Raw genomic sequence first — 286026 nt, 5'->3', positions numbered from 1 at the left:
CTGATTAATTCTGCCTCTTATGGAGCAAGATAATTAGAAACCAGCAGACAAGAGGTGCAGGAAAGGGAGAAGCTGAGATCAAGCCAATCGTGTGTGTTTCGTAAGCAGGTTCCTGCTAACTTTTACAGTGAGAACGAGGGGCCGCATGACTCCTGACATGATCTAAGTTATGACTTTGTTTTCTTTTAATTTTCTTTCCACACAAAAACCCACCCTAAGAAGGGGCATGATTTGGAAAAAGTATAACGTGAACTCACTTTTAAAAGTGGGGGGAGGTTGCGCTCACTTGTGGCTTACCCACACACGTCTTTTTTCTGTACAGAAAAAAGCTTTAAACGATCTCTCTATCTGGGATAACATAACTCAATGGGGCACATTGGCTTGGTGGGAGTGGCTTGGTGGGCGTGGCAGGGGAAGGATACTGCACAATCCCCATTCCCTCCTCATTCCTGGAGGAAGGATATTGCAAAATCTCCATTCTCACCCCACTCGGAGGTGGTATTTGCCAGTTCTCCAAACTGCTCAAAATTTCCACTCCCGGTTCTCCAGAACCTGTCAGAACCTGCTGGATTTCACCCCTGCTCTGTAGATATTTTCACGGCCCTCTTTCTGGTTCCTGCAGTACACAGGTCCTCAATGGAAGGCAGGCTGGTTGCAATTGTTTTTTCTGCAGTTCTAATTATCTGTTGAAGTTTGTGTCTGTCTTGCTTGGTTGCAGAGCCAAACCAGGCAGTTATAGAGGTGCAGATGACAGACTCAATAATTCCTCTGTAGAACTGAATCAGCAGATCTTTGGGCAGCCTGAGCTTTCTGAGTTGGTGCAGGAAGTTTCTCAACCTTTAAGAAGTGTGGACTTCAGTTTCCACAGTTCTGGCTGGGGAATTCTGGGAGATGAAGTCGACACCTCTTAAAGTTGCTGAAGTTGAGAAACTCTGGCAGAGCTCGTGGCTCTCTCTCCAATAACGCCTTTGTCCTCAGTGAGGTCTTCTGCAAAAGCGGGAAGGTGCTGCAGGAGAAGCAACTCCTCCGCCTGCCCAAACTGGCCAGCACCTACGAGACCATCGCCAACCAGGGCGCGGATGCCTTCTACACTGGCAACCTGGCACAGCAGATGGTGGCTGAGGTCCAAAATGCAGGTGAGCAGCAAACTATCTACAAAGCAGGGGGTCAGTTGTCATTTTCTCCTTTGGAAGCATTTCCACAGCCCAAGCAATACGGGCAGCCAGTAGAGGCTGGTTTCACCATCTGCCTATTCTGCTTAAGCAAAACAGCTGGTCCTGTCCTGCTGTGCTGGGACTGCTGGTTCTGATTGCAGCCCTGCACTCAGTGTTGGGTCTATCCCGCTGGAAGGCTTACGCATATCAAAGTCCCTCCTGGGGGGGGGTGTTCTGCTACCCACTTAGCAAAACCTGTTCCATGGCAAATTATAATAAATGGGGATATTTGCTCCAAAAGTGTCCCGCTGAGGACACTGCCCTGTAGCCTGTCTTGGGGGCATGGGGGGAGACACTCTGCAAATTGGCCTTGCCACAGAACTGTAATGGACCATGTGGGTGTCCTTGGGGGACGAGGGGAAGAGAAGCTGCCTAGGAAGCAACCAGACAAGAGAGACAGGAGTCCCCAGGGGCTAAAGTAAAATGAACAGAAAAAGAAACATAGAAATAGATCTGCATTAATGGATCAAATACTTTTGTGGCGGAGGGAAGTTTGTATCTTCCGACTTGCAAGATTTTGTTCATGCAGTCTTACAGTAAGGGAGCTTTAGCTCACCTGGTTGGGTTTCCTGTCTGGTTTAGCTAGGAGCAGTGGTGGGTTGCCCCCGGTTTGGACCAGTTCGCAAGAACTGGTAGTAAAACCAGCGGGAGGCTCTGCCCACTGACCCGGACATCATCAAAATTGATCTGCACATGCACAGAAAATTCTGAAAATGCGCAGAAGAGCGCGCGTGCACATGAGCGAAGCAAACACTCGTGCACAGGCACGATGCAAAACGGTAGTAAAAGTAAGTAGAACCCACCCCTGGCTAGGAGGATTGACAAGAGCCCAGCGTTGTGGGGCCAAAGGATGCCGCTGAGTTGCAGAATTCTTGGGTGAACCAAAGGTGGGGAACATGGCAGGCAGCCACAGAGGGCCAGGCATTGTAGGTGAGGGAATTCTGTGGAAGACATAAGAATCCGGGAGTGATCACATTTACACCATTTAAGATTATATTTCCCTTTGGAAGTCATCCTAAATGCAATAGTTGAGAGAGGGAAACATTTGTTTTGCAGTGATGAATGCAGACTGTCAACATCTCTGGTGCCAATTGTTGGTACTGCCATCAATGCTTCTGGGAAGCCCCTTTGTGGGGCTCTATGTACTTTAGCTTCCAAGAATTGGTGGTGGAAAGAGAATCTTGATGGCATTCAGAGAGCCACTTCAAATACCTATAGATGAAATTAAGAAATACTGTTCAGAAACTGGCTGAAAATTTGAAAGGAAGGCTCCTGGCCTGGAGCATAAACTCACTTTGGAGAGAGCAGGTCAGCTGAGAAGTCAGGTGCCATGGGACATCTGAATTGTAGCAGTAACTTTCTGATATGGGGCAAGAAGGGGCTTGCTGCCTCTCTAGCTCAGACCGCAGATAATCGATCCTCCTTGGAGAAGCCGGACTGGTTTGTGGAGCCCTCCAAACCTCAAAGCACATCTTAGTAACTTAGAAAGCTAATATTTGGTCTCAGTAGCCTGGTAACTAGAACCAAATGGCTGAGAGTCAGAAGCATTCAAGAGAGTTTTAGAAAATGTGTCTCCCAGGGTGGGCACCAACTTTGCAAACTCTTTCCCTCCCTGTGGGAGGTGAGGGCTGGCGTGAGCCCCTCTGCAGCCCTTGGAAAGGGCTTCACCCCACTTTCAGACTCATCTGCAAAATAGAGCATTAAAAATACACGATATAAGTTCAAGAATACAAATCAAACCAGAATTAAAATTAATGAAAGATAAGAGCAGATAAAGCTTAGAAGATGTGCTTTTATTGTTAAATATTGGGAGAGGATGCCCAACGCTTCTCCCTTTATCTGGGTGCCATGTGGTAATGTTCCCCCGTGAGCAAGACAGGGCTCCTGGCAGTGGGCACACCAGAGCTGGGGATCTGTGCATCATCTCTAAATGGCCCAGTTGTCAGGATTACCTTCCTTCTGTTGCAGGCGGGATCCTTACCATGGAGGACCTGAGGGATTACCGACCAACCCTGGAAGAAAATCCTTTAAAACTGCAACTTGGCCAATTCAGCATGTATGTGCCCAGTGCTCCTTTAAGTGGTCCTGTGCTGGCCCTGATCCTCAACATCCTGAAAGGTCAGGATTCTTCCACCTCTTTAATATTTATACGGTTTCATTGGGACATTCTCTTTTTGGGAGGGTTGCAAAATTGCCCCCAGAACCGGAATGTCAACTCAGCTTCAACAGTATAAGTGGGGGGGGGGGGGGGCGATGGGACTATGAACTATGAAAAATGCTGCAACAGGATTACCCCAAGAAGTGGCACCCTGTTGGTTTCAGCCCAGAGGTCCCTCCATTCCACTCCCAATGGGTTAAAGGGGCCGTCTTCTGATCTGGAGACAGGCAGTTTTCTTTGGCTGTTTTGCAGTTTTTAGGGTGTCCCTCAATTGGATGGACTACCAGATATTTTAAAATTGCCTCTCTGTCTACCTTCTCTCCCTGTGGATGCCCTTAGGTCTGCTTGTGCTGTTTCCTCTTCCATCTGGGCAGCAGGCCTTCGGTCTCTCCGAAGCTCTGCTAAGGTGGTTTGACTTTCCCAATCCCTCCTGGGGCAGGTGAGTGGGGGGGGGGGCTAAGGACAAGGACAGGACCCCAAGGTTTGAAATGCAGAACAGTTGGTGGGGGGAGGTGTTATATAGGTCAATGGAAGAGGCAGGACAATTCTCAGTAACAGCAGCTCTTTATTAATATAACAGTGAAACCCAGCAGCTGGCTCGTTGGACAGCATGCCCTTTTATTGGGAGCTGTCAGACGGCTTGGCCAATCAGATTTGAGCATTTTTTCACCGGTTTGGCAGACTGGAGTGTAACCTACGCCCACTCCTATTTAATATGTAACACCCCTCCCCTCTTAGACAGCACAATAACCAATCATCAACAGTTACACAAAACATAGTCACGTAGATAGGTGGGGTGTTGTTTAGTCCTAGTTGACCTGTGCAGGTCAGTTGGTTCCTGGGTGGTGGCCTGAATGGATGGCCCTGCTGCTGGCTCTGCATTCGCCAATGGAATAATCTGGATTGCGTCGTGAGGCGTGGTTGGGTTTTCCAGGCCCATCCCCTCCGGGAGTCTCCACTGGAGTCTTGGTTCCTCAGGCGAGTGCTCCCGCTGTACAATCGTGTTTGAGTCAGAATTAGGAAACTGCCTATTTTGTTGGCTGGGGTCTCTAGGAGTTAGGTCTTTATTTGCTTAGGCTATCTCTGATTGCCTCAGTGCTGAGTGTTCAAGACGGCCTCAGATTTGGTCCAAGTGCCATGACCACAGTCTGCCGTCCTCCAGCTCCACTTTATATGAGTGAAGGCCAGTCGTTTGTACCACCCGTGCAGAAACTCAGAGGGCATCCCTGGCATAATTGTGAGCATATACTTTAGTTCCCACTTCAAAGGATCTGATTTTCCCAGTTGAGTCGGGAGGAGTTTCGACTACATAATTGGGATGCAAACGGTCTAATTGAGATCAGATCCTCCTTCCCATGAGTAACTCAGCTGGGCTTCTGTTTCTGGTAGCACTCAGGGTGATGTGTTGGACTAGCAGGAATTTATCTGAGAGTCCCTTGGGAGTTGGGCGGCATAGAAATGCGACAAAAATAAATAAATAAATAAATAAACAAACAAACAAACAAATAAATAAATAAATAATCTATTCGGGCTTGCCAAACGCCTGGGCCCATTCATGAAAGGGCTTCCTTAGCCGATCTCACCATCCGCTCAACCTGTCCATTATTGGCTGGGTGGAATGGGATAACCAGGGCATGTGGAAACATTCGGCTAAGACCATTTCAAATTGATTAGCTGTAAATTGTGGCCCGTTATCTGACACCAACAGATCAGGGAGGCTGTGCATTCCAAACAGTCTCCTCAATACTCGTATTACTGCTTCTGCTGTGGTGGATTGCATAAAAAATATCTCCACCATTTCGAGTAAGCGTCTATCACAATCAGAAACGTTTGCCCTTTTACTGGTCCCACAAAATCTATATGCACCTGGGACCACAAATTCTTGGGCGTTTCCACACTCTTTAGCGGGGGCAGAGGGAGGTGCCGGTCTGGAATCCTGGCGAGGTGTGCAGGTGGCAACCCATTCTGTTATATCTCGGTCCATATTAGGCCACCAGACATACCTCCTAGCCAACACCTTCATCCTGACTATTCCAGGATGTCCTACATGTAAGACCTCCAGCACTCCCCATTGTAACTTGGGGGGTATGACCACCCTTTCCCCCCATAACAGACAACCCTTCATTACAGACAATTCGGTTCGACGCATATAATACGGTTGCAATTCTCCCTTCATGGGAGTGGTCAGCCAACCCCTCAACACATAGTTCAAAATTTGTTTCAAATGAGTCTCTCTATATGAGTGCCGCGTAATCTCGGCTGCTGTAATAGGGCCTGCTGCAATGTCCTTAATGAGGAGAACCATGGTGGCAGGGGCAGAGTCCTCCAATAGTTCGGGTAGCGGACAATGGCTGAGTGTGTCCGCATGACTCAGGGACTTGCCCGGTTGGTAGACCAACTGGTAACTGTAAGCAGCCAGGAAAATAGTCCACCTGGTCACATGAGGGGACAATGTCAATGGTGTGGGGCGGTCACCGGCCAATAAGCCCAGCAGGGCTTATGGTCAATGATGAGGTCAAAGTTTCTCCCATAGAGATAGTCATGGAATCTCTGGACCCAAGCAACCGCAGCCAGCGCTCTATGTCCAGCTGGCTGTAGTTACGCTCTGCAGAGGACAAGGTCCATGAATAAAACACAATGGGTGCCTCCGTGCCATTGGGCATGCAATGGCTAAGGACTGCCCCTACCCCGAAATGAGAGGCGTCATAGGACAGGACTAGGGGCAAAGTTTTGCTGTATTGAACCAGCATGCTGTCAGAGGACAATAATTTTTTCACAGCAGCAAAAGCGGTAGATTCAGCCCGGCCCCAGGTCCAAACAACCTTTCCCCCCAAGAGTCTATGCAGCAGTTCAGCTATTGTGGCTTTCTGTGGTAGGAAAACGCTATAGAAATTTAGCAAACCCAGGAATGCCTGCAATTCCATTTTATTCTGAGGAGTGGGGGCATTCCAAACTGCTTTAATTTTACTGTCAGTGGGGTATATCCCCGAACCGTTGATCAGATACCCTAGGAACTCTACTCTGGGCGCAGTGATCTGGCATTTTTCTCTTTTGACTTTTAATCCAGCTTCTCTGAATCGCGTTAGGACCGTTCTCAGTCGGTTGGTGAGTTCAGCCTTATTTGTAGCTGACACCAGGACATCGTCGAAATAGGATACTACCCCGGGACTACCCTGTAATAATCCTTCCATTAAACTCTGAAATAGATCTGGTGCCACGCTGACACCAAATTGTAGACGGCAGCACTTAAATGCCCCTCTGTGAGTTACTATTTTTTGCACCTCAGCTGTCGCATCATCTACAGGCAATTGTTGGTATGCTTGAGCCAGGTTGAGCTTAGCAAACGTATTTCCTGCTCCTAATGAATGTAACAAGTGCTGAACGATAGGAACAGGATAGGTGCTCTGCTATAAGGCCTTACTGAGTGTACACTTATAGTCTGTGCAGATGCAGACTGAACCGTCAGCCTTTATCGACGTGACTATGGGGGTCTCCCAGCGGGCATGATCGACCGGTTCAAGGATCCCTTGACCAATTAGTTTATCTAATTCCTTATCAATTTTTGGTTTAAGGGCAAGGGGGACTCTTCACGGTTTCAACCAGATTGGTGCAATACCTGGGTCTAAATTGAAAGTTATAGGCATTCCCAAGCCGCTGCTGAAGACATCCTCGAATTCTCAGGTTAGGTTGTCTGCGCTGTCAGGTTAGGTTGTCTGCGCTGCCCAAGCCGCTGCTGAAGACGTCCTCGAATTCTCAGGTTAGGTTTTCTGCGCTGTCATTGGCAATGGCGTTTATTCCAGTCACTCCCATTCCTAGGGCCTTGAACCACTCCAACCCAAGCAGGCTTGGTAACTGGCCGCCAACAACCATAATTCTCAATCCTTTGAACTCGATCTGGAAAACCCGGTGTCAATTTCCATCCGGACCATGACATGTAGCTTCTTGGTCTTATTTGTATTGCCCTGTCTAATGCTCGTCTGGTAAGCATCCTTGGCTTCCGTAGGTCTCTCCCCTCCTTGCCGGGGCTTCCAGGGCTGCGATTTTCTGGCTCCCTGTGATGTGGGTGTTTGTCTTGTCCAGAAAATGGCGGGCTGGCTGGCATGGCAGACCCTTGCCAAATGTCCCTTACGGTCACACCGTTGGCATGTCACATTTCGGTATCTACAGGCTGCCCGAGGGTATCTGCCCCCACATCCTGTACAGGGAGGCTGCTTGTCCTCAGACTCAGGGTTGACTTTCTTCTTTTCTGCCCGGAGGCGACATATATCATCTTCCTCATCTGTTGAGTCCTTGTGTTAGTCATTCTCTCAATGCACAGAAGTTTTTTGGCGCAAAGTTGGCGAGCTACTATTATTTTGAAGCGCTGCTGCTGACTTGCTAGATGACTCTGCAGCTCTGGCTTCATCTAGTGCAGTCTGCAGAGTGAGGTTAGGCTTTGCTAACAATTGCCTTTGCAAGTTTATGTCCCTCACTCCGGTAATAATTTGCTCTAACAGCATATTATCCAGCTCCCTGAACTCATAGTATGCTGCAGCTTTTCTTAATGTCGCTATGTATTGGTTAACTGTTTCTCCCTCTTCTTGCATTCTCCGGTGAAATTTGCGCCTTCTCACGAACTTTGACTGTACTGGTGCATAATGTGCCTGAAGCATGTTTTATAGCATTGCCGAGACTCCTGCCTATATGACTGTGGGCGTGATCAATGCCTTCGTGGTGTCAAAGACTTCAGATCTGCAATAACTGAGGAAGAGGGCCCTCTTCCTGTTGTCCGAGAGACCGAGAAGATCGTTGGCCTCCATGAAACACTCAAATCTCTGCATGTACGAGTCCCACTGGTCTGTGGCTGGGTTGAACAGTGGGGGAGGAGCGAGGGTGGTCATTTTGGCCCAAAACAGGACGTGCTCGGTTGCACCACTAGACGATTCTCTATTCCTCTGGCTACAGTGGTGGCTCTGATCAGCTTTTTTTGTTCTGCATTTCTTCCAATCCCACCTTCGTTGTCAGTGTTAGATAGGTCGATGGAAGAGGCAGGACAATTCTCAGTAACAACAGCTCTTTATTAATATAACAGTGAAACCCAGCAGCCAGCTCATCGGACATCTTGCCCTTTTATTGGGAGCTGTCAGATGGCTTGGCCAATCAGATTTGAATATTTTCATGCCAGTTTGGCAGACCGGAGTGCGCCAGTTTGGCGGCAGACCACTCCTATTTAATATGCAACAGGAGGGTTAGGTAGGGGGCTGAGCCCAACAACTTTTTTTGGCTGCCACCAGAAATGTCCCATCCCACCCGGAGAGCTCATGGTGGGAACTGTGTGTGCCAATTGATGCATTTGGCAGCTTCACATCCCTCTTCATTGATGTTTCTGTATTGCCAGGCAAGGTTTCCTTCCTTATCTGCTGGCCTTTTGAGGGCATTTTCACTGCCAGCCTCATCACTTTTCCTTGTTCCTTTTATTGGTTTTACCTTGATTTCTCGGTTGTACGGAGCTTTGGTTTGTGTTAGCTTTAATTGCATTTTTATTATAACTTTAGATGGCCTCAATGGTTTTTCAAAGCTACTGCCCACCCACCCACCCAAAGGCAGAAATGGAGAAAAGAAGCAAATCACATGAACCGAATTATTTTGCATTTTTTGCACTTCTGTTTGGGAGGTTTACCTGAAGGCATTGCATCATTTTGGCTGCTTAAATGACTCCACTCAGGGAGAAATGGTCCAAATGAAATTGGTGCTTCAAGAGGTTTCTACTCCATGAACCTCTTCAAACCTCCCGGACCCCCATTTAAGAAATGTTCCAATTCCAGGGGGGGATATTGCTCAATTCCATCAATCTTACTCCACTCCCCAGGCTCTTCCCGTGGATTCCTTCAGAAATCTTTTGCAAGGTATGGTATATTACTATATATACAGCAGAGCCTGGGATTCCTCATGTGCTCTCCTGCTGGTCTTGCTTCCATTCAGGCCCCTCTGATGTTTGACCTTTTGATCCCTTCTTTTCTATGGGCACATCCATTTGCCTTCACACACACACACCCACATGTAGCCCCACCCCAAAACTCGTTCACCCCCTTGCTGTTTCTTGTGCTTTTATCCAAACCTCAAGATCAGCCATATGCCATTCCGTTTCTGTTCCGTGCTGAACCTCTGGCATTTCCTTTCATTTCACAGGCTTCCCCCTTGTCACATTTCACTTATCCCCTACAGCAACCAACCTCCATATTCACCTAAAATATTCCATAATTCACATTTATTGTATAAGTTTTCTAAATCAAAGAAGGTGTAATAAACATTCATGTCTTCTTTAGCGAATGTAGGGGAGCAGCCACACTGCACTTCCCAAATGTTGTCCATTTCTACCTGTGCTTTTTCAGGTCAGAAGCCTCACAAATCCACTTTTGCATTCACTGCTGCTACTTTTCACTTCCGGTCAGAGCTGAATGAAGACAGCTCCCAGCTATGGCTCCAATTTGGTGTTCCAGCAGGAATTGTGAGTCCAGGAAAACCCCAAGACACTAACATACTCTTTCTGGCATTTCCTCAGGTTTCCCCAATGACTACAGGGACACTCCTCTTCAACCTCCCTCCCACACCCATCTTTCTCAGCCAGGTTTGCTTCAGATAATCCTTGTTACAACCATCATTTCCTACCATCTCATGGAAAACTTGCATCAACTTACTGTCTTCATCCAAGTTTGAGCTACCAATGGCAGCACTTGGCTGGTCTAACCTCTGGCTTTGGTGGCCGATGGACCCTGACATGACTGATGTTTGTTCTTGATCTCCCGGCAGGCTTCCGGTTCTCTAAGAACAGCACCCAGACTCCGGAAGAGAAAGGCTGGATGTACCATCGCATCTTGGAAGCTTTCCGCTTTGCCTACGCCAAGAGGAGTTTACTTGGGGACCCTGCGTTTGTCAACCTCACAGAGGTAGCTCCGTGCCCTGCTCTGCTCCTTTCCTACCCTCCTCCCAGATGAACAGAGCTGAGTGACTCCGCTGTATTTTGCTGGGGGTCCTGAGCTGAGAGACAAGCTGGCCATCACATTAGTTCCTCAGGAAAAACCCAAGGAAGGCCATCAGCCTGTGAATTATCACTTGCCTTTCCCTGTAGGGTTTCTCTTCCATTCTTCCATCTAGGTGATCAGAAACATGACATCAGAGTCCTTTGCCAACAGCCTGCGGGTCAAAATCACCAACACTACCCATAACATCAGCTATTATGAACCAGATTACTACACTTCGGAGCCTGCTGGGACATCCCATGTCTCGGTCGTAGCTGAGGATGGCAGTGCGGTCTCGGCCACCAGCACCATCAACCACTAGTGAGACTTCAGGATGGAATGGCTGCTGGAGATGGGCTCAGTCAGGCTCAGAGGCTGCCTTTTCCAGCAGGGTCAGGGCTGAGGGGCTCTGGGAGGACCATTCTCCAAATCGTGGCTTTTCCTCCACAAGCTCCAGGCTCCTGAAGCCGGGGAAGGGGGAGTGGCCCATGGAGGCTGGAGAGAAGCCAAGGGAACTGGCCCCATAGCACCTGGACAATTGCCCACCCAAATCTTGATCTGAGCATTCATCTTTCTGGATGGCATTGGGGTCTGTGTGTTCACACACACAGACCCCAAAGCCATCCAGAAAGATGAACGTGCAAGCAAGAAAGATGAATGCATGTGCAAGCAGGAGTGTTGTTCTATTGTTTTGTTTTGTTGGCGAGAGCTAGTTGTGTTTGTTTTTTCCAAAGAGCCCCCAACCGGAGCTGGAGGGTGCCCATCTTTGCTTGCCATCCCTTATTAGCCAATAATTTGCTTGCCATTACCCTTATTAGCCAGGTAAAGGCAGCTTTCCCTGCCCACCTCCTCACAGCCACACTTCCATTGTGCCATCTGCCATTGCTCCCCACAATCTTTCCCCTGCCCCTCTTCCTGAAATGGCTGGGGGTGCATGACATGCTCCTTCCCCAGATATGTCCTGGCATGGCCCCACCCATCTGCTACCTTCCTTCCCCCTCTAGACAAGCCCTGAAACACCTACGTCTCCCAGGCCTTTGTATGCCAGTCAATCCGGTTTTTGCACCAGCCTCGCTTTGCTAAGTTTGGATGGAGAAGCCTCTGGCAGCTCCTTCTGGGAAGAGGGCTGTTGATGCCTGGGCTCTGTGCAGGGGCAGTAGGACCCCTGTGGCCTCGGAGCTTCAACATTTCCAGGAACGGGTGGCAGGAAAGCTGGGTGCAAAGAGGAGCTGCTGAATGGACCCCCTTTCTCTCACCCACCTCCGCAGCTTTGGCTCCGACCTCCGTTCCCCTGTGAATGGCATCATCTTCAACAACGAGATGGATGACTTCAGCTCCCCCCACATAGTGAATGGCTTCGGGGTCCCCCCTTCGGTGGCCAACTTCATTGCCCCAGGTAAGGCTTTGCATGTGCACTTCTCCGCCTGCTGCTTGAGCAAAGCATCCGGCCCACTCCAGACCCCTCTCCAGGGAGGGTCTCCTCTAGGCAGCCTCTGCATCCCCCCTCCCCCCTCCCCCCTTGAGCTCCCTGCGCCTCTGCAGCCATGGAAGGAGAGGCAATCCATGGAAAGGCCTCCGCTGCTTCCAGGAAGTGAGCCAGACTGAGCTGACCGCCATTCCCCTTCTCCCAGGGGTCATGGGTGTCTGCAGTGTGTGGTCAAAAGAGTCAAGATGGCAGCCATCTTGGGAATGCAGTCCAGCTTCCCAGCTGGGAGGGGCCACATTCCAGGCAGAGTGGAGAGAGGTTGAGGGGGAAGACAAGAGTCAGAGAGAGGGAACAGCTCCTCCTTGGGAGTTCCCGGAGGATCTCTTGAATGGCACAAGGAGGCTGCTGGAGTTGGGCCAGATTTATTTATTTATTCATAGAATTTATAGGCTGCTCATCTTACCTGTCTAGAGATGAGAAACCATAAAGGAAGCTGCTTAAATTGGTTTCTGGAGTCTGACAATAATAATACAGCCTGGAGGCTCCAAGCCCTTTTCCTGGTTTGCTGTTTGAGATTCTGAGATTGATTCTGAGATTTCTCTGATAGTTAGAGGTCCCTACATAAATTCCCTTTGTTCACCTGTAATCCTTTTGCTCTCTGGGATATTCATCTATTTTCTCCAGGTGATAACAGGTCTTTTATACAGATCAGAATAATACTGGTAGAAAAAAAATGTTTGGAGACATTGTTCTTAGCCCTGTCTTATGTTAGCTCTGGAGATTTTCCTTCAGGCACTCACTGCTGACGTGAGCCGCATTCTGAGCTTTATTTTTGTCCTTATCCCCCCCCCAATTAATTCCTTTCCAGATATTTTTCTCTTCCCAATATTCTGGCAATGGTTACTTTTCACAGGCCATACAAATGCCTTTGCTATTGTCTTTGCTTGGTCTTTCAGAAGGTCTGAACCAGGGGTGGGTTTCTACCGGTTCGCCCCGGTTCGGGTGAACTGGTAGTGGCGGCGGCGGGACGTTCCACCCACCCGCCCGGACATCATCATGGATGCTCTGCGCATGTGCAGAAGGTTCTGTGCATGCGCAGACGTGCCACAAGCGCTCACAGTTCTGAGCCAGTAGCGAAACTAAGTGGAACCCACTGCTGGTCTGAACCCCACTTACAGCACAGACTCCCAAGTCCAACTGACCCTCCAAGGGTTTTCTGGGAGAGAACCCATCCCTTTCCATGGTTCCTTTGTTGCTCTAGCATGGGAATCACGTTTCTCCCTTTATGGCAGGGGAGATTTTCCCTGATTCAGGGAGAATAACCGCTTCTTTATGTTGATTGCAATGCCCTCTAGAGGGTTCCCTGATTCCCTCTAAGTTGTGTTGCTTACAAAACAGGGGGATTCAGCTTGTATCTGAGACTCATTGTGAGGGATAACAGCGCTGTGAAATGGCCTAGAAAGCAGCTTGCCAAGGGGAAGATTGTGGGAAGGGCTCCTCCCTGTTTCTTCTAGGATTTAGTGCTCAGAATATTTTCCCCTTGAGCCTGTATGATCAGCTCTTACCCAATCACCCAATCACTGCATCAGAATCTGGGATGACAGCAGGCAGAGAAGGGTGAACCCCAACTGCTTAATTCAGCCATGGTCCCTGCCATCCAGACCAGCCCCAAGAAGCCCTGCTTGTGGACTTGCCCAAGGGGAGCTCTGTCGCAGGCCTGAGAGAAGGGAGCCTTGGAGATCTGTAGAAACATAGCAAGGACTCTGTCGAGGGTGATGAAACCCAGCCGTTCTTGCAAGGAGAAGTTACATTTGTAAGATGCTGGCTGGCCAACCCCTCCCATGTGCTCTCATCTGTACAGGAGCAAAGGAAGGGCTGATTGGAACCAGCCCATAGTTCACAGGATATTTACTACTACAATTATACTGGCTAGTGGTTTAAGTGGCAGGTTCAAGGATCGTGTCCAGCAATGCATCTCACCTGGCTCCATCCCCAACAGGTAAACAACCTTTCTCATCCATGTGTCCGACTATCCTGGTGGATGAGAAGAACAAAGTCAGGATGGTGGTCGGTGCTTCTGGAGGGACAAAAATCACAACAGCAACAGCCCTGGTGGGTCATGCTGGGTAGGCTGAGGGATGTTTTTGGAGACCACCTCGTCTTGCTCTTTCAAGAAACCCTGGACCCCGTAGATTCTCTATCAAGCGGGGACAGGCAGTACTCATGGGCACCAGGGCAATTTGTGGGCATCTCCCTCTATGACTCCTTTTCTCCTCTGGGGATAGCAATGTGCCTACCAGGACCAGAGATTTTCATAAATCAACTGTGGAGGACCCCTAAGGAGGGCCTGCCAATAGGAGAGAAGGTTAACTGAGGTTACTTGAGGTCTGCAAATGGGATTGAATAGATCCAGTAAAGGGGATCTATGCAGTGCTTGAGAGAAAGAAAGAGAAGTGACTTCCAAAGGAGATGCTCACCAGGTTTTCACTCAGGTTCTTGAACAGACCATCTTTGAAGCGCTGGTAAATTTTGTCTTTCTGGGGGGGGAAAGGGACATTTAACCCCCATAGTTACATCAATTTTGTGCTCTTTGCCATAGAATGAATATCTATGCTGGGTTTAGCTGCACCTGTGAATTGGGGAAGTTGAAAGGAAGATGGAGAGAAAAGGTTGACAGGTGTCTCTCATCTAAAGTTATGTTTGGATTTGAAAGCCCCCCAAAATTGAAAGTTTGAATTGTAAAATTGGAATCGCAAACCTTGAAAAAAGTTTCAGTTCACCCCATGTTGAAATTCTTGGTGGCATTGAGCTTTCCATTCTTATCTATCTGGCACTCAGCCTCTTGGGGGAAACAGTTGTTGGTTAAAGCAATGATCAAGTACATCTCAAAGCTCCTTGGCAAGACAGACATTTTACTGAGCAGCTAAAGCTCCTCTCTGGTCTCTCCCAGCTCATCCTGGATTCATGGATCCCTGGAAAGAACACCAGTTTCAGTCCTGCCAAGAGATGCTTGGAGACCTAATCCCATACCTTTTCTTTTGTGCAGACCATCATCAATGCCCTGTGGCTTGGCTATGATGTTAAGGCTGCTGTGGAGGAGCCGCGAGTTCATAACCAGTTGTTCCCCCCGGCTACACTTCTGGAGAAAGATGTGGAAAAGGTCTGTTTTAATAACGGAAGGAGCCGGGTTGAGGTTTAGCCCAAAGGGGGTCAACAGCGGAAGGGTTCTTTTTCAGGAGTGTCTTTCCCACCTCTGCCACGTTGTTGTGCAGTTGGGCAGCTGGGGAATCAGAGGGCTATAATTCTGAAAGACATTCAGAGTCTCAGGTTGGGTGAAGTGGCTCCCTTTCGCTCAAGATGCTTTCCGAGTTGTCCAATCCATCTGACAGGTGACAGAACATCCCTGGGAGCAGCTGTCTCTTGACTGAGCACAGTCATCTCTGCCCCCCAAGGCGAAAGAGTCTGATGTAAGAAAATGTTCTTGGATCTCTTGAAGATAATGGTGTGTAACCTGGTTTTTCCTTCCTGGGTCTAGGAAATCGAAGAAGACCTGGTGAAAAGGAAACACGAAGTCAAGAGGACCAATGAAGGTGCTGTGGTACAGGCCATTCTCTGGACTGAAAATGGTTGGGCTGCAGCCTCCGATTCCCGGAAAGGGGGCTTTCCAGCAGGATACTGAGCTGGCCAGCTACACGTTATTCAGAAGGTCCAAGTTTGACTGGCTCACCACTTTCTACAGATCTCTGGAGCAAGTGATTCTGTCTCTCACCAATGTGGGGTGTGGGGTAGATTTAAAATGAACTTGGATAATGAGATGACCATGGGACCATTGTGCACTGCTTCATTGACAAACACTATAGATGTAGAGATATGGGGGGGGAGGGGAATCCAGCTGTTGGCATCAGCTTGTCCTTGGCATTACTTAAGGATCCACAGTTCATTGCTTCCTTGGTAGATCACCTGCTGAATGCAGGAATTGCTATCCAGGCTTCCTGGAGAAAGCCAGACGACCCAAAGTGGCTTTTGTAGCTTGGCGTCTCTGGCAGCAGAAAAGGCATCCTGGTTGCTTCCACTGGCCTCTCCCAAATGGGCCAGCAGGTGGTGCTCTACACCCAGCAGAAGAGGAGTAATGAATTCCCCTCCCTCCAAATGTCACTGTTGGGTGGGGTGAGAAGCAGATGCTCTCCACGTGGGCTGTCAGCAAACACCTGTTTTGTCCAGGTGCAAGGAAACCTGATAATGGGGCCACTTTCTGACCCCGGTTCAGAAGACAAACGGAGGAATGTGAGAAGACTTGGGTCTTGGGAGAGAGACAGACCTCTCTGTCCCCTTTGCCAGCCATGCCCCCTTCGGCTGCCCCAGCTACTGTTGGGGCTGATCCACCCTCCCCCAAGCCAGAGTGGGCTGGAAGGCAGCTCCCAGAGAGGGGAGGGCTGCACTCTAGAGGGCCAGGCTGTTCCCAGTGCCAGGCATCACCCACCCACAGCAGAAGCCAAAGGGTTAGTGCCAACCAAATTGGAGCCAGGGTCAAAAAGAAAATTACTTCAAAATAGCTACCTATAACAAGGGTATTTCTAATATTTTCATTCCTTTCTCAAGTCTCATGCCCCAGATGTAACCAAATGATTACTTCCCATCATTGAGAAAACTACTTATTCATTCAGCCTAAAACTGCATGTCCTTTTTGTACAGATTCTAGTCAAGCTTCAACATGTTTTTGGCAAGTCTGTGGCCAACTAGGTATTTCCCCGTTCTATGCTGGGCATCTGATGGATCATTTTCTAAGTAAGGGACTTTCATCTATTTCTCTGTATAATTTTAAATTTTGTTTCTTTCAAAGGGTTCTTGTGTGTCATATAACACTTCCTGCCATGGCTTCACCATTAATCAGATAAACTGGGAGGTCCAGTTTGGAAAATGTGACCTATCACTTAACAATGCCTCTCTTCAGTGTGAGGAGAAAACTTCAATGAGACTATGTGTCAGTCTTGTCCCAGCTCGGTCCCTAGGAAAGGAAGACTCTCGACTCCCATTTGGTGAAAGTGATAGGTTCTTTGACTAAGGATGGCAGAGTTGGCACTATGATTTATTTTTCATATTATGTAGCCCAAATTTAATTATCCTCCTTAAAAATGAGGTGAGGTTAATTCAGAGATTTTCTTTAGAGGAAAACTTGCTGAAGATAATCCAAATCCATGGAATTTGGTTGGGGCAATAAAACAAGGGAAGTTTCTTCAGTTACCTGAAAGAGACCAGCTGTGCAGGAGACGGATAATCAGTTTCTTTTGATTACAGGCTTTCTCATAGTCTGCATTCATTCCTTCAGCATCAGGATGGGCAGTCTTCTAGAAACTGGGCTTTCTGGAAACACAGTACCCGTTTTGGGATCAAGAAAACCAATCAAAGTGAGTGCAATCCAAGCGCCTCCCAGCACAAAAGTGGGTAGAGATGTGTTTGGAACCAAGACAACGAGCAGGCTGGCCAACTGGAGCCCCAGAGGATGAGCTGCCCATTGCTCCCCAACCTTGGTGTCCCATTGAGAAGGACAAACACCGGATCGCCTGGCCAAAGGGGCCAAAGGGAAAGCTGCCCATGTTGCACTGCTGGCCCCTGGAAGGGGAGGGCGGTTGGAATGGGCTTGTCAAGAGGTGCTGTGACCAAAGAAAGTGGAAAAAAATGAAATCCTTGAAAACCCTCCAGAAACAAATCAACATAAAATTATATGTCTTTGTTTTGGGAGGCTTTCAAAAGAAAAAGAAAAGCCATGAAATTTGAAAAGAAACAGACCCACAAATAATCTGTGAAAATATATTTTAAACTTTCTATAGAACAAATGTCTGCGTGAAGAAATAATTTTTTTAAAAAGCTCATAATCCAGAATGACTCTCCCATTCCTTGTGGAATTCCCCCATTCTTTGCCTCCTACTCCCTCCCCGCACCATCACGGTAACAATCAGCAGGTGGGAACACAACAAACCATAACTTTCACTTTCAGCAATAAGAACAGGAAAAGCTCCTGCTGTGGCTTTGGCTTTGGTCTGCCCAGGGTGGGTGGAAGGCAAAGCTCAGGGCAATCAGCCCCCCCCCAGCCTGAAACAAAAGGTAACTGCATCAAAGGTTAATGACTCCCGGGTTTTCTCCACAGCTTTGGCAGCAGGCCCTACTCAACTCTTGGGGGAGAGGGTTGCCCCGGGTCCCCTGGGCAATAGCTCATTTGCTTGCCAGGCAAAAGCTTCTTCCAAAGCCTTGAGCTTGGAAGGGCTTCCATCACACCAGCTGCAGCGTGTCTTCTCTCTTCGGATAACTCGCTTTGCAGTGCAGAAGGGGATTTCCAAGAGATTCCTGGGTTCTTACCAAATACCAAAGGTTCAGTGATGCCAGTCTTTCTTACTGGGCATCCTTGGCTTCCATCAGCCACAGACAGAGGATTCAGGACAGAGAAGAGGCTATTCCAACAAGGCTTAGCCCAACCCACCTGTTCCTCAGGTTCTGGACTCATGGGAGACAAGAGTTGTGGCTCAGCTTCTCATTTTCTACAGGATGAATGTCGCGCCCATGTGTGGACATAAAGTCCAGTTGCAGCAAGAAGATAAGCCTCACGGAGGAGAAATGTAGACCCCAGTTTGGTCTGTGTGTGCATGTGGTTTGCAAAGGAATGCGTCCCAAGTTCTTTGCAGCAGCCTCTGTGGAGGCCGATGGTGGAACCGCCAGAGAAGGAGACCAGGTTGCCGCAGAGTTTAGCAGAGCTTCTTCTGGCTTCTAGTAGCCGGAGGCTTCTCCTCGCTTCCTCTGATCAGAATAAGGGAAGATGCAGGAGCCCTCTTGGGAGATGCCCTGCACCACATTCATGACATGCTCTGCAGTGTGCACTGAGTGCCCCATGGTGATCAAAGCCGTCGTGAGGTTCTGCAGAGGAAAAAAAGGCAACGTCAAGCTCCACATAACCTCTTCAAAGGCAGCCTGCACAGCTCTGTGGGCCATCATGTTAGGATGGGGGCCTGGGCAGTGGGAAGAGGCAGCCCGGAGGCCCTTCAGGAGAAGGCTGGGCTGGCCGTTCCTGGGCAGATGCAGAACGGTCCACGAGGCTCATTCTCTCTATCCCTGGTCTCACAGGGCAGGACCAGCTTCCTGACAGCAAAAGCCATTAGCCAGTGGAACAGGCTGCCCCATGAAGTGGTGAATTCTGCTTTGTTGGGGGTTTTCAGAGATAGGGTGGCTGTCAAACCCACTGTGGTGAATCCCAGAATCAGGACTTGGACAGTCTAATGTCTGGGAAGATCAGCTGGGCAGGGAATTCCAGGCCAGGAAGAGACTGTGCAGAGCTGCCCAAAGTACCTCAAAAGAAGTTTCTGAAGTTATCAGGGACTTTTCTATCCGAAAATAGGAATAGACAAAGAAGCTATTCTGAAAACCTCTTCATCCAAGTCTCCAACTGGCCCCCTCTTCCCTCTGTGTCCCAGTTGTCTCCCCACACTTTCACCCCATCCTTCCTAAAGCAAATGACTGATCTTCCATTTCTCTTTTTAACCTAAGAGAAGAAAAGAGGATGCCCTGCTGAGGGATGGGGGAAGGCAGAAGGGATGGTTCCAGGGGTGAAATTTACTTACCTTCGCTACCGGTTCAGAAGTGCGCAAGTGCGTCTCCTCCACGCATGTGCAGAGCCTTCTGCGCATGCGCAGAGGGTCAAAACCGGGACGTGATGACATCCAGGCAGGTGGGCGGAGCCTCCCACTGCCGGCCAGCACTACTGGTTCGCCTGAGCCGGATAGAACTGGCTGAATTTCACCACTAGATGGTTCTATTTCTTTTGGTTTATTGGGAAGCTGGCAAAATAGCTAAATTCCATGAGCATCTTCCCCCCTCCCCCCCCAAAAAAGGCCTCGCACAATGAGACGCGGGAAGGAATCCCACACGGCCTTCATGGAATAAGAATCTGACCAAGGCTGGCAAGTAATGGGGGGGTTCTCTTCTCCAAGAGGACTGTTTTCACCCAGCCTTGCTGCTGTGAACATTTGTGTGGGACACAAGATCCCCACCACCAAGCTAGGGGAGGGAGGAGGAAGAGGGAGGGAGAGAAGAGCCAAGAACCAGGTCAGCGTCTCACCAGTGGAAACTGCTTCTCCACTTGAATGGAGCCACTTCCAGTGGCAGAGAGGATGGGCGCTCCGATGGCTTGATCCAGATCGTACCCAAACCACAACTTATTGACAATGGCCTGCAACAGAGAGTCCTTTGATAAACCCACCAAAGAGACGTCTGGCCAGGAGGATCCTCATGGAAGCTGAGGAATAGTCATGGGGAGCAATTCAGGGGATGCAATTAATTTACATTATATCGAGGTAGTCTTTGGCCCCAAGCTCTCTCCTTGCTTGAAATGCAATGTCTATTTGATTGATTTGATTTATTAGATTTCTATACCGCCCTTCTCCCGAAGGACTCAGGGTGGTGTACAGCCATATTAAAACACATATAAATATACAAAATTTAAAACAATTTAAAATTGAATATATAAAAATTTGGACCATAGATTAAAACACACATACACCCATTCTAAAATTCGTATTAGGCCAGGCCGGCTTGTTGGAACAAGAGGGTCTTCAAAGCGCGGCGAAAGGTACGCAGGTTGGGGATGAGATGAATCTCAAGAGGCAGCTCATTCCAGACGGCTGGTGCCCCCACAGAGAAGGCTCTCCCCCTGGGTGTCGCCAGTCGGCATTGTCTGGCTGACGGCACCCTGAGGAGCCCCTCTCTGTGGGAGCGTATTGGCCGGTGGGAGGCTGTTGCTGGCAGCAGGCAGTCTCGTATATACCCCAGTCCTAAGCCATGGAGCACTTTAAAGGTGGTGACCAACAACTTGAATCGCACTCGGAAGACCACCGGGAGCCAGTGCAGCTCGCGCAGGAGAGGTGTTACGTTGGTGTGCTGAGTCGCCCCCATAACCACCCACGCAGCCGCATTCTGGACCAGTTGGAGCCTCTGAGTGCTCTTCAAGGGGAGCCCCATGTAGAGACTGTTACAGTAGTCCAGATGGGATGTGACGAGGGCATGAGTGACCGTGCGCAGGGCATCCTGGTCCAGAAAGGGACGCAACTGGTGTATCTGGCAAACCTTATAAAAAGCCCCTCTGGTCACAGACGTCATATGATCTTCCAAGGACAGCCGTGCATCCAGGAGAACACCCAAGTTGCGAACCCTCTCTGAGGGGGACAAGATCTCACCCCCAATAGTCAGCGATGGAGCCAGCTAACTATATCAGGACGCCGGAAACCACAGCCACTCGGTCTTGGAAGGGTTGAGTCTGAGCTTGTTCCTCTCCATCCAGATCCGCACGGCCTCCAGGCACCGGGACATCACATCAAGGGCATCATTGGGGTGGTCCGGGGTGGAGATGTACAGCTGAGTATCATCAGCGTACTGATGGTACTTCACCCTGAAACCACGGATGATCTCACCCAGTGGCTTCACATAAATGTTGAACAGAAGGGGCGAGAGGGCCGACCCTTGTGGCACCCCACATATAAGGCGCATATAGGGGACCTCTGCCCCCCTGCCAACACAGACTGCGACCGGTCGGAGAGAAAGGAGGAGAACCACCGCAACACGGTGCCCCCCACCCCCAATTCTTCCAACCGGTGCAGCATGATACCATGGTCGATGGTATCAAAAGCCGCTGAGAGATCTAATAGGACCAGGACAGAGGAACAACCCCTGTCCCGAGCCCTCCAGAGATCATCAACCAGCGCGACCAATGCCGTTTCTGTGCTGTACCTGGGCCTGAAGCCAGACTGGAACGGATCCAGATAAACCGTTTCATCCAGGTACTGGGGAAGCTGTCGCGCCACCACACTCTCAACAACCTTCGCCACAAAGCGAAGATTGGAGACTGGACGATAATCTAGCCACAGAAGGTCACGTGCTTCTCGCCCCCACCCCCCAGCAGTTTGCATTTTCCTGTAATTGAAAGGGATTTGACTGCATAGAAATTTGACTAAAACTTGACCCTTTGTGGGAAAAATAATCCCACCAGGCTGCTGTGAAGGTTTCCTCTGGCCACATCTCAGCCGAGGAGAAGAACAGCCTCTGCCAGGAAAATCACAGAAGTGGAAGAAAAACACCAGTTTGGGGGGTGGGGGGAGCTGTAGAACAAGGCTTTGAACTGGATTCTGCAGGGTGGGGTTCATTAATGAAAGTCCTGGGCCATCCTCAAGGGCGGCTCTTGTACAAGGCAATGGGCTTTCATGGCTTACCTGGGCTACAGCAGGGATAATGAGGGGCCCACCTGAACCTCCTATTATTAGCTTGGACTTCCCATCTTTAGAAAGAAGAATGGATGGAGTCATGGCGGAGGGAGGCATCTCTCCTGGTGGGACAACAGGAAAAAGTGTTAGCTGATAGAAGAGAATCTTTATAGCGCAGGGTTGAACTTGGTGTTCTCTGAGCTTGGTTTTTTCTTGCAAACTTTTTATTACCAAACTAGGTAACTGTAGGAATCTGCAATCTGCATATGTGCAGGGATTTTCCTGTCTTGGATGGCAAATCTCAGATAAGGAAGGTTACTTGCACGTAAGCACCAGGAAATTACATTAGAAGATAAGACCCTAACTCTGTAAATAAGAGGAACAGCAGGAGAGGAAATGGGATATATGTGTATTAGACTTTAATTAAAGTCTAACATTATAAGTGCTTAAGCAAAGCAGTAATGGTTAACCAAAGACTCTAGTTACCTGGAAGATTCTGTAGCCAATGAGATGCTGCCAAGTACACTGTAACTTGAAAGTAACAAACTATATAATGTCACTATGTAAGACAATAAAATCACCACATACATCCTCAACCTTTGTGTGTGTGTGGTCTCTACAGGTAACATCATCATCAGGTAATGAAATGTATGTAATAAATCAACCAAGCTCAGAGAGCCCCAAGGACCCCAAAGTAGGAAACCCCAACACCCATGCATTACGTAGCACCATGCTTGCACGCTTCCTCAGCAATTCTAGCATCTGAGGAAGAGCCAATGAATTCAGTGTGACTCTTTGTGGGGTGGGGGGGGTAGGGAGTGGTCCTTACCTGGAGAAATGCTTTTGCTAGACCGCTTCATGCAAAAATCGGCCAGCTCATTGTTTAAGATGATTCCAGTTTGCTGCGAATAGACCATTGAGCCAAACCTAAGCACAGAGAAAGCAGACAGGGGAGGGGAGAAGATGGATGGGACCATTGCATTGAACAAGACGCTGCTGTGAATCTGGCTATGTGGTCTCAGGCGGCTGCTCTGAATGGGGCTCCAAGGGGCTCAGCTAGTACCTCATCCTGGAATAGAGATGGGCAGGTCCTGCCAGGATCATAGGCCCCAGAGGCCTCCTCTGGAAATCTGATGGGAATGCTGTTTGTGCTAGCCTATAAAAGAGCCACCTCTCGTGGCCCTAGACCTCATGATGAGGAAAGCAGCCCCAAGAGACTAATGTGGGGGGGTCTCCTGGCCTCTCTCTGCTGAACGGACAAGAAAGAGGCAGGGACAAGGGGAAGACAACCCTTTCAGATAGATTTCCCCTGCCCCAAACTACTTCTATTAAACTATTTAAGAGCTGAGGTGGCACAGTGGCTAGAATGCAGTATTGCAGGCTAATTCTGTTGACTGTCAACAGTTTGGCAGTTCAATTCTCACCAGCTCAAGGTTGACTCAGGCTTCCATCCTTCCGAGGTGGGTAAAATGAGGACCCAGATTGTTGGGGGCAATAGGCTGACTCTGTAAACCCCCTAGAGAGGGCTGTAGGGCACTGTGAAGCGGTATGTAAGTCTAAGGGCTGTGGCTAGTGCTATTTCCTCTGTCTTGGAAACTCCATATCATGTGTCTTCAGAGAACCCTTTTCCTGCCAGCCTCGGCAATGGCCCCCGTCTCAGACTGGCATTCTTGGCACGTCTGCTAGGAAGGAAGGCCTCTCCTTAAGGAGGCAAGGCTGCTCTGCCAGCTCAGAAGCTCTTGGGAGGGGACTCTGGAGAGACAGGCCTTGACTCAGTCCGGTGAAGGGGGCAAACAACATTTTGCCAGCTTTGCCTGTGGGACCTTCGGTTAACAAAGGAGGAGCAGGATTGTGCCTGCAACCAATGTGAGAAGCACAAGCCCGACTGGGTCAGCTTCCCACATGGAATTGTGGGTGGACGGTGCAACTGGGAGTGGCTTTCAATGGAGTGACCACCACTCTGCAGACCGCTTCTGCAGAGACCCTAACTGGAAGGAGGTGAGACCTCCTGGACATGGAGGGCCAAACGGTCAAGGCTGCCCTCAGCCTCACATGTCCACAGCTGCCCCCACTTACGGGTGGTTGATGGTGCTGGTGGCTGACACAGCACTCCCGTCTTCTGCCAAAACGGCCACGTGGGAGGTGCCAAAAGGTGCCATTTTCAGCTGGGCCAGGTCATAGTGGCTGGTTGGGTGGTCTCCCCGGCCATCAATCAACTGCCTGATGTGGTCAGCAAAGGCATCTGACATCATCTCGTGGAGAACTTCCTGAAAGGGTGGGCATTCCAGTCAGGAAGGAGACCTGCCATGGGTGGCCCTGAAACCACCTTCCAAAATGCCCACAAGCCAGGAGGGTCGTGAACAGAATGTGGAGTTTCTGGACAAACGTGGATGGACAGTAGAGCAAGGGAAGCCAAAGGTGCTGGGCTCAGAGCCTCCTTTCCCAGCAACTGAGCCATACAGCTCATCACAGAGAAAGATGTTTCCTTTTATGGTGCTCTGTGCCCAGCAGAAGGGGGTGCACACAGGAAAAAGAAGACTCCCTTTTCTGCATTAACCAACAGTGTGCCAATGCCTCAGGTCAGGGCTGCTGTAAATTAAATAGCTGGCCTCTTTATCCTTCCAGCATTTTCATCCAATATGAAGTCAGAAAACCTTTTATATTTTCCTTACTCTGCTTGTAATTGAACGTTTTATCTTTATTTGACTTCTCTGAGCTGTTGCAAAAATCAGTTTTTTGTATATTAATTAGAAATTCAGGACTCTCGTTTCATATCACATGCAAACAGTGGTGAGGACCGAAAACCAGCCTTTAAGTGCTGATTTTCATGATGTAATCTAACAGTTGGCACATTTTTTTCTGTGCTGTGAACAGCATCGGAGAGTTCTCGGGGCCATTTGCTCCCTTCAAAATAATTGAGGGAGCTAAGCTGCAGAAAAATATCCAGCTCATTTTTATAATGTTTAGGGGACAATTAAGACCTACCTTGCAAAGAATGGTTTGGAAATATAGGCTATAAATGGTAAATATGTAAAGAATACAATGGATATTAACTTCCACTTATCTGGAAGTTTTTTTAAAAAACCCAATAAGAACGTTGTCCTTGCCATCTAAGAATAAAAATCCGAGGAGCAAAGTACCAGCTTTTGACACACATTTACTAGACACGCAAGTGGGCATCAGGATGACTCTAAGCACTGAGCTGCTGACCCTAATGCAATTCCAAGAATCTGAAGGCAGTTCCAGGAAAGACCCACCTCTTTTATTTTAGAAAAATTAGGGTCATCTAATTTTGCTCTTTGGCCATTGGCAAACTTCAAGGTCTCTGCAATGTAGTGATAGACCCTCGCTCTTCTGTTTGGCTCTTCCAGATCCACTTTGGTGAAATTGAACCCTGAAAGACAAGGAGAGTTGTGGATGACCTTATCATCAATAGACTTAAAAACATGTTTACAGGCAGCCCTCAACTTACAGGGACTTATGAGCCGGGGTGGCACAGTGGTTAGCATGCAGCATTGCAGACTAATTCTGCATTCCACTGCCAGGAGTTCGATTCTGACTGGTTCAAAGTTGACCCAGCCTTCTGTCCTTCCGAGATCGGTAAAATGAGGACCCAGATCGTTGGGGGCAAGAGGCTGACTCTGTAAACCGCTCAGAGAGGGCTGTGAAGCACTGTGGAGCAGTATGTAAGTATGTGCTATTGCTACGACCAGAATTGGGACCAGAACTTCTATCACTAATTGTGACTGATTTTATGATCTTTTTGCCATGGTTGTTATGTGAATCACACATTTGTTAAGTAAACTTGGCTTCCACCATTGATTTTTCTTGTTGAAAAGCTCCTGGGAAGGTCATAAGTGGTACTCTGGGATGCTGCAACTATTGTAAATATATGCCGGTTGCCAAGGAGCCAAATTTTGATCATGTGACCATGAGGTCACCGCAACGGTCATAAGTGCCTGTACCAGTGATAAGCCACATTTTTCAGCACTGTCACAACTTTGAACAATCATTAAAAAAATGTTTCTAAGTTGAGCACTACCTGTTATGCTCAACTAAATAACAAAATTCTGTAGACAGAACAATATTGTTTACACATGTCAGCTCTTGATATCTTTACTCCAAACACCAAGAATGCAACAAGAAGAACATTTGCATTCTTAAAACACATCAATAACCCCATTGATGAGAGCCTCAGATGATACCTCATCTGACAAGAATAAATCAAAGGAGCTAAAATTCCGATCTCCAAAAGCAAGGTGATTGCAACCAAGTATTAAATGTACCTTGTTTGATTGCTATTATATTTCCTGCAATTTGCAACAAATTGATTTCACATTGTTTCAGGCTTGTTATTTGAAAAACCACATAATAACTAATATAAATTTCATCAGCTCCACTTTCCTTGAAGAAAGGTTATTGATTTATAAGACAAATTAAGTCCTGTGGGACTTCAAAATCAGTGATAATATTTGTAATAGCCCAATAGCTTAAGAATATAAAACAATGAATATAAAGTAAAGAAATCCTTCAAATAGGCAGATTCCCCTTGAAATCCTGGAGACAGCAACACAAAAGCACCCTCTAAAAAAAAAACCCAGGAAATGTCTGAATAAGCTAGGTTCTGGAAAACAAACTCCTGCTGTCTGCGGTTTTCTTCTCAATTAGCATAACTTCCCTAGGAAAGGAATCCCTTTCACAAGAAAAGGTTCAACTAATGCCTTTAAACAGTATTAGGCAGGAATTAACCAAGCTCTGTAGAAATGAGCCACCAAATGTTACAATTGATTAAATTATGAACTGGACTATCTAAGCTTCACTTTGCTGGCTGAGAAACTGACAAACAATCCGGATAGGCAGCAGGAAAGTCCTGATAAAGAGATAGGATTGGGAAAGTTTCACAAGGACCCATTGTGAGTAATATGACAAATCTTGGAGCAGAAATGACAAATGCAACCAACTAAGTGTGAACACAAGCCTTGTGAAAAAAGTCACATAGATTGACAGGTTATAAATAATAAACTTTCTGTATAAATATCTGAGCCAGCTTTTACTCAGGGCAATTCATTTGGACTGCTGTCCCAAGAGTCAGGCTTTCTATTTCTGCAGAAACAAACAGCTGGAAAACGACATTCCTCATTCCAGAGTGTTGTTGGCCAACAACTGGACCAAAAAAATTAAATGTTTACATTGAATAAAACACTGAGATAGATCAAGCTTATTTTTATCTCTACCAAAGTTTTAAAAACAGCTTCCTTTGAACCAAATGGTTACAAAATAACATTATTAAAGTCTCACTTCACTAAAAACACATATTTAGATCCTGTTTTTAAATTGAATTATTATTCCATAAACAAAGTTTTTCATGGGAAAGGGCCCCAGGCATTTGCCTTCTTACAGCCCTGCACTCTTGTGGAATGCCCCTTTCCAGCAGGCATTCCGATTCTTGCCCAAAACCCCTGATAATAATTCTCAAGGTGAGCCTAAAGACCTAAACGCTGAATTTCCCTGTTCAACTGACCAACCTCGGATGAAGGCCCAGCTGAAGGACAGCTGAGATTGGTAAAACTACCTTTCTCTAAAGGTAAAATCTTGTAAGATGTTCCTACCAAGGAAATGTATCTGATCTCTTGGAAATTAGTTTAAAATAATGTCACGCTCTTGACAGGAAGGCCTTGCATGAAGTCAATTAACTCTGGAATTAAATTCCTCCTAGTTACATTTATCTTCCTTTCCTGGTTGAAAAGAATTCCTGGAAATCCTTAGCCCAAGATAAACAAACTTAACTTAAAATCTTGATTGCTTCTACAGTTATTATTATAATACAAGAGTATTGAAGGTGATTTATTCCAGTTTATAGACATCTTACATTTGGCTCTTTACTCTAATTCTATCAAAGCATGCAAAGAAATTATATATTTTCTAATTTGAGGAAACAAGAACACCATTAAAATACAGTATCAGAAATAACAATGGATCAATAATCCATTATTATATAATAATATACTGTAATTTAATCAACCAACCAAAGCAGCTGTTGAAATTGTAGCTTTCATATTTTTATCAAGCAAATAGTTCTGTAATAATTATAGTGGAACTCATGCTCAACTCAAGAATAACTTGCTCAGTTAAAACTAAAGTAATGTAGATGGCTTTGAGAAAAGCTTATTCTATCTAAGAATAACAGAAAACAAAAAAAGATCAATATACTTTTTATATTAATATTCTGGAAAACCATCGGGAAAATGAGTGCTTTTCAACACCACAGAATAATTGTAGTCACAGTCACTGGACATGAAGCGCATGTAGCCAAATTAACCACAGAAAATTATAGTATGAAAAGAACTCAGGTTCTGTAAACAAAACAAAACCCAAAACTCCTATTCCCTCTTCTCTTGCTGAAGCTTCTGTGTGGCCCCCATTTGTATCTTGAATAGATCACATTAATTTGAATCTGGAAGGCAGCATCATATTGGGCTTCCTCCAAAACCATCTGCTCTATGCCATGACTAACAATTCTACTTTGGAAAAAAGCTTCTGTGCAATTGTTTGGTCTTGAATAAATGCTGCAGCAGTGCCCCATGCTCAGACAGCAATTTCCCTGAGGTCCTGTTAATGCCAGTAATGACCCAGATGCAGCTCCCATCCTGCTCAGCTCTGGACAGGTAGAATTCTGGGTTCCTGGGTGAGGAAGCTAAGCCTTGACCAAATCCCAAGGACAGAGTTTCTTCACCTTGGCAACTGTAAGGGGTGTGGACTTCAACTCCCAGAATTCCCCACCCAGGGAGTTGGGTCCACATCAGAGGTGGGTTTCAGCAGGCTTTGAGCAGTTTGGGAGAACCGGCAGTGGAAATTTTGAGTAGTTCGGAGAACCGGTAGTAAAAATTCTGACTGGCCCTGCCCCCATCTATTCTCTGCCTCCTGAGTCCCAGCTGATTGGGAGGAAATGGGGATTTTACAGTATCCTTCCCCTGGAGTGGGCTGGGAATGGAGATTTTACAGTATCCTTCCCCTGGAGTGGGGTGGGAATGGAGATTTTACAGTATCCTTCCCCTGCCACGCCCACCAAGCCACGCCCACAGAGCCAGTAGTTAAAACTTTTGAAACCCACCATTGGTCCACATGTCTTAAAGGTGGAGAAACCCTGTTCTAGGAGGAAGGGCAGCCCTCTCTGGGAAGGCTCAAAGCCTCTTGCAGAAGAGTTCAGGCTGGTGCTTGACTTGTGGAATAAGTTGCAATGGACCCTATTATTTTATTGTCAACCCCCTAGAACAGCTAAGGACTGGTCACTGATGGTGAATTTAGACTAGATTAGACTAGAATAACAGAGCTGAAAGGGACCTTGTAGGTCATCCAGTCCAACCCCACCGCCAAGCAGGAGACCCTACACCATTTCTGACAGATGGCAGCCCAGTCTCTTCTTGAAAGCTTCCAGTGGTGAAGCTCCCACAACTTCTGAAGGCAACTTCTGTTCCATTGGCTGATTGTTCTCACTGTCAGAAAATTTCTCCTTATTTCTAGGTTGAATTTCTCCTTGGTCAGTTTCCATCCATTATTATTCCTTGTCTGGCCTTCAGGTGCTTTGGAAAATAGCTTGACCCTCTCCTCTCTGTGGGAGCCCCTCAAGTATTGGAAGACTGCTATCCTGTCTCCCCTGGTCCTTCTCTTCACTAGACTAGCCAGGCCCAGTTCCCGCAACCGTTCATCGTATGTTTTATTCTCCAGTCCCCTCATCATCTTGGTTGCTCTTCTCTGCACTCTTTCTAGAGTTTCAACATCTTTTTTATAATATGGTGATCAAAACTGGATGCAATATTCTAGGTGTGGTCTTACTAAGGCTTTCCAAGCTAGTTCTCCAGGAAGAACATTTCCTAATCTGGTATCACCAGAATCTCACCACCCAGAAGCCAACTGTGATTCTTCCCCAGCTGGGGCCCTGCCTTGGTTAATCAAGAGCTTTTGCTCATTTACCTTTTAGGACATTGAGAATGAAGAAAAGGACTGCTCCAGCTGCTGGCCTTGGGGCTGAGAATATGGTATATTTGTCCAGTGACATATTCACAGGTTTCATCAGTTCAACATGATAATTCTTGAGGTCCTCCAATGTCAAGGTGCCACCTAAACAATGATAGGAAAAAAGAGTGAATCTTTCAATCCTCCTAGGAGGCAATACTTTTCAGAAAGGAGGTGCATGGTGTCTCCCTCTCAACTTGAAGCCCCAGGAGAGGCTGCAGACCAGGAGCAGATCTGAACCTTAAAGCTGCCATAGTGTCCAACAGAGATGGCCTTCAAAACTGTCAGCAGCTAACTCTTCTCTGCCCCTTTTTCTGGAAAGAAAATCTTGGATTATATATCTGTAATTAGTGGACTTTTGTGCAACTTCATACGAGAGACATTTTGGAAAAGTGAGACTGCTGGGAAGACCACTGGCTAGTGTAGCCATTTAGGGCCCTTCCCCACTTGAACCAAACTGTGATACAAACATTGTGATTTTATCTTTTTCTTATCTGCAGCCCAAACCTCAGTGTCAGGCTTGCCTCCGTTCAAAGCTCAAGAAAGAAAAACCCCATGTTTGTAGAGAAAGGTACTTTTACTGAGTATGAACTGAATGCAGCGAAAGAAAAGCAAAGTCTGAGGCAAGAGGCGTGAAAATTACATATTGAAAGTATCCCCCAAATCCCTCCCCCCACAGTCCCAAGGCAAATGTCCAATCCACATCTCCCCAAGGTGTCATGTGGGGCACTTCTTTAGGCGGCCCCATCTACCTGGTATGCCGGAACGGTTGATCTTGGCAGTTATCAGCTCTCTCTGCAGCTGCTAAAAAGACAGCGAGAATTTTCCTCCCTCTTTCGAGACATCTCCACCAGCTCCCTTCCCCCCTCCCAAATACCTATAAAACCTCCCCTCTCCTGTTACAATGGCAGCCTAAAGCAAGCAAGCATCATGAGGCTGACATTCGGCCCTCCTGCAGAAGAGACGTTAGTCCTTAAAAAAGAAACAATGGAAATAGACAGAATAGAAGCAAATGATAAAATATCCAACATACATATAATATGTATAAATCCCAACTTGTTAAGGGTATTTACTGTGAAATTTTTGTAAAAGTTTAGGAGCCTTAACATCTTGCTCATTCACCCATTCCGATTGAGAGGAAGGGAAATGTTTCCAGGCCACCAAGTACTGTACTCTACCCCTATGTTTCCTGGAATCAAGGATTTCTTTGACCTCAAAATGTTGCTCCCCTTCAATGAGAAGTGGGACCCGAGGGGAGGTCAAGTCGAATCAAGGAGGCATGTACAGGTTTCAGCAAACTTACATGGAACACCGGGTGGATTCTCCGGAGAGTTTTGGGTAGCTCCAACTGTACTGTGACCGGGTTTACAATTCGCACAATGGGAAACGGTCCAACGTATTTGGGGCCAAGTTTTTCCAACTTTTGGGTAGTTTGTAAGTACTTAGTGGAGAGGACAACCCTATCACCAACTTGGTAATTCCTTGGCATAGCCCTTTTCTTATCCGCCTGTTTCTTATGGGCTCTATGAACCTCATCTAACGCCTTACGTGCTACAGGCCAGGTGACCTGTAGCTGTTCAATCCATTCTACAAAGGATGGAATTTGAGGCTTTTCCTGTGGTAACTCCGGGATAGGCACAAAGTCCTGACCACTTTGAATGGTGTAAACCCAGTACTTCTATGTATGGAATTATTATAAGCCACCTCTTCAAACGGTAGTAAATCTGTCCAGTTATCTTGCTTTTACATAACACCTGAGGTATTGTTCCAACACCGAATTAGCTCTTTTGCAACCCCCATTAGTCTGAGGATGGTGGGTGGAGCTTAGCCCTTGGGCAGAACCTAACAATTTCAGAAATTCCCTCCAAAAGGGGGAGGTGAATTGAACCCCTTTATCAGAAATAATTCGTTCTGGAACCCTGTATAACCTATAGACATTGTTGAATAAACAATTTATCCAATGTCCTCACTGAGGGAATTTTTGAACAGGGTACAAAGTGCACTTGTTTGGAGAACAAGTCTGTAATCTCCCAAATGACTGTATTTTCATTACTTTCAGGTAGTTCGACAATAAAGTCCCTGGATATCTTCTTCCACGGAGCCCTTGGTCTGGCCACAGTCTGGAGTAGCCTGGGTGGCTTCCCTAGCCGAAGCACATGGCAGCTAGCAACAACAATGCACGGAAACGGCATTGTCGCATTGGTGGATGATCTCTGGAGGGCTCGGGACAGGGGTTGTTTCTCTGTCCTGGTCCTATTAGATCTCTCGGTGGCCTTCCTCTCTGACTGGTCGCAGTTCGTGTTGACAGGGGGGCAGAGATCGACCTCGAGGCACCTTGTGTGTGGGGTATTGCAAGGGTCGGTTCTCTCGCCCCTTCTGTTCAACATTTATGTGAAGCCGCTGGGTGAGATCATCCGTGGTTTCGGGGTGAAGTGTCATCTGTATGCTGATGATACTCAGCTGTACATCTCCACCCCGGACCACCCCAATGATGCCCTTGATGTGATGTCCCGGTGCCTGGAGGCCGTGCGGATCTGGATGGGGAGAAACAGGCTCAGGCTCAACCCATCCAAGACCGAGTGGCTGTGGTTTCCGACGTCCCGATATAGTCAGCTGGTGCCATCACTGACTTTTGGGGGCGAGTCGTTGGCCCCCACAGAGAGGGCTCACAACTTGGGTGTCCTCCTGGATACATGGCTGTCTTTGGAAGAGCATATGATGGCTGTGGCCAGGGGGGCTTTTTATCAGGTTCGCCTGATCCCCCAGTTGTGTCCCTTTCTGGATCAGGATGCCTTACGCACGGTCACTCATGCCCTCGTCACGTCCCACTTGAACTACTGTAATGCTCTTTATATGGGGCTCCCCTTGAGGAACACCCGGAGGCTCCAACTGGTCCAGAATGCGGCCGCGTGGGTGGTGATGGGGGTGACTCAACACTCCCATGTAACACCTCTCCTGCGTGAACTGCACTGGCTCCCAGTGGTCTTCCGGGTGCGCTTCAAGGTATTGGTTACCACCTTTAGAGCGCTCCATGGCTTAGGGCCCGGGTATTTACAAGACCGCCTTCTGCCGCCAGTAGCCTCCCACCGACCAGTACGCTCCCACAGAGAGGGGCTCCTCAGGGTTCTGACGGCCAAACAATTTTGGCTGGCGGCCCTCAGGGGGAGAGCCTTCTCTGTGCGGGCACTGACCCTCTGGAACGAGTTGCCCCCGGAGATACGGCGGATCCCGGATCTGCGCACTTTCTGCCGTGCCTTAAAGACATTTAAGGGAGACCACTGTACCTCAGACAGCTGGTTGTGAGTCCCTCCTTGTGAAGTGGGGCCACGGGGTTCAGATGGGTTTGCTGATCACGTACCTGGCTCCCTGCCACGTGGTGGCAGCCCTGCCCGAGCTACTCAACGTTATTGCCGCGGTGGCGGTTGATACCCCCAGACTTATGGTCATGGGGGATTTCAACCTGCCATCCGTGGGTGAGGCATCTGAGGTGGCTCGGGAGTTCATGGCTTCCATGACGGCCATGGACCTGACCCAACTAATTCATGGCCCTACGCACACCGGGGGAAACACACTGGACTTGGTTTTTGTCTCTGGACAGTGGTTGAGTGATCTCGAGATAGGGGATATAGTCATCGAGCCCTTGTCATGGTCAGATCACTCGCTCCTTCGCCTTGACCTTCGAACCGCAGCACCCCACCGCAGGGAGGCGGAACCGGTAAGATGGTACCGCCCCAGGCGCCTGATGGAACCTGATAGGTTCCAGATGGAGCTTGGGCCAATCCCGGAGGTTCTGGCTCACGCCTCATCTGGGGACCTAGTGGCCGCCTGGGATAGGGCGGCGGCTGGAGCCCTGGATCGAATCGTGCCTTTGCGGCCTCTGACCCGGCACCGATCTCGCCTGGCTCCTTGGTTCACCGAGGAGCTGAGGGAGATGAAGCGCCGGAAAAGACGCCTAGAGAGCTGTTGGAGGGCTAGTCTTTCTGAATCTGACCGAACACTGGTAAGATCTCATATTAGGAGTTACCTAGTGGCGATAAAAGCAGCAAAGTGTACTCACTTTACTGCTCTTATTGCGTCATCAGATAATCGCCCGGCCACCCTGTTTAGGGTGACCCGCTCCCTGCTCCACCAGGAAGCGCGGGAGGACCCCTTGGAGGGAAGAGCCGAGGATTTTGTTCAGTATCTGTATGACAAAATCACTCAGATTCGGGCAGGTCTGGACTCCGACGGGATAGATCCAGCGAGGGTGACGGAGACAGGTCTTGAGACTGTTATCTGGGATGAGTTTGATCCTGTGACCCCAGATGACGTGGACAGGATTCTGGGTAGATTGAACGCGACCACATGTTTGTTGGACCCGTGTCCCTCCTGGTTAGTGCTGGCTTCCTGGGAGGTGACGCGAGGCTGGCTCCAGGGGATTATAAATGCTTCGTTGGGTGAGGGTGTCTTTCCCGTCGCCTTGAAAGAGGCGGTGGTAAGGCCTCTCCTCAAGAAGCCTTCCCTGGACCCGGCAGTATTGGCTAATTATCGTCCAGTCTCCAACCTTTGCTTCGTTGCGAAGGTTGTTGAGAGTGTGGTTGCGCGACAGCTACCCCAGTACCTGGATGAAGCGTCGTATCTAGATCCGTTCCAGTCGGGCTTCAGGCCTGGGTACAGCACGGAAACGGCATTGGTCGCGTTGGTTGATGATCTCTGGAGGGCTCGGGACAGGGGTTGTTCCTCTGTCCTGGTCCTGTTAGACCTCTCAGCGGCTTTTGATACCATCGACCATGGTATCATGCTGCACCGGCTGGAAGGGTTGGGGGTGGGAGGCACCGTTTTACGGTGGTTCTCCTCCTTTCTCTCTGACCGGTCGCAGTCTGTGTTGACAGGGGGGCAGAGATCGACCCCAAGGCCCCTTATATGTGGGGTGCCGCAGGGATCGGTTCTCTCGCCCCTTCTGTTCAACATTTATGTAAAGCCGCTGGGCGAGATCATCCGTGGTTTCGGGGTGAAGTACCATCTGTACGCTGATGACACCCAGCTGTACATCTCCACCCCGGACCACCCCAACGATGCCCTTGAAGTGATGTCCCAGTGCCTGGAGGCCGTACGGATCTGGATGGGGAGAAACGGGCTCAGGCTCAACCCATCCAAGAGTGGCTGTGGTTTCCGACGTCCCGATATAGTCAGCTGGTGCCATCGCTGGCTATTGGGGGCGAATCATTGGCCCCCACGGAAAGGGCTCGTAACTTGGGCGTCCTCCTGGACTCACGGCTGTCTTTAGAAGAGCACTTGACGGCCGTGACCGGGAGGATTTTTCATCAGGTTCGCCTGATTCACCAGTTGCGTCCCTTTCTAGATCGGGACTCGTTACGCACAGTCACTCATGCCCTCGTCACCTCTCGTCTGGACTATTGTAATGCTCTCTACATGGGGCTCCCCTTGAGGTGCACCCGGAGGCTCCAACTGGCGCAGAGTGCGGCCGCGCGGGTGGTTATGGGAGCAACATGGAGCTCCCATGTAACACCTCTCCTGCGCGAGCTGCACTGGCTCCCGGTGCGCTTCAAGGTTCTGGTTACCACCTTTAAAGCGCTCCATGGCTTGGGACCTGGTTACTTACGGGACCGCCTACTACCATCATCAGCCTCCCACCGACCAGTACGCTCCCACAGAGAGGGGCTCCTCCAGGTGCCGTCGGCCAAACAATGTCGGCTGTCGGCCCCTAGGGGGAGAGCCTTCTCTGTGGGGGCACCGACGATCTGGAACGAGCTCCCCCCAGAGATACGGAGGATTCCGGATCTGCGCACCTTCCGCCGCGAGTTGAAGACGCTTTTATTTCATCAAGCTGGCCTCGCCTAAATCTTCTCCCTTTTAAATGTAAATTCTAAATTTTAATGGATTTTAAAATGGGTATTTTTAAATGGGTATTAATTCAGCCAAATTTATTTAATCCGTTTTATTCGATTTTAAATTTTGTATATTTATGTGTTTTACTTCATGGCTGTGCACCGCCCTGAGTCCTTCGGGAGTAGGGCGGTATAGAAATTCAATAAAATAAATAAATAAAATAAATTTTTGTTTCATCAAGCTGGGCTGACCTGACCATATTTTTAAAATTGTTTGAATTTTAAATTGCTAAATTATGGGTTTTTTAATATGGGGGTGTTTTAACTGTGGGCCAAATTAATTTAATTGGTGTTTAATATTGTTTTAATTTTTGTATTTTTCTGTATTTTATCTGCTGGCTGTTCACTGCCCCGAGTCCTTCGGGAGAAGGGCGGTATACAAAATAAATAAATAAATAAATAAATAAATAAATAAATAAATAAATAATAATAATAATAATAATAATAATAATAATAATAATAATAATATGCCTTGATATCTTTCTTTAGGGAAGGCCACCAAAATTGTCTTTTGACCAAATGTAGAGTCTTAACAAACCCAAAATGTCCGGCCACTTTGGCATCATGGGACTGTTGTAGCACTGCCCCCCTCAGACTGGCCGGGACATACAACTTGTCCCCCATCCATGCGAGACCATCATGAACAGTACACTTGTTGCTGTGAGAGGTGAACCAGTCATCAGTTTGTAGCGCTTCTTTTAACTGCTCCCTTAAACAAGTAGGTAGGTCCGATTCTCCTCTCGCCTGGGCTCTGGTAACAACAGGACCTGCCAACTGCTTTGAAGGGATAACCGGGCAGACCACCTCTAGACGTGCGCCATTGTATTGAGGCAGTCATGAGAGGGCATCGGCCATAAAGTTCTTTCCTCCCAGTTGGTATCGCAAGGAGAAATTGAAGCGATTGAAATGTTGTGCCCACCGGACCTGTTTTGGTGACAATTTCCGAGGGGTTTTTAGGGCTTCTAAATACTTATGGTCTGTCCACACCTCAAAAGGGTGTTTTGCCCCTTCAAGGAAATGCCTCCAGGTTAGCAAGGCCCAGCGGACAACAAAAGCTTCCTTCTCCCAAATCGCCCATCTCTGTTCAGTCTCAGACAGTTTGCGGGAGGTGTAAGCACAGGGTTGCAGAGACCCATCAGCATTTGCTTGAAGTAACACCGTTCTGACAGCTACATCACTTGCATCAGCCTGAATGTTGTGGCCCGTCAGCGGCCTATGCAGCTAGTAGCTGATTCAGAGAGCGAGGAGGCTGGTGTGGTGCTGCGCCAGCAGCCTGTGCAGCTGGGACTCGAGTCAGACAATGAGGAGGCTGGAGAAGATGTGGTGCCAGAGGCAGGGATTCAGCCAGGGGCTTCAGAACCTCCAGAAGCTCCTTTAAGTGAAGAGGATGAAGAGGATGAAGAGGAGGAGCCTCTTCTCAATGCATGGGCGTGCAGAGCTGCCAAAAGGCAGGAGTGGCTCCTAAGGAGGAGTTCTACTCGAGAGTAAGGCTTGGGGCTAATTGGCCACTCCCTTAGCCTATCTAAGGAGGAACGCTGACTGAAGCAATTTGTAGGGAACAACTTTAGTTCACTCTCCTTTGCGTCTGGATTCTCTGCAAATTGCTTCTGGGCTTTCTGCCAACCGTAGTAAGATTGTGATTACTTTATCTTTGGTTTCTTGTAGGCTGTTAAGAAAGTTTATTAACAGCCTTTGTTTGAAAAAGACTGAGTTATTTTAGTAAACTAAGTTTTGTACAGACTTTGTGTGTGCTGAGTTCTTTGGGATCCATAGCTGGGGCAGAACGCTGGACGACAAAAGGGGCTCCATGTCAGGGTGCTTCAGGACCGGCTCAGCGGCAAACAATCGCTTTAGTTTCTCAAAAGCTGCCTGACATTCCATGGTCCATTCAAGCGGCCTACTGGGCTTTGGCCTGGCTTTCCCCCTTTGTTTTCAGGAGGTTGGTAATGGGCAAGGCAATCTGGGAAAATGTTGGAATAAACTGCCGATAAAAGTTAGCAAAGTCCAAGAAGCTTTGTAGCTGCTTGCGAGTACTGGGGCGGGGGGTGGGGTTGCCCACTCCAGGACTGCCCGGACTTTCTCCGGATCCATTTCTATCCCCTCATGAGATATGTGGTAACCCAAATAGTCAATCTTATTCTGATGGAATTCACATTTCGACAATTTAGCATACAGTTCAGCCGCTCTGAGTTTTTTCAGAACGGACTGCATCAGTTTCACGTGTTCGTCCATGGTCTCTGTGTAGATAGAATGTCATTGAGGACCCCCTTGTAAAGATGCTCATGTAACACCTCATTAATTAATTGCATGAACACTGCCGGTGGTCCCTGTAGCCCAAAGGGGAGCGCCCTAAATTGAAAGCAACCCAAGGGGCAATTGAAAGCAGTTTTCCACTCATCCCCCTGATTAATCTGGACCTTGTAGTAAGCCTCTCTCAAATCCAGTTTGGTGAAGATCTTCCCCTTTGCCAAGTGAGCTAGCATGTCTTTCATAAGGGGTAGTGGGTAGACATTTTCCACGCAAATAGCGTTCAGGTTCTTATAGTCGACACACAAGCGAAGAGAGCCATCTTTCCTCTCCTGAAACAAAACTGGGGCCTCACCAGTTGGATGAAGCCCCCTTTTAGGTTTTTATCAATAAAGTTCCTCAGATCCTCCAGCTCGTGTGGGGTCATGGAATAGATCTTTGGTTTAGGGAGCTTCACCCCTGGAAGGATCTCTATGCCACAGTCAATGGGTCGGTGGGGTGGGAGCACATCTGACGCCTTCTCACTGAAAGCCCCCCTGAGGTCCAAATATTCGTTAGGGATTTTCTCCTCCCCCGCAATATGTTCACTCGCCACCGCTGCTCACTCCTTCGCAGCTTTGGACATGCAAAAAGGTTTGCCCCCTTCCTTCCCTGGGGGGGGGAGGGCGGAGGAGATGCATAACCACCCCGTCCTCCAGTTCACTTGGGGGTTCCATGTCTGTAGCCAAGGCAGTCCAAGCAAAAGAGGTTGTTCCATGTCTGGGGCCATGATAAAACTCAAGACCTCTCAATGATCCCCCATCCACATTTCAATTGGTTTGGTCACAAAGTCGGCTGCCCCCCCACCGCTACTGACCTATCCAACTGGCAAAATGCAATGGGCACTTTCATGGTTTTTAGTCTCAGCCCCAGTTTGTCCATCACCTCAGGGCTGATTACACACCTGGTGCATCCAGAGTCTAAGAGGGCTAGCATCTTTCCCTGGGCCCCGGATGAAAGCACCCTTAGTTCGACTGGGATAGTCATGGAGCCCCCACACTGACTTACCAGGGGATCATCATTTTCTTGTCACAAGATGACAAGAAAAGAGCCTACACCAGGAACTGGAAGTTGGCGTCACAGCGAGATGCGTGGGGTTTTTGGAAGCTCCTGAAACCCTGCCAAACCCCGGCTGCTGGACCGTCCGAACTGGACCCCACAGTCTCGATTTGACTGTGGTAGCGGAGGGCACATTCTGAGGACTCCAGGGACATCACTTAGTCCCTGGACAAGCCAGAAAAGCCCTTTTTCCAGCGGCGGAGCAGCAGCCATAGGCTGCGGAGGCTGTGACAACTCCAGGAAGGCAGAGCGGAATGACAGTGAATAGATTGGTGAGAAACTTTTACTTTTCTTTTCAATATATTAAGAACACCCTTATTGATAATTGAGATAGTGATGGTGGGTGAATGAAGAGGAGCGGCGAACCTTTCTTTGGATTAATTTTTATCGTACCCAATACAGAGTTTAAAAGACTTAAAATTGTTTAATTGATTCGCTTCCTTTTTGGATTACCGGATTGAACTGAAAATAGCATTGGGACATATTTGAAACTTGGAAATTTGCTGATATTAGATTTGTTTGGATTGCTGAGTTGGAACATCTGAACTGGTGCTTTTTTTTCTCTTTTGGAATATTTAAAAGAAAGATCTTTTTTTTACTTTTTTTCCCCCTTTCTTCTTCTTCCCTTAAAAAATAGGAGAACCAGGAGAATGTACAGTGCTGCCACCCACTGGAAAAGAAACTTTGCTTCTATGTCTAAGTAGTAGAAGAAAAGAAATATTGTAGCCAAAACAGAGATTGAAGAGCTACTGAACTGAACTGTTGTTTACACAGGTGCTCTTTATTTAAATTGACAAAGCCTGGGAACACACTAGAAGGCTTTGATTTTTTTTTCCTCCTTTTTTTCCCTATGAGTAAATATCTTATTCCCAGTGTGAGGGGGTGGCTTGGAAGGCTAAGCAAAAATCATGCCCTGCAGGCTCTCTGGATATAAAAGGGTTTGAAGGACTATTAAATTCTTCTTTGCTCTTTTTTCTTTTTCTTTTTTTCCTGAATTTTTTTTTATTCCTGTTATCTTTTTGTTTTGTTTTGTTCCTATTTTCATTTTGGAGTTGGGACATCTATCTATTCAATTGGATTAAGGCATTCAAGAGCCTGAAGATTTATTGATATATTTTTTTCTTCCTTTCTTTTTCTTTTTTAATTTCAATTTTGACCTTTCACTTGGAAGAGAATTTTAAATTTGTGGGGTTTTTTTCTTTTTCTTTTTTTGAGTGTGTGTGTTTTTTTGGTTCCCCCCCCCTCCTTCTCTTTGGATTAGGGTTTCAGAGAAACCTGAAGAATTTGAGGAAGTACTGCTTTTTCTTTCCCTTGGTTTTTCTTTTTTTTCCTACGTTCCCTTCCTTCCCCTCCCTTTCTACTGTTTAGGTGGATTGTAACTAAATGAATAAAAAAGTAGCGATGGTGGGAGCTGCTGTGACTACACCATCCTCCTCACCATCTGGAGGCCAACGTTCCATCCAGACAATGTTACAGCAAGAGAAAGATAAAGAAGCAGTGACACAAACGATCCTACAAACACTTCAAAGAATGGAACGGCAACAAAAAAGGATGGAGCAGCAACAACAAATGATGGAACAGCAACAACAATAGATGGAGCAGCAACTATTACAAACAGATGAAAAGGTGGTCAACATACAACAAACAGTGACAAAATATGAAGAGAGATTGGTTAAACTAGAGGAAAAAGAAGGTCAAAAAGAAGAAAAAATGAAGGAATTTGAGAACAGGTTGCGAGAGGTAGAGCAAGGAACATCTGGCTTAATTGGCTGGGAAATGAATAAAGCAGAATTTTTCTTAAGATTCCAAAATGTCGAGGAAGAAAAAGGGGAGGATCTAGTGGAGATTATGAATATGATTCTAGCTGAGGCTCTGGAAGTAACCAAAGAAAAGATGATGGAAGGAATCGATGAAATTTATCGAGTCTATACTGGATATGCAATCCGTAATAAGCTTCCAAGAGAAGTACATATAAGATTCACTAAGAAATCAATCAAGACACAAATTCTGCCGGCTGCTCGTGATAAGGTTTTGAAATACAAAGAGAAAGAAGTGATAGTTCTGAGAGAAATTCCAAGGAAAGTGAGAGAGTTAAGAAGAAGATACCAATTCCTGACTAAAGTTTTATTGCAAAAAGGGATTAATTACAGATGGTTGTTTCCAGAAGGAATAGGTTTAACATGGCAATTTCAAAGATACAGGCTGAACACAATTGATAAGGCAAGAGCGTTTTATTAAAGAAGTTCTTAAAGAGAAAGAGGTAGATATGGAAACCAAAACACAAGCAACATCAGCTTTAATAAAACCTGTTGAAGAGGAATTGATAACGCTGGAAGCAACAGAAGGAGCGGTTGGAGGAGTTATGGAATATAAGGAACAACGTGAAGCCAGAACGACTAGAGCAACAAAACCCATTTATAAAGTATGAATATGGAAGAAAGGAAATTAATTTCAATAAACGTAAATGGACTTAATTCGGCCTGTAAAAGAAGAACAGTATTTCATAAATTGGAAAAACTAAAATTTGATATAATTTGCCTACAGAAAGTGCATATTAAAAAGCAACATGAACAACTATTGATTCAACCAAAACTTGGAAAAACTTTTTTATCATTGTCACAAAGCAAAAAAAGAGGAGTTGCTCTGTATATTAGAAATGTACTAACAACAGAACAGAAATATGCTGATCCAGAAGGTAGAATTTTGATGGTGGAATTAATTGACAACAATACAAAATTACTTTTAGTTGCAATTTGCGCCCCAAACAACAATCAAAGTGACTTTTATAGAAAACTACATAATAAGTTAATTGAAATGGATTATGAAAATGTCTGTATCATGGGAGATTTTAATGGAATTGTGGATGAAAAATTGGACTACAAAACACATAAAACAACAAAACATAGTAGAAAGGTACTGCCGAGACCTTTTTTAAAAATGATAGAGGAAATAAACTTGAAAGATATATGGAGGGAGAGAAATGGGGAAGGTAAAGAATATACTTTCTACTCTGATAGACATTTATCTTGGTCCAGATTAGACATGATATGGACAACAATGGAATTGACTTTAAATATTGAACAGATACTAACCTATGGGCGGACCATAACCCGGTAATTGCTATCTGGAAAGGACGAAAAGGTAGATCTAGATGGACTTTAAACAACACAATACTAAAAGAGAAAGACTTCATACAGAAAATGAAGCGAGAATTGGATTTTTTCTTCAAGGAAAACAAGAAAGAAACATCGACACAAAATCATTGGGACACAATGAAGGCCTTTGCCAGAGGACTAATTATTGATTATACAAGGAAAAGAAACCTGAAGAAAAGATAAACCCTTAAAATATTGACAGATGATCATAAAAGACTTGAAAAGGAATTCCAGAAGGATCCAAATAAGAAAGATGTAAAAATTAAAATGGATATTATAAAGCACAAAATGGATCTACTGGAGAAGGAAGAATTAGCTCAAAAAATAAGAGCTGCCAAACAGAATTATTTTGAAAATGCAAATAAACCCGGCACATGGTTAGTATATAAATTGAAAAAAGAAAGAGAATCGAGAAAAATAATACAATTAATTGATCATCAAGGACTGAGTAGATTTGGAAATAAAGAGATGGGGGAAATAATACAGGAATACTGTACACAATTGTACAAAAAAGACATAATAGAGGAGGATAAAGTGGCAAGGTATTTACAAAAAGCAAAACTACCACAAATCCCCAAAGACATTGAGGAGCTGTTGGATGGAAACATAACGATGATGGAATTGACTGAGGCAATTAAGAAACAGAAAAATGGAAAGACACCAGGACCAGATGGTCTGCCAGCTGAATATTATAGGATGCTACAAGAATCTTTATCTATCCCAATGCTGGAGGTGATGAATGAAGTAATGACAGAAAGAGAAATACCCCAAACATGGATTGAGGCTTATATTACATTGATCCACAAAGAAGAGACAGACCCATAATTAATCAAAAACTATAGACCTATATCCCTGCTAAATGCGGATTATAAAATCTTTGCTACAATATTGGCAGAAAGGCTTAAGAGATATTTGAATAATTTTATACACTCTGATCAAAATGGATTTCTGCCGAAAAGACAAATTAGAGACAACATAAGAATAATTTTGAATACTTTAGAACATTATGAAGCCCATCCAGAAAAGCAGATGGCTTTGATATTTTTAGATGCACAAAAAGCCTTTGACAATGTGAACTGGCGATTTATGATGCTACAAATGGAGGAGATGGGCTTTGGAAAGAAATTCTTACGGCAATTGAAGCTATATATTCCAAACAAAAGGCTAAGGTCATGATAAATGGCGAATTGACAGACTTTATTGAAATAGAAAAAGGCACTAGACAAGGATGTCCACTATCCCTACTATTGTTTGTATTGACACTGGAAGTTTTAAATAAAAATATTAGAGAAGAAAAAGAGATAAAAGGTATGAAAATTCGGAAAGAAGAATATAAGTTGCAAGCTTTTGCAGATGACCTGGTCTTTATTATTGAAGAACCATTAATGTCAATAAATAAATTGTTAGAAAACATTGGAGAGTTTGGGGAAGTAGCTGGTTTGAAAATTAATAAAGAAAAGACAAAGATAATGACTAAAAATACGTTGAAAAAGCAGAGAGAAGAATTGATGGAGATTTCAAATATGCAGGTCATGAATAAGGTAAAATTTTGGGGGATACAATTGACAACAAGGTATAGTTCTCTTAAGGAAAATAATTATAACAAGGTTAAATGACAGATAGGACAAGATTTGGAAAAATGGGGAAACTTGCAACTATCTTTAATTGGGAGAATTGCAACCATCAAGATGAATATTTTGCCTAGAATGTTGTATTTGTTTCAGACAATTCCGATAAAGTTGGATAAGGATTTTTTTAACAGATTTGAATAAAATGATATTGAAATATATTTGGCAAGGGAAAAAGGCAAGAATAAAAATTAAGTTGTTACAATATGCTAAAGTGAGGGGTGGTTTTGGTTTACCTAACTTTGAATTATACTATCAAGCAGCTAGTTTAATGTGGATTAAAGAATGGGTAACATTGAAAAATACTAGATTATTGAATTTGGAGGGACATGATTTGTTGATGGGGTGGCATGCCTTTTTATGGTACAAAGGAACTAAAATACAGGGGTATTTTAGAAGACATCAGATACGTGACGCTTTGCTTTTGAATTGGGAGAGAATTAAAAAATATCATTATTTGAAGATTCCAGTCTGGGTATCTACAATTGAAGCTTTTTCATATCCAGTGATATTTAAAAGGGAACAAATTGTTATATATAGTGAATTATTGGATGAAAAGGGTGAATTTAAATTAAAGCAAGACTTAGAAGATCAGGGATTTAAGATGGATTGGTTTTCATATATGCAAATATTTTCTAGATATCGAGAAGATTTCAAACAAGAAGGTTTTTATAATGTTTTGACTACTTTAGATAAGATATTGATGGGTTCTGATGACCATGTAATTAAAAAGTTGTATGGACACTTGCTAGAGGCAAAACTGGAAGAAGAACAAGTTAAAGAATCAATGATAGCATGGGGGCAAAATTTTGGTTATGGTATTGATTTAGAGAAATGGCAAAAATAGTGGTCATGTAATTATAAAATGACAATGTCTACGGCATATAAGGAGAATTTGTATAAGATGTTTTACAGGTGGATAGACAGAATGTTCAAGAACAAATAGGAGAAGTGCTAGAAGTGCCATCAGACCCCAGGATCTTATTACCATATGTGGTGGACATGCATAGAAGCAAGGAGATTTTGGACTAAGATACACACCTGGTTGGAAAAAATGACAAAGAGACATATTGATCTTAAACCAGAGATATTTTTATTAGGGATCTTACCAGAGACATTTAACAGAGAATTACAATATTTAATTGTGAATATTTTAACAGCGGCTAGAATTGTATTTGCAAAAAACTGGAAAGGAGAGATGATTACTGATGAAGAAATTATTAAGAAAATGTTGGACTGTGCTGAAATGAGTAGATTGACATTTGAAATAAGAGAACAGGAAGATAAACAATATTATTTGATATGGGAGCTATTTTATCAATGGATAGATAATAAAGCATGGAGATGAAATATTATATATGAAATGAAATTTGGATAAAATGTTTAAGCACTTGTTTTTTATTAGAGGTAAGAATATCTGTCATATAATGAGAGTTTGAAAATTTTGAGAGCACAAAATGATTTTCATGGATCAAAATACTGTCTGTAAGTGTTTGGAAGGTTGATGTTTTTAATGTTGTTTTTGTTTAAAAAATAAAAAACTTTTTGCAAAAAAAAAAAGAAAAGAAAAGAAAAGAGCCTACACCAATGCAGAGTGGAGGCAAGCCTTGTATGCAGGGTGCAGAGGGCCACATTCCAGAGCAACAAGCTGATACAAGGACACAGTGTGCCAGAGGTGTGACCGCAAGGGACACTGGCTTGGGTCTGCAGTGCTAATATGCCATCTGCGTTCAGAGCTAAACAACAACCGGTTGCCTCTGCAACGCACGAGAAGAGGAAACCCAGACCGTGGAAACCCAACCACAGGGAGAAATCTCCAGCTGCTGACAGAGAGGCGTATCAGACCAATACACGACAAACCAGCTTGTCGGCCAAAAAGATCCATGTGTCTGTATTGATCGAGGGGACAGAGTGTGAGATAGAAATTGACACGGGATCGTCCCTTAACCATTGTTGCGTAGAACACAATGATGAACATTATTCCGGGCATAAGGAAGAAAGACTTGAGGCCACAGACCTTGTGAAGGAGTTCAAGGATGTATTCAGCAGCGGCCTAGGCAAGTACAAAGGAACGCCTATCTCCTTCAGCCTAGATCCCAAGCTTAATTCGAATTGGCACCAATTCGAATTAAGCCCCGTAGTGTTCCCCTTGCAATTAGACCTAAAATTTATAAGGAATTGGATGAATTGATTGGCCAGGGAATCCTTCAGCCAGTAGACCATGTCCGTTGGGAGACCCCCATAGTAACGCCAGTCAAAGCTGATGTCTCAGTCTGCATCTGCACAGACTATAAGTCAGGAGTGAAATGTTCCTGGTTTGGACCGGATCGCCCGATCCGGTAGCGATGGAGGCAGGTGGTTCGGAGAACTGGTAGCAAAAATCCCTGCCCCCACATGCCCAGCTGAGCTGGACAATCATCAAAGGCTTTTTTTTTACTTTTAAAAGCATTTTTTTCTACAACCTCTTCAGCGAAGAGTTTTTTCTTTTAAATGCCTCTGACGATCCCAGCTGAGTTGCCTGATCGGCAGAGGCTTTTTAAAAAAGCCTCTGCCAATCAGGTAACTCAGCTGGGATCGTCAGAGCCTTTTGAAAGCATTTTTTTACAACCTCTTCGCTGAAGAGGTTGTAGAAAAAATGCTTTTAAAAGTAAAAAAAAAAAAATTGGCCACGCCCACCCAGTCACATTACCCCCCACCAAGCCACGCCCACAGAACCGGTAGTAACAAATTTTAGATTTCGCCACTGCTATAAGTGTACGATCAACAAGGCCTTGCAGCAGAACGCCTATCCTGTTCCCATCGTTCAACACCTACTGCGTTCATTGGGAACAGGAACAACATTTGTCAAACTTGATCTCGCGCAAGCCTACCAACAACTACCGGTCGATGATAGCACGGCAGAGGTGGGTGTCAGCCTCTGTCTTTATATTGCCTGCTTGCTCGGCTGCCACTGTAACAGGGGGAGGGGGGAGCTGTCTGGAAGTGAGCTGGTGGAGTAAATTGGAGGAAGTTTTCCTCAGCGTTTCTCCGCAGCTGGGAGGCGCGCTGATAACCAGTCAAGGTCAACCGTTGTGGCATACCAGGAGGTTGGAGCCATCGTAAGCTGCACCCCACACGACCCCATGGATAATCCTGACTGGACCATTGGGGGGAGGGTTTTAAGGATGCTTTCTACATGTGATTTTCGTGCCTATTGCCTCAGACCTTGCTTTTCTTTGGTTGCAATCAGTTCATACTCAGTAAAAGTACCTTTCTCTATGAAAATGGAGTCGGGGTGTTTCTTTCTTGAGTACTGAAAGGAGGCATACCTAACAGTGGGTTTCAGCAGGTTCTGACCAGTTCTGGAGAACCGGTAGCAGAAATTTTGAGTAGTTCAGAGAACCAGTAGTAAAAATTGTGACTGGTCCCACCCCCATCTATTCTCCGCCTCCTGAGTCCCAGCTGATCAGGAGGAAATGGGGATTTTACAGTATCTTTCCCATGCCACACCCACCAAGCCATGCCCACCAAGCCACACCCACAGAACCAGTAGTAAAAAAATTTGAAACCCACCACTGCAGCACGGCCGAAGCCCAAACTATTGTCACTCATGCTGCCGCTTGCAATTTGGGGTCAGCGTAGCACCAGGATTGTTCCAAAGCTTAATGGAATGGCTGTTACAAGGCATCCCTGGGGTGGTGCCTTATTTTGATGATGTCCTGGTGTCCGCTACCGATAAACCTGCTCTCTTTGCCCGTCTCAGGACTGTCCTGTCCAGATTCAGAGAGGCGGGCCTTAAGCGGGAAAAATGCCACATCGCAGTGCCCCGGGTGGAATTCCTGGGATACATGATTGATGGCTCAGGGTTTCCCCCCACCAAGTCCAAAATTGCCACCATTCAAAATGCTCCTACACCACAAAATAAGAGAGATCTGCAAGCCTTTCTAGGGCTGCTCAATTTCTACAGCATATTCTTAGCGCATAAGGCCACTGTGGCCAAACCTTTACATAGGCTGCTGGGAAAAAAGGCTTCCTGATGTTGGGGCCTGGCCGAGATGGTTGCCTTCGCCGCAGTAAAGAACCTGCTGACATCTGACAGCATGTTGGTCCATTAAAGTGACACCCTACCCCTGATCCTGACTTGTGATGCCTTGCTTTTCAGGGTGGGGGCTGTCCTCAGCCATCAGCTTCCTAATGGCCGGGAGGCTTCTCTTGCCTTCTATTCCCGCACCTTGTCTGCCACTGAGCGAAACTACAGCCAGCTGGACAGAGAAGCACTGGCTGTGGTCACTGGGGTCCGGTGGTTCCATGACTATTTGTATGGCAGACATTTTACCCTTGTGACTGACCACAAGCCCCTGCTGGGTTTGTTGGCGGGTGACCGCCCAACTCCGCCACCTTGGTCATGCCACCTTGAATGGTGCAATGGTCTCTATTCTTGGTAGTCTACAGCTACCGGCTAATTCACCGGCCCAGAAAGTCCCTGAGCCATGCCGATGTGCTGAGCTGCTGCCCCCTGGTGGAAGACCCTGCGTTGGTCTGCCAAGTCCTCCTGCGAGAGGACATCACTTCGGGGCCCATTATTGCAGCTGAGATTGCTCGGCATACTCCTAAGGACACTGAACTAATGCAAATTTTAAACTATGTGTGGCGAGGTTGGCCCAGGAACCCAGTGTCAGGAGCAGCACAGCCTTATTTCTCGCACCGAAATGAACTGTCTGTATTGAAAGGTTGTTTATTATGGGGGGAAAGGGTGGTCGTACCCTCCAAACTACGGAGGGAAGTGCTGGAAGTTTTGCATGCTGGGCATCCTGGTATAGTCAGGATGAAGGGCCTGGCTAGGAGTTACATCTGATAGCCGAGAATGGACCATGGCATTGCAGAAAGGGTCACCACCTGCTCCCCGTGCCAGGAATCCCAACTGGCTCCCCCCATGGCCCCACCTAAAACATGGGAGGAACCCCAGGTGCCATGGGCCAGGGTGCACATTGACTTCGTGGGGCCAGTAAAGGGGCAAACGTTCCTTATCGTTGTTGATGCTTACTCTAATTGGTTAGAGATAGCCCTAATGACTTCTACCACTGCCAAGGCTGTTATTAAGGCACTGAGAAAACTGTTCGCTACGCATGGCCTTCCCGACGTGCTAGTCTCGGACAATGACCCACAATTGACGGCTGTCCCATTCAAGGCCTTTTTGGCTGAATTGGGCATCAGACATGCCCTGGTGGCTCCATTTCCTCCGGCCAGTAATGGGCAGGCCAAACGATTAGTGAGATTTACAAAGGAGGCATTGGCCAGAATGTGTGAGGGAGATTGGCAGGCCCAAATAGATAAGTTTTTACTGATTCAACATATTACCCTTTGTGCTGCCACCAATAGAAGCCCCTCAGAGCTCCTCATGGGACAGAGAATCCAACCTCAATTGGACCGATTGCATCCAAATTATATTGCTGACACTCCCCTCGATTCCTCTGGGAAAATTAGGAAGTTTGAAATTGGGGACAAGGTCTATGCTCACAATTATGCCGGAGGCGCTCTCTGGATTCCTGGCACAGTTGTAGAACTCTCTGGTCCTTGCTCCTACAAGGTTGAGCTAGAGGACGGGAGATTGTGGCGTTGGCATGTGGACCAACTCCATGGCCGGATTTCAAACTCTCTGCTTCGCACACCAGACCAAACTCAAACTGACCCTGACTGTTCTAAACTGTTAAATCCAATTCAAACCCGATTGTGCAGTTTGATTGCCCACCTGTGGAAGCAAAACTCCAGGGCAGACTTCCCAAGGGGTTGGGCCTTCCAGCTCCTACCACGCCCGACGACATGTTCCAGGAGGTTCCATTTGTGGGTCCAGAGACTAATCCACCTGCTCAAGTCGACACCCAGGAACAAACTGAACTGCGGAGGTCTACTAGGGCTCGCACCAGCCCCGCCTACCTGCGTGATTACGTCTGTAAATATGTACATATATTGACTTAAGTAATTGTATTCTAGGAGGGGAGGGGTGTTATGTACCATATAAGGAGTGAGCCATAGGCTTCACTCAGGTCCTCCAAAACAGCAGGAAAATACTTAAAGCTCATTGGTTAAGCTGTCTGGCAGCCCTCCATAAAAGTGAACGCTGCCAGACAAGCAGATTGTTGGGTTGTTCTGGTCTACTAATAAAGAGCTGTTGTCACTGAAGAGCTCTGTCTATCTCTTCCATCATCGAATCTAACAGTACTTTTACTGAGTATGAACTGAATACAGCAAAAGAAAAACAAAGTCTGAGGCAATAGGTGTGAAAATTACATATTGAAAGTATCCCCCAAATTCCTCCCCCCACAGTCCCAAGGCAAATGTCCAATCCACATCTCCCCAAGGTGTCATGTGGGGCACTTCTTTAGGCGGCCCCATCTACCTGGTATGCCGGAACGGTTGACCTTGGCAGTTATCAGCTCTCTCTGCAGCTGCTAAAAAGACAGCGAGAATTTTCCTCCCTCTTTCGAGACATCTCCACCAGCTCCCTTCCCCCCTCCCAAATACCTACCATACCTCCCCCCTCGCGTTACAATGGCAGCCTAAAGCAAGCAAGCATCATCAACTTTACATCATCTTTTGCTGTGCTGGTGAGAAAGTACTGCCTTTTCCCTTCCCCCAACCTCCATTTTGCATAGCTATGACTGCATCAGCTTCACTGACCACCTATGGGAGTTGCAGAGATCCCCGCAGATTGGACTGAGCCTGGCACCTCTTGGCTGTTCCAGGCCAGAATGGGGAAACTCACCAATTCAACAAACACAAAGGTTAAATTAATTTCAATGGCCAATTGAAATTATTATTATGGCCAATAATAATATAGAAAGTCAATCCAGAAACACAAGAGTTACAAATATTTCAATAAAAATGTGGTCACCAATAAGAATAACTGAATGAAACAATTGAATTGTCCTGCAGAGAGTTGGCCATTAGTCACATTGAGTTGTCCTAGACCCGTTCCAAGCTAGGTCAGCATCTCTTCACCTCTAGTTTCCCTCTGCTTTGGACATTGGGAGTCTTGGGGTCTTTTCACTGAGTCTTTCTCCTCTTAGACCAGGTCTTGGAGCAGTCTGAACAGCTGCTAACCAATGGGGGTAGTTGACGGGGTCCCAAAGGGAGGTGGGGGTAAGAAGAACAAATCTCTGGATGTCTTTTGGCTGTTGTTGGTGGTTTTTGAACACCAGTTTAGCATGCTTTGGAGGTAGCGCAAATTCCATACATGAAATAAACCTGACGTTCTGTCTCTCTCCCCCTCTCCCCGCTCCCCACTTTGAAGAGGACACAAAAGGCATAACTCAGATCAGACAGGTCAAGCTACAGCACCGTCTCACCACAGGCTCACCCTTTCTTGGCTGATGGTCTGGCACTGCCCCATTTCATGGGAATTGAGTGACTACCTCTCTCAAATCTCAGGCGTAGGCCACTCCAGAGTTAAACAACTGCAGATTATTCACTTCGTGACTGGCAGGAACCTGAACAGTAACTGGCTTGGGAGAACCATGCAACTTATAAGAGCCAAGGTGGTGTAGTGGTTAGAGTGCAGTACTGCAGCTACTTCAGCTGACTGCTAAGTTCAGCAGATCAAATCTTACCGGCTCAAGGTTGACTCAGCCTTCCATCCTTCCAAGGTGGGTAAAATGAGGACCCAGATTGTTGGGTGCAATATGCTATTTAGTATACTGTCTTTGGTGTAAGCCGCCCAGAGTCCTCAGAGAGTGGGCGGCATAGAAATATGACTAATAATAATAATAAATAAATAAACTTAGTCCTACCTTCAGCTCTGACATCTTGCACTAACTTTTCTGCCGTCCTCCCAGAGTAGAATTCTTTGGCTCCATTTTCTGCCACGGCTTTTAGGGTCTTCTCTAGGGCTGTCCAGTCTATGACCTCTCCGCTGCTCAGGACGGCTCTTTGGTCATTGCAAAGCAATTGGCTGAAAGAGAGGCCAAGAAGGATGCCGATCAGGGGTTCCCGCTCTTCAGGCCTCTCTACAGAAGCCCCGATTTAGCCCGTACACATAACCAGGTCTGGTTAACTCTCAAGAATGGAGGTGAGTCTCTGATCTGTGGCCAGATATGACTTCCCTTTAAATACAGGCAATCCTCGACTTACAACAGTTCATTTAGTGACCATCAAAGTTACAACAGCATTGAAAAATGTGACTTGTGACCAGTTTTCACACTTCCAGCATCCTCAAGGTCACACAATTAAAATTCAGGCGCTTGGCAACTGACTCATATTTATGACAGTTGCAGTATCCCTGGGATACGTGATCCCCTTTTGCGACCTTCCAGCAAGCAAAGTCTATGGGGAAGCCAGGTTCACTTAACATCTTTGTCACTAAATTAACAACTGAAGCCTTTCACTTAAAAAATGCAGCAAGAAAGGTCACAAAATGGGGCAAAACTATCTTGCTTAGTGACAGAAATTTTGGGCTTAATTGTGGTCATATGTGAAGGACTATCTGTACTTCATTTCTCCTGAAAGTGAGTTGAGGATCACTCTGGCCAAGTGCGGATTCCATGCATTTCCAAAAACGGCCTTGATGTGTGGTTCTTCTTCGTTGGTGTGGGGTCAAAGGTCCTGCGGGCGGGAGTGGCTGAAACTCCCATGGCCAAAGGGTGGGAGGGCAGCTTCCCTCACTGCCCCTTCCCTGAAAGTGGGGCTGTGGTGGCCGCTCCCCTGCCATGCCATGTAGAAGCGCACAAACACACTCCACAGAAAGGGAAGGAATGGGCTAAATCTCTTCACACCCACCCACCCACTACAACTAGGCAAGGAAAGGTGCTGCTAGGCCAGACCTATAGGCAAACAATGATGCTGGACCTCAATAAAGATAGCTGGGGTGTCCCCAGCAGGGCGGGAGAGAGAGAGAGAGATAAGAAAGACAAGGCAAACTATTTCCCCATCTAGGCTTATTTATCCTTATCCTTCCTGGGGAGTCCAAGGTCCCTTTTCAAAGGGGAGGGAGAGGACATGGCAATCAAACAATGGAGGTCTGAGAGACTAGAGATGATAGAATGGGCACAATCTGGAAACAAAGTGATGCTACCTAAATTTCAGCAGAGATTTGTGAATGACAAGCTTTATCCAACTGCCTTCCTGTTTGTATTGAGTAATTTTATGGACAGTGTTTTGCAAGGCACTGAAGATCTGACTGTCCCATTCCCCCCCCCCCCTTCAACTATTTAGGTCAGATGGCTTGGCTCTTATTGATGCTGGGGGTGGGGGTCCTGGCTTCTCCTTGGGAGGTAGGGGAGGGGCTACGTGTGGTGGGTTTGTATGTTTTAATGCTGTAAGCCACCCCAGGTCACTTGTGTGAGATGGACAGCTATATAAATCAAATAAGGGGAATAACAGGAATGTCATCACAATATATCTTATTTGGACAAAGCAGGTGACATTTACATTTTAATTAGCAATGTAGTTAAACGTGGTCAACCATTGCATTCAGACACCCTTAGTTCCTAATCAAACTGGAGGGTTGTACTAAGGGGTAGTATAGAGCTGAAGAAGCTTCTTAGAAGTGAAATGTCTTCAAAGAAAAACCAGAAAGTCCCATTGCCTCTTGAAAAAGCACTTTGGGACTACTAAGGGGTATCACAAGATTTGGAATAAGAAAGGGGAGGGGATGGGTATCAAATTTGCAGATCACATAGCATTAGGTGAGCTAGAGAATGCTTAGAAGATAGGAACAGCATTTAAAAACGGTCAAGGACTAAAGAAGTTGGCTGAAAATAAGAGACTCAGCTCTTCCCTTAGAAAACAGAAATTGAATGCACACGTATAAGATGGGTTGGTAATGAGAGGTATGAAAAGGACTTGAACTTGAGGCTCATCAAAAGCCGAATATGAAAGTTCGTACTAGAGAACCTTAAATATATTTGTATTTTTAAGAACCTTCTCCCAAGTAACAAGCATTTGTGCCCTTAATTTGTGGTGAACAAGAGTGGCCAAAGGATTGTAGGAAACATTCTTAGTCTGGCTATGTTCAGAATTGCTGTGAAGGATCCAAGCAGAATACTGGCCTGCCATTGGCCAATCCCACATTTCAAACTTTGGTCTCACCATGAGGATGAATTCTTCAAAGGAGACTCTAGGAGTGTTAGAAACGGGCTCAAAACGTCCGATACCCGGATCCCAAGGCTAAGCATCTCAATGGTGGGTTCAAAAAGGTCCTTCCATGGCAATCTGCCATAGTGTCGGTGAGCTTCTTCATAACCACGAAGTTCCCCAGGAACAGCAATCCATTGAGACCCTACCAAAGAAAGGCATTATGTATCCATGCAGAGTCTTCTCAAATGGTCACCCTAATTTCACTATTAGACTGCTTGGGTTAGTTCCAGAACTCCCTTGGGACTTGTAAAAACATACCAAAATTATTAGTAGAAAAATCTGAGTGTCTACCTCAGTGTTCCTCAACCTTAATAAGATGTGTGGATTCTCATCACCCAGAATTCCCCAACCAGCCAGCCACACATCTTAAAATCAGTAAGGTTGAGAATCACTGATCTACCTGATCATTCATCCTAGCAAAACCCTTTCAGGTGCAAGGATGGTTGATGTTTTTAAGGATCATAAGTCAGAAGAGAATGGCTGATGATATGAAGGCCCACCTGTATGTTTGTCTCTGCTTAAGGAATCCTCTTTGGGATTAAAGAGGCTACGTTCCTCCACATCTGAAGTCTTTGAGATATTTAAAAAGAGACTGGACAGTCACTTGTCTGAAATGGTATAGGGTCTCCTGTTTGATCATGGGGTTGGACTAGAAGGTCCAACTACCGGTAGATCCAAGGTCCCTTTCAGCTCTATTCTGATTGATTGATTGACATCTGAAATTCTATCAGTCTTATGGCATCTAAGCAGAGGTGGGATTTGCACCAGTTCGTGTGAACTGGTTATTAACTTTTTGCCCAGTTGGGAGAACCGGCTAATGCCACATCTGCCTGCATGCCCCGTTTTGGCTTCCAGGGTGGTGCAGGAGGCTTCCAGGCCCAAAACCCCTGCTCTAGGGTGAGTTGAGAATGGGGATTTTGATTATGATTGCTCATAAGTAAGTAGGAACCAGTAAAAGAGGAGTGGAAAATCCCTATCTGTAGATCAGCGTCTTTCAGTCTTGGCAAGTTTAAGATGGGCGAATTTCATGCTGCCTGGGAAATTCTGGGAATTGAAGTCCCTGCACCTTAAAGTTGCCGAAGTTGAGAAGCATGGATCTACACTAGAGTTTAGGATTTTCCATTCCTGTTTTATTTAGAGTTTATTTTATTTAGAGCAATTAAATAAATCACTATTTGTTTCGTTAACAAATAGTGATTAAACCAATATGAACCATTACTGGATTCTTCTTTCTTCATTCTTCTTTTTGTGAGAAACTGAAATTAAAAGTTGATCTGGGCTTTGATGATTAAATAAGGAATTATGGAAATAACGTAGACAAATGTTAATCTTAGAGTAAGAGTTTGATATATTTTACTTATATCTGTACCAAAGAAAGTTGGAAGTCATTCTTTTTCAGTTTTCCTTCTTTTCCTCTTTCTTTCTTATACTTTCATTCTTTTTCTTTCCTGAGCCTTTTCTTTTTTCAGATCTGTTTGTATTTTTGTATTTTTTTTACTGTATGAAGGATCAAATACCCAGCCTTTATAATTCTACATTCCTTATTTACAGAAATTACATCAAAATTTAGAATGAAATCCATTGGGAGCCATCTCATATAACACAGATTCTGAATCCCTCTAACCAAAAAGTGTTTATCGATAGAAGAGAATATTTGCAGCTCAGGGTTGAACTGTGGGTTCCCTGGTGCTCTCTGAGCTTAATGGTTTTCTTGAAGATGCTTCATTACCAAACTAGGTAACATGATCAGTGCTAGAAGGGAGTGGAGTTTGCTCTTATTTTCATATACTAGTGGCTTACCCTGTCAGCGATGATCAGTTACTTCACAAAATACGTTTTCACTGGTGCCGGGTCTCTACAGACTCACGCAGAGAAGGGCTATTTGGCACTCCTCCCTCAAATGTTCTTTAAAATACAGAGTTTCCCAGCATTCCTTTAGGAACCTCCAACATATAAACTGTGGTTACTCATCCTAAAATGAATCCTCTTTACCTGGAGCTTCAAAATTTGCTGTTTGCTGGGGAGGTGTGTAGCTAATAGTCAGTCTACATTTAGTGTACATCTGGCTTTGGGGATATTTCTTTATAACCAAACAAAAGTGCATTTTCTGTGCAGTTTGCACCCCTTGCTCGCTGGATCTGGATGTCACAAAGCAAAGCCCACATTTTGTAATTAACCCCCCATCCCGCTTTGGCTGGCAGAGTGCTGCAGGAGGCTGAATGCTGCCATACCCCCTGGCCACACCCAGTTGTTAAATTATCTGAATCCCACCACTGCAGCTAAGTGGCACAATGCAAAACTGTAAGCCATGCATTGTTTTAATTAAAAATTGTTGAATAAGCCACAGAACCCTAAACCGTTAATCATGGGTTGCAAAACTCAACTGGATTCACACACTGGATTGAAGACACTTATAACAGTTTGGGGAGGGGAGTGAGGCCAACCAATGTGCTGATGCCATCTTACACAAGCTGCCTCTATGGAGAAACCACCTCTGGGGGCTCTTTTCCCAAAGGAGCTTCATGTTTCTTCCAGTGGAAATGAGATCATCTCTTGGTGTACATAACACCTACCAGGCTGATTCTCCCAAAGCGATCAAAGAACAAGGTCTCAAGCCCCCCCCCCCCCGACATGCATTTCCTTTCCAGCCCCATTGATTCAAGCCATTGTATTATTGAATTATACAGTTACCTGGAAGCAAACCACCTCTACACTTTTTCAGCAAACCTTCAGTGATGTTTTGAGGAGCCCTTTCACGAGCGTTGAGCACCTCAATTTTTCCTGCAGTCCAAAGGAGAACATATTGAAAAATCCACACAGCTTCCATGGAGGTGATGAATAACATCTAGCATTTTCCTGACAAAGTTTACCTAGATTCAAATCTCAGATAACTTATTTCACTCACAAACCCCATATTCAATCCACATCTAAAGCTATAGTTTGTTGGTAGTTTACGCTTCCTTAATTTTCTTAGGGTTTTAAAAGCCATGATTCAAAGTAGTCAAAAGTGACCAACCATCCTTTTTTGAGGAGCATTAATGTTGCTGCAACATTAATGGTTCCACCTGAGGCCACTTCTCCTCAAGGTTGAATGAACCTACCTGTTGGTGCATCGTAGATGGTGAAAATAACGCCTCCACCCAGACCCATGCTCTGTGGATTCAGGACTGATGTGCAGACCAGGGCTGCAATAGCAGCATCTATGGCTGAGCCGCCACGTTTTAAGATGTCCCTGTGGGGATAAAGAGGACGGAGTGTGAAACATCAAAAGCTGGCAGCAGAAGAGCTTCTCCTGAAAAATAGCAATAGCACTTCACAGTGCTTTCCAGCCCTCTCTAAGTGGTTTACAGAGTCAGCATATTGCCTGCAACAATCTGGGTCCTCATTTTACCAACCTCAGAAGGATGGAAGGCTGAGTCAATCTTGAGCCTGGTGAGATTCGATCTGCCAAATTGCAGTCAGCCGGCAGTCAGCAGACGTAGCCAGCAGTACTGCACTCTAACCACTGCGCCAGCATGGCTCAGAAATCAGGCACAATGGGCTTCCAGAGGCAGACTGGACCACAGCAGCAGCAAGATACCTGGCTGCCTGAAAGGCACAATGATGCCCTTCAACAGGCAGAGGCTAGTGACCAAAGGCTGCTGAGAGCAGGACTTCACCTGAAGACAGCAGACCATCTCTGGGGATGCAGATGACTTCACAAAGTACATGCAGTTCTCTGTTCCAACTCTTGTGTTCTTGTCCTCAGATTAAGCAAACAGAAGAGCTCAAAGGAGAATTGCAACACAATTCATCAGCAGGAAGGGACAGGGAAGAGAGAATGTCTAGACAGCCAGGGATCCTGAGAAATTGCATGCTCAGCTATTGTGGAAAAAAAGAGAGCTCACAAACAGTTGCTGTTACAAGAAATGCGTCCTGAGAGTGGCTGATATTTGCTGATTGTGAGTGAGTGAATGCCTGCTTGTTCTTGAGTAAGCAGAGTTGCATCCTAGGAATATAAGGCAACCAGCTTTTGGAGAAAGAATTCACTGAGCTAACATACTGTACAGAGGCAGCTAATACAACATTTTTTTCATTTGTTTATTCATTTGTATTCCACCTTTATTGTTTTTATAAATGACTAAAGGTGGCGAACGTACCTAATACGCTTTCCTCCTTCTATTTTCTCCCTAGCAACAACCCTGTAAAGTGCACTGGGCTGAGAGAGAGTGACTGGCCCAAAGTTAGAGCAAAGTTTGTGAAGACAGTGTGTTCAATGATTGTAATAAATTTTCCCTGTGTCTTTATTACTAGTATTCTTCTCATCCTTCTTAGTACCTATTTCTTCTCACGTATGACTATAACCATGTTGCTTATATCTTTACAATTTATATTGTTTTGTTTCCTAGTATGATTTGATTGCTTATTAGTAACTTATGACTATCACTAAGTGTTGTATCTTATGATTCTTGATGAATGTATTTTATTTTTCTTTATGTACACTGAGAGCATATGCACCAGAGACAAATTCCTTGTGTGTCCAATCACACTTGGTCAATAAAGAATTCTATTTTATTCTATTCTGTTTCTACTAGTGCAGAAGAGGAACAGACATAATTCAGAAGTCCTGAACTGCAAAGTCTACCGTGTGTTTGGTCTCCTGTCTGAAAAAATTTGACTTATATTTGCAGCAAGTACAAATTAGTGCTAGAGGAAAAAAAGTCCAAAATGATTGGAACACTGAACACATTTCAGCTCAGGAGGAAAATGAAAGATTCACTGGACCAAAAAGGCCTGGAAACGGAGAGAAGCAACTCTCCACAAGGAAAAAAAAAACCAAACAGAGGAAGACATTTAGTGAAATAAGAATGACAACTGGAAGCAAAAGGCATAGAGGCCTTCTGCATCTCTAGAAATCAGAAAAAACTTTTAGGGACACACCATAGAGGAAGAAAAGGATATCCTGCAATACCTGAAGGTGGTTCCGGAAGACAGAGGAAATACATTACAGAAATCACATTCAATGGAACATTCAATCCTTTTAAGTTAATGAAATGGCCTGAAAATAACAGAATGCTTGAATGAGTTATTTGTTAAAAGAAACCAAGCATACAGGTCCTGCCCTCTGGAAATGATTGATAGATAGATAGATAGATAGATAGATAGATAGATAGATAGATAGATAGATAGATAGATGACCAGATAAATGCTGTGTACATAGTATATTTTGGTCTTCTTTGTCAAATGCCTTAGACTTACTAAAGTCTAAGTCTAAGGCATTTGACAAAGTAGACCTAAACCTACTTCTTGAAAAGCTAGCAAATTGTGGGATAGACAACATCACCACCAGATGGATTTGTAACTGGCTGACAAACCATACTCAACAAGTAGTTCTAATGGAACTACATCTACATGGAGGGAAGTAAGAAGTGGGTATCCCAAGGTTCTGTTTTAGACCCAATACACTTCAATATCTTCATAAATGACTTAGATGTGGGAATAGCCGGGAAATTCATCAAATTTGGCAGGAATAACCAACACCCCAGAAGATAGACTCAATATCCAGATGAATCTCAACAGAATACCGGGCCCTATCTAACAAAATGAAATTCAATGGAAAAAAAGTAACGTTTTATACTTGGGAAAGAAAAACCAAATGCACAGATACAGATTAGGTGAAACTTGGCTTAATAGCAGTAAGAGGGATCTTGGAGTCCTAGTGGATAGTCACTTAAATATGAGCCAGCAGTGTGTGGCAGCAGCCAAAAAAGCCATGGAATCTTAGGCTGCATTAACAGAGGGAGAGAATCAAGATGACGTGAAGTGTTAGTATCACTTTATAATACTTTAGTAAGACCACACTTGGAATATTGCATCCCGTTTTGGTCATCACATTATAAAAAAGATGCTGAGACTCTGGAAAGAGTGCAGAGAAGAGTGCTGGAAAACATGAAGAACAGTTTCAGGAATTGGGTATGTCTAGTCTAGTGAAAAAAAGGACTAGGGATGACATGATAGCAGTGTTCCAATATCTGAGGGGCTGCCACAAAGAAGAGGGGTTCAACTTATTTTCCAAAGCCCGAGAAGGCAGGACAAAGAAGCAATGGATGGAAACTAATCAAGGAGAGAAGAAACACAGAATTAAGGAGAAATTTTCTGACAGTGAGAATAATTTGCCAGTGGAACAGCTTGCCTTCAGAAGTTGTAAGGCAGGGGTGTCAAACTCGATTTCACTGAGAGCGCATCAGGGTTGTGTTTGACTTTGCGGGGCCGGGGGGGGGGCAGCTCAATGTTACTCATAGTGGGGAGCGCCTGTGGTGGCCCGAGAGCTCTGCCAGCAAAAATGGGCTCCCAAGCTCCGTTTTTGGCTGCGCCGACCTCCTGCAACTCTCTGCCAATGAAAACGGAGCTCTGTCATGGGCCAGTCCTTCGCTGTTTCTAGGGCAACCCCATGGGCCAGATCTAAGCACCCCATGGGCCGGATCTGGCCCCCGGGCCTTGAGTTTGACACCCCTTGTAGAGGCTCCATCACTGAAGGCTTTTAAGAAGAGATTGGACAGCCATTTGTTTGAAATTGTATAGGTTTTCCTGCTTGAGCAGGGGGTTGGACTAGAAGATCTCCAATGTCCCTTCCAACCCTGTTATTCTGTTTTTCTGTATGGTGAATGATCCAATATGCAAACAGAGATTACAGTAGCTTTATGGGGTCCATTTTGAAGGACCCCAAATCTATCTTCACTTCAACGGCCAGTTTGAAACTTAGTTGTTTGCTCATTTGTGTTCATGAGAAGGTTGGTGTGTCTGAAAGGTAACACAATATTGTTGAAGTCAATCTCCCCGACTGAGCTATGACCCATTGACCAGAGTACATGGCATCCCAGAGATGGTAACCACTGGGCCATCCTAATTATGGTTATATTTGACAAGGCCATCTGAGTAGAAAGATGATGACAACTGAGATCTCTAAGGCTCTTCCTTATCTTGCAAGAAAAAGGTTGCAACAGAACTGAAACCCATCTCCAAAGTGAACTCTAATGAGTTTAGTTACAGAGTTTTTCTTTTTCGAAGAGTCTCTTGAACTCTTTTCTAGGAATCTCTTGAATTCTTTTCTAGGACTCAAGCAACACAGGGTCTGGCTTCACATCTTACATTAAACCACTCCCAATTAGTTTGTTGAGTAAATCATAATTGCCTGCATTGAGACACTATGTTGAGACAAAAACCAAAGAAATAAATTTCCAAGGGTAGGTGGGATGAATGAGTGCAGCTAAGTTTTAAAAGTTTACAACTTATTGAAGAGATGACAGCAAATAACATTACTGTATAGCATGTGACATGCTTTATGAAAAGTTTCAACAATTATTTGATATTTATTTAAAAGTTTGATATGGTTGCTATTTCATACAGATTAATAGAGTTGAAAGGCACCTTGTAGGTCATCTAGTCCAACCCCCATCCAAGCAGGGGGCCCTACACCATTTCTGACAGATGGCAGTCCAGTCTCTTCTTGAAAGCTTCTGGTGATGAAGCTCCCACAACTTCCGAAGGCAACTTCTGTTCCATTGGTTGATTGCTCTCATTGTCAGAAAATTTCTCCTTATTTCTAGGTTGAATCTCGAAGTAACAGTAACAGAGTTGGAAGGGACCTTGGAGGTCATCTAGTCCAACCCCTCTGCTCACGCCTTGATCAATTTCCATCCATTATTCCTTGTCTGGCCTTCAGGTACTTTGGAAAATAGCTTGACCCCTTCCTCTCTGTGGCAACCCTTCAAATATTGAAAGATTGCTGGTCCTTCTCTTCTCTAACTAGCCATGCCTAGTTCCTGTAACTGTTGATTGTATGTTTTAGTCTCCAGTCCCCTAATAATCTTTTTTGCTCTTCTCTGCACTCTTTCTTATAGTGTGGTGACCAAAACTGAATGCAGTATTCTAGGTGTGGTCTTAGTAAGGCTTTATAGAGTGGTATTATACCTCACTTGATCTTGATTGGATCCCTCTGTTAATGCAATTTAGGATTGCATTGGCTTTTTTGGCTGCTGCCACACACTGTTCACTCATATTTAACTGGTTGTCCACTAAGACTCCAAGATTCCTCTCACAGTTACTGCTATTAAGCCTGGTGTCAAGGTTCGAAGTCGTCTCAAAATAAATTGCATTTCAGCCAAGTTCTTTATGAAAACCCATTCATTTATTAGCACGACATTCTGTTCCAAAACTCATTGCTTTCTGCCATAACGTCAGGACTATTCCGCCACTCACTCCATAGGTCTGGAAGGGAGCTGGAGATCTGGAAGTCAGCCAGTTTGGCTTGGAAAGGATTGCTGGCTATCTGTCAAGGTTCGAAGTCGTCTCAAAATAAATCGCATTTCAGCCAAGTTCTTTATGAAAACCCATTCATTTATTAGCACGACATTCTGTTCCAAATATGGAACAGATATGGAACATAACGTCAGGACTATTCCGCCACTCACTCCATACGTCTGGAAGGGAGCTGGAGACCTGGTTTCACCCATCTGTGTGTGTGTACTTTTGTTTTTTCTTGCCTAAGTGAATTTCATTTTGTTAGATAGGGCCCAGTGTTCCAGGCTGTCAAGATCCATCTGGATCTTGAGCCTATCTTGATGTTAGCTATTCCTGCCAGTTTAGTATCATTCGCAAATTTGGTAAGTTCTCCTTCTATTCCCTCATCTAAATCATTTATGAAGATATTGAAGAGTACTGGGCCTAGGACAGAACCTTGTGGTACCCCACTGTTTACTTCCCTCCATGTAGATGTAGTACCATTAAGGACTACTCATTGAGTACAGTTTGTCAGGCAGTTACAAATCCATCTGATGGTGATGTTATCTATCCCAGTTTTTTTAGCTTATCAAGAAGTAGGTTGTGGTCTACATTGTTGAATGCCTTGCTGAAGTCTAAGTCTATTATGTACCCAGTATTTCGCTGGTCTACTAATTTAGTCACTATGTTGAAGAATGAGATAAGATTGGTTCGGCATGATCTGTTTTTAACAAACCTGTACTGACTGCTAGTTATTACTTCACTCATTTCTAGGTGTTGGCAGATCTGTTTTTTTTTTATTATCTTTTCCAGTATCTTCCGGGGTATTGATTAGGCTGATTGGTCTGTAGTTTCCTGGGTCTGTTTTTTACCCCCTCTTTTAAAGATGGGAACCTCATCAGCTCTTTTCCAGTCCTCTGGTAGTTCCCTGGTGCTCCAGGATTTTTGGAAGATGTGGTATAGTGGTTCTGAGATTACATCTGCCAACTCTTTTAGAACTCTGGGATGGAATCCCAGAATTTCAAGCACTGAACCTCCGCATGTACAATGAAAACCGACCTGACGATTAAAACGCGACCGGATCCCAAGAGCTGCCTTACAAAGTGGGGGTGGGGACCTCTGGGAGCCCCGGGGATCCCGGGGACTTTTCCTGGATCAAAAGCCTTGGTAGTACAGTGGTCTAAGGCACCCTATTATTAAGCTGGTTATTAAGACCAGCTGCCTGCAATTACTGCAGGTTCGAATCTCGCCAAGGCTCAAGGTTGACTCAGCCTTGGATCCTTTCTCAGGTAAGTAAATTGAGGACCCAGTTGTGGGGGCAATAAGCTGACTTTGTATAAATATACAAAAAGGATGAAGGCTATTGCTGAGCACATTGTAAGCCGCCCTGAGTCTCCGGAGAAGGGCGGCATATAAATCAAATTAAAAAAAAAAAAAGCGAGGAAGCAGCGACGAGCTCCCCGGGCGCCTCTTGCCTGCTTGGGAGCGGAGCTTAGACGAGCCAGGGCAAACGGCCGGCCGGGCGGCAGATGGAGCAACCCGCCTCCTTCCTGCTCGGCTCTGGGCTCGCGAAGCGCTCGAGCAGCGCTGAAAAAAGCCCGTCGGTTTTCTCCCCCCCCCCCCCGTCCGCAGCAGCGCCGCCAGAGCAGCGCCCCCTTCGCGGCCGCGGGAAGCGGGCAGGGAGCGCCGCGGTTCATACCGCCTCCCCAGCCGCCTCGTTCGCGGTCCCTGACGGCGCGTCCAGCCCGTCCCTGTTTGGCTGCCTTCCCGCCTACCTGCCGACCTCCGAGCATCTGCGGGTGTCCGCGGCCACAGCCGCATGCCAATAGCGGGGAGGGTCGCAGCTGGGGCGGTCGCGGAAGAGCAGCAGCAGCCCCGCGGCCCCCGCCAAGACGGCCGCCACCAGCAGCCCCGCGCAGCAGCCCAGCCGCCTCGACAGCCCCATCCCGCCGCTCTGCTGCGTCCCCAACCAGGCACTCTTCGGAGCGGCTCCCGGACCGGGCTGCCCTTCGGGGGCTGGGCGGGGAGGTGGGACAGGCAGGCCTGCGCACCCGCTCCGCCCCCTCGAAGCGCGCCCCGGGCCTTCCCTGCCGGCGGCCGGCGGAACCCGCGCTGAGGTTGGGGCTGCAGCCCTCTAAGTTACTTCCAAGCCCGGACTTCGACGGCTCCGCGCACGCTTGGCGAACTGCCTCCCTTCCCGGGAACCAAAACCAAAAGATGTTGGAGTTTCTTGAAAGTAGGGAAAAAAATATGCCAGCAGCGAATTCCCTGCTTGGGAAGGAAAAACGGGCTCAGCCTAATCCTGACCCAGTCCTGGTCGGCGACCCTCTTCTCTGGAAGACCCCCAGGACCAAGTTGGGGACCGGACCTCTTGGAGAAAACCTCTCTTGGGTGTTGCTAAAAGTCAACGAAGACTTCAGGGGACACAATAAATTGTTAAAAGCCCCCAACTGAGGCAAGTAGGGTTGGGTCATTATCAGCTATTCAGCTGTGCTAGGGTGCAAGTGGGGGTCTCTTCCTGGCACCTCCATGGTACAAGCTTGGAGCTTGTGGTGCTTTGCTGCCTGGTAGCAGGTCAGCTCGGAGCGTCGGTGGGGTGGGGGAGGCCTGGGGGCTCTTGCAGTTTGGCTGGGCTGGTTGCTAACTCACCAAAAGTGTCCCGTGAGATACCAGACCTGCCTGCCCATCCACCCACCCCCCAAGTCCAGGGAAGTAAAGGGGAGGTGAATTTGCCATCGCTTTCCCCACAATGCCACCCTGGCTGCCTCCATTCTTCTCAAACGTGGCCTTGCCTCCTTGATCTCAAGTCCCATCATGCCAGCTTTGCCACAAGCCTCAGGCTGCCACTTCTGCCCCCCTTTGCCTGCAGCCCCCCCATATCCACCAATTTAGGGGCCACACTGCCCCCAGCCACATCTATGATAGTCTCCTGCCCTCCACGGCAGCACTTCTTCTGAAGGGCCTGCTGAGGGCAGCTGCAGACCCTCCTTCCCTCTCTCTGGGACTGTGAGGCACAGGCACATATTGGATGACCCCGTCTTTCCAGCTGAGTCAGCCTCGCTGGCCCCATTTTGGGGAGGTTGTGGTGAGGGGAGCCCAGAGTCGTTGCTTGCCTGTGAGGGGGTCCCATGGGAGGGAGGATCGATGGGCTCCACCTTGTCCACGTCCAGAAGCATCTGAAAATGGAGTTTTTCCAGAAGCTGTTTGGATGTCAATGCCAGTTTTTAAGTTGCATTGCACACAGTTTGTACAGTTGATAAACTTTCTACGGTTCATTCTGAGTGCTCACTATTGCCGTGCATTAGTTGCCCAGTGGATTCACTTGCAATTGTGGTGAGATACAGATTTGATGGATAAATAGATAGTAACCAGCACAGGCAGGAACAGGCCTTCCGAGAGGGTCTATGACAACTCACCACAGCCAACTCGCCTCAGAACAACTCATTGCGGGAAAAGAGTTACACTAATATCAAAGAAATGGTGGAATAGAATCATTACAGAAAGGATGCAAAAGGAGGGACAGAGAATGAAACATGTATGGCAAAAATTAATTTTTTTTTAATTAATTTTAAATAATTAAATAAAATTGTTCAATTGTCCCACCGTGAGTTGTCCCATGGCGAGTTGGCTGTGGCATATTGTCCTATTCCATTCCCGTATTCGGGCTGGCTGTCCCCAGAATAAAAGACTCTGAGGGCCAGGGGGCACCGTGGGAAGAGTCCTTCCAGCAGCAGGACTCTTGTGGGGAGAGGGACACCGGTCGTACCCTTGACCGAAAGCAGGAGCTGCCTCAAAAGCAGGAGTTCCAGGGCAGAGACCGCCTTTCCCTCCCAATCATACAGAAGAGAGAATATCAGACCCACCGAAGGACAGAGAGTGTGACAGGACTTGCTAGGGGCTAAACAATAACATTTTAAGCAGGGGATGAGATTGGTCTGAACTGTCTGGAAGAACGATGCAGCTGGTCAGCTGGAGATAGAAGGGAAGTATGGCCGGAACTGACTGGTGCCAATCAGACCTCTGAGGGGAGAATTCACTGGGGACCATTTCAGGGGGAGCACAGACTGAGAAGAGGAGAGTTTTCATCTTGGACTGATCCTTTGGACGGGCAAATCTCCTACGTGGGAAAGAGAGGGAATCTACACAAGGATGCCCAAGAGTGCCAGTTCTAAAAATTAGACAGGAAGGACTCTCCATTCAGCACAATCTTCCTTTGCAAAAAGAAAGAACAGATGAAGTGCCAAAAGAAGGCAAAGATTTATGTCTTTATTAGCTTTCTATTCTGCCTGTCCTTTAATGGCACAAGGCAAGGAATGGCTCCCCGTCTGCATCTCCCCCCCCGCCCCCCAACAACAGTCCTGCAGAATAGATTGGTCTGAAATCAGACAATGAGCTTCCATAGTGGAAGCTCAATTCAAAAGTGTATTTTCCTGTTCCTGCGCCAACACCCTACCCATTACACCACATTACCTTAAGACATCCAGCATATGACAGGCTGCTCAATTTGAATGCAACACCTGGAAAGTTTCCAGGGCTGATCATTAACTACCCCCCCCCAAAGCTTATAAGGACATGGGTGAAATTGTAATTACTAGAAGTCAGTGTTCCATCAGTCAAGATGGAAAAACCTATTTTGTGGTCTTCTGCATCAGGCTGGAGGTCAGGCCAGGGAATGGGGGGTGGGGTCAGGGTCTCTGTCTCTGAAGTGGCAGCTGTGATTGCTTCTCTTCCATTGGATCACAGGACAAGTTAGAGATCTGGTTGCCCATCGTCTTCCTATCTGGAGGCTTTCTCTGGTGAAGCCCCCTTGCCAACTGAATGGAGGGATTTCAGTGCCCTGAGGGGTTCCTTGGTCTACAGAGAGTTTCTGGGAGGGGAAGCAGCAGGAGGAATGGCACAGCCAACTCCCCATGGCCAACTCGCTGCAGGTTGGCCATGGCCAACAATTCTATTCCATTATTTAAAATAAATAAAAATTATTTCAATTTTTGTCATTCACATTTCATTCTATCCCTCTTTTTGCATTCTTTCTTTAATGATTCTCTTCCACCATTTTTTTAAAAATTTGATTTATATGCTGCCCTTCTCCGGAGACTCAGGGCGGCTTACGATGCGTTAAGCAATAGCCTTCATCCTTTTGTATATTTTTTATACAAAGTCAGCTTATTGCCCCCACAATCTGGCTCCTCATTTCACCTACCTTAGAAAGGATGGAAGGCTGAGTCAACCTTGAGCCTGGTGAGATTCATTTCTTTGATATTAGGTGTAACTCTTGTCCCACAGCGAGTTGGCCTTGGCAAGTTGGGGGGGGGAGCAAAAAAGGTAAATCTGAACAAGCTATGTGCTCTCTCCCTCTTCATCCTGCTTAGTTTTATTTTAATAGATTTTTAAACTTATTATCCTTATTTATTGTTTTAATATTTTATGGTGCACTTTAACTGAATGTCAGTAAACCACCTGGAGTTGCCTCTGGCAAGATGGGCAGCACACAAGTTGCATCAATAAACAAACAAGAGATTCCCACAGTTGTAAAGGAGAAAGACGGCAGAGAGCAAACTCTCCTCCACTGGGCTGGGCCTCGATTCCTGATTTCGTGGAACTTTAATATGAGGAAGAAGCAAAAGAGAGGAAGAAGCATCCAGGTGAGGAGGGGCACAAAAACCCTCAAGGCAACCAAAGGCTGACCATCCTCTTCACCCCTTCCTTGGAGGAGGCCAATTCACTCTTAGACTGGTTGCTCCAATGAGGCTACACTAAACCAAAGTGTTTCCACCAGAAATCAGGCTGTCCCCCATTGGCTGCAAATTTGGAAATTAGTTTTGAGATCATTCCATTCACATTCTTTGGATTTGATTATAGAATCCTTAAAAGTTGACTTTTCAGTTCTGCTGAACAAGCAGTAGATACTGTGGCCAATTCCTGTTTATTTACCGCTCAGTCATAACAGTCTTATACAGATTAATGGCAATTTCTGAGGAACAGACAAATATTGTTACAGGATGTTAGCAAGAGAAATCAGAGAAACCAAAAAGCTTGTGGTAGCTCCTCCAACTTTGCTCCGACACAGATGACCAGGCAGAGCAGAGAACCAGCTGCCCAAATGATTTCAGTATGACGTCCTCCCGCATTGCACAGGACAACTTCTCGAGCAAGGATGCTTTGCCACCTAAGCCAATTTGGCTAATAGGCCACGTGGCAGTGGTGGCACTGGAGAAACAAGCAACCCATCTTCCCACCCTCTCTCAGGTTTTGTGTTGTCCTCTGCAGAATATCAATTTCTCTCATTATGAAACTCTTCCCAGCAGATCCCCCACCAAAAGACTGGATTAGGGGACTGGAGGCTAAAATGTATGAAGAACAATTGCAGGTAACTCTAGTTTAATAAAAAGAAGGACTAGGGGAGACATGATAGCAGTCTTCCACTATCTGAGGGGCTGCATCAAAGAAGAGGGAGTCAGGCTATTCTCCAAAGCACCTGGAGGCAGGACGAGAAGCAATAAATGGAAACTAATCAAGGAGAGAAGCAACCTAGAAATTCTTTTTCTTCTTGTGCCATATCTGTCATTGGATGTTGGCAATCATGTTGGCAATCCTATTTTTATCAACAGCCACACGAAAAAGTGCTGCTGAATTTTATCCAAACCAGTCCCTTAGATTTTGAAGCCATGACAATCTTCTTCTGCCTGGAACTAAACCTAGAACTAAAGAGAAATTTCCTGAAACAATTGATCAGTGGAACTGCTTGCCTCCAGAAGTTGTGGGTCTTCCATCATTGGAGGTTTTTAAGCAGAGATTGGATAGCCATTTGTCTAGAATGGTAGAGGGTCTCCTATTTGTGCAGGAAGTTGGATTAGAAGACCTCCCAGGTCTCTTTCAATTTGGTTATTCTGTTATTCTGATTACCTTCCGCCAATTTACCATCCCGGTGCACCAATTGTGGATGCCACTTTCTTTTTTAATATTTCCACAAAAGGGGCTTTCAGAATTTCCCTCTGAAACCTTTCCCTTGGCAAGATGCCTTTGCTTGCTCCTGCTGCAAGAAAGCAGCAAATTTAGCACTGAAAAGAGTTTCTCAACCTGCAGCTGAGGAAACTCCTTAGAGACAGAGTGGGAGATAAGAAGCCATAAGAAGCCTGCTGGGAAAGATAAGGTGCGCAGCCTTGAGAAGGCCACCTTCGCTGACTCTCAAGAACCCTGCTGATTCATCACCTCGGAGAGCAGAGAAAGGTTTCTTCACATTAGCATGTGACCATGTGGGGCTGCATCAAAAACCTTTTGAAATGTTCAGCAAACTTGATGACTTTTAAAGACTAAAGAAAATGTCACCATAGCAAAGGTGATGTCTTTTTAACCCCAGAACTCCCAGATTTATGAAGTAAGGAAGCTCCTTCCTTGTCTTGGATGAGAAAAAACAACAACAGAATAAAGAGTTGGAAGGAATCTTGGAGATCTAGTCCAACCTCCTGCTCAAGCAGGAGAACCTCTATCATGTCAGAAAGTTTTAATTATAGCAGGCAAGACTATTCTGGCAGGAAGCAGAAGAAAGACTGATGGATCAGCAGATCCTCATGATCATCTCTTCCTGATCAGAACATGAGTCACTGCTCCTTCCTCCCTTCCAGGCTCCTGTAGGAGCCATCAGTTTTGGAAAGTTGCACACCAATTCAAGCTTGCCAATGACCTCAGGGCATCCCATTGAGGAACATTCTGTGGCTGCCAGTGACAAAAGATCAATCCCTCCCAAGCAGGAGGAGAAGATCCAGTGGAAATGCCATTTCAAAGTAGAGAGGCTAGGAGGAGGGCATGCAAACAGTTGGTCACTGCAACCCCCTCCAAAAGATCAGCACTTTTCTGATGCATGAGTGCATCTCATTCATGGCAGAAGCACCTCGGTTCAATTCCTGCGCAGCAGTTTAGGAAGAACACGACAGGGCGTTGTCAGGGATGAATAAGCCATTGGCATGTTAGATTTGGATGTGGTCTCTCCCCCAGGGGACCCGGGAATGAGGACACAACATCAGTCAGGAAAGGCAGCCTGGAATTCTGGCTTTGGTTTTTTCGTTCATTGACTTCGCCACACGCGTTCCTAAAGTTGGGGAGAAGTGTAATAATATTTCAATTTATTTCTCACGTCAATTGTCTCACCTCAACAAAGGTGAAAGAAAGCTGACCCCCCAAACCATATACTTATCAGTCTAAAGTATCAGCTGTAAGTCACATGCTGGACATCAGTATGAATGATGACTCTGAAAACCTTCTTCTGCCAGTGTTACAATCTGGCTTTCAAGAAGGCTTTGTATCACACCAGCTGGCAGAAAAACCCACCTCCAACCTACTCTACCTCTGTGTGGCATGACTGTTGATTTTAGAGCTACATAAGAATGGCCTGTGATCAGCAAATATGAGGAGTTTTGTCAGTTTTTGTTCTCATCTGAATTTCAGACACCTGAAATTAGAGAGACCAAAGGTCTGGTAAAATTAAAGCTTTTATGCCTCTCAAGAGTGAGTTGCTTACAATCTGCCCCCCTCCCTCTTTTTCCCTAAATAATCTTGGATGTTGTCTGCTGTTATGCCTGTGTTTAATTTAAGCCTTCTAGACAAGAATGTTACCGGCCTGTCGTTCCCTTTTGCTGGGTCTTTTTGAAACAGATAAGATCTGCCAGTTATTAACCAGTTGCTCATCTCTCTTTTATGAATACTTCATTAAGATGTTTAGCTATAATTGGATGTAAGCCGGTCAGATATTTGAGCCAAAAGCCATGCAGTTGATCATTTCCAGGAAATTCCAATTTTTAATTCTTTTCACTCAATTTTTAATCATTTCTGCTGTTATTATATTAATATTATTAAATATTATTCTATTTGATTTTATTAAATTCATCTTCACATTCTTTAATCCATCCAGGTGTTTTTTGATAGACCTGTTGAGTTTCCCATAGATCCTTTTAAAGGATCTATGTTTCCTTTTTGACTGACTATGGATATTCTCAGTCATCCAGGTTCTGGTTGTCTGAATGATGGAAGGAGAACATGAAGGTTCAGCATCTATTTTGACAGGCACAAGTTTGATGTGGAAGGCCCCCCACATCAAACATGCAATAGTTCAAGCAGGGGATTGAGACATGATAGCATTTTCCAGTATTTGAGGGGCTGTCACAGCAAAGAGGGAGTCAACCTAAGACTAAGCGGGCAGGAATAGCTAACACCCTAGAAGATAGGCTCAAGATCCAGATGGATCTTGACAGATTTGAACGCTGGACCCCATCTAACAAAATGAAATTCAACGTAGAGAAAAGTAAAGTCTTACACTTAGGCAAGAGAAACCAAAAGTACACATATAGACTGGGTGAAACCAGGCTTAATAGCAGTAACTGTCAGAGGGATCTTGGAGACTTTTTTTTTTTTTTTTTGCTTTAATTTATATGCCGCCCTTCTCCGGCATATAAATTACAGGGCGGCTTACAATGCGTTAAGCAATAGCCTTCATACTTTTGTATATTTATACAAAGTCAGCTTATTGCCCCCACAATCTGGGTCCTCATTTCACCTACCTTTGAAAGGATGGAAGGCTGAGTCAACCTTGAGCCTGGTGATATTTGAACTTGCAGTAATTGCAAGCAGCAGATGTTAATAACAGTGCTTAGTCCACTGTACTACAGGCTCTTCCTACTTAGTAGACCATCAGTTAAATAAATCAGAATATTCATGACTGGGAAGACATGGTAACAAAGTCAGCCAATGAATATTGCTGAGCACATTGTAAGCCGCCCTGAGTCTTCGGAGAAGGGCGGCATATAAATCAAATTAAAAAAAAAAAAAAGAATAGGCATAGCAACTAAGACAGCCAATTGGGAGCTGAGACAGACTGGAGCCAGGGCATGTCTTAGACTGCAGCTTCTGAGTCTGTGCAGAGAAACAAAACTGAAACCAGAGTGTGAACTTGTCTGCTTGTCTGCTCTGCTGAAATGAAACTAATTGTTCTCTCCTGCCTTGTGTTGTAACTGCTACTATATTGAAGAAGTATCTAATTAGTATTGTAAATACTTCATCTGTTATTATATACATAAAGACATTAATGAATCCAGCTGAATCAGTTATCTGTGTGTGCTTCTGGATTTGATTTTTGCAAGAAACTCTGACAAAATATGAACCAGCAGTGTGTGGCAGCAGCCAAAAAAGCCAATGCAATCATAAATTGCATTAACAGAGGAATTCAATGAAGATAAAGTAAAGTACTAATACCACTTTATAAAGTCTTAGTAAGACCACACCTAGAGTCCTGCATCCAGTTTCGGTCACCACACTATAAAAAAGATGTTGAGATTCTAGAAAGAGTGTAGAGAACAGCAACCAGGATGATTAGGCGACTGTAGGCTAAAACATACGATGAATGGTTGCAGAAATAGGGCATGGCTAGTCTAGTGAAGAGAAGGACCAGGGGAGACATGATAGCAATCTTCCAATATTTGAAGGGTTGCAACAGAGAGGAGGGGGTCAAGCTATTTTCCAAAGCACCTGAAGGCTAGACAAGGAATAACGGATGGAAACTGATCAAAGAGAGAGTCAACCTAGAAATAAGGAGGAATTTTCTGACAGTGAGAACAATCAACCGATGGAACAGAAGTTGCCTTCAGAAGTTGTGGGCGCTTCATCACTGGAGACTTTCAAGAAGTGACTGGACTGCCATTTGTCAGAAATGGTGTAGGGTCTCCTGCTTGGGCAGGGGGGTGGACTACATGACCTACAAGGTCCCTTCCAACTCTGTTAATCTAATCTAATATCCAAAGCGCCTGCAGGCAGGACAAGACATAATGGATGGAAATTTATCAAGGAGAAATCCAATATAGAACTAAGGAGAAATTTCCTGACAGTGAGAATAATTAATCAGTGTGTCAGCTTGCCTCTGGAAGTTGTGGGGGCTTTTAAGAAGAGGTTCCACAGCCATTTGTCCAGAATGGTATACTGATGCTTTGGTAATGCTTAAGCAGGGGGTTGGACTAAAAGACTTCCAAAGTCCATTTCATCTTTGTTATTCTGTATTCTAATTCCAGGAAAGCAAATTTATTTGGATTTTAACTTCAGGGCTGTGTAGATCATTGTATCACACTGATCATGCAGTTGGTAAGTTGTGGGGAAGGTTGTTGTAGCTTACTGATTTAAACCCCCTCATTTACTCTTCTGGGCTCTTCTAGGCCTAGTAAGTGAGCATTCCTCTGGTCCTTGAGGCAGCATAAAAACATGTTGACATCAGTTCAGCTGCTGTCAGCCCTAAAAGGTAGACTTGAACCAGTGGTGGGCTGCTATCGGTTTGCCCCGGATCGGGCGAACTGATAGCAGTGGCGGCGGGAGACTCCGCCCAGCCGCCCGGACGCTTCTGTGCATGCACGCCAACAAGCAAACCATTAACAATGGGTTTTGAAACCCACCCCTGACTTGAACTCAACTTTATTTTATTTTTTATTTTATTTTATTTCCAATTTCTATACCGCCCTTCTCCCTGAGGACTCAGGGCGGTGTACAGCCAGAATTAAAAACATGCAATACAAATATTAAAAAACAATTAAAATATCTATAAATTTGGCCCAAAAATTAAAAATACAAACCAATTAAAACATTTAAAAATTTCTTCTTAAGCCAGCCCGGCTTGCTTGAAAAAATGGGTTTTAAGGGCACGACGGAAGGCACTGAGGTCCTGGATTCTCCTTATCTCTGGGGGGAGCTGATTCCAGAGGGTAGGTGCCCCCACAGAGAAGGCCCTCCCCCTGGGGGTCACCAGCCTATACTGTTTGGATGATGGCACCCCGAGGAGGCCCTCTCTGTGGGAGCGCACAGGTTGATGGGAGGTCGTTGGTAGCAGCAGGCGGTCTCGAAGATAGCTAGGCCCTATGCCATGGAGTGCTTTAAAGGTGATAACCAACACCTTGAAGCACACCCGGAAGACCACCGGGAGCCAGTGCAGCTCACGCAGGAGCGGTGTTACATGGGAGCGTCATGCTGCTCCCGTCACTATCCGCGCTGCTGCGTTCTGGACCAGTTGGAGCCTCCGGGTGCTCCTCAAGGGGAGCCCCATGTAGAGAGCGTTGCAGTAGTCAAGGCGAGAGGTGACGAGGGCATGAGTGACTGTGCACAGGGAATCCCGATCAAGAAAGGGCCGCAACTGGCGAATCAGGCGAACCTGACAAAAGGTCCCCCTGGTTACAGCCGTCAGATGTTCCTCCAAGGACAGCTGCATATCCAGGAGGACTCCCAGATTGCGAGCCCTCTCTGTGGGGGCCAAATAGTGATGGAGTCAACTGACTATATCGGGATGCCAGGAGCCACAGCCACTCAGTCTGGGAAGGGTTGAGTTTGAGCCTGTTCCTCCCCATCCAGATCCGCACAGCCTCCAGGCAATGGGACATCACTTCAAGGGCATTGTTGGGGTGGCCTGGGGTGGAGATGTACAGCTGGGTGTCATCAGCGTACTGGTGGTATCTCACCCCGAAGCCACGGATGATCTCACCCAGCGGCTTCACATAAATGTTGAACAGAAGGGGCGAGAGGACCGATCCCTGCGGCACTCCACAGATGAGAGGCCTCGAGGTCGACCTCTGCCCCCCTGCCAACACAAACTGCGACCGGTGGGAGAGAAAGGAGGAGAACCACCGCAACACGGTGCCTCCCACACCCAACTCTTCCAGCCGGTGCAGCATGATACCATGGTCGATGCTATCAAAAGCCGCTGAGAGGTCTGACAGGACCAGAACAGAGGAGCAACCCCTGTCCTGAGCCCTCCAGAGATCATCAACCAACGCGACCAATGCTGTTTCCGTGCTGTGCCCAGACCTGAAACCCGACTGGAATGGATCTAGATAAGATGTTTCCTCCAGGAATTGCGGAAACTGTCGCGCGACCACAATCTCAACAACCTTTGCCATGAAGCGAAGGTTGGAGACAGGACGATAGTTGGCCAATATTGCCGGATCCAGGGACGGCTTCTTAAGAAGAGGCCTCACCACCGCCTCTTTCAAGGCAGCGGGGAAGTGACCCTCACTCAACGAAGCATTGATAACACCCTGGAGCCAGCCTCGTGTAACCTCCCGTGAAGCCAGTACCAACCAGGAGGGACACGGGTCCAGTAAACATGTGGCCGCACTAAGTCTCCCCAAAATCCTGTCCACATCATCGGGAGTCACAGCAGCAAACTCCTCCCAGATAACATTCTCGAGTCTATTCCTCGTCACCCTGCCCTGATCTACCCAGTCAGAGTCCAAATCCCCCCGGATCTGAGCGATTTTGTCATACAGGTATTGTCCGAAATCCTCCGCCCTGCCTTCCAAGGGATCCTCCTGCACTCCCGGATGGAGCAGGGAGCGGGTCACCCTGAACAGGGCGGCTGGACGATTCCCTGATGACGCAATAGAGGCGGAAAAGTAGTTAAACTTTGCCATCTTTATCGCCACTAGGTAGGCCTTAATATGCGACCTTACCAGTGTTCGATCAGATTCAGCGAGACTGGCCCTCCAACCGCTCTCCAGGCGTCTTTTCTGGCGCTTCATTTCCCTCAGCTCCTCAGTGAACCAAGGAGCCGCTTGGGATCGGCACCGGGTCAGAGGCCGCAAAGGCACGACTCGGTCCAAGGACCCACCAGCCGCCTGATCCCAGGCGGCTACCAGGTCCTCAGCCGAGTCATGTGCTAGATCCTCAGGAAATGGCCCAAGCTCCATCTGGAACCTATCAGGATCCATCAGGCGCCTGGGGCGGATCCATCTAATTGGGTCCCCCTCCCTGCGGCAAGGGGTAGCGGTTCGAAGATCCAGGCGAAGGAGTGAGTGGTCAGTCCATGACAAGGGTCCCATGTCTATATCCCCTATAACAAGACCACTCAACCACTGGCCAGAGACAAAAATCAAGTCCAGAGTGTGACCTCCCCTGTGAGTAGGGCCATGAACTAACTGGGTCAGGTCCATGGCCGTCATGGAAGCCATGAACTCCCGAGCCACCTCAGACGTTTCACCGATGGATGGCAAGTTGAAATCACCCATGACTAAAAGCCTGGGTGTATCTACTGCCACCGTGGCTATCACGTCGAGTAGCTCAGGTAGGGCTGTTGCCACGCGGCAGGGAGCCAGGTACGTAAGCAACAAGCCCATCTGAACCCCACAACCCCACCTCACAAGGAGGGACTCACATCCGGCTATCTGAGGCACAGTGGTCTCCCTCGGACCCAGATCTTCGTTAATAATAACCGCCATCCCCCGCCCCTCCCCTGGGCCCTTGGCTGATGGAATGCTCTGAAGCCTGGTGGGCACATTTCAACCAGAGGGACGCCGCCCTCCGGGCCCAACCAGGTCTCCGTAATACCCACCAGGTCCGCTCCTCCCTCTTGAATAAGATCATGAATGAGGGGGGCCTTATTTACCATGGACCTGGCGTTGCATAGCATCAGCCGAAGGCCCAGATCCTGAGTGTCTAAGCCACCTAGTCTCCGAGAGGAGCCGTGGGGACCGGGGCAAGCAATTGCTCTCAAACAGCGAGTGCGAGCCCCCAACACATGATATGGTCCCCTGCTCCCACCATATCTGCCCCTCCTATCTACCGTGCTGATGGTACAACCCTCATAGGTATCGTCCCCCATCCCTTTCCCAATCCCTCGACCAGCACCCCCCGCATCGTTACCCTGTGCCGGGCTTGGCTCTGACCTTGGTGGATTTCCCCCCCATCCCCCAGAGTCATCTTCCCAATTTCTCTAAAAAGATTATTACAAACCCCCCTCCCAGAACCCCTTAAAATCTTTAAAAAATTCCCTAGAAAACCCCACAAATTCTTCCTTGCTCCATGCCATCTCTCTGGACTCCAAAGTCCATCATCGAGATAGGCCCTCGATAATGTGGAGGGCCAAACCTGCGAGAGGGGAGAATCTCGCAGGGCGAGGAGTTCCGACACCGAATACATATAATCAGAAATACATATAATTGAGAAAGGTTCTAGTAAGAAGGTCTTGCAAATAAGTCTGCCTGTGTTTTTCCTCCCTCCCTCTCTCTCAGTGGTCATGGAGGAGCCAGTTTCATCCCTTTCCCAACACTCTCCTGCCCCCCTCCTGCTTCTCAAGCTTCTTCTACACCTACCTGTGGATGCCTTCTCCGTGGTCACCTCCTTGCCTCTGGAGACCAGTGAGGGGCAGCTTGTGGTGGGAAGATTCCCTTCCCACCCAGCATTAGCATCCAGTGGAAAAGCAGCACCAGTTGGTCACCTTAAAGTGTGGCAAGGGGGGCTTGGCTTTCCCTAGGTGTACTCTGGGAAAGTACCCGATGGCTTGGCTATTTCTCCCAATGAGCTGGAGCTTCATACTGATGACCTGGGTAGAAGATAATGTGTTGATTGCACATAAGAACTTCCTTCCTTCCTTCCTTCCTTCCTTCCTTCCTTCCTTCCTTCCTTCCTTCCTTCCTTCCTTCCTTCCTTCCCAATTCAACAGCTTAGAAAATGAGGTCTTACACAGCCCACCCTACCCACTCAATTTCTTTTGTCTGCTCATAAACTTGTCATTGAAAAACAATCATTCTTGGTGTGTTGATGTCTCAAGACAAAACCATTCTCTTATTCAGAAACATTATTCAGATTGATTGGCCAATCTGAGGACATTTTTACCCAGAATGAGGCGCATCCATGGCTACATTGACACCAAGCTGAAGAGCTGGCTTCTTTCCAGCCTTCCTGCATTTGATGCTTAACTGCCCTTGAGGAAGGCCCAGAGAGGCTGCAACCTGCACCGGTCAGCTCTCCATGTTCCCTTGGGTGGCCGCTGCTGGAACCTGGCTGGATTCCTGCTCTCTTGACATGGCTGCTTCTGGAGAGAGACGAATCATCTCCTTTTACTGTCCGCCTTGTCCAGAATGCCTCTGTGTCTCTTGCGTGCCTTATGACTTTCTCTTCTGAAGTTATTTTCACACTGGACACAAGGCCAGGACTGATGATCTGGTTAGCATGTGTGGGTAAACAGTGAGAGCCATGTCAGTTTTGTGTTCCTGGAACAGCCCCCCACCCCTGTCCTATTGTACAAGCATTGCATTTGGGAGCAATTGTGCAAGCCTCCCAAATGCATTCCTCCAAATGGTGTCAGAAATCCTGAAGTCTTCTCGTAAAACGCCTGACTTACTAGAGCTGTTTGTGAGTGGCTGCCAAAGAAATCTGATTAGCGTCTGGCATCACGGCAGCTCCATGCCTGAAGTGGGTAGAATTCATGCCTTATCTTTCTTGAAGGACAGAACAAGATGAAATGAGCTGTTGTGGATTTAATAAGACCAACACAACTTTTCGGGGTTAATCAGAGACAATGTATATTGCACAATAGGTTCAAAGCTCTGTACATGAAGCGTTGAACAAAAGACAGAAATTAGGTACAATGGTTTTTATACCCTTCTAGACAAAGGATTCTGTTAACTCAGCAGTTTATGTGATCATATACATTTGTCATATTTAATTGACACTTTCATTTTATTCTTTGCCAACAGTCATAATTCTTTTAGCCAATTACTGAAGCATAGATTCAAATTATCTCTTGTTAATATTACATGTGGTCATACTTGACCTCTCTAACCTTCAACTGTATTTCACCAAAATGTCTTTATCTGTGACAACTGAGAGGCAACTGAGGGGCCTCTCCTCACTGGTTCTACATCAAAGAAGGAATGTGTCTGCCTTTTATTTCAACTGGATACATTTGCAAGCACAATTTCTCTTCTACAATACTATGAACAAAGAGGGTCCTTCAGTGATCATCTAGCTGGACCCGCTTTTCCTACTTTAGAGCAGTGATTCCAACACAGATAGAAATACACACGGAAGCAGTTTAGCACATGCCTTCTGATTTCCCCATTGAGTTAATCCACCCTCATTTGTTTCCTGCTGGTCTCTCAGCCAAGAACAAAATAAATCTTCTTGCAGCAACAGCAAACACTTCAGTGAAGGTGCTGATTCAGGGGGCATCTGTTGTCAGAAAAGGCCCCCCCACCCCGCATGGGAGGGATAAGAAACAGGGCTGCAAATAGAGAGGCCAGTGTCACAATGCCCTTGCATGGATCCCTGGTGCAACGCATCTGGAATACTGTGTGCAGTTGTGGTTGCTGCACCTCAGAGCTAGAGAAGGCTAAGAGGAGCAGACCTAAGGAGGCCAAAAGGTGGAGCAGCTTCCCTGTGAGGAAAGGCTGTGACATTTGGGCTTTTGAGTTGAATGAGAGAAGACATGATGGAGGTGTACATGGTGTGGATAAAGGGGAGAAGCCATGTTCCCTTTCCAGAGGTCACCCACTGACAGGGGATCCTGGAAGAAGCAGGACATACAAGAAAATTTTTTTTACACGTCATTCAATTTGAAATTCACTACCACAAGATGCAGTGCTGATAATCAGCTTGGCTGCCTTCAAAGAAGGGTCAAGTCAATTCTTGGAAGTCCTGGGGGTCGAGAATCCTTATCCTTGGAGGCCAAAGGGCTGCCTCTGAAGGTCAACTGCTGGGAGATGAGTGGGCTTCCTAGGGGTGGGCTGTAGGAGAACAAATGGCTGGATTGGATGGGCCAGGGGTCTGATCCAGCAGTCTACATATCAATATGTTCTTAGTTATTGCTGTGCTGGTGTGAGGTCTGACAATCAATCAGAAGTAAATATTTATAAACACACCACGTCCACACAATAGACCTTTCCCTCTAAAACTGACAGGAAGATGGATGATTGATCTTCCAACCTGCCACCCTCAAAATGCTGAGAGCAAGGAGCCAAGAGAGCTGCCAGAGGGGGTGCAGAAACACACCTGTCAGATCCGTGTATCTGCCATTCTTCGTGGAAGAAGGGAGGGATTTTAAATTGTCAGATTTAGTTCTTTTCCTATGTGTCCTAAGTATCCAATTTCTTGCCTGATCCTCTTTGTATAAACTTTACCCTGATTTATAACCGTTGCCTGGCGCCAGGAATGCCTGGAGAATTCTCACATCTCGGGAAATGAAAGAGAAGGTGGGGGGAACGAGCGGATTGTAAGGTGACCCTGAGAAGCTCTTCATATCTGTTTCTCAGAGAGGCTGGTGCAATTCACATTCACACCGGCGGATTGGTCGGAATCCACATCGGAAGGTGAGGAGGGGGTTCCTAATTTCCTTTATCCTGAACTGCATGCCCTGAGGGACCCCAGAGCCTGCTTTGACTTTTGACTTGCTTTCATCCCTTCCAGTAAACACTTCCTTTTGAAATACAAAGTTCTCAAGAGTTCATACTTTCTTGGAAGTGGAGGGGAAGCTGGTCCTCAAAACACCTGTAACATCCAAAAGCGATATAAAACTCCCCCCATCAATGTCTTTTTCATATATTCACACATTTGTCTGATCATTTACAAAACAAATCTTGATGGAGAAGCTGAATATTTGTTTGTTTGTTTGTTTGTTTGTTTGTTTGTTCATTTAAATTTATTTTAGAACTTCTTACAACCATTTGTCTCTTGTTTGGATGACGAAACGCAATGCGTTCTGCACTCACATACATTATACCAAACTGTGGCTGGTTCAGGAGATGGCAGTGGGAACACTTGGGCACCCATCTTTTGTGCCAGCTGGCTTCCCAGTGTGATTCCAGATGCTGGGTGTCCTTCAGAGCCTTTTATGGCTCAGGGCTGGCAACCACCTCTCTCGGCTGCTTCTGGCCACCTGGCAGGGCCTGGCATGGTCAAGGTCCCATTAGCAAAATTGGTTGTCCCGTGGGAATTGCCCTCTTTCCAACCTTGGGGTGGCCCAGCCTGGCTGCTGCTTAAGGAGAGCTTTAAACTTGGGTCCAGGTGATGGGTGAACCTGCACAAGTGAGGTGATATTTCAGGCCTTTTGGCATTTTCCTGGTCTGCGTGGGAGGGAGGGAGGGAGGGAGAGAGGGAAGGGAGGGGTAGTGTTATGTTTTTTGAGTTGATTACAATTATGTGGGTCTGACAGGGAAGGGAGAGATGTGGGGGGAGGGGGCTAACAGAGATGGCCAGCTGGGTGTTTCGGACAGCCTCTGTTCCCCACAGGTGACCCACGATGCTCCCGCTTCACTGGGCAGCCCCTCCTGCCCTCTGCACCAGGACTGCACCAGCAGCTCTAGTTATCTGCAACATTTCCCTCCCCAATCCATATTAGGGAGAGGATGGGGGATTCCCCACCCGTGTCTGCAAAACCAGTAATTGCTTTCCTTAGCAGGACCCTCCCCAGAGCTCTCAGTCTTGCTGGCCTCCTTACTGAGATGGATTCGAGCTTTGTTGTTGGCACAGAGCAAACAAACTCTGAGGATGGTTGGGGCCACATTGCAGAATGCAGAAAGCGTTCCTACAGCTGTCTGGATGGGCTCAGTGAAATCTATAGTAATCCTTGGCAGACCCCCTTCACCTCCCCCCACCCTTGCAGACAGCATCTGAAAGAGACCAGGCTGCATTCAGATTATTGCAAGCTGGTTTTACAGTGTAAACAAATATTTCATTCTTCCTAGAATGAGGAAAGTAGGGAAAGTTTATGGTTTGGGGGATGGGGGATCACTAGTCAATTCCTTCTCTTAGGTTTTTTCCCCATTCTTGCCAGAATACAGAATAGCAGAGTTGGAAAGGGCCTCAGGTGTCTTCTAGTTCAACATCCTGCACAAGCAGAAGACCCTATATCGTTCTGGACAAATGGCTGTCCAGTCTTTTCTTAAAAGCCTCCAGTGTTGAAGTACCCACAACTTCTGAAGGTAAGTTGTTCCATTGATTAATTGTTCTCAGTATCAGGAAATTTCTACGAGATCCTTGATCAATTTCCATCCATTACTTCTTGTCCTGCCTTCAGGTGCTTTGAAGAATAGGCTTATCCCCTCTTCTTTGTGGCAACCCTTCAAATATTGGGACATTACTATCATGTCACACCTAGTCCTTCTCTTATTTAGATTAGACATGCCCAGTTACTGCAACTGTTCAATCATATTTTAGCCTCCAGCCCCTTAATCGTCTTTGTTGCTCTTTTCTTCTTTGTAGAGTTTCAACATCTGTTTTGTATTTTGGTGACCAGAACTGGATGCAGTATTGCAAGTTTGATTACTGCATTGAAATCACTTCACCATGATAGAAAAAAGATATTGAGACTCTGGAAAGAGTGCAGAGAAGAGCAATAAAGATGATTAGTGGGCTGGAGGCTAAAACATGAAGAATGGTTGAGAAATTGGATATGTCTTGTTTAATCAAACAAAGAAGGACTGGCATGATGTGATAGCAGTCTTCCAAAGATGCCAATCATTAGTGGCTCAAGACTCTGCAGATTGGCAGCAAGGACAATTGCCTTTGATCAGTTGGGTCAGCTTTTGATCAGCAAGCACCTGAGTGCTCTCCAGAAGGGGGTGGACCTTCACCTTCTGGTTATCCTTTTTTTTTTTTAAATTTTTTTTTTTAATTTGATTTATATGCCGCCCTTCTCCGGAGACTCAGGGCGGCTTACAATGCGTTAAGCAATCCTGATGGGGATGGACCAACCAGGGCAAGAACTGTTGTTTCAAGGACAAGAATGGAGATCTCACAATCACATCGTTCATCTATCCCTGTGTGGACTTTTTCCTGGATAAAATCAATGTTAGTCAGACTTAATTCCAACTAACACTCATCCTATGATGGATCTGCTGGCATGAAATATCCAGATTCTTTCATCATCAAATCTGTGATGAAATTCCCTCTAATCCTTAGCCAGATACCCCTTTTCCAATCTATTCCCACAGACTAGCTAGGTTTAGTTCTTGGATGCTCAAGAACTGCTCAGGGAGCTTGCAAGTCCTGAAAGATCCACCCAACGCAGACAGCAGGCACACCATGACAGCTGCTGGGTGTTGCACGGACATGAAGTGCAGCAGCCATTCCCCAGATGATCACAAGGTGCTTTCCTTCACAAAAGAGACAATCTCTCCTCTTCACACTGAGGGATAACCCAGCACTTGGCACCCCTAGTCTGCCTATAACTAGTTTCTCATTGGAAAACAAGAGTATTTGCCAGAATTCTTGTGCTGTTCACTGAACCTTCTTCCTAATGAATGTTACTAATTAGAGCTTGGAAGTTCTTTGGAATTAACTATATGCAGCCCATGTTGCTACAAGCTGTCATCTCTGTGAGAGGAGACTCGGGGTGGGGAAGTCAGACTGTGATGATGAAGCTGAGTACAAACAGAAATCGGCTCGAGTGCACGGAATGACATCTTCACACACACACTTTCATACCCCAATCTTCAATGGTTGTGACCTTGTCTCATCAGCCTGCCTTTCTTTTGAAGCAACCTGTGGTCCTTGGCTCCAGTGCAACAGTCCTTTGGCTCTGGCTGTCACACTTGCTTTTTTACCATTGACAACTTCAGAAGGTAAGACATCATCTGCTCTTGTTGAAGCCAGATGTTTGCCCCATCCTGGACTGGGTCCTCCCATTCTATTGGCAACATCTGCAAATCCAGCCTCCTGTTCGAGAGCTGGAATAACTGCCATGCTTCAGAGCCAATTTAGGTCATCCTGGGATTTGTGGAGCTCCACAGTCCAGCTTAGTCAGGAGTTGTGCCCTGGGAGCAAAGCTCTCATCGAAGCCATTAATCTTGTGCAGCTGCACCCTCGTATTGTGACACACACACACACACCAGTGAAGAGAGACTTATGTTGAACTGAAAAGGGCCATTCAGGAGGCAAGCTGATGTTTCTATAGGAGAACTGAGTTCTTCCCTGGGTTAACAATTACATAGTTACACCAACATTGTGCAATGAAGAAAAGCTGAGATGTTGCTTGAGTCCACCTTGGAGCTGAGTAGCCCACTTTACCCTGATCCCTTTCTTAGGAGACCAAAGACATCAACAAGATGAGTCAACGTTTTTATTCCCCCTCCTGGCCCTTAATCCCATTCAACTCTTGCTTTAAGAAAACAATCATGTCAAGCCGTCCAAGAATTTCCAGGATCTTCGCCAAGCCAAAAGTTGAATATCATCAGACTCCCATTTGGACATCAATGCCAGAGACCCTGGCAGATATTTTGCTCTGGCTCTAAAGATAGGACAAGATATGGCCCTTTAAAAGGGGAGAAACAGAGCTTCCTTCAGCCAGCCGGCTGGCCGGCCAACCCTCACTCTGCCCCTGAAGGAGCTACTGACATCACAGTGGGGCATGAGGTTGGGATCTGGGATGCAGTCTAAGCTCGAGGTCACCAGGCCCTTGCAATGATACAGGGAAGCCAGTCAACAGCCAGAGGAGAAGCTCTGGGGGTAGTGGAGGGCAGAATCCAAAGAGATGCTCTTTCTCACCTGGAAAGAAAGAGCAGAGTTGGTCTCCACAGGGCGTGCCTGGCCCTTGGCTGCCAAGGGGCCCACAAGGGGTGATGCTGATGCTGCCCATCCACTCCTGCCCCGTTGCTAGGATGCTCTTGACCACCCCGGGACACACTTCTCTTTCCTGGGCAGGCAGTCTCCTTCCTCAACAGATCTTTGGCCTGCAGCCACCTCCGTTTTTATTTTTAACCAAAGGATTTCTTGATAAAAGGGAATGCTGGAGGCTGGATTTGGGGTTTGCTTTGCTATTTCCATTGGGACAGTTCTAGATTTTTCTTTTTTTAACGATCTTAGGGCCATGATGTGCAAAACAACATGTTGTGTTAAAAAGTTGATCTCAAGAGGCTTAACTTCCAAAAGTCAGAGACTTCCCAGAGTCAGCAGTGGAGTTAGCCAGGACTCTAAAACCCTAAAAATTGGTTTGAAATTTAATTTTAAAAAATACATTGGTTAAAGCAAATGGTTCTCATGCCTTTAATGATTTTTCCCCTTGTTGACGTAAGAAGTGACTGTGATAGCAGCCTCCAAAGGAGCTTAAGATCTGAGTTGGGCAGCTCTCACTGTGGCAGCCCTAAACAGTAAAGAATCCTCAGCTGGAGAGGCGAAAGATGCCGAGAAGCTCAGCTCATGGCATCAAAGAGGTTGACAGGTAACTGTCAAAAGGAGGAGAGGCAGGAGGGATCTGCAAACATTGAGTGGTCAGCCCAGCAGGGCAACCTCAGTTCCTAGGAGCACTTTTATGAGTCCTCAGGGGCATCCAGATGATGGCTGGAGGGGAGACATCTGAAGAGTGCCAGCAAGAGCTTGGCCGGCAATTGTAATCGCTGGCTGAAAAATGCCTTCTTCCCGGGAAATCTCCCCCTACATTTTCTGCAACTCACAGGAGCATCCCACATACCACCTGCACCTCCATTAACCATTCTCCCTTCCCCACTTTTCCCCTTCAATCATCCTATTAAAATCCTGCATCACTCCAGCCGGTCCATCCATCTGATGACATGAGCTGCTGCTCACAAAAGCAGATGCCCTTTTAGATGGAGATAAGATGGTCCCACACGGCTTCAGTTTCAGTTTTCTCCACAACTGTTTTTATTGGGTATAGTTAAGGGTTTTACATTGGGTGAAACAAAATTGATATTGTATATGATAACAGCAGCAAGACTGTTGATAGGTAAATACTGGAAGAATGAAGCTTTGCCCACTATCGAGGAATGGACTGTGAAGATGGCCAGTTTTGCAGAGATGGCGAAGATTTCAGCGTATTTAAAAGATTGTTCACAAGAGACTTATGAATGGGAATGGAAAAGGTGGATAGAATATGTTCAGAACAAATATCAAACTAGAAAGTATCAAATAGCTTTTATTTGAAAATAATGTATTAGAAATATTTTAATGCAAAGGGATAAAGAGGAAAAATTTTATAGGGGGAGGGACGGGTTCAGGCTTATATATTAGTGTCATTAGTTATGAGTAAGTAATAGGGAAGTCTGGGGGGGGGAGGGTTAGGGAGGGTTAGGGAGGATGGGAAGTTTGGGGCGGGAGGTGGGGGGTGAAAAAGGGGGTGAAAATGTAATTGTAAAACTTTTGCAATAAAAAAAAAAAAAAAAATCCTGCATCACTCCAGCCGGTCCATCCATCTGATGACATGAGCTGCTGCTCACAAAAGCAGATGCCCTTTTAGATGGAGATAAGATGGTCCCACACGGCTTCTGGCTTGGCTATAAAAGATGTAACCAGCTCTCCTCCTGCAACATCTATTCACTTCCCTACAGGTGCTATTTTTTTTATAGATGTTCTTTCCTTGAAGCAAAAGAATTGCATCTGATGCTCATATGAGGAGGACAAAGAAGGAATTCAGCTGTTGTAAAACACCATTTATAAAGCAGCTCTAGAAAAAGATACAAATATACATAGCAATAGCACATAGACTTATATACTGCTTGACAGTGTTTTACAGCCTCTCTACAATTATGAAGGAGATGAGCATGTGGAGCCCACGGAAGGGGCCAAGTGCGCCTCAAGTCCCTTCACGCCCACTTTGAATTCCACTGCCTCTTATCTTCTGCCAGTTTGCTTTAACCGTTAGTAGTTCAGATTCTTATAGAGGGTATTAGCATATAATAAACTTGTATTCTTTTGAATTGCCTTAGCTCCTGGTTTTCTGCACTTGACATATTATGAATTAATTTTGAGTTATTGCTTTCACCTCTTGGTCCTATTTAAAAATAATGAGTTACTAAAAATGATGAATTCTATATTATATTTTATTATATTGGAAAGATATCAGACAGCTGGGTAGATGCTAATATACCATTAATACTTAAAGGAGGTCACATTTGACTTCACATAAAAAATATTGCTCAGTATCATTACTATTACATAAATTATTATAAGTTATTTAAAAAGATTTTAGCTAGAGGATGAAATGTTCTTCCATCACTTTATTCATGACCAATGTGGGTTTTTTCCAAAGGATAGTTGAGGAATAATATTAGAAATATTAGAAATGCATTGGATATTTTGGCATACTTACAACACAATGAAAAACAAACAGCATTGATGCACCGTTTAAGCAATTTTAGAAAGATACGGAGCATGGAGCATGGAGAATATAAGAAAAAAACCTCAAGAGATCAGTTGACTGCAGACGGATTTAGCTTCCAGTGATTTCCATATGCACAGTTAAGAGAAAGATTTAAGGTAGATAACAGAACATTTGGAATTAAACAGCACAAGACTGAATTTGAAATTGAACTATGTACAAATGCTGAACATGTACAGGTCGTCCTTGACTTACAACCATTTGTTTAGTGACTGTTCAAAGTTACAGTGGCAATGAAAAAGTGATTATACTTTTTTCACACTTATGGCCATTGCAACATCCCCATGGTCACGTGATCAAAATTTGTGTGCTTGGCAACTGGTTCATATTTATGATGGTTGCAGCATCCCAGGATCACGGGATCCCCTTTTGCAACCTTCTGACATGCAAAGTCCTCAAGGAAGCCAAATTCACCTAACAAGTTAGTTGTTAGTAACAACTGCAGTGATTCACTTAAGAAGTGTAGGGTTCTACGGTTGGTAGAAAGGTAATAAAATGGGGCAAAACTCACTTAACAACTGTCTTGCTTAGCAAAAGAAATTTGGGCTCAAGTGAGGTCGTACGTTGAGTTCTACCTGTAATTGCTAAAATGCATAAACGTTTGTTGAAATTTGAAATGGAAGAACAGTAAGTCAGTGAATGATAAAATATACTAAGAACTTTGGACATATTATCCTGATGGCACTATGGGAAAATATATGGCTGAATGAACTGAGATTTTTAAGAGAAGAGAAGAATGGAATGGAATGGGAGTGTATTCTATAGAATAGAATAGAATAGAATAGAATAGAATAGAATAGAATAGAATAGAATAGAATAGAATAGAATAGAATAGAATAGGACAGAACAGAATAGAATCTGGAAGGGACCTTGGAGGTCTTCTACTCCAGCCTCCTGCTCATGCAGGAGAACCTATACCAGGGGTGTCAGGTATGCTTCCTTCAAAGTCCAAGAAAGAATGACCCAAACTCCATTGTTTATAGAGAAAGGTACTTTTACTGGAAAATGAAGTGATCGCAACCAAAGAAAAGCAGAATCTGAGGCAAAAGCGCAAAAATTACAGATAGAAAGCATTCCCTCCCACTGTCCATCGTAAATCATCCAATCCAAAGGTCTCCCAGAGGTCAGGTGGGAGCACACATCTGGCAGTGTCCTCAATCAGGAATGCCACGACCATTGACCCGATAGCAGCTTCAAAGATGCAGCACAGTAGCTTAAGTCTGACTTTTGTTTCTTCTCTCCAGCACGCTCTCCCCCATGCCAGCTCCCCCTCCCCCATTACCATGGCAGCCAAAGCAGTAAAAGGGGAGGCTGACATTCGGCCACCCTCCAAAAGAGAGGAAACCCTTATTCCTGAAAGAGAGGAGAAAGGAGGTAACAATACAATACAATTCAAGAATTCTGGTTGGCACCGCAGGCTTCATGGATGGTCTCTTTAGACCGCCAGCCCTTTGACTTTGTAAAAGCCGCTTTGACAGCGTAAATCGGCTGTCTGGCAGCTGAAAAACCTCCCCTTCTGGAAAAGAAGGAGAGGAGAGCCAGTGGGCGAGGGTAGAGCTCCCCAAAAGTCCTCTGGAATAATTCCAGAGGCTTGGAGGGTGAGAGCTCCCCAGGCAGCCCACCAAGAAGCTCCGAAGCCAGGGCGACTCCGTTCAAGCAGAGCGAGAAGCTGCGATCCGATCCTGCTGTCAAAAGTGAGTCTGATTGATTACAAGCGCAGGCAGAGCGGAAAACAAGAGAGAAAGCCTTAAAAATAACAAAGCTTAACTCCTGAGTTACTTTGTTTTAAACTGAATCTCATTGAGCTGGAGGCTGAAGATGGTGTCTTTGTTATGGTTTTGAAAGTGAAAGCCAGAAACGAAAGTGCTTATTGAGAACTTTGCGTTGGCAGAGTGGATTAAAACTGCTGGGAAGTGAGAGCTTGTGGAGAAAAAGACTGTTTTGTCTGATAAATTAGAGACTATAAATTGCAAGCATTTTAAAGTTGTTCAAGGGACTTTGTGGCTTTGGGGAAAAAAAGAAGAAGATCTTTTTAAAAGGGAAAAAAATGGCTTCTAAACAAGTTAAACCAGGAGTTGTTAAAGGAGGGGGAGGTTCCCCAGTCGTGTCAGTGGTGACACAGAAAGCACAACTTCCAGCTGATTCACAGAGTCAGGAGGCTGCTTTTAATAATTTCAAAGAATTTATGAAAGAAGCCATGAATAATCAAGCAACAGCAATGAAAGAAGCTATGAATAATCAAGCCACAGCAATGAATAACCTAACAGTACTTGTGGAAGGGAAATTAAAGAAAGTTGAGGAGGATATAAAATCAATTAAAGAAGTGGTTGCAACAAAACACGATGAAATAAGAGATGATATTGTTTATGCTGTATCAGGATTGTCAAAACTTGTTATCCAGCTTGATGGGAAAGTGGAAGAAATTAATGAAGCCTATTTAAATTTGGAAAGCAAAATGGGAGATGTTATGACCAGAACAGAGAAAGTGGATGATGAATTGGTAATGTTACAATACAGATCCATGGAATTTGCTTTGAGATTGAGAGGCTTGAAAGAAAACAGCAAAGAAAATTTAAAAGATATTTGTGCTGATGCTATTGCAGAGATAATTAAAGAAAGACCAGAAGATGTGGCAAGCCAAATTGATAAAATTTACTGGGTTAACTCCTGGCTGGCAAGACAAAGACAGCTGCCAAGAGATGTGGTGATTTATTTTACAACCAGGAGGTTCAGAAATGATATTTTACAAGCTTCCTACAAGAATAAAGTTCAGGTGGCTGGGCAAGAAGTGGTGGTTTTGAAAGAGATTCCTCCAAAGATGCTGAGAAGTAGAAAAGACTTTGGCTTTTTGGTAAATGAGCTGAGAAATCAACAAGTGGCATACCGATGGGATGTTCCAACTGGTTTAATAGTGACTTATAATGGAGAAAGATACCAGTTAAACACAGTTGGGAAGGCAAAAGATTTTTATGTAAATGTTTTACAGGCTGGATATCCACCCTCACCGGGGGGGGGGGGTAAGAAGAAAATGGAGATGATACAACAAGAAAAAGATGGAAAGCAGATACAAACTTATGCGGAGGTTGCAGCTGGAGGAACTATCATGGAAGAAGATTTGGATCTTGGGGGTTTACCCCCAACTCTGGAACCACCTAAGAAGGGAGAGCCGAAAGCACAACGACTGACCCGATCAACTTATAAACTTCAAGAACAGCAATCAAAAATGCAACAAGCTCAAGAATTATCTCAAGAAGTTCAAAAAACGGGGGGGGGCTAGGCTGAAGAGTAAGGTGGAGGAGGATCTTCAGCTGATGCTCATACGGCTTCGAAAGGCTAAAGATGGCAACTAAATTCCTATCTTGGAATGTTAATGGCCTAAATTCACCACAAAAAAGAAAGAAAGTATTTCACTACTTGAAACAATTTAACAATGATGTTATTTGCTTGCAAGAAACACATATCAGATTATTAGATCAAAAATATTTGATAAATTCAAGATTAGGTACACACTTTGTGGCATCAGCGCCAGAGAAGAAAAATGGGTTAGTTATATATGTAAGGAAAGGATTATCAGCTAATTTAATTGAGGCAGATGATCAAGGAAGATATATTGCAATTGAATTAACACAAACTGGAAAAATGCTTTTGATTGGAATATATGCTCCTAATCAACAACAAGACAAGTTTTATAAATTCTTACATACTAAAATAATACAATGAGATTATAAATCTTTTTTATTAATGGGTGACTGGAATGGAGTAATAGACACACAGAAAGATAAAAAAAGTTTATCAAATATCTCAACACATGCAAAATTACCTAAATCTTTTTTTGATATGATGGAAGATATAGAACTGAGAGATATTTGGAGAGAACGTAATGTGGAGGAAAGAGACTTTACTTTTTTTCTGATAGACATCAATCCTTCTCCAGGATTGATTTTATACTAACCACAAATGATTTTATTTCCAGGGTGAAGAAGACGAAGATATGTCTAAGAACTTTAACTGATCATAGTCCGGTTTGGGTGGAATTTGAACAGGAGAGGGGAGAAAGGAGATCTTGGAGGTTAAATGAAAACTTATTTAGATATGAAGAAAATGTGAAAGAGCTCAAAAAACAAATGAAAGAATTTTTTGCTATTAATATGAATAAGGGTACTTCTATGGAAATGGTCTGGGATGCTAGTAAGGCCTATATGAGGGGTATGTTAATACATATGAATAATAAATATAGACTAAAACAACAAAAGAAGCGCAAAGAGATAGAGGAAGAAATAAAAAAGAAAGAACAATTACTTATATCTAATCCAGGAGATAAGAAAGTAAAAGAAACAATAAATATACTACGAGGGCAATTTAATATGTTAATGGCTGATCAGGTGGCAACTAGCTTACAATATGCTAAACATAATACATTTTGCAATGCCAATAAACCAGATAGGTGGTTGGCCTACATGTTGAGGAAAAAACAGAAATCACGAGTCATCAGTATCCCGAAGGAAGATCAAAATTGTACTAAACCTGAAAATTTTAGGCCAATTTCACTTTTGAACACGGATTATAAAATTTTTGCAAAGATATTAGCGAATAGACTAATGCCAGTTATGCAACAAACAATTCATAATGATCAATCAGGTTTTATAAAAGGGAGGCAAATGAAATATAATGTTAGATAAATTATAAATTTATTGGAATATTTGGAAAAAAACAACCAGGTCCCTGCAGCGTTCATATTTTTGGATGCAGAGAAAGCATTTGATCGATTGAATTGGCAATTTCTGTTTAAGATAATAGAAAAAATGCATTTTGGGGAGTATTTTATACACTCAATTAGAGCAATATATCAGGAACAAACAGCACAAATACGTGACTCTGATAAAATAAAAGGAATTGTAATTAGACAGCAGGATTATAGATTAAGAGCGTTTGCAGATGACCTGGTTGTTACTTTATCTCAACCTATAGAAGTGGCTCCCTATATGTTGGACATAATAGCTCAATATGGTAAAGTATCTGGATTTAAAGTAAATCTACATAAGACAAAGATGATAACTAAAAATATGTCCACAACTCAAAGAGAAGACTTAGGGAGAATAACAGGGTTTGAAATAGTTAAAAAGGTTAAGTATCTAGGAGTACATATTGCAGCCTCAAACACGAAATTGTTTAAAAACAATTATGAAGCTCTTTGGCAAAAAGTACAGAAAGAAATGGAAAATTGGAAAAAACTACAACTATCACTGCTGGGAAGGATAGCAGCAATAAAAATGAATGTACTACCTAGGTTTTTATTTTTGTTTCAAATGATACCAGTGCTTAAGAAAGATGGAAATTTGATGGAATGGCAGAAAGGGGTTAATACTTTCATCTGGGTTGGAAAGAAACCAAGAGTGAAACTGAAAATTATACAGGATATACATGAGAGAGGAGGTCTTAAAATGCCTAATTTAAGATTGTATTATGAAGCAGCTGCTTTATCACAAATTAGTGATTGATTTAACTTAACTGAAGAAAGAATGTTAAACATAGAAGGTTATGATTTGTTATATGGATGGCATGCTTATCTGTTATATGAAAAAAAAGTGGATAAAGTGTTTTAAGGGTCATATACTTAGAAATGCGTTGTTGAGGGTTTGGAAAAAGTACCAATATAAACTAAATTATAAGATACCCATATGGGCAAATCCCAGACATGCAATAGAAAATATAAGTATAGAGCAAAAAACAGAGGTGATTACTTATAAAGAACTTCTTCTTTTGGAAAGGGGTAAACTGCAACTGAAATCTTTAGATGTATTAAAAGAAGAAGGGATAATTTATACTTGGTTTCAGTATAGTCAGCTTCAAGCTAGATGGAGGGAAGATCAAAAAATTGGTGTTATGCAAAATGAGGAAAATCTGGTGAAACAGATTAGAGATCAAAGTCAAATGCATATCAAAAGGTTGTATAATGCATTATTGGAAATAGACTCAGAAATGGAATTGGTTAAGGACTGTATGATAAAATGGGCACAAAACTTTCAGGAACCAGTGATGATGGAAACATGGGAAAAGATTTGGGTCAGAAATGTTAAATTTACACAAGCACAAAATTTGAAAGAGAATTTTTATAAAATGTTTTATAGATGGCATTTAGATCCTAAAAAATTATGTATGTACTCGAATTTGCAAGCTAAATGTTTGAGATATGAATGTAATGACGCAACCTATTATCATATATGGTGGACCTGTAAGAAAATCAAGGCATTTTGGATAAAAATTTGGTGGGTGATGCAGAACATTTTGAAAAGAAGGTTGAAATTTACTCCTCAATTGTTCCTACTGGGTATAATGTACAGTATTGTTCCTGCTGGGATTGTACAGTATTAGAGACTAAATTGATTTTGAACTTAATATCAGCAGCTAGGCTGTTGGTAGCGCAATATTGGAAGAAGGACTCTTTGCCTACTATTGAAGAGTGGATACTGAAAGTAACGAACTTAGCAGAAATGGCGAAAATTTCAGCGTATTTGAAGGACTATACACAAGAAAGATACGTATCGGAATGGAGAAGATGGATTGATTATATTCAAAATAAGTATCAGACAAGAAAATATCAAATAGCTATGAATGAATGTTAAGTATTAGAAGTATTATGTTATCTATAGTGGAGTTAAGGTCTCAGGGAGGGAGTTAGTAGTCTGAGGATAGGTAGGTTAATTTAGTTTATGATTGTTAAATGAAATACCTTGTATTTTGCTTTGGGAAGTCTGGGTGGGAAGGGGGGATGAGGGGAGGGAAAGGGTGGGGGGATGGGGGGGAATTCTTTTTTTTCTGTAAAACTTTTCAATAAAAAAAAATACAATACAATTCACATATATAGAAATTAGGATTTATCAGGATATTTGGTGTGAAACATCTGTACTTTCTTTGGCGCCCGGACATCATGTTTGTTCACCCATTCAGCTTTAGATAATGGGAAATGTTTCCAGGCCACCAGATTCTGCACTTTACCGTGATGCTTCCTGGAATCCAAGATCTCCTTAATCTCAAAATGTTGTTCCCCTTCAATCAGTATGGGGACAGGAGGAGGTTCTTGGTCCGGACATAAAGGGGACGAATGTTCCGGTTTCAACAATTTTTTGGCAATTCCAATTCAACCGTGACTGGATTAATGACTGAAGTAATTGGGAAAGGGCCCACATACTTGGGTCCAAGCTTTTGGGATTTTTGGGGAGTTTGTAAATATTTGGTAGAAAGGTAAATCATGTCCCCCACTTTATAAGCATGAGCTGGACACCTCTTTTTGTCGGCTTGGGCTTTATGTGCTCGATGTGCTTCATCTAGAGTTTTTCGGGTTACTGCCCAGGTCCCTCGTAACTGTTCGATCCAATCAATTAAAGAGGGGTTTTGTGATTTATCTTGTGGTAGCTCTGGGATTGGCACAAACACTTGGCAAGAAGCCACCTTGAACGGAGTGAACCCTCCATATATGGAGTTATTATACACCACGTCCACAAATGGCAGTAAGTCCACTCAGTTATCTTGCTGATAATTTATATAGCATCTCAGATACTGTTCTAACACGGAATTGGTTCTCTCACAAGCCCCATTTGTCTGGGGATGGTGGGCGGAGCTTAACCCCTGGGCGGAGCCTATCAACATCAGGAACTCCTTCCAAAAGTTGGAGGTAAATTGTACACCCTTGTCCGAAATTATACATTTCGGAGCACCATGTAATCTATACACATGTTGGATAAACATTTTTGCAAGGGTTTTAGCTGAAGGGATCTTAGGACATGGGATGAAATGCACTTGTTTGGAAAACAAATCGGTTACTGTCCATATGACTGTGCACCCCCCACTATCCCCAGGTCTACAATAAAATCGATGGATATCTCTTTCCAAGGGGCATTTGGTCTTGCCACACTCTGAAGTAGACCAGGTGGCTTCCCCGGAGCCTCTTAGCTGAGGCACACACTGGGCAGCTGGCTACATATGCCTCTATGTCCTTTTTGAGTGCAGGCCACCAGAATTGTCTTTTAACAAGATGTAGGTCTTGACAAATCCAAAGTGTCCCGCCACCTTGGCATCATGAGTGTGCTGCAACACTGTTACTCTCAAACTGGCAGGAACATACAATTTGGCTCCCACCCAAGCTAGTCCATCATGAAGTGTACATTCATTTGAGTGGGTTTGAAACCACTCATCAGTTTTCAGAGCTTCCTGTAGTTTCTGAAGCAAATTGCCCGATAGGGCTGGATCACCCCTCGCCTGCGCTCGGGTAGTCACTGGTGCGGCCAGTTGGGTCGAAGGGATGACTGGGCGAACCACTTCATCCTTGGTACTGTTGTATTGAGGCAATCTGGAAAGTGTATCCACCATGAAGTTCTTCCCACCAGGAAGGTAGCATAGAGTGAAATCAAAATGGTTGAAGTGCTGAGCCCAGTGAACTTGCTTTGGTGACAGTTTACATGGCATTTTCAAAGCCTCCAGGTTTTTATGGTCAGTCCAAACTTCAAAAGGATGCTTAGCTCCTTCAAGAAATTGTCTCCACGTTAACAGTGCCCAGCATACTGCAAAAGCTTCCTTTTCCCATATGGCCCATCTCTTTTCGGTCTCCGACAATTTACGGAATGTATAGGCACAGGATTGTAATTTCCCTTCTGCATTCTTTTGCAGGAGTACTGCTCCTACTGCCAAGTCGCTCGTGTCAGTCTGTACTACAAAAGGCTCTTCCATGTCTGGATGTTTGAGGACTGGTTCAGCAGCAAACAACCGTTTCAGCTTTTCAAATGCTGCCTGATAGTCCATAGTCCATTCAAGGGCCCGGGAGGACTTTGGTTTTACTTCACCTTTTGTTTTCAGGAGATTTGTTATTGGCAGCACAATTTTTGCGAACAAGGGGATGAACTGTCTATAGAAGTTAGCAAATCCCAGGAAACTCTGTAGTTGTTTGCGGGTGCGTGGCGCGGCCCATTCCAATACAGCCCGGACTTTTTCAGGATCCATCTCTATTCCCTCATGCGATATGCGATATCCAAGATAGTCAATTTTGCTTTGGTGGAATTTGCACTTGGAGAGCTTGGCTTACAGTTCAGCAGCTCTGAGTTTTTTCAGGACAGTCCGCACCAATTTCACATGGTTGTCCATGTTCTGAGAGTAGATAAGAATGTCATCCAAATAGACCAGCACCCCCTTATACAATGTTGCTCATGCAACACCATATTGATCAATTGCATGAACACAGCAGGGGCTCCTTGTAGTCCAAAAGGGAGCACTCGAAACTGGAAACATCCCAGTGGGCAGTTAAACGCTGTTTTCCATTCATCCCCTTCCTTAATTTGCACTCTGTAGTATGCCTCTCATAAGTCAAGTTTGGTGAAGATTTTCCCCTTTCCTAGGTGGGCTAGCATGTCCTTCATGAGCAGCAGGGGATAGACATTTTCCACATAAATGGCGTTCAGGTTCCAACTACCAGATGAAAGGAGCCATCTTTCTTTTCCCGGAACAGTACCGGTGCCGCCACCCTTGGTCTGGCTGGTTGGATAAAACCCCTAGGTTTTTGTCAATGAATTTTCGTAATTCCCCCAGTTCTCGAGGGGTCATGGGGTAGATTTTTGGCTTAGGGAGCTTTACCCCAGGGAGTATTTCAATGGTACAGTCCGTAGATCTGTGCGGGGGGAGGCAGCACATCTGAGGCCCTTTCACTAAAAACTTCTCGGAGATCCCAATCCTCCTTTGGAATCTTCTCCTCCCCTTCAATGTAATCTATTGCTACCTCCGCCCCTTCATGTTGTACTCTCGGGTTTCTAGTGCAAATGTGCAAAAACCCCATCTTCCAGTTAACACACGGGTTCCATCTACGGAGCCAGGGCAGTCCAAGTATGAGGGGTCATTCCATGCTAGGGGCCACAATAAAACTGAGAGTCTCTACGTGATCCCCCAATTGCATCTCAATGGGTTCAGTCACAAAAGTGGCTGGGCCCCCTCCTGCTATCGATCCGTCTAGCTGACAGAACGCAATGGGCCTTTTTAACGTTTTTAGCCTCAGGCCCATTTTCTCCACCACTTTCGGGCTGATTATGCACCTGATGCACCCAGAGTCTAATAGGGCTCTGCACACATCTGCGCGTGTGCCCCTTTGGACGGCACCCTTATTTCTACAGGAATGAGCATAGGGCCCTCAATGTGACTCACCAGATCATCAGATACGGAGTCCGTCTTGCTATCATCCATGGTAGTCGGAGTTTCCAACTCACCCTGGTTTCGGGGAGCGAACTCAATGACTTCCCCTTTCAGGGCAGTTTTGCGGGCTTTTGAGGGCGTTTTGTCAGCCTTCTTTGGCCCTTAGCTGGTAGATTTTGGCACTGGCTCGGAGAAACACTCTGCGGCCCGGTGGCCTTCCTTACCACACTTGAAGCACGTAAAGGGCTTCGACTTGGGTTTGAATTCCACTTTCCCAGTGGCCATCTTTGGTGCTCTTTTGCGGCAGTAGTAGGATGACGGATCCCCTGAGTGGCCCCTTCGGAGTCAGCTTCGGGCCAGATCGATCTCCACGTCCTCAGCTACTATGTACCAACTCTGCAAATCTTCGGGGATACCCTGTGCTCTACAGTCTTTGTAGACATCTTCATTCAGTCCATCCTTATAGCTCTCCAGTAGGGCCACTTCTGACCACCCTGTCATAAAAGGTGCCAACCCATGGAACTCTTGGGTGTATTCTGCCACCGATCTCCAGCCCTGCTGGATACCCTTCATTTGTAGTCTCGCCTTCCGCTCAGCTAGGTGGTCTTCAAACCGCCTCCTAAGAGCCCCCATGAATAGGTTGTAATTTTTCAGCAAGGGGGAGTTGTTATTGTGGAGGACCACCATCCATTCAGCTGCCATTCCCTCTAGGGCATTCGTGACGCATCTCAATCGCGCTGCATCTGATAAGTAGTCCTCCCCCCAGTCTTGCATGTGGTTCCACACTTGGGTCAGGAAAAGCCCCAAGGTCTTCAGATTCCCTCCATACTTTTTGGTTGGGGGGGAGAATTTTTGGTTTTTTGCATCTGCGGGGTGGGGCTTGCAAGGCTGGGGGTTCCTGGGCTGCTGCATCCCTCGCTTGAGCTCCAGAAGCCTGAGATGTTTCTTCCCCAGCTTCCTCTTCCTCTTCCCCACAAGCAGTCTCCTCTGGATCCACTCTGGGGTAGTCTCCTCCCTTCCCCACAGAGAATACATATGATTCACAGCTTTTCCAGCTTTCTTTGGCATCACAGAAGAGTTGCATAGCTTGAGCAATCATGAGGCTCTCCTTTTGTTCTTGCAACCACACTGCCTCTCCCTTATGGGGTCTGGATCTGGTTACTCCTTGGGGGGGGTCCTCGCCAGGTCCGGCAACCTCCCTACTCCCCACGACCATCTGGCTTCCTCTGGCTCCTCTCTCAGCTGTAATTTTTCCATCCACTCCGTGGCTTCTCCCCCCAGTTGGAATGAGGTCATCGTAGAGCCAGAAGCTCCCATCTGATCTAAATCACTTTCTTGATCAGACATCCTGTGGTTTCCAGCCCCCTTAATAGTTATCCGGGATGGCTGAGAAAGAGATTCTGCTTCATGTCAGGTATGCTTCCTTCAAAGTCCAAGAAAGAATGACCCAAACTCCATTGTTTATAGAGAAAGGTACTTTTACTGGAAAATGAAATGAACACAACCAAGGAAAAGCAGAATCTGAGGCAAAAGCACGAAAATTACATATAGAAAGCATTCCCTCCCACTGTCCATCATAAATCATCCAATCCAAAGGTTCCCCAGAAGTCTGGTGGGAGCACATGTCTGGCAGTGTCATCAATCAGGAATGCCACAACCGTTGACCCGATAGCAGCTTCAAAAATGCAGCACAGTAGCTTAAATCTGACTTTCATTTCTTCTCTCCAGCATGGTCTCCCCCATGCCAGCTCCCCCTCCCCCATTACCATGGCAGCCAAAGCAGTAAAAGGCAGAGGCTGACAAGGGGTCTGCAACCTTAAACACTCAAAGAGCCATTTGAACCTGTTTCCCACAGAAAATAAAAAACACCAGGAGCCACAAAACCCATCCCATGCCTATTTCTTGAGCAGCCACAAAACTAGCATATGAAGTTGAATTAAACATTCTTGTTTTTCTTCTGAAACTTTTCTTTTTTTTTTTATTTATCCATGGTTGGCTTACCGGGGGTTGAAAAGCTCAATAAATCATGTGCCGGCGGGTGTTGCACGTTGCCGGTTGTGACACATATTTTGAATGACAAGGAGCTGCAGCAGAGGGGTGAAAGAGCCACATGCGGCTCCAGAGCCACAGGTTGCTGACCCCTGACTTATACCATTTCAGATAAGTGACTGTGTAGTCTCTTCTTAAAAGTGATGGAGTGTCCACAATTTCTGAAGGTGAGCTGTTTCAATGGTTAATTGTCCTCACTGTTAGGAAGTTTCTCCTTAATTCCAGGTTGCTTTTCTCTTTGATTAGTTTCCAACCATTGTTTCTTGTCCTGCCCTCTGGTGCTTTGGAGAATAATTTGACCCCCACTTCTTTGTGGCAGCCCCTCAAATACTGGAATACTGGAAGAGGAGGGGAAGGGAAGGGAAGGGAAGGGAAGGGAAGGGAAGGGAAGAGAAGAGAAGAGAAGAGAAGAGAAGAGAAGAGAAGAGAAGAGAAGAGAAGAGAAGAGAAGAGAAGAGAAGAGAAGAGAAGAGAAGAGAAGACTTTATTTGGCCAAGTGTGATTAGACACACAAGAAATTTGTCTTCCATGCAGAAGCTCTCAGTGTACATACAAGTAACAAAGTGATAAATCACAAATCTTAGAATACAACCATAAATCATAGGATACAACCAACAAGGTGATAGTGTTATGATACCGATAGGAGAAGGTAATAGGAAAGATGAGAAGGATAATAATAATGCTACAGCCATACCAGAAGGATCTGGGTAGAGCTCCCCTAGACCCCCAGGCTTTTTTTTTTTAAGCCTGGGGTTTGCAGGGTGAGAGCTCCCTGAAAGCCCTTCAGTGATCCGGATCCGGGATGATTCTGCTCTATGCAGAACAAGGGGTCGCGACCACACCAGCAGTGCAATTTTAAGGACTATGAGAAAATTCGAATCTGGATGCTGGCAGAGCAAATCAGGAGAACAGAAAATGCAAGTATTAAACTTTAACTCCGTTTAAAAGAAAGAAAAAAGATGGCGTTTAAGGGCGTTAAAACAAAACTTACAAGTGAAAGTGATCATTAAAGCTGCAACATTTTAAAAGCTACCAGATTACACGGCAAGAAAAAGATTTAAAGTGCTAGTGAAATGAAAAAGACTATGGTATTGACCTCAATTACTTTATACTTCTAAATTGTGTGGAAAATTATTGGATTTATTGACCTGATAGCTGAATAAACTTAAACTGGGAATTGAAATATGGCTGACATCAAGGATGGAGGATCATTACTATATGAGCCAGCAAATTCACAAGTTGTGACTGTAGAGGTTTTACAAGAGCTTTTAAATTTCTATACCTCTGCTATACTGGAATCAATTGAAAGGACTATTCAAAATTATAATCTGGGGAACAACAATGATTTGCTGGCTGGAAAAGAAGAAGAAAATTAAACTAATTTGTCTTCGGAGCAGGGAAAAGAGGCTGTCAGGAACACGATGGAAGTTAGCACATTGAAAACGGAGGTTTTGGCAGAGGCTTCTATGCAGTTAACTGAAAAGCAGCAAATAGACTCTTTCTTGCAGACTGATAAACTTTATCGTGACAATTCTTGGTTTTATAGAGAGAATCAATCTTTAAGGAAGGAAGTGATTGATTATATAAGCAGGAAGAGTCGAAATGGAGGTTTCAAAATGAAGGAGATAACTTTTAGGAGAGAGCGATTTTCAAAGATGCATCAGTCTCAAATCTACATTCAAAAATTTTTGAAAATAAAAGCAGGGGGAGGAGCAATGCTGAAGGAGAAAGTATTATTGAAGAAAAAGGATTGAAAAAAATATAGAAAGAAAGGAAGAATTGAAGATTAATTTCTTTTGGGGAGGATCTTAATAATAAATTTGAAAAGTCTATTGAAATTAGCATTTTTTTTAAGTTTAAGTAAAAATGGATAGCTTTTTAAAAAAATGACTGGTATTAAAATGGTTAACTTTAAAGTTAATGGATAGTTTTCTGAAAGTTTTGAAATTGATATTTTGAAGAATGATTTTAAGAGTTAGAAATAACTAAACTCCATGGATTAATAGTATCTTTAAGGTTATATTCTGAAGAAGTATCTTTTCTGAGAGAAAAAAAAGAGAACTTAATGAAGTACTAAAATGGTTAATTTAAAATTGAATGGATGCAAAATAATATTTTCTTTTTTTTCTTTTTCTTAAAAAGATATGCTTTACAGAAAGTTTTAAAATGTTTAAATTAGAATTATAAAAGGGGAGGCTGATGAACAATTTTAAAAAGAGGAATTAAAGAGGGTGAGCGAGTTTTGAATCTTGTAGCAAGTTAGTATATTTTAGCTTATGTTTAGTTTAATGCTATACCCTGTTTTTGCTCAGGGAAGTCGGGGGTGGGGGTGGGGAGGGGGGGTTGAAGGTTGTGTGGGGATAAAATGGTTGTCTAATTTTTAATATAATTAAAAGATAGATTAAGGTATTAATAGAGAAGTAAGAAAATGGGGGAAATGTTATAATAAAGGGAATGACAATATTAAGATATGATAAATATTGGAGGAGTAAAAAGAAGATTTAAAAGATGTATTCAGAAGATATATTGAATGATTGATTATGTATTGTTTGTTTATAAAATAAGAAAAACTTTTTTATGAAAAAAACAACAACAATTAGAACGCTTCCCACTCTATGGTTCCAACTCCATGCAGCTGCCCCAGCTCCCAGAAGACTCAACAGCAGGCAGCTGGCCTGACTGGCCTCTTCTCGGCTTTCAGCCGGGTTTTGGAAGCCGCAGAGGAAGCCATCCTCAATGCTTGGATGGCGGTGGCATGGTCTCCCAATGCGGGGCTGCAGCTCCCTTTGCCCTTTGCCACCTCTCTGCCCAGGCTGCTGGAAGACTTGGCAGCAGGCAGCTGACCCAATCAGTGTCTTCTCCATCTCCAGCGGCTTCCAGCCGGGGTTTGGAAGCCTCAGGGGAAGCCATCCTCAATGCTGGGAGGGCACAACATGGCAAGAAAAGCCCGGCAGCTGCTCTCTTGCGAGCGGGGCAGGAGTTTGCAGGTGAGGGGGATGGATGGATGAATGGATGGGAGGTGGGTGAGCACCAAGAATGCTCGGAGAAAAGAGAATGAGAGGCAGCTCCCGATCAGCTCAGCTGATCCGCGGGTCGCAATTAAGGGGCCCAGCTGCCCCTTAATTGTATGATTACAGGCAGGTGCCATCGCTGACTATTGGGGGTGAATCTTTGCCCCCCACAGAGAGGGCTCGCAATCTGGGTGTCCTCCTGGACGCACGGATGTCTTTAGAAGAGCATATGACGGCCGTGGCCAGGGGGGCCTTTTATCAGGTTCGCCTGATCCGCCAGTTGCAGCCCTTTCTGGACCGGGACGCCTTGCGCACGGTCACTCATGCCCTTGTCACCTCCCGGCTGGACTATTGTAATGCTCTCTACATGGGGCTCCCCTTGAAGAGCACTCGGAGGCTTCAGCTGGTCCAGAATGCGGCCGCGCGGGTGGTTATGGGCGCACCTCGTTGTGCCCGCGTGACACCTCTCCTGCGCGAGCTGCACTGGCTCCCAGTGGTCTTCCGGGTGCGATTCAAGGTGTTGGTTACCACCTTTAAAGCGCTCCATGGCACAGGACCCGGGTACCTTCGAGACCGTCTTCTGCCACCAATAGCCTCCCACCGACCAGTCCGTTCCCACAGAGAGGGTCTCCTCAGGGTGCCAAGTTATGTCGGCTGGCGACACCCAGGGGGAGGGCCTTCTCTGTGGGAGCACCAACCCTGTGGAATGAACTGCCCCCGGAAATACGTAAGATCTCCGACCTCCGGGTGTTCCGCTGCGCACTGAAGACCCTGTTGTTCCGCCAGGCAGGGCTGTCAATATAATAATTTTAAATTGGGGTATTTTAATTTTTGGGGTTTTAAATCAGCCAAATCTATTTAATTATTTTAATTTTTAATTATTGTTTTGTCTTGTGTTTTTAAATTGGCTGTACACCGCCCTGAGTCCTTCGGGAGAAGGGCGGTATAGAAATAAAATTATTATTATTATTATTATTATTATTATTATTATTATTATTATTATTATTATTATTATTATTATTATTATTATTATTATTATTTGACCGGGGAAGGGAAGGGCTGCCTCCTCTGTTGGCTATGCCCACCCCTTCACTAGGGCTTATTTTCAGGGGAGGGCGTATATTTAGGCCCACCCCAAAAATCAGGCTTGGCCTTATTTTCGGGACATGTCCTATTTTCGAGGAAACACGGTAGTGACTAGAAACCTCTTACAGACTTTTTGCTGAAAAAAGAAAAAAATGAACTTTTATTTTATGGGTTTGATGATTATGAAAAGAAGGAATGCATGCTGCAATTTCTGTAAGTATTCTCTAAGGGTAAAATATAAATATACTTGGAATTGCTGTTAAAAAGACCGGAAGCTGCTTCTTATTACTTTTTTTCTTCCTTTTCTATTCCTTTATCTTTATTTCTTTTTCATTACCTTTCCTTATTCTTCTCTTCAATTCAAAATGTGTATTGCATTTATTCCATTGAAAACTTCTTTAATAAACATTACAAAGTATAAAAATAAGAATTGTAACATCCATGTTCCTCCTTGGATCTCAGTTTGACTTTCATCTCACTGCAAGCCCGTGAATAAGGAGCCCACCTTACAATGCCATCAGGGGAGACCCTGCAAAAGGACTCTTTTGCAAACCTTCATGCCAAGTTGGATTTGGGCCACTTTCTTGCTCGTTACCTTAGAGCTGTGTTGGTGAACCTATGGCATGTGTGCCAGAAGTGGCATGCAGAGCCATGTCACCTCAGCATGCATGGCGTCGCCCATTCTTTTTCTGGGTTTTGAGAGCATGCATGCACACCAGCCAGCAAGTCTGCTGGTTACTGGTGTGCATGTGCATGCGACGATCAGCTGACCTTAACGTCTTAGCACACGTGCGCACCAGCTATGCCATCATCGCCCGCATGCAGCCCCAGGACATCCACCTTTTGCCAGCCAGGAGCGCTGCCGCCAGTTGCTCCCCTGCTCCCAGCTGCCTGCCTGCCTGCCTCGTCACCGCCACCATGAGGAAAGGCCCCAAAGTTGCGCTGCCTTGGATCCACGTGGGCTGCCGCAGGGGAAGGCTAGGTATGGCTGGCTGGACTCTGTCCAGAGTGCAGGGCTGGGAGGAAGAGCTGCCACTGCCTCTTAGCCAGTGCAAACGGCCTGCTGCTGCAGCCTACCGCCACCCTCTCTCCCTCCCAGCTGCTCCTACCACTGCCAGTGAAGCGGCTATGCAAGAACCATCACCGCTGGGGGCGAGGGGGCGGCGATGGCAAGGATGGGTGGTCCGGGGCTTCCCTGAGCAAGCTTCTAGCATAGCCCCAGGCCTCCGGGGGAAGGGAGGGAGGGAAGCCCCAGCCTGCTACTCCTGCCACCACCACCCCCTTGCCCCCAGCAACAGCGGTTCTCATGCTGCCGCTTCTCCAGCACTTACTCCCACTCGCAACGCTGCCTCTGCCGCGAGCAACTTTCAAGAGAGAGGGTGGTGGCAGGCTGTGGGAGCAGCCTGTCTCTTAGCCGGTAAGAACGGCCTGCCTCCTCTGCCCCTTCAAACAACATCTTATCTCCTGTTTTCCAACACGGGAGAGCAGAACTCTGCTATTTCATTTGCAGAAAAAAGGAAGAGTGTGTGAATCCCCTTAAATAATATCATTCTCTGAAGAACTAATTAGAGTCAGTTCAAGATGCACAATTTCCAGAGAATAACAAGGAAGTAGCTGACTGTCTATAATGGTTGGGGGCAATAGGCTGACTCTGTAAACTGCTCAGAGAGAGCTGTAAAGCATTGTGTCTAAGCACTATTGCTATTGCTATTGCTATTCCTGGATGAGAAGCAAAACGTCTTCAGAGAAAAACAAGGAAGTCCAGCTGCTTGTTGGGAGATATGATTCACTCTTCTCCTAGAAAAAGAAAAAGAAACTTAAAAATATTAAAAGGGCAGGAAAATTCCCCTAAAAGAAAATAGAAGCAGAAACTCAGGCAGAGATTCAGCCCCCACCTTTGTCAATGGGCCATTAAGAAGCTGAAGCCACTCTATTTTCCACAACAAATTACAGCGACCTGCAACATCCAAACAGTTATGGGACACAGGAAAAAGCAAACACCCAAACAGGAAAAGAAATCAAGCCAATTTCATCAGCCGAGGGCCCAGGGCAGGGGTGGGGGGGGTGGCGGTTGTCATTAAGGAAGGTCTTGATCCAAGGGAGACCACCGTACCACAGATAGCCGGATGTGAATCTCTCCTGGTGAAGTGGGGCCATGGGATGCAGGTGGGCCTGCTGATCACGTACCTGGTTCCCTGCCACGTGACAGCGGCCCTGCCCGAGCTTCTCAACGTTATTGCCGGGGTGGTGGTTGATACCCCCAGACTGGTGGTCATGGGGGACTTCAACCTGCCGTCGGCCGGTGAGGCGTCTGAGGTGGCCCGGGAGTTCATGGCTTCCATGACGGCCTTGGACCTGACACAACTAATTCATGGCCCTACTCACACGGGAGGACATGCTCTGGACTTGGTTTTTGTCTCTGGTGAGTGGTTGAATGGCCAGGATATAGGGGATATAGTTATTGAGCCCCTGTCATGGTCTGACCATTCTCTCCTGAGGCTGGACTTTCTGACCGCTGCACCCCACTGCAGAGAGGTGGAACTGATTAGGTGGTTCCGCCCCAGGCGCCTGATGGATCCTGAGAGATTCCAGAGGGAGCTTGGGCCATTTCCTGAGGCTTTGGCTCACGACTCGACTGAAGATCTGGTGGCCGCCTGGGATAGGACGGCCGCCTGGGCTTTGGATCGTGTCATGCCTTTGCAGCCTTTGACCCGGTGCCGCACCTGCCCAGCTCCTTGGTTCACCGAGGAGCTGAGGGGGATGAAGCGCCGGAAAAGACGCCTAGAGAGTGGTTGGAGGGCCAGTCGTTCCGAATCTGATTGAACACTAATTAGGTCTCATATTAAGACCTATTTAGTGGTGATAAAAGCGGCAAAGTGTGATTACTTTTCCGCTCTTATTGCATCGGCAGATAATTGCCCAGCCGCCTTGTTTAGAGTGACCCGCTCCCTCCTACATCAGGGAGCACGGGAGGACCCCTTGCAAGGCAGGTTGAGGATTTTGCACAGTACGATAAAATCACTCAGATTCGGGAAGGCCTGGACTCTGACTGGGTAGATTCCGGTGGGGTGGCTGAGGCGGGTCTTGAGAATGTTATCTGGGATGAGTTCGATCCTGTGACTCCTGAGGACGTGGATTCTGGGAAGGTTAAACGCAACCACATGTTTACTGGACCCGTGTCCCTCCTGGCTGGTACTGGCTACCCGGGAGGTTACGCGAAGCTGGCTCCAGAGGATTATAAATGCTTCTTTGGGGGAGTGTTTCCTGCCGCCTGCCTTGAAAGAGGCGGTGGTGAGGCCCCTCCTTAAGAAGCCTTCTCTGGACCTGGCTGTTATGGCTAACTATCGTCCTGTCTCCAACCTTCGCTTTATTGCGAAGGTTGTTGAGAGTGTGGTTGCGCTCCCGCAGTACCTGGATGAAACCGTCTATCTAGACCCATGCCAGTCCGGTTTCAGGCCTGGGTACAGCATGGAAATGGCATTGGTCACGTTGGTTGATGATCTCTGGAGGGTTCGGGACAGAGGTTGCTCCTCTGTTCTGGTCCTATTAGATCTCTCAGCAGCTTTTGATACTATTGACCATGGTATCATGCTGCACCGGCTGGAGGGATTGGAGGTGGGAGGCACCGTGTTGCGGTGGTTCTCCTATCTCTCCGACCGGTCGCAGTCTGTGTTGGCAGGGGGGCAGAGGTCGACCTCGAGGCACCTTGTTTGTGGGGTGCCACAAGGGTCAGTCCTCTCGCCACTCCTGTTCAACATTTATGTGAAGCCGCTGGGTGAGATCATCCATGGATTTGGGGTGCGATGCCATCTGTTCGCTGATGACACTCAGCTGTACATCTCCACCCCAAACCACCCCAACGATGCCCTTGAAGTGATGTCCCAGTGTCTGGAGGCCGTGCGGGTCTGGATGGGGAGGAACAGGCTTCAACTCAACTCTTCCAAGACTGAGTGGCTGTGGATGCTGGCATCCCAATATAGCCAGCTGGTGCCATCGCTGGCTATTGGGGGTGAGTCATTGACCCCCCCAGAGGGGGCTCGCAACTTGGGCATCCTCCTGGACAAACGGCTGTCTTTAGAAGAGCACATGACGGCCGTGGCCAGGGGGGCTTTTTATCAGGTTCGCCTGATACGCCAGTTGCGCCCCTTTCTGAGTCGGGATTCCTTATGCACAGTCACTCATGCTCTCGTCACTTCTCACCTGGACTACGCCAACACTCTCTACATGGGGCTCCCCTTGAGGAGCACCCGGAGGCTCCAACTGGTCCAGAATGCGGCCATGCAGGTGATTATGGGAGCGACATGGCGCTCCCATATAACACGTCTCCTGTGCGAGCTGCACTGGCTCCCGGTGGTCTTCCGGGTGCGCTTCAAGGTGTTGGTTACCACCTTTAAAGCGCTCCATGGCTTAGGGCCAGGGTATTTACGAGACCGCCTTCTGCTACTGATAACCTCCCACCGGCCAATACGCTCTCACAGAGAGGGCCTCCTCAGGGTGCTGTCGGTCAAGCAATGTCGGCTGGCGGCCCCCAGGGGGAGAGCCTTCTCTGTGGGAGCTCCTGCCCTCTGGAACGAGCTACCTCCCGGAATACAGCTGATTCCGGATCTCCGCACTTTCTATAAGGCCCTGAAGACGTTTTTATTTCAGCAAGCCAGCCTGTCCTGAATAGATTTTATGGGTTAGTTTTAATTGTATAGCTAGGGGTTTTAAATTGGGAGGCCGTTTAATTTAATTTATTTTTAATTATCTTAACTTTTATATTGTATGTTATTTTAATTCTCAGCTGTTCACCGCCCTGAGTCCCTTCGGGGAGAAGGGCGGGATATAAATTTAATCAATCAATCAATCAATCAATCAATAGAATTTTAAACACATGAGAAAAGGAGATATTCACTAAAACACAGTAATAGCAAACTGTGTCAGGTGTGCTTCCTTCAAAGTCCAGGAAAGAATGACCCAAACTCCATGTTTTATAGAGAAAGGTACTTTTACTAGAAATGAAGTGAACGCAACCACGGCTAAGCTGAAATTAAAAGCAATAGGTGCGAAAAGTGCATATAGAAAGCATCTCTTCCCACTGTCCATCGTAAATCATCCAATCCAAAGGTCTCCCAGGGTCAGGTGGAAGCACGTCTGGCAGCGTCATCAATCAGGAATGCCATGACGGTTGACCCGAAAGCAACTTCAAGGATTCAGTTTCATTTCTTCCAAAGTTTCATTCTTCCTCCAGCACGCTTCCCCCCCCCAGGTCCCCTAACTCTCCCCCCTCCCGGTTCCTATGGCAGCCAAAGCAGTAAAAGCAGAGGCTGACATTCGGCCCCTCTGCAGAAGAGATGTTAGTCCTAAACAGGGAAGAGAAAGAAAATGCAACACAGAAATTATGCTTTATCAGGCTATTTGGTATGAAACAACTGTACTTTCCTGGGCACCCAGACATCACGTTTATTCACCCATTCAGCTTGAGATAAAGGAAAATGTTTCGAAGCCACCAGATATTGCACTTTACCATGGTGTTTCCTAGAGTCTAGAATTTCCTTAACTTCAAAATGTTGTTCCTCTTCTATCAGTATGGGGACCGGGGGGAGAACCTTGGTCCGGACGCAAAGGGGACAAGTGTTCTGGTTTCAACAAGCTAACATGAAATACAGGGTGGATTCGTCTCAGAATTTTTGGCAATTCCAATTCAACTGTTACTGGGTTTATGAGTCTAGTGATTAGGAAAGGACCTACATACTTGGGTCCAAGCTTTTTTGATTTCTGGGAAGTCTGTAAATATTTGGTGGAAAGATAAACCCTATCACTCACTTTGTACACTTGTGCCGGGGACCTTTTTTTGTCAGCCTGGGTTTTATGTGCTCGATGTGCGTCATCTAAAGCTTTTCGAGTGACTGCCCAAGTACCCCGTAGCTGTTCGATCCACTCAATCAAAGAGGGGTTCTGTGGGTTATCCTGTGGTAGCTCGGGGATCAGCACAAACTCCTGACCAGATGCTACCTGAAATGGAGTGAACCTGGTGCTGCTATGTATAGAGTTATTGTACGCCACCTCTGCAAATGGCAATAGGCCCACCCAATTATCTTGCTGATAATTTACGTAACATCTCAAGTACTATTCTAACACGGCATTGGTTCTCTCACAAGCCCCATTAGTCTGGGGGTGGTAGGTGGAGCTTAAGCCCTGGGTGGAGCCTATCAACTTTAAAAACTCCTTCCAAAAGTTGGAAGTAAATTGTACACCCCTGTCTGAAATTATACGTTTTGGAGCCCCATGTAATCAGTAAACATGACGAATAAACAATTTTGCAAGGGTTTTAGCTGAAGGGATTTTAGAACAGGGGATGAAATGCACTTGTTTGGAAAATAAATCTGTTACTGCCCAAATGACGGTGCACCCTTCACTTTCTGGTAGGTCAACAATAAAATCCATGGATATTTCTTTCCAAGGGGCATTTGGCCTTGTCACACTCTGAAATAAACTGGGCGGCTTCCCCGGAGGTCTCTTAGCCGAGGCACAAACTGGACAACTAGCTACATATGCCTCTATGTCCTTTTTTTTTTTTTAATTAAAAAGTTTTATAGAAAGTACAAACATTTTCACCCCCCCACCCTTCCCCCCTCAACCCCTCCCTCCCCTTTCCCACCCCCCCTTTCCTTCCTTCCCCCCCACCCCCCTCCCTAGACTTCCCAGAACAAGCACAGGGTATAGCATTCACAAATCAAAAGCTAGAATATGCTAACAAATTGTTACATTTCATATTCTCCCTAGATCCTTAACTCCTTATAATTCAAAAAACAAACAAACTACTCAAAGTTACTTCATTCATATGCTATATGAATTTTCTTATTCGGATACTTCTTCTGTATGTAATCGATCCATCTTCTCCATTCCGATATATATCTTTCATTTGAATGGTCTTTAAAATATGATGAAATTTTCGCCATTTCTGCCAAATGCACAACTTTTAATGTCCATTCCTCAATGGTGGGTGGATCTTCCTTCTTCCAGTACTGTGCCACCAGTAATCTGGCAGCCGTTATTAAGTTCAACACCAACTTAGTCTCTATTACAGTACAATCCGTAATTGAAAATATGTAGCATCTTTACACTCACACCACCAACATTTAGGTTGTAAATTTGGATACATACAGGCTAATTTTTTGGGGTCTAAATGCCATCTATAAAACATTTTATAAAAATTCTCCCTTAAATTTTGTGCTTGTGTAAATCTAACATTTCTGACCCATATCTTTTCCCATGTTTCCATCATAATTGGTTCACCTACATTTTGTGCCCATTTTATCATACAGTCCTTAACTAACTCTGTTTCTGAATCTATTTCCACTAGTGCATTATACAACCTTTTTATATGCATTTGACCTTTATCTCTCGTTTGCTTTATCAAATTCTCATCCTGCTGCAAAATACCAATTTTTTGAACTTCTCTCCATCTGGCCTGCAGCTGTCCATACTGAAACCATGTCCTAATAATTCCGTCTTCTCTTAATTGCTCCATTGGTTTTAATTGTAATCTGACTCCTTCCTTATAAAGAAGTTCCTTATATGTAATCTTATCTTGCTTTTGCTCTAAGTTTATATTCTCTATCGCGTGTCTGGGTACTGTCCATATTGGTAATTTATCACTTAATTTATATTTATACTTTTTCCAGACCCGCAATAGAGAATTTCTTAATATATGACTTTTAAAAGCCTTATCTACTTTCTTGTCATAGACTAAATAAGCATGCCAGCCGTAGACCAAACCATATCCTTCAATATTCAATATCTTTTCCTCCGTTAAATTTATCCAGTCTGTAATTGCTGAGAGGGCAGCGGCTTCATAGTACAATCTTAAATTGGGCATTTTAAGACCACCTCTTTCTCGGATATCTTGCATTATCTTTTGTTTAACTTGAGGTTTCTTCCCTGCCCACACAAATTTGTTTATGCCCTTCTGCCATTCCTTCAAATTTTCATCTTTTTTAAGTATAGGTATCATTTGAAAAAGAAATAAAAATTTTGGTAAAATATTCATTTTTACAGCGGCTATCCTTCCCAGCAAAGACAATTGTAGTTTTTTCCAGTTTTCCATCTCCTTTTGTATTTTGTGCCATAGTGGTTCATAATTGTGCTGATATAATTTCATATTTGCAGTCATAATATAAACCCCTAAGTATTTAACCTTCTTAACTACTTCAAATCCTGTTAACCTTTCTGTCTCTTCTTTCTGGCTTCTGACCATATTTTTAGCTATTATTTTCGTTTTGGCTGCATTTATTTTAAAACCAGATACTTGTCCATATAAGCAGGTTATGTCCATCAAGGCTGTAATAGTTTGCACCGGTTGGGTTAAGGTAACAACCAGGTCATCCGCAAATGCTCGTAACTTATACTCATGCTGTCAAATTTTAATTCCCTTTATTGTGTCCATCTCACATATTTTACTTAGTAAAACTTCCAGCGTCAACACAAACAATAACGGAGATAAGGGACAACCTTGCCTTGTTCCTTTTTCTATATTAAAGGGATTTGTTAAGCCACCATTAACTATTATTTGCGCTGTTTATTTTTGATATATTGCCTTAATAGATTGTACAAATTGTTCTCCAAATTGCATCCTTTCTATTAATTTTAATAAAAATTGCCAATTCAATCTGTCAAAGGCTTTTTCAGCATCCAAAAACACTAGCACTGCAGGGACCTGGTTGTTCCTTCCCAGATACTCTAATAAGTTAACAATTTGCCTTACATTACTCTTCATTTGTCTACCATTTATAAATCCAGTTTGATCATGGTTAATCATTTGCTGCATAACTGTCATTAGTCTATTTGCTAAAATTTTAGCAAAAATCTTATAGTCTCTGTTCAATAATGAAATCGGCCTATAATTTTTAGGGTCTGTTTTGTCTTGCCCTTCTTTTGGGATCAACGAAATAAATGCTGTCTTCCAAGTTGGAGGCACCTCTCCTCCCTGTTGTATATTATTAAATAATTCTTTCAATGGTTCCACCATTTCCTCCTGTAAAGTTTTATAATAAATAGCTATCAGACCGTCCGTCCCAGGAGCTTTACCCACTTTCAATTGCTTAATTGCTAACACAATTTCCTCGGAAGTTATCATTTGATTTATTTATTTATTTATTTATTTATTTATTTATTTATTTATTATATTTCTATACCGCCTTTCTCCCGTAGGACTCAAGGCGGTGTACAGTCAAGAAAAATATAGACACACAAACATCATAAAATTGCTAATTAAAATTGTTACTTAGTTTGGTCAATTAAATAAAACCCAGAATTAGATAACATTTAAAAAATCATTTGCATGTTTGTATGTTTAGCCCTGCCTGTTGGAACATCAGGGTCTTGAGGGCACGGCGGAAAGCACGGAGATCAGGGATATTCCGTATCTCCGGGGGCAGTTCATTCCAAAGGGTTGGAGCCCCCACAGAGAAGGCCCTCCCCCTGGGAGTCGCCAGTCGACATAATTTGACTGACGGTACCCTGAGTAGTCCCTCCCTGTGAGAACGAACTGGTCGGTGGGAGGCTATTGGTGGCAAAAGACGGTCTCGTAGGTACCCAGGTCCTAAGCCATGGAGCGCTTTAAAGGTGATAACTAACACCTTGAATCGCACCCGGAAGACCACCGGGAGCCAGTGCAGCTCACGTAGGAGAGGTGTTACATGGGCGTAATGAGCTGCGCCCATAATCACCCGCGCGGCTACGTTCTGGACCAGTTGGAGCCTCCGGGTGCTTTTCAAGGGGAGCCCCATGTAGAGACTGTTACAGTAGTCCATACGGGAGGTAACTAGGGCATGAGTGACCGTGCGCAAGGCGTCCCGATCCAGAAAGGGACGCAACTGGCGGATCAGGCGAGCCTGATAAAAGGCACCCCTGGCCACGGCCGTCAAATGATCTTCTAAAGATAACCGTGAATCCAGGAGGACACCCAAGTTGCGGGCCCTCTCTGTGGGGAGCAAGATCTCATCCCCTATTGTCAGTGATGGTACCAGCTGACTATACCGGGACGCCGGAAGCCACAGCCACTCGGTCTTGGAGGGGTTGAGTCTGAGCTTGTTTCTCCCCATCCAGATCCGCACGGCCTCCAGGCAACGGGACATCACAGCAAGGGCATCATTGGGGTGGTCTGGGGTGGAGATGTATAGCTGTGTGTCATCAGCATACTGATGAACACTCACCCCAAAACCACGGATGATCTCACCTAGCGGTTTTACATAAATGTTGAACAGAAGGGGTGAGAGGACTGACCCTTGCGGCACCCCACAAATAAGGTGCCTCGAGGTCGACCTCTGCCCCCCTGCCAACACAAACTGCGAACGGTCAGAGAGGAAGGAGGAGAACCACCGAAGAACAGTGCCCCCTATTCCTAACCCCTCCAGCCGGTGCAGTAAGATACCATGGTCGATGGTATCAAAAGCCGCTGAGAGATCTAATAGGACCAGGATAGAGGAGCAACCTCTGTCCCGAGCCCTCCAGAGATCATCCACCAATGCGACCAATGCCGTTTCTGTGCTGTATCGTGACCTGAAGCCCGACTGGAACGGATCCAGATAGACAACTTCATCCAGGTATCGGGGTAGTTGTCGCGCCACCACACTCTCAACAACCTTCGCAACAAAGCGAAGATTGGAGACTGGACGATAATTTGGTAATATAGCCGGGTCCAGGGAAGGCTTCTTGAGGAGGGGCTTCACAACCGCCTCTTTCAAGGCGGCGGGAAAGACACCCTCACTCAGGGAAGCATTTATAATCCCCTGGAGCCAGCCTCGTGTAACCTCCCGGGAGGCCAGTACCAACCAGGAGGGACACGGGTCCAATAAACATGTGGCAGCGTTAAGCTTGCCCAGAATCCTGTCCACGTCCTCAGGAGCCACAGAGTCAAACTCTTCCCAGATAACGCTCTCAAGACCTGCCCCCGTCTCCTCCCCTGGATCTACCCAATCGGAGTCCAGGCCTTCCCGAATCTGAGCGACTTTATCATGCAGGAATTGTACAAAATCCTCAGCTCGACCCTTTAAGGGATCTTCCCGTACCCCCACCTGAAGTAGGGAGCGGGTCACCCTAAACAGCGCAGCTGGGCGGTTCTCTGCAGATGCAATAAGAGCGGAGAAGTAGCTAGACTTCGCCGCTCTTATCGCCACTAGGTAGATCTTAATATAAGATCTCACCTGTGTTCGGTCAGATTCAGATCGGCTTGTCCTCCAATCACTCTCCAGGCGTCTTTTCCGACGCTTCATCTCTCTCAGCTCCTCGGAAAACCAAGGAGCTAGACGAGATCGGCATCGGGTCAGAGGCCGCAAAGGCACAACGCGGTCCAAGGCCCCAGTAGCCGCCCTGTCCCAGGCGACCACCAGGTCCTCAGTCGAGTCGTGAGCCAGAGTCTCAGGAAATGGCCCAAGCTCCATCAGGAACCTTTCGGGGTCCATCAGGCGCCTGGGACGGAACCATTTGGTTGGTTCCGTCTCCCTGCGGTGGGTGGAAGTGACTTGAAAGTCCATGTGAAGGAGAGAATGATCAGACCATGACAAGGGCTTGATGTCTATATCCCCTATTCTTAGATCATTCAGCCACTGATCAGAGATAAAAATCAAGTCCAGAGTGTGATTCCCCAAGTGGGTGGGGCCTTGAACTACCTGGGTCAGGCCCATGGCCGTCATGGAAGCCATGAACTCCCGAGCCGTCTCCGACATCTCACCAGCAGATGGCAGGTTAAAATCCCCCATAACAATAAGTCTGGGGGTTTCCACCGCCACCCCGGTGGATTTAAACTATCCCTCTGTTCATTTGAGATTGTATAAATATTTTCCTTCTGCAAATATCTATATCTTTAATTTTATCACCAGTATACAGCCTCGAATAAAACTCTAGGAAAGATTTTTTAATCAATTGTTGCTCATAAACCTCCTTACCCTTATATCTTATTTTCTCTATTGTCCTTGATTTTTGCTTTTTCCTTAAAAGATATGCTAACCACCTGCCTGGTTTATTGGCATTATAAAAAGTATTATGTTTTGCATATTGTAAGTTAGTTGCCACCTGATGTGCTATTAACATGTTAAATTGACCTTTCAATAAATTGATTGCCTCTTTAATATTCTTATCTGTTGGATTGACTATTAAAGCCTGTTCCTGTTTACTAATCTCATCTTCTAATTCTTTCCTTTTTGCCCCGTTTCTTTCTATGTTTATTATTCAAATATATCAAAATTCCTTGCATATATGCTTTACTTGCATCCCAATCCATTTCCATAGATGTACCCTTTTGCATATTCATAACAAAAAATTCTTTCATAATTTTTTTACATTCTTTTACATTTTCTTCATACCTAAACAAATTATCATTTAACCTCTAGACCCTTTTCCACACTCCAATTCCAACCAAACTGGATTGTGGTCAGTCAATATTCTTGAACAAATCTTCGTGTTCTTCACCCTAGATAAAAGATCATTAGTAATTAGAATAAAATCAATCCTTGAAAAGGATTGATGTCTGTCTGAGAAAAAAGTAAAATCTTTTTCTTCCGGATTTCTTTCACGCCAAATATCCCTCAGCTCCCAATCATCCATCATCTCCCAAAACGCTTTGGGCAATTTTGCTCTTGTTAAAACATTTTGTTTAGGTCCCTTCTTATCTTTTTTAATATCCAAGACACCATTCCAATCCCCCAACAGGATGCAAGTTTTATATGCCCATTGTGTCAACTTCGAGTGTAGCAAATTGTAAAAAATTTCTTGTTGTTGATTCGGGTCATAGACTCCAATTACAAGTATTTTTTCTCCTTTAACTAAAAGTTCTATCGCTAAGAATCTTCCTTGGTCATCTGCTTCAATTAATTTAGCAACTAAGTCTCTTTTCAAATATATGACTATACCATTTTTCTTTTCTGGTGCTGCTGCTGCATAGTGTGTACCAAGTCTTGCATTTATCAGGTATTTTTGGTCTTGTACTCTTATATGAGTCTCTTGTAAACAAATCACATCATTTTTAAATTGTTTAAGATAATGAAATATTTTTCTTCTTTTCTGTGGAGAATTCAAACCATTAACATTCCAAGTCAAAAATCTAGTTCCCATCTTTGGGCCCTTGAAGCAATTGGAGCAGATTCTGGTGGTCTTGTCTCATTTGACCTTTAGGTCTTGCTCCTCCCACTGCTTCTGTCTTGGTAGATTCTTGAATTGTTTCTTGAGTTGCCATCTGGAATTGTTGCTGTCTTGATACTTCTTTGAGCTTAGCTGTCACCGATCTGGTCTGTCTTTGATCCTTGGGTTGCGATAAATCAATTAATTCCAACTCTTGAACAGCCATCTGAATTTGTAATGTTTCTTCTCCTTTGCCTGTCAAAACTCCCCCCTGAACTACTGTCAGGAGCTCTTCTTTTTCACCTTCCATCACATCCTTCTTTCTTTTGCCCTCTGGTGATTTGAGTGATTTGGGTGTGCCAGCCTTTAGTACGTTAATATAAAAATCTCTTGCCTTCCATATTGTGTTAAACTGATACCTCTCTCCTGAATAGGTCACCACCAATCCAACTGGCACCTCCCATCTATACTGTATCTGGCGTTTTTTCAGTTCATCCACCAGAAATGCATACTCCCTTCTGGCTCTCAAAATCTTAGGGGGGGATTTCTTTCATTGTCATCACTTCCTGGCTTTCAACCCGAAGTTTATTGTTAAAAGTGGCCTGTAGAATTTCATTGCGTACTCTCCTTGTATTGAAGTATATCACAATGTCTCTTGGTAAATGTTTCTGTCTGGCAACCCAAGAATTAACGCGATACAGCTTGTCAATCTGCCAGCCCAGATCATTTTTTGACTCCCCCACCAACGGTGCCAATGCCTCAGACATCATTTCTCTCAAATTCTCTTGTTTGTTCTCCTTCACCCCTCTAAATCTTAAAGCAAATTCCATATCTCTGTATTGTATCATAGCTACATCATCTTCAGCTCTTTGAATTCTGTTCTGAGCTTCATCTAATTTATTTTCCAAGATTACCATAGATTGTTTAACTTCTTCAACTTTATCATCCACCATTTCAATATTGCCTGCCAAACATTTAAATGTCTTTATAATATCATCCCTAATTTGCTGATTCCGAGTTGCAATATCATCTGACACAGCCTGTATTTTTTCATTGGTTTCATTAATTTTTTCATTAATCAAAATAGCAAGTTTCTCTTGTGTAATTTGGAGGACTTGTTGTAACATCTCCAATGTTAAAGTCTGTGGATCTGCTGGAGGGGCAGAGGCTTGCAGTCTAGGAATATGAGTTGGGGAGCTACCAGCACTTCCTGTTCCTTTACTAGGAACAGTCTTTACAGATTTTGAGGCCATTTCCAATTTAAAATTCTTTATATTTTAATCAGAAGCCAGAAAGAAAAGTTCCTCAAGAAAAGTCCCAATCTTAGTTAGCGTTTTTAAATCCTCCTTCTATCAGTACAAAATTCTTTTCAGACAAAGGGCTGCCAGCAAAACAAAACTTTCTCAGGCTTTCACTTTCTCCCGCCCCTTCAGGCTTCAATCGCCATTTTGTTGCAAAGTACTAATTGTTAGTTCCGAAGGAGGCTACAAACATCGGAGTTAGGTAAAGATACTTGCAGTCTGATTTCTCCTTGCTTGTTCTGCCTGCTGCTGGTTCAGAATCTTAAAATCCCCTCATTTCCATCGGCAGACTTGGTCGCAGCTTCTTTGTCCCTGGTCCGGAGTGGCTTGACAGGTTTTTAGGGAGCGCGCGCCCTTCGCGCCCCAGGATCCTTCCTAGGGTGTTTGGGGGGCCTCAACCTCCACCTATCTGCTCTTCTCTCTCCCCTTTGCCTGGGGAGAGAGTTCCAAGCCTCCAGGCAGCTGTTTTTCGGCTGTTCTGGGGCTTTAACAGAACCAGGGAACGGGCACTTGTAAAGGAGCGTCTTCGAGGCTAGCGGAGCCAAGCGGAAGTCCGCCTCTATGTCCTTTTTGAGTGCAGGCCACCAAAATTGTCTTTTAATGAGATGTAGAGTTTTAACAAATCCAAAGTGCCCTGCCACCTTGGCGTCATGAGCGTACTGTAACACTGTTACTCTTAAATTGGCAGAAACATACAATTTCGCCCCAATCCAAGCTAGACCATCATGGAGTGTACATTCATTTGAGTGGGTTTTAAACCATTCGTCAGTTCTCAAGGCTTCTTGCAGTTTCTGAAGTAACTCGCCCGAGAGGGCTGGATCGGCCTTTGCCTGTGCTCTGGTAGTCATTGGCGCTGCTAATTGTGTTGAAGGGATGATAGGACGAACCACTTTCTCCTTAGTGCTGTTGTATTGAGGCAATCTGGAAAGTGCATCCGCCATGAAGTTCTTTCCACCGGGAAGGTATCGTAGAGTGAAATTAAAATGGTTGAAGTGCTGGGCCCAACGAGCTTGCTTTGGCGACAGCTTACGCGGTGTTTTCAACACCTCCAGGTTTTTATGGTCAGTCCAAACTTCAAAAGGGTGCTTTGCTCCTTCTAGAAATTGTCTCCACGTTAACAATGCCCATCGCACTGCAAAAGCTTCCTTTTCCCATATGGCCCATCTCCTCTCAGTTTCTGACAATTTACGGGACGTGTAAGCACAGGGTTTTAATTCCCCTTTTTTGTTCTTCTGCAGAAGTACTGCTCCCACGGCCACGTCGCTCACGTCAGCCTGTACTACAAAAGGTTCTATCATGTCCGGATGTTTGAGAACTGGTCCAGCAGCAAACAATCGTTTCAACTTTTCGAATGCTGCTTGACAGTCCATAGTCCATTCAAGAGGTCGTGAGGGCCTTGGTTTTACCTCACCTTTAGTTTTCAGAAGATTTGTTATTGGCAGCGCAATTTTTGCAAACGAGGGGATAAACTGTCTATAGAAGTTCGCAAATCCCAGGAAACTCTGTAGTTGTTTGCGGGTGTGTGGGGCAGCCCATTCCAATATGGCCTGAACCTTTCCAGGGTCCATCTCTATCCCCTCATGCGATATGCGATATCCAAGATAGTCAATTCTGCTTTGGTGGAACTCGCACTTAGAAAGTTTGGCATATAGTTCAGCAGCCCTGAGTTTTTTCAGGACCATTCACACCAACTTCACATGGTCATCCATGTTCTCAGAGTAGATAAGAGTGTCGTCCAAGTAGACCAGGACCCCCTTATACAGTGCTCATGCAGTACTTCGTTAATCAATTGCATGAACACAGCAGGGGCTGTGATTGATTATAGGGAACGAACAACTACAAAGGGCTAAGAAAAACAGAGATTGGACTATAAAACAATTACTTATTTGCCAGATCCAGGACGGAAGGATTCAATTACAAAAAGCAGGATTTAAACACCATAAAACAATCACACACACAAATCAAAGGATTCACATGCTAAATCAAAAGAATTTCAAAAGACTTTAAAGGGTCACATAGAAAATCTAAAGATTTTTTAGGAAATAAAAAAGGGTTTTTCTTACAGTTCAAACAGGCTAGCCTCGGAACACTGTGCATGTATCTTGCCTGCTTTCTATAAACAATAAACTAATTCTGCTCTCAAGCAGCTGACCTCCAATCATTTCGGGAGTTTTGAATTCAAGAAGGGAAAACTCTGCCAACAATCCTTAAAGTGAAAGGCTTCTTTTTTCTTCCAACATGCTTCTTGAAAAAGCACCTTTGGGACAAGGAAGTAGCTGGCTTTAATTGCTTGCTTGTCTGGCTTCCAGTACATATGTTGCCCAGCTGCTAGTCAGTTTCCTCCCCCACCTCAACAGAACCCAGTTAATTGCCCTCTCTTTACACATAAGGGGGGAGGGGGAACAAAACTTGAAATCACTGCCAACACCTCCTCCTGTTTAATGTTTGCTTTGCATCCATATTGGTCTTTTTCACTACTTGTTTTGGGTACTAGTATAATTATCAGCATTTCACAGAGCATAAGAGCAACAGTGATGGTTCTGATTAAGGAAAAGGTCAGGGGAAATGGAGGCAGAAATAAGCAGGGAGGAATGTGCAGCAGGATCTGGGGGGGGAAGGAGGAGAGAGGAAGGGCAATCAGAGCAATGCAAGTAGCATCACACTGCTAGTTCCTCGGCTTTCCTATGCGCGTTGTGTGTCACCTGCGTGCCCCAAAGAGGCAGACCTGGTGATGTGGTGCTGCGTTTGTCCCTTGGGGATATGGTTTACTTCAGATCCATATGATAGGAGTGCAACACCCAGTTCCCCCTTCTCTGCATGTTCCTCACCCTTTTCTTACTGCAGGAAGGAGAAAGAAGTACTTGGCCATAAGCCTTCTGTTGAGCCTCCCAAGGGGAGCAGGAACAAGGAGCCGGGAGATGCAGAAGAAGGCTCTGGCCAGTGGAAATGAAGCTGCTATGCTGTGGAAGTGAACAGGCAAATCAGCCCCACCCCAACTGGTCAGCACAAGCTGGAGGAGGAAAGCTGGGACCCTGTAGACAGAGGAATGATCCAGAGCCCCTCCATTTTGGCTGTACAAGTGGAGAGGAATAATGACCTCCCTTGACACAACCCAGCTTGTAGTCAAAACCACATCCAAATCTTTCTTGCTCTTCTCAACCCTAGTTTGGGCTGCAATCTCATTCTGTCATATATGTTGGCCAAACTTCTCAGGTTTTTATCATCTGCAACGTATAAATAGACCATCCGATTATTAATAAAAATGTTGAACGATACTGGCTGCAAGGTTAATTCCCATAGAACCCATAGAATAGTTGACTGTACTCCAACTTTATATAAAATTATTTGTGTTGATTCTGTAAGCGTTGTGAACCCAGCTTACTGTAGTGTGATCCAAAATACTCTTGTTTGTTAAGGAAAATCTCATTTGGAACCTTGTCAAAACCTTTGTTGAAATCAAGAGAGAATACATCCTTATCCACTAGAATCAAAGGAGCAAAATTTGTCTCTGGTGATTTGATTTTGGCCAAGTGAGACTGACTATTTGAAGTTATGACATTGTTTTCAGTATCCTTACAAATGTCCTGTTTCATTATCTGCTGGAACATCTTTCCTGGGATTGAAGTTTGACTCAAAGGTCAAGAATTACTAAGATCCTGTTTTTTCAAAGCAGATAGAAGAAATTCACCAGTTTTGTTCTTCCTCATCCTTTGACACATCTCCAGTTCTCCGTGTTTCCAGGTCTTGCAATTTTCTGGAGATTTAGATTGCAATTTTTAATATGTTAGACTGGGAAAAAGTGAAAGGATTTAGAGGTATTTAACAGTGGTCTCTTTTAAAACTAGGCTTTCTTGTCCTTTCTGTACTTGAAACAATTGGAAAGGAAGGAAGTCCCTGAATACACTTACAACAAAATTAAGAAAGATGCTATAAACTGGAATGGGGTTTTCTATTGCTCAGTTCTCTCCTGTGACCAGTGTCAACAAAGCCAAGTGGGAGATTTAAAGTTGAAGAAAGCAAAGGACATCATTCCACTTCTGTGGAAGTCATTTTCAAACAGCTTTTTGTACAACACTATTGGTGCTACAGGCTCAAAATTAGTTCCAAGATTCTCAGGCATCCAGGTAGAATTGTCTGAAAGTTCAGTCATGGCAACTGGACTTTTTTTTTTTTGGTTTGAAACATTTCGCTATGGATAAGAGCAAGCATTTCAAACCCAAGAACCAGATGTTCCCTGGTCAGCAGGTCTCCAAATCCCATAATCATGGCAGACAAGAATTACAGGGGAGTCAGAGGTCTTAGCTCCTGCTTATAAGCCTCCCAAAGCACCAGGATGGTCGCTGTGAAGAACAAAACATCAGGCTTTGGACTGAACTGCAGCCCATTGTCTCTGTCAAGTTTCCGAAAGATGCCCTAATTAACAGTCTCCTTGATGGTGCCCACTGTGCCCGTTGTTCTGGCAGAAATAGACATTAGACTTGTGACACTTTTTTAAAAAAGCAACCAGAATATGCTTCTGTCTCATACAGCCAAGCAATGGCTTCCATTGTGCACGTAAAGTCTTTGCCTACAGAGGGCCACATTGTTCAGCTCATTTCAGAACTCTTGGTTGTTAATTTCCATTAGAGAATAAAATGTAGAGATTACAGATGCCAGAGAATTGAAAGCTATTTCTCCAACTCATTCCAGCTGTTCATTTAATTCTTGATTGATTGCAATCATTGGGGAGCTCTGCCAGCTCATGTTCACAATGCACATATGGCACTTTTTGGGGATGTTCTCTCCAGACTGTTGGACCAGTGGCATTCAGGTAGTATTGGCATCATGCCAGGATCTCGAGAAGGGCAAGCAGGGTGCATCATTCTACTGGGGTCCTGCTGCACTTTCTAGATTTCCCCCTACCAGCCTTCTTTCAATTGCCTGAGCCCAGCCAGGGACCCACAGTTTCCACTCATGTTGAACTGGGGTGATGGGCGGGGCTCTCTCTTCTCCTTCTGTACTCAGCTGCCAGGCAGCTGGAAACAACATGGGCAGCTGGCTCCTTGCAATAACCCCAACGTTTGACACAGGCTGCTGCTTGAGCTGGCCATTTTTGAAACTACTTTTAGAAGTATGTCCTTCCTTCCCTTCAGGAGCAAAAGACAGCATTTTCTATTTAGGTTCAGCATCCAGCTGCATTTCTCCCCTTTCAGAACCAGAACAGCCACTTTGTGCCAATATTTCAGTAGCAAAGGAGGAATATAGGAACAAGAGTAAGGGATTTCCCTCACTGATAGCATCTCCCTCATAACATGGCATTCACAAAGTTCTCAGATCCTGTTCAGTGTCTGTGTGCACACGGCTTTTCTGTCATTCTCCTGCTCTCTCAGATTTTGAATGGTATTGCCATAGAGCTATCACAGACACCTCAGTTATAATGGATCCACTCTTGCTATTGTCTCTTAGCCATGTAGTGTAAAGGCTCAATTGCAGAAGTGGGAAAAATGCTAGCCTGTTAATTGGTAACTCAAGTAGAACCCTTTAAAGAATGAAGGTCACTTTCTTCAGCTGGCCATCTTTGTTTCCCTTCCTTTAAGAGAAGTGTTGCAATTCCACCACTACCAGTACCACAGACCTGCAGGATTTTGGGGAAATGATTCTCCAGAGTGCAAGAGGGAGAAGAGAAAAACCCCAGAACAATAGATTTCCAGTAATTTGTATGGTGATGGTCTGACACAAGTTTCTAACAAGCAGCTTGTCCAAAATTGCCTGTACATTTTATGCTTCTATTTGTTTGCTACAAAATGCCCCATTTTAGTCACTCCATCCCTGGCCTCTCTCAAAGGTGTTGTGGCACTGAAGCTTAGGCAGCCAAAGTTAGGATCTATTCCCTGAATTTGGGAGAGAAAAAGACTTTTACCTATGCAAAGGTGTTTTTTTTAACCAACTCAAAATTAAAAATCAAGTAATTCAGGCAATTATTAATGGGGATCAAGTCATTTTGCAGGGTACAGAAACAAATGCTACAGACATTTGGTAAAAACAATAGGTCAAAAAGCAAGTCATTAAAGAACAAGGCACTGGGTCACACGAGAGAACCGAGCAACAGAAAAACCCCATTCCTGTTTATAGCATCTTTCTTAATTTTGTGGTATGTGTATTCAGGGACTTCCAGAATACGCTCCCAACTGTTGCTGAAGAGAGGCTTTCCGGATTTTTAAAAATGTCTTTGGTTGATTAGAAGTTAACATTTCCCGAACTTCAGAAGGAAATGTGGCTGCCTGCCAGGCTGACAAGCGAACATCTCCTTTATGGGAAAAGGACCTGGCAGGCGGAGACCCCAGCCGGCAGCGCTCCGGGCCTGCGGATCCCCCTCCCCTCCAGGCTTCCTTCGGGCCCTCGGCCAGCCGCTTCCCCGCAGGAGGGCCACCAGAGCGGCCTCTCTAGGCGGACGGCCTTGCAGCCACCGGAAGCGGCGCGCTCGGGGAGACGTCACCGGGAGCGCGGCCAGTGACGTTTTCCCCGCGCGCCGCAGAGGGCCGGCCGCTGCTCCTCCGCCATGAGGGTCGCGCCGAGCCGCGCCAAGAACCTCGAGCCGGCCGCGCCGCCTTTCCCTCTGCCCAGCTACCTGCTGGTAAGCCGCGCTCCAAGAGCCACAGGAGGCCCCGCCCGGCTGGCTTTTGGGGGGAGTGGGGCTGGGGGCGGCCCCCTCCCTCCCTCGGGCAGGCCCTGAGCAGAGCCCAGCTGGGCGGGCGGGCGGGCGAGTCGGGGGCTTATTGAATGCAGGCTGGGAGCCGGGAGAGCTCCCGGGGAAGGAGGCTGTTGCAGGCCGCTCTTGCCGGCCCGAGTTGCGTCTCCGCCAACCGCTGCCTTCGGGCCTGGCCTCCTGGCCAAGAAAGGAAGCCTCTCTGGCGCCTCCTCCCCGAGAAGGGCTCCTTCCGCCTTCTCTTTCTCGGGCCGAAGGGAGCCAGTTCCCTCCGCTGCTCTCCCCACGGCTCGGTTTTTGCTCTTTCCCCAGCACAGACCGACTCTCCTTCACCCCAATAGACGCGCAGCCTGGGACCCAGAAAAATATACTTTAAAAATTCAGACAGAGTAAAAAAGGAGGTAGAAGTGCCTTGCCTTCTCCGCCTTAAAAATGTACACAATAGAGTTCATACACATAAAATACTAATAAAGCATACATGCAATTCAAAATAAAAGTTACCAGCTCATCCATTTCTTCTCCCGAGATTTACAGCCTCTTTCCTTTTGTTTCTGATGAACCACCAAAAATACGTTCTCACAAACCTTGGTTAATACAATCTCTACAACTTCTGGTAACTGTCTTGTATTTTCTTTGGTTATTCAGGCTGCCTTTTGTTGACATTTAGTTCTAGGATCTTATAAATGAAGTTGTTAGCAGGAGAGTAGAAAAATTTGTCAAACCTCTGACTCTTGGAATCAGAACTGAAAGGAACCTTTCAGCTTTCTAGTCCAACCCCCTGCTCAAGCAGGAGACCATATACCATTTGGCAGAGTTGGATTCCCAGCAGATGGTAGGAATATTGCAATCTAATAACATTTGGAGAATATGTGTAGGTCAGGGTTGAAATTAGGGGTCCTTGGAGCTCTCTGAGCTTGGCTGCTTTCTTGCAGTCCTTTCATTACCCAAGCTAGGCATCACCATCAGTGCTAGTCCCAGAGAGCAAACTTTATTCCCTTTTACCACTGATGATGTTACCTAATTTGAGTAATGAAACGTTTGCAAGAAAGCAGCCAAGCTCAGAGAGCTCCAAGAACCCCTCATACTGGAATCCCCCACACGTGTCTCTTTGAAAGGCTGATCATCCAATTTAGAAAGGCCTGGTGTTTATCTTCTGCCAGCCCAAATGGTGCATAATATACACCTGGGATAGTATCACTTTTGTTGCTCTTTTGAAGTGTTACTCAAACACTCTCCATAGTCCAGGTTGTTAGATTCTGTGAGGACAAGTGCATTGCAACCCTGCCCCCTTCCCTCTTTCTGTTGAATCTTGTCCTTTTAAAAACAAATTGTAACCTTTGATGACAGTGTCCCAGTCAAGTGTCATATCAACAAGATTCAGTTAAAGCCTGCAACATATTTGTTTCCCCTGTTGGGATTTCCAGTTCTCTCTGTTCTGCATATTGTCTATATTGCTGAAGAAACCTTTGAAATTGTGAGTAGTAGCCCCTGTGGGTTTCAGTGCCAGTCTCTTAAGTCTCCTCACACCCTCAGATTTCTCCCTTTGTCTCCTGTGTTGTTAATCTCAGAACACAATATGTTTGGCAGATAAATTAGCCTTGGCACCAGATTTGGGTCTGGGGTCTGACCATCATTCTTTTGCTCTGGTTTACTATCTATCTAATGAAATTGGGGAAGCACTTGCTGATCCAGAACACCTTTCTGGTCTTTGTGAAGTGCAGCCTATCTGTTTCCAGGATCCCTTCATGTAAGTAACACCGTCCATGGTGGGGATGCAACCATTCTTGGCTGCACTGGGAAGTAACTGGCTTTTGATACCATCGACCATGTAACTGGCTTTTGATACCATCGACCATGGTATCATGCTGCACCGGCTGGAAGAGTTGGGGATGGGGGGCACCGTATTACGGTGGTTCTCCTCCTTTCTCTCCGACCGGTCGCAGTTCGTGTTGGCAGGTGGGCAGAGGTCGACCTCAAGGCCTCTTATATGTGGAGTGCCTCAGGGGTCGGTCCTCTCGCCCCTCCTGTTCAACATTTATGTGAAGCCGCTGGGCGAGATCATCCGTGGCTTTGGGGTGAGATACCACCAGTACGCTGATGACACCCAGCTGTACATCTCCACCCCAGGCCACCCCAACGATGCCCTTGAAGTGATGTCCCAGTGCCTGGAGGCTGTGCGGATCTGGATGGGGAGGAACAGGCTCAGGCTCAACCCTTCCAAGACTGAGTGGCTGTGGCTCCCGGCATCCCGATATAGTCAGTTGACTCCATCACTGACTATTGGGGGCGAGTCGTTGGCCCCCACAGAGAGGGCTCGCAATCTGGGAGTCCTCCTGGATAGGCAGCTGTCCTTGGAGGAACATCTGACAGCTGTAACCAGGGGGACCTTTTGTCAGGTTCGCCTGATCCGCCAGTTGCGGCCCTTTCTTGATCGGGATTCCCTGTGCACAGTCACTCATGCCCTCGTCACCTCTCGCCTTGACTACTGCAACGCTCTCTACATGGGGCTCCCCTTGAGGAGCACCCGGAGGCTCCAACTGGTCCAGAATGCAGCAGCGCGGGTAGTGACGGGAGCAGCCTGGCGCTCCCATGTAACACCGCTCCTGCGCGAGCTGCACTGGCTCCCAGTGGTCTTCCGGGTGCGCTTCAAGGTGTTGGTTATCACCTTTAAAGCGCTCCATGGCATAGGGCCTAGCTATCTTCGAGACCGCCTGCTGCCACCGACAATCTCCCATCGACCCGTGCGCTCCCACAGAGAGGGCCTCCTCGGGGTGCCATCAGCCAAACAGTGCAGGCTGGTGACCCCCAGGGGGAGGGCCTTCTCGGTGGGGGCACCTACCCTCTGGAATCAATTGCCTCCAGAGATAAGGAGAATCCAAGACCTCGGTGCCTTCCGCCGTGCCCTTAAAACCTTCCTTTTCCAGCAAGCCGGGCTGGCCTAATTTTTTTTTTAAGTGTTTTTAAGTGTTTTGTTTATTGTTTTTAATTAATGGGGCCAAATTTATATATGTATATTTTAACTGTATTTTAATATTTGTACTTGATGTTTTTACTTGGCTGTTCACCGCCCTGAGTCCTCAGGGAGAAGGGCGGTATACAAATTCAAAATAAAATAAAATAAAAATAAAAATAAACGTATCTGTGCAACCAGTTCTTCACTTTCAAGATCTGGTCCTTCATAAGCTATTATGCACAACTGAAAGGATTGACAAAAACTGTCCTTGCCCTCTTAGTTTCCCCTTCTTACCCAGGGCCTTGTTGTCTCTGAAGATCTGTGTCAGTCACCAGGAAGGTTTGAAGAGTTGAGGCAGCCTGTACCGTCCTGGATGCAGACTTGAAAGACATTATTTCTCCTGTCATGTCATGTCTACAGGCTGTGGCTTCAGTTCTTCCCAGCAGGGAATCGCCCACTGCTGCTTCTCTTACATTGCAGTGACACTGGATATTGAATGCAGGATAGTTGTCATATCTATGCTTTATTGATCATCTTGGTCAGATTTCCCCCCTGAATTATAGGCAACTTTTTATTTGGCATTTAGATAAGCTAGCTAATAAGCACTGCTGCTAGTAAAACTTGTCTTGGGTCTCTGGCATAATATTATGTTGCACCTCTTCCTTTATTTTCAGACAAAGTAAGCAGCACACTTTTCTCTGATGTTTCTTTTCTACTGTATAAAAAGGGGAGGCAGAAAGTCTATGCATTTGCTGGCTCACAAGGAGAGTGGACATGAGTCTCCCGCAGAGGATTATCAGCAGGAAATTTTGAGGTCTATGGTGCCCCCTGCCCCTTTGCCAAGCCCAGTACAGCTGTAGACCGTACAGACTGCCTTAAACCAGCCCTGATTCTGCTATAAGGAATTAGCAATGGAGTTATTGTAAAAAAAAAAAAAAGCCTCAATTGGAAGCCTTAATTAAGACTTATATTGTATTTTAACAGCATATTTAGGGTATATTTACCAGCAGCTTAAGTGGTTTCTTGTAGAAAAGTGGAATTAAAACATAATTCTGTGTAAAATTCTGTTTCAATTAAGAATTAGAATTGCCGCTACAGTTCTCATCCAATTCATATTTGCTGTAGTTCCAGGTTGTTTAAATGTTGAAATCAATCAGTACGGTAATTGTGTTATGAAAGAAACATTTGCTAAAGATTTAAATAGTTTAATTGCTTTATCTCAGAAAAGTGAATTGATAGGGTCTCCTGCTTGAGCAAGAGGTTGGACTAGAAGACATCGAAGGTCCCTTCCAGCTCTATTCTGATTGATTGATTCTCTTTTCTGTTTGAAACAGGCTAATTTAAAGGCTGACTGTCTGAACAAGCCTTTTGCTCAGAGGTGCCATGATCTCACGACAATCATTGAAGATTTTCCTGCCAAGGTAGGAAGCTTGCCCCTAGCCAGGGCCTCTGGTAATATATTTTTTCTTCTTTCAAGGGAACAGGCCCTACTGCTTTCAGGCTAAGGCAAGGGATGAATAGGGAGAACTAAAAGGACATTGCCTGGAAAGTTCAGAGAGGGAATTTAAGAGGAGACCCTTTCATATTTTACCTTGAAATCAAGATTTTTAACCAGGACTTCCTATTGTAACCGGGGCGAGTGACAGCTGAAATCCATGGAGATCTGAAGAAATCCGTGGTAATCAGCTGTTTTCTGCTGCCCTGGAGCTCATTGGAGCCAAATGTTCACCTTGAAGGGGTGACTAAGTTGGAAAGGCACCTGTGGATTGCAAGGGGACGGCGGTCCCCTTAGCTGGATCTGGAGATACTTTCTGGACAGGTGGGGAAGAAGTCAGCCAGTCATGGCCGAACCGAAGCTCCAGCAATCGGAAAAAACAAGCGGTGAAGTAGCGGAAAAGTGACAGTGCACTAGTTAAGGATGATACAATCTCTATCCAGAGGTAAACAAAACGTGCTAAATTATCTTTGTTTGAGGAGGGAGGCTCCAGAAAGAAAGAGAAAGGAAATTACCATCTTAGCTCCCTCTAGAAGGAAAGTTTTGAAGCAATTCAAATTGCCAGTGAAGTGAAAGTAAAACAAGAGCTAAATAACACTAACCTGAGAGAAAGACTGGATTAACTATATTTTTAAAGGCAGAATTAAAATATTTCTCACCAGTGGATCTTCTGTCATTGCTAAAACTTCCTTTAATTACAGAAGGTGAAGATATTTCATTTTGAGAGTGGATAGGAAAAAGGAGTAAGACTGCCATCTAGTGACCCAAGGTGGAATATACCAGAAGGAAAATAGATACTTTAAAGATGGGGGGGTGGAGGGGGAAAGGTATACAACTTTAGAAAATAAAATACCTGATGACAAGGAACAATTAGAGGATTATATTCCATGTAGGAAAATTTTGAGGGAAAATAAGATTGGAGCTGCAACAGAAATAGAAGCTACTGAAACCTGGTGGATTATAAATAGCTTGAATGAACTGGAACAGAAGAGAAAAGAACTTTTATTTTATGGTCAACTGGTAAGATAGCGAGCCTTATGGATTATAAAACTAATGAAACTATAAATATAAAACTATATGCTTATGGAACAGAAGGAAAAGACTATATTGGAGATATAGTGGATGGTTTTGAGCTATTATAATCAACTGATTCTGATTTGAGTTTGATCCTCAACACTGACTAGACTCTGGGAAATGATTGATTGACTGAACTCAGATCGAAAAAAAAAGGTGGGATCTAATATAGTGCTGTCATACTTTGATATTTGGATACGTGATACTACTACTGTCTTTATTACTGTTGGGTACTAATGCGGGGAGATATTCACCGTACTGGAATATTCTAGGTGGTCAATTCTGGGGTGGCCTACGCTTATAGGGAAGACTAGGGGAGGTGATAATAATTACTGGCTAAAAAATTTAATTGCCAAAATGTCGGCTTTAAACATAACAAAAATAGGTAAAAAGGCATCCTCGACACAGGCCTCAATATCTTCTAGCCCTTCTAATCAGAGGTCGGTTGAAAGTGTCTTACAGTTGGAGAAAGCTAACTCATCACAAAAGGAGGTATGAACGTTATTACAGGCATTACAAGAATTATGACCCAAAGTCATAATGAGATAAGGAAAGATATAGGAGAAGTGAGAAATGATATGGGAGAGTTGAAAGAAAAAATACAGAATATGGATGAAAAACTAGAGACCTTTCAACAAAGGATACTAGAAAGTGAAGAAAAGATTCAAAAAATGGAGGAGAAAACAGAACATATGAAAAAGCAGGTAGATGATTTTAAATCAACTGACCCAGACTAATAAAGAATAATGTTAGAGACAGAAAAAGCTGTCCATTATTTAAGGTTTCAAAACAGAAGAGGAAAAAGGAGAAGATTTACCAGAATTAATGAAAGAATTGTTAGCAAGGGTATTTGGCACAGACAAATGAGATGGATATGGAATTGGATGAAACATACAGGATTTATACAAATTATGCGAGAAAAAACAATCTTCCTAGGGAGGTACATATAAGACAAGTAAAAAAATCATTAAGGGATGAGATACTGCATAGAGCAAGAGAGGAACTACTAGTATATAAGGGTAAACAGTTGGTGGTTCTGAAACATATTCCCAGAAGAGTAAGGGACCTAAGAAAACAGTATCACTTCCTCACTTCAGTCTTGGTTAGACACAATGTAAACTTCAGGTGGCTGATTTCCAAAGGGATTTTGGTCACCTGGCAAGAAAAAAGGTACCGATTGGACTCACTGGATAAGGCAACGGATTTTTATGAGAATTACTTAGCTGTAGATGAGGAACAAGAAACAAGAGAGCAAGTATATAAAAGCCAAGAAGCACTAATAACAGGAGGAAGATACCCAAAACAAATACAGGATGAAAAGGAGAAAAAAAAAACATTTAGAACAAGAGGGAGCAATAGTGAAAGAACCTAGAGAAGTAAGAGCAACTTAGACTATAAAACCTAGATATAAATAATTGAATGCAAGAAGAAATAAAAGTTATCAATCAATATTAATTGGCTGAATTCAATAAAAAGGAAGACATTCTCTAAATTAATGAAGCAAAAATTAGATATAATAGCACTTCAAGAGATAACAATATAAATTATTGGAATATTCTAAATTGGTAAAATTATTCTATTCATTACCACAGCAAAAAAAAAAAAGAAGAAGAAGAAGAAGAGGGGTAGTACTTTAGGTGAAAGAAACAATAAATGCCAAACAAATTTTTAATAATGAAGAAGGGAGAATTTTGATGTTGGAGGCGACTCTGTATCAAAAGCGAACCCTTAATTTATTATGCACCAAATACTGGACAAGAGAAGTTTTATAAGCAACTTCGCAAAAAGGTTCTAGAAATAAAATATGAAAATATTTGTATCTTGGGAGTTTTCAACACAATTGTCAATAATGAACTGGACTACAGAAGTAGTAAAATTAATTAAAAAAATAGAAGGACTTTACCAGAAACATTGATTAAAATGATAAAAGAATTATCTATTGGAGAGAATAGTGGAGAGAAATGAAACGGGAAAAAACAATATACATTCTATTCCAATAAGCATAAATCATGGTCCAGAATAGATATGATTTGGATGAATTCGGAATTATGTGGAAATGTACAAGAGATTGAAATTGAACCAAATTTATGAGTAGACCATAACCCAATAAAAATTAGTTGGAAGGGTCAAGAGGTGAGAGTGCAACTTTCAGACTTGCTTCTGTTAATGTAACCTTGCAGTAAAGTTAGTACTAGTTCTTCTTGGGGGGGTTCTTATCTGGGCTACCTCGCAAGGCAGACAAGAACAGAAACTGATCCTGCAAACAATTCTCCCCAAGTTAGGTTGATTGTGCCCACTGGCTTCTGAAGGGTGTTGCCTGCAGGGAAGCAAGATCAGGGACTTGACTGAACAATTTCTAGAGCTTCCCACATGCATGCAGAGACGGATGATACTGCAAAGAATCAGAAATAAGCTCAAGAGCCTGTGGACTTAAGTGGTATTTTCATCCGCCCTTCCAGGCCATGAAAAAGAACCGGAAAGGGATTTAAAAAAAAAAACAGTTACAAGTACAGTTTAATTCTGTAAGTCATGGTCCACTTGAATAGGGCTTTTCAGAGGGCTGAGGAAGTCACAAGGATCAACTATCCTTCAAGTGATGCTAAGGGGAAAGTTTGCGGAAGTGGAAATAGCAGGACCTTTGAAGAAAAGGATCCCCGTGGTGCTTGAGATCTTGCTTGTAAAACAAATGGGAACAATGTGAATTGGACTTCAAAAGGGTGGATTTTAGCCAACTCAGAGCAGTAGGATCCCAGGGTGGGTGAGAGTCTCAGAGAAGGGGATGCAGCTGCATTTGAGGAGAGAAGAGTGAGGGCAGCAGAAAAAGCCAAGAAAGAGCTTAGTGAAGCTCTGAAGACAAACATGGACACATGCAGAGAGTCCTCAAGTTACGATGCTAATTCGGACCAGAATTTCCGTCATTAAGCAATGTGGTTGTAAAGCTTGACATCTTGTGACCATATCGCTTAGCAACAGCAATCCCAGCAGTCACTGTTGCTGTTAACCGAATCCTGCCTGTCATTAAGTAAGGACCTTTGCATGTGTGTGTGATTATAATTATAAATAAAAATGAAGCCGGAGTGTGAAGTGACTGTCGGGATTTGTCTGTCTTCTGCAATTGTTGCTCTTCTGTCCACCAGCAAGGAGACCCTGGCTCTCCCCAGAGCAGGAAGTGGTTCAGGGTACGAGAGGTGGGTCTGGGGAAAGCCACCGTTCGTTCCTCTGGTTCCAGCAGTGGCTTTTCTGATGGCTTTTTTCTTCTGCAAAGGAACTGCATGCCATCTTTCCTTGGCTGGTGGAGAACATTTTTGGCAGTTTAGATGGCATCATTTCCGGGTGGAACCTCCGCTGCCTACAAGGCAGAACAAACTACACCGAGTACAACGTGGCCCTGGACTTCCTATCCCCCGGGTGAGTTGGCTCAGCCCTGTCTGTATCCATGCCGCTTGGAGCCCCTTCTGGAGAATTGGGCCCCAGTTTATTACATCTGTGACGGAAATCATCCATTGGTTTGATTAGGTGATAATGCTCATCGAAGACACACAAATGTCCATGTCGGACAGTAGCAATGTAAAAACAAAACTCGTTATGGAAGATCCCCAGGGATCCATTTGGCTTTTTTCTTTCTTTCTTTTGCAGAGGCCCGATGATGAAGTTGGTTTACAAGCTCCAAGCTGAGGAATACAGATACGAGTTCCCCGTCTCCCACCTTCCTGTTAGTGTCTGGAAAGGAGGTGATGTTAGAGGGATGTTAAGCTCAGTACAGGTAGTCCTCGACTTACGACCACAATTGAGCCCAAAGTTTCTGTTGCTAAATGAGACATTTATTAAGTGCATTTTGCCCCACTTTACGACTTTTCCTGCCACAGATGTTAAGTGAATCACTGCAGTTGTTAAGTTAGTACCACGGTTGTTAAGTGAATCTGGCTTCCCTGTTGACTCCACTTGTCAGAACATCGCAAAAGGGGATCACGTGACCCTGGGACACTGCAACTGTCATAAATGTGAGTCAGTTGCCAACTATCTCAATTTGGATCACATGACCATGGGGATGCTGCAACAGTCGTAAGTGAAAAATGGTCATATGCCACTTTTTTCAGTAATGTAACTTTGAATAGTCACTGAATGAACTGTTGTAAGTCGAGGACTAGCTGTACAGAGGTTTGAGCTTGGGAGTCTTGAGTTCTTAATTCCGTGCATGGAAATTCTATTTGTCGATGAACTTTCTGAGCTGCTCTCCAACTCCCCCACCACCACCTACCTATCTCCCACCCCCCTTTTGGCCACCCTGCACAGTGCCACTGGGCAGCAGTGGTGATGCCAGCAGTACTGGGGCTGAAGTAGCAGCCCAGAGCCTTCAACAGCCTCAGCCAGCTGCTGCCCCCTGGGCCGCTATTCCAGCGCTGGCACAGCCACCACTGCTGAAGAGAGACGCTGTGCAGCCCAGCCAAAAGGGCAGAGATAAGGCAGGCAGGGGAATTCGGGAGGGGGCAGCCCCATCCCAAGGTTCGAAGGGACCACACCAGGAATGGTAGGATCAGAGCGGGTCCTCACCTAACAGCCAGTGGGATATGATTAATAACAGGAAGTGCTGGGATTGCCGTCAGTAAGTGATGGGGTGACATGACATTGTGCTTTGTAATTGCTTTGCTTAGTAGAAATACTGGTCCCAATTACCACAATTGAGGGCAATTCTTAGCCTATATTTTATGTGTTTTCATTATGTTGCACCTTGTTTACCTTTTCAGGGCCCAGTGAAAACTTCAATTCAAGAACGGATTTTACCAGAATGTTCATTATATCACAACAAAGTCCAGTTCCCTCCCACTGGTGGCCTGAATTTGAACCTGATTCTTAGTATCCTTTGGCCTTGTGGTTGTGGAGCAGTTTCCCTGCACAGCAGTGAGTGAGTGAGGTGATGGGCTTGAGGGGGCAGCGGCTGCTGCTAGTAATGGAGGAGAAGCCATTCCCTCTCTCTCCTGACGCCTAAACTTTTCTGGCACCATCAGGTTGTGCGCCATGCTGCTCTCACTGCTGCTTTGACCACGGAGCTTAGCAGCCACTTGGCTCTTGCAAGGATATAACTTGCAGACAAGGGAGTTGCATTCTGGGACTAGGAAGACAATTGGCAGCTGCTTTTAACCACAAAGCAAGTTCCCTTGGGTTCTTTAAGGGAAAGGGGATTATTATCCTACAGCAATCTTGGCAACTCTTTAGCACTTAATTTTTCCTAAGCTTATAATGATGATGAGTTATATGTGGTGCTTCCTTGATGCTAACCACCTGCTAATGCATTGGGGAGATGGCTGCCTGCTTTCCTGATAAAGGAAGACTGTCCTGTTCTTGCAACAACCGGCAGACACCTCTGCTGTTCCACCTCTGCTTTAGGGAAGGCCATTAGAGTTGTGCTGCCTGCTGTCAGGCCACTACCACTCTCTCCCCACTGAGTAGGTGGAGAGCCTTCCCCCCTTACAGCTTGCAAGCCAGGAACTTTCCTGTGGGTCAAGGTGTAGCAAGCAAGATCAGCTCTCTTGGAGGTTCCTCCTGCTACTTAAGTTGTGTGGGAATCTTTTGCACTACGAATGAAGTAATCTGAAGAACTGTGTAAAACTGGAGTCCATCAAATAAAATAGCAGCCTGCCTGCTTTTTCCATCTTGCTTGGAGGAAATTGCTCCCTTGACTCTCCTGCCAGATCCGTATGAATATTACATGTTCTGCTTTGCCATCAGCCTCCTTACCCAGAGGGTGAGTATACTTCGGCCTTCCTTGGTAAGGCCGCTCTTCTTCTTGATATAGTAAAGGAGGGGAGAAGAAGCCGGAGCACTATTGATTTACCTAGGGGGCTTTTAAGCCACTTCATTATTACATCAGCTCTACTTTCTTGTGGGAAAGCCAGTAGGTCTCTTCTAAAGCAGGGCTCCCCAGCAGCCAGGTACTGGTCTGCAGCCTGTTGGGAACTGGGTTGTGCATGCGGCATGCGTGCATGCAAAACTATTCCCTCTCCTGCACCCCCCCACCCCCGGCAACCTCCGGCCAGTCTGCGGAGCTGGAAAGTTTGGGGACCACTGTTCTAAAATGCTGGAAATATTGCCTCCGTCTTCTGTGCCACTCAGGTCTGTGATTGTTTCATGACTCACCCAAACCCTCTGTGGTGTTTCCAGTTTGAACAAATTATTCTGCTCATCAAAGAAAAGTTTGCATTCTTGTTAATCTGCAGGAGTTGCTCACTTTTAGCACTGGTCTGTGGTTTGCCAAAGTTGCCATTTGGTGGTTGTGAATACCAGATGGGGTTATAAGATTGTGTGTGCAGTGGGCCATTTGAGGTTACGTAGAGATGAAATAGTGGCTTGTTGCTCCAGGTGGAGAGTTGTCTGCCTGTTCCGAGGTGGCAAGGAAGCTTTAAGCGTTTTGAGTTTTGGCCTCCTTGTAGATTGAACTGTGGAACTCCTTAAGCCTAAGAGGACTCTTTCTGTTTGTGCTTCAGGGCATCTCCACCACCTGCCCCATCAGCATGTCGAACAGCGCTTACTTCATCCTGGTGGACCGGTACCTGAAGTGGTTCTTGCCCATAGAAGGGAGTGTCCCTCCCATCCCTTCCTCGGAGCCTGGAGGGGTGGTCTCCTCACCTGCTTCCCGGTGGGTGTTTGCTGTCCTGCTCTCCTCATCTGCTGGTTGCAGCTGTAGAAAAGGCAGTTCTGGGGGTGAGGGTAGGGGAATATGTGGAAGGAGCTTGCAGATTAGGACTCTGCAAAGAAAAGGCCTCCAGTGGCTTTCAGGATGCTAGTAGGAATTTGCAAGCTGGGATGCTGACAGTGGGCAAATGGCCACAAATGCACCAAGTGTGTTGTGTATGTTTGCCACCTTAAGTTACCAATTAAGTAATGAAGGTGGGATAAAAATGTAAGTGGCAGCAACAGGAACAGGGCTACAAAATGCCATTTCTGAAATAGTTCCTGTTTTCATTTTCTGCAAATAGGAATAAATTAATTGACTAAAATGTATTCTAGGAACAATGATGATTTAGCAGCACACTGAACACACCTCTGGCCTTTTTCAATAGTGCTAACTGGAACATTTAGCGAATCATTTCTAAAAATGGGAGCAAAAGTCAGTGTATTCTTCAGTGGGTAAAACTGGAGGGGAGATCAGGCTGTTCTGATAGGTGTCAGAAGAGCCAATCCTGATCGGGTTTGAGGCAACACCCTGATAAAGTGCTTTCTTGGCTCTGGCCTTGAATTTCCTCCTGCTGGTGTGTCTGGATGCTCTCTTTTGACGTGGCCTTCTCTATTTCAAAGCTCTCCCACAATGCCTTTCACCTCCTACGGGATGCATCCCACCAGTCTTCTGAAAAGGCATGTCGCTCACCAGACTTCGGTGAATGCAGACCCCGCTTCCCAAGAGATCTGGAGGTCGGAAACGTTGCTTCAGGTGGGTGGCCTCAAGAGCGGCTCGCTCCACCTTGGGGGCAGCTGCGGGTGCTCTTTCCTTGGCCCAGGAGAGCAGGGAGAACCATTCTCTTGCAGTGGCTGCGCCTGGGGCCACGGGCCCCCTGCGGCATTTCCTTTGGAGCTGAGGGCCCCTTTGCGCCTTCATGGACAGCTGATCTTAATCGTACAGGGCCCATGAATTGAAACACAGCTATCCTTCAGTTTATATATTTTGAGCAGGTATGATTCGGCTTATTAGGGCCGATAATTAGGGCAAATAATACATTGGTTAAAAAAAAAAGGTAAACAGAAAACATGTTAGTGGCAAGTGTTGCCTAATAATCATAGTCTTGGAAAGATGGGGAATGATATGGCAGATTGGTCCCTTCTTGTCCCTCCCTGAGGTGGCTTGTTTTGGGGTTCCCTTCGCCCCCTGATTGAGTCCCTTCTTCCTCAGGTCTTTGTGGAGATGTGGCTCCATCACTATTCGCTGGACATGTATCAGAAGATGCAGTCTCCCCACATCAAGGTAAGCAGAGGGACAGTGCTTCCTTTGGGGGGTGGGGGGAGGGAAGGAACTGCCAGACCTGGGCAGAGTCAGGGGATGGAGGGAGTTCTTCTCTGCAGTGGAGTGATAAACAGCGGCCACCTTCATGAGATGGAGATTTTCCTGGAATTAGGAAATGATTTGGTAAGACTGGGTGGCACAGATTGCTCAAAGGAAGGGCTTTGGCTGCTGTAACCACTGGAGTTCACTGCCAGACTCATGGAAGGGCTTCTAAAGGGGCCCTACAGAGTCGGGGGAGGAGACCTTTCTGACTGGCAGCAGCAATCATAGGGACAAGAGGCCTGTGGCTGGGAAAGCAGAGGGGTCAGCTCGGGCAGTCCTACTTGAGCCTGGGGAAGGGTGCCAACCTTGGATGTCTGACAAGGCTGCAGGCTTGAGATTTCTTTCTTTTTTTTATAAAATAGTTTTTATTAAATATTTTACATTTTTAAAACCAAAAACATAATAGAAAAAGACAAAAAAGGAAAAAAGAAGAAGAAAAGAAAACATACACATACACCAAACAGTAAAATACAAAACATAATTAACATTATATAATATTTTACAACTTTCTGCATCGACAATTATCTTTACTTTTAAATTCAATTTTCCTAATTATTCTCTTATTCTTTTATAATCATATTAAGCATTCTTGTAAACAAAATTGTTATATATATTTACACCCTATTTATTAACATGGTATTTTATCCTTACCAGTATTCAATACTCTTAGTTTCCAATTAATCAAATTTCAATTTACACTCTTATTTCTTGTTTTAATTTCTATTTTCTAGCCACATATAGAATCTATTCCACACTTTATGGTAATCCGAATCATCTCTTTCTTTAATCTCCATTGTCATTTTATCCATTTCAGCACATTTGAGGATCTTTTTAATTACTATTTCTTCAGGTGGTGTATTAGTCTGTTTCCACATTTGTGCCAGAGTAATTCTGGCCGCCGTTAGTATATGCAATGTTATGTGGTACAGAGTTTTCTCCATTTTCTTATCAATTATTCCTAGAAGAAACAACTCCAGTTTGAAATCAGTCTTTTGGAGTGTAATCTCTTCTAGCCATCTTCTAATTTTACTACTAAATTTTTTTAACACTGGGGCACATCCACCACATGTGGTAGTATGTTCCTAATTTATGGCCACATCTCCAACATTTAGGTGATAGGTTGGGGTACATTTTTGCCAATCTTGCTGGTGCTAAATGCCATCTATAAAACATTTTATAGATGTTTTCTTTATATGTTACTGCCATGGTCAATTTATATTTTTTCCCCACAATTTTTCCCATTTTTTCAATTCTATAGTGCAGTGATGGCTAACCTTTTTGCCGTCACTTGCCAAAAATGGGGGTCACGGGGGAGGGGGTGTCTTGCGCATGCATTCCTACACCCATAATTCAATGCCCTCCACACCCCTCACACTTTTGGCACACAAAGGCAAAAAGGTGGGCCCAGTAGGCCCGTTTTTCACCCTCCCCAGGCTCCAGAGCCTTTCTTGCAGCCTGGGGAGGGTGAAAACAGCCTTCCCCACCCCCCCAGAGGCCCTCTGGAGGCTGGAAATGGCCTGTTCCCGACTTCAGGTGGGCCCAGAAACACAGATTAAAACACCCAATTTATAAAATCACGAATTAAAAAATTTAAAATTTAAGAATTTAAAAGAGGGGAGTTAGGCCAGGCCAGCTTGCTGAAATAGAAAAGTTTTGAGAGCACGGCGAAACGTGCGCAGGTCCGGGATCTTCCGTATCTCTGGGGGGAGCTCGTTCCAGATGGTAGGTGCCCCCACAGAGAAGGCTCTCCCCCTGGGGGCCGCCAGTCGACACTGTTTGGCCGACGGCACCCTGAGGAGCCCCTCTCTATGGGAGCGTACTGGTCGGTGAGAGGCTATTGGTAGCAGAAGGCGGTCTCGTAAATACCCCGGTCCGATGCCATGGAGCGCTCTAAAGGTGGTAACCAAAACCTTGAAGCGCACCCGGAAGACCACCGGGAGCCAGTGCAGCTCGCGCAGGAGGGGGGTTACATGGGAGCGCCACGTCGCTCCCATAACCACCCGCGCGGCCGCATTCTGGACCAGCTGGAGCCTCCGGGTGCTCCTCAAGGGGAGCCCCATGTAGAGAGCATTGCAGTAGTCCAAGCGGGAAGTAACAAGAGCATGAGTGACCGTATTTAACGAGTCCTGTAATTTAGATTCGAATTTTACCAATTTTCCTTGGAGTTCTGTAAGATGTTTCTTTTCAATTCTGTTTTTCCTTATTATATATGCTATCGATAGAGCTCTTACATAGGCTTTCGTTGTATCCCATAAATTTTGAATGGTGGTTTGTTCATTCCAACTTTCTTTTAGGAAAGGGCCTAGTTCTTTTTCTATATGTTGAATATAATTCTTTTCTTTCACTACCCTTTGGTTCATGGTCCATCGTCCTTTCCTCCTGACTTCTCCTTTCCATCTGATTTTTATTGGGTTGTGGTCTGTCCAGGTATTAATTGTGATTTCTATTTCTTCAATGTCTTTTCCTGTTTCTGGGTCCATCCGCGCCATATCTATCCTAGACCACGAATTTTGGGGGTTAGAGAAGAAAGTATATTGCTTTTTGGGGGGAATTAATTTCTCTCCATGTATCCTGGGCCAATTCAAAGAATGCAGTTGGTAATATTTTCCTTTCATGATTTTTTCTTTTTTCCGGTTTTATAATCTTTTTTGGGATCTACCACTGCATTGAGGTCACCTAATATGCACAGATTAGCTGCCTCTAATTCTGTTAATTGTTTATGTAATTTACTATATTACTCTCTGATTTGTACTAGATGCATAAATAACTACAATTAATATTCTTTTTTGTTTTATTAAAACTTCAATCATTAGTGTCCTTCCCTCATTATCTGCATAAATTTGTTTGGGGTTTAACCTTTCCTTTATATAAATTGCTATCCCTCTTTTCTTAGATTCTGCCAATGCTACAAATAATTTTCCTAATTTGGGGGTTTCCAAAAAGCCACTTTTTCCTTTTGGGATATGCACTTCTTGTAAGCGTATTATTTCCATATGCAATTTTTGAAGTTTAGTAATTATTTGTCTTCATTTTATCAGTGCATTGAATCTGTTTATGTTAATTTATATTAAGTTCATCTCCTCCTCCATTAAATTACTTATTTGTCCTTGTTTCTTTTTTTAGTTTTAATTCCCTTTGCTGTCTTGTTCTTACCCCTTCTCTGTCCTGACTTTCTGTATCTAACCGCTCTCTTGATTCTCGGGCTAGTTCGTTTTCTTCTGTCTGTTGTTCTTCTTGGCTCTTTGTTTCTAACTCCTCTCTACTGTCTAATTCTTCCCCAAAACATTGCTCAAAAAATTCCTGGGCCTTTTCTACCGTATCTACTCTTCCCAGTTTATCAGCATACCTTCTGGTATTAACCAGCAGAACATTATTCTATGTTTAATCAGTTTGGAAAAGAGAAATTGATAGTTCCTACATTGATCTCGAATTCTTTTTGGTAATTGTTTGAGTATTATAATTTCTTTTCCTTTATAAGTCAATTGGTCTTCTCTTGTCTTTCTGTAAATTTCATCACGTATTGATTTCTTTGTGAGCCTAACATGGATTTCACATGATAGTCTGTGTCATCTTGCGTAATTTGTATATACTCGATATATTTTGTCAATACTATTCCATAGTTCCTGTTTATCCATATGCAACGTCTCTGCTAGCAATTCTGTCATGAGTTTGTAGAGCTCCTCCTCTTTGTTCTCTACTACGTTTTGAAATCTTAAATAGTGGGAGAATTTCTCTAACTCAAGATGTATTACTGTCTCTTCCAACTCCTTATTTGCCGCTATCCATCTCTCCTCCGCAGCTTCCAATTTCTTTTCGGTTCTTTCTGCTCTTGCCTCTACTACTTTTATTTTTTGTTCATTATTTGCTATTGATTCCTGAATCTTTTCCATTCTGTTATCTAATTTCTTTATGTCTCCCTTCACCTCACACATTTCCCCTTTCATTTCTTCATGATTATTATTAATAGATTCCTGCATTTTCATCATAACCTCTTGGATCATGGTCAGTGAGGTTTGCATATTTTGTACAGTTGATGCTGATCCTAATTTTTCAGTAGTTGGCATATCTGTTATTAATTTCTGACCTGCAGGGAGGCTGTCATGGAAATTGTCTTTTTTACCGTTTTTGTGACAGTAGTTTTATTTGACATTTTCATTTTTTGAAGGAGACTATTCCACAACACCATATATATCTAATTTACTACTCCAGTCTATGTCTATATCTCTTTCTATCTCTAGTCTTTATTTCTAAGCTTATTATAATACAAATACAATTACAGCATAAATAAATACAATATAATTTGTCATTTTAATCCAACTAATTATATCAATCTGTTTTCTATATTCAGTTAATTATATAAATCACTGTTCTTTATTTACTATTTATAATCAATATTTATTTAACAATATCTAAAGAAAAAAGATAAGAGGGACCAATAAGTGATAAAAAAGGAAAAAGAAATCAAAAAAAGGTAACAAAGTATAAATAGGTTTAGTATTATTTATATTAAATCTTAAATATCAAGTTCCAAGATTATATTAAATATTAAATCCGAAGTTTTCTATAGATCTCACTGGGGTAGGTTAAAAATTCATTACCAATCCATACCCATGAATTGTTTGATGTTTCCAGTCCATAAATCTTCCTCCAAAGTACCAATATTCTTTCTTTCTCAGTCTCAGTCACAGTTCCTTTTTCCCCCTCTCTCCTATATCCTGTTCTCCAAGATTGAAAATGGCAATTTCTTCCGATTTGCCCAGTCACTGTCCCTTCGCTACACTTCCCCCGTCTCTATCTCCAAAAGTAATTCTTTCTTTTCTTCTTTCTCCAATCTGTTCACCACCTACACACACCCTCAACACTTTCTCACAGTCTCAGTCTCAGTTCCAACTTTCTATTTGATTTTCTCAACAATCCAATCCCTCTCAACACCGCTCGTAAAGCACTTTCACACTCTGTCTGTCTTCCTTCTGCTCCCACCACTGGCACCGCTTTTTGCTCTTTGGAGACTCACTTTGTTCCTCGTCTGCAACCTCCACAGTTTCACTGAGATAGTTCGGATATTTCGCCACTTGTAAAACTCCTTTCACCGATGCTTCTTGTCGCTTCTCACTATTCTGCTTCCTCATTATACATTCGGGCCGTCACGTCTCCAGACCTGGCTCTGACAGCCGGTCTCTTTTACATTGGATTTGGGGGGTTCCACCATCCATGGTGGGAGATCGCCCTTCTCCCCACCACCTCTGAGTTATCCCCTTTCAGTCGCTGTCCTCTCCAAGGTTCAGCTTTACCGTTACCAGCTTCCAAGCGTGAAAAATTGGGCCCTGCACCACACCAGCGTGACAGTAACCCCTGCCGTGACTGGCGGCCCTGCTGTTCTGGGAGGCTTGTGTCATTGAGACTATCTGCCAGCTCAGAATCCCAGAGAGATCCACTTCATTTCTATGCGCCCCCCCCCTCCGGCTGGGAGTTGACAATGAAGCCCAGTTTTTGGCTTCTTCCCTCCAACAGAGACGGACTTGCAGTAATAGTGGAGTCCGCAAGCAGATCAGGGGATTGATTAACTGACTGATTTTCAATAGCGGCCAACAGAGTTTCCCCAGGGTTCTTCTTCTTGGGTAGTTCCTTTCCTTGAGGTGAGCACCAGGCTTGTTTGCCACTCTGGTGGGTTCTTGGCCAGCTGAGCAGGGCAAGCGCTGATGCCCTTCTGCATCCTGTTGGCACTCGAGAGAGAGAGAGAGAACTTGCTGAATTCTTAAGTGCTGCTGATGCTCAGAAGTTGGAAGTGAACAGCCAGAGGTGCAGAAAGACTCTGCTGTTTCTCCAGACACACCAACTGGTTTGGGTGGGGGAGTGGATGAACGAGGCGTCAGATGGACATAGGTTTGTTTCTGCAAAAGTGAAATATTACATCTTTGCTATATGTGAAAGTGATTCTGTTCTGTGCAGTAATGTTGGTACTTGGTTTTCTCATTTTCAGGGTATTTCTAGGTGATGGGCCCACAATTTTATACGCTATAATATAGGGGAAGAATGCTTGAACTGGCCATTAACTCCTTGCCAAAGTGCAGCCTACAATAGCAATAGAAATAGCCCTTAGATTTTATACTGCTTTACAGTACTTTACAGCTCCCTCTAAGTCATTTACAGAGTCAGCATATTGTCCCCAACAATCTGGGTCCTCGTTTTACCCACCTCGGAAGGTTGGAAGACTGAGTCAACATGTCCTCCTGTGAATCAAGTGGTAGACGGCTGCCTTGCTGTTCTCTCCCACCCTGAGTTTCTTCCAGAACTGGATAACTTATGGGCGGTCTATCCTTGATGGCAGAGGCTGCTTTTTTTTTTAAAAAAAAATTTGATTTATATGCCGCCCTTCTCCGGAGACTCAGGGCGGCTTACAATGCGTTAAGCAATAGCCTTCATTCTTTTGTATATTTTATACAAAGTCAGCTTATTGCCCCCACTAACTGGGTCCTCATTTCACCTACCTTAGAAAGGATGGAAGGCTGAGTCAACCTTGAGCCTTGGAGAGATTCGAACCAGCAGAAATTGCAGGCAGCTGTGTTAATGACAGGGTGCACTAAACCACTGTACTATCAAGGCTCTTATAAGAAGCGCTGCTTCTCTGCGGTCTGTAGGACTTGCCAGTTCTGGACCTGAAAATAACAAAATAATTGTGCAAGAGATCTGGATAGAAAAGACCTGAAAGCCCTGTGGTTCAAATTTAGCCTTTCTGGAGTGTTCTGTGTTATTACATTTTCATATCATTTATATCATTAAGGCCAGGTGTGGCAAGCGTGTGCCCTGAGACGCTTCTAGTTTAACGGGCGGGGAAACTACAGAGGAAGGGGAAGGAATTTGCAGGAGAACAGCTGCAGCACCACTACTCTACCCTGAACCAACACTTCCTCTCTTTTATTGGGGTCACATTTTAAACAACTGCAACAGCAGTCTTTCGTATGAACAGAACCAAGTCAAACTGATGGATTCTGATTTGTTGCTAAGGAAGTCTTCAGATGTAGTCGCACAGTTACTGAAGTGAGGCTTCACATTATTGTAGATGTATTTTCTCCCACAAGAAGTCCTTGGAGGGATCCAGTGATTTTTCCTATCCCACCAAGAAACCCACCCTCGTGTGTGACCTCCAGAGATCTCCTTCCTTCTTTGTAACGGTTCTGCCTCCTACCTGTTTTGAATATTCAGAGGCAAGAAGCAAGCTAGGATTAATTTCTAGGCTAGGACAGTGCAAGCTGAACAGGTGGCCAGAACTTGGTTAGGGCTGGTTGTGACAAAAACATGGGGTGTGCCAGAGGGTGTTACTTTGCAGGCACAGCTGATGGTTGACTCCATGGGACTCATCCCTTGTCTTTCATCCCCATCTGCCTGAGTCTGTTCTCACTGTTTTTTTGTTTCTTTCTTTCTTTCCTTTTTCATCTCTCTCTCTCTCTCTCTCTCTCCCCCCCCTCCCCTACCCCCTTTCCCATCCCTTCTTCTGTTGTCTCTCAGCTGGAGGTTCTCCACTACCGACTCTCTTTATCCAGCATCCATCCTGTCCAATCCAGCCACCAGGCCCTCCATACATATCAAGTATTTCCACCATTTCATTTCATTTCATTTCCTGATTCTATGTATTTTAAACAAAACACCTGTTGAAATGGAGGCACCTAAAACCTGCAAGGCAGAAAGGAGGCAAATAACTCTTCCCTTTCCCCACAGCAGCAACAATAACTGGGGGTAGCTCTCCAGAGACTCTCAGGAACATGAGATAGTGGCCAGGGTCTTCAGCCCCCATTGCGCTAATAGTTGCTGCTGTGGTGTTAGATAACCACCCAGCAAGATTAAAGGCCAGGAGAATTAGGGCGGTATGGAGGGAGCAGCCCAGCCACAGCAAGAAGTCGCTGGAATCGCCACAGCTGAGGAGAAACTCAGGCCAAGAAATGGGCCTGCTGGTCTTTGCTTTGCTCCATGTGCCCACATCCCTCGATGCTCCTCGGAAGAGAAGGCGAGCACCCCAGGCCTCTGGGCTTGAGAGATGTATCCATGGGAGGGATACCAGTTCACTTCTGGCCAAAGCCAGCTGCTCACAGCTAAAAATCCTATCCCATCCTAATTGGTGTGACCCTAAGGAGGAAGCCTTGTGAGTGAATTCCTCACAGCCAGTCCTGCTGGGATCAGATCCTCTGCATCCTTTAGTTCTTCCTTCGTAACATCTGTGGCCAACATCTATGGTTCTCTTGAGAAAGAGTCTTTTACCTACCACTCGGTGCCATGAGCTCTGATTTATGGCTTGTACTAGAGTGGGCTCTGCCCCTCACCTACCACGGTTTTCAAGCCACATAGCTGTTTCACACTAAGCCAAAACCAAACCAGATTCATTTTGGCCCAGCCTGGTAGGTCAGCCCAGCCGTTCTGGGGGCCTTTTATTCTTTATGCTGGAGTCCCTGCGGCTCAGAGGTAAGGACAGCAGCCCTCCTCAATTGAGAGTAGCAAGCTGGCGGTGATGGCAATAGCACATAACTTATATACCGCTTCACAGTTCTTTACAGCCCTCTCTAAGCGGTTTACAGAGTCAGCCTATTGCCCCCAACAATCCGGGTCCTCATTTTTCCAAACTTGGAAGGATGGAAGGCTGATCCAAACCATTTAGGGTCTGTTCTATGTAATTTGAGTCACGGAGATGGTTAACTAGCTCAAGTCAAAGAGCCCTATTACGGGGTTTGATACCATTTTACATCTTGGTTGTCCATGTAAAAGAAAAGGTCTACCTCAAACTCCCCATGTGTTAGGGTGTGGCTGTATGATAGCAGTTATCTATAAGCCTGAACTTGTCTGACCCAGAGGCCCCTTGTTCTTCTGCATGAACGATTCAAAACCCCATCCTTTGCAAAGTCCTGTGAATTCCTCACACGGTAAATTTCCCCTCCTAAAAATAGTTTGTAGGTAACAATATTTTGATCGAGGAGAAGGTATCCAAATGAATTCAGTCGATTGGCTTTTGCTAATCGGCAGGATTCCAAGGCCCCAAGGAGAGGCAGGGAGGATGGGGCTCTTTTGCATGAGGTATCTTGAGCCCTGTTCCCCCTGGTCATTGGCTTTCCAAGCTCATGTTCAAATAGAAGGTGGGGGAGAGCGCTCAGGAGGAGACGTAGAAGACCCCTTACTTGTACTTGGTCCTTCCCAACGACCCTCCTTGTCTGTTCATCCACTGGGGCTCATGTGTCCAGGAAGTAGGAAGAGCTGGCCAAATCCACTCTCCTTTGGGCAAAAATTGCTCCCTCCTTAGTAGCAACCAATTTTTCTTTCTGAGCTCAAGTTTTTGACTTAGCCATGGAATCAGTTAGCCCCAGATGAGGTTCAAGTGTGTGTGTGAGAGAGTGTGTGTGCGCACGTGCGGATGTTCTTGGTTTGGGTGCGTTTTCTGTGCCTCTTCTGGACTTCCTTTGTGGTGGGGACCTAACTTTAGTTCTCTCCTCCTCCTCCTTCACCTTCTTTGTCTTTGTCTTCTGCTGTTGCTTTCAATCTAGGAGTCTTTCAAAGCCACTGAAGAACACGTCTTGGTTATCCGGTTGCTGCTGAAGCACCTACACGCCTTCAGCAACAGCGTAAAGTCAGAACCGATTTCTCCTTCAGGGCATTCCCACACCGCCAGTCCACTAGAGGAATTCAAAAGGTCTGTACTTAACAGAGAAAATAAAACCTGGGTTTTTGCTGGGAGATTGGCTAGAACAATGTTTCTCAACCTTGCTAGGCTGGCGGGGAAATTCTGGCAGTTGAAGTCTTCAAGCTGCCAAGGTTGAGAAACGGTACTGATTTTCCTGAGCTTTGAATAAAAGATGTGTGAATCCAACAAAAGAACAGTTTTCTGTAGTGCCAGGTCCCTCTTCTCGTTCTCACGTAGGTGCCTCTTCTTCAGTGGTGTGAGGGCAAATGTGCTTAACTATGTGGAAGCTAAAATGTCCATCTTTTTGTATACTCTGTACTTCAGCAAGCATAGTTTACTTCTGTGCAGACAGACCACTTTACCCATTTTATGTGCATTGGGAAATCTTTTGCCTTAATTTCAGGAAAAAATCATTTTGAAAATATACATTTACTGCAAACTGAACCTGCAAATTAATAACAGTAATAATAGTAGCTCCTGGGTCCTTGATTAGAACTTGAACTGTTAAGTTTTTACCAGACCCAGACCGAATCAAATTGAAGATTAAATCAATAACAACCAGAGCTGCAAAACAACCTAGTTTACGTAGGTAAAACCTGGCTAGAAAGAATATGCACATAAAAGCCTACGAAAAAGAAAAAGACATATATATATATATATATATATATATATATATATATATATATATATATATATATATATATGTAGGTCTTTGGTTATTCGGGTCTTCTCCCACGTAAAATTGGAAGTGTCTCGGCGACGTTTCGACGAAGTCTCATTCGTCATCTTCAGGCTGGTGTTCTCGGCTTCGTGCTTCCAGGAGCCGAGAACACCAGCCTGAAGATGACGAATGAGACTTCGTCGAAACGTCGCCGAGACACTTCCAATTTTACGTGGGAGAAGACCCGAATAACCAAAGACCTACATACAAACACCCGCGAAAACCTGAGAAAACATATATATATATATATATATATGCATATTCTTTCTAGCCAGGTTTTACCTATGTAAACTTAGTTGTTCTTCAGCCCTAGGTTATATGTATATATATATACACATACATACATACATACATACATACATACATACATATATACACATACATCATACACACACACACACACACACACACACACACGTTTGTTTTCTTTTCGTAGGTCTTTATGTGTATTTCTCTTTAGCCAGGTTCTTCCTACGTAAACCAAGATTTTTATGCAGCCCTTTTTATGCACTGAACTAGGGCTGCATAAAAATCTTGGTTTACGTAGGAAGAACCTGGCTAAAGAGAAATACATTCATATATATATGTAGATTTTCATGGGTACAGGTATGCAAGTCTTGGTGTATTCGGGTCTTTTCCCGTGTAAGATTGAGAGTATCTTGGCAACGTTTCAGCAGAATCTCATCTGCCATCATCAGGCCTGTGCAAGGGTTCTTCAACAGCAACAGCTATAGTAACGGCTGTGTATGCTGCCGACATTGTCAGCTTGTGATGGTAGATGCCTGGGTTCGTTCACGGAGGCTAAGCCACTACTGACATCGTGCATTTTAAGAAGGTACTTGGTCGATACCTAGGACGCTGGCAGCAACCCGTATCAACCATTAGCACCAGTCAATGGTATTTGTGACACATTTTTGAATGTTCAATTGACTGAGTTTCATGTTTAATGAATAAAAGAGATAATAATAATAAAGTGATACGCTATAAATAAGAGGCAGGATGTATTTCTTCTATTTGACTTTCCTGCGGTCAACTGTCTGGGACGCTTTTGGGCGCCACAGAAAATATAGACAGATTGAAGGAAAGATTTTTGGGGATTATGGAAGCTAACCAAAAATTGGAAGTTATTGGGTGTATTTTGTCTGAAGCATTTAAGATGGGGGGACGGGTGCGTGTGGCTACTTTATAAGATATTGACACATAGAAGATGTCTGATTTAAATCAAATTGCCTTGGCATACAGCTTGGTTGAGCGTACGTTGTTTTTTTTTTTGTTAAAATGGTCTCTGGGCTGAGGAAATTCTGGGCTCTTGAAACTGTGGAGGAACCCTAGTCCTGGTATCATCTTGAGCCGATAGTCTAAAGTAGCAGCTCCCTGATTCAGTATTCATCAAAACTCAATTCTGCTCTTTGAAGAGAAGAAAAAAATTACCCCCAAACTCGTAAAGCTCTCTTTCCCAACTTCCCTTCCCCTCTGAATTTTTCAGCATAAACCAAAAGGTAAAGTTTGGTTTGTTATTTTTCCAGGAACTGTAGAACTGAAGCTTTCAACTAGCCTCTTAAGATACTTGCTTGACAGGAAGTCAGAGTTGGAAGGAGGCACTGAGGCCTCGAGTCACTGGAATAATCCAAATGAAAGCCCTCCAGGCAGTTGGGTGTCCAGCTGATGCTGGTGCCTTGTCAAATTGCCTTAAGGAGATCTTATCTAACATTTAATCAGGATCTTCCTTCCTCCAACTGGGATCACTGTTTCATGTGTGGTACTCTGCTATTACAACAGGCCTAAAGCTGGCCTGTCAGTTGAAGTATAGCTGTCTCCTATGCAACACCTTTCATTGGGGCAAAGTGCTTTTTTCCTTATAGGGATCGGTTGGCTAACTCTGTGGGGTATCTTTGCAGGATTGTGATCCCTCGGTTTGTTCAGCAGAAACTCTACATATTTCTTCAGCACTGCTTTGGTCACTGGCCTCTGGATGCGTCTTTCAGAGCTGTAAGTACCATTTGGATGTTGGTCCTTTCAGGGTGAGGATTTGAATTTCAGAGCATTGATGGAATTAGTACTGCTAATTTCTAGGAAGTCTTGGAAGTTCTGCCATGCCTTGTAAAGCAGGATCAGGTTGCACAGCCTCAGTCAGTAAAATAATAGTGGTGCTTTAAAAAAACCCAAGATTATTAAAAATATCACTCAGCTTCTACAGTAAATTATCCTATATAATACTAATCATAATCAGTAGTATAGTTACCACATAAAGAGAAATTATTAAATTACATATCAGTTCTTCATTAAAGTAATAATATGTGGTCTATATACCATAAATATAATTGAAAGAGCCAAAAGATGGAAAACTAACAAGTTTTGTATTGGAAGTTAAGATGAGGGAATGAGAGAAATGACTCTTTAAAATGCAGCTAACAACAGTGAACAAAACAAAGAAGAGACCTGAGGAAATGCAATAACTACCATGGCATGTAACATTTGCAATCCAGATTGAACCTGTTAATTAAATCTTGGCCCTACAAAAGGGCAGTGTGGAGTCTTTCCTTCCCATTAGTAGAGGCATTTTCATGGGGTACCCCAGTGTTTCCAGGGACACTTGATAACCCTTTTAGCAATTCTGTAGGTGGTATGGTAAGTCCAAATTTATTAACAGATAAATTCTATCTGTTAAATTAGATAAATTCCAATGTTGGGAATATAATTGAACAATTGAAATATTCAAATGATTTTCAAGAGCCTGGTTTACTATGATGAGATAATCCTCTAACACGAAGCCCTTGTGAGAATAACTCTGAGGAAGAGGAGAAAGACAGCAAGCAGATAAGAGGAATCTCGGGCCAAAGCAAGGAGTTTGAGAAAGCATCTCACTGGATCTCGCTTTGTTCTCTTTCGGGTAAAGGCAGCGGAGGAAGTCCAAGATCCTGTTACTATGAGTCTAGGACAACACAGACAGCCAACTCGCCGCGGGATAAGAGTTACACTAATATTGAAGAAATAATGGAATAGAATCATTAAAAAAGGAGGGACAGAATGAAATGTGAATGACAAAATTTAAAATAATCTTTTTAATTTTTAATTATTTTAAATAATTAAATTGCATTGGTGAATTGCCCCATGGTGAGTTGGCCATGTGAGCTGTCCTATTCCATATTACCATAAGCCTATATGTAATAAAAGTAGTTTCAGTATTCATAACTTTTGGTGTTCAGATCTAGTCAACCTTGTAACCCCATCCACTTCGTGGGATGGATGTTGGTATCCCTAACCGTAACTTCGCAACATGGTTGATGAAGAAAGCTTTATTATTATTATTATTATTATTATTATTATTATTATTATTATTATTATTATTATTATTATTATTAATTGAATTTGTATACCGCCCTACTCCCGAAGGACTCAGGGCGGTGAACAGCCAGATAAAATACATATAATATAAATGTTAAAAAGCATTAAAATACGATTAAATAATTTGGCCCGGAAAACGAAATTTAAAACACCCCAAATTCTTAAGACAAATTTAAGATTTAAAAAATTTTTAAAGTTTAAAAGAGAGGTTAGGCCAGGCTGGCCTGCTGAAAAAGAAATGTTTTGATGGCACGGCGAAAAGCGCGCAGGTCCGGGATCCTCCGTATCTCCGGGGGAAGCTCGTTCCAGATGGCAGGTGCCCCCACAGAGGAGGCTCTCCCCCTGGGGGCCGCCAGTTGACATTGTTTGGCCGACGGCACCCTGAGGAGCCCCTCTCTATGGGAGCATACTGGTCGGTGAGAGGCTACTGGTGGCAGAAGGCGGTCTCATAAATACCCCGGTCCTAAGCCATGGAGCGCTCCAAAACCTTGAAGCGCACCCGGAAGACCACCGGGAGCCAGTGCAGCTCGTGCAGGAGGGGGGTCACATGGGAGCGCCCCGTCGCTCCCATAACCACCCGCGTGGCCACATTCTGGACCAGCTGGAGCCTCCGGGTGCTCCTCAAGGGGAGCCCCATGTAGAGAGCATTGCAGTAGTCCAGGTGGGAAGTGACAAGGGCATGAGTGACCGTATTTAACGAGTCCCGATCCAGAAAGGGACGCAACTGGCGAATCAGGCGAACCTGATAAAACGCCCTCCCGGCCACAGCCGTCAAGTGCTCTTCTAAAGACAGCCGTGAGTCCAGGAGGACTCCCAAGTTGCGAGCCCTCTCTGTGGGGGCCAATGACTCGCCCCCAATAGTCAGTGAGGGCACCAACTGACTATATCAGGATGTCGGAAACCACAGCCACTCGGTCTTGGATGGGTTGAGCCTGAGTCTGTTCCTCCCCATCCAGATCCGTACAGCCTCCAGGCACCGGGACATCACTTCAAGGGCATCATTGGGGTGGTCCGGGGTGGAGATGTACAGCTGGGTGTCATCAGCGTACTGGTGGTACTTCACCCCGAAACCACGGATGATCTCACCCAGCGGCTTCACATAAATGTTGAACAGAAGGGGCGAGAGGACCGACCCTTGTGGCACCCCACATACAAGGGGCCTCGGGGTCGACCTCTGCCCCCCTGCCAACACTGACTGCGACCGGTCGGAGAGGAAGGAGGAGAACCACCGCAACACGGTGCCTCCCACCCCTAGCTCTTCCAGCCGGTGCAGCATGATACCATGGTCGATGGTATCAAAAGCCGCTGAGAGGTCTAATAGGACCAGGACAGAGGAGCAACCCCTGTCCCGAGCCCTCCAGAGATCATCAACGAATGCGACCAATGCCATTTCTATGCTGTACCCAGGCCTGAAGCCCGACTTTAAGTGCAAACATACATTTAAACATCCCATTTGTTCCTGCAGGTTCTGGAGATGTGGTTAAGCTACTTACAGCCTTGGAGATATGCACCAGAGAAACAACTGCCAAGCGCAGAGGCCCCACCTCGTAGTGTATCAGAGAAATGGTGCGTCCTGGGCTGGGGCCCTTGGAGCCCCTGCAGATCTGGCCAGCTGCCTTTGCTCCCAGCATAAGGCAGGTTGGGTAGAGAGGGGGCTGGCTCTCCAGCGGCTGCCTGGGTGAGCTCATTGAAGGTGGCTGGAGGCAGCAACGGGTGTGGCTGTGCTGTCTTTGGGGAATCGGGATGTTTTTCTGGCCACCCTTCTCTCCAGCCCTGGCTGTTGCTGCTTACATGGGGGCTTTGGGGCCCATGGAAATGTCCCTGTAGTGTGACGGTCTTTCTGCAGCCCTGCTCAGCTGTTCAGGTGCCAGGAAGAGCCACACCTGTGTAACCTGGACTTGCTGGAGCTGATTGTCCTGGGTGCCTCTGAGCTGGAGAGGAAAGCAACTGACCATGCTCTCCGCTGACTGTTTTTTTACAGGGAGCCTTTTGTCCAGGAGAACCTGCTGCTCTACACAAAGCTCTTTGTCAGCTTTCTGAACCGAGCTCTCCGCACAGACCTGGTCAGCCCCAAGAATGCCCTGATGGTGTTCAGGGTGGCCAAGGTTTTTGCTCAGCCTCACCTGGCTGAGATGATCCAGAGAGGTAAGAAATGCCCCCACCCCACCTTTTCTGTGGCTGCAACCAGTACAGCATGGGGGGGGCACTTTGGGGGTTCTTCGAGACCCCTGTCTGATAAATGGTACCCCTGGGCTGCACAGTGGAAGCAGCCCCTTTCCATGGTGGCCAGAAGGGGCTTTCCCAGGTCTGAGGCCAGCGGGCCATTCCCATCTCTCTCTGCAGCAGAGCAGCTCTTCCTGGAAGCCGATCTGAGCCTTCCCCACCGTCAGCACCGCCTCTTCCTGACTCCCTCGCTCGGAGGCAGCTTCCTGTCAGGACGGGCTCCCACCATCACGGACGCCTCCTTTAAAGTGAAAAGTCACGTCTACAGTCTCGAAGGGCAAGACGCCCAGTACAGGCAGATGTTTGGGACAGAAGTCAGAAACCTGGTAGGTTGGTTGGCGCTGCTGAATGGATAGGGAAGCCCCTCCATCAATAGAACTGTGGCCCTTTGACATAAAAGCTGGGCCTATTGCACCAACCCCCCCTCCCCGTTATGGCACAGGGCCAGATTAACTTGATGAACCTCTCATCCTCCAAGACAAGCCGGCAGAAGAAGCCTGCCAACTTCCCGTCGGTCAATGAATTCCGACTGACGGGATCCAAGAGAAGAGCCTTCTCTGCCGCATCCCTCTGGGATGTCCTGTCCTCCCGGGTGAGGCTTTTCCCCACTCTGCTGTCCTTCCACAGGAGCCCGAAGGCCTGACTCCGTTTGTTGGCCTGGGGAGGCAACGGGAGTCCATCACTGGAGGAGATCACACCTCCCCCTCCGCCCATCATCTTTCATTTAATATTATTGCACTTCCAGTGTTAATTTTTATTGTTTTATTCCTTTGCTATTGTTATTTTTACATTTTTCCCGTTTTATTGTTGTAAGCTGCCCAAAGTACCCCTCTGGTGAGATGGGCAGCAAAATAAATAATAATAATAATAATAATAATAATAATAATAATAATAATAATAATAATAATAGTAGTAGTAGTAGTAGTAGTAGTAGTAGTAGTAGTAGTAGTAGTAGTAGTAGAAGATGCAGACATACAGAAACCAGTCATTTGGGAACTGCATCCTGGTTTCCTATCTATCCGAGGGGGTCCCTGGCTCTTTGCTTGGCCTGAGGTTTTTTGTCTTCTGAGCTACCCTGACTCTGGCATTCTCCCATCCAGGTGCTGCGACTGGCCCAGCTGATCAGCCAGGCCCAGCAATCGGCCAGGTCCCTCTCGGACCATTCGGCGGAGTCCGGCCCCGGCCAGTCCTTCCTCTCCTGGTTCTGGTTTGGCTCGAGTGACCTGAACGGCTCCTACCTGGGGAACGACATGGACGAAATGGGGCAAGAGAGTATACGAAAAACGGATGAATACTTGGAGAAAGCCCTGGAATATTTATGTCAGATATTTCGGGTAGGAATTTGAGTTCTTTAGGCTCTTTCTAGAGCCCCCGTCAGTGCTGTAAATCCAGCTCAACTCCTGGCCGCTGGTTAACAAAGGTTAGCCTGTTCCAGCCCTTGGTTTGTGGGCCTCCTTGGACAGGGCTGGAGAGGTCAGCTGAAGAAAAGGCCTCTGAGGCTTCTGGGCTGCTTTGACTCATGGAGCTCATGGGACTTTCCTGGTCTGTCCTGGGAGAGGGAGGGCTGCCCCTTCTCTGCAGGTGAGTGGCTGCTAAAGCATTCCAGCAGAGCGAAGCCTCCCTTTGGCTGCACTTTGTTTTTCTTGCAGCTTTTTCAGTTTAATTAACAGAAGGGATTTTGAAAAGAGCACTATTAAAATTGCCAACATTTATTTTTTAGAGGGAGAGGATGGTTTGTGGTAACCTTTCCACTGAGTCAGGTGCCAAATTCTCCAAATTCTGAGACAAGTATTGGTTTTACAATTCAAGGAGAACCATGACATTTTGCGTTTAGGTATCTCCCACATTTGCTCTTGTAACAATGCAATTGACGTGTAATAGATAGGACTGTCCTGTTTTGATTCTTGCCAGTTGAACGAAGCCCAGCTGAGCCAGCTGATCCTGAACAGGAGAGGGGCTCCAGAGGAGAACGGGAAGAAGTTGCTGCCAGACTGCATTGAGGACGAAGATGGGCTAACACTCACGCCTCTTGGAAGATACCAGGTAGGCCAGTGACCTGCTCAGGAAGTTGTGCAAAGCAGCAGTGCACATAAGAATGTAAGCAGGGCTCTGATAGATTGACCCTGGCCCATTCGGTCCAGCAGGCTGTTCTCCCAGTGGTCTATCACCTGCACAGGGATCGACAGCCTTACCAGGTAGACCAGGCAGGAAAGACCACCAGGTTAGTTAATTGTACTTGACTGTAAGGTTACATTAACAGAATGTTGCAAGTGAGAAAGTGCAGTTCCTCTCCCACCTCCTTGTCTGTTTTGATCTGTCCTGCTTCTTCCAGGATTCCCTGTCATTGGGCGACCTCTGGGAAGGGAACACTCTTCTCCCCTTTATCCACACCATGTACATCTCCATCATGTCTCCTCTCATTCACCTTTCAGGATTCAAAAGCCCAAATGTCACAGCTTTTTCTTACAGGGAAGCTGCTCTTGGCCTCCTTAGTTCTGCTTCTCTTGGTCTTCTCTAGGCCTGACCCAGCAACCACAACCGCATACAGTATTCCAGATGTGCTGCACCAGGGATCCACGCAAGGGCATTGTGACACTGGCCTCTCGGTGTGCAGCCGTTTCTTATCCCTCCCATGGGGGGGTGGCTTTTCTGACAGCAGATGCACCCTGAATCAGCACTTTCATTGAAGTGTTTACTGTTGCTCTGAGATCTCATCGCTCACTCCTAGCTGTGATCCCATCGGTTTGGATGACTAGCTGGGATTTTGGGTACCACCAGGTACCACTTTACACTTGCCTATGTTGACTTCCACTTTTCAACATGCAGAGATCCCTCTCTGAAGCTCTTCATGGTCCCATATCGTCTTTACCACCCCAAATAATTTAGCTTTCAGCAAACTTGGCCAAATAATTTGTGAATAGGTTAAAAGGCGCCATTCAGAATGTCAATTTTCCCTCTTGGTTTGTTAGTCATCAGCCACTTGCTTACCTGCCTTGCTTATCTTCCATGGCTGTTGAGCTTCCTGGGAAGTCTTTCATGAGAATCTTTCTTGGAGGCTTTTTGAAAATTTCAGTCAGTGATGCCTAATAGCTCATCACCCTTATCCACATGTCTACTGATACCCTCAGAAACCCCTAGTTAGATAGTAAAGGTATTTTTGAGCAAGGTTCACAGATGGAATAGTGCCAGGGTGGTCCTAGGCTTCATTCACAGGGATAAAATCAAGATCACATGAAGTGTTAGTACCGGTTTATAAAGCCTCGGTAAGGCCACACTTGGAATACTGCATCCAGTTTTGTTACCATGATATATAAATGGTGTTGAGACTCTGGAAAGAATGCAGAGAAAAGCAACAAAGATGATTATGGGACTGAAGGCTAAAACATAGGAAGAACGATTGCGGGAATTGGCTATGAATGGTCTAGTGAAAAGAAGGACTAGGGGTGACAGATTGTACTGTTTCAATATTTGGGGGGATGCCAGAAAGAAGAGGGTGTCAGTCTATTCTATTTTTTAAAGTACCAGAATGCAGGACAAGAAATAATCCATGCTAAGGAAGAATTTCCTGACAGTGAGAACAGTTAAACCAGTGGAACAGAAGTGCCTTCAGAAGTTGTGGGAGCTTCATCACTAGAGGCTTTTAAGAAAAGATTGGACAGTCATTTGTCTGAAATGGTGTAGGATCTTCTGTTTGAGAGCTTGGAGCTTGGAACTAAAAGACCTCCAAGGTCCCTTCCAACTCTACTCTTCTCTATTTAGTAATTGTATTGTTTATAGCAATTTCCACCATGTTCTTGGAACAGATTTTAAGCAAGCAGGCCTAAAAATGTTTGTGTCTCCCCATAAGCCGAGTTCCCTTCTGGTCTTCAGTTGCAGAGGCAGGTTGTGTATGGCAGTTAGGAAGTGCACAATCGTGGCTTTCACCTCCTTAATAACTCTGAATGGATGCCATCAGAGCCTGGTGAGATGTTGATAGTCAGTTTGTCACTAAGGCCAAGCACTTTTCTTCTTGTTGCTCAGTTGCTCTGAGTCCCTTCCTGAGGGAGTCACATTTCCTTTTTTTCCAAAAATGGCTGTTTTATGTGCCTGGTAAAATTAATACATTTATTGGTAACTATGTAGATGGTTTGTTAAATTGAACGGGCTCAAGAACAAAGATAAGAAAGAAGAAAATGACATTTTGACATTGTATGGGAAACAAATTATTCAGAAAATAGTGTTTTCCAGAATGTCAGCCAGAAATTTGGCTACCACCAGAACTACCAGGAGCCCAAAGTCAGATGAGAGAACACTTGAATATACATGATTTAAACATTCTGGTTGAAACATAAATGAATAAAGATTTGTCTCAAATCAGTATACAGTCCACAAACTATACGTTTCTGTGGTTTGTTTGTTTGTTTTTGTTTTTTGTTTTTGTTTTTTTAATTTGATTTATATGCCGCCCTTCTCCGGAGACTCAGGGCGGCTTACAATGCGTTAAGCAATAGCCTTCATTCTTTTGTATATTTTATACAAAGTCAGCTTATTGCCCCCACAAACTGGGTCCTCATTTCACCTACCTTAGAAAGGATGGAAGGCTGAGTCAACCTTGAGCCTTGGAGAGATTCGAACCAGCAGAAATTGCAGGCAGCTGTGTTAATGACAGGGTGCACTAAACCACTGTACCATCAAGGCTCTTTGGTTTACAATAATCAGAGCTCAGTATCATCTTGGGACTGAATATTTTCACACTTCTGCTGGTACAGATATCTGTACGCACACAAAGGGTGAAGAAAGCGGGGAATCGTAAAAAAAAAAAAAGAAAAAGAAAAAAGCACACTCAATTACCGAGAGTTAGATCTTTGCTGGAAGAGAAGATCTGCCCTGCTGGAGGTCTAGGTGGGCCCAAAAGAAGGATCATTATCCTGACATTGACTGGCTGTCTTCCCCACAGTCAAGAGGCAGAGGGTCAGTAACCTATGATGCCATTTGATGTAGGGCTATTTTGGAGATTTGAGGTTGCTTGTCTTAAAAAACAATTTCACTGGAAAAATTACTGGAAAACTTGTGTGAGGAGAATGTGATTAATTCACACAGTTGTCCAGCTCAGCTGGGAGGCTGAGTTGCAGCAGCACTCCCGCAGGTTCTTTCTGGGATGGACAATGGGTCCCAAACAGCTGGCTTTTTGCGACTCGTGTCTTAAGACCCACAATTTCCTTTTTGCACTAGATCATCAACGGCCTGCGCAAGTTCCAGATAGATTACCAGGGAGATCCAGAGCTTCAACCAATCCGAAGTTATGAAAGCACCACCCTGGTCCGTCTGCTTTTCCGTCTGTCTTTGGCCATTAATGAACGTGTAAGTGGACCTCTGGGCTCCCAGGCCATTGAGCGGCCCTTCTTTCCTTTGCCTTCGCATTCCACGCCGCCAGGGTCCAGATACCGGAGTAGATCTACATGAGGCTGGCATCTCATTGTGGGGACTAGAAGTTCTTGGCGTGTTGGACAAGGCCACGGGGGGCTCTTTGGCTAAGCAATTTGCTATGGCAGCAAATTCTTTAATTAGCCATCCCTGAACAAGGGGGTTGTCTGCCCATTTGGCTTTCGTGCTAAGGGTTCAATCTCATTTCCCCCATCTTGATTTGATTTCATCTTGGTCCCTTCTAGTTTGGAAGTCAGATGGAGAGGCTCTGTGCTAGAGAAGATTTCCTTGGCAGTTTCTGTCGCTATCACCTTACCAACCCGTCTCTGATGGCTAATTCCCAGCGCAGCCCACGCACCAAGTGGCATTCGGGGCGGATTCAGCAGCCGAGAATCAGCTTGAGGTTTCTGGCCAGCTACAGGACTCTCTTCTCCATACTGATAGTTTACTTCATGGCCTCCTGGTTCTGCCTTGGGCCAGTGGCCTGCACCTTCCTCCTCCTCTTGATATACCTTCTCTTTGCCTGCGGGATGACTGTCTTGACTGAGAAGAGACAGTTTCATTGACAGCAAAAGCTGCCTGAGTAAGCCCTACCTTCAGTTAGGGGTACAGGCTCTCCTGGGTGCTGAAGAAGTCTTTTTAATTGCGCGTTCACAGAGGGTGTAATTCTATGCCTGTCAGACTGTTGCTGTGTATACATTCTATTTTGATAAAAGTTTTTTTTTAAAAAAAACAACACCATGATCTTGGGAGACTCCTGGTGGCATGGGGAAGCTAAAAGAAGCAGGGGCCCTGATCTGCTTTGGTGTCCCCAGTATGGCAGGGCTGCTTGGGCTGTGCCAGCTTCTGCAGCCGGACCCCCATCCAGTGCCCACAGCCAGCTGTTGCATCGGTCTCCTCGCAGCCTTCCAACTCAGCAGGCTTCATTTTGCCCTTTGAGGACCCTTTTCACTTGCACAAGTGGTGCTTGGTTTGCAATAGAAGTATGGGGGTCCTTTGCTGAATGGTGGGGTCCAGCTATCGGCTGTCCCAACTTGGTCAGTTAGAAAAGAAAAACTCTTAGGCCCATAAGAAGCGAATTTGAGGTTTTCCTGCCCAGCGTATATTGTTACCCTTTCCATGACCCCCTCCACCCCCATCAAGAAGCATCCAATTAGGGGCTAACAAATTGTTTTGGGAAACAGTCTCTGCATCTGGCATTCCTCTCTCGTCCTTGAAGCAGCCAGAGCTTCCCATGGGGCAGTCTTGAGGCTTGGTTCCCTCCCTCATACACCCAATGCCCTCCATCCCCTTTCAATGGCAGGCTGTTAACAGCAAACAAGGTGTAGTGTAGCATAATGGCACTCTGACACCAGCCCTCATTCATCATAAGGGGAGGGGGCTGAATGAACAGAAAATAATTAGTGGCTGGAAAATTGGCAAACCACGGTTCTGAGGACTAGGTGGATACAAAATAGTGGTCATGAAGAGGGAGTTTGATTACTTAAATTCTAGGCTTCTGTTTGTAGAGCAAGCATAGAAACAAGACTATTCTTTAAAAGTCTAAGGCCAGCAGGCAAGGTGTGGCATTCCCCCCCCCACACACACACACCGCAGAAATTAAGGTTTGATTGCCTGGTGGGAGAGTGTTGTTCTGCTCTCTGGCTAAGAGGGAAGGAAAGTCTCCTGCCGTGACTTCCATGGAAGTTACACAAGGTGCCTTCACAGGTCTAAAGTGAGGGTCAAGTAATTCTACCTGGAGCAGGTCAACCCGAAGAGTCTAGCAGGAGGGGCCATGAAGGCTCCGCGGAAGCAACCAATTGCGAGCCTTGAAGAGGGGCGACTGCGGAGTTGGCCTTCCCCTGCACTAAAGCGGGTTCTTGAAGGAGCTGCTCAGAGTGAAGGCTGCTGTGCTGGTCCAGCCATGAAGTGAGGCTGTGGTTGCAAGAGGCCAAGAAGGAGCAGCGGCAGGCGGTGTCTCCGGACGATGGAGCGTCGGAGAGCAGGGCTGGTCTCTTCCCCTGCCCCAACCTGCGCGGGCTGGCCGAGAGCCCTGGGGGCGGCGTGGCGGTTCCAGGCTCGGCGAGCGCGCGCAGACGGCCCCTCCCCTCCGCGCAGACCCTGCGCGCGCCCCCGGTCTCCTTGGCGACGGGGACGCGGCGGCAGCCGAGCGAGTGAGGCTCGAGCGGCGCCTGCCGGGCTTCCCGCGATGCGCCCCGGGCGGTGGTAGCGCATGCAGGGCTCTGGCTTCCCGCCGCTCGGCCACCTGCCGCACTGGCCGCGTGCGGGGCAGGCGGAGCGGCCCGGGCGGGCGGGCGGCCCCGGCCCGCCCGACGCCCCCACGCCCCCCTCCAGGCGGGCGGCCCCCGAGCTAGAGCGCAGCCTGCAGTTCCTGCAGCAGCAACACGGCGAGACGCTCCGGCAGCTGCACCAGGAGGTCGACCGGCTGAAGCGGCGCAACCAGGGTGCGGGCGGGGTTGGCGCGGGGGGCGCGGGGCGGGGCGGCCCTGACCTCCCCCCGCCCTGACCCCGCCCTGACCCCGCCTCTCTCCCTGCAGATCTGCAGTACCGGCTCATCATGCAGCCGCTGCTCCAGCAGGCAGGTGGGCGGCCGAGCGGGGCGAGCAGGCGGGCGCGGGGCCGGGCGGGGCGTTGCCTTGCGTAGCTCCCCCTCGCCTCGCCTCTCCTGCTCTCGCCAGGCTTCCTCTCGGCGGACCGCGAAGGCGCCTCTGCTCGCAGGGCCAAGGCGAAGCGGGCGGGCGGCGGCCGCAGGGAGTCGGAGGGGCGGCCGGAAGGTAGGCGCGGCGGTTACCCGGGGGCGGCCGGCAGGCGAGCCGGGAAGTAGCTGCCCCCTCGGAGCAGGCGCGGGAGGCCGGCCGGGGGCGCGGGGCGGCGGCCGGCCGGACGCCCAGAGAGGAGCCGCCGCGGAACAACCTCGCTCCGGTCTCTGATCGGGCTGGCGGAGAAGCCCGACAGAGCCGCCTTCCTCGGCAGGGGCCGCCCTCTAGGTCGGAGCCGTCGGATGCCGGGGCCGCAGCGGGCTCGGGGGGCGCCCCCGGCCGGCTTTGCGAGAGGCCACCCCGGCAAAAGTCTCCTCCTTTTGCAGATGCGGAGCAGAAGGCCGGCGAGGACGAGGACGAGGCCTTGGCCGAAGAGGAGGCTGCCCCGGCGGGGAGCCCCGAGTGGGAGAGGGGCGCCGAAGCTCTCACTGCAGAGACCCAGGAGGCGGCGGCGGCAACGGCAACCTCGGCCAGGTGGGAGAGCCCGGGCGGCCGCTCCGTTTCTGCCCTGGGAGCAGAGGAAGGGGAGATGCTCGGCTCGCCCCCGGCGCCCATTCCTAGGGGGAGGAAAGTGGCCCCGCTACCCCCAAGTCGGGGGCGGCTTTGCACTGAGCCGGGGGGGGGGCGTCAGCGAGTTCTTGTTCTGTGCTGGGCAACTTCTGGCTTTGTCCGTGGGAACCGAGGCTTCTCGACTAGGCTGCTGGCCGGGAGGTGCTGCCTCTCGGCCGGCAGAAAAGGAGCCCCGGCGGCTTTCGGCTGCCCGCGAGAGAGGGCTGGGGGTGGAGGGGCCGGCTGGGAATTCCTGGCGGGCGTTTTTCTTTATGCTTTTTTTGATTATGAAAAAGAAAGAGAAATATGCGCAAAGTTATAAAGAAGAAACAGAAAAGCATCTAGTCACATATCTGGAAATCATAGTTCATCATAATCATCCATCGCTGATCCAACACATTCAGAAATCACAAATAACATCAACTCTGCAGACCCTTAAGTTAGCTGGAGCAATATACAAGGGTTGATTGAAAAGTATTGCCTCTAACTGCCCTTATTAGCTTAATCAGGAATATTTCAATATGTAAATAGGAAAATTTCTCTGTACCATCACCTCTATTCACTACACGTTTCTGTCCCTGATGGCCATGTTTCTTAAAACCATCACAAAGGAACTCCAGCCACTGTTTGTTCACTCAAGTCCAGTAGATACCTAGGAAGGTTTCCTTCCATTTTGAGAACAGGTGGAAGTCTTGTGGTATCACATCTGAGCTGTGTGGTGGTTGCAGGAAGCCAGCAAGATGCAAATTTGTGTCTTGGGTGGCTCACCAAGTGTGAGGCCTGGCATTCTGTGGCAGCAAAATTAACTTTCCTTTACAAACTCCGTTTAATCATTTCAAAGTGTTGAGCCATAAAGTAGAGAACTCTGTGGTGATGGAGGTGTCAGATTCAGAGAATTTATGTGATGAACACCATCTGCCATCTCAAAAAGTATATAATCCTAAATTGATTTCTTTTCCCCCTTACGTGAAGCTTTGTGATGAAATTCCATGGACTTGCATTTTATTTGTGGGTCCTAACAATGATCCCTTGTTTTGTCGGCTGTTACGATGCTGTGAAGAAATTCCTCACCTTCATTTTTATAATGTGACAATTGCTCACTTCAAGCTTTCGTTTCTGTCATCTACATGTGAGCAATTCAAATGCACAAACCTCCCAATACTACCAATTTCTGAATCAGTTCATTACCCTTTCTCATGTGGAACTGATAAGTTGCTGTCAGAAATTATCTACTTCATTCTTTTTCAAACCCATATATTCATCTTTACTGTTTTGGATCAGAGGGGAAGAGGACTCATGTCGCCAGAAGCAACCTGCATTCGGGTCTAATTACACCCACCACGGCCATCTCACCACAGGACAACTCGCTACAGGACGAGTTACACTAATATCAAAGAATTGGTGGAATAGAATCGTTAAAGAAAGGATGCAAAAGGAGGGACAATGAAATGTGAATGGCAAAAATTAAAATATTTTACATAATTAAATAGAATTGTTAAAATTTTCCCGTGCCAGGTTGGTCATGGTGAGTTGGCCGCAGCAACTCACTGTGGCAAGTTGTCCCATTCCCCCTGCATTCAGTGATGAATTTTAGCTGGAGGCACTCCGACATCCAATCCTGGCACAATGCTTAAACTTACTGCAGGCTTCCATTCCAAAGATGGGAGCAACCATTCTTTTCTCCCAACAAGGGAAGAACTGCCTGGAGATAAGTCTCATCTACATAATGAGTAAATGCATGGAATATTATGCAGAAATTGAGTACAGAATAAGGAGGTTTGAATTCCACAGATTTCCAACAACTTGACAAATTGGCTTTTTGTCCAAGTAGACATCATTTATTCTCTACTAAAGTTTTTGCTACCATCAGTGGTTTCTTTGATGTTACCACTTCTTTCCGCTGCCCAGAAAAAATAGGAATTTCTCATTTTTTACTCCATTCGGCCATTAAAACCACCATATCTTCCCCCAGACTCTCCTGAAGAGTAATTGTAGGTTGACAAAGGATTTAATTGACACTTGGGGTAGATTATGCTTTTTGAAGGCTGAAAATGATGCACGTTCCAATTAAGGTGCCCGGAGATGCTGTAATGGCCAATCCGGGGCAAGCATTTGTCCTTTGCAGCAGAAAATGAAGAAAGCACAATTGCTCTCAAAACCAATCCACAACTTAAACCCATCTTCTATCCAGATAGAATATTCTTTCATTCATATATTCATTTTTAAAATTATTTCTGAAATGTGGGTTAGTTAGTTTGTGGCATCAACTTAGCTTGAGATAAGATGATAGTGCTTTTATGGAAGTCATGAAATCATTGTAATGATAAGAGGACCTTATACTTTACATTCCAAGAGTCTCCTTAACATGTAACATATAAATGTTTTGGAGGCGGCCCAGAAGGAAAATGGCCACTCGGCAGTTTGTCCCAAATTTAGTCCTAGCCAACAGATGTGGCTAACAAATATATAAAATGATATACAGCAAGATTGGAAAAAATCTGACAAGATTTGGAAACATCCAATAGGTGCATCTTTCTAAAAAATGTATTTGGAATTGAAGTTCCTCACTGGAATTTATGAAACATATTAAATATCTGAATTTAAATTTGAAAGTATTTTGTGTATGTGTGTATATATACACACACACACACACACACACACATATACAGGACTTGCATGCCAGACATATAATATTCTAGGGAACACATTCGTTCTACTGAACTTGCCTCAAGGTTTAAAGACTCGGATCTAGAAATCTCTTTACATAATATATTCATATTTTAAAGTATGAAATGATTTTGTCTGTTAGGGGATTAGAATTCCATTCTATCTAGATCGTTCTTATTGGTTACCTAAATTTGATTAGATTTAATTTTTAATTTGAGTCCTCTTTTCTGGTAATACAAGAAAACTAAAATAATTATATTCATTTTAAGCTATTTTTTTTGTACTGCAGGAAAGTTATTAACATTTCGTTTCCATGATTTAACACATATTGTTGTTCTGTTGTCCACATTTGTAATGACTTGAGCTTTTTGTGAGAAAGGGAGTGATGGTGACTGGCACTCCTTTTAGACAGTCTACGTTTTGGAGTCCTGATTTTGAGAACCTCCTGGAGGCTGTGATTGATACTCCTGCCCTGCCTGACATTGCAGAGACGCTGCTGTCTACGACCAGGGGACGTCGCCGATGTCTGTGCTTCATCCCCCAGCAAGCCAGAGCAGGGCTGGAGATGTGAAAATCCCGTCTGCGTCTTCCAACCCCTTCTTGGTGAACGTGCTGCCTTCCTACATGCGGAAGCCCCCCAGCCTGGAGGAATGTGAGGTGGTGATTCGTCAGCTGTGGAACATTAACCACATGCAGATGCAAGAGGTGAGGCCTTTGCTCACTGGTGGTGCCAAAGATGCGCTGGGCAGGAAGGGCCCTATGAGAGCCATTTTCTTCTCTCTTCCTGCAGCTGATGTACTTGAGATCATGCCTGGATGATATACACAAGACCAAAAGAATTCCTGAAGATTACATGTTAGCTGGTCAACTTGGGTAAGCTGGCTTCGGAGATGAAGGTTGAAGGGTCCGGCACACACTTTCTGGCACCAAGGGAGAATCTGAAGTCAGCCTTGTGCAGTTACTTCTCTCCCCCCCCCCCGACGGGGCTGATTTAATGTCTGTCAATTGCCTTCTCAAATTTTAGAGAATACTCCTCCTCACACAAGTCTCGGATCCTAAGAAGACCCTTTGGTCTCTAAATCTCCAGTTTTTTTCCCAGGTGAATGCGGCACTGAAGAAAATGGGATCTCTTCCTTCTCAAGCAAGAAAAGTCAGATGCCACATCTACTTGCCCTGTAACTGATTCTGCTTTGCTTCACAGAATCCTAGAGAACCGATCTGATTGAGAAAAGCCTTGGCTGATGTTCTGGCCAATTCAACCCTCCCTGGTCCTAGTTCAGACTCTCGTTCTTGGACTGGGAGGGAGAGGCTCGCCCCCCCTTGGAGGAAATCCATAGCCAAGGAGAGGCTGGAACTGGATCCGCCCTCTTAGCCCAGCCTGTTCACCACTGCCCATCCTGCCTGGTTCTTGTATTGGGAGCTGAGCAGCCTTGAGGCACCTTGTGAGCTCCAATGGTTAGGGATCCCCCTGGATCATGCTGGCTCTCTCACAGTAATTTCCATTGGACCTTGGAAAAATACAGCCACTGAATTCTCTTCCTGGGAGTTGTTTGGTGATATCAGGATGAAAAGGCAAAGATTGGGTTTTGCCCACTTTGATGGCAAGTTCAGGGCAGGGCACACACACACAATGCATGGGCTTCTTTGTGAAGTACACTCTGCTTATCATTGTGGAGGGAAGAACCTGCCCCCCTCCCAGCCCACCTGAGTCTCCCATGGTCTCTGGCATTCTTTGCTAGCTCTTTGAACAAGAGCCAAGGTGGAACGGCATGTCCTGTTCAGCCAGCTGGATGGAACTCTCTGCCAAGGGGCCAGGCAAGATGCCTCCCTTTGGGAACTAACTCACTCTCTTTCATTTAGGAGCCAGGAAAGCACAAAGTTGCCCAGAGTGAGGAACGCCCCAAAGAAATGGTAAGCAGCCCCCTTTTAATATTCCCCCTTTATTAGGGTTATGAAGTTAAAATTCTCCACTGCATGCTGAAATATCTCAATTCAGCAACAGAAATACTTCCAATTCTGGTCTTTACCTGTAGAAAAATACCAAATGTAGGCAAGATCATAGACAAAAACATGATGTAGTTTTGACTACATCTGGGCAAGACGAGACACGCTGCTATACTTTCTGCCTCTTGGAAATATTAATTTGGCAGTTTAAAAAAACTTCAGACCTTGAAGTAATGGAAAAAATTTGAGCTGGGTTGCTTGTTTGGAAGTATGTACCTGCATGCAGGTGTGTGCTTGGTCTGCACAGCTGAAAGCAGCTTTTGACCAAGTCTTTCTCTTTCCTGATCCAATCGGCATGTCCCAAAACATATTAATGCTGACATCAACCCAGTATTCTTGATGTAACCCCAATAAAAATGTGTTTTTGAGCATTATCCCTGTTGGCTGAGAGAGGCCAAGAGAATAGTTGCTTTTGCTTGAAAACAAGTCTTTTACAAGCCCTTAAAGAAAGGTGGACCCCTTGAAGTCTCCTGTTGGCCATCAACAGGCCTGCTTTGTTTTCCAGCCGGATCCTGACCCCACTGCCTGCTGCCGAAAGAGCTGTGCTGCCTGCCCTGAAGCAGACGCTGGGGAATGCCTTTGCCGAGAGGCAGAAGCGAGCACAAGCCGTTCAGAGGAACAGGCTGCACAGGACTGCCCTGTAGCCAGGAGACCCCCTGCAGCCAGCTGCCTTTGGGACCCCTACTCGGAGCCCTTGGGCTGCTCCTGAGGCCTTTTCCCCTCACCTGATTTTTGTTAGACTTTGTATGTATGCCGACTTTCATGCTCGCTGCACTACAGACAGCCACAGTTATAGTGCTTAATTGCTAAGACTGCTTTGCCTTCAAAAGCAGCGGTCTCCTCCGTCTTCCATATCACAGTTGGAGGCCCAACACAGGCGAGCCTGCTTAGATCAAAAGGCTTTGTGAAAATGTAAATGTGGGTTGGCAAAAAAAGGCTGGGTATTAAATACTGTAACAATAGATTTATTACAATAAAACAAATGCAATGATTCATGTCTGAAAGATCGCGCCTGTTGTACTACAATTAATCAGCAACTTGCAAAGTAATTACTTGAAAATCTTCAAAATGGCAGAGTGCTCAGAGATTGACAGAAGGGGCAGCATCCGAGATGCTGTCTTAACAATGCCAACATTCAGAAAGGTGGAGAACTGTGTCCAAACAGTCCCATTCCTGAAACTGAAATGTCAGAGACATCAGCTGGAGTGCTGAAAGCAGGAGTTTCTGCCTGAACCAACAGTCTTGATCCCTGGCAGACCCTCGCCAGCCCCCACTTGATGCCTTGTGAGAAGCAGAGCGCAGTGGGTCCTCCTGCTGACCGAGGGCAGGGCTGACGCTGGACCAGCTGTCCAACTTTCCACGAGGGACCGAGTTCGCTTTCCCAAGCTCTTCTCTACAAAGGCATTTTTAACCCTCCCCTGAAAACTGTAAATTCCCACGGGCGTCAAGAGCCTGGCCAGCCACCAAAGGCAGAAGCAATGCAAGCAGGAAAGCCAGGTCTGAGCCCATGAAGGCGCTTGCTTCCAGTGCCCAGCTGGCGAGACTGGCTGGTCAAGCAGCAGACAAGCAGGCCTGCCGGATGCTCTGGGCCCAGGTGTTGAGGAGGGCGGTGACTGAGTGCTTGTCTGGCAGCTGCAACAATTTGGACATCATGTAGCGATACACCGACTGCAGGAAAGGGTTTGCTTCTGCAAAGGGAGACAATGTTACAAGAAGAAATAGTATAGGTCCATGTGGTCGAATCTGGCACGTGTGCCGGAAGTGGCACGCAGAGCCATTTCTCTAGGCATGCGGAGCCATCGCCTGTTGCTCTTCCAGGTTCCGGTGCGCTGGCCAGCTGGGTTTTATGCGCACCGGCAGGCCGGAAACCGGAAGAGCAGCTGCCTATTGCGCATTTGCGCTCCAAGATGTTTCAGAGTGCGCATGCACACCGGTCAGCTGGTCTGATTTCTGGCGCGCATGCATGTGCGAACAGCAGCAACAAAGGCGTGTGTGCCAAAAGATGCAGAGGAGGTCCTGGCGGTCGCTCCAAAGGGCGCAGAGCAAGGTAAGCCGGGGCTTCCCTCCCTCCCTCCCCTCCCCTCCCTCCCTGCCTGTATGGGCTTCTTGAGTGGCCCCAGGCAGTCTGGACCAGCAGCTGGTGAAGGTGGGGTGGTGGTGGTGGTGGGCTGCCTGTGCAGATGACCTGCAGCTCAGCGCTGTTTTCAATCGGCGAGTGAGGCAAGAGGGCACACAGCGTCCATCTGCCTGTCTCGGTGAGGAAGTTTCCTGGAGAGGCAGCTGAAAACTCCATGTGGCGGCTGCCAATCACAAGTCCCAGGGGCGCCTGCTTCCAAGGGAACGGCTTGGCTACTTTGAAGCGAGTGGCCGGGAAGCTTCCTCGCCAAGAGACGGGCAGATGGACGCTGCATGCCCTTTTGCCTCATTCACCGATTTAAAACAGCGCTGAGCTGAGGAGAGGCAGAGCCGGGATCGGAGTCAGCCAGGGGGAAAGGGAGGTGTGTGGTGCCACTTCCCCCTACAAGCACAGCGTCCGTCTGCCCATCTCTCAGCGAGGAAGTTTCCCGGCCACTCGCTTCAAAGTAGCCGAGCCATTCCCTTGGAAACAGCCGCAAGCGAGCAAGCCCCTGTGGCTCGTGATTGGTGAGAGATGGGCAGACGCTCTTGCCTCACTCGCTTGCTTGCACTGAGTGTGGGGAGACTGGGAGCTCCGCTTCGGCTGCCGACTGAAAATAGCGCTGAGCTGCGGAGGGCGGCAAACTCCAGAGCTGAAAGAGGCTGAGGAGAGACAGGGTCAGGATCGGAGTCAGCCAGGGGGAAAGGGAGGTATGTGGTGTCACTCCACCCTACAAGTGCAGCATCCGTCTGCCCATCTCTTGGCGAGGAAGCTTCTCGGCCGCTTGCTTCAAAGTAGCCGAGCCATTCCCTTGGAAGCAGATGCGCCCGGGGCTCGTGATTGGCGGCCTCCACATGGAACTTTTGGCCACCTCTCCCAGGAGTCCCGAGGCATAGCAGCTGCCTGCTCCTCCCTCTCTGCCTCCCGCCCACACTGAAGGTTGGGAAGCATCGGGAAAGTTTATACTCGGGGCAGGAAAGCAAGCTGCTGCTGTCGCCAGCATCATGGCGAACAGGCCAACCGGTTGGAAGGAGGCCGCCCGACCAGCTCCCTGCTCCTCTGGTAGCTCGCTTCTTCCCCGGAGAAGGGACGGCTGCATACAGTGGAAGTGCTCTCGGCCCCAACAGGAAGCTTGCTTGGGCTCCTTCCTGCTGGGAGCCGCAGGCTGCAGGGGGAAGAGCAAGAGTGACTGGCCCGCCCAGGTGCACGGGGAAACATTTGCTGGCTGGGTGGCTGGCTGCTCCTTCCCTAGCGTTGGCCCAGCTGGCGGTGCAGCAACGGGCGTGACGGGGTTTGGGTGATGGGCCCAACCGCAGGCAGCATAGTGATGGGGGTCGGGTGGAGGTGCCGCGCCAGGGAATAGCAGTTCCCAGGGGGAAGGAGCCCAGGCAAGCCATGCGTTCAGAGCTCACCGGCTGCTGGTCCACCAAAGCCCTGCCAGCCACATCTGCTTAGCTTGCTGGCAGCATCATAATGCTGGGAGGAGCCCAGGCAAGCCGCGCATTCAGAGCTTCCCCAGCGGGGCCAAGAGAGCGGCCATCAGCCAGGGAACGGCAGCTCCCAGCAGGAAGGAGCCCAGGCAAGCCATGTGTTCAGAGCTTCCCTGGCAGCGCTGTTAGCCCCACCATCTTGGCAGCACCATGTGCTGGCCAGGGAACAACTGTCTCACCAGGGAACGGGCCAGTACCTAGTTGTCCTCTGGTAAGAGAACGCTGGCCTCTTGGAAAAAGGGGGGACATGTTCGGGGATTTGCAGTGCAGGGTGCATGCGCAGGGGGGTTTCCTGCACGCATGCACATTGCATTATGGGTGCCGGCACGCGGGAGCGCGACAGCGGTCGCACGCTCAGACTTTTGGCACACAATGCCAAAAAGATTTGCCATCGCTGGTATAAGTTCTCCTGCTTGAGCAGGCGGCTGGACTAGAAGACCTCCAAGGTCTAGTCTAGTCTAGTCTATTCCCTCTTCCAGTCCCTATTCCTATTAAAAGGCACAATGACAGACTGTGTGCGTTGCAGTGCCCCAAATAATCAGGAGTAGAAACTTAGAAAGCCTGTTCCTCCTCTTATTGCTTCCTTCTTTAAAAATGAAGCATTAACCTGCTCTCTGCCCCACTCAGCTTCCCCCCCCCCCCCCGCATCATACGGATTCCAAAAAGTCTTTGGCTCAGCAATGTGAATCCAGGATTTTCCCCCACCAGCTTAGGGTGTAGCCAGAACGGGGGTTCAAAGCACAGAAGGGAACTAGCCAGCCCAAGCACCAGCCGCCAATGCCATACCGTATTGCTGAGGGTTGTCAATCCAGAGGGGGCTCTGGTCTGGGTAGTCAGCTGGGACGCTGAGCTGCAGCGGGGGGACGCTCGGAAGGTTCTTGTCATCTGAAACCAGAGGTGCCATGTGTGTTTTTGGGGGGGAAATCTTGCAAAAACAACCTGAAAGCTTTTTTGCACATCAACCCTTCTTTCTTACTTCACCGTCCCCAAGTCTGAGCAACTTCAGCTGCCCCCTCTCAGAGGGTCAGACGCTGCAGTGGGCTCACCCCACAGCTGTCTCTGCCACTCACCTATCTTGCAGATGAGATGGACTGTGCCATTGTTGCTGCAGTGGGCAGGATCAAGGTTCACGAGGAACTTGGGGTTTAATCTCGCCACCTCCCCTTGCAGAACATTTGGGATGGTCTGCCTTTCGTCGTCTTCGTACTTCCGCTTCCGAGGGGAAGGCACCGGAGTCCTGGGCAAAGAGAGGCCCATCCAGACAACCAAATATTTACGGCTGCATCCGGCTATACAGCTAGTCCTTGACTTACAACAGTTCATGAGGACCGAGATTGTTGGGGACTATATGCTGACTTGGTAAACCGCTTAGAGAGGGCTGTAAAGCACTGTGAAGCAGTATATAAGTCTAGGTGCTATTGCTTTTACTGACCTTTCAAAGTTACAATAGCACTGAAAAAAGTGACTTATGACCGTTTTTCACACTTACAACCGTTGCAGTATCCCTGTGGTCATGTGATCAAAATTTGGCCACTTGGTGACTGGCTCATATTTACCGCGGTCAGAGTGTCCCAGAGTCACATGATCCCCTTTTGCAATCTTCCAGCAAGCAAAGTCAATGGGAAAGTCAGATTCACTTAACGACTGTGTTAGTAACTTAGTTACTGCAGTAATTCACTTATCAACTGTGGCTAGAAAGGTCGTAAAATGGGATAAAATTCACTTAACAGCTGTCTCACCTAGCAATGGAAATTTTGGGCTCAATTGTGGTTGTAAGTCAAGGACTATCTGTAAACGTAATTAAGCAAACTTGATTTTTATTTTTCTTATTTTTAATTAAGACAAGGTCTGCCAAGTCCTGGGAGCTGAACAGGACATGTTTTTTAGGTCACATTTATGCAAAAAATGTGGCAAAATCCGAAGGATTCCCAAATGCTTCAGCCCGGCTGCATTTCCCAAAGCCTTCCCACCGCTGGAATTTGCTTGCTTTGTCCTAAAGAGTTGAAAAAATGACACCTACATGATTGGGGGACCATGGATGGCGGTCACGGCTGGCATGAAAGTTCGATACAGGGAATGATTGAAGACTGGTGAGCGGATATTGGCAAGGACAGCATCCAGCAACGGTTGGCACAAATACTGCTGCTTCGTGGCAGGCACTGCAGGGGGAGGAGGGGTGGGCTGGCATACAACAGAGACACCAATTACCTGCACATAAACCAAGCACCTTTGTTGCTCCCTCTACCTGCTCAGGTCCTAAACTTGGCAAAAAGGCAAAAAGAATACGGCAACTGAAAAGCCAAGTCTGTCTCTTGACCCTCTTTCTAGTGATTAAAGTTCAGATACTCTCTGGAGACCCGTCTTTCCCACCCACGTCAACACAGAAGAGAGTAACTGGGATCAGAGAGGGAATCTTTCCAATCAGGCTGTTTTTCACCATCTGCCTCAGCCCCAACCCAAGGAAGTCCTCTGCTTGGTTCCGGGCTGACTGATCCCTGCCTGCCTGGCTCCCCTCACCCGCCATTTCCTGCACAATCAATCTGGACTTTGCACAGGCACCACGTTTTCACCTGCAACTTCAGAGCCTCGCCGAGGGGCAGAACCCGAGGCTCTGAGGAACGGATAGGCTGCCATATTATGGGATATTAGAAAGATGAGAAAATCCTCCCTTCACTTACCACGGCCATGTCGTTCTTAAGCTTCTCCAGAGCAATTTCACATTTCTGCAAAGTTTTCAGAGGACAGCTAAGAAGGAAAGAAGGGACTCTCAGACTTCCCTCCTGGGGAAAACGGAAACCGCACAGACATTTCTCAGATCAGGATGTTTGGCTGGCCAGGGAAGTGAATGCGGGTCCCATTTCTCGTGGGGCTGAGAAGAACAAAAGCTGCAATGGGGCTGCTAGTCGCTGAGAACACCTGTGCAATGCTGAGACTGACCGTACAATGGAGGCCCATAGCCAGAGGGGCAGGTGGAAAGCCAACAGCAGAGCCCCTCTCAAGTGCTTCATTGCAAAGGAGGATCCCCATGGCAGCAGAGACTCACAGAGGGAAATGTGCAACCGCCAAGAATTTACCGCTTCTTAGGATCCGTCAGAATGTCCAGCAGGCTCTTCATCTTGCTCAGGTCCTTCTTCCTGTCTGAATGGGAAAAGGCAGGGATGACCAAACCGTCAGAAGAAAACAAGGGGGACCGTGACTACTGGGTAGCCTTCAGTCCTTTTCCTTCACTCAGAAAGAAAATATAGAATTGCCCCAAACACAACAGAGTCAGAAAAAACAGCAGGCAAAACATAATCCCACCATTGAAGGCCTGGCCACCAGCTCCAGCACCAAAGATCAGATCTTCACTGGGACTGAGGAGATCTCCTCTGTAGCTGGCCAAGATGGTGAAGAAGCCAAATTTAATATCTAAGTTTGCGAGGGCACAACTGCAAGAGTGCCATTATAGTAAAATTGTAAAAGATTGCGACAAAGTAAAAGGGACAAAGTGGTGGCTGAACAGCAGTCAACAGCAAGAGGCTGATGGCTCCTTCATGGGACCTTGGGCACATTCATCTCTGCAGCTCTCCAAGGAACTAGTCCAGCTTCTTCCTCTTAACCTCCCAAGATGAAGAATATCTGACAATGCAGGCCTGATTCTGCAAGATCCCCGAGTAAGAATCTGTGATCTCAGTTCACCGATAGATGCTCTCAAGGGACCCAGGGACCTTTCAACGGCTGCTGAGGAGCAGCCACACATCCTACCCAGAGGCTCCGACCGCTGGTTGAGTCCAACCAACAAATGTGTGGGGGGAGTGGGGTTTCAGCTCTTCTTCTCCCAGCCTGGACAATCTGGTGGAGAAAGGTCAGACTGAGCGGTTCCCTTGGAAACTGGCAGTCTGAAAATTTCTCTGGAATCCAATGAGAATCCAGGAAACTGATCCATGGGGAGTTGATCTGCAATCTGCAGGTGAACTGAGAGGCGGCATTTCCAATGTATTTGGAGCTGGACGTGACCAGATTCAATGGGACCTCAGAGCCCACCTCCCCATTTCGACAGTTTATTACCTTTTAGCAGAAGAGAAACTTTCTTCAGATATAGTTAAGCATTTCTGTTGGGACTTTTCCAGTATTTCTCTGGCTATAATATAAAAACTGGACATGGATTTTGGGATTTGCACATTTAACAAACAAGAAAAAAAAATGGATTACCGCCTTTTTTTAAGAAATGAGAGAACTTTTTTTTTAATGGATGGAGCTTACCTATGTCAGGTAATTCCGGGCTCCAATTCCACAACAGATTTGCCACAGGTGGGACTGAAGCCTGGAATACCCGATAGTGGCCTTGTAGGAACGTTTTTCCTCCATCTCCCTTGCGCTGATTGGTCTGGATTAATAATATAAAGGTAACTAGAGAAGTTTCCTATTACCTCCTTTACCCCTCTCTACTTCTAGTGGCATTGCCAGATGAAATTTATGTTTCGGACACTGGAGGGCTGCCTTTGACTAACAGTGTTGATTGTCATGGATTTATAAGCAAAGGGTGCGCTATTGACCATGGCTGTAAAAAAAATCACAGCATTAAGGATTGGATGAAATTGCATGTTTTAGATTCAGGTTTGACGAAGTTACATTTAAACTGACAAAATTTATAAAGTCTAAATTTGAGACTCTGGCAAAGCAAAATGACAAGGTGAATAAAATTATTGATGATGCTAAGCCAAGTGAATGACAAGGTGAACTTTTTAGAAAATAGTGGAAATCACATTTGCACTTTTCGCTTGAAACTGAAATAAATAAAACTTTAATTTTGGAATTTGATTATTAAAACTGTTCACAGATTACAGAAATACTGTGTACTATTGAATTTTAAAGCAAAAGGTTACTGTTTTTTTAAATTTTAACTGTATTGAAGAAAGTCAGAAGTTATTTCATTTTCTTTTCTTTATTCCTTGCACTCTCCCCCATTTCTTTCCTTTTAATTTTTTTCTCTTTTATAGAAATTCAATAACGTGTATATGTGGAGAGAGAGAGAGGGAGGGAGGGAGGGAGGGAGGGAGGGAGGGAGGGAGAGCAAGTTCCTCTCCCACTCCAGTTACTGAAAGGACAGGACGGACACACAGAACAAATCCCAACAAAAAAGGACCCAGACCTTCATTTTTGTCAATCTTGTTGATCATCCTGCGCAGAGGCTCAATGTATTTGGACAGCTGCTTGAGCTTCTCCAAGTACTGCTGCTCCTCAGACTGGCTGGAGCTGGCCGGGCTCATGACAGAGCTAGGATTACCTTGGGGGACAAAAAGCAGCATGTTCAAGTGGAGAGCTCCCCCCCCCCTTAGCTTCAGGTCTTGAGGATTCAGGAGCAGGAGGAGGGGGAAGGGGCTGACTCATCCTCACCAGCCCCGTTTGCCACATTCAGTCCATCGAGTGCAGGCCAGAGCTCCCCATCACACTAAGCCAGATGCCCAAGGAGAGGCATCAAGTAGAAAATTAAAGTGAATTTCATTTACTTTCAAAGTGAGGTATTAAATAAGATTAGTCTCCTGTCACTAGGTGATACTTTCTCCTCGTATCATGTTAAAATACAGTTCAGCTGTAACTTCAGGCAGCTTACAGGAGCCGGAAACTAACCAAGTGTGTCAGGGTTCCAAGGAACACCTCCAATGAAAGAAAACTCCGAGGCATGAGTTTCCTCAAAGTTCCATTTTATTAGAGATGTCATATTGGCACATCTGGGAAAACCTGAATCTGAAAGCTTCCAGGTTTTCCCCACCCAAAAGGAAGTCCAAGTCCCTTCCCCTGCACCCACATGTCCATCACATGGTCCAATCAATGCACCGTCCCAACTGGAGATGCCTCTCAGTCACACCCCTCCAGGTGCAGGGCAGAGTGGCCTTGACTCTCAAAGAAAGGAATGTTATTTTGACTACCTTTCTTCCCAGCTCCATACAATCTCCCCTCCCAGTTTCCTACAGCACTGAATGTGGCAGGCCTGAAGAGCCAATGCCCAAAATGGCTTCCAGGCCTGACAGCCCGCCCCCTCTCATCCGATGATTGAATCCTGCAATGAGATCAAGAGAGCAACATAGGGGGTTAAGCACTATCACCTAACTACCTCCCCACCCCCCCAGGGGGACCCTTTGGCTTATCAGGATATTTATCATGGAATTGCTTCACTAACCTGTCTGCTTTCAAATCCCAGCTTTTAACCCAAGTAGCTTCAGACAAAGAATACCCCTTCTAATGAACTAAGCACTGTAATCTCCCTCTACATAATCTAGAGTCTAGGATTCGTTTTACTTCATAATGGGTTTCCCCTTGTACCACTATAGTTTTAGGAGCTGATCGGGTCTGTGGTCTTAACCTTGACCCAACTGCTGGTTTCAGCAAGCTGCAATGGAAGACAGGATGGGAGGCTAAGATGAACTGTCACTGGGTGTCGAGTCCTGCCGGAGCTCGCCATCGATGGGGGGTGTGGGAGACGAAGGAGTGGAGATAAGCAGCCGCAGCGAACACACAAACAGTTCCTGGATAGCAGTATTCAGGGCAATGATTGATGACATTGCTGGGCCTCTCCGATTCTGCTGTCCTCGCTGCTCGCAGCTGTTACTGTTAAGGGAGTGGGGGGTGCTTGATTGATAATCACCGGATGTATGTTTAAGGGGCTGAGTTTTTGTTAAATAGCGCTGTGGTGTGATTACACCCAGCGCTGCCTTTGAACCAAAACACCGACTTGTACTTTACTTTTGACTGCAAGCTTATCATTGCCAAAGTAAACCCTGATTCTCTGTGTGTTACTGGTGATTATTTCCTATCGCAGTTCTGAACGAACGACAAGCCGAGACTGGGTTAATTATTTTCACCATGGGGAAGAGACCTAAAAACTTAGGTCCTAGCTTTTTACTGGGCAGCTTCAGTCTTATGTACTTGGTTGACAGAAAAACCCGATCTCCCACATGGAAGGGAGGCTGGAGAGATGGGTGTTTGTCCGCTTGCTTCTTGTATGCTTCCGCAGCATCTGCTAGCGCTTGCTTCGTATTCTCCCACCCTTTTTTCAACAATTCCATCCAGTCAGTCAAAATCATGGAGGAGGGTGGTTCCCTGGGCAGTTTGGGCATAGGGACAAAATCCATGCCGCTTGTGACCTAGAAAGGGGTCAATCCAGTGCTGCTATGCACTGCGCTGTTGTAGGCTACTTATGCAAATGGCAAGAGGTCCACCCAGTTTTATTGTTGGTAATCCACAATAGCATCTTATATATTGTTCCACCATTGCGTTCACTTGTTCCACCACACCATTCGTACTTGGATGGAAAGCCGAGCTAAATCCTTGTGTAGATCTGACCAATCTGAGGAATTCTCTCCAAAATTTAGCGATGAATTGGACTCCTCGATCCAATCTCTTCCATGCTAGCCCGTCTCTCATGGTCAAGGCGTCCTTATTGTCAGTGAGCCAGGGGTCAGTTGGAAGTGCGGTTTTTGAGGGCTGCGGTCAACTTGTCCTGTGCATGGTGAGGGTATCGTCTGGCTTGGCCTCTGGTGGTGACTTGTGCAGCTTGTTATATGGGAAGCATGATGGCGTGGACAACTTCTTCTTGGCGGCTGTCAAACTGTGACTTCCTGACAAAGCGTCAGCAAGTAGGTTTTACCCGCTGGGATGTACTTCAGTTCGAAGTTGAACTACCTAAAGTACTGTGCCCAACGGATTTGTTTAGGAGAGTTTTCTAGGGGTTTTTAGGGCCTCGAGGTTTTTGTGATCTCTCCTGGAGACCTCGAAAGGTACTTCTTTGTCTCCAGGAGAGGAGGACCCAGCAGACTGTGTAGGCTTCTTTTTCCCAAATGGCCCACTTCCTCTCGGTGTCGGTGAGTTTTTTAGACACACTTGCACAAGGTAGCAGTTGTCCTTGTGGGACTTTTTGAAGGAGTACAGCAGCTAAGGCTATGTCACTAGTGTCAGTTGGATGATGAACTGCCTTTCTGGGCCTGGGTGTTGGAGGATAGGTTCCTCTGCAAAGAAACCGATTTAACTTTGAGAAGTTTTAACTTCTCAAAAGCTCTTTGGCAATCCATCAACCAGGCGACGGATTGATTTGGCTGCAGCTTGTTAGGTGGGGCCCCAGTTTTCAGCAGTTCTGTCAGGGGGAGAGTTACTTCGGCGACCGCAGAGATGAATTGTCTGTAAAAGTTGGCAAGGAAGTTTTGAAGTTGCTTGCAAGTGCATGGGGGCTGCCAGTCCAGCACTGCTTTCACTTTCCCAGGGTCCATTTCCACTCCCTTGCTGGATTCGGTAACCTAGGTAATTTAGGGAAGTTTCGTGGAATTCACATTTTGACAGCTTGGCATAGAGTTTGACGGCTAGGAGTTTTTTCAGTACTTGCCGCACCAGCTTTACGTGTTCTTCAAGGCTCTCACTGAATATAAGTATGTCATCTAGGTAAACTATGACCCCTTTGTATAAGTGCTCATGTAGCACTTCATTTATTAGCTGCATGAAGATTGCGGGGGCTCCTTGCAGGCCAAATGGCATGACTCTGAATTGGAAACTGCCAAGTGGACAGTTAAAAGGCAGTTTTCCATTCGTCGCCTTCTTTGATTCTTATGCGATAGTAGGCTTCTCTCAAATCTAGTTTGGTGAACACTTTGCCCTTGGCTAAATGATTTAGCAAGTCCTTCATGAGTGGCAAGAGGTAGGTGTTCTCCATGGACACAGCGTTAATTCTGTGAAAATCAATGCAAAGTCTCACCACCCCCATCTTTCTTTTCTTTAAACAGTACAGGAGCTGCCATTTTGGATTTTACGGGTTGGATAATCTCCCGCTCCAGATTGGCATCAATGTATTTCCTTAGTTCTTGCATTTCCTTAGGGGTCATGTAATACATCTTGGGTTTTGGCAGCTTGGCTCTCAGCACGAATTGTATCGCACAGTCTATTGACCGACCCAAGGGTCTTATCGCCGGTTTTTCAGTAGCCAGCTTCCTGTGGGATCTATGGCTACTGCAGTGTTGTACCATACTTGTATGTGATCTGGGACCCCATGGATGTTGCAAGCGTTTTGGAGCTCTGGGTCGAGGGCTTTCTTGAAGGTGTGGATGAGTAGGCACTCCGGCCAGTCCCTCAGTTTCCCAGCCAGTCTGCAAAACTCCCAGATTAATTCCTTGGGAGGTCGGCTCGCTTGCTTCAGAACTTTGATTTGGGCCTCAGCCTCCACTCTGTGGGCCATGCCTTCGAAGTGGGCCCGCATCAGTTGGACGAATTCATTGGCATCCTCCAGCTCAGGGGCTTCCTCATTGTGAATTTCCACTATCCACTCCAATGCTTCTCCCTCGTTCATGCCGTCTGCTATTGCAGAGATCAATTCCCGATCCAATGGGTAATGATTCCCATACTGGTCAATGTAAGCCCAGACTCGGTTGAGGAAGTAGGCTAGTTTCCTGGGGTTCCATCAAACATCGCCCTGAATCGTGGGGGGAGCGTGACTGGCAGATCCGCTGGCTCAGCTGTGCAGGTTGCTGGGCTGGCCCCAGTTGTTGGGCTGGAATTTGCTGTTGCTGGACCATGGCTGGCTGTTGAAGCTGCAATGGTGGCTGGGCTGGCGCTGGTTGCTGGTGTTCTGACCTAGGCCTCTCAAGAGCACGAAGCAGTCTCCTCATCCTGATAAAACCCCTTTTATTTAGTTTAAAGGGAATTGCTCTCAAGCAAAGTCCCAGCCAACAATCTTTCCAGAGATTTCACAACTACAGACCTTGATCAGGCTTGGAGAGCTGCCAGGTCGATATCTTCCAAACGCCATGCTGGGGCAGATAATACTTGACAAGAAGTCAGGAACAGATCCTCACTCTAATGAATTGAACTAATTGTCTCCTGCAAATTCTCCTCCCCTTTGCTCCTCTATATTCCCTATTGGAGGGGCCATTCATCGTCCACCTGTTCCTTAGCTGTTCCCTTCTCCTGGCAGCTCTGCGCATGTGCACACTGGGAACAGGATCCAGCTGTTCTGCCTCACTGATGTCAGACTCCAAAGGCAGCTGACAACTGTCAGACAGCCCTGGCCGCATCTCTACCTCTGACGCAGAGCCCTCATCAGAGTCTTCCCCATACTCCAGGATTGGCCCATGTTTCTCCCCAACATCCTCACTGTCCAAATCTGCTGCCAGATCTGCTGGCCACTGATGGGCCACAACACTGGGCTGGAACAGATCTGCTGGCCATAGCTGGCGGTTGGAGCTGCAACGGTGACTGGACCGGCACTTGTTGTGGAGCTACGACCTATGGCTGGAGGTGCCCGGTTTGGTGGATGGGCACTGGCTGCAGGATCGGGACAGGCATCCACTGATATTGCACCCACCCTTGGCCAGGGTAGAATGCCCATCCGAGAGGGATCTGGTCCACTGGAGGCAGTCTGATGATTGGTTGCTGGTGAAGAGCCCTTGGCCCCCGGAGTCCTTGCTGTGGCCCCTGCAGCACTGAGCCAGGCTGGTTCAATAGGTTCTGCTGTTGGGTTACTCCCAGGCCTGGGGTGACCATCATCCTGGCAGGTTGGGCTCAATGTGTGAGGTTGTGAAATGAACTGCTTCTTGCCGAATGGAAACACGTGGATGCTCCACTCAGTGGTACTATGGCTTCCCAACCTGGGAAGGTGAATGCTGGCTGCGCCAGAGTCCATCTCGGCTGCTCGGTCCCCTGTAACTGAGGGGGGCTGCTTACATTGAGTTGGCCAAACTGCTCCGGGAGACCAGCTAGCGACTGGCTGTGTGACGGTGATCCCCACTCTCTGGAATGCTTGCAGCACATTTGGCCCAGTATTCTCCACTCGAGGATTGAGATCTGTTCCGCTCTGCCTGCTCCCATCTGTGGTTCCAACAACCCTGTCCCGGTTGCTCCGGTCGCTTTCTGCTGGAGCGGGATGGATCCCACAGCTTCACCCCACAGGGTTGAATCCAGTTGTGCAGCTCATTCAGTCGCTGTCTCCTTGGGTCAGGCACCCAATTGGTGCTCCTTATCGGCGGCCTCCTCCGCTTCCACCACGGTTTAGGAAGGAGAGTAGATGGTCTTGACATAAATTGCCAAACCATTCCCCATGGTTCCTTCCATGGTCTTCTTGCCTTCCTCCATCTTCCTTGAGTCTTTGCACCACCTGGCTTCAGGTCGATGTTTGGGGCTCCGGACCCCGGACAACACCCCGAAGCTCAGGGAGCTGTCTGAAGTTTTTTAAAGGGGATTCGGTTTAATGTTAGGGTTCCAAGGAACACCTCCAATGAAAGAAAACTCCGAGGCATGAGATTCCTCAAAGTTCCATTTTATTCGAGATATCATATTGGCACATCTGGGAAAACCCGAATCTGAAAGCTTTATTTTCCCTACCCAAAAGAAAGTCCAAGTCCCTTCCCCTGCACCCACATGTCCATCACATTGTCCAATCAATGCACTGTCCCAACTGGAGATGCTTCCCAGTCACACCCCTCCAGGTGCAGGGCAGAGTGGCCTTGACTCTCAAAGAAAGGAATGTTATTTTGACTACCTTTCTCCCCAGCTCCATACAATCCCCCCTCCCAATTTCCCACACCACTGAATATGGCAGGCCTGAAGATCCAAAGGAAAAGATGGCCTCCAGGCCTGACACCAAGGAGAGAAGCAACTTAGAACTAAAGAGAAATTTCCTTAATAGCGAGAACAATTAATCAGTGGAATTAATCTCCGGAATGATATAGAGCAGTGATGGTTAACCTTTTCGGCACCGAGTGCCAAAACTGGAGTGCACACAGATGCACACACTGAAACCCGGAAGAGAGCAGCTGGCCAGTGTGCATGAGTTCGGCAGAACCCAGAAGAGCAGCTGGCGACGCTGCACATGCCCAGAAAGAGCTCTGCGTGCCACCTATGGCACATGTGCCATAGGTTCGCCATTACGGATATAGGGTGACTTGTTTGAGCGGGAAGTTGAACTAGAACACCCTCCAACTCTGTCCTTCTGTTATTCAACTCCCAAAATCACTCCTTCTCTGACCTGGCCAGGTTAAAACAATAGCAAAACCCCACTGCCAAGAAACCTCCTTTTGAAGGAATCCACCGTGGAAACACTTGTTTTAGAAGAAGCCTCAAGTGATGCATGTTACCTGGTGTGTTAAGCGGCCCTGGAGATGGGACACTGAAGTTCTGCGGTGTGCGGGCAGCTGCTGGGCTCTGCGAAGGCTGCGGAGATGGACTGGGAAGGAAGCTGCTGGGAGACGGGGCTGGGCCAGAACTGGAAGAGGAGGAAGAGGAAAGTTCACGCCTGGAGCAGAGACAGGCCAGTGGTGGTTGCTTTCCTCAAGAGGAGCCGCCCATCGAAAGACCAACCCTCACCTGACATTGGAGTTGGGCTGGGAGTTGGGCTGCCCAGACTGAGGAGAAGGCTGTGGCTGAGGTGGGGGAGGCATTGGCTGGGGTGTCTGGGCTTGCTGGACAGGAGACGGAGAAGACATCATGGTGATACTGCTCTGGTTGACCTGGAAGAGAAAGTCCATCTTTGGCAAGAGAGGCCTCGGCAGAGCTGGCAGCCTTTGGGCCCCACGTTCAGGCCAGCGGGTAAAGGGGCCCAGGAGCCCCTCTCCTTTGGGTCTTTGTGGCAGAGATCCACAGGCAGGTGCCATCTCAGCTGAACCCCAACATTACTAGGGAACCATGAACTATTTCCTCAGCTGCACAAAGCAAGTACATAAAACAGACTGAAAATCCTTGGAGAGTGAGGAAATTAGCCAATTTATGTCTCCTATGACCCCACTGCACTTCCTGGGTCTGAGTGGGTCTCAGAGCAATTAATCCGAGAGGGACTAGGATAAACTGGCATTAGTGGGTAGCCTTCAGTTAGCTGACTGACATGGCTGCCCAATTCACAAACTGCCATTCATCAAGTGCAGAATTAGCCGAAGGTTCCCAAATCCTATCCAATTTTTAAAGGCCGCTTCCTTGGTTCCCTCATAATCCACAATAGAAGAAGATTCCACTCTAGTACTACCGAGGTTCACTGACAACTAAAGGGGCATTTAAGGACCCTTGGGGACAAGATCAGCCAGCCAGAGAAAGCCCAGCAGGCAACTGCCAGTGCCCACCAACCCCTATTTCTACCAGAGCACAATGGCTGGGCCCTGGCCAGGGCTCAGCTTTCCACTAACTAGGTGTCATTTATGATGGGTGCATTATTTGGAGCCTCACACTAGGAGCCTCCAGCCTGGACTTACAAAACATGCCAATCTTAACTCTCTTCTCTCAGGAATGTGGCCCACTACTTGGCGACAGATTTTTTTGAGCGCAAAGTATGTTCAGATTAGAAGCTTCCTCATTTAGGCCTCTCAGCTGCCTTTACAGGAAGCAATTTTCATGACCAAAAGCCAAGGAGCCACCCCTGAACAGGTCCATCCTCCATCCTCACCACACAACAATGCCATTAGTTGGGAGCTGCTCTGGAAAGGGAAACTCTCAAAGAGGAGACAATGGAATTTATTGCAGCTTCTTCCCAGCCTAAAAGGACAGAATGGACTTTTCAGAAATCGCACTTGGCAAAGATGCTACAGCACTGATGAGCATGGATGGCTGGCCAGGCAGAACATTCTGCAGGTAGTAAATTCATTGTTTAATCTCCAGGTTCAGTTCCGCCTGGTAGAATGGGAAAAACCAGAGGAAGAGAGAAGGGCTACTGCTGTGGGGGGTGGGGTGGGGGAAGACCAGGAGACCTAGCCAATGAGGTAACTGGTTGCAACCTGATGGCTAGCTGAATAAGGGTGGAGGAAGGGGCAAGGGTCTCAGCACTGGCACAATAAAAAGGCAGGAAAAGCAGAAGGGGGGAGGGGAGACACACCGGGAAAGGAGGGTGCAGCTCTTCTGACCCAAAGTGGGGTCAATCAAGGCAGCCGCTGGCTAGCAACCTGAAGAAGCCTCACCAAGGGCTCTGTGGAGAAATGGGCCCAGAAACAGCCCAATTAACAAGACCCTTCCCAACTTTTTCATGACCTCATTCACAGGATACCAAGCGTGAAGATAGAGAAGAGGAAGCAATTTTGGAAGCAAAGTCACCAGCCCGGAAGCTGTTCTTGGCTGATCACCCTTGGAGCTTTCTCTTTCCCCCACTCTGACGCCCCCGGAATCCAAGGCAATGGAAAAATGGAACCTCTTAGGTGCAGGTTCTGCGAAGATTTGGACTGTACAGCAGAAAGTCTGCCAAAATGATAAAAACCTGAGAAAATTACTCTTTTTAGCTCTAGGAGCTTGAGTTTGATGTGTAAAATTCTCGTTTTCCTTCCAACTTATTGAAAGAAGTGTAAAATGGGGCAGAGGGCCCCTGCTGATGCCAGATCTTGGCAGAAGGGCTGAATTCTAGGTTTTAAGAGAAGACGGAGGAGGGAATCTGGAGCCGAGGAACAACTTGAATTGTTGGGATAGAAAAGACTCCCTTCAGTCATACCCCTCAATGAAAATCCCACCCAGGACTTCCCCCCAAACTGACCATGCGTGCTTTGAGGATGCCAGCATCATCGTCTCACACGGGAGCAGGTGCAGTTTCTCGCCTCACCTGCATTCCCATGTCGGCTCCCAGGTGGCACCTGCCATCGGTCTGATGTGCTCCCCCACCCCTGCAACAGCTGCTCCGAGTGCAGGCCAATAGCAGCCAATCAGCCCTCGCACAGACCCCCAGCCACAACCCACTCCGCTCCACGAAGTACCTGAGGCATTTGTGGTCCACCCAAAGGCATGGTGCTTGGAGGCGTGGCAGAGACAGCAGTGGTGGGCGGGAACCGTGGTCTTATTGGCATCCCACCTCGGGCCATACTTGCGGTGATCATCTTGGGAGGACAGAGGGACAGACAAAAGTAATCGCAACACGAGAAATGCAGCACATTGGCAGGATAAGAAGCACATGCAGCCTCTGGGGAACTGGAAGCCAAGCGCACTCTTCCCAGGAAGGCTCCTGGCAATAGCTGGCTTATGGAAGCAGCCTCCTCTGGCTATGGCGAATACGGGCGGAGGGGGGCAGCTGCAGTCCTGTCACAGGAGAGGGGTATACCATTACCCAGGTGGGACGGGTCACATCTAGTGGAAGCCTGGGGGCCACTGGCAGTGTGTTTGCCTCCTTCTAGAAAGGGGGTACAGGCCTGGAGTGGGATATAAGCTGGGGTTGGATGGACCTGTCACCCGCAGCTCAGTCAGTCCCTGTGGCCGGATCAGTGCCTGACGAGCACTCAACTAAGCAAGTCAAAAGGCACTGGGGATGTCAGCACCAAATGGCCGGCCTCTTTGGGGAGCCCCCACTAAGTCAAAGACTGCAGCGGCCACAGCACACATTTCAGGAGGTCAGTGCTGCCAACAGCCACTGCAGAACAGGCACATGCAGGGGTCACAACCAAAGGGGAAAGGAGCGTCCAAGGAAAGCGTCATGGTTAATTCATGCACAGCAAGGAAGCTCCGTTCCCAGCCTGGGCTCAGCAGCAGCCTTAGGGAAGAGACATGGATCGCATGCACACAGGCAACCTCCACTGCATGCAGGGGAAGGCCAGGAGGAGAAGGGCAGCCACATCCAACAGGCAGCAACACCAGCTTCCAAGCGAAGGTGGAGGGACAATGGGGGGCAGCAAGACAAGGGGGGCAGCAGCAGATGGACTCCCTCTAGGCATTCCTCCACATTCTGAGCCACACGGGAGGCCTAGCAATGCTGAGAACGCCGTGGCTCAACCAAGCGGACCACCTCAGTCTTGCCTCCTGCCACACCGCCAAAGGGAAGCCAGCGGGAGCCAGAAGGCAGCCCTGACTCTGAGCACCACCACCACCGTCAGCACCACCAGCGACCCCCGCGGGCAACATCCTCCCTTAGGCCAGATGCTCTGGCAAGGCAGCAGCCCCACAGCTTCCACGGAGGCAATCCCTCAAATCTGCCCTCAAGCGTCAGTGGCGCATGAGTCGGGAGGGAGGCTGCTCAGTGCCAGGACAGGCAGATCCAGGGGGCCTTGGCCCTCCAGCCGGGCCCAGTGAAGAGAAGGCCTGCTCTTCTCTCTTGCAGAGGCCCAGAGGAACCAGGGGCTAAGATGCTGCCTCTGAGCAGGGAAGCTGAGGGACGGAGGTCCCAGGAGGAACAGCCTAATTCTGCTCCCTCCCAAATGGATTTAGGACCGGCCAACCTGACTGAAAGACTGAGAGAGACAACGCGTGGAGTGTTTTGTGAAGGGCCACTCCAGCTCTTCTCTGATGCGGACAGGTATTTCAGGGCTGTTCCTGGCTTCAGCCATCAGGTGTGCTCAACTAAACTGCAGGGCCAGTAGCCCATCACAGGCATAACCTCAAGCGACTCTTCTTCTTTTCCCCCCCAGAGATCCCACTGCACATAATAAGAATAACCTCTTGGGAGACATGGAATTATCGAAAGGGAGGCGGGGCAAAGTTGCAAAGACATGCTCAGCCCAGGAGCGCATCATCCCCTGGAAAAGACACTGACGCTTAGCTGCCGTCCCCGGTTACTTCGGAAGAAGAAAGCGGCAGCCAAGCCCAGAAGCTGACCTGCAGATGCTCAGGTCCCCCAGGTCTGGCCAGGCGGTTGCTGAGGGACAATAAAGTGAGAATCCCCCAATATTTTCATCCGAGGCAAAGGTGAAGAAGCCACTCCTCCTTTTACCACTTTCAAAGAGGCATCCAACTAGCTTCCCCAGAATGCCTTCTCATAGGGGTGGAGGCCATTGTGGAGCCAGCTGGGCACATTGGAGTTTTCAGCAGATATGGGGCTCCCTTCCAAGAGTGGGTCACTTGGTTTAGCTTTCTCCAGCTCCTGTCCTTTTCTCCTTCTGAGATGTGTCTAAGGGCTTGGGGGGGGGGGCTGTAGCTGCCCTCCCTTTCCTTCCTTAAGCATGCCGAAGAGGCTTTCTTAAAAAAAGGCGATGCCAAGTAGAGAGGCTATACTTGCTCTGCAGTGTGCCAGCCTGCCTCCTGCTCATTTTGGGAAAGCAGGTAAAAGAAAGAAAAGGAGGTGAGGCGGCCACCAGGGAGGCACCAAGTGCAGCGTCTGTTGGCAGCCGGTAGCCATCCTTTTACAGTCTCCCTCTCCTTGGTGGCCTGGGGAGCCCCTCCTTATGGTCATCTGTTATTTCTGGAGCTGCAGCTGTTGGCACCAGTTGGGGCTCTTCTACTCCTAGCCTTCCACCACCAAGGCTTTATGACCCGGTGCCACAGCCATGGCAGCCTCTAACCAAATGGGCTTCCTTGGAAAGGGGAAATGGCATAGAATAAGCTCACAGAGAGTCACAGCTCCATGGCACAACCCAAGTTTCCAGGAAGGACCACAGAACATGAAAAGCCATGCAAAGATGTCAGTGGTGGAAATGGGACTGCTTGCAAAAAAAGGTTTCAAAAAGTGCCCAGGACAAATCCGGAGAACACAAGCCGGATGTGGGAGCACAGCCAGCCATTCAGCTCTCAGAAACCTCTCATTTTATTCTGTTAGGATTTTGCATTATCCTTCATCCCATCTACAAAGTTCGAGATGCAAGCAGCCCCTGGGCCTCTACCAAGCCCCTTCTTTTGAGTCCCTTCCTCACACCACAAAAGATGGCGCAACCAGTCAGCACCTAGGGGCCCATTCAAGCCAGAGCCGAGGAGAGGGAGGCAAGGAGAAGCAGATACAGGTGGTCATCAACTTACAGCCATTCATTTAGCAACTGTTCGAAGTTACAATGGCACTTATAAGTGATTTATGACCAGTTTCCCCCCTTACAATATTTGCAGCATCTGTGTCACGTGATCAAAATTTGGGGGCTTGGCAACTGGCCTGTACTTATGACCGTTGCCCTGTCTCTGGTGCCCAGAGCTCTGAAAATCCCAACACATTCCTCCTCCCCTGCTCTTCACTCTGCGCAAGAGAGGTCCAGCCCTCCCCAATGCCCTCCACTGCTTGGCCCCATCCTCAAACTGCCCCCGGCTTGCCTTCCGCACTTCCTGACAAAAGCAGAGAGGCTCTCCCTTGAACAGGCTTCCAAGGGACAGATGGAGGCACAGACTTTGCCCGCTGCCAGAAAGACTGAATCCTTTTGTCAAGGGCGCATGGCCAGGATGCTGGGAAGGAAAGAGAGCCGCCCGAGGGAACCCTCCTCGGAGGATGAGCCTCTCAGGTCAAACTCTGCCTGACAAAATGACTTCTGGGATTGGCTCTCTTGCCAGCCATGGGGCCACATCTGCCGTGGGCCAAGGGCTTCAAGAGCTCCTCCAGGAACAGCTTCAAGTGAGCCAGGAAGAGAAAGGCTGTACAGGGATCAGTTCCATGAATCTCTTCCTGCGTCCAGCCACATTCTTAGTTCTCTTTTCCTGGAAGAACAGCAGGCAATCAGGCACGTGCTGGAAATGAATCACCACCCAGCATGACAGGTCCACGATCAGTGCCACATGCAGCTGGTTCTTTGAAACAAGGCGGCACCTCAAATTCAGGTTACCCAGAACAGAGAAGAAGGGGGAGGAGCATCTAACCAAAGCTTCTGGTAGGAGAAATGGCGCACTCACTCAGGAACAGGGAGAAAGGGACCACCAAACCTCTTTCAGAAAAATCCAGGAAACCCCTCTAAAGCGGCCTGGGGGCCTTGCCAAGCACAGGGCAACAGTGCCAGGTTCCCCCACTTCAGCAGGCAGAAACTGCACTCCAAGGAAGGGCAGAAGGGAACTAAAATGGCCTCCTCCTCTCCCCAGGACTATGAAAGAGGCCTGCAGCTTCTGGAGGCAGCAGCTTACCTGGCTGGATGCTCCCATCTGGGCAGCCTGGACTTGGGAAGCCACCTGTTGCTGCTGCTGCTGCTGCTGCTGCTGCTGCTGCTGCTGCTGCTGCTGCTGCTGCTGCTGTTGCAAAGCTCTGGCCTTAAGGAACAGAACCAAGAGTGGATTCCACAGCGCTCAATCTCATGGCCGTCTCGCCAACGTGCAGGGACTCCCGTCTGCCTCTTTCCTATCTGTGCCTGAAACCCGAGACACTGTCCGATTCTTGGGGAGCCTGGCAGCCGCTTCCAAGGCCCAGCTGAAGGATTTCTTTCAGGCCTGCTACAAATTTGGGAATCCCAGAGGGGGATGGAGAACATGCTGGCTCCATGCGCAGAAATGCCAATGCTGCCCGGAGACGCCTAGCAGGGCCTCCTCTGGTTCTACTAGGCTTCAAAACACTGAGAATTGCCCTAGTCTGTGAACTGCACACCCAGAAACTGTTGCCCACAAACATGAATCTGATATTAAAGCGCAGGCATATCATTTCACATCCATTACCTTTCAGGGTAAGAAACTTTATACAAAGAGTATAAAGACACAAAGAAAAAAAATTAAAAGGCAGGAAACAAAAAAAGAAAATTCAGCTACATCAGCACTAGTTATTAAATTCCTCAATACTTCTCTAACTTGCAAAGCAATCTTGCTCTTACTATACGTTACCTGATAATTTTATTGTTCAAATGTCTCATCTCTCCAGCAAAACCACTTTTCTTGGTCTTCATTTTGTTCCTCATTATTTCTCTCTTTATGATCAAACTATCACAACATGCTTACTTCAAAAGGTCACTTGCTTTTGTATTACTCTTATTCTCTTAGCACTCACATTCCTCTGCTCTCAGCTTTCTTTTCTATTTCTCCTGATATATGCAATGGTCATGATCCATTTAATAAAATAGATAGGGAATCTTATACTTAGCTACTTTATAGAATTTTTTTAAAAAAGACTACATACTATCTATTTTTAACAATATTTGCATGTCTTCATTTACTTACTTAGAAAACATTTTCTCATCTATTTTTTTTGTTTTATACACACACAAACTTGCAACTGTTCACTCCATTTTCCCTGACAAACACATTTATCTCAGTCTTTGATACATTAATTTTCAGATCTTTTATTCCTTGTTGTATTGTATATCTATTAAAGATTCGCTGAAAACCAGGTTTTAAGCAACAAGCTATACATTTTTGTCTCTCTATACTTTTATCATCGTAAGCATTTCATATACTTTTAATCCACAACATATTCTTCCAAGCAAGGGGACATCGTCTCAGTGCTAAATATTGCCAGGCATCATATCTACATTTACATAAATTTTATTTTCATCAAATGCCACCGTTAATTACATTCAGCAAAACTCCACAAGAATGTGGAGTTTCACATTCTTGCAAAACTTGCTGAATTCACATCTATTCATTTATCATGCTTTAACATCTCTCAATATACACCATCTACACCCTTAACAATTGTTCAGCAGCTTCATTTTTATCCTTCCTCTTCATCATTTTTAAACCCTTAACATTTATATCATTATCCAGCTCTTGACATCAACAGCATTTCCCTACCCCTTCTAAAATATTATTCCCATCTACAGTATCTCTGACTTGAGCTGCATTGCAAATAATTTCATAAGTTTCAGTTTCATCCTCTCTGTTGAAGACTTCTGGCTTAGCCTTTTTTCTTAGTTTTACAATTAATTTTTATTTCCATCAAAACTGTTTAGCATTTTCGCTACCTCTGTTAATCTTAATCATTTCCCTGTTTTTCTTTGACCATTCTATATTACTGGCTTTAGCGGCAACTGGGAAAATGGATGCAGGCAATCAGAGGCAGCCATCCTGACCCCTTACCTGCATGGCTTTTATCTGCTGGGGCAGGATGGCCATGGACAAGACCTGGCCAGGGATCTGTCCCGGAACAGTCTGGGCCTGGGAGACCATGGGTTGGGGAGGAAGCGACTGGGAGGGTGCCTGGGCCACCTGCTGCTGCATTGATTGTGGGGGGGGTGGCTGAGGTGGCGGTGGCTGCTGCTGCTGCTGGGCCTGAGCGGCCTGAGCGGCCTGCTGCTGCAGCTGTTGCTGCATCTGAGCAATTCGCTGCAGTTGCTGCTGCTGCTGCTGCTGCATCTAAAGACAGACGTGCAAGAGAAGGAAGTTACCAGGAAGGCCCTGGACAGGCTTTGCTGCCCCATGTGCTGGAGAGACAGGAGCTGCACCGAAGTTCAATTGGGTTCCTTTTTCTACATTCAGGAGCGGATTTCAGAGCCAGCTATGAAAATACAGGGCCCTCTTTCCCTTGGGCCCCCCGAGTGGAGCAGAGAAGACCCAGTCAGACTGATGGCTTCAGGGGAGCCAGACCAACCCCTTCCCATGATGCCCACAGGAGCTGGCCTGGCCAGTCCTCGGCCACCAGAGCCACCCTGTCTCCTGCTGCTGGGCAAGAGAGCGAGGGTGACATTGAAGCTTTTGCTCTCACCTGCTGCTGGCTTTGTTGATGCAGCTGCAATTTGAGCATTTGCTGCTGCTGCTGCTGCTGCTGCTGCACCACCTGCATTTGCTGCTGTGCAACTGCTGCTGCTTGCTGCTGCTGCTGCACCTGGAACTGCTGTTGCTGCATTACTGACTGCTGGGCCTGGAACTGCTGCTGCTGCTGCTGCTGCTGCTGCTGCTGCTGCTGCAGGGCAGCCTGCTGCTGCTGCTGTTGCTGCTGCTGGAACTGCTGCTGCTGCTGCTGCTGCTGTGCAGCCATCTGCTGCAGCTGGAGCTGGGCTGAAGAGACAATCGCAAGGGGCCACATGCTGAAAGCACCCCAAGACACACTTCGGGGTGTGTGTGTGAAACCTCTGACTCTGCACAAGGGGGACCCTCCGAATTGGCTGCCGTCACCTCCCTGGACCTCATAGTCTTCCAAAGCTTCCGAGAGGCAGGGAGATTGCTTGGCGAGAGAAGCAAAACGTTGATGGGCAAAGGGGCAGCCACAGGGACACCTTTACTCCCCCAGGATTGTTATCAGGTCCTTGGGCTTCACAGGAGGTACAGCTACACTGGCATGCTCAGAAGCTTTGCTTTCGACGGTGCTCACAAGGGGATTAAATAAATATTCTTTATTGACAGAACCTATGCACATGTTCAGAGATGGAGACATTGAAACAGCCCCTTGGGCACTCCTGAAATGCCCCAGCATCCCTGGAAGAGGAAGCTAATCTCTCACCTAATGGTACTTTAGTCTCTCTAATCCCAATTATGTGCTTCCTACTATATGAGCAGAACTTCTCTAGGAAATAGCTCAACATTTTGCAGTTAGAAACCATGGGAGTTGAAATAACCTACATACAGCACTTAGCAATAGCCTTTAGACTTATATACGGCTTCACAGTGCTTTACAACCCTAAGTGGTTTACAGAATCAGCATATTGCCTTCAACAATCTGGGTCTTCACTGAGCAGTGAGTTAGCCCTGAAGTACTGCATTCTAATCACTGTGCCACCACAGCTCTATATGCTTAGCTTCTGCTATGAACAGTTCTTATAAGCTAGAAATATATTTTAATTCTTTTTTAAAATCTGCAATTGTATTCAGCAATGTAAAATGAGAGAACATACGTATAAAAATACCCTTCTCACCCTTATGGGTGGTCTTGTCTTCCTCAAACTCAGGTCCTCTCCCAGGGGCCTGGTGGTTTCAGGGTTCTGTGCAGGATCAGGAGTCCCTGCCCCAAGTGCTCCTGCCGCCTCTGGGACCACTTATGCCACTTATTTCCACATCCTATCCAGTTCCTCCTTCAGGCCTTGGTCCATTTTCCTGCCACTTGGCACTGCTACATCTATCACCACGGTGTCTTCTGGTCTACCAGCAGGCTAGTACTTGCCTGTTTGTCTGGATCTGGTAATCCCACAGAATCTTGGCCTACTTGTTTTACACAATCTCCTGTGGGATCTCTATCTAGACTTGGTAAAGACTAGCCCATATTCCATACAGGTGTTCCTGTACACAAGTCCAGCTACTTGGTTTTGCCCCTCAGTGGGCAGGTTTCTGTGACTATAGCCCCCGTCTTTACAAATGCAAAAGAGATTCTCATCCAGGAAATGGCAGCTCTCTCTGGACAATGGAAAAACAAAAACAAAAGGAGGAGAGGACGGCAACGAAGAAGGGGTAAGTGAGCAGGGATTTTGAATAAATGGAATAAAAGCCCCTCTTCCCTCACTCTTTTTGACTAATTTAAATTCACTCACTAATAGAGTGGACGAAATACTTCTTTTAAACAGATGCAACTCTGATTTTTAAAACTCAGCAGCCCTGTTTCATGGAAACCTGGCTAAATGAGTCGATTGATGATAGCACCCTGCACATCCCAGGGTTTCAGATACAGACAGCAGACAGAATTGCAGAAACATCTGGTAAAAATAAGGGAGAGGGTTTCTGCTTTTATATAAACAACAGATCGTATAAAAATGTAACTACAGTAAAGAAATTCTGTGATGTGTGATGTGGACTTAAGAGATATTAATTATCAATTGCAACCCATTTTATTCTCCATGAGAGCTTTCCACATTTATTCTATTTGCAACGTACATTCCTCCACAAGCTTGCCTAAACAATGCATTAAAAACTTTATCTGACCAGATTATGTGGGCTCAAGAGAGATGCCCAGACTCACTCCTCATTGTGTTAAGAGATTTCAACAGTTTAACTTAAGCCAAGAAACTTTCAGCATGTCAAATGTCTTACTGGAGGCAAGTATACTTCAGACCACTGCTACACACCGTTAAAAGAGACCTATGGGTTTTTACCATGAGCAGCTATGGACACTCTTGATCATTGTATGATTCACCTTGAACCTGTTTATAGACAAAGGCTTAAAACCATAAAACCAACAATTAAATTAGTGACATCTTGGACTAAGGAGTCCAAGTTAAAGCTACAGGCTTGCCTTGACTGCACAGATTGGAACATTTTCAAAGATATCTCTGCAGACTTGGATGAACTCACAGATACTGTAACATAATATGTCAGTTTTTGTGAGGACCTATATGTGCTTACCAGAAACCTGCAAATACACAATAACAATAAGTCTTGGTTCAAAGCTAAACTCAAGCAGCTACGTCATGCCAAAGAGGAAGCCTACAGGAAAGGAGACAGAATGCTGTACAATCAGTCCAGAAATGTCTTCACAGGGGAGATCAGAAGCTACTCTGAAAGACTGAGGAATCAGCTCTCAACAAATGAATCAGCAAATGGGGGGGGGGGGGAGAGAGAGAATATCACTGGTTACAGCAAACTGCCTTTCTGTGCTGAAGGGAATCGACAACTGGCAGGTGACCTGAATGTATTTTACTGTAGGTTTGAGAGGAAACTACTGTCACCTATTTCCATCTCAGATACACCAACAACAGCCAAGCCTCCTACAACTGACCCCATCCCTCTGGGTGATCACAAAAGATGTGCGAGATCTATTGCAGAGACAAAAGCCTGGAAAAGCACCAGGCCCAGACAAGGTAAATCCTCCTTGCTTGATCATTCCAGGTATTCTTCTAACTAAAGTGATTCAGCTAGCCGTGCCTGACCACACTTGTAAATGGACCATAAGCTTTCTAACAGATAGGAAGCAGCAAGTGAAGCTAGGCAAAATCACATCAGATAGAATTAGCACCGGGGGGGGGGGGGGGGGGGAGGGAGAGAACAGGGCTGTGTGCTCACTCCACTTATTTATTTATTGGTTCGATTTATATGCTGCCCTTCTCCAGAGACTCAGGGCGGCTTACAATGCATTAAGCCTTAGCCTTCATACTTTTGTATATACCTGTTTAGTAGGGCTTTCTCTCTATATATCAATGACTGCATCTCAAATGATCCCTCTGTTAAAAGTACTGAAGTTTACAGATGATACAACAGTGATTGGTCTCATTCGAGACAACGACAAATCTGCATACAGACAGGAAGTTGAACAACTAGCCTTGTTGTGCAGCTGAAACAATCTTGAACTGAACACACTCAAAACTGTAGAAATCGGAGAAGCCCTCCTATTCTACCACCTCTTACAATTCTAGACAACACAGTATCAACATTAGAGACCTTCAGGTTTCTAGGTTCTATAATATCTCAAGACTTAAAATGGACGCCTAACATTAGAAACATCATTAAAAAGGCACAACAAAGAATGTTCTTCCTGTGCCAACTCAGAAAGCTCAGACTGCCCAAGGAGCTGCTGATAACAGTTCTATAGAGGAATTATTGAGTCTGTCATTTGTACCTCTATAACTGCCTCGTTTGGCATTGCAACAAACAAGATAGACACAGACTTCAACAGACAGTTAGGACTGGAAAAAAAAAAAAAAAAAAAAACTGTTGCAACTTCTTCCCTCAAGACGACACTATAGGGTACTGCAGACCAAAACAACCAGTGTGTGTGTGTGAGCTTATACACACACATAGTATATGAGCTTATACACACACATAGTATATGTATGTATATAGGCGTATGTGTATGTCCACCCTAAATAAATGGCACCATACTATTTTGCTTAATCTATTTAAGCCAATAATGTCCCAGTTTTTCCCTTTCTCCATAATGCCTAACATATTTATGAAATAATTATATTGTTAATATATGATAAGATCATATTTAGCACAGACCAAACTTCTCTATTGATCTAGAAAGAGATAGAAGTTATAAAGCTGTCCTAATTAACTTTCTCGTTTGAAAATTTATTTGAACTCAGTTCTTTTTCAGATGACGTATAAGTAATAACATGACATCATATCAATGCTTTTGGAGTCCTATAATGAAGAGAGGGACAACTTTGTGTTTAAAAAGACCCTCCTGCATTTCTCTACAGAAGTGAAGTGTTCATAGTTCCGGAGGAGGCCCCCCACCAATCCCAACCCCATCAGAGGGAGCCTCCCCTCAAGGCCAGGGATCTGCCTCAAACACTTACTTGGCTGGCTGGTGGCAGGGATGTTGGGGATGCCGTGAAGGGCCATCCCAGCAGGTCCAGGCTGCTGCTGCCCTGGGAGATTCATCGGCTGTCCCATGGGGGGCCCAAGCCCACTCATCCCAGCCAGGGAGGCCCCCTGAGGACGAGAAGCCATCCCCATGGCCCCTGGTCCTGCTGGAGGACCCCCCGTCAGGTTCTGCAGTGCATTCATTGGGTCTGGGGGAAAAAAAACAGACAGATGCATCTGCTCTGCTCTGCCAACTCAGCTGAAGATGCAGCCACTCCCCTCCCGACCCGTCCCAGACCCTGACCCGCCTTCCATGAAGCAGAGTTCTGATTCTGGCAACCCCAGAAGAGCCTGAAGGGGTATCAGAATGCATTTTTCAGAGCCCATTTCCTCTTTCCAGGAGACCTACCCCTCCGGCCTGGCCTTCACTTTCTGGCCATGGCAAAGCGGAAAACGCCCTGGAATCGTCACTACAAAGGAAGGGGACAAAGAAAAGGGGGCTCCTTACCGCTGACGGAGGCCAGAGACTTCTTGTTGTCTAGGAAACAAAAGGGTAACAGTTGCACACACACAGATTTAGGGAACGACCTGCCTGGGCCAACAGGGTTTCTGCTGGGGAACATGGGTCTTTCCTTTAAGGCAGGAGTCCTTTTAAATTTAAAATCTTGGGCTCTTCCTCCAATGGACTTCTAGGCCCAAAACAAAGTCCCATTTGTGAGGAAGTTTGGGGGCTCTGAGTTAATGCCAATATCTCTCATTCCCCGGAAAAGACTCATTTTCCAGGAAAGAAAAATTAGGCCAACCGAAATGAGCTGAGTGATTTATATTACCACTATTATTATTATTACAAAGGAAGCTCAAAGGTAAAGGAGAGCGTACACCTTCCCTTCAAACTACTAAAGCGACTGTGGACCTGGCTTTCTCATCCCTCATTTTCAGCATCCTTCCTTCCTTCCTTCCTCCCCTCCCCTCCTAGAACTCAGCATTAGACAATTCTCCTTTGGGTTTCTGGGGACTGAGACCAAGCCCAGCTAGTGTTTTCTCCGCTGTTGGGAACCTGGCTCCAAATTCCAACTGGGGAAGGGTTGGGTGGGGTGGGGGTTAAGACTTGATGTGAGCTCCCCATTCTAGCTCCTTGCCAGCCAGGAAAAATGTCTTTAAACCAATCCACAGAAACACGAAGGGCTACTTACGAATATCCCGGAAATGGATGATGAGTCTTGCCACGAGAGAGAGATATTCGTCCTAGAATTAGAAAAGGAAAATGCACTGTGGAAGGCAGCAGGGAGGCAGGCGGGGGCTCATGGGACTTCTTGCCCCATCAGGCTGGGCCTGCAGGCCTTTGTGAAGCAGGGGAGAAAGGCCCTGTGGGTGGGAGGGTGGCCAGGCAGAAGCAGCCACCACCGGAGCCAAAGGGCTTGGTGGGTTCCAGGGGTCTCTCCTTGGATCCAGTGGAACCTGGCTGTTGCTCTCCTATCTCCTCGATCCATGAGGCTCAGAAACTCACAGTCACGCCTTCACAAACCCCTCCTGCACTGCCTTGCGTGCCATGCAGTCCTCTGGCCACAGAGCCGGGAGGAGCAGATCACCAATTCATTTCAGGTTACAGTGACGGAGGGGAAGCCAGCTGAGCTGGAGGGAGGGGGGGGTACTGTCCCTGCTCTGACCCTTCGTCTTCCCAGCGCTTACAGTCTCCCTGCTCCTAAGTGCGGCACCTTCACCAGTAGGATATGCTTCCTTTTGGCCTGGGGGTGGGGAGGAGAATATCCTCTCCTTAAGAAGAGTTTCCAACATACAAGCAGAGGCTCCTTTTCAGAAACTTAAATCCCATCCTGCGCAGACCTCCTCCTCCATGGCCCCAGGCTGAGAGCAGGAGCCCCGGCAGGCAGGGAAGAGCCGCCCCTCTCCACAGCTGATGTGTCCCAGAGGGAACCCGTGCGCGGAGGCTACCTCGTCTGCAGGGCCACCGGCCAGTCAGCTTCTCCTTGCAGGAGGCTCCCTCCCACCTGTCCCCTCCAGCAAGGAAAGGAACTTCTTACCCGCGTTTTGGCCTTCATGAAAACATGGTTTTCCATTTCTTTGCTGGTCTTAGTGTGAGCAGCGCCAGCCTTTCTCATGGCATCTTCACTGCAAGAAACAAGAGTTTGTTCAGGTTTGCAGGGGCAGCCTGGGACAGATTTCCAATATTTAGGGCACGGTTCTTGTGAATGGGGCCTGGCGCTTCACCTGGCTTCTCTTCACGGCTGCTATAAAGAAACACTCTGAAAACAGCTATGGACTTTGTTCAGTAGGATTTTTTCCCAGCTATAATGAACTCCTAGGAAGATTGGTGGCCAAAGCCCCTTCGCTGCTGGTCAAGGCATGGATATGAACCAAGGCAGCTGTTTCCTTTTTTAAAAATGTTTTTTATTGTATTTTTATATATACATCAACATCAATACATCAATACACGAACAATGTAGCATCTGGGTATCATTCATTTTGATACAAATAACAATACTATTATCAATAATATTTGTTGCATTAATTAAGCTTACATACTCCTAGCATTAATACTATTTGTATTAAGATAGAAACCATTATTTAATTATTCAATATTTCAATGTATCATTCTAATGCCAATTACATTGTTTAAGCATGCATAATACTATCTTTCAACCTCTAATCTTTCCATTTAATTCTTTAATTTATTCTATTTAATCAGGCCATGCTTACTAATGCTAGTATAGTACACATATTGTATTAAAATCTAATTCTCTTACTCCATCCTGACAACAATCACCATATTATTTAAACATACATATTAAATCCATCTTTCAACCTCTAATCCTCTGTCTATGTATTACTTTTATAATATGCATATCTTTATTTCTATTTCTATTCTAACTTTTAATCAGGCTCCCATTATATTAAAGAAAGAAGGAAAAAAAACCCCAAGAAATAACATTTCCTTTCTATCCATCATCTCTTGCCTGTTTTAATATTTCAATTCTTATTTGTTTTTTGGCATACCTTCCATACTCCTCTCTTGGATCTTTCTCTCTATCTACCTCTGCATTTTTACTGTTTAGTTAGTCTAAATATTCCTTCCATCTCAATCTTCTTATGCTGCCAAGCCTCCAGGGTATTTGCCCAAACCCCTACCTCCTTTTCAATGGTATCTTTCCATTCCATTTTTAAATCTCTTCAGATACTTTCCCCGATTTGTTTCATTAATCATTATGGTCTGTATAATCTTCTCTTCTTGTTTTGCTTGTTGATTTATCTGTTCTGTCTTTTCCCCCATTCTTTCTGTTGTCTTCTCCCTCTCCTGGGCATCTTGGTCTTTATTCGTTGTCCTTTGTAGAATAGTTTCTATTTTCCCATCTATGCTTTGCATTAAATTGTTTATCTCCCTAAAGTTCATTGTCATAGAGTCCTTAATGCTTTTGGATCTGAACCAAGGCAGCTCTTTCTTGAATGGATGCCAGGGCTTCTCCTGCACAAGCCCCATTCGCTTCCCTCATAGCACAGCCCATGCTCCGGACCCAATCGGGTCACCATGCAGAAGATGCTTCCTTGCCTAAAAGCAACAAGAGGCTGGGACAGCCCCAGGAACAGCAGCTGCACAGGCTCACTTGGGCCAAGAAGCCACGGCACATGCCACTGTTCGCTGAGATAAAGTCTTCTCTGGCAGGAGGAATTCTGGGTCAGGGCATCTCAATGTGTTGGATTGGGGAGGGGGGATCAGAGGAAATCCCCCCCCTCCATCAAAGCTGAGGATACTGGACTCCTCCAATTAGATGGCTGGCTTTACTGTGAGCATCTTCTTTTATCATTTCAGGTTGTGATTTCCATATAAAACTATGGCCAACTTCCAAGGGTGAGAGACACAAATATAGGCAAATTAACCCAGGAACAGAAAGGCCTGTACAACTAAGCACAAACCATTCAATCCAACAGCAGGCTCATGGACATCCTGGCACAAGAATATCCAAAGCTTTCTGGAAGGTCTGAGGGGGAAGAACATTCCAGAAGACATGTCTCCCTTGTGCCGGAAAACAGTACAGCAGTGGTGAAATCTGAACCGGTTTGCTACCGGCTCGCTGGCCACACATGCGCATTGTGCACGCACACGCGCAATTCACACCAAAGGTGCGCTGTACATGCATGCACAATATGCACCAAAAGGAGGCTTGGGAAGGTAAGTGGAACAGTGGGGGGGGGCTGTTCTACTTACCTTCCTACTTACCTGCCAACAGCTGTGGCAAACGATCTTGGGAACCTTTTTCAAAACTTTTTTAAAGCATTTTTTACTACCAGTTCGGGCAAATAGGTAGTAAAAAATGCTTTAAAAAAAGTTTTAAAAAGGTTCCGACGATCACAGCTGTGCTATGCAACCGTCCAAGCCTTTTTTTTACTTTTTTAAAGCATATTTTACTACCTATTCACCCGAACCTGTAGTAAATAAATGCTTAAAAAGTAAAAAAAAAAAAAAAGTTTGGACAGTCACGCGGCACAGCTGATTGTCGGAATTTTTTTTTTAAAAAAATTATTACCGGTTCAGCGAACCAGTAGCATATTTTACTACCGGTTTGGGAGAACTGGCCTGAACCAGTAGCATTTCACCCCTGCCGTACGGCCCACCTACCGTGTTTTTCTGAAACTAAGACCTGTCCAGATAATAAGCCCAATAGGCTTTTAGTTAGCCAACACACAGATACACTGAGTTGTGTTTACTTTCAGGAAATAGTAATAAGGCACAGTCCAATAAACAGTCCAGGCCATACAAAGATAAAGCAGTAGTTAGTAAAACAATAGTCCAGGGATAATCCAATAACAAAGTCTTCTTACCTGTCATTGTAGCCATACACATTAACAGTTCTTCTATATTTGTAAACCGTAGCAAACACAACAAAGGTATCAGCAAAGAGAAATAAACCAGGTTTCTAGCTCCCTCTTAAGGACATTGGCTACAGAGCTAACCAATCAGGACACAGTATGATGCAGTACAGCAGTCTTAAAGCTATATATTGCCAAACTCAATAAGTTAGGTATAATCATTTCCTAACACCCGAACCAGTAGCATTTCACCCCTGCCGTACAGCCCACCTACCGTGTTTTCCCGAAACTAAGACCTGTCCAGATAATAAGCCCAATCGGGCTTTTCACTGCATGCATTAAAATAAGCCCCCCCCCCAACTAAATAACCTCCCCACCAACTTCTTACGTGCATGCGCAGCCAGTCCCATTTCCTCTGATTGCTTGCCGCGCAACAAGACAAGGTGAGGAGGCGAGGCTGGAGGGGGGGAGGCGAAAGGGGGGGGAACATGCTCTCCCCTCCCTGTTCTTTGCGCTGGCCGAGCGGCTGGTCGCTGTTGTTCTGACGTGTCCCACTGCCACCGCTGCCTTGTGGAACAGGACTCCGCAAGGCTTGTTGTGTCATTGCACACACAAACTGCAGCACCACCACAAGCTTTATTATACCAGGACAGCTGGTGTCCTGCCGCTTACGGCTGCACCGGTATGTCGAACCTCGCAGCAGTGCTGCTGTTCGTGCATGCAACAGCACAAGCCTTACAGAGTCCTGTATCACAAAGCGGCGGCAGCGGCGCAATGAGTCTCATCAAGGTTCATTTCTGAACCTTTATGGCAGGTGGGGCACATTTCTGGCAGGTGGAGCAGGGGAGAAGCGAGACACGTGGAGCAAGACGTGGCTCCCCTTGCTGTCTCTCTCTCTTTTTTTTTTTTAATTGAAAAAGTTTTACAAATATCAATTTTTCCCCCATTTCCCCCCCCATCCGTCCCTAACCCCCTCCAAACCCTCCCCTCTCCCTGTGACTTCCCCAAGGTGAAATCCATCCACATATATTATATCATACTTTACCACCCCTCTATTTTCCCCCCTGTGCACCATACATTTCTACATAACAATAAGCTATTTTGCCCCCTATAAACTATACATTTCTACACAACATTTAGCTAAAAGCTATCTGGTACTTCCTAGTTTGGTATTTATTCTGCACATAATCTATCCATTTCTTCCACTCCCATACATAACTCTCTTGAGTCCGGTCTTTTAAGTATGCTGATATCTTCGCCATTTCTGCAAAACTGGCCATCTTCAAGGTCCATTCTTGAATTGTAGGCATATCATCCCTTTTCCAATATTGACCAATCAGTAACCTAGCTGCTGTCACCATATACAATATCAACTTTGTTTCACCCAATGAAAAACCCTTAACTATACCCAGTAAGAACAATTGAGGAAAAAACTGAATTTTTTTCTTCAAGACATTTTGCATAACCCACCAAATTTTTATCCAAAAAGCCTTTGCTTTCTTGCATGTCCACCATATATGATAATATGTAGCATCTAAACAATCACATCTCCAACATTTCAGTTGAACATTAGGATACATGCATGACAATTTCTTAGGATCTAAATGCCACCTATAAAACATTTTATAAAAATTTTCCCTCAAATTCTGCGACTGTGTAAATTTAACATTCTGAACCCATATTTTTTCCCAAGTTTCCATCATCACTGGTTCTCCAAAATTTTGCGCCCATTTTATCATACAATCTTTAACCAATTCATTTTCTGAATCTCTTTCTAACAAGACATTATAAACCCTCTTAATATGCATTGGGCCTTTCTCTTTTATCTGTCTAACCAATTCTTCTTCATGCAACATTAAACCAGTTTTTTGATCTTCTCTCCATCTCAATTGAAGTTGATTATACTGTAACCAAGTTAAATTGATCCCTTCTTCCAATAGTGTGTTCAATGTCTTTAGTTGCCATCTGCCCCATCATTAAAAAGTACTTCTTTGTATAAAAACCCCCCGAGTGACTTTATATTTATATTCTGTATAATGTGACCAAGATCCAACCACAACGGTATTTTATAATCCCATTTGAACCGGTGCTTCTTCCATACTCTCATCAAGGAGCTTCTAAGTATATGGCTATTAAATGCTTTGTCCACCTTATTTTCATAAAATAAATATGCATGCCAACCAAATTCAAGATCATAACTCTCAATATTCAATATTTCAGTCTTTGTCCTTCCAAACCAGTCACTTGCTTGTGTAAACGCTGCAGCTTCATAATACAATCGCAGATTTGGAAGTTTAAGACCACGCCTTTCACGCACATCTTGCATAATTTTCAATTTAACTCTTGGCTTTTTCTCATTCCAAACAAACTTATTCACTCCTTTTTGCCATTCCATCAAGTATTTATCACTTTTAAGCACCGGAATCATTTGAAAAAAAAATAAAAATCTAGGTAGAACATTCATTTTAACTGCTGCTATTCTTCCAAGTAAGGACAGCTGCAGTTTTTTCCAGGTTTCCATATCCTTTTGTACCTTTCGCCACAACATCTCATAATTATTTTGAAACAGTTTTATATTTGAATCTGCAACTTGAACTCCTAGATATTTCACCTTTGATACTATTTCAAAGCCTGCCTTCCTTTCCAGTTCCTTCTTTTGATCAACTGTCATATTTTTAACTATCATCTTGGTTTTTTTCTGATTCAGTCTAAATCCTGATACCATACCATATTCTTCTATAATGTCTTTCATCTGAATTATTGATTCCCTCGGCTGTGTTAGGGTAACAACCAGATCATCTGCAAATGCTCTTGTTCTGTAATCCTCTTGCCTTATCACTATTCCCTTCAAAGTGCTCGAGTCCCGTATTGTATTCAACAAGACTTCTAAAGTTAGAATAAACAACAACGGGGATAACGGACAACCTTGTCTTGTATCTTTTTCTATACTAAAATTTGTAGTTAAACTTCCATTAATGATAATTTGTGCTGTTTGTTCTTGATAAATTGCTGAAGCCGCCTGTACAAACTGATCCCCAAAGTCCATCTTTTTTAAAGTCTTTAATAGAAAGTTCCAATTCACTCGATCAAAGGCCTTCTCCGCATCCAAAAACACCAGCACTGCAGAGATCTTCTCTATTCTCCCCCCCTCATCACCGGGAATGGCAGGGCTTCTGCCCCTTGCTTAGCCACCCGCCCCCTTTAGAGATGCAATTTGGGGGTGGCAAGTGGGGCGAGCGAGAAACGGGACACACGCCTTACCTTTCAAGCTCCGTGGCATTCCTCGCCATTGTGTCCAGGAAAACACACTGTAAAAAAAACTTTATTGAACTCACGAGGTTTTTTTTTACGTGTTTCCCTGGACACAATGGTGAGGAATGCCATAGAGCTTGAAAGGTAAGACGCGCATCCCGCTTCTTGCCCGCCCCACCTGCCACCTCCAAATTACATCCCTAAAAGGGAGCGGGTGGCTAAGCAAGGGGCACTGCCAAGGGGCACTGCAATGTCTGGCGAGTGGGGGGGAGAATAGATGGCATGGGGAGCCACGTCTCGCTCCACGCGTCTTGCTTCTCCCCCACCCCACCTGTCAGAAAGGCCGCCACTGCCTTGTGGAGCAGGACTCTACAAGGCTTGTGCCATTGCATGCACAAACAGCAGCAGGGCCGTGAGGTTTGACATACTGGTGCAGCCGCGAGCGGCAGGACACCAGCTGTGCTGGTATGATGAAGCTCGCAGTGGTGCTGCAGTTCGTGTGTGCAATGGCACAACAAGCCTTGCGGAGTCCTGCTCCCATAAGGCAGCAGCGGCGGTGGGACACTTCAGGGCCGGCCAGGGAGGGGAGGCAGCAACGGTGACGGGACATCCAGTCCCATGCTCGCCACCTCCTCCACCCCCAAAATAATAACACACACACACAAACACACACACAAACACACACACACGGGGTTCAAAAGAAAATAAGACCCTGTCTTATTTTCGGGAAAACACAGTACTTATATCTTGTTGCACAGGCAGACTCAACTGAAGACAGGCGATCCTGCAAACAGGTTGGCTCCATCTGGAAGCACACCAGTAACCACTTCCACCCACACCACTTCACTCTGAATGAGCTGTGGTTTCTGGGTAGTCTCCAAGGGCGCCTTCATCCATTGTAATACCTGTTCTCTTCTATCGGTACATGTCATAATTCATAAAGGAAGTTGACTAAGCTGTGTGTGGCCATGAGTAGGGTACCATGATCCAAGAAAAGGCACAATTAGTACACAGATAGATCTGTGCAAAGCCTTTCTTGGCCATAGCTTCTATCTGCTTCCTCAAGCAACAGCTGTCATTCCAGGAAGAAAACCAAACTGCACACTGCAACATGGGGAAATGCAACTCCATTGGAAAATGAGTAATAAATTCCTGGAACCAAGGCTGTTAAGAGATATATCTATATCTATCTATATATCTATATCTATATCTATATCTATATCTATATCTATTTATTTATTTATTTATTTATTTATTTATTTATTATTTATTTATTTATTTATTTATTTATTGGTTCGATTTATATGCCGCCCTTCTCCAGAGAAGCGTTAAGCAATAGCCTTCATATAGCTTAGTAGGGCTTTCGGGGGGCCCCCAAGCGGTGTTCTTTTTTACACAAAGTCAGCTTATTGCCCCCACAATCCGGGTCCTCATTTTACCTACCTCAGAAGGATGGAAGGCTGAGTCAACCTTGAGCCTGGTGAGATTTGAACTCGCAGTAATTGCAGGCAGCTGGCAGCTAAGTGCTACTTAACAGCATTTTAGTCCACTGCGCCACCAAGGCTCTTTGATGTGAATCTGGAGTCAGTCAAACCACAATGGTTGCACCATCCCCATTCTGGCTCCATTATAAATGCAATCTATGTATTCATTTCTTAAATGTATTTGTCACCTATCTTGCAATGGGGCTACTCTTGGCAGCTTACAACAACAAAATGGAGGAAACGAAAAAAGTGTAAACAGAAAATAGAATCAAACAAAGAAAAAGAACACAATAAGAATACATCATTATGATAACCAAAAGATGGATGGATGGAAAGCAGAAGTGGTGGTGGGGGAGGTGGAGGTGGAGGTGGAGTCTGCAGATCCAGCAGCCAAATGGCAGAACCAGGTCTTTGGGCTCTGAATGCATTTCCATCTCCATGCTACAAACATCTCCATGCTACAACCAGGATTGAAACTGGACTGGAAAAAAAGGCAGCTAATCCACTTCTTCCAAGGCCAATGTGAATGCTTAATATCTCAACAACCTTTCCCCCAAAAGGGGAGGCTGGAGACTGGGTGGATATTAATACTGTTTGCTCCTGATACATTTTAAAGCTGCATTTATCCATCAAGGGATTATCCCCTTACTTAAAAACAATTTACCACCAGCTGGACCCCACCATATCCTACTTCCCAAGAGGCCTTAACCTAGTCAGGATCTAACATATATTTGGCCATGTTTACAGTCACATGAATCTGTTCATCAAGAGTTACAGACTCCAACTCTTCCCAGAAAACAGGCAATAGCCAGCCTGATTATTTATTTATTTATTTTATTAAATTTGAATACCGCCCTTCTCCTGCTGGACTCAGGGCGGTGCACAGCCAAAATAAAACACATCCTAATACAAAAGTTAAAATTTGTTAAAAGAATTACACAACTTTGGCCCAAAATTTAAAACATCCCGACTAAAACCCATAAACAATTAAAAATCTAACATCTTAAAAGGGGGGGGGGGGTTTACGTCAGCCCTGCTTTGTGGAAAAGAAAGATTTTTAGGGCATGGCAAAAAGCCCGGAGATCTGGTATCCTCCGTATCTCCGGGGGCAAATTGTTCCAGAGGGCAGGTGCTGCCACAGAGAAGGTCCTCCCTCTGGGGTCGCCAGCCGACACTGCCTGGCTGACGGCACCCTGAGGAGTCCCTCTCTGTGGGAGCGTACTGGCCGGTGGGAGGCTATCAGCAGCAGAAGGCGGTCCCGCAAATACCCAGGCCCTATGCCATGGAGCGCTTTAAAGGTGGTAACCAACACCTTGAAGCGCACCCGGAAGACCACTGGAAGCCAATGCAGCTCACGCAGGAGAGGCGTCACATGGGAGCGTCCCCTCGCTCCCATAATCCCCCGCACGGCCTCATTCTGCACCAGTTGGAGCCTCCGGGTGCTCCTCAAGGGGAGCCCCATGTAGAGAGCACTGCAGTAGTCCAGGCGGGAAGTGACGAGTGCCTGAGTGACTGTGCGTAAGGAGTCCCGATCCAGAAAGGGACGCAACTGGCGAATCAGGCGAACCTGATGAAAAGCCCCCCTGGTCACGGCCGTCACATGCTCTTCTAAAGACAGCCGTGCATCCAGGAGGATGCCCAAGTTGTGAGCCCTCTCCGTGGGGGCCAGTAACTCGCCCCCAATAGCCAGCGATGGCACCAGCTGGCTATATCGGGACACCGGAAGCCACAGCCACTCGGTCTTGGAGGGGTTGAGTCGAAGCCTGTTACTCCCCATCCAGATCCGCACGGCCTCCAGGCACCGGGACATTACTTCAAGGGCATCGTTGGGATGGCCTGGGGTGGAGATGTACAGCTGAGTATCGTCAGCTTACTGATGGAACTCCATCCCAAAGCCACGGATGATCTCACCCAGCGGCTTCACATAAATGTTGAACAGAAGGGGCGAGAGGACCAACCCCTGCAGCACCCCACAAACAAGGCGCCTCAGGGTCGACCTCTGCCCCCTGCCAACACCGACTGCATCCGGTCGGAGAGGAAGGAAGAGAACCACCGCAGGACAGTGCCTCCCACTCCCAACCCCTCCAACCGGCGCATACCATGGTCGATGGTATCAAAAGCCGCTGAGAGATCTAACAAGACCAGGATAGAGGAACAACCCCTATCCCGAGCCCTCCAGAGATCATCCAGCAACGCGACCAATGCCGTTTCTGTGCTGTGCCCAGGCCTGAAGCCGGACTGGAGCGGATCCAGATAGATTAACCAGACAGGAACTGCTGTAGGTTTCCCTACAATTAGCAGGCACTCCTCTCAAGGATCCTGCCCCCTGCAACATCATGCCATCCTGCTTCTACACCTTTTTTACACCTTGGCTGACTCCAAGATGCCTCAAAAATGTGCCAGTCCAGAACAGGGGTAGGAACCTTTTAGCTTCTTCATGGAATTGGCAGGAATGACATTTTAGGTAAGACTTAAGGATCAAAACTGGTGTCTTAAATAAGTAAGGAATACATTTTACTCTTTAATCCACCTGCTTTCCAACATTTTGGAGCCATTCAATCAGGGTGGATTTGATTTAAATCGAGTTGATTTAAATCACAATTTAAATCATGATTTAAATCACTAGTAAAAAGGCTTGATTTAAATCAACTCGATTTAAATCATAATTTTTAAAGAGCAACTGTCATCTCTGCTAGTCCTTTGACCCACTGTTGACTCACCGATAGTCCCAGTGTTGCAGAATATACAGCCTCATGCTACATAACTAAGCTCCATTTCATGCTGAATAAACTAAATTATGTATCTTAAATAGAAAACTATCTTACGATAGATTTTTACCCCAAAAGTTTTTTATTAAAATAAATTCGATACAAATCAAAAAAATCCGATTTAAATCAAAAAAATCCGATTTAAATCAAAAAAATCTGTTTTGATTTTTTTTAAAAAAATCATTGATTTTTATCCACCCTGCATTCAATACAGGAAATAGGAACTCTGGTGGTTGTATTGGGAGGATAACAGAGATCCCTGGGTTGTCCAACCTTGTTTCTAAAATGGTCAGCATCATGCCTGAAAGAGAGTCTGTCCACGTTGTTGGAATCCTATGGAGCCATGGCTGCCCTGGACAGACAAGTAGGTCATGGTCAGGACCTTTAGAAGCTCCAGTTGCAACCTGACCTGGAGCGAGTGAGCGCTGCAATAGGAACTCGCATTTTCATTGTTGCTCAGTTACTCCAATGTGCTCTGAATGGGGCTGCCTTTACTGACCACTGGAAACTGAAGCTGGTGCAAGACATGTGCTTTTGTCACTGGGCTCCTCAAGCACTGTGCTACACGGCCCACATCAGTTGCCAACAGGTTTGCAGGTGTAGTTTTAAAGTGCTGGTTTTACCTATGCTCCTACCTGGCTGAGGTACCTTCAGGACTGTCTACTTGAAGAACAATCAATACACTTAGACCCTCGTCTAATTTGTGATGGTGGTGTCAGTAATTGTCTCCCCCCCCCCACAATTTCTCCTTAAAACCACATGAAATTGTGCATTGAAGGGAGATTTCTTTAATCTGGGGAATTAAAGGTATTTCCATTGTAAAGTTGTTGCTGCAACTGATCATTTGGCTCCGAGAATATCAACCAGAACCAAGAAATATGCTTCATTAGCTGCATCCCCCAATCACTCACAAAACCAAGACAGGAAAGGAATGGGGGCTGCCATGCCAACTAAAATCTAATCCAGTAATCTATCTCCAGGCATTAAGTGCAAAGAAAGATAAAGTTGGAGGAACAATTATAAACGCAGAAAATGTTTGCTAATGACAAAGTCTTGAATAACTGTCTTAGCTTTCTAGGACCCCAAGTAAGCAGAGAATATCTGCATGTCACCGGTATTGAAGCTATTCCTGCTCTTTGGGGAGAGTAAATCAGAAAGTTTTAGACATCTCTTTACATTGCTAGCTGATTTAATTGAAATTGAGCACATTTACAGAATGCCCTGACATAAATATTGATACTTGCTTTGGTGTCATAGTGAAGGCATCAGACTAGAAACGGAGAGATGGTGAGTTCTAGTCCTGCCTGGGCCAGTCACTTTCTCTCAGCCCTACGAAGGAGGCAATGGCAAACCACTTCTGAAAAACCTTGCCAAGAAAACTGCAAGGATTAATCCAAGCAGTCTGAGAGATGGTGCAACAGAAGGGGGAAAAACCATAAACATTGAAGGCTGGAATCACTTTGATTACTGCCACTGTTGTTTGCTACTACAAGAGAAAATATTCTGTCAATTCTGACAAGATTCAGTGAACTCTCAGTTAGAATGGGGTCCCAGCAACTGAAGCATAAAATACCCACTTCTACCGCACTGCCAAAGATGTAGCACAAATGTGCTGCACCAGCTTCCAAGGGGATTTTTTTAAAAAATCATTTTTTTTCTGTTTTATTGTTGTAAGCCACCCAGAGTAGCCCTTTTTGTATTTTGAGTGGAATGTGAAAAATACCAGATGTGATTTATAAAAATTAACTGGAGTCCTGACACATCTAACTCCTTCTTAGAATAGCCAGCTGACTAAGAAGCATTTGGGAGTCAAAATCATATAATCTGCAAATAAATTTAAAAGATACATACGTTTTATCTCTCACTTTCACCCCACAACTCTGATTATTGGATTGGAGTGCTATTACAATGCTTCTATGGCTAGGTTAAATAATAAAGGCTATAAAAGAGGCATCTGCTTGGTGCCGCTTAAAAATAGTAAAGGGATATGAATCATAGCTGCTTAATCATATCTGAGTTTGGCTATAAATATCTTCAATCATCTTAAGAAAACGGGTCCCAAAATTAAATTTAATGTTAGTTTTACAAATAGTATTCTCAGGGAATCAAAAGCTTTAGGTATATCTTAGGAACAAATGGCTAGGGAAGTTTAATTTGACTAAATTGTAAACTAATAATTTACAGTTTACAGATCCCCAGGGTTTGTACGGAAGTAGGAAAAAATCTTTGGGTTACCATGAGATCAAGAGAGATTCTGCGCCTGTCCTAAAAACATTTATTTCCGAGCAAGAATCCGCAACAGGTCGTAACCTGAATCTGAGGGCGGGGCAGGCGGGCGCCCCGTTCAGGTATCCTGACAAGCCTGCCTGCAAGACGGGCCAACCCTCGCCTGCCGCCACTTCCCACCTGGCCGGCCCCTCCCTGCAGGTAAGGCGCAGGGGGAAGAGGGGGCGGCCCTCCCTGCCGGACTCCTTCATCCGAGGGCGGCGGGGGCTCTGCGCTGCCTCCCACCCTCCCACCGGGGCCCGGCAGGCAGCTGCGTGGCGGGCGGCCTCCCGCGGGGCTCTTGCCCGGCTTCGCCCTCAGGCCGGTCAGCCGCCTCCTCCGCGCCCCGAGTCCGCCCCAGGCCGCCCTTCCCTCGGCCCAGAGGTCGGGCCACGCGGGGATCCCCGAGCAGCTCCGCAGGCCAGGCCCAGGCCCCCCGCGGACCCGCCACTCACATCTGGCTGACCAGCTTCTGCCGGAAGTTGGCGCTGCGCCACTCGCTCTCCTCCATCCCGCCGCCGCCGCCGCCGCCACGGCCGCCCGAGCCAGAGCGCCTCCGCAGGGCCGCCGGAAGTGGGCGAGCGGGCGGGGGGGGGGGGGTCGCGCGGCACGCCGGGAAGTGGAGTTCCGCAGCCGCACTTCCTGCTTCCGCCCCGGCCGACTGCGCGGGTGGCGGGCGGAGTCTGTGGCGGCGCTGGGCGTGTCCGCGGAGCGCCGTCTCCGGCCAGGTAGGGGCGGCGGGGGAAGGCGGGCGGGGGCGAGGCCGGCCTGTGCAAAGAGCCCGTGGCCGAGGCTGGCCCGCCGGTGGGGCCGGAGAGGCGCGGCGGGGGCGGGAGGCTGGAAGGAGCCGGCAGAGCCCCCGTGGGAGCCCCTTCCTTCCTTCCTTCCTTCCTTCCAGGGAGCTGCTCCCGGCCGAGCGCGGGTCCCAAGTGCCCGGGAAGCCCCGCCGAGAGGTCGGGAGCCGGAGGAGGGTTTCGGGCGACCCCCCCCCCTCACACCGGGCCCTTTTGTGCAGCTGGGTGCAGGACCCCTCGGGGGCTCTTGGCCTCTCCTGCCGGCTGCCCCCTGGGCTGAGGTCGGGAGGGCTTCCCCGCTGCTCCCCGGGGGAGGAGGCGCCCGGGAATAGCCCAAGGAAAGAAAGCCCCCAATGGCGTTGGGGAGGGAGGGGGGGCAAAACCACAGTCCAGCCACGCAAAGCTTCCTCTGTAGATGCAGCAGGGAATGTTTGGGACGGAGCCAGGCAGGAACGGCGACCGAAGCTGCCTCAAAATGTTTGTTTTGCTAAAACGGGAGTAGTTCTATCTCAGAAGGTCCTAAACCAGGTTTTATTTTATTTATTTTATTTATTTATTAATTTAATTTGTATACCGCCCTTCTCCCGGAAGGGACTCAGGGCGGTGAACAGCCAAAATTAAAAAACATACAAATACAAAAGTTAAGATAATTAAAAAGAATTAAATCACTAGCTTCCCAATTTAAAACCCCCAAGTCCATAAAATTTAAAATCCCAATTAAGAACCGTTTAGGCTAGGCCGGCTTGATGGAATAAAAACATCTTCAGGGCTTTACGGGAGGTCCGGAGGTCCGGGATCAATCGTATTCCAGGAGGCAGCTCGTTCCACAGGGCGGGTGCCCCCACAGAGAAGGCTCTCCCCCTGGGGGCCGCCAGCCGACATTGCCTGACCGACGGCACCCTGAGGAGGCCCTCTCTGTGAGAGCGTATTGGCTGGTGGGAGGTTATGGGTAGCAGCAGGCGGTCTCGCAAATATCCTGGCCCTAAGCCATGAAGCGCTTTAAAGATGAGAACCAACACCTTAAAGCGCACCCGGAAGACCACCAGGAGCCAATGCAGCTCGCGCAGGAGAGGTGTTACGTGGGAGCGCCACGTCGCTCCCATAACCACCCGCGCGGCCACATTCTGCACCAGCTGGAGCCTCCGGGTGGTCCTCAGGGGGAGCCCCATGTAGAGAGCATTGCAGTAGTCTAGGCATGACGTGACCAAGGCATGAGTGACTGTGCACAAGGAGTCCCGATCCAGAAAGGGGCGCAACTGGTGTATCAGGCGAACCTGATAAAAAGCCCCCCTGGCCACAGCCGTCATATGCTCTTCTAAGGACAGCCGTGTCCAGCTGTGTCCAGGAGGACTCCCAAGTTGCGAGCCCCCTCTGTGGGGGTCAGTGACTCGCCCCCAATAGCCAGCGATGGCACCAGCTGGCTATACCAGGACGCCGGCATCCACAGCCACTCGGTCTTGGAAGGGTTGAGCCGAAGCCTGTTCCTCTCCATCCAGACCCGCACGGCCTCCAGACACTGGGACATCACTTCGAGGGCATCATTGGGGTGGTCTGGTTTTAACGAACAAGCTATACATTTTTGTCTCTCTACACTTTTATCACCGCAAGCATTTCATACAGGGTAGATAAAAATCGATTTTTAAAAAAAAAAAAATTAAAAATTGGATTTTCTTATTTAAATCGGATTTTTTTGATTTTTATCAAATTTATTTTAATAAAATGCTTTTGGAGTAAAAATCTAATAGTTTTCTATTTAAGATACATTAATAATTTAGTTTATTCAGCATGAAATGGAGCTTAGTTGTGTAGCATGAGGCTATACATTCTGCAATATTGGGTCTGTCAGTGAGTCAACAGCGGGTCAGAGGAGGACATTGTCTGGGTGCTAAAGATTACCAGGCATCTTGTCTACATAAATTTTATTTCCATCAAATGCCACTCTTAATTACATTCAGCAACACATCTTAAACTCCACATTCTTTTAAAACTTTCTGAATTCACATCTATTCACTTTATCATGGTTTAACATCTCTCAATATACATCATATAAATTTACAGCCTTACAATTGTTCAACAGCTTCATTTTTACCCTTCCTTTTCATCATTTTTAAACCCAAACATTTATATCATTATCCAGCTCTTGACATCAACAGCATTGCTCTACAATTTCTAAAATATTATTCCTACCTATTTCCCAGCAGGAAATGTTTGGGACAGAGCCAGGAAGAAACAGCTACCAAAGTTTTTTGGTAAGAAAGGAGTAGTTGTATCTCAGAAGATCATAAACCATATTTGTTTATTACATTTCTGAACTGCCCATCTCCTTCAAAGAGGGACTTTGGACAGTGTACAATAAAACAAAGCATAAAACAGCGTATATAAAAGTTGAAAAAAATTAAGAGGAGGCAAGAGATTAAAATTAGTTGAAAGGTTAACGGAAGGATTAACCAGCCCCATGGATGAGTACTCCCCAGGGCTCCCACTGCAAGGCCACAGAGCCACGTCTTCACTCCTTTTTGGAAAACCAAGAGAGTTGGGTTACCGCCTTACTGCCAGGGTAAGAATATTCGACAGGATGGGAGCAACAGCAGAGAATGGTCCTCTTCCTAGACTGTGCCAGTGGAAGTTCTTTAACTGACAGGGTCTGCAACATATCTGCCTGACCAGGTGGGATGGGTGGGACGAAGGCAGTTTCATAATTAGCCTAGGCCCACGCCATATAGGGCTTTGTGAGTCACAACCAATACCTTGAATTGGACCTGGAAGCAAACTGGCATCCAATGCAGCTCACGGAGCATAGGTGTTATATTATGTACCCTTCTTTGGATCCCTAACAATGGCTGCATGGCCATATTTTGTACCACATGGGGTAGCCGCAGGTAGAGCATATTGCAATAGTCTAAGCGGGAGATGACCAGGACATGAGTGATCGAGCAGAGGCCCTCCCTATCCAGGAAAGGAGGGTATATTTAGCACACCACACGAAGCTGAGCAAAGGCCTCTTGGCCACAGCTGCCACCAGATTTTTGAGCAGGAACTGTCAGTCCAGGATGACCCACAGGTTACGCACCAGATCTATATGGGGTAGTGCAACCCCATCATAAACTCCTGGATGCAGAACTCCTTAGCTGAAGTCTATTGTTCTCCATCCAGGCCCTCACAGCCTCCAGGCACTACAAAAGGGCATCCACTCACTTCACCTTGGATAGAGATACGGTATATAATCAGGTATCAGGTGGTTTCATGTAGATGTTAAAAAGGAGTAGAGGGAGCCCTGTGGCACCCCATAAGACAGAGGCTGAGAGCTGGACCTCTCCCTCCCTATCAACACTGATTGGGATTGACCTCAGAGGAAAGGGGTGAATCAGTGCAGAACTATGCATCCCACCGTGAACTCCCTAAGGCCCCCATAGTTCATGGTATTGAAAGCCATTGAGAAATCAAGAAGAGAGGATGGATGTACTATATCGATCCTGCTCTTGCCAGAGAGCATCCATGAGTGTCAATGCCATTTTGGAACCATATCCAGACCTAAAACCTGACTAAAAAGGATCCAGATAATCCATCTAAAAACTATTTAAAATAGCTTGGTGCTCTTCCAGAAGAGAGCAACACCTAAATGGCTGTGTAAACACCCAGGGCACGGCAGAGAAATAACACAAAAGCTGGAAGTTCATACCGCCCCTTAATTGCTCCCCAAATGCTCCCACGTTTCTGGCAAGTCCTAGAGCAGAGTGATAACAAACCCCCACAAAAACCTCAAGCAGCCTCTGGCTGCAATTAGTCCAGCCCAGTGCTGTCTGCACTAAGGCTGCACGGCAATAAATCCAAATGTGTTTAGCAAATCAAGGAGTTCAGGGAGCAAAAGATCTAAGTAATTAGTCCAGAACGCCAAAAGGAATGCAAGGACTCTTGGCAAGTTCAAACGTTGGCACGCAACACTTCAGGAACTCAGCGTTTGTTCCCAACAAATGCCCCTCCCCACAGCACCTCCTTAAGTCTCGTTCCCCAGGTGTGCCTGGGTGAAGTTAGGCGGGGCACTCTCCTCCCAAGTAGCCTGCTCAGTCTGTGCTGATTATGCCTTCTCTGCACTCTCCAAGCTCTTGGATCAGGAAGGGGTGCTCCTTGCTCCTCGTCTGTCTCTCATGTTCATCCTGCCTCTGTTCCTCTCTGCCTGCAGGCCTTACTAATTCCGAAAAGCCTTGCCTGGACTGACTCTGCCCTTCCCCAGTTTCGTCCAAGGCCAACGGAGCCGCCCTCTCAATCGCTGTCAGTTCTTGTTCCAGCTTATCTTCCTCCACTGATTCAGACTCCATCGGGAGCATGACAGGCTGTTACAGAATATTGATCAGGTCTCTGTCTTCTCCTTTGACCAGGCCAAAATGGCTGGGGGCAGGTGGCAGGGTCCATGGACTGAAGATGAAAGCAGCCTAATGTCATCCCTGGACTCCATCATCAGTGAGGTGTCCTTGGTTGTAGAAGAAGACTTGTGTCAGTGGAAGGGGGGAAATAACACCAGAACAGCTAAAGATAAGTTTAGGCTGCCTCTGAGGCAGGACGGGGTGAGCCAAAGACTATCCAAGTGGTAGACAAACCATTTTCTGTGAGAAGGGCCACCAGCCTTCCATGCCTTTTTAGAGCCACAAAGCTCATTGATGGGGGGTTGCATTGGGCTGCCTTTTTGTGCCAAAATGGTTGGATTCCATTAATCTCTTTCTTTGTAGATAAGAACCTGCAATTTGTGTTCATGGCAATGGGCAATGAAAGTTTTGAATGAGGAAATTGGCCTAACAGAAACCAGTTGCTCCTCGGGGAACCCCAGTTGCTGTGCTCTCTGATTCCCAAGAGGTTCTGCCCAGGATGGCAGGTCAGCAGGAGGAGACGGAGCCTCTCAAGATCCCCCTGGAGCCTTTCACCAAGAAGTGCTCCAGCAAGACCTACCATAGCGCTGGGCACTCCCAGACTCTGCTGAGTGGCCTGGGGGCTCTCCGGGACCGCGGCATCCTCTTTGATGTTGTTCTGCATGTAGAGGGGAAGACCATTGATGCTCATCGAATCCTCCTGGCTGCATCCTGTGATTATTTCAGGTCTGTGCCTGTAACAAAACTAAAATCTGAAATTGCTGGAAATGAAAAGTAAACATGGCTGTTTGAAACCTTTATATGCTTAATGATTAAGCAAAGCTTCATCTAATCATTAGATTTAATCAAATTTAATCAAACCAAATTTAGCATTTATCTTCCCGCTTCTTACCTGTAATGCTGTTTCTGCCTGTTTAAGGAGTATTTGCAAAACGTGGATGTTGCTTGGTCCATTGCTTTGGCAAGGTTGTGTTTGTGTCTTCCTTTACAAAACTCTGCAATGGAATCAGTCAAAGGGAGCGTGAAGGAACCCGTTCTCTTTTCAGTGCAGGATGCTGACATGATGGGACGCTAATTATGGGATACTCAGCCGATAATTAGAAGCTTTACCTAGAAAGAACTTCAAGCAACTGAATCCATGTTTTCTCTTACATAAACAGCTCTCACAATGGGCATCTAAAATTGCCGTGCGCTTTCCTGAACTTAGTTGTAGCATATTCCCTGGAGGAAACAGAGCATTTGCTCCCTTCCATTTCCAGTGGTGTGGACTGTAATTATGCTTCCCTGTAATCTGTAGTTTGGGGAGCATGGGGGCTTAGTGATTAAATATGCTGAGCTTGTCAGTTGGAAAGTTGGCTGCCCGGGTTTGAGACCTGAGTGCTGCACTATGCGGTGAGCTCCTGTTACCTGCCCCGGTTCCTGCCCATCTAACAGTTCAAAAGCACGCAAATACAAGTAGATAAATCCCATTTTGATGGGAAGGTAACAGCATCCCATGCACCTCATTGTGTAGTCATGTTGGTCACATGACCATGGAAATACCTTCAGATAATGCTGGCTCCCTCAGGCAAGAAATGGAGATGAGTACCCCCCCTTCCCCCCACAGAGCTGGATATGACTGGATAGGGGAAACCCTTTACCTTTTAATCTGTAGACTAAATATGCTCCCTTCCTCCCATGACTTAGTCTCCAGGTCTTCTCTTCCCATCGCAATCCTGGCAGTTCTTCTCTTATGCATCACAGTCTGTCACCCTTAAAATGCGAGGGATGGGATTCCAGATTCTGGAGAATCTCACCTGCACAGAATAGAGCCAAGCTTTTGTTTCCTGTAATCGGAGCATTGGGCATCTGTTAATGCAACCTGGCTTTGAATTGAGTTCCTGCTTCAGGTTCTCTTTGTCACGTACTAAGGCCATGCATCCCATGCCTTTGTGCTGTATCTCTGTCATCCTGATCTCACTAGGGCTCTCTGCTATCACTTAGCAAAGATGATGGCTCAGAGAGAAGTTGCAGACGTGGCAAGCTAGTTGTGTGCAGAGGAGGTGATGTTGTGGAACCCAGCCTGACATATCATCCCACACATGCCTGACTGGACCATAAGAGTTGGGTCCTCCTGTCAGCACATCTCGCCTTGCCACCTCTTTGGAAATAGGGCAGCGCAAGGATGAGTTTAAAAACTGCATTTTGGGATGTTCATTATACTTTTCATTGGGAGAAGTAACTGAAAGAATATCTTTCCTTTTGTAGGGGAATGTTTGCTGGGGGACTCAGAGAAATGGAACAGGAAGAAATTCATATTCAGGGCATATCTTACAATGCCATGTGTAAAATCCTGAACTTCATATATACTTCGGACCTGGAACTTGGCCTAAACAATGTGCAAGAAATTCTAGCTGCATCCTGTCAACTACAGGTGAGCTTTGGCAGCTCTAAAAGATGTGAGATGTGTTGGGGAAGAAGGGCAGCTTCCTCATGTATTAAGAGAGATCAGAGAGTTTTGTCGGCCTGCAACACAGCACACTTCTCAAGAACAGCACTATGAGCCATAGATAGTCAAGACAGTTAGGGAACTGTCTAGCATATGAACTAGTGTGATAAAAAATAGCTTTAAAATTTTTGAAATTCCTTTACATGATAGTAATAAAAAAGATCCACAAATCTACTGGATCGTAGTGAAATCTGGTTATATGAACCTCAGGGTACCCTACCTCTATTTGTAGCCCATATAACAGCCCTTCCAGCCCCTCCCATTTTGGATCACCAGCCCCATTTTGGATCTTGCTGCCTTCCCACATGGTAAAAAAAAGTGTCCCAGCCTCCCAAAGGTCGCCCTTTACTGCCCTTCAGGAGGGCGAACAAGCAGGGCCTCCACAGTGGATCTCAGCCTGTGGGCAGAATTAGAAATGCCATGCTTTTGGCACGTAAGAGTACTTTCAGTTGAGCATGAACCTGGGCTGGTAAAAATGCTGTGCTATGTCCTGGCCCTTCTTCAGAGAGGCCCAGTGGTGAAAACGCCCAAGCTGTGTCCGTAGGTCAAAGGCTGGGCTCCTCTAGACCTCTTGGGGCCTGAAGTGGATCAGAGGGGCCTGGATGCTAAAACAGAAGCAGTGCAGAGGCTCCGTAAGGATTGGCAGGAGAATGCCTTGAAGTCGGAAAGACTCCTAGAGCTGAGGAAGCCTGAGGAAGCTGAGGCCTTTTCTGGCTCCCTGGGTTGAGCCCTGGTGCAGGTCAACAGATCCTCAGCTCCAGTTGCTGCTTCTAAATACCATTTTGCAACAAGGCCTCTCATCCAGGATCTTATCATAGATGAAAGAGTCAACTTGACATGCCTAAATGAACTGGGATGAACACTCCCCTCTTGGAAGATGCTTCTACCTGGGTTTCAGGTGTGGCGTCAGCAGCAACTCCTGGCAGCAGTGAATTATTATTGTCGTATGGTAGTCAGAGGCCCCACAACTGTGATCCTGTTTCTGAGCTTGGGCTCCAGGGACCCGATGAGATTGTGGCTACTAAAGCAGCCTCTCCGTGGCACAGTGGCTTCCCTTCCTCCATTGGTGGCAGAGTTTCCCAGTCTTGTGGTGCTGAGAGACTTTGCATCCTTTGGCAGCTCAGGCACTTATGGCTACTCTGGATACGATTTATGTACTTCCCTTGTTGAACTGAGCAGCAATAGAAATAGATGAAATAAATAAAGTTAATATTGACCCCTTGTCATGGTCAGACCATTCTGTGACTGCTCTGGATCCCTTTGGTGTGGCTTCGCACATTAGGGAGGGGATCCCATTCAGTTGGCCTTCTCCAGGCCCTGAAAGACTCCACTGGGTTTCAGAGAGAGTTCCCTGAGGCTCTACTGCAGAATTCAAACTCAGGCCTTAGTCACTACCTAGAATGAGAAGGTGACACCTCTGGGCCTCTCCCTGTTTAGGGATCTCATAGAGTTTGCTGGCTTTCAAAAGAGCTTTAGGAAATGAAACAAAAGAGACACCTGGAGCACCACGGAGAGAGAGGAGGGAATCTGGCCTAAAACATATAAGAGTCTACATTAATGTTGTGTTGTAGTAATAAAGGTAACAAAATGTAATTATTTTTCCACTCCTATTCCATCTGCTGAGTGCTAGCCAACAGCTCTAGTTAAGGTGACCTGATATGAACTGGGAAGAAAAGAGTGAGAGGAACATCTGCAGAACTGCTGGGAGGATTAGTCAAAGTCCTTGATGAATAATCACTTGGGTCCAGTCTAAGCGTGGCCCCAATTATGCATGTTCTCTTGAGGTGATTGAGACACAATCTGGTTTAGTTATCTGTGAACGGGGTCCTCAGAATTGTGTGGCTAATTGTGTGGTTAATGAGAGCCATCTCCCCCATGGTTGGTCAAGGCCTCCTGGGAGATAATGGTAGGACCCAAGCAGCGTTGATTTCATTCTTGGGTGAGGGATGTTAAAGAAGCAGTGGTCCAACTCTCCCTCAAAAAGGCATCACTGGACCAACAGTGCTAGATAATGGCACAGGGTCCTAGAGGAACCAGATTATCTGGATTCCCTAACCAGTGCCCGGATGTGTCATTGACCATACCATACCTATGAATGTCATGAAAGGAATAATGAATCCCTTCTGGAGATTTTTTTATATGTGGACCAACTCAGGGTGCTGGGAGTGGAGTATGTGCACCAGTTGTATCTGTTTTGGGGATGAAAGGCTACCCACATTTGGACTATTGCAATCCACTGTTCATGAATCTGCCTATAAAGAGCATTCAGAAGCTACAGCTGGCCGAGAATGTGGCAGTCATGGGTGCACTTTGGTGTGCACCCACAGCACTGCTAGTGCATGAGCTACATTGGATGCCAAGTGCAAGCCAAGGTGCTGGTGTTCAGCCTTTCATGGCATCCTGTATGTTCTGACAGAATGGGCATGCTTCTGACCCTGTCAATCAAATAACGCCAGCAATTGTCAGGCTAGAAATCAAGTTTCTACTCCTACCTCAGGCACAAAGCCACCTGGGGGACTTAGGGCTGCTCATAACCCTCTCAGCCTATGGCAACCCACTTGCCAAATGGCCATTGAGGAAGATTGTCCTTTTCCCAAGAGCAAAACCAGGAAGTGAGATGAGCCTGCTGTACAATGATGACTGGTATACTTGCTTCTTTTTCTTCATTACATTGTATTAACATTTTCCGTATACTGGATAATCTTAATCCTTGTTACTGACTCAGAGTTGCCTGGCAACTGATAACACAAAATTGTTAGTTTCAAAAGCAAGAGATGCCATCCAACAAGGTAATTTCTTCATATTTCAGACTAGTTGACTTCCCAGCAGTATTCAGAATCTGGGTTACATTTGCATTTGTTTTCTCATATAAATTTAGTGTTGGGTATTTGGCACGTTCCTTATCCAAGCTTTTGGTAATAATCTTGCAATGTGTTTAGGGTTAATATAGATATCAGAGAATTGGCCCCATGGAAACCTGCTCTTGAATTGGATCCAAGATGCTCTCCGTCCTGTCCTGTTCTTGCTGATCCCTATTGCATGGCCCTGATGCTTGAAACAGCCGCTTCTTGGGAGAAAGGATTAATTGTCCTTTTCTTGCATGGATGTTCCATAGCTAATAAAGTTTTGTCATTAGTCTGATCTCAAGCCATTAAACAGATGATTTTTGCAATAGTGAGACTTACAGATTAAGTTTATTTTGATCCAATCTATGAATTTATGAGAAATTATAACGATTAGGTATATTATTTTGAAGGTTCAGAATTGCTCCTTCTGATACCACTTTCATGCCTTTCTCCTTTGTAGATCTCTGAGATCATCAAGTTCTGTTGTGATTTCCTCATGCTTTGGGTGGATGATGAGAACATTGTGGACATGTATAGACTGGCTGACCTCTTTGATTTGTGTTACCTAACAGAGAAGCTGGATTCCTACTTTCTGAAAAACTTTGTTACCCTCTCAAAGACAGAGACGTACCGCCAACTTCCCCTGGAGAAGGTCTTCACCCTCCTCAACAGTAACCTCTTGGAGGTGAACTCTGAGAATGAGGTCTACGAAGGGGCCCTCCTTTACCATTACACGCCAGAACAACTGGAGACAGATCAGGTTTCACTGATGGAGCCTCCTAAGCTGCTGGAGACGGTCCGTTTTCCTCTGATTGAGTTCCAAATTCTGCAGAGACTTCACAACAAGTTAAGCTCCTGTCCATTAAAGGAGACGGTAGCTAATGCCCTAATGTACCATAAGAACGAGTGCCTCCAGCCGGTGCTTCAGAACATGCATACACAATTGAGGTCTGAGTTCCACTGTGTGGTAGGCTTCGGGGGGATGCATTCAACCCCGTCTACTGCCCTCAGCAACCAAGCCCGGTACTTGAACCCATTTTTGGGAGAATGGAGGCATTTCACAACAGCCTTGTCTCCAAGAATGTCCAACCAGGGAATAGCTGTTCTCCACAATTTTGTATATCTGATTGGCGGAGATAACAATGTTCGAGGTTTTCGAGCAGAATCCAGATGTTGGAGGTAAGAGAGTCCCTTTCAGAAATGTATAAATATTCCCAGTGCCTGCGGTGTCTTTAACTTCGGGCAAAATAAGCCCAGGGCCCTCCCAACTATCCCAGAGCTGCCTTAAGGCCTGGCTCAGTTACTTTAGCTGGCTTCTTCAACACATCATCTTCTCGGGTGGGAAAGATGAGCAGATCCATTTTGGTAATGGAAAGATTGCAAGCACAACTGTTTTAGTACTGCGCTGTTTGAACAGAACAAAAAATAGGCCAACTGTTGTGGAACAGAAATGATTGGGAAGGAGCCGGTGACAGTGGCTAACCAGACGGGTGGCAGCAGAAGACAACACAAAGACAACATGCCACTGCTCAGTTGCTCAGTGGGAGACAGTTGTGATTTGCATAGGCAGAGTCCAAGAAACACTGGTGGCCCCCATAAGTCTCATAGTGGGAAATGGGTGGGTGGGCGGAGATTAGAGATGTGCTTAAGACCCCACCCCTGTAACCTCTTGGAGAGCTGTCTGTCCTGTTTTTTTGCAAGGTATGACCCAAGACACAATAAGTGGCTCCAGATCCAGCCCTTGCAGCAAGAGCATGCAGATCTCTGTGTCTGCGTGGTGGGCGGGGCGATCTATGCGGTGGCTGGACGCAACTACCGGCAGGACCTTCGGGAGGTGGAAAAATACGACCCCAAAACCAACAGCTGGGAATACGTGGCTCCTCTTCAGAAGGAGGTAAGGAGGGAGGGTTAGACAAGGGGGTTGCAGGCAGGTCTTTGGCCTGAAGGGGCCCCGGAGATGATGCCATGCCTAGTTGGGCTGACCCATCTGGGAACACCAAGGCAGTTTGGTGGGAGTCTTGCCCAAAGAGCTCTCCAAAGCCGGCCCTTGGATGGAATGGCCCCACTAAGAGGCTGTGCCTCTGATCTGAACAAGGCCCTCGCTAGGGGAATCAGGGTGAGGGGAGGAGGGTGGGAGGGAAAAGCTTTGGACTCCCCAGCCCTGCCCACTCCGTGGAACTTCACTTCAGGCCTCACCCTGAAGTGGAGGACCAATTCTGGATGCAAAAGCAATCCGGGGGTGCTTGCCTCTCGGAGGTTAAGTGCCAACACTCAGGCCCAGGATAATTTGCCTGGCCAAATGCAAAACTGCTTCTGTGCTCTTTGTGGAGGGTTTTGATCCTTTGCCGGCTCCCAAGTGCAATGAAACACACTGAAGGGATATGAAGCAGTTAACATGGACCAAGAACAGAGTTAAATCACCTGCCAATTAGGAAAAAGCAGGCTTTTGCCTGGTAGCACAGTAAGGTATGGGGCCAGGTTATAGGTAGTCCTCACTTAATGGCAATTGGGACCAGAATTTCCCTCGCTAAGTGATAATGATTGTAAAGTTTGATGTCATTGTGAAGGAGAGTCTGGCTCTTCCAGTAAGCTAATGATAAGCAAAGCAGCCTGGGCTGGTAAGCAAGAATGCCACCTAGTTGCCATGTGCAGCCTCCAGCCAGCTTCCCCATTGACTTTGCCGGCTGGGCTCTAGCAAAAAAGGTTGCAAATGGGGATCCCAGGGCACAGAAGTGAGGACTAGTCATTAGCACCTCTCATTCAGCACTGGGCTAAGCGCGGACAATTGGTGAATGAGTGGTTGTTAAGCAAGAAAGGCCACAGAATCTGTGCCATTACAGAGAATGGTCCCATAACAGCAGCCTCTGGCGTCTTGGACTGCTCTGGGGCAAGAGGAAATGTGGTAGAAAGCCAGACAAAACCATTGCTGTAGGAGGAGGCTTTGGTGCAGGTTAGTGGAAGCAGTGAATTGCTTAACACTGGAAAAAGTAAGTTTTTCTAATCCTCTGGAATAGTTGTGAGGTGTTTCACATCAGATAGCAGCTACTGAGAATTTAATCTTTTGGTAACTTCTCAAAGAGCCTAACGTGATAAGATTTATTGAACAAAAAAAGATATAGGAATTTCAGCAACTGCATTTCTATTAGAAAAAAGTGATTTACCTCTGAAATGTCTTAGGGCAGAGACTTACTCAGTTTCTTCTTGATAAATTTCCTGTGAAGTGGAAAGGAAGTGGGCCTCTTTGTGGATAAGCCAGGCTACTGGTGGCAGCCACTTCTCTTACAATGATAATTGCAGAAGTGCAGGAGAAATGGCCCTCCCCTCTTCTATATTTATGGCCAACTGGCTGGTTTCACAGGCAGAGGTCTTGCTTGCTGATAGAAGCAGCCTTCAGATCTCTCAACCCCCCAGCTATCCTGGTCTCAGAACTTCTGAACTGGACTGGGGAAGGGTGAACCCAGGAGACGCAAGAAGGGGTCTCACCTGTGGTCCCTGCATGTTTCCCCACCAGTCCTGCAGCAAGCCTTAAGACTTTATTGGCGGGAAAGATTTCCAGTAAATTCCTGGAAGCAAGTAAACGCACAATGTGGAAGTAGTTGGCAGTTCATAACATGAATTATTAGTTAGATTTAAAGCAGCTGGTTTAGGGCAGCTATTTGCAAAATGCCACCCTTCCCACAACATTGTTGGTGCTTTGGAAGTATTAGCAGGACACTCTTGCTCAAAGGGTTCTCTGCAAGGTAGACATAGGTTTTATATGCACTAGCACAACTTTTTTGTGGAGATATCTGTGTAAATTCAACTTCTGAAATCCCTGCTGGAATGGAAGGGAGGGAGAAAGGAGTGAAGGAGAAGTCCCTACTGTGTTGCAGGTCTTTTGAATTTCCATGGCTATCCAAGCAGATCTAGATTAATGCTTTCAGAGTTTCAGGGGTGCTTTGACAAATGAGCTTGTCCTGTACATCCTTTCAAAGATAGCCCCTCTTTGAACTAGTCAGTTAACTCCCATCATCATGTTTCCAGGAGATACATAGGTCACATCAAATGAGGGAGTCAGGCAGTTTCCCACACTTTATGTCAAGCAAGAAGTCGATAGTTCAGTATGGGCAGGCGGTCGCTTTCTTGGACTAAGGGCCATTGGACTGGGCTAGCAGGTCCATTTCAGTTGTCACTTGGTTCTGAGAACAAAGCAAGGCAGTAGCATCCTAGTCAACAGTTACTCTGGTTGCAAGAGGCTCAGTAGCCATTGTTGAATTCTTGGTCTCCAGATAGAGGCTGTCGTTTTATAGCAATAGGAGTAAGAATGAGACGTCACTTTTGTAAGACTTCATACCAAACTTGGTTGTAAATTTCATCTCTCTGAATACTTAACACAGGGGTACTTAAACTTTGCAACTTTATAAACACAACTTTTTAATTGGAGACCATTTAACCAACTTTTCTTCCTGCCAATAAAATGAACATGTGCATAGGGAGTTGGATTGTTCTTTACTCCATTAGCCACCTTCAAAAGTGCCACATGCCCACTGGGGCTCCAGTCTAGCTGCACAGCCATGTCTCCACACCCTTTTGGAAGACCAAAAACGGTGAGTGCAGATCTCGCCTCAGTGGGCATGATGTTCCAGAATCGGCTCTTCTATATTCCACCAGTGAAATTCCTTGGCTGATGGAATCTGCCACATGCCCTCTGCTGGCACAGGTGTGGCAGGCTGAGCTGGTTCTTCTAATAGCCTGGACCTTTGCCATGAAAGGGTTTAAGGGCCATAACCAATACTTTGAATTAGACTTGGAAGCAAACTGGCACCTACTTTGCTCGCAGACAAGAGCCACCCTAGAGGCACCAAGGCCCGAGCCAGCCTGCGCAGCTGCTTTCTGCACCAGCCGAAGTTTTCAGATACCCTTCAAGAGCAGCCCCATGTAAGCATGTTGCAGTAGTCCAAGCGTGAGAGAGCCAGGCTTGAGCAATTGAGCACAGGGACTCCCTATCCAGGAACGGGCACAACTAGCGCACAATGTGAAATTGTGCAAAGGTTCTTCTTGCCACAACTGCCATCTGCTCATTGAGCAGGAATCACGAGTCCAGGAGAATCCGCAGACTGCACACTGTGTCTGTCTGGGGTAGTGCAGCCCCATCCAGAACTAAAGATATTAAAATCCTGGAGCCCTGGAAGCATCACATGCCCAAAGCCACTTGGTCTTACCAGGATTCAGCTGAAATTTGTTGTCCCTCCCATCCAGACCCTCATGGCCTCCAGGCACTGTGAGAGGGCAACAATCATTTGGATTATCCAGGATAGTAAGGTCAATATTGAGTCTCATCAGGGTACCAATGGTACCTCGTCCCATAGTGGAGAACAATCTCACCCCAAGACTTCATGTAGATGTTAAAAAGGAGTGGAGAGTACCAAGGCCTGCAAGCAGCGGTATGCTGGACCTCTCACTCCCTAGCAACACCGACTGGGACCAACCTTGGAGACAAACCAATGCAAGACTCCCCTGCCCAGCCCCATTCTTTGCAGCCACCCCAAAGGATACTATGCTTAATAGTGTTGACTGAGAGGTCAAGGAGAGCAAGGATGGGGGCACTAGCCCCATTCCCAACCCTAACCCATCTCCAATTACTGATTACTTAGCACTATTGATTCATTCATATTCATTCATTCATTCATTCATGGGTTTGTGTGTATGTGCGCTGCTGCCCTTCAGAAAGACTCCCAGCAATCTACAACACGGGTGTCAAACTTGCGGCGCCACGTTGCCATCACATGATGTATCACGTATTTCCCCTTTGCAGAGCTGGGGTGGGCATGGCCTGCGTATGACGCATCCAGCCTACAGGCCGCCAGTTTGACACCCCTGACCAGTGGTGAAATGTAAAATCTGTTACTAATGATTCTGTGGGCGTGGCTTGGTGTGTGTGGGGGGGTAATATGACTGAGTGGGCGTGGGCAACTTTTTTTTTTTACTTTTAAAACCATTTTTTCTACAATGTCTTCGGCTGAAGGGGTTGTAGAAAAAATGCTTTAAAAAGCCTCTGATGATCGCAGCTGAGCCACGTGATCATCAGAGGCTTTTTTTTTTTTTACATTTTTAAAGCATTTTTTTGGCCAAAGAGGTTGTAGAAAAAATATGTTTAAAAATAAAAAAAAGCCTCTGATGATTGCGCGACTCAGCTGGGCAATGGGGGGGCCAGGGATTTTTGCTACCGGTTCTCCGAACCATCTGCCTCCATCGCTACCGGATCGGATGATCCAGTCCGAACCGGGAGCATTTCACCTCTGCCCGTGACCTACAACATCAAAATCAAAATACTCACAAAGCAAATATTTGTAATAAAGTCGCCCTCATTCGTGATTTGGTCCCCCAGCCTTGTTGATTTCAGGATAGCTCAGATGTTCATGGTCTCCATGGCAACCACGGATCTATCACAAGTCATCAGTAGCCCACTACCTGTCAAAAGCCACACAGTTGATCTGGTGTATGTCTGAGGCAGTTGCAATATGATCAGGTAATGGGAGATATGAATACCAGTCATGCCGCGAGAGATCAGTCTCTGATTGCTTTTGAACTCACTGGTATCCCTCTTCCCCCTGCAGGGAGTTAAGGCTATTTGATCAACCCACTCCAAATGAATAATGGATCCTATGGATTTCCAGAGGAAGCTTGGTGGGTGGCTTAGCTGAGGCCTTAGGCACTGCCTGGAACGGGTGAATGGTTGGGGCCTTGGGGCATATGACCCCTTCGCTTTGAGGAATATTCCAAGTATCTTGGAGTTGGACTCTAACTGGGCAAGTCTGGTTCCTGGAGCTCAGTCTTGTGGCACAATCTGGGATGAGCCAGTGACTCTTGAAGAAATAGAGTTTATGAACTACCAATTTGGTCACATGCTTGTTAGATCTTGGTCTCTCCTGGGTTATAAACATGCCCTGGATTGTGGGATCTGAGGCTGTGATGTTGCCCTCTTTGAAGATTGTTGAGAAGGTGATCAGACTTCAGCTGCAGAGAACCCTGGCAGTATGTGAGCTGCATCTTACTTCAATGCATAGAATGGCTAGACTACTAAACTACTGTAGGATGTAAATTGGGTGCAGAAGGGGGTAGGCTATGCAGATGCAGGTTACAATTGACAATTGTGATGTGCTAAAAACCCAGTGTATTGATTGGGACCTTCTGAGCTTATGCCTTTTAATAAAATATGTTAATCAGAAAAGGCGCTACCAGACTCCTGATTTTTTTGTTACCAAGGCTAACCTGGCTACCCTCCTCCTGTGTTTTCCAAGAGTACCTAAAGGTCCATTGAGGGCATGGTGGGGGAGAGAAAACCAAGAGTGTAGTGTAGTCTCCCTCTCTGCTACTTCTTGCTTTCTGTCCCATTGATATAGGTCTATGCCCATGCAGGAGCAGAACTGGAAGGCAAGATCTACATCACTTGCGGGAGGCGAGGAGAAGAGTACCTAAAAGAGCTGCAGTGCTACGATCCGACCACCAATCGCTGGGACATCTTAAGCGACAGTCCCATCAGGAGAGCCTGGCACGGGATGGCTGCGCTGATGGGAAGGCTCTATGTGATTGGAGGCAGTAACAATGACTCCGGCTACAGAAGAGATGTTCACGAGGTGAGGCAGCCTTTGGCTTGACTAATGGCATTTTTATTGCACACTGCTGATATTTAGACCAAAAATCTAACAATCAAATAGAAACATCAAGCACCCCCAAAATACAAAACACTTGCATACATTACTTGAAACTACTGTGTTTCCCCGAAAATAAGACCCTGTCTTATATGTTTTTGAACCCTGAAATAAGTGCTTGGCCTTATTGCCATGCGCTCAAAAGCCCGATTGGGCTTATTATCAGGGGATGTCTTATTTTGGAGAAAACAGGGCATTAACCAAATATAATGCCAATAAATTTTCATCGAGTCCCCATGGCACCCAGTCATTCCCCAAATGCCCTTTAAGAAATTCTGGAAGATCAGCCTTGTTTCCACAGGGAACCTTCCTAAGTAAAGATGCCATGCCTGAAGAACACATGCTCTGGCTTCAGGTATAAAAGACACAAAAATGAAGCTAGCAGAGAACTCCTTGCTAGGCTCAGCTTCAAACCTGTTTTTTCCCATCCAGACTTGAGCGAAATCCCAGGACAGGACAGCACCTACAACTAAATGGGGGAGGGGGAGTGAACTCCATGGATTTTCCTTCCGTGCCAAATTTGCAGTTGAAATAGGAATGGAGACATTGTAGGCCCATGATCCCAAATCCCAGCCCTATTAGGCAATTGGGAGCCATATTAAGCAAGTAAGGAGAAACTTAATAGTGATAGTGAGAACAATTAACCAGTGGAACAGCTGGCCTTTAGAAGTTGTGGGTACTTTATCACTGAAGGTTTTTAAGAAGAGACTGGACAGCCACTTGTCTGAAATGGTGTAGGGCCTCCTGCTTGGGCAGAAGGTTGGACTAGAAGACCTCCAAAGTCCCTTCCAGCTCTATTCTGATTGATGGTTAATGTTATTAAAAGCAGCTGAGAGATCAGGTGGGCACAAGGGATGTGCATTTGTCCCTAGGAGTCCTCCAGATCCATCAGGTGCCTGGGGTGGCCTGGTCAGGACTTTAATAAATGTTTCTAAAGGTTTATTAAAATTTGCCCATAAATACTTACCACATGACCCCAATCAGCCAGTTGAGCCCCAACGAGAAAAATTCATTCCAGAAGCGAGACTCGGGAGGAAGCTTGGAAAAACAGGTCCGTCTTATAGCCCCCACTCCCCACTCTTTGGAATCCTCACCTCTGTTCTGGGATAATTAGCAAGGGGAAATCAATGTTTGTATTCACAATCATTGGAAAGGAAGAAATTACAAGAGAATAAGCAAGCACACAATGGAGAACAAGGCATTAAAAGGAATGCCTTAGCCCCAACTTAGGAGCCAAAAGAAAGCCTTTGAGAGAAACTGATTAGGGTTGTGCCAATTTCAAAGAGCAGGGCAAGTTGACTGAAGGCTGCCAAGATGAACTTGTTAACCTGTGATGAGCACTTTTTAGGGCAGCACTTAGAGCTGCTTAAGATAATTTAAGCCAATGTTTCTCAACTTTGGTCCCTTGAAGATAGGTAGAATTCAATTCCCAGAATTCCCCAGCCAGTCTTCAAGCAGTCAAGTTTGAGAAACAGTCTTCCCCCTCTACAAGGGAGGAAAATCTATGAAGGGAGAAAAGGATGGGGACCCCCCCCCCCCCACACACAAATTGGGAGTTAGGCAGTCAGGCACAAGACACTCTCCCCCCCCCCAACTGCTCCAGAGCAAACATGATCATCTGCGTCTGTTGGGTCAAACATTTGGGAGTAGCCTACAGTCACCGCACAGGCCAAGCCCAGTGTATGGAAATTGGTTATCTGGTGCCAAAACCTCCAGTGCCAGTCCAAAGACCAGAGTGGTGCCCAATGAAAGCTGTGTTTACACTTTTCTGTAGTCCACAGTAAAGCAAGTTGCTGGCTTTCAGAACTGGTATGGCAACTTTGTGGGGTGTTTCCAGTAACCCTGACCCCAAGAGTGCTTATTCTCAAGCTCAGAGAGCCGTTCCCAAATGCTCTTCCTAAAATGACCACTCTTAATGTTGTTTTCTACCAGGTTGCTTGTTATACCCCAAGCAGTTCTCAATGGACAACTGTCCGTCCTCTTCATGCTGGTCACGGTGAGCCTGGCATTGCTGTCCTGGGCCACAGGATTTACGTCTTGGGAGGGAGATCTCATAACCGTGGGATCTGCATGGACTATGTCCACATCTACGATGCCGAGAGAGACTGCTGGGAAGAGGGTCCCCAGTTGGAAGATGACATTTCCGGGATGGCAGCCTGCATCCTTACTTTGCCAAGGGTGATTCTCACAGAGGGCGAAATGGGTGTGTCTGACGGACAGCGCAAGAGAGTCCAGGATTACTCAGGTGTGTCTGCTGAGGTCCTGAGAATATTAGATTGGGAGGAATTTGAGAGCATGAATGATAATTAGATATTATTTGGGGGTCAGCTTTTCTTATTTGGGCTGCCATCAGAGCTCCACCAACCTGGAGGAAGCCTGATGCCATTTAGTAGTAATTGAGCAGGGCAACAGCCATCGCAAGAAACATTTTAAGGTACAGTTCATTAAACAGATGAAGGTTCTTTGATGAGAAGCGAAACATCGTCCAGTTGCCTTTTGCAAAAGCACTTTTGAGACAACCACAACCTGGATGACTGAGGGTATCTCCATAAATGTATAGCTCATTGCTTGGCCAGTGGAAAACCTCCAGAAAAAATACAGTATATGTCTTGGCCAATCAGCCAGTCTTCAAATTATTTGCTGACTAAAAGCTGACAAAACCTCAGAAGTTTAACAGTAAAACAGATGCATCAAATTATCTAGGTATTAAAAGCTTACAGTGCTGCTTAATTGATCACAGAATCCGCGTTAAAGATTGGCATCATATTTTGGCTTTGTTGCACACAACCATGACTCCACGTGTCCATTATCCGTGAACCACTCACGATAGTCACTGCATTTCATACACACGGGAAGAAAAACACCAGCCTGGTTTTTTTCCATATTTATTTTATTTTTAAAAAAATTGCATCAGGTTTCCAGTGTACCAAAGCAGCCTTTCCTCTGGACTAAGCAGGGGACGAAGCTGCCGGGCTTAGGGCAGCCAGAGACAAAAGATCCTAAAAAGTCGATTCTGGCCCCTTGGAAGAGACATGGCAGGAGGATGCCGCTTTCGGTCCACCTTCTCGGACGTTTCCTTTGCCTCTCAGTGAAAGCCGCGTGTCTGCAAAGGATTACTCCTTGCTTTCAATCGTTTCTCCATCGGAATCTGCTCGGGGGGTTCCAGAAACGTAACAGCTCAGCCCTCGGGCCACCCGCCTTCCTTTCCCTTCCCTTCCTTGGAAAACTTCCAACCTCGGTTGCTGCTCTTCCTCTTAATAAACGCCGTTGCTGGTTGACGATTCCAAATGCGGTCCCGACGCTCTTTTGCGAGCCTGCCGTGCTTGCTTGGATTGTTCTCCTCCGGCGCCGGACAATCAAGCCACCCGGGCAACAGGGAAACGGCCTCGGCCTCGCTGGCCCAAAGCAGAGGAGCCCCCGAGCGCCGCACTCGCTCCCGAGGCCTCCCCCGCCCGGACAGCCGCTCGCGGGACCGGAGGACGACGAGCGGGAAGAGGGCCCGCCCCCTCCGGACTCCGCGCGCAAGCCCCGCCCCCCCTCTCCGGGCGGAAGTCCCGCCAGCCCCCGAGGAAGAGGCTGGGTGCGCCTGCGCAGAGAACGTGTCGCGCGCCGCCGCCGCCGCCTCCTCCTCCTCCTCCCGCTCCGCTGCGGCGCCATTTTGGCGCAGGCTCCGGCGGGCGCGGCGGCAAGGCCGGAGCAGCGGCGCGAGAGCCCCGCCCGCCATGATGTCGTCGCCGCCCCCGCCGCCGCCCGCCTCCGCGTCCTCGTCGGGGCGCCGCTTCGACTCGTCGGACCGGGCGTCGTGGTACGCGGGCCCGCTGTCGCGGGCGGAGGCGCAGGGCCGGCTTCAGGGCCAGCGGCACGGGACCTTCCTGGTGCGCGACTCGTCCACCTGCCCCGGCGACTACGTGCTGTCGGTGTCGGAGAACGCGCGCGTCTCGCACTACATCATCAACTCGCTGCCCGGGCGGCGCTTCAAGATCGGCGACCAGGAGTTCGAGCACCTGCCGGCCCTGCTGGACTTCTACAAGGTCCACTACCTGGACACCACCACCCTGCTGGAGCCCGCGCCCAGGTCAGCCCGGCCCTCCGCCCGCGGGGTCGCCGAAGGGGAGGGGGGCAGGCCGCCCTTCATCGCTTCGCCTTTCAGCGGGTTGATTTAAAAAGGCTCCTCGCGTGAGCAGCTTTTCAGGGAAATGGGCGTCGGGCAAACCCAGAGCCCCCATCGCCCCCCCCGCCCCCATTTAGGCCCGAAGGCCCCCGGGGCTCCCCGAGACGGGCCCGTCTTTAACTGAACGCCTTTGATGGAGAAGGACTCTGGGCAGCCCACAAAGAGAATAAAAGGCCCTTCAGTTCAAAGAGACAAAGTGAAAGAAACACCAATAATGTAAAGACCAAATAAAGATCAAGAGGGCAGATCTGGCCAACCACATAAAATCCCCATGTCAACAAAACTCACCAGGAGCTCCGGCCGCCCTTCCCAGGGCCACTGGGTCAGACAGCAGAAGAAACTCCGGGGACGTTTTTGTACCCAAGAGTATAAAACTACTGAAGATTCCCTATGGGTGCAGAAGTAAAAAAGCCAATTCTGATGATTTCGCTCCAAGGCAGCATAGGAAAACTTCCTCCCATTGTCCACCAATCGTTTGAACTCCCTTTGTTTTGGGACTGGTCTGTCTACCTCGGACATCCCCAGCTGGCGACCTTGAGGTGTTCGGTCTCTCTCAGGGTTCTAGTTGGCACGCTTGCATTCCAGATTTCCCTCCCAAATCTCCCTTACGTTCCAGTGCTTTCCCTCCCCTCTCCCGTTACAGTTGTCTGACTGCAATTGCCTAGTTGCAGGCTGGGCTTCCAAGCTAGTCACCCATGACAGCCAGGGAGAAGAGCCCTCCAGAATGCTATCAGGGTGAGGTGGAATTTCATTCCAGGTGGTGGGCACTAAAACAGAAGGCATGCCCTAAGCCCCAAAAGGTGACACTGTTGTTTAATGGCATCAACCTTGTTGGTTCACATTAGCCGAGTAGAAACCAGCATTGTTGTGTAGGGCTTTATTAGTGACAATCAGCACAGGTGGCCGGCGTAATGTGTGCATACGAAGGTTTGTCTATTATTGCATCACTAGATGCTAGACTACACGAAGCTTTCAAGTGTCTTCAAGGGCAACCCCATGTAAGCACTTTAGAATAGTTGAGCAATCGGGTGACTAAACAACAAAAGATAATGTTATGAGGATGTCATTGTTTCATAAGAGATTGAGTAATTCCCATGTCGCCTTCAGGTATCCGCTGATGGGTTCTGGTACTGGCTCTGGTGCATCAGCTGCAGAGGAGAATGTGGAATATGTTCGGACTCTTTATGACTTTACTGGTAACGATGCGGAGGATCTACCATTTAAAAAGGGGGAGATACTCGTCATCGTAGAAAAACCCGAAGACCAGTGGTGGAGTGCCAGAAACAAAGACGGGCGCATTGGGATGATCCCTGTTCCTTATGTTGAGAAGCTTGTGAGATCATCTCCTCATGGGAAGCATGGGGGCAGGAATTCCAATAGCTATGGGATTCCCGAGCCCGCTCATGCCTATGCTCAGCCTCAGACCTCGAGTCCTCTTCCCAGTGCCACCCATACTCCTGGAGCTGTCATCAACCCCTTGCCTTCGACCCAGAATGGACCAGTCTATGCCAAAGCCATTCAAAAGAGGGTTCCTTGTGCTTATGACAAGACTGCCTTGGCATTAGAGGTAAGCCATTCAGCTGGAGCAGGTTCCATGCAGCTTAGATCAGTTTCCTCATCCGGTTGGAAGGGCCTATCTCAAACAGGTTGTTCTCTCTGCTCTCTGGTTTTCATGGACTAGTAAATAATTGGATGTTCTGATCCCACCTCCCACGGTCACTCTTAAATGTGGAGCCTCTGGTAAAACTCTGCCTCTTTGTGATCAGGCTTAGTGATTAGGCTTGGTGTGGGGGATGCAGCTGACATTTTCAGGTTTTGCAATCCATGGAGGCCTTTCAGCCGTTAGTGAATCTGCTTCTCTACTGCAGAATATTAAAATTCCTTGAATGTTATGAAAGGATGACTGTTCACTTTCTAAATATTTAAGCAAAGTAGCCTTGTATAAGTACTCCTTGTTCATTCCTTCTGCTGAACCTGGGTTGTAAAGTCCTAGGCCCATATTGACTGTCTTACTCAGGATGGAGCAAATTTCTCCAGATGTTAAATTCAATAAAAGCATTAAGGTCATTTATTCAGAACAAAAAAAATATTTCATTTTTTCACAATTTTGAAAGTGCCTTATAGTTATGTTTCTAGGGCTTGTAATAAACAAGCCTTTGACACTACTCTTCTTTCCCCATTCCACAGCTGCAGAATATACTTTCTTTTTATTGGTTAATTTTCTCAGACTGTTCTCAGTGTAAATATCCAGTTATCTTATTGTATTGTGTGTACTATTTTGTTCAGCCTTATTTTCTCATTATATTCTTAACAATTTGGTTTTGAGCAAATTTGGTCTGAAGTGAACTCCCACTGTGGCAGGGCTTACCTATAAGATATAGGCTTATAGCCTAAGCTTGCTTTCACAGTTGTATTTCTTAATCCTTTCTATTTCTTCTTGAAAAATACAGTAAAAGCCCCAGGCACTTACCCTCTTTCTGTAACTCTTTGGTCATGTTACCCAGTTGTTTTTATCATATGCTTATCCTCCCTTTTTCTTATACCTGATTACTGTTGCCATGGCCTCTTTAATTTTTGATTGAACAAATGCCAATATTTTGAATTCTGCCAAAAGAGCTTTAAACATTTCCTCTTGATTGAGCAATTATAGAAAATGCTTTTCTTTGTGGTCCACTTCAAAAATGTCAAAGTACTTTTGCTTTTGTTTCCCTTTCTTCTTCCTTATCCAAGGTATTATTAAACTATGTTGTTTTCAGTTGATTGATATAGGTAGAATTTGGCCTTTGCTATCTGCACCTTAGCCAACGTTTTCTTCTCTTATGTTTCAAGAGATTTAAAGATTTCTTCAGAATGTCCTTACTTTTTATGAGGGAGTAAAGAATTGCAAGCAGTATGCAGCACCCCAGTATCCTGAGATTTTATTGCCAACATTCAGCAGGAAAAACCATCTATTTAATCAATATATATATAGCTGTCCAACTTGCAATGACTACTTTTCATATAAACAGGTAGTAATGATAGCAGTTTACCTCTCAAGTGGCTTCCTGTTCCCATTCCTTCTCTAATGCTTGGGAAAAGGGGCATCCCAAATGTCAACCAAGTCCCTTGCGGTAGAACTTAATCCTTTATCATATGGCATATTGAAACCCTCCAAACAATTAACTGTGTCCCTGATTTAATTGCCTTAGAAGTGGGCAATTGAATTTTGAAGTGTTTTACGGAGAAAGGAGTTGGATAATGAAACATTATTTTCCAAATGATATTTTGGAACCTGCAAGAGATGGTGCCTAGTTATGGGTGCTTTGATATTCAAATTTAGTTTTAAAAAATTAAAAGGTCAAAACTGGTGTTTTTCCCTTTATAATTGACAAGGTAGGTGGTACTATTCATACTTGAATTGCTCTTTTAGCGCCTAGCTATATCTTTTCAAGTGACATCCCTGTCTGCTTCTACATTGTCATATTGCCAACAGTTGGAATTCAGCATCTTCACAATGTACCAGCTACAGAGCAGAGGAGCATTTCCTAGCCTCTCCGGGTGGCTCCTGAGTGCTGCCCAGCATCCAGGCTGCCCTCTGCTCATTTAGTGCTGCTCATGATACCAGTTGCTAGGAAGCCGCAGGAAAAGGGCTCTTTCATCCCGCAGGTCAGGCTGAGCAGCTTCCCAAAGATGCACAATTGATAGTTGTGTGAGGTGGAGTGGTGGACTAGATCAGGGCCTGATCCCACCAGGCTCTTCCTGTGTTTTGGTAGCATCTGGAAGCCTGAAAGATTGATAGGACTGATGAGCTGGCATTTAATAGACGATGGACTGTGTATTAAAGGAAATTGAATGCAGTAAATGGAGAAAGAGAAAGGGAGATCGAAAGGGTGGGAGCACATGGGATAAGTGGCAGCCAAATCAGGACTCTGGGTGTACACTGTTGCCCCATGAAGCAATTCCTGACAACAGAGGACCCTTCAGCTCTGCCTCATGAATTTTCCTTGGCTTATTTTGGGTTCGCCTGGGGATGTTTCCGAAGAGATATTTAGTCACTGGCTTGCAGGTGGAGATTTTGGGTGTTTGTTTGGTTTGTCATGAGAAGCTAAACATGGCCTGACTTGGTACTAATTTAATGAGATAGGAACCCCCTCCCCCACAAAGAAACCCTAAGGCCGTAAACTGCTGAGCAGGAGATTGACGAAAAATCTCAGATGACAGCAGTGGCAAACCACTTCCTGCTTCCTGCCCAGATGTGTCTGTGACATTTTGCTCAGCTTCAAGGATATTTTGCATTCCTTTGCTTAGGTCAGTGGGTCTCAACCTTCCTAATGCCTTCCTAATTAAGTTTATGTAAGAAAACTACCACCACATTAAAGGGGGGGGGATCCACAGATCATGTTTTGCATAGTCAAAAGAAATGCAAGTTGGGCAAAAGAGGTCATCTGAGACTGATAATCTGATAATGTTTATATGTTGAGTAAAATCCGCACATATGCAGGAGAGGATGAATCTATTTTATCAGGCTTTGAATTAAATTCTTAAAAACAATGTTTGTTGTAATTAGATAAAATTCTAATGTATCATGAGACTAAAATGCAGTATAGCAAAAGTGTTATAATATGGCAGGAAATGGAAACTTTTTGTTTTTTAATGCTAAGAGGTTGAATGTTGAGAGGAGATTTTCTTTAGTCACAGAAAATGGGAGAATTCCTCTTTAAAATTATACAATCAAGCAGTCCATTTGGACATGCAATTCCATTTATGCCAGCAGACAGAGCAAAAACAAAAGACCAGACAGCAGACTTACAAAGGCTGGATAGATACATGGGTCAAAGGTTCTTTTTCCCCAAAGGATCTTGTGAAAGCAAGCTGTATAAATAATATATTTACTAACCTGTTTCTGGGATGTCTAGAATTGAAAAGGGGCAGATCCCCACCATCCCCCTGATGGTGCATCTTGATTTTTAGGATTCAGCTTGATTAATGTGGATTCAACTTAAATCCTTTTGCAGCTGCAGGTAACACCTAAATGGCATTCAACTCCAATATGATCAGTGTGCATGTGTGTCTATAACCATGAGTTGCGGTTATTACATGTAACAGCCACGTCTCATTTAGCAATTGCCTTGGATAGCAACCGTTCACAAATATGACTGTAATAAGCAGTGACAAACACTTTTTGCTTCCTCCTGATGCAAGATTTTGACAAAGGTCTGTGGAAGTTTTGGCTGCAGGAGAGCACCATGGGGTTCAGCCTCCCCGCAGCTGCTCTTTCCAACGCAAGAGGAACTGTCCCCAAGCCAAGGGGACATCACTGCCATCTCTTTTTCTTTGGGAAAGAAACTGTCCCAACCCTTCAATGACGCACAAGGCTGGCAGTGAGGCCTCTCAAGGACATCTGTATTGGCTGGAGCACAAAGGCAAACACGACTTTGGGAGAGCATTCCCAGGCAGGGCAGGAGGAAGGGGCAGAATGGACCTCGGGGGCACTTCCAGGCCAGGTAGGGCCACTTTAACTGATGGCCTGTTTTTTTTTTTGTTTTTTTTTTTAAAACAAGGCTGGGCTAAGCGGGGTGGTGGTGGTGTACAGTGTCAGCCTGTCTCTCTCTGCCAAGCCAGCTGTCTCTTGGGGAGGAGGAATGTGCTGTGAAGACCCAGGGGCCAGCCACCTCCCTCGCGTGCCAAAGGGGCAAGTGAGCTGTGCCTGAAATTCTGCCTGGCATTCCAGGCTGTGCTGCGAGGGGCTCGGGAGGCAGGGCTGTTGACAAAAATTGGATTGCCAACATGATCGCCAATGTCCAATGACGGATATGGCACAAGAAGAAGAAGAAATCTTTCCCATTTGATTATTTTCCTGATTTCTCTTGCGCTCCTCCAGGAATAGCAGCCTGCTATTCCTGGAGGAGCTCAGAATTCCTAGCTCTCGGTGGTCTCTTCTTTTCCACCTTTTTCCAGATAGATTCAATAGCCTTTTCACCTTCTTTTGTTTGTGTGTTTTTAACATTCCTTAATATTTTTGTTTGCTTCATCTTTACTGATGTCATATATTACAGACTGGACTCCTTCAGGCACTCCAGTTTATTCAGTGTAACCCGTAACATCTATTCTGTAGCTTCATCACATGAAATATTATGGAATTTGCACCTTGTCAGTCTGATTATTTTGTTTTCTTTAAGTTGTAATTTTGGAAAGAGTTCCTCATGCAAGCCACCATCAGCACCAAACTTGTGAATGAGATTTCACAGAACCAGGGCTGTAGAACAACTTAGTTTACGTAGGTAAAACCATCTCTAATCTTAATCAAATTCAATTTTTCCCTTCTATTCTATATTATACCCCTTCCCATTGTCATCTATTTTTATATCCATCCTCACATTGGTTAATTATGTAATATTACAGTTGTTTAATATAAATTCAACATTTTAATATAAATCAATTAGTTATATAACTACCTTTTTTGTATATTAATCAATATGAACATGAATATTCCAATTATTTCCATGCAATCCAATTTCTTACAAATTAGTTAATTATATTTACCAATAATAATAAACCAAATAATTTCCCCCATATATTCCTCCAAACCACAACTTAACCATTTCTGCTTTCAACACAATATACAATTAATAGTATCTCAATTATTACATTTCCCTAGTTAAATAGAGCTTTTTTTCTTTTGTGTTTTAAAATCTTGAACTCTCCACTTTTTCCCTAAATTTCCCATTGTTTGCACCTACCTTTTTTGGTGAGGAAAAAGAAAAGAAATCTGCCTGCCTAATTTTCCAACGTTGCAGCAACAACAAAGCCAACAGCCTGCTTTACTTTCAGTTTCATTTTTCAGCATAGCTAGGGGAAAAAAAATTGTTCCAGCACTCTTTGCAAACAAGCAGCAGAGCCCTGAGCAAAACAGCTGAGAGCAAATCAGCTGAGAGTCGGGAGCCGATCTAATCAAGGGCTAATTAGCCTATGCTGAAGCTCCGCGGGCCAATAAAATTACAAAAAACACCGAACCATTTGTTAAATTGCTGGCTCGCTCGCCCACCACTATTTATTAGCAATAAATAGTGGTGTGGAGGGGCGGGGCAAACCAGCAGAATCCCACCACTGGCTATAGGGCGGCCCTTTGAAGCCCCGCGGCAAGAATTTAAAGTTTTTTTCCCTCTAGCCATCAGCTGGGACTCCGGAGGCAGCAATAGATTGGGAGTGGGCGGGGTAAGCGAAGGGCGACCGGGCGATCCAACAGAGGGTGAGGGTGAGTGAAAGCGTGGGGGGGGGGCGAGAGAGGACTTTGGCGACCCCTATGAAATGGCCGTTCGACCCCCAAAGGGGTCGCGACCCCCAGGTTGAGAACCACTGTTTTAGTGGAAAGACATTTTAGTATAGTGGTGAAGGCACTAGTCCCACTTTCTATACAAAGCCAACTGAGAGACCTTGGGCCAGTCAGTCTCTCTCAGCCCTAGGAAAGAGTCAATGGCAAACCACTTCCAAAATCTGGCTAAGAAAACCGCAGGGCCATGCCCAGGCAGTCACCAGGATGACTCAAAAGCAACTCTTTCTGAAGGACTTTGCTTTCCCAAAAGTGGACCCATTTTCAGGTTGTCATTTTTTGCATATATATCATTTGAATTGATTCATGGAAGGAGACTTTGTTTTGTTGGCTTGAAGGCAGGAGAGCTGCTAGCAAGGAATGAACCAATCCGTCGTCATCATCATCATCATCCACCACGAGAGTTTCTCCCTCCAGTTAGCTTCTCTTTGATCTCAGCTTGAGTGGACCAGGGAGGTTGCGTCTGTGGAGTGAAAGGTGGGATGGAGACCTAACGGATCCTCCTTGTCAGTCCTCCAGATCTTCCAGCAGGCAGAGCTGGGATGGCCCTGCTAACTGCTGCGTGACTGTTGCTGCTAACTGGCTACTATATATACTTATTTTAAAAATATACTTATTTTTTCCTCTCAAGCACAGACACCTTTTATTGGTGGTAGTCTTTTTAATCCACTGGATACCACCCAAAGTAATTAGCCAGTGGAGGGCCCAGGAAAGGGTTGAAAATCAATTATAAATAAAAGAAATTATTTGATTCCCATAGGGAATAGGGCCTAGCTATCTCCGAGACCGCCTGCTGCTACCGACAACCTCCCATCGACCCGTGCGCTCCCACAGAGAGGGCCTCCTCAGGGTGCCATCAGCCAAACAATGTAGGCTGGTGGCCCCCAGGGGGAGGGCCTTCTCTGTGGGGGCTCCCACCCTCTGGAATCAGTTGCCCCCGGAGATAAGAAGAATCCATGACCTCAATGCCTTCCGTCGTTCCCTGAAAACCTATCTTTTTCAGCAAGCCGGGTTGGCTTAGAAAAATTTTTTAAATTCTTTTAATTAGTTTGTGATTCTTAACTTTCGGGCCAAAATTTATATATATTTTTAAATGTTTTAATATTTGTATTCTATGTTTTTTATCTTGGCTGTACACCGCCCTGAGTCCTCAGGGAGAAGGGTGGTATATAAATTGGAAATTAAATTAAATTAAATTAAATTAAATTAAATTAAATTAAATTAATTGACGTTTTAGTGAGGAAGGAGATCCTTGTTTACCTGCGCTTAATGCCATGGGATGCATTTGGAAAGCCTGAGTTTCACGGACAATGTTAATTCTTTTGCTCAGGAAGGAGGTACTCAGTGGGACAGTTCAGGTTTTTTTTTTTACATGGGAAATTCTTTGGGGGAATGGCATTAAACTAGCTGCCTCACAATAAAATAAAACCGCTAGGCGAAATCATCCGTGGTTTTGGGGTATGCTGATATGCTGATGACACACAGCTATACATCTCCACCCCAGACCACCCCAATGATGCCCTTGCTGTGATGTCCCGTTGCCTGGAGGCCGTGCGGATCTGGATGGGGAGAAACAAGCTCAGACTCAACCCCTCCAAGACCGAGTGGCTGTGGCTTCCGGCGTCCCGGTATAGTCAGCTGGTACCATCACTGACAATAGGGGATGAGATCTTGCTCACCACAGAGAGGGCCCGCAACTTGGGTGTCCTCCTGGATTCACGGTTATCTTTAGAAGATCATTTGACGGCCGTGGCCAGGAGTGCCTTTTATCAGGTTCGCCTGATCCTCCAGTTGCGTCCCTTTCTGGATTGGAACGCCTTGCGCATGGTCACTCATGCTCTAGTTACCTCCCGTATGGACTACTGTAATGCTCTCTACATGGGGCTCCCCTTGAAAAGCACCCGGAGGCTCCAACTGGTCCAGAACGTAGCCGCGCAGGTGATTATGGGCGCAGCTCGTTACGCCCATGTAACACCTCTCCTACGTGAGCTGCACTGGCTCCCGGTGGTCTTCCGGGTGTGATTCAAGGTGTTAGTTATCACCTTTAAAGCGCTCCATGGCTTAGGACCTGGGTACCTACGAGACCGTCTTTTGCCACCAATAGCCTCCCACCAACCAGTTCGTTCTCACAGGGAGGGACTACTCAGGGTACCGTCAGTCAAATTATGTCAACTGGCGACTCCCAGGGGGAGGGCCTTCTCTGTGGGGGCTCCAATCCTTTGGAATGAACTGCCCCCGGAGATACGGAATATCCCTGATCTCTGTGCTTTCCGCCGTGCCCTCAAGACAGGCGGGGCTAAACATACGAACATGTGAATGATTTTTTAAATGTTATCTAATTCTGGGTTTTATTTAATTGACCAAACTAAGTAATAATTTTAATTAGCAATTTTATGATGTTTGTGTGTCTATATTTTTCTTGACTGTACACCGCCTTGAGTCCTACGGGAGAAAGGCGGTATAGAAATATAATTAATTAATTAATTAATTAATTAATTAATTAATTAATCAATTAATAAAATGCACTTTGAACTAACTCAGTTCTAAGAAATTGGCTTGTAAATTTTTCACATAATCAAAATAAGACTGATTTATTTGCTTTACAAGCTTCCTCTTTAACTCTAATGATTAATCTGCATAATACATTTGCAGGCAGTAACCAAATGAGGCTTCTAAGCCAGGAGCCCTCTTTTTAAGAGGGTTGAATGTCCTGTCCTGCTAAACTAGTGGAGAATTGTTTTAAATAACATGAAATGAATTTCCTACAATCTAGTACAGCAAAAATACTCCTTTGTGTATATCTGATATCTCAGAATATGTCATGAAGATTGATTGCAGTCCACTCGCTGTGAAAGCGCATTAACTTCTTATCCCCAAAGGGCCAAAATCACTGGGTTGTTTATACGACTCAGTACTGTATGTGCAAGACACAGAATCATCTTGGTTGTGTTGTTAGAGTTTGGACATAATTAAGACATCAAGGTTTTATGGATTAAAAGAATTACTGATAGTCCTTGGCTTATAACCATCATTGGGACCAGAATTTCTGTTGCTAAGAAGGATGTTTCACCCCATTTTATGACTTTTTTTGCCATGATTGTTAAGAAAATCACTGTGGTCGTTAAGCAAATCTGGCTTCCCCCATTGACTTCGTTTATTGGAAATCAACTGGGAACGTCATGAACATCAATCACACGACCCTCTGGGGTGATGCTACAATCATTATAAGCACCTGCTGGTTGCTAAGTGCAGGCATTTTGGTCATGTGACTGTAGGGCTGCTGCAACAAGCAGTCGCAGTGCAAGGTCCAGCTGTAAGCCATCTTTTGAAACTTTAAATGCTTGTGAAGCAAATGGTAGTAAGTCAAAGGCTGCCGATACGCAGAACTGGAAGGAGGAATCCTGAGGTTAAAGCAATTATTGATACAGCATGTTGGTCAACTTCCTGCTAATTCTTTTTTAATAATAAAGGCACATGGAAAAACAGTCCGATCTTTTTAAGTTCCCCAAATAACAATTTTCCAGGCCTTTTCATTTTTTTATTCTGCTTATTAAAACATTTAATGATTTATATTAAAAGATTTCATTGTTTACACTAAATCCAAATCAAAAATCCAAATGTTACTTGTACATGAATGAAGGCCTACAGAGACTGACCTGGGAAGGCATTGCAGGTGTAGAGCTAGGTTAGTCTATGGCAGCCAGAAGTCAAGAGGAGAAAAGAAAGGAGCACCACAAAAGGTGCTACCAGGCACCTGATAGCACCTCTTCTCTAGTCAAGAGAAGAGTGGAAACTTGGTAAAAATGGCAACTTTATAAACAACATGGGAAGAGAAAATATTTTCTTCCCTCATATGTGATGTTAAAATTTGAGATCATCCATTGAAATCCAGAGAGAGAGATTTAGGGTCCCCAGAAGCAGTTTGCATAGTCAGACCATGGAATTGGCTGCCAGCCAGTTTGGGTGATTTCAGAAGAAAAGGTTTGTGGAGAAACCCATTCTACTTGCTGCTTTAGGCCACTGACCTCCTGCCTCAAGTAGGGGTGCCTGGGACCCCAGGACAAGAGGCAGCTCAGATGATGAGATTCCCAAAGGCCGATGACCACTGAAGACTAGCTGAGGTCCTGATCTGAGGTGCATTGTCTTTTGTGGGGGGGGGGGTGTATGCAGATCACTTGAAGGAATGTGAGAATGTTCTTGAAATGCAATTATTGTAGGAAGAAATAACTTGAACCTTTCCAATTTCATTTTGTGTATATATGCAGTTGTTGTTGTTTTTTTTTTCTTTTTTGCAGGTTGGTGACATTGTGAAGATCACAAGGATGAATATCAATGGTCAGTGGGAAGGAGAAGTCCATGGAAGAAAAGGGCTCTTCCCCTTCACACACGTCAAAATAATTGACCCTCAGAATCCCGATGAAAATGAGTGATCTGCTGGCCCATGTCTGCAATGCTGCTTCCTTTTTCTGGCTATCTTGAGCATCATTTGAAGTGCGATGGTTGTTGATGGCGCAGCTAAGGATTGCCAGTCATTCGTGTTTCCATCTTGCAGTGATTTCACAGCTCGACCGTGTCTCTTTTGGGAACGCACCTGGTAGTCCGGCATTTGCAGTTTCTCCTAGAAGGTTTTTGGACTGTGAGCTGATTGTGGTGCTATCTAGGCAGAGGGGGAGGGATTGAGACATCCAGTTTCTTTGCCGAAATGGATATTTTACTCAGAAAGAGAATTCTAAACAATTTTGTCTAACTCCAAACAATAATAAAAATGCATTTTTATGAGGCATGGAAGATGAGAGCACATAATCATGTTAAACAATTATGTCTTTAGGGAATTATTGATGCTTCTGTGCTACAAAGAAGGGTTTTTTGAGTTTGCCATTGATTTAGAATAAATTGTAGCAAACTCTTGAAAATTACATTTCTTCATTGTCATCTTTATAACCATGTATAATTGATTCATTTGCCATATGTTGCCTAAACCTCTTGTTTGATTCAGATTTATTTAGATCTGAAATGATACAACTTTTTAGAAAAAACTTATGCGAGCTTTGATGAAACTACATTTATCCCTTTAAAATCTTGTTTTTTTAAAAAAAGCAAAAACAACAGCATTGATAATCAGTTACAGAGAATTCAACAATAACTCAAAAGATACTCTTGGTCCTATGTTTTCTGCATGGAGGCGCAGGAGTACAAAGTCATGGTAAAATCATTTCTCTGCGCTAAGTTTAAACACAATGAAATATGATAATGAAGAAACTTGAATGTTGGTTATAGCATGTGAAGACCTTGACTCCCTCAGTGATGTTTTTGAAAGTTCACTGGTGCTGGTCTCTTGAGCGGTTGGACCTCAGGAGTGACACATCTAACTTAGTATTCATGTGCCTTAATCAGAGGATGACAGGTGCTGAAGGGGACAGACAGTTGGAACAGTTCAGTCTAGAGAGAAACCTTTCGGATCACCAGCAGTGCTGGGCAGGTAGCTGATCTGGGGAAAGGACTGTGAATTAGACTTGCCTGGATGCTTCCTAATGGACCATAATGTGGCTGTTCTATTAAGTGCCTGGGCACGTTTGAATGACTGTCGTACTACTGAGCTTTGTGTTTGGAATATTTAAGCTGCACTAAATGTCCGTCTGCCATACAATAATTCTGCCGCACAGCTGGCCTAATTCTATGAACAATCCTTCAGGGCAGTACCCAAACTATGTATAAACGTTTTGCCTTGATGAGCTGCAGGGTGAGCAAGGACACTTGGAATTGAGCTAGTTGTGATTCTGCTGGGCTACCTGTAGAACAGCCAACACTTTCCCTTTTCTTTGGTTAGCTCCACCCTCAGTTGCTTTCTTGGTAAACAGAGGTTTAGGTTTCATAGACAACTGTGCAATTGAGTCTTGAGCAAGAGAAGCCGGCAGTCAGTGGCCTTCACACCCATCAAGAGTAGACTTTGAACAGCTTTGATCAGAGCTGGTAAAGGCAGTTCAGGTGCAACGTACTAAATTGATGGTACATTTCAATGGCATCCAGATGTTGGCTACTTTACTGTTTTTTTTTTCTCTGTTTTGTTCTTTCCTACCTAGAGAAGCTGGATGTGCTCCTGATTGTGAATGTCACAAAGGGTGAACTGTCCTTGCTGTTTGCTTAGGAATATTCATAAGCATTCAGAGAGCCACCTCTGGAAGCCAGCTACGCTCTGCGTAATTTTGAGGATTTTTTCAGTCTGTGCTTCCTTGAAGTGGAATCCTTGTCAGGTGACTCAGAAATTTAATTCGCTCATTGAGCAGGAGTGTGCAAACTGTGCCCATTGGCTGCGGAAGGTCTTCCGTTTCTTCATTGCAACAATTGATGCCTCAGGTTAGCAAGGAAGTCCTAAGAATGGTCCCTCACCAAGAAAGTCCGGACTCAGATCAAGGAAGGTCTTGCAGATTGTCTTATTAAGGAGTGAAAAGCATTTGTTCTGATATTTCATATGTGTTGTAATTTTACTTTGCTGGGGGTGGAATTGGAGATGAAATATTGTAGAATGAGAATATTTGAACACTGGTTTGGCTGCCCCGCCAGTAATAAACTTTTCTGGTGTCTCCAGCTGAATGTGACAGTTGGTTGCCATTCTAAAGGGTAGCCTGAAGTTCACACATCTTTTAAGTCAGTGAAGCATCATTTGAATTCTGGGCAGTTGAGGGGAGGGGGGGTTCTCTGGTCTCTCCAGGAAGAGCTGGAGGATGCCTAGCTGAAATAGGCAGTATGTGGGAAAGGCCTTAGGGTGAGTGTGTGTGAGATGCGGCCTAGGGACAGGATAACCCACAGCTGCACAGTGGGTAGAGCAAGAGGTTCAGAAGGGCTCCCTAATTTATCAGTCTGCAAAGGAGACAATAGAATATTTGTACTTTCAGACTAGCAAGATTCTATTAATGTAGCTTTACAATAAAGTTATTAGGCCTAAACCCAAAGATGACACAGTGAAATCCTATTAATTCCAATCCTTTATTAGTCTACTTCTAATGGCAGAATCTTGCCAAACTAAAGCTATGACTTCCTACCTTAATAGAGTGGATGGACTAGAAGACCTCCAAGGTTTATCCTAAGAGATTCTAACCCTGAACCACTTCCCTACTCCCTGGCAAAGCTCGGCTTCTCCAGATAGAATAAGCTTATTTGGTCATGTTTCCTGTCTGGTCTATTGACACCTAGCTTACAATCTTCTCTTTACAGCCCAAGAAATTAGGGAGATTCCCTCCTGAGCCCTCAGCCCTCTATTCCCTAGGCTGCCTCTCCTCCCCATGCCCCAAGGTCTTTCTCACACACCACTGCAGGCTGCCAGTCCACTTCTTTGGGCCGAATGAGGTGGACTGAGGCTCTTGCTCACCAGGCTCCTGAGATTTGTGGACTTTGCGTCCCGTTTGAGAGTTTGTCAAAGATTTTTATTTTATGCAACAAATTAACAGTATTAAGTATATTTTTAGAACATGTGAAATGTGTTAAAATTAGTGCCTTTTTGTTTTCTTAATATAGTTCACTACTGGTCCCACATCGAGCAAAGGAGTTCAGTGCCCTATTTGTATTACTTTCAATAAAACATGCATCCTGTTTGCAGAATCCTTGTCCCATTTCTTTCCTTGGCTAGCTTGTCATCCAGCTCTGAGCAAAAGGTAAAAAGCGAGGGGGGTTTTAGTGCCTTGAACAGCAGACCTCTCCCTACTGGCTGCTTCTCCCTTATGGGCAGGGGGCTCTAAGGCAGAGGTCCCTTGGTGCAATCCAGGCAATGTAATTTATATATGGATTGAATCAGTTTTTGTCCTGAACTCATCCCAAAGTACCACAGAAATGCAGGCGGAGCATTTTAAACAGTATTTTATGAGCTCCCATCACCAGAGAATAATTGAACAGAACAAATAGAGGAACTCTTTTGTTACACACAAAGGTGTGCCAGACCAGAACAGTGGAACAGTCACCTCATAGATTGACAAACAGTTACCCCCTTCCAGAATGTGGCAAGTGTGTAGTGCATTCTGGGAGGCCTTGAAATGTTGCTTCCTGCAGGCAGTAAGTTGTGGGCATGAAGGAAAGCAACACTTCGTGCAGACCTCAGATCTTGTGTTCCAAAAAGGTGGCCAAGAAAAAGACTCGAGTCTTTTCAGATGCCAAGAGCAGAGAAGAGAATGAACCCAATGGCACCCAATTCCCAACAGAACAGTTGCCCTTTGCTTCCAGCCCTGAAGTGAGTGGCAAGTCACCCCCAAAACATGGAGTCTTGTGTAAAGGACGGGGGGTTTTGCTCCAGTGTTCAACTCTCCAATGATTACCCAATAATCCTCCGGTGAGACCTGTTAGGCTTTGTGGGCCTTGTCACCTTTGCAGAAGACATCTTTGGGGTGCCTCCTGCCCATATTCAGCACCCCTTGGGAAAGGTGCCTTCTCACCAACATGCATAAGGGAACAGAGGGCATTGGCTCCAGTCTGCCCTGCCTCCAGTGATAGATCCTGAGCTTTCTGCAGAGAAGGCGGCATAGCTTCTAACCCTGTATTCGCGGGTGGGGGAATCACCCACTGGCTGAAGCTTTGATCTGGAGCATAAGGCGCACAGGTTAGCCCCTGGGATTTGGGTTTGCCAGCTGGCTCTTCGGCATGTCCAGTCATCCCGGTGTTGTCCTGCCAGAGTGGAAGGAGCAGAGTGGCAGCCAAACTTTCATGAGGTTTGGGGTCTTGCTCTGGAGCCATGGGGAAGTCCAGCTGATGGGGCCTGGCCCAGAATTCATTGAAAGTGCTCAAGTCCTTGAAAGGGGCTGGCAGGGATACCTCATCAGCTGCAGGAAACCTGAGGGATGGGGAGACAGAGTTGCATTTGTTTGAAGAAGCAGCCAATTGGTTGTCATAGTAGGGGAGGGGAGAAATGACTGATAGCTGTTGCTATCAATTTACCAAAATTAAAATCATCCCTTCAGTTGCTCCACTGAAGTTTCTTGACTTCCTTCAGTTCCACAACAGATATTTGTCCTTTTAATTTCATGCTTTAATATTAGCTGTCTATCCACATAAAGATGGCTTGGCAAGAAACCTTAATTATTGAAAACCTGGAGACATAATAGTTTAACAACAAACCTGAAGTTCTTACATTCTGGGTCAAAACTTTGGACAGGAGGGGAAAGTGGATTAATGACGTAAGTTCTTTGCTCTCGGGGCAACTGATAAGAAGACCTCTCTTCCTGGAACAATTCTTGTTTTTCCAAATACATTTTGTAAAAATACATTTGACAGAAAAAATTGAAATATTCTGAACACAAAATGTCATACTTAGAATAGTCATTATTGAGTGTTCAAAGTCTAGATAAAATCCACATTTGGAACATACCAAGCTATTTGGCCCAAAGCAAAGCAAAGCAAAAGCAGTGTCAGGGATGCTGCCATTCCGATGGAGGAGGGGGAGGAGACTATTGGGGTTGCATTCTCTGCATGCTTTCGCTTTTGCTGTAACCGTGTGGGATTCAGAGAGACAAAAAGGACTTTCTCCCAGGCGGTTCTACTGCCACTAAGGTCGCTGCGTCCTGGGGATGAACTGCTATCAAGTTAGTGCCTCAGGGTTCTCAAAACACCTTTGTGGCACTGTATTGATGACCCGTGGACTAGTGAAGGGGGTTGGGATTTTGAATGGGGAAGAATAGCTTAATGCTTTGTGCGGGAACTTCAGATTCTGCCTGATTTCTCTGCAATCACTTTCAGTAAAAGTTCCTTTTGATAACTACTTGTTTCAAGATCATGCTTTCCTGAGGGGCTAGTCCTTACAAGCAGTATGTGCCATTCCATGTTGTTTAGGTCCAATGTTCCACAACTATCAGCCTTACAAGATAGATCCAATTAGAAACATAATCAGATGAACTAATGCTACTTTATTGTAAAGCTACATTAGCATAATCTTGCAAATCTAAAAGTACCAGTACATCTCTTCCCCCCTGCTTTTTTTTTTTTTTTTTTTTTTTTTTTTACAGTTTAAGAAACTAGAGAGGGTCCCTTCTGAGCCTGTCAGCCTGCCACTATCCAGCTGTGGGCTCAGCTGCCTTTTGTCTGACAGTTCTCTTCCTTGGCTGCATCTTGTACCCTGTCTCCCAAAATAATAATAATAATAATAATAATAATAATAATAATAATAATAATAATAATAATAATAATAATAATAATAATAATTTTATTTCTATACCGCCCTTCTCCCGAAGGACTCAGGGCGGTGTACAGCCTATTTAAAAACAGAATAAACATCAATTTAAAATAATTTAAAAGTATTAAATAAATTTGGCTTAATTTAAAAACCCCAAAAATTTAAAACATCCAATTAAAAATTATGTTGCTAACCCAGCCTGGCGGAACAATAGGGTCTTGAGTGCGCAGCGAAATACCCGGAGGTCAGAAATCTTACGAATTTCCAGGGGCAGTTCATTCCACAGGGCTGGTGCTCCCACAGAGAAGGCCCTCCCCCTGGGTGTCGCCAGCCGACATGACTTGGCCGATGGCACCCTGAGGAGACCCTCTCTGTGGAAGCAAACTGGCCTGTGGGAGGCTATTGGTGGCAGAAGACGGTCTCGAAGGTAAAATAACTCCCACATATCATTTGTACAATTGGATTGCACTTTTTTAAAAACAACCATCCATGGAGACCTGGAGAATGTGTTAGCCAATTAAAAACCAGGCACAGCTCCATCTTTATTGCCATTGGCTTAAGTTCAGTGGTGAAATACAAATTTTTCTACTATTGGTTCTGTGGATGTGGCTTGGTGGGCGTGGCAGGGGAAGGATACTGCAAAATCTCCATTCCCACCCCACTCCAGGGGAAGGATACTGCAAAATCCCCATTTCCACCCCACTCTGGGACCAGCCAGAGGTGGTATTTGCCAGTTCTCCGAACTACTCAAAATTTCCATTACCAGTTCTCCAAAACCTGTCAGAAACTGCTGGATTTCACCCCTGCTTAAGTTCATTGAAGGAAGGTTGAGTATAGAAGAATCAGTTGAGATATGTTCAAAGATTTAGAACATTTTGGATTTAAGAAAAAGATGCCTGCCTGGTAGATAAGCTCGGAGGGTGGGGTTGTCTTTCTATTTGCCATAGTAAAGTTTATGTAATGATATTTCTGTTTTTATTTTGTGCATTCTGCTTTTTATTCAGGCTCCATGCCAAACTGTTCTGCTTATAAACACAGCATCTTAAATATTACAAAAAATAGTTTCCTTAGCCAATTTATACTATAGATAAGTGGCTGGTAGCATGAAAATTACAGCATCAACTAATTTTGGAGACCTAAAATGAAAAATACAAGGGCAAGTAGCTTATTTCAAGTTCTCATTGTTCTCTAGTATAAAATGCTTGAAAATTTTCAAATTTCACTCAAAATGGTCCTTTTCACCATTCCGACTGGGTTGCTTTGTTGGGCAAAATATATTTTCCATTTCTTATGCACTTCTAAACTTGTCCAAGTAAGCAATGAACAATTTTAATTGTGCCAGATGATCACTTATAGAGCTAGTGGGAAAGGAGAGGCATATTCAGATGATGGGGCTCTGGGTTGCAAAAATCTTTTTAAGGAATCCCCACTGGCTTGAATTAACTTCAGATATTTACTACCAGTAGCAACTAGTACTGTTGGGGAAAATGGCAAGTATCTTGTTACTATAACTGTAGTAACTTTTTTGCATTAGAAATTAAAAGTTTGAAAGCATTTCCTGTCTGCCTCATGCAGATAATAGTCAAGCATGACTCAAACTTCCAAATTAGATGATGTTGAAAAATCTCCTCTATCCAAGAAAGCGCTGCGATTACTGAAGCGGAAAATTTGTTACACAGGAACGCCAGTTGCAACAAACAAGGAGAGCACTTTCCTGGGGTTGAATGATCAATATCTGCATCCTCAAAGTCTAGAAGAACCAGGAGTGAAGGGGAGATCAAAGAGGTCTTCCCAAAGTGAAAACAGAAGTGGCTGTTTAAAAGGAGTCCTGTTTCTCCTTGGTTCAAAAGCACAAATCCAGCAAAGAAGGGGGCTTGGGTATTTTAGGAACGGCTCAGTTTCCTTCCTCTTCCTCTCTGAAAGCTCTCTAATCTGATGGGCTCCCTGAGATCATCCAAATGACCAGGTTAGAAAGGCAAGCAGAACATAATGAGTGCACTTTAACTGAAACCAGGAACAAGCAAGCCCAGAGGGCACTAAGGACCCCACAAAGAAGAAACGAAATCTGGAGGTTGCAGCTGGGCATCGCAGGGATGACAGTAGGGTGGGGGTAGGGGTGGGGGTAGTCTTTCAGCTGCAGTTGCCCGCCAGGCGAGTTGAGCCAGCAGCAATATAGCTGCTATGAACAGAAAAGCCATTTTTAGGCTTTGTGATATGAAGGTTCCCAAATCCTAGGAGTTTGCCATAGTTCTTTGCCCTGAATGCAGGAGAAGGAAAGGGGGGCTGGAAAGTAAGTCTTGTAAGGTGACCCAAAGCTAACTGAGAGACTTTTGGGGGGGGGGGTCTGAGAAGGAGGGAGATTCTGTGCACTTTTCAGGTAACAAAAAGGCTGCTGTGTACCAGAGCAATCCACACACCTTTTGTGCTGTTAATAGGGGGCCAATTAGGTGGCCAATTAGGAAGAGAAAAGGAGGGAAAATATAACAAAAGATAAACACTGCCAAGAAAGGACTCTGTCTGTTGCAGGAAGATGTAAAATCTAAGTTAGGGTATATGACTGAGTTTTACAATGTAGTTAGATTATATGACTAGAATAATTAGAATACTAAGAACTAAGACTTTAGTGGGTGTAAGAAAGGATGCAGAATCATCTCATGCTTTGTAGAACTTACACAAGGTGGGATTGGCCAGTCTGGGGCTGGAGGTCTGAATCTGCTCAGGAACACACGCACACGCACACACACACACACACAATTTGCTATAACCAAATTTTTGTTTTTTCCTACATGAATGAAAGATTTTACTTCTGTCCCAGTTGAAATTAATGGTGCTTGTTTCTGCCCATTTCCCCAATTTTTCAAGATGCTCTTGAATCTTGCTATTGCCCTCTAAGGCATTTGCTATCTCTCATATATTTATTATCTACAAATATGATAATTACTTTTTTTTAATCTCTCATTCTAGACAGTTATATTTTGAACAACACAGGATCTAACCTTGGTGATCTGCCACTTGACACTTTCCCTCAACACAACATACACTCATCCTTTGTGTCTATCAGATCTTTGATAGCTGCCTTATCTGAAAGGGATTTTTCCTAAACATGAATCTTTCCAAGTTCTCTTTAGGAAGCGCTACTATCTGTTGCTTTTGGTTAAGAAATTAATTGCAACTAAACTCTTCCCCTTGCAAAAAAAAAACCAAAAAAAAACAGGAGTGCTTTCCTTTGAACTGGGGGAACAGGCAGGGGTGGGAATGGAGCGCTTTTATAATTTTCTTCTTTCTAAATCTTGAATGGGATGTTTGCCAAAATCTTCCCTCTTTTTTGGGGGGGGGGATCAATACCGTAAATTATTCATTGTCATTAGTTATCGATTTGGATATCTGGCCTGAAAAGGGTTCTTCCTTCTCTCAAAAAAAAAAAGAAAAAAAAAAGCCAGAGGTGGAAGTCCCGTCCCCGCTTCTCCCGCCTTCTCCCTCCCATTTCACCAAGGCTCTTCCTTCCTTCTCCCTCTAGCTGATTTGTTGGGCCCTAACTGTCCCAGGTGTCGAAAAACTCAGGACGAAACCTCCTTCTGTGTATGGGCTGCAGTGAAGCGATTGGGAGGGAGTGACCATGGCCCAGGCCCAATCGGTGGAGGCGTGTCAGCCAAGGAGAATAGTCAGTGGAGAATCGCCAGAGGGAGGAACGCTGGAGGAGAATGAGGGGTGGCCAAGGGTACGAGTGGGAACAGTCCCATTCCGATCCTCCCACTCCATCCCCTTCCCTGACCAGAAGCACTGTGGGAGGCCAGTGGGGAACTAATTGCCCCATCAGCCTCCTTTTAGAGACCCTCCAACAGCAGTGACAGAATCACTAAATGACTTTCTCAAACTGGATCCCCTCAAGAGAAAGAGAAGCTTGGGTAGATCACTGAATGACTTCTAGCAGTTTGGCATTTTTTCTGATACAGAAACATGAACTGGAAAACAGGAACATGAAAAAATAGAATAAAAATGGGAACAGAAATAAAATGCAGCGAAGAAGTCTATTTTGGTTTGAAAAGAGGAAGAGCTTCATTCATCTTTGATCTGCAGAAGAAATCCTTGGCCTCAGAATTGGTAACTTAATCTGCTTTCTCACAGGGCTGATATAATTCTAGATTGTGCCCTAAAAAGTTCTCAAAATCACAAGGTACCATCTGTCTCTGGAACAGAAGAGTCTAAGTGGGGCCCTCTTCTGATCCTCTCCTTCCAGGCCCCTCCAAGCCGACCCCAACCTTCGGCACTCACCAGTAGAGAATGGAGCTCAGGGTTAGAATTAGGGTTAGCCTGTCATGGCTAGGTGGGGCTCCTTGTTAGAGGATGTGATGACAACAGTTGAGTGTCCTGGTTTTAAATAAAATCATTTGGACTTATTTGTTAATCTCAGATATGTATTAAAGTGAACTAATATTAAATATGTACCATTGTGGCCCTAGCTTGGACATTATTTCCTTATGATAGTGGGAGTCGGGCCTTATTGGATAGAAAATTTAAATCTGTACTTCGAAATGAGAAATTGACACTTTGGCTTAATCGTCTTAAAGTAATTTAAACATTTAAAAGCAGTTTAATCACTTTTCAGTTTTAAAATAGATTGGTAATTTTCTTTTTTTAGAAAACATGTCCATGCAATCAGCTATTAGCAATTCTGACACTTTACAAAAGGAACATAATTTAACTTACAAAGGTGAAATATCCACAAATATAGTTAAAACACTTGTTATTCACACTGGCCCTGATGCCCTTCCAGCTCAAAAAACATCAAGGACTGTTATTTTTCTTTGAAAACCTTCATTGAAAATAAGCCAACAATGTATTATTATGAAACAAAAAACCCAACCTCACAAAATAAATGTGGACAATCCATGAGAAATTTCAACTACAGAATTGGAGTATCCTATATTAGTAGTTTTGGATTTCAAGGACTACTAGATTTCTGCTTATTTATTTAAGCAAATGCCTGCTATGGCTTGGAACCCAAATAGTTTGGCAAAAAATTATCTCCAGAATCTATTGGATGCCTTAGAGAATGGTTGAAAAAGTTCTGCCTCGTAAAAACCCTGGAGGTAAAATCACTTCAAAGGAATGTGAGTCCATATGTTATGGGGGTGTCAAATTCCTTATTGGCTATAAGTAAAGCAGCTTTCAAAAGCTTTTTGAAGGCAGATAATGACTACAGATGTTAATTTTTTAAAAATAGTATTCCAAACTTTTTAATTGTACAACATGGATACACAGTGCTCCAACAGGGGCAAAAGTGATTATGCACAAGAATATTCGCATTCTAGACCAGTGGTGGGTTGCCCCCGCTTCGCACCGATTCTATAGAACTGGTAGTAAAACCGGTGGGAGGCTCTGCCCACCGACCCCAACGTCATCAAAACGCTTCTGCGCACGCTTCGCTCATGCGCACACATGGCCCCGCTGCGAACCAGTAGTAAAGGTAAGTAGAACCCACCCCTGTTCTAGACCCTAAATGTTGGCTTCATGAAATGTTTCAGCCCCGAAATATGGTAGCTTTGCACTCATGGAAAGGCAACCTGGGACATAGGATTCCCAGTATAAAAATTCCTGGTATAAAACTTTAATTGACTGAAAATTAGAAAAACATGACATAATGTCACTATCTGAGATCTATATCTACAGTAATCTATTTATTTAATTTCTTCTATCTGTATATGAGCCTTTTTTCCCTATTACTTGGGTTGTTTTTCCTCTTTTGTTCTGCTTTTTGCTTTTTGCTTCTCTTGCCCAGGGAAGAGGCTCTTTCCCTCTCTGCTAAGGCCGGCCTCTGCCTAGGAGAGCACAGGGTCAACCTTCCTCTTTGCCATCAGAGCCCCCAAGTCGCATTGCCACAGAGGAACGGCAGCATTTCCTCCAAGCTTGGCAGCTGCGAGAGCAGTTCGCTCCTCAGGTGCTGCCAGAGCCCCAGCCAGTAGCCCCCCCACCAGAACTGCGACCCCAACCCCTCCCCCAACTCCTGGAGGCTATTTCAGGTAAGGCACCTCTTACCTGTGGGCTTGCAGGGAAGAGGAGGTGAGGGATGGCTGTTCCTGCTGTTCCTCTGTTGCCCCCTGGGCAGGGATCTTTGGGGGGTCGCTGGGACCAGAAAGCCAAGCGGGCCCACAGGTGGTGAGGCTTTCCTTGGCTTTCCCCTTTGCGAAGCTCCCCTTGGCGGCACCTGCCAAAGCACAGGAAGAGCGAGGAGCGAGTCCCGGTACCCAGAAAGGGAGTATGAGGGGGGGACTGTGAGATGCCCCCCCTGCCCTCTTCGGGCCTTCCCTGAAAGACCCTGCTGGACCCCAGCAGCCAAAAAGGCAGGGGGGAGTAAGCCCTTCACTTCCTGGGGTGTCTTTAAGCTCGTCCCCTTCTAGTTCCCTCCTGCAACTACCCTGCCCCCCCCCACACACACACAATCTGGCTTCCAGGCAGAGCTGAACTGGAATGGCCTTTCACTCCAAGGCCACTCCTGGCTGCCCAGTTTCTCTCTAGCATGGAAACACCAGCACTCCTATCACAGGTAAGCCCAATTCTGGGCCATTTTGTAAGGGACCAAGCAACAAGCTTCTTAAAGGAGAGGCTACTTAAGTATCTGAACAGCTATTTCTAACTATTGAGAAATAATTAATGGCCAAATTTGTAGCAAGCGTGTTTTCCAAACTTGATAGAAGTTCAACATTCACGTTTTAAGTTCCTGGATTGTCTGCCATGTGTACCCAAATTACCTTCCCCTGCAGTAAGCAGGGGTGCTGCCATCTTGGCTACTTTAGCTGGATTTCTTCCCCGACCCGTCCTTTCCCTGGGGAAGTGAGGAAGAGGAGCAGTTGGCAGGCTCTCTGGAGCACCTCGAAGACAGGGGGCTGGTCTAGACACACTTAGGCCAGAAACCCCCACTCCCCACCTCCCTACAAGCCCTTCAGAAGACCGCTCACCCCAAGAGGGAGGCCCCTAGTGCTGCCCCCATTAAGCCAGGCCCTGCTCCACATCCAGTGTTTACTCTTTCCTTACCAGTGGCCACCAAGACCCGATTGCTATTTGTTAGAATCACAAATATGGATCCCAAACCAACCTTTTAAAAAAGGCCTGTGCCACCCTGGGAAGATCCTCCCCCCTTCCCTGGGTTCAACCCAAGGAAGAATTCAGGACGATTCAGATTCTTCCCAGATTCAGGAAGAGCTTTGCCTGAGACCTGGACCTTTCTGTGGGACGTGGGGACTTTCTCTAGGACCTGAGAGACTGCCAGCTGCATGAGGTGCTGAGCTGCAAGGATTCCGAGGTGAGGCTGGGGGCAAAAGATATATGCACTGGGCGAAGAAAGCAGCAAAGGGAGTCCAGGAAAAGAGCACCAAGACCATCCGAGATCCACCAAGTTCTTTTCCGCACTCCCTCAAGACAGTGCAGAGGAACAGGAGGTGGTTCAAGCCCTTCAAGGATGGGTCTGGCTTAACCTTCCATCTGGTAGAGAGGAAGAGGAATAAGGGAACAGGGTGGGGCTAGCACTCAAGATGGGGAGTGGGGGAATGAGCCAGTAGGAAATGACTCCTCACAAAAGTATTGGGGGGGAGAAAGAACCCTTAAGGTGGAGGGGTGGCAGTGATACTGTAAGCATCAGGAAGCCCTTGCCAGTTCAGTTCAGAAAGAGAAAGACAAGAAAGAGAGGAATCGCCAGAGAAGCTATGCACTCAAGAAGCATAATGTCAAAGAGATGAAAAGCTCATATCCAAAATAGCAGCGAATATGTCCAGAGAATGGGAGACCATGCTAGTGCTACCTGATGAGGAAGCAGAGGCTGCACAAGGAATTTAAGGTAGCCACTTTCTATGGAGTGAGAAAATTGAGTGAGGAAGCAGGAGTTTGTCACAGGAATTAAGGGGAATCCCTAAAATATTTTCCTTTGGCTAAGCTGATTGGTTACGATGGAAACAAGAAGTAAAAACCTTCAAATAGTTATGACTAAAAAACAAAAGTGAAGATGAACAGACCTGTCTGAAATGGTAGAGAAGACGACGAAGACTTATCCAGTTAAAGAAAAAAGGCACGAGCTGACAGAGGAAGGAACTCCCTCTAACAGTGATGGCTAACCTTTTTGCCATTGCGTGCCAGGAGAGGGGGGGGCGGGGGAGGGTCGCGTGCGCACGTGCCCACGCGCATGTGTGCGCAACCCCCTCCCCCCCCGCTCCTGGCACATGATGGCCTGGTAGGCCCGTTTTTCTTTCTTACCTGGCTCCAGATCCTCTCTGTGTATCTGGGAACGGCGAAAACAGCCTTTCCCACTCCCTTGGAGGCCCTACGGAGGCTGAAAAGGCCCATTTCCCAACTCCCGGTGGGACAGGAAGTGACATTTTTTGCTGTCCCCAGCCTCCAGAACCTCTCTAGGAGTCTCTAGGAGCCTCTCTAGGAGTCTCTGGAGGCTGGGGACAGGAAAAAAACGTCACTTCCTGTCCCACCGGGAGTGGGGAAATGGGCCCTTTGAGCCGCCATAGGGCTTCCAAGGGAGTGGGAAAGGCTGTTTTCGCCGTTCCCAGATACACAGAGAGGATCTGGAGCCAGGTAAGGAAAAAAAACGGGCCTTCCCCACCCCCCCCCCAGGCCCTCCAGAGGCAGGAAACAGCCTCTTTCCCTACTTCTGGTGGGCCCAGAAGGCCCGAAAATCAGCTGGCCGGCGCGCGCATGCGCCCCAGAGTTGAGCTGGCGTGCCCACTAATATGGCTCCGCGTGCCACCTGTGGCACGCGTAAGCTGCAACTGTCTCTACTTGGAAGAATAGCAGTAGTTAAGATGAACATTTTGCCAAGATTTCTGTTTTTGTTTCAAATGATTCCGGTGCTTAAAAGTGATAAACAACTGAAAGTCTGGCAGTCTGGTGTGAATAAGTTTGTCTGGAACGAGAAGAAGCCGAGAGTGAAATTGAAAATTATGCAAGATGTTCCAGAAAGAGGAGGTCTTAAACTCCCAAACCTACAGTTATATTATGATGCAGCAACTTTAACTTTAACAAGTGATTGGTTTGGAAGTAAAAAGACTGGAATATTGAAAGCAGAAAGTTTTGACCTTGAATTTGGATGGCATGCCTACTTATTCTACGATGACAAAGTTGATAAAGTATTTAAAAGTCATATACTTAGAGACTCTTTGATGAGAGTTTGGAAGAAGCACCGACTCAAATGGGATTACAAAATACCGCTATGGCTGGATCTTGGTCATACTTTGTGGAATACAAATATAATGTCACTCGGGGGGTTTTTATACAAAGAGGTTCTTTTTACAGATGCGGGCAGATGGCAGCTGAAGACATTACAAACACTGTTGGATGAAGGGCTTAATCTAACTTGGTTACAATATAATCAATTACAACTGAGATGGAAAGAGGACCAAAAAACTGGTATTATGTTGCATGAGGAAGAATTGGTTAGACATATAAGAGAGAAAGGTCCAATGCATATTAAAAGGCTTTATAATGTTTTGCTAGAAAGAGATTCAGAAACTGAATTAGTTAAAGACTGTATGATTAAGTGGGCACAGAATTTTGAAGAACCAGTGATGCTGGAAACATGGGAAAAAATTTGGGTTCAGAATGTTAAATTTACACAGTCGCAAAACCTGAGAGAAAATTTTTATAAAATGTTTTATAGATGGCATTTAGATCCCAAAAAGTTGTCATGTATGTACCCTAATGTTCAGCCAAAATGTTGGAGATGTGAATGTTTAGATGCCACGTATTATCATGTTTGGTGGACCTGTAGGAAAGTTAAGGCTTTTTGGATAAAAATTTGGTGGGTCATGCAGAATGTTTTGAGGAAAAAAATTCAATTTTCTCCACAGTTGTTTTTATTGGGTATAGTTAAGGGTTTTACACGGGGTGAGATAAAACTGATATTGTATATGATAACAGCAGCAAGATTGTTGATAGGTAAATATTGGAAGAATGAAGCTTTACCCACTATCGAGGAATGGACTTTGAAGATGGCCAGTTTTGCTGAGATGGCGAAGATTTCAGCATATTTAAAAGACTGTTCACAAGAGACTTATGAATGGGAATGGAAAAGGTGGATAGAATATGTTCAGAACAAATACCAAACTAGAAAGTATCAAATAGCTTTTATTTGAAAATAATGTATTAGAAATATTTTAATGTATTAGAAATATTTTAATGTAAAGAGATAAAGAGGAAAAATTATACAGGGGGAGGGATGGGTTTAAGCTTGTTTATTAGTGTTATTAGTTATGAGTATATAATAGGGAAGTCTGGGGGGGGAGGGTTAGGGAGGGTTAGGGAGGGTTTGGGGAGGGAGGTGGGGGGGGTGAAAAAAGGGGTGAAAATCTAATTGTAAAACTTTTGCAATAAAAAAAAAAAAAAAAAAAAGAGCCCGAGTGGCCATTCAAGGGGCACGGAAGGCAAAGCAAGATAGCATCAAGAGGCTCAGCATGAGCTGGTATTTGGGTCAGAAAGATGAAGGCGGGCAGGAGTTGGAGGATAGGAACAAATAGTTGCAGGCTCATTGGCCTTAGAACTAATGAAAAAAAGGGGGGTTATCAAGGGGCTCACATCCAGGTCACTGTAGCCAAGAGGAGAGAGAGGTCTCCCCCAATTCAAAGGCTTCCCCACAATAAGAAGTCTCCCACTTCCGTCCAAGGGCCCAGGTGTCAATGACCTCTCCTCCACGGGTGAGCAGACCATTGCTGCGGTGCCTTCCCTACCCCAAACCAGGAATTCCACCCCCCAACGACGTTTTCCAGTAAGCCAAGCAGCTCAGACAATAAGCGTTCTCGTCAATCCCTTTGGACTACCTGATTTACAGAGGGGACTCCGCAGATCTCCCGCAGCTGCCCAGGCCCGCCCCTCCCTTCCTGGCGCTCTTCACCCCCGCCCGGCTAGCCACCCAGGACCTCCTGCGCCCCGAGCAGAGAAAGAAGCGACCCTACCCGATCCCACCTCCATCTTGCCAAGGAGCCGGGCGGGGACAATCCGAGCCCCGCGGACGCCGCCCCTCTCCTCGTGCAGCTCTGCCGGACGCCGAAACCCTCCTCGGCCTTATGAAGGCGGGAGCGGGGGCGGTGTTATGTATGTATCTATTTTGTGCGGGAAATTCAAATGTACAGTGAATTCTGATTGGTTCTTGGTCGCTCCTGAAAAGTATATAAAGAGGGCTGTTGCCTGTGTTCCTTCGCTGAAGTCTCACCCTGAATTAAAGAGCTGTTGTTACTAGCCTGCTTGTGCCTCTCGTTATTCCCGCGCTACAACATTGGCGACGAAGGTGGATAGAGGCCACAAGAGGCGATTCAAAAAGAGCTTGGAGTTTCAGCCAGGGTGACTAGCGAACACGGAGACACGGCATGTCTGCCTACGTTCCGCCAAAACCCTTCGACCAGTCCCGAGAGAAGTGGGAATCGTATCTGACCAGGTTCGAGTGCTCCCTGGAAGCGAGCAAAATGCAAGGGCTCTCAGCGAACAGAAAAAGGGCTCTGTTCTTAAGCCACTGCGGGCCAGACGTATTCGAGATGGCTGAGTCCCTCTGCGAGCCAACCCCAGTCCAGACGGTTCCCTGGGACCGGGCCAACTTGAGAGCCCACTACACTCCGGTTCCGTCCAAATTTGTGCAGCACTACGAACTCCGGCAACGAGTTCAAAAAGAAGGAGAGCCGGTCAGCGCTTATGTGGCCGCACTTCGAAAAGCCGCAACGCATTGTGACTACAGAGACTTAGACGACGCGTTGCTTGAACAACTGATTTGCGGGGTTCGAGATACCCAGTTACAAAGGCGTCTTCTAGCCAAGCCAGACCTAACGCTAGCCGGCGTGCTAGACAAAGCCCGAGCACACGAGGCATCAACGAAAGCTTCGGAAGCGCTGCAGCAACCCAGCCCAAGCAAAGACGGGCCGAAAACAGCCCCCGTCCACAGAGAAGAAGTGCGAACCAGCACAGAGGAAGAGTCGGACGAGGATGTCTTCCATACAGAAAAGAAATTGAGCGAACATAGCCGCCGCCACGAGAACTGCCCTAGCTGTGGCGGGGATCACGAGAGACAATCGTGTAAATACAGAGAAGCCATTTGCAGGCATTGCGACAGGAAGGGCCACCTAACACGAGTTTGCAGAGCTCAATTTCTGCGTAGTCGAAAGCCACGTGACTACCGCGACCAACCAGAATCGGCTCGTTCAAAACAGCCAATCAAAGATGACGGCGCGAGAAAACGGCGCGAACCTCAAAAGTGGGAGACCTACAGCACGAGAATCGGCCAAGCCAGCACAACCGACGATGAGAAAGTCTACACGAAAGTAGAAATCGATGGCACACCGTGCGAAATGGAAATTGACACCGGGTCTACATTATCGATCATGTCCTGGTCAACACTCAAGACACTCCTGCCCAAGCTTCAGAAGAACCAGCTGTCCCGCCAGAAAATCCGCTTCCTCTACTACCAGGGAAACCGAGTTCCCGTTGAAGGCGTGGGCACGTTCCGGGTCACCTACGGCGAGTCCCAGAAAGAGCTGCCTCTGACCGTCGTTAGCAAGCCTCTACCAAGTTTACTGGGCATGAAATGGTTCCAGGCCCTCGGCATGGGCTTCATGGGCGTTCACAGCATCAGCGGATCATCACTTAAAGATACCCTGCTCCACGAGTTTCGGGATGTTTTTGAAGAAACTCTAGGCAAGTACATGGGGACCCCTATATCCTTTAATTTAGACCCCAATGTAGCGCCAATCAGACTGAAAGCAAGACGAGTTCCTTTTGCTTTAAAGCCCAAAATTGATGCGGAGCTCGACAAGCTCATTAAGCAAGGGGTGTTAGTTCCCGTAGATCACGCTAAGTGGGAAACCCCAATAGTCATGCCAGTCAAATCGGATGGCTCAATCAGAATTTGCGCCGACTATAAATGTTCGATTAACAAGGCGTTGCAGCAGAGCGCCTATCCGGTTCCGATAGTCCACCATCTACTACATTCCCTGGGGCCTGGCAAGCTATTCGCAAAACTAGACCTTGAGCAGGCGTACCAGCAACTGCCAGTAGATGACGCTACGGCAGAATCACAGACAGTAGTAACACACAGAAGTGCCTTTAAATGTACCAGGCTTCAGTTTGGGGTCAGCATCGCCCCAGGACTCTTTCAAAGCACAATGGAGCGCCTCCTACAAGGCATCCCAGGTGTCGTCCCGTATTTCGACGATGTGTTGATTAGTGGCCAAGACGAGACTCAGTTAGGCCAGAGGGTTAGACAAGTCCTAACGAGGTTCAGAGAAGCGGGACTTAAACTCAAGCGAACAAAATGCAAGATAGCGGTTCCATCAGTGGAATTCTTAGGCTACAGAATCGACGGCACGGGCATTCACCCCACAGAAAGCAAAGTTAGGGCCATCCAAAGCGCGCCCACCCCCAAGTCAAAATCCGAACTGCAGGCTTTCCTGGGCCTTCTCAATTTCTATACGATGTTTTTGAAACACAAAGCCACCGTTGCGGAGCCTCTGCACAGGCTCCTTGGAAAAAATGTTCTGTGGGTTTGGGGCAAGCGAGAAGCGGCCGCATTCAACGCCGTAAAGAGACTTTTGTCTGAGGACAGTTTCCTCATCCAATACAATTCCGAACTATCTCTAGTATTGGTTTGTGACGCTTCCCCGGGAAATTCAAATGTACATTGAATTCTGATTGGTTCATGGTCGCTCCTGAAAAGTATATAAAGAGGGCTGTTGCCTGTGTTCCTTTGCTGAAGTCTCACCCTGAATTAAAGAGCTGTTGTTACTAGCCTGCTTGTGCCTCTCGTTATTCCCGCACTACAACAGGTGGACCCCCGAGAGACCTGCCGGCCTGGCCCCAAAGGGCGCGGGAGGGAGGGGGCGGGTGCGTCAGGTGCCTCGCAGAGTCCGGGGGAGAGGCAGCCCGTCGAAGCCCAAAGGTGCCTACCGGAAAAGCGCTGGTCCGAGGGCAGCAGCTGAGGGCTCCGGCAGGCGCGGCCTCGGGCTTCTTGCCCTGCGGGCGGCTTGGCCTCTGGCCCAGTGGCACCTCGCCTGGAGCCCCTGACGGAGAAGGAGGAGCCGGTTGCCCTCCCCGCCGAGGCCAGTGGAGGGAAGAAGCTCCGTTGTGGCTGCCCGGCCGAGGAAGAGTATGTGCACTGGGCGAAGAAAGCAGCGCGTCCTCGGGGCTCGGGGACGGCTCGGCGCAAAGCTGGCAGAGCAGGAACCGGAGGCTGCCTGCGGAGGGCTTCCCGCGGCTCCTGGCGCCGTCCAGCTGGGCGCTTCAAGGCCCCCCGCCCTCTCCCGGGAGAGGCGCCGGCAAGAGTCTCGGGCTGCGTGGTGAGAATCAGGCCGGAGCCAGGCAGCCCGCCCTTGAGCACGTCCGGCCTGGAAGGGCGAGGGGCAGCTTGCCATCCGATCCCGCCGGCAGCCCGGAACACTGACATCCCGCGACGGATGACTGCCGAGGCTCTGCGGGGCTCTTCCGCTGCCTCCCGAGGTCTCCTGCCTGCTTCGCCCGGGGTTGCCGTCGCGCTTCTTCCTGGCCAGAGACTGCAGCTTTTCCGGCGGGCTTCCTCGGGCACCTCTCCGCTCCGGCTGCCGGCGGTCATCCGTCGTGGGACCCGCGCAGCCTCCTGCGCCCCCGGAAATCTCACCCTGCCGGCTGTCAGCAGCCGCGGAAGCGGCCCCGTCGGGGAAGCCACCCACAGTAGAGGTGTGAAAGCCTCGGCAGCGTCCCTCGGGGAAGCGGCTTCCCGGGGCTGCCCCAGGCCGGGAAAGGAGGCGGCCGGGATGAGCGCCCTCGTTGCTCTCAGCGAGACGCTCCAAATCCCCTCGGAGGCTTAGCCCGGCGCCTGAGGGGCTGCCCTCTTATTTTGGGCGACCGCCGCCGAGAGCTGCCAGTTTTCTGCACATTCCCCTCCCCCAACTCTTCAGGCTGGAGAATCTCAGATGGGGATGGGGGACACAAAGGGCCAGAGCCTGCCCAGCCTTTCTTAGGCACAGGTAGGCGTCCTCTTTGGAGACAGCAGGATGCTTGTTCATTACTGGGCACTTTTGCACAACTTGGTCTCCGTTGCCCTGAATGGGAACTACAGGCTGGAGAGAACATAAACCGCTCTCCCCCCCACTCCCATTAAAATGTAAGTGGACCTCCTCATTAATTGCACCCAGTGATCACTTTAGCTTTGTTTATTACTCCACTTAAGGGAGTTGTGACAATCCATGGACTCATTTAAAGAAATTGTTACTGTCACCTAAGGGCACCTGCACAGAAGCCCTTAATTGGAGTCCTTCCTAAGGTGTGAAGTTCTCAGGGCCTCTGAGCTTGGCTATGTGCAGGAGAGAGCCCCCCCATGGCCCCTTCTCCCCCCCCCCCGCATTTGTAAAATCCACATTTTTTTACTATCGATTCTGTGGGCGTGGCTTGGTTGGCATGCTGTGGTTTGGTGGGTGTGGCTTGGTGGGCGTGGCAGGGGAAGGATACTGCAAAATCTCCATTCCCCCCCAAATGCAGAGGTGGCATTTGCCAGTTTTCTGAACTTGTCAGGTGTGCTTCCTTCAAAGTCCAGGAAAGAATGACCCAAACTCCATTGTTTATAGAGAAAGGTACTTTTACTAGAAAATGAAGTGAACGCAACCAAAGGAAAGCAGAATCTAAGGCAACAAGCGCGAAAATTGCATATAGAAAGTATCCCTTCCACTGTCCACCGTAAATCATCCAATCCAAAGGTCTCTCAGGGGTCAGGTGGAAGCACACGTCTAGCAGCGTCATCAATCAGGAATGCCATGACCGTTGACTCGACAGCAGCTTCAAAGATAGAGTCCGGTGGCTTAAGTATCGCTTTCGATTCCTCCAGATTCCTCCAGCACACTTCCCCCCCCATGCTACCTAGCTGTCCCCCCTCCCGTTACTATGGCAGCCAAAGCAGTAAAGGCGGAGGCTGACAGAACTACTCAAAATTTCTGCTACTAGTTCTCTGAATTACTCAAAATTTCCGCTACCAGTTCTCCAGAACCTGTCAGAACCTGCTGGATTTCACCCCTGCCCCCGTGTGATTTGCACAGGTATGGCATATGCATGGCAAGGCTGGATCAGCTCAACTCTGGGCTGCCTTCCCCAGTTGCAGACTGGCTCTCTCCTGCACCATTGCTGCCAACTTCCTTTCACAGCTGTTTTTATTTGTGCCACTGGAGAGACAAGCACAGGACCAGAGTGGCCATGGCAGATTGCCACACAGGAGTACAGCCCTTTAGAGGCCTAAAAGTTTCCCCAGACAGACTTGTGGACTCAAGCCTCCTGGGACTGGAAATGGTTCAGAGATCCTCTAGTCCAGCCCTCTGCCCAGGGCAGGAATCACATCCCTGACAAATGGCCCTCCAGACTTTGCTTGAAACCCTCCAGGAGCCAAGTTCTTCCCCTGCTTCTCCTCTGGATCTCAGATCTAGATCTCCCTCAGGAAGCTTCCACCCATCGGTTCTTCAGCTGTCCTGAAGAGCTGTAGAGAATAAATGCATATCCTTCAAAGATTGAAAGACAACATTTGGTATCTTTCCGCAGCCTTCTCTTCTTTGGGCTAAAACTATCTGGTTCTTTTATCTGGTCTTCAATGTTTTTCCTTATCTGTGGCAACCAGAACCGGCTCCAAGGTGTAGAATGGAACTGTCCCCTTCCATGCTCTCCATGCTGTACCTTAACATTGTTCTAGCCCAGCATTTGTCACACATAAATACCTGACCTCATGCCTAGGCCAGGAGACAGGGGCTGGCAAGATTGATCCCCAGGGTCCACCCTAACCCATTAACCCCTCCTTACCTTAGCTCCGCCCCAGGGGTACTTAAGGTCCAACCATGCGGTCCAGGGCCAGTTCCAGTACAGCACCTGTAAGGAAAAGACACGTTATGAATAAAGGTTTCTGATTAAATGAATACCTGTGTGATGGAATTATTGGGCTCGATCCTTGAACACCTTTAACAGCATTGCAGTAGCTATTTTGGCAGCTGCAACCCCTTGGTGATTCTTCTCTCCAACATTCTGCTTGTTTTGTATTTGTGCATCCAGTTTTTCCTGCCTATGTGGGGCATCCTACTGGCCTCTCTCCTGAATGCATGTTTGAGAAAAGGGCCTGATATTCAGGTCTATCTTTCTGAATCCTGAGCCTGCTTTCTGAGGTGTTGGCCGTAGCTGCATCCTTGGGTTGGATTTGAGTCATTTAGGAAAGCACTGAAGAGCAGTGTTGGGCCAGGACAGAACACAGCAGGGGCAGAGAGGGGTGGATGTTTTCCTATTAGCAGAGAAAACTAGCAAGTGCTACAATTTGGTGGTGGCTTTATGCCAGTCACTTCAGCGTTATTATTCTTTCTTTCACTGAGCAGTTTGGTTTCATGTCATCTAGACTCAACTAGGATTGAGCAGGGGACATGATAACTGTCTTCAGGTACTTGGGGGGCTGTCAGATTGCCTTAGTCTCTACAGCACTAAAGGGCTGGACAAGAAGTAATGGGTGGAAGCTTGTTAAAGAGAGATCCAGCCAGGGGTGAAATCCAGACGGTTCTGACAGGTTCTGGAGAATCAGTAGCGGAAATTTTGAGTAGTTTGGAGAACTGGCAAATACCACCTCTGGCTGGCCCCCGAGTGGGGTGGGAATGGAGATTTTGCAATATCCTTCTCCCAGGAGTAGGGAGGGAATGGGGATTTTGCAGTATCCTTCCCCTGGAGTGGAGTGGGAATGGAGATTTTGCAGTTTCCTTCCCCTGTCACACCCACCAAGCTACACCATGCCCACCAAGGCACGCCCACAGAACCGGTAGTAAAAAAAAATTGGATTTCACCACTGGATCCAGCCTAGACTTAAGGATAAATTTCTTGAAAGCAAGAACAATTAATCAATGGAACAGCTTGTCTCCCAGAGCTGTGGACAAAATAGACTGGACAACCATTCGCCTGGATGGTATGAGACTAGATGATCTCCAAGGTCTCTTTCAACGCTAGGAGTCTATGAGTTCTAGACACTGAAGGATTTACTGGCCAACAGATCCTCAATGACTTTCTCCTAATGTCTCCAGCATCACCCTTTAGAAGGATCAGCCTTCTGATGGTTCAGCTTTCAAAGTCATATATTATACATGGGGAAATGGTGGCATTCATAGTATGTGTCCCTGTGCTCAGTGTGACATCTTTGCATTTCATGTGATCGGCATATCTGAGCTTTCTCCCAGCAATGTTAATTCCAATTTTCATTTCAGCATTTTTCATGAAAGATCACACATGCAAGTTAAGAAAGATCAGACATACAAGGTAGGCAATTTACAACCTTGGTAGATGTCTTTCTCAGTTTTGAACCATTCAGCTCCTGACCCTTTTTCCACCTGGGCTTCCTGTTCATCTTACAAATTCTTCACTAGACAAATGAGCTGGTCCCGTGTCTATGTTTTAAGGGCTGTCTACAATTTGTTATGATCACACAGTCAAAAGCCTTTGTCTAATGAAAATGAAATACCAGCTTTTGCCTTTACTACCATTATCCATTGTGGCATTGGCCTCCTCTTCTGAATCCAGTTCTTCTGCCATGCACGGTTGACCTCTAGGTTGCAAACCTTAAGTACTGCCTTACCAATATGGGAAAACCCTGAAACTTTCATATGAATTTTCTAGGACATTTTCAACTCCATTTTCCAGAACGCCTGTCTTTAGTTTTATAATCAAATGTTCATAATTATAGTATATGTTTAATATAAAGAAGATGGTGTACAATATAAAACTGAACAGAGAGATCAAAATCATACGATTTTGAGCTTTTTTTGTTCAGTTTTATATTTTCTTTCTCCAGAAAATCATTACCGTTTTGATATTTTATTGTTGCCGTCTTTGTATAAAACATTTATTTGGCTTCTGTAATTTTCTTTAATAAATATTTTGTCCCTCCACCAAGTTTGCATACTTCCTTTTCTAATCATGTTTGGAAATTGCTTACTGACTATTTTTTAGCTATCAGAAATTTTTGGAGTGACAAACTTGAAAACATCATGTGATTCTGCCTTCATTCCTTAATCAAATAAGAATTTAACTACAAGCTTAAGAAATTTTAAAAAATATTTTGGAATAAATAGCAAAAGGATGATTAAAACTTTGATTTTAGAAAGTTAAAAATGGACAGGGTCTAGATAAATTTGAACTAAGATTTTGGGAATAATTATAAAGTATCTTTCTTGTGGAAAAATGCCTTTGTTCTGATTTTTTTAAAAAAGCACTTAATATAGTTATATTTTAATATAGTTAAAAATTGGATATCCAAAGGAACTAAAGATATAAATTTGACTGTTACAGAATGGCACAGAATGAGTGGACGGATGGATGAGCTGGAAGGGAATGAGCTTGGAGGTCTTCTCGTACAGCCCCCGGCTCAAGTAGGAGACTCTACCATTTCAGATAAGTGGCTGTCTAGAATATTCTTAACTATCCTAACACTGAGGGATATTTTCAAAAATGGACTCAAAACTTAAGAATAATAATGTCTGTCTCTATGGATAGCTTGGATCTAAAAATGTTTTGAAAGAGGAATGAGCTTTACCTGACCAGACAAAGACTGAGCTGAAAATATATTAATAAAAGACAGGCCACAAGAATGATATGGATTGGATATGCAAAAGAAACTGGCTGATGTTTTAATTAAAGGAACATACAAATAATAAACCAAGAGAATGACTTGTATATTTTTTCTATATTGAACTTACAAAATAGACTTTCTTTGAAGATTCTCACAAGAAGCAAAAAAGAAGTGAAAAGTAAAAAAAAAAAGTGAAAAGTTCTGCAACATTATTTGAATGGACTAAAGATTAAGATCGTTAGAAGTAAAAGGAAAGAATTTTTATTTGGTTTATTTGATCAAGGTTAAAATAGACAAAGTATTACTTCTGGTAATCCTTAATGGAATTTTGTTGACACCAAGACTAAAATGACAATGCTGTATGGATTTTTTTTAATAGAGAAGAGATGGAATATGGCAAGAAGAGATCATTTATTATAAATTAAGAAGAGGTAAAAAGTTACTAACATTGTTTATACTTGTAATTTTTTAGCTATTTCTTTTCTTTGTTTTGTTACATTTGCTTTGCACTTTTTACTTCTATTTTTCTGTCTTTAAAAGATTTTTTTATACCACAATTATAATCTTTAATAAAATTAGATCTTTAGTCTTTCTTTAAAATTAAAGTCTTTTTAATTTACATGAAAGCTGGGACATGATCAGTGAAGTAAAGAGAAGGATAGAGAAAGCTCGAACAGTATTCTTCAAAATGAAAAAGGTCTTCTGCAGTCACGACAGAAGCCTAAGACTGAAAATCAGGCTTGTCAGATGTTACATCTTTTCTATCCTGCTCTACAGAGTAGAGAGTTGCTCTCTGACAGAAAACCACTTGAAGAAACTAGAAGCATTTGAAATGTGGATTTACAAACGACCGTTATGTATAAACTGGGTTAACAAAATCACAAATGAAGAGGTGATAAGCTGCCTGGGAAAGCAAAGGGAAATCATCAAAGCCATTAAAAAGCAAAAGTTAGAATATTTTGGACATGTGATGCGACACCCAGAAAAATACGGCATCCTTGTCAATCACCCAATCCAAAGGTTTCCCAGAGGTCAGGTGGACACACGTCTGGCATCGTCATCAATCAGGAATGCGATGACGGTTGACCTGATAGCCACTTCGGTGCTTAGGTTTCGTTTCTTCAAAATCCACCAGCTTGCTTCCCTCCCCCCATGCTCTTCCCTCCCCCGTTTCTTACAGCAGCCAAAGCAGAAAGTCGGAGGCTGACATTCAGCCCCTCCAGAGAAAAGACGTTAGTCCTAAATAGGGAATAAGAAGGGAAGGGAGAAAAAGATTGCAATATAGACATTAAGGCTTATCAGGATATTTGTTATGAAACAACTGCACTTTCTTTGGCGCCCGGACATCACGTTTGTTCACCCACTCAGCTTGAGACAACGGGAAATGTTTCCAAGCCACCAAATATTGCACCCTACCATGGTGCTTCCTAGAGTCTAAAATTTCTTTGACTTCGAAATGTTGCTCCCCTTCTATCAGTATGGGAACAGGAGGGGAATCTTGTTCCAGTCGTAAAAGTAACAAGAGTTCTGGTTTCAACAAACTAACATGAAACACGGGGTGTATCCATCTCAACGTTTTTGGCAATTCCAATTCAACTGTGACTGGATTAATAAGTCTAATGACCAGGAAAGGACCCACATACTTGGGTCCAAGCTTTTTTGATTTCTGTGAAGTCTGTAAGTATTTGGTGGAGAGATAAACCCTGTCACCCACTTTATACACATGTGCCAGGGACCATTTTTTATCTGCTTGTATCTTATGCGCTCGGTGTGCATTTATTTATTTTATTTATTTATTAATTTAATTTGTATACCGCCCTTCTCCCGGAAGGGACTCAGGGCGGTGAACAGCCAAAATTAAAAAACATACAAATGCAAAAGTTAAGATAATTAAAAGAATTAAATCACTGGCTACCCAATTTAAAACCCCAATCCCATAAAATTTAAAATCCCAATTAAAACCATTTAGGCTAGGCCGGCTTGATGAAATAAAAACGTCTTCAGGGCTTTACGGAAGGTCCGGAGGTCCGGGATCAATCGTATTCCAGGAGGCAGCTCATTCCACAGGGCGGGTGCCCCCACAGAGAAGGCTCGCCCCCTGGGGGCCACCAGCCGACATTGCCTGACCAACGGCACCCCGAGGAGGCCCTCTCTGTGAGAGCGTATTGGCCGGTGGGAGGTTATCGGTAGCAGCAGGCGGTCTCGCAAATACCCTGGCCCTAAGCCATGGAGCGCTTTAAAGATGAGAACCAACACCTTAAAGCGCACCCGGAAGACCACCGGGAGCCAATGCAGCTTGCGCAGGAGAGGTGTTACGTGGGAGCGCCACGTCGCTCCCATAATCACCCGCGCGGCCGCATTCTGCACCAGCTGGAGCCTCCGGGTGCTCCTCAGGGGGAGCCCCATGTAGAGAGCGTTACAGTAGTCCAGGCGTGACGTAACCAAGGCATGAGTGACTGTGCACAAGGAGTCCCGATCCAGAAAGGGGCGCATCATCTAATGCTTTTTGAGTTACAGTCCAAGTGCTCCGTAACTGTTCGATCCACTCAGCCAAAGATGGGTTTTGTGGGGTGTCTTGTGGTAACTCGGGAATTGGCACAAAATCCTGACCAGAAGCTACCTTAAACGGAGTGAACCCGGTGCTGCTATGGATAGAGTTGTTGTATGCCACCTCCACAAATGGCAATAAGTCCACCCAGTTGTCTTGCTGGTAATTTACATAACATTTCAGGTACTGTTCTAACACAGCATTGGTTCTCTCACAGGCCCCATTGGTTTGGGGGTGGTGGGCGGAGCTTAGTCCTTGGGCGGAGCCTATTAACTTTAAACTCCTTCCTCCTCCTTATTACGGGACCAAAATTACTTACTAAATTAGATGAATACAGGGAGGTAGCGGGATTAAAAATCAATAAGGATAAAACCAAAATGTTAACAAAAAATTTGTCAGGTGCCCAAAAGGAACAGATTCAAAGTATTATGGGGATTAATTGTGTCAAAAAACTTAAATACTTAGGTTTTGGCTTACAAATAGATGTTCTTCTATCAAAGAGCTCAATTATTCCAAATTGTTAATAGACACAGTGAATGAAGTGGAGAGATGGCGGCATATTTAGATCTCATTTTGGGGTAGAATTGCCGCGATAAAAGCCCCTGTTTTACTGAAATGGATTTTTTTATTCCAAACGGCTCCTGCAAGAGTGGATAAAAACTTTTTTAGGAAATTAGACCATATTCTAAGTAAATTTATTTGGCAAAGTAAAAAACCCCGTATAAAAAGAAAAACGCTGCAAGAGCACAAAACAAGGGGTGGTTTGGGGCTCCCTATGTGGGAGATTTATTACCAAGCTTCATCCCTGGTTTGGATAAAAGATTGGGTGATCCTCTCAAGAAAGCGCATTTTGGCAATTGAAGGATATGATTTGCAGCGGGGATGGCATTCCTTCTTGTGATCTCAGAAAGACAAACAATCCAAATATTTTACTAATCATTATATTAGAGGAATTTTATTAAGGGTTTGGGAAATGGTGAAGAAGCTAGTTTACACACAGATTCCTAAGTGGGTGTCTCCGTTAGAGGCAGTGACCCTTCCGACTGTGCATAATATAAAGAGGAACTGGGTTTATGGTGACTTGTTGGATGAAGTCGGGAGACTTAGACCTAGAGCCGATCTCCAAACTAGAGGATTAGACATAGATTGGTGGTCCGATATGAAAATTCAAACTAGATTCACTAGGGATAAACAGGAACATGGTATTTCCCTTCATTTACAAACTTTTGACAAGCTTCTCCTAGATGGCCGAAGGAAATTTATTTCCAACGTTTACAATCTTCTTCTGTCCCATTTTATGGTGGAGGAGATTGTAAAGGACACGATGATTGCCTGGGGGAGAAATATTGGAACAACAATTCAGCTTGATGCATGGCAAAATGTATGGAACAAAACTATGAAACTGACCCTTTCTTCCCCATTCAAAGGAAACTTTTATAAAATGATCTACCATTGGTATCTCACCCCCGCCAGAATCGCTAAGATGTTCCCAGGATCTTCTGATAGATGTTGGAAATGTGGGTCGGCCAAGGGTACTTTCTTCCATCAGTGGTGGATTTTGTCAGGGATAAATGCCTTGCCTCAGATCCAGGGCTAGAGGCAGGGGGGCTGGACAGGCCAACCCCCAAGGTCCACTCTAACCCAATGACCCCTCCTTACCTTAGCCACGCCCAGGGGGTACTTAAGGTCCAGCCATGCGGTCCTGGTTCAGTTTCCAGATCTGTACCTGCAATGATAAGATGCCTTGTAAATAAAGACTATTGATTTAAAGAATACCTGCTTGCTGGAGTTATTGGGCACGATCCTTGAACACTCTTAACAATATGGTAGCAGAGGATGGTTAAATAGCCCAATCATAATACTCCAGGACATGCCAGGGGGCTCCATGCAAAGGACCACGACGGACAGGGTGAATACCAGGGCATTCACCAAGAAGATGGCAGAACGGCCTGCCCAACCCGAAGACAAGCAAGGAGAGGCATCCGAAATGAGCGACCTACTCCACCAACCATGCACCCCGATCAGACGCGACGAGGGGTGGAAGGAACACGAGAGCCCAACGAGAGAGAAGCACGAACTAAAAGAAAAACTCCTGAAGCTGATAGACTCGGCACAAAGCAACACCGACCTCATTGCGGAACTCCAAAGCCTGGTCAAAGGCTGCGAAGCAGCGAGTGAGGAAGATGAAGACGAGTCGGACTACAGCGACGAAGACGCGGTAAGAGAAAACTGCCCCCACCAGAAGCCCACCGAAAAGGCCGAAAAAGAATTTGCGCCCTTTTTGCGGCAGCCATCTTGGGAGGTGACGTCACCAAAGATGGCCGACCAACCACCAATAGATTCCTGAGATTTAAATCTCATGGCAGGAATCGGGGCCTACTCGAGAGTAACCACCCAAAACTACCGCGACGGACAAGAAAGCCCTAAACCAAAACCCACGAGCTCGCCTACCAAGCCCGAGGTCAACAGGGCAATCGAACTGATCACCGCGGCCCTAGGGGACGAAATGAAGCTACTGGACACCCACTCCGGTGCCAGGCCGAAGCGCAGAGGGAACACCAACGCGAGGGGAACCAGCGCCGATGCCCACCCAGGGGAGCAGATCGCCACCACGCAAACCCAACGCCACCCACGACTCCCGGGAGGCCCACCCATGGGGACGGAGCATCGAGGACGATGGGAATACTCACCCGACCGGCGACCGGGACCAGACCCAGGATCCGCGGGACCGTCAGCAGGCAGGGGACAGCCATCGGCGGGCAGGGGACTCGGTCCGACACCCGGAGGCAGCATCCACGTGAGGCCGGGCCATCCGGGACCATTCACGGCCCCAGCGGAACTTCCGACCTTCGCCGACGACCCTCACCACTTCCCGGAGATCCAGACAGCGATCCGAGGCGGCTACGACCAAGCGAGGCCGGCCAAAGTGGAACCGAAGGCCCATCCAGAAGATTGGGGCCTTCACCCGGGAGCAGCAGGGACAAGCTCCTCGCTCCACGGCAGCTGGGCTGAAATGAACTTCAGGCATGCGCAGTGCCTCCCTGCAAGAGAAACAGAATGAGACATAGAGCTAGACCGACGCAGATACATAGAAGCAAGTCAGTTCAGACTTGCCACAGTCATCCCCCTGCCTTATTGCGAGTATCCTTATGTGAGAAACCATGGACAGCGACACAATGTAAGTAATTTAAACTACAATTCAGGGACTTTACCAAGTGACTTTCCCAAACTAAGGCTAGATGGGGAAAATTTCCTGGACTGGAACCAGCAGCTCCAAGTCGCCCTGCTGAAGGAAGACCTATTATCTCTAGTCACTGACCCCCCAGAAAAACCTTGGGCTTTTGAATTAGATTGCACCCACCATAAAGCTTATTACATTGTTATTGCCAGCATTACCCCCAGCATTTACCTAGCATTAGCCACCACTTAACTGCTCTAGAGGTAATACAGAGGATGCACAAACTATTTTACTGTCAAAGCGTAGCAAGCACCACCAGACTATCCAGAGAGTTCTATGCCACCAAACTCAAGGCAGGGACCCCAATGAGCGAGCATTTGCTGTCCTTAAATGCCACCAGGGCCCAACTGACACAAAGGGGGGAGGTCATAAGTGAGAGGACCATGATAAGCATTATAGTGAATTCCCTGGACCCCAGCTGGGACACTTTCATCACACAGATAGATAACCTCGGCTCAGGGAAACTCACACTGGAATTACTAACAAGCAAACTCATAGCTGAAGACAGCATTAGGAAAGACCGCTCACTAAGCAGTAGGGAGCAGAGACTCAGCAGAAGGGCTGAGCCACAGGGTAGGAGTCACAGTAACACAGAGTGCTACATATGTGGTTCAAAAAACCACTACAAAAGGGATTGTCCTAAGAACGTAGGGGACAGGGACAGGTCACACCAGAGGGACAGACCCGAACAAAGGGCGAGATACAGCGACAGGCGCTCACCAGAGGACAGGAACAGGCACAGGGACTCCCCTAGCCCTAGGGACAGAAGGAATTACAGGGACAGCTCCAGGGAGAGCCAGACAGGGTCACTGTATGGACTGGGAGACCAAGAGCAGCACAACGATCAGGACAGGAAGGAGGGCACATGGCTACTGGACTCGGGAGCCACAAACCACACCACATATGATCAGAACTCATTGACATCATTCACAAAGGAGAACTTTATAATAAAAGTGGCTAACCAGAACAATGTGCAAGTGACAGGGAAAGGTAACACACACGTACCAGGGATAGGGATGATAGAGGGAGTGCTATTGATGCCAAATATACCCTACAATATCCTTGCCACACTAAAGCTGAGCAAGGACAACAACGTCGAGGTGACATTCAAAGAAGGAAAGGCACATGTAACTAGAGGGGGCAAAAGCATAGGAAGAATAGTGATCAGTGGGGATCTACCATTTTTCCACCCAGTTAGGGACACACAGCCCAAGGTAAACAATCACCGGAGGGCAAAACCCGACAACCCAAACAACACAAATGAGGAAGTAGAGGGGGTCAGTCAAGCACACACCACTGGAGACTCAAGTGAGCAGGGGATACCCAGGAAGGAGAAGCCAGCAATAGGGAAATTGATGCATGACAACTGTGCACACCTGTTACATAGGAGACTAGGGCACATCAGTTTCCCTGTGGTACAGAAAATGATGGAATGCTCCGAAGGTGTAAAAATAAAAAATTGTGAGAACTATCTTGAGTGTTCTATTTGTAAAAGCTCCAAATTAAGAACCAAACCCAGGCCCAAAAAGTCAGTACGCACAACCAATTCAACTTTCCAACTCATACACATGGACCTAGTGGGGCCACTAAGGCCCTCCATCAAGTACAGGAAGAGGTTCACAACACTAGGATCAGACAAATAATGACAGACAGAATTTTTGTCGAGTGACTTCTCGCGATGGCTGAAGGCACGCGGGATAGTCCATTACACATCTTCGCCATTCTCCGCCTTCCAAAATGGCGTCGTAGAACGGAAAAACGGAACACTACAGACCATGATGAGATGCGCACTAGAGGATGCCGGCTTAGGGCAGCATTTCTGGTCAGAAGCACTCATCTATTCAAACTACACGTTAAATAGGCTATGGTCCAGCGTACTGAATAAAACTCCATATGAGTTGATGTACCAAAGGAAACCACAGGTGTCACACTTACATATATTCGGGGTCACAGCCGATGTGCACATCCCCAAGCAATTGAGACATAAGGGAGACAAAGTATCCAGAAGGTTGAGGTTCATGGGATACGAACCAGGGACGAAGGGATACAGATTCATAGACAGCAATAACAGGTTTGTGGTATCACGAACAGCTGTCTTCCACGAGAATGCCAACTGGTCCAAGATACACCTCAACGAGGTGTCCCTTAGCAAGGACGGACCAGGAGATAATCAAGAGGTGATAGGACATAACACAGGAAAGACCACAGAGCAGGAAAAGGGCAAATCCAAGAGGCAGGAAGTGCAAGTGAAGGAATGGAAAGAGAACCACCCATGCATTAAAGTGGACTCACTCACAGAAAAAGAAGCTAGGTACCTACATGACACCGAGACACTCCCTGCCAGGCCAGTTAGGGCAAACAGGGGTAAAGCACCAAAAAGGTTAGGGGACTACATGTTATCCATCCACACTAACCAATTAACTCCCAACACATATGAGGATGTGCTGAAGCTACCAGAGGGAGAAAGAACAAAATGGGAACAAGCTATGGAGAGGGAGATAAGCAGCCTGAGGGAACTAAATGTATACACCCCCTCTGAAGTCCCTGCAGGTAAAACACCCATAGGCACCAGGTGGGTCTACAAAGTCAAAACACTAGAGGGAAACAAAGTCCTCTACAAGGCTAGACTGGTGGCACAAGGGTTCGCCCAAAAATACCCTGATGATTATACAGAGACATACTCCCCCACAGTCAGGGCTGAAAGCGTAAAATGTGCATTGGTAATTGCATCACTACTTGGACTAGAAGTACACCAATTCGATGTACAAACCGCTTACCTGCACGCTGAACTCGATAAGGAGATATATGTAAGAGCGCCACCTAGCCAGAGTACCAGGAAGGGGGAAACCTGGGTCCTGAACAGAAGCTTGTATGGACTCAAACAATCAGGGAAACGCTGGTATGAATGCCTGTCCAAGACTCTGAAATCCATGGGGTTCTCAGCCACCTCGGCCAACAACTGCTTCTTCACTAAGAAGGTAGGCAATTCTGTCGAATATGTCTTAATATACGTGGATGACATACTGTACATCAGCGATCAGTCTAGCAAATGCAATGACTTCGCCAACGAGCTGGGGAAACACTTCTCACTGAAGATATTGGGTAAAGTGGATAAATACTTGGGGGTACAGATTACAAAGACTGACAAAGGCTTCCAGCTGTCACAGAAAGACAAAATATTGGAACTATTACATAAATGCAATATGACAAACGCTAAAACATGTGAGACACCAATGCAACCAGACTTCATAAAGGACATGTACAATGAGGCTGAGGCGTTCAAGGACAATACATTGTACAGATCCACCATAGGTTCTCTATTATACATTGCGAACTGGACAAGGCCCGACATTGCCCTGCCAGTTAACTTGCTATCTCGACATGTAGGTAACCCCACCGTATATCACTGGGAAGCCATCAAAAGAGTATTAAGGTACCTAAAGCATAGCGCCGATGCCTGTCTATCACTAGAGCCCGAGAACGCCACAAGACCCACACTCACATGCTACGCTGATGCTGACTGGGCTGGGGACGTGAAAAGCAGGAAGAGCACCTCAGGTTACATATTCTTCCTCAACAACAGCCCAGTACATTGGTACACGGGCAAACAGGACCTGGTAGCCACATCCACAACAGAGGCCGAATACATATGTTTGTCCAAAGCTGCCAACAACCTGGTCTGGTTTGATGACCTGCTCACAAACATATGGGCCGAACCCAACTACCCAATTACCATACACGAGGACAATAAAGCCGCTGTGGAAATATCAAAGGCCGAAGCAGTTGGTCAGAGGTCGAGACATATCGACATAAAGTATAAACACGTTAGACAGTTCGCAAGCATAGGATTCATAAGGGTTATACACTGTGATACAGAAGAACAGACAGCAGACATTTTAACAAAACCATTGCAAAATAAACAGCATACATATCTGACATCAAAATTGGGTGTACTCTCAAGAACAACATCCCAGGTACATACCATCCAAGGGCACCTCGGCCAGGCATTTAGAGGGGGTTTTGTCAGGGATAAATGCCTTGCCTCAGATCCAGGGCTAGAGGCAGGGGGGCTGGACAGGCCAATCCCCAAGGTCCACCCTAACCCAATGACCCCTCCTTACCTTAGCCATGCCCAGGGGGTACTTAAGGTCCAGCCATGCGGTCCTGGTTCAGTTTCCAGATCTGTACCTGCAATTATAAGATGCCTTGTAAATAAAGACTATTGATTTAAAGAATACCTGCTTGCTGGAGTTATTGGGCACGATCCTTGAACACTCTTAACAGATTTGTCTGTCAGCTAGACACTATTGGGGGAAAATACAGTAGTGGCTGCTGGAAATAACAGGTGTGAACTTTCCCCTTCACCCAGACCTCTACTTACTCAGAATAAGACTGGACTACATCGATAAGAAGGATTGGTATATATTTGTCCATGTCTCAACAGCGGCGAGAATGGCATTTGCTCAACTGTGGAAAGATGCAGATACGCCCCCCGACCATCTGATAATAAACAAGATTCTTCAATGTGCTGAGATGGACAGGCTAACGTATATCTTAAAAAACAAGAAAGATTCAGTATATAATAGAAGTTGGGACAGATGCTTTGTCTGGCTCAAAAGAAGGTCAAACTTAGGAGAAGGGTGATAAGATTGTCTAATTAGATTAACTAGATATTTACTAGGCTTTATAACTCTTTATAATTTTGATAAAAACAGACCAATTGTTTTGGAAAAGACTCTAGTGTTTTGTAGTTAGTAAAAAGAACTTGATTGCATTGAAATGTTTGGCTAGGATGATATTAGTTAATATTAATTGGAGAGTGAGCTTAACTCTCGGTTAGTCATGTTTGTTGTTTTGTTTTAGTCCTGTGTTTATGTGTTTCTATATTTCGCTTCCTATATTGCTTTTCAATCATTATTGTGTGTTAATTTTATTGTAAATATTTAATAAAGATTATTTTAAAAAAAGAGAGAATGGTCCTACATCTCTGTCAGTCAACCCACCCTGATTGTGAGCTGGTCAATGGTGGACTGAGGCTACTTCCTGTCACTTGAGACGCAAGGGGAAACTGCTAGTGCCTTTGTCAATTGCACCCTTTCCCAGATATTCCAGATAAATTCATGCTGTAGCAAGTGATCCCAGGGGGCAGTGCTGGAAATATCCTGTGACAGACGCAAGAGCGACCTGGATTTGGCAAAATGGCCCTGCCCTCCCTTCCTCCCTCCCACTGGGAAGGAACCAGGAACCTTGTCATCAGAAGTAGCCTGTAATGCTCTCATAGGGACCAGGAACATTTCCTTCTCCTAGTATAAATCAGCAAGACAGACAGAATGGCTGGTTTTGGGAAAGACCACAGAAGGCATTTTAGTAACCAATTTAGCAGTCCATTTAATGCCAGAAAGGCATGTTATGAAATTCCAGTCAAAGGAAATCCAGGCAGATGTCTCCAGGGAGATCAGGGGACTGGCTTCCCTTGGCTGACAAAGAGTGGACAGTGATCAGTGACAGAAATGGATAAAGTTCTGCCCACAGCAGCCTCCACAGGCCGACAAGGACTTTGGCAAATGCTGGACTCACTGCATTATTACCAAGATCGTGAGTGATGCTAAATCTTCTGTTGGAGAAGCCAGAAAACCCAGTTCCAATCCTGCAACCAAGGGATGAATTTAGGTTGCCTGCAGGGTGGACTTGAATGAGGCCAAGGCTACAGGGACTTCTCTTCTAAAAATGGGATGTGAGGATGTTTTTGTGGGTGGTTTAATTTAAGCCCTCGGGTTAGTTTACCGAGTCCATTAATCCTGTGGGCTTCTCCCCTCCCTAATATAATTTTACTAATATAATGGGGGTATTTAAATGTGTGTGTGTCCTGCTTAAGCAAGCTTTTAAAATTGAGTGTGCCATATTACCAGGGCCAAATACCGAAGATATTTTTCAGAAGTTTACATGGACAGAGAAATGGGAAGATCTTGCAGACCAATACTTATCTTTTTAGGAAGGCTTTTCATTCTCCCTTCTGATTGAAGTTTGAATGAGTAAACAAATGAGTATCTTGTGAATCTTCCAAGAATCTGGGGGCTTCTCTCTTCATCTTGCTTGCAGCAACTGGGGCAAAGCCTATGAGCTGGAAGGACAAGCCGATTCTATTCCATTGTCAGGAGGTGCAAAACCAAGTAGAAATGGCTGCATGGAGGTCAAACTGGGGCTGGGAGGAGAAAGTAAACGAGAAGATGAGAATAGCTGTGGGGAAAATCTCTCCCTCCCCGTGGCTGCTCCCCCACCTGAGTGCTTAGTTTTTCGGTTGGTGTTTTGTTTTTAAATAGCAAAGTGAACTAATGTGTATAAGAAAATAGCTTTTAATTTGCTCAATACCTATCGATGTAGTGCATATTGATAGCCTGTCTCCCTTTAATGTGAGTTTTCTTAAGAGGTACTTAGCCCAGGAGATAATTCCCTGACATCTAATTGAGCCCTTTCATGCTCTGGTCTCTCTAATTGCCTTTGGAGCACAGAGGTATTTACAGGGAGCCAAAGTGAAACAAGACGTCATTCCTTTGCTTAACAACCATGCAAACATTCTAACATGGGTCCTATTAGAAATGTTCCTAGTGCACTTACCAGGCCACCTTTAACCTGAAATTATTTGTGGTTATTTTACTATTGTTTCTTCAGAAGAAACAGCTCCCGAAATAAAAGAATTAGGAATCTAGATCCCATGACAAGACCTACAAAAAGTAGCCTCAATCCATGCTGGCTTGCTTGTTTATCCAGGATAAACCTCACAGAATACCTGTCAGCCAACAGTCCAATTGCCCAAATGCCAGGCATGAATCAATTCTCGTTTCTTTTGCTTCCAGGGGTTTTTCCACTTGGAAATAGACTTGAACATTCCATTTTAAAGATGGAAAAAACTCTTAGGATCTATTAGGATCCTAATTCTATTAGGACTTAGGATCTATTCTCCTAAGATAACTTCTACAGCATTATGCATCAGACTTTCCTCATATAGGAGCCCAAAGTGGTGAATGCAGTGAAAATCTTTTTCAAAATCTATGATTCTATGATTCTCTTGCGTTGTCTTCAAAATCCCGAAGTGCTCTCCATTTCATTCAGGGGAAGAGTCAGAGAAGCCAGATAGAACTGGCCCCTCAATGGGGAACAAAGTCCAAGCCCTGGAGGAGGGAGCTGCGTCCACTGCTTGGTAGGTCTGCAGAAGAGCTCTGCAGGTGCCCAAAGATTGTTGGATGGCCTAGATCGGGGTGTCAAACTCGTGGTGGCACGTTGTTGTCATGTGACGTATTGTGACCTTTTTCCCCCTTCACTAAACTGGGCATGGGCATGGCCAGCGAGTGACACATCTGGCCCGCGGGCCATGAGTTTGACATCTCTGGACTAGATGAGGGGATAGAAGGGGAACTCATAAAATTTGTAGATGATACCAAAGCTGTGGGGAATAGCCAACTCCTTAGAAGACAAGCTTGAGATCCAGAAGGCACTCAACAGACTTGAACCCTGGCCCCAATGCAACAAAATTAAGTGGTGAGAAAAGCAAGGTTTTAAACTTAGGCAAGAAAAACCAAATTTATAGGTATAGAAGGGACTTAGGGGTCCTAGTGGGCAGTCGTATGAGCCAGCAGTGAGCTGTAGCTGCCAAAAAATCAACAAATTCTTAGGTTGCATCAACAGAGTGACAGTATCAAAATTATGTGAAGTGATAGTGTCACTTTGCACTGGTAGAACCACACTTGGAATATTGCATCCAGTTCTGGTCACAATCAAAAAAAGATTCTGAGAACCCTAGAAAGACTGCAGAAAAGAGCAACAAAGATGATTAGAGGACTAGAGATAAAAAACATGCAATGAATAGTTTCAGGAACTTGGTATGTCTTACAAAAAGAAGGACTAGGGGGTGACATGATAGCTATCTTAAGGAAGTTGAGGGGCTCCCTCAAGAAGAGATGGTCAACCTGTTCTCCAGACCACCAGAGAGCAGGACAAGAAGTAACAGGTGGAAGATCATTAAAGAGAGATCTAACCAACAAAGGAGAAATTTCTTGGGAACAAGAACTATTAATCAGTGGAACAGCTTGTGGATACTCTCATCATGGAAAGTTTTCAGTAAGAGATCATATCTGGAATGGTGTAATGGACAAGCAGAGGGTTACACTAGAACAGGGGTGTCGAACTCAAGACCTGGATCCAGCCACAGGGTGTTTAGATCTGGCCCGCAGGTCCGCCCTGGAAAATGGAGCTTGGTTTTTGCTTGTTTTTGCTGGCAGAGGGTTGTAGGAGCCCATTGCAGCTGAAAATGAAGTTTGGGAGCCCGTTTTCTCTGGCAGAGTGAAGACCACCACAGGTGCCTCCGACATGAATGACGTTGAGCTGCTCATGGCTACCCTGGCCACACCTACTCCGGCCCCGAGGTCAAACACAACACTGATGCGGCCCTCAATGAAATCGAGTTTGACACCCCTGGACTAGACCTCCACCATCTCTTCCAATCTTGTTATTCTATGTTCTATATAGCCACTCAGTGAAGGCTCAGTGTTTTGAGAGATGGCACCCCAAGTGTGGAATATGCCCCAATACCAGACAGGCAATCCTCAACTGAATATGAAGTTGGTTCCTCTAGTGCAGGTTTTGGGGGGATGTTTTGCTATTTTGTTACTGCTTACTTTGTTATTTTGCCTTTTTAGTGATTGTGAGGTATTCAGGTCTTTTCACTAAAAGGAAGCATATGAAAATTTGTGTAATAAAAATCAGAATAGACTAGATAATTTCCCAAGTTTTGAAGCATGGCTCTTAGTCCTAACTCAGGTTTGATGCTTGGGCTTGGGAAATTGTAATTACTTTTAAGAAACATTACAAAATTTATTTTAAAAAATTACAAAGTAAATTAGGTGAATGTACATTCAATGATACAATCATGTCTATGGGAAATCATTTCACGAGTTTTGTTCTTTAAGTCAAAAGTAAACATCCCAGTTTAAATTCTATTTAACAATATTTTTCCTAATATAAAATCAGTAATTTTTCTTCATTTTTGGATTTTGCCTATTGAACGCTTCAACTCAAAATGGAAATCTAAGACCAGAGGAGCTGCTCTGCCTGGGCAACCAACCTTCTTATCCAGATTTTCTATACACTATGTGCACAATTATTAGGCAAGTGAGTATTTTAACCATATCATTTTTATGCATATTTCCCACCTCCAAGCTGTATAAACCTGAATGCTTACTGGATATAAGCAGATCAGATGATGTGTATTTGTGTAATGAGGGAGGGTGTGGCCTAAGATCAACAGCCTATATCAAGGTGTGCATAATTATTCGGCAGCTTTTTTTCCGCAGGCAAAATGG

At 46.0% G+C, this 286026-nt stretch overlaps 7 protein-coding genes across 10 annotated transcripts in view; 5 read left to right on the top strand and 2 right to left on the bottom strand.

Moving 5' to 3' along the window:
* Positions 1-15475, top strand: part of GGT1 (gamma-glutamyltransferase 1) — a 21430-nt gene extending 5955 nt beyond the window's left edge. Inside the window, exons 6-13 of the mRNA XM_070950301.1 lie at positions 979-1136; positions 3183-3332; positions 10162-10298; positions 10507-10691; positions 11639-11766; positions 13796-13908; positions 14843-14956; positions 15332-15475. Coding sequence (XP_070806402.1) covers positions 979-1136; positions 3183-3332; positions 10162-10298; positions 10507-10691; positions 11639-11766; positions 13796-13908; positions 14843-14956; positions 15332-15475 — 1129 coding nt within the window. The remainder of the gene's footprint in view (positions 1-978; positions 1137-3182; positions 3333-10161; positions 10299-10506; positions 10692-11638; positions 11767-13795; positions 13909-14842; positions 14957-15331) is intronic.
* On the bottom strand, positions 14801-64559 carry GGT5 (gamma-glutamyltransferase 5). 2 transcript variants are annotated; one of them, XR_011600805.1, is made up of 14 exons: positions 64208-64559; positions 57275-57405; positions 56865-56954; positions 54126-54315; positions 51830-51990; positions 30006-30152; positions 25292-25428; positions 24111-24301; positions 22864-22961; positions 22044-22156; positions 19901-20011; positions 18272-18702; positions 17039-17157; positions 14801-15346 (listed from the first exon to the last, which is right to left on the bottom strand). XR_011600805.1 is itself a non-coding variant. In XM_070950300.1 (12 exons), exons 1-12 carry the CDS (start codon positions 64375-64377, stop codon positions 18556-18558), a joined length of 1686 nt encoding a protein of 561 aa, XP_070806401.1. In that variant the 5' UTR covers positions 64378-64520; the 3' UTR covers positions 17591-18555. The 2 variants fall into 2 exon arrangements, 1 of the variants encoding a protein (XP_070806401.1); XM_070950300.1 differs by lacking the exons at positions 14801-15346; positions 17039-17157 and having other exon boundaries at positions 17591-18702; positions 64208-64520.
* Positions 64560-124589: 60030 nt separating this feature from the next.
* Positions 124590-160373, top strand: SMPD4 (sphingomyelin phosphodiesterase 4). 2 transcript variants are annotated; one of them, XM_070950775.1, is made up of 19 exons: positions 124590-124664; positions 129024-129110; positions 133524-133666; positions 133895-133970; positions 135004-135112; positions 135949-136001; positions 136741-136892; positions 137552-137684; positions 138141-138212; positions 145800-145880; positions 147818-147963; positions 150574-150664; positions 153486-153586; positions 154002-154165; positions 154364-154569; positions 155344-155577; positions 156155-156286; positions 159455-159583; positions 159892-160373. In XM_070950775.1, exons 1-19 carry the CDS (start codon positions 124590-124592, stop codon positions 160210-160212), a joined length of 2505 nt encoding a protein of 834 aa, XP_070806876.1. In that variant the 3' UTR covers positions 160213-160373. The 2 variants fall into 2 exon arrangements, with proteins under 2 accessions (XP_070806876.1, XP_070806877.1); XM_070950776.1 differs by lacking the exon at positions 145800-145880.
* Positions 160374-161858: 1485 nt separating this feature from the next.
* LOC139322084 (coiled-coil domain-containing protein 74B-like) lies at positions 161859-168613 on the top strand. Its single transcript, XM_070951064.1, has 9 exons — positions 161859-162090; positions 162184-162228; positions 162325-162420; positions 162732-162995; positions 164646-164730; positions 166110-166326; positions 166412-166494; positions 167482-167532; positions 168131-168613. The coding sequence occupies exons 1-9, from the start codon at positions 161859-161861 to the stop codon at positions 168267-168269; spliced, it is 1212 nt and encodes a 403-aa protein (XP_070807165.1). The 3' UTR covers positions 168270-168613.
* Positions 168614-169065: 452 nt separating this feature from the next.
* Positions 169066-212074, bottom strand: MED15 (mediator complex subunit 15). 2 transcript variants are annotated; one of them, XM_070951280.1, is made up of 18 exons: positions 211954-212074; positions 198948-199035; positions 198102-198153; positions 197417-197446; positions 196902-197117; positions 192443-192735; positions 191818-192093; positions 189943-190065; positions 185907-186026; positions 183553-183695; positions 183324-183451; positions 176363-176497; positions 174306-174369; positions 173910-173976; positions 173252-173412; positions 172302-172468; positions 172018-172116; positions 169066-169313 (listed from the first exon to the last, which is right to left on the bottom strand). In XM_070951280.1, exons 1-18 carry the CDS (start codon positions 212007-212009, stop codon positions 169177-169179), a joined length of 2355 nt encoding a protein of 784 aa, XP_070807381.1. In that variant the 5' UTR covers positions 212010-212074; the 3' UTR covers positions 169066-169176. The 2 variants fall into 2 exon arrangements, with proteins under 2 accessions (XP_070807381.1, XP_070807382.1); XM_070951281.1 differs by lacking the exon at positions 197417-197446.
* A 107-nt stretch (positions 212075-212181) lies between these two features.
* Positions 212182-232594, top strand: KLHL22 (kelch like family member 22). The gene is made up of 8 exons (XM_070951282.1): positions 212182-212226; positions 216473-216644; positions 217017-217379; positions 218901-219066; positions 222448-223166; positions 223689-223881; positions 229370-229603; positions 231611-232594. Exons 3-8 carry the CDS (start codon positions 217153-217155, stop codon positions 231986-231988), a joined length of 1917 nt encoding a protein of 638 aa, XP_070807383.1. The 5' UTR covers positions 212182-212226; positions 216473-216644; positions 217017-217152; the 3' UTR covers positions 231989-232594.
* Positions 232595-233377: 783 nt separating this feature from the next.
* CRKL (CRK like proto-oncogene, adaptor protein) lies at positions 233378-248754 on the top strand. The gene is made up of 3 exons (XM_070951374.1): positions 233378-233753; positions 234957-235416; positions 245454-248754. Exons 1-3 carry the CDS (start codon positions 233401-233403, stop codon positions 245586-245588), a joined length of 948 nt encoding a protein of 315 aa, XP_070807475.1. The 5' UTR covers positions 233378-233400; the 3' UTR covers positions 245589-248754.
* The last annotated feature ends 37272 nt before the right edge of the window (positions 248755-286026 follow it).

The sequence above is a fragment of the Pituophis catenifer genome, unplaced genomic scaffold (assembly GCF_029215685.1).
Source record: "Pituophis catenifer annectens isolate HBS135680 unplaced genomic scaffold, rPitCat1.0.hap2 SCAF_10, whole genome shotgun sequence".
In the NCBI taxonomy this organism is placed as follows: domain Eukaryota; kingdom Metazoa; phylum Chordata; class Lepidosauria; order Squamata; family Colubridae; genus Pituophis; species Pituophis catenifer.
Note: the sequence above shows the minus strand (reverse complement) of the source record. Positions and strands in the feature narration are given on the sequence as shown.

Coding starts and splice junctions, on each gene's coding strand:
- GGT5 (XM_070950300.1), bottom strand. CDS start 64,377: ATGGGGCTGTCGAGGCGGCTGGGCTGCTGCGCGGGGCTGCTGGTGGCG. Junction 25,429..30,005: donor CATTCTCAATGTCCTAAAAG/GTAAATGAGCAA, acceptor CTTGTCTTTCAG/GGTTCAATTTCACCAAAGTG. Junction 22,962..24,110: donor ACCAGCACCATCAACCACCC/GTAAGTGGGGGC, acceptor CTCTGTGCTTAG/GTTTGGCTCAATGGTCTATT.
- SMPD4 (XM_070950775.1), top strand. CDS start 124,590: ATGAGGGTCGCGCCGAGCCGCGCCAAGAACCTCGAGCCGGCCGCGCCG. Junction 124,665..129,023: donor CTCTGCCCAGCTACCTGCTG/GTAAGCCGCGCT, acceptor TGTTTGAAACAG/GCTAATTTAAAGGCTGACTG. Junction 155,578..156,154: donor ATTTATGTCAGATATTTCGG/GTAGGAATTTGA, acceptor GATTCTTGCCAG/TTGAACGAAGCCCAGCTGAG.
- LOC139322084 (XM_070951064.1), top strand. CDS start 161,859: ATGCAGGGCTCTGGCTTCCCGCCGCTCGGCCACCTGCCGCACTGGCCG. Junction 162,091..162,183: donor GCTGAAGCGGCGCAACCAGG/GTGCGGGCGGGG, acceptor CTCTCCCTGCAG/ATCTGCAGTACCGGCTCATC. Junction 162,421..162,731: donor GTCGGAGGGGCGGCCGGAAG/GTAGGCGCGGCG, acceptor CTCCTTTTGCAG/ATGCGGAGCAGAAGGCCGGC.
- MED15 (XM_070951280.1), bottom strand. CDS start 212,009: ATGGAGGAGAGCGAGTGGCGCAGCGCCAACTTCCGGCAGAAGCTGGTC. Junction 176,498..183,323: donor AGGGCCGCTTAACACACCAG/GTAACATGCATC, acceptor TTGTCCCCCAAG/GTAATCCTAGCTCTGTCATG. Junction 172,117..172,301: donor CCATCTCATCTGCAAGATAG/GTGAGTGGCAGA, acceptor CTCTGGTTTCAG/ATGACAAGAACCTTCCGAGC.
- KLHL22 (XM_070951282.1), top strand. CDS start 217,153: ATGGCAGGTCAGCAGGAGGAGACGGAGCCTCTCAAGATCCCCCTGGAG. Junction 217,380..218,900: donor GCATCCTGTGATTATTTCAG/GTCTGTGCCTGT, acceptor TTCCTTTTGTAG/GGGAATGTTTGCTGGGGGAC. Junction 223,882..229,369: donor TGGCTCCTCTTCAGAAGGAG/GTAAGGAGGGAG, acceptor CCATTGATATAG/GTCTATGCCCATGCAGGAGC.
- CRKL (XM_070951374.1), top strand. CDS start 233,401: ATGATGTCGTCGCCGCCCCCGCCGCCGCCCGCCTCCGCGTCCTCGTCG. Junction 233,754..234,956: donor CTGCTGGAGCCCGCGCCCAG/GTCAGCCCGGCC, acceptor TGTCGCCTTCAG/GTATCCGCTGATGGGTTCTG. Junction 235,417..245,453: donor AGACTGCCTTGGCATTAGAG/GTAAGCCATTCA, acceptor TCTTTTTTGCAG/GTTGGTGACATTGTGAAGAT.